Genomic DNA, 288,358 nt, shown 5'->3' with positions numbered 1-288,358 from the left:
GAAGAGGAAATTTGAACACATGGAGAGACACCACAGATACATGTGCTCAGAGGAAAGGCCAGGTGAGAACACAAGGAGAAAGCACCCACCTGCAAGCCAAGGACACAGGCCTCAGAGAAAATCAACCTGCTGGCACCTTGATCTTGGACTACCAGCCTCCAGAACCATGAAAAATAAGTCTCCATGTTTAAACCACTCATTCCGTGATATTTTGTTATGGCAGCCCTAGCAAAGCAGAACACATGGACAGGCTCAACTGTTAAAACCAAATCTAAAGCAAAAACCTGACAGCCAACCAAAACAACATCCCTTTCCAAGGACTCATGACTGTCCCTCCGTCTGCTGAGAACCCACCAGCAGTGTCTGTTTGCTTTCAGAATATAATCTAAGATGACATTTGATGGGGCTTAAAACCCAGCTGGGTTGTCTTTCTTGAGACGAGATTCACAGGCAACAAGAAAAAGCAGACTTTCTGTGTGCTGGACAGCCAGAGAAGGTCAGCAGGACTGAGGCTGTTTCTGGAACACTGGTGAAAATGGCTGGTAGATTCACTGGTCAGTTACTTGAATCAACGTACTAATAGATAATGAAGTCACTGCTTCTTTTTCTCTGGGCATTTCCCATCCTTCTTTCCACAGTGTAATTAGCTGGCCCCTTATCAGACCCAGGGGTAAAGGAAAGTTGCTCACTGACTCCAGACTCTCAGATAAAATTAATTACTTACAATTTATAAAGAGTTTGATACTGCATATAAATTAAGGTATTTTCCTTTTGTTTGAATGTTATGCTTTATTTCCAGATACTGGGTTTTGTATTAAGTTAGTGTCAGGAAAGTATAAGAGACAATGTCTTGGAATGTTAATTTGACTCACAGAATTTGGGAAAAGAGGTCCTGAAATAATGTTGCTAACATGTATACTCCAAAATAGCTTTGGTCCTGCTGATCTAAGGCTGAAACTGGGTTTTCCAGAAGGCTGTTCACCTCTCACCAGTCCCTTCTGCTTTCCCAGATCCTAGGTCCTTTGGGCAGCATGACCGTGTCTCTGAGCTGGACTGGAGGCTCTTCTAGGCTCTGACAGAACCATTCCTAGGATCCTGCCCAAATCTCGATGTATGAAGCTGACACGGCTCTGCAAGCGTTCCCTGTCCACATCAGGTTAGTCCTTAGTTCAGTGTCTTTCAACCACCCTAAAGGCACCAGCCACTGGTTTGCTCTCCATGGCCTTGATTCCCAAGTCAGCACCTTGACCTGCAAATCTTCTGTCATCTGCTCCATTTTGCTTTCAGCAAAAGGAGACAATTGTGTCCTGGTATTTTATCTCAACTTCACCAACGGATCACTGCTCCCTCGGTGAGGGAATAATGCAGTTTAAAAGTGTCTGGCACAAAGTGCTACGTAAGTGTTAAGTTTGTTGGCTTTTTTTTTTAATTGGAGTATAGTTGATTTACAATGTTATGTTAGTTTTAGGTGTACAGCGAAGTGATTCAGTTATATATAATACATGCGTGTGCTCAGTCACTCATGCTGTATCCAACTCTTTGTGACCCTATGGACTGTAACCTGCCAGGCTCTTCTGTCCATGGGATTTCCCAGGGAAAAATACTGGAGGGGTTGCCATTTCCTCCTCCAGGGGATCTTCTTGACCCAGAGATTGAACTACATTAGCAGGCAGATTCTTCACCACCGAGCCACCTAGAAAGCCACACACACATATATGTTTCAGATTCTTTTCTTTTATAGATTGTTACAAAATATTGAGGATAGTTCCATAAGTTAGTTGAATAAAAGTAAACTCTGCTCCACTTGAGTGAGAAACATTGCTTGAAAGTTGCTGCTTCTCCGAAGAAGTGAGCTGGAAACACATCCCTACTTGGCGGAGGAAATCACAGAAGCATCTGTGTTCCCTTATCTGTCATCTGTGACCTTTTCACTCCTGGCTTTCACACTGGGTTTGAGACTGTTTTCAACAGAAAAACAAGGATCAAATAGGGTAGAACTTGAAATTGAATGGAAAATCAATGCAGATGCTACTAGACAGCGAGGGGAAGACAGTTTCTCACAAAGGCACTGGAAATAGGTTGGATTTTGACAGACTAGGACAAACCCTGACGTCCCTTCCACGGAGAGTCAAAGGACTTGTGCTCAAGTGGTTGTTCATATAAGTCTTTTAGAAATAAAGACCATCAGATTTTTCAAGTCTTGCCACCGTCACTCTTACAGGGAGATTACAAACGAGTGGTATTTGCTAAATCCTATTCTAGAAACATGCGGCAAAGAGTCAGTAAAATCAACATGCCTTTGGTGTGATTTATTCCAGATTTAGAGAAGCCCCAGTGGCTCAGGAAATAAAAGAACCCACCTGCAGTACACCAGACACCAGAGAAGTAGGTTCGATCCCTGGGTCAGGAAGATCCCCTGGAGGAGGAAATGGCAACCCACTCCAGTACTCTTGCCTGGAAAATCCCATGGACGGAGGAGCCTGGTAGGCTGCAGTCTATGGGGTCGCTAAGAATCAAACACGACTGAGCGACTTCACTTTCGCTTTTCACTTTCATGCATTGGAGGAGGAAATGGCAACTCACTCCAGTATTCTTGCCTGGAGAATCCCAGGGACAGGGGAGCCTGGTGGGCTGCCATCTACGGGGTTGCACAAAGTCGGACACGACTGAAGTGACTTAGCAGCAGCAGTGGCTCAGGAAATAAAAGAACCCACCTGCAGTGCACCAGACACCAGAGAAGTGGGTTTGACCCCTGGGTCAGGAAGATCCCCTGGAGGAGGAAATGGCAACCCACTCCAGTATTCTTGCCTGGGAAATCCCATGGACAGAGGAGCCTTGGGTGCTACAGTCCACGGGGTCCCAAAGAGGTGGACACGACCAAACACACGTGTGTGCAACAAATTCCAGATCTAGTCAGCTCCAGGGTTACCAGAGGGCCCAAGACTTGACTCTTTAGAGCTATGGGGTCTCACCTCCCTGAGGTGGTTAGAGCAACACCTTTGACGTCGCCAGGACGTTTCAGTCTTTCCAGGGACATAGGAATTCCTTCAGTCTCTGCTGAGGAGAACCCTGAGCCCCACCTGCAGACTGCGAGGCAGGGGAGCAGGAGTGGGGCTCCTGTGACAGAGCAGGAAGTCACTGCTCCAGACAGTGGGCCGAGGAGAGGCAGGGGGTTGGCCTCATTGGTGGGGGTGGCGGGTAGCGGGGGAACAAGAAGAGGACGTCAGCAGAGGGAAAGGAGCAGGAAGTCACTGCTCCAGACAGTGGGCCGAGGAGAGGCAGCGGGTTGGCCTCGTTGCGGGTTGGGGGGGGCGGGGAAGCGGGGCAGGTAGCAGGGGAACAAGAAGAGGACGTCAGCAGAGGGAAAGGCCACACTTTGAGGCAGGATAACACACCCAGGACTGTACTAGCCCTCTTGCATGTATTTTCTCTTTCTTTTCTGGAATTACATTTGTTAATTAGAAAAGAAATACACAAATGGTATACAACATAAGAAGCAAAACTCTCCCCTGGAGTCCCGTGGTCCATGGAACACTCAGTGTTAACAATTTGGTTAAAAACAAAATAGCAGGGACTTCCCTGGGGGTCCAGTGGCTAAGACTTTGCAAACCCAATGCAGGAGGCCTGGGTTCCATCCCTGGAACTGGATCCCATGTGGCACAACTAAGACCCAGGGCAGCCAAATAAATAAATATTTACAAATAAAAAATGGCACGTGAAAAGTAAACAAAGTAGATCTTCTTTCTTCAGTGATAATGAAGTAATTTAAACCAATCCTCTCGCTAAGGACAATTAAAATATCTGGATTAAGGATTTTTCAAAAATTTCCCTTGAAATATCAAAAGAGCTAACAGGATCACGAGGCGTATTGAGCCCAGTTGCAGAAAAAAAGATGATCATCCTGAAAGGTAAGCTGGGGCCACCATTAACAAGACAATGTTTGCTGATAGAGATGAGGCTTCTGATTTCAAAGAGACTGCTGAAAGTTTTCTGAACAGGATTTTTGACCACCTCAGCAGGAGCATAAGTACCAGTGATCTGGGATCAACCTTAATGCAACTTAGCTCTCGAAATTATACCTGGATCAAATTCTGGGCACCTCGTCAAAACAAAAACAAAAAAAAATCCTATCTGGAGGAAGATACCATTATCCTAGGTTATTCCTGAAAATTATTTTCAAATACAGTGTACACACACTATTCAAGATAACTGATCTGAAATATGAAGAGATAGTACAACATGAACAAAATTAAATAACAGACAAGGAAAAAAGTCTGGAATTACTGAACAAAAGCCATCAACCAACTATGTTTCTGAAGATTAAAAGAGTCCTCTTAAAGGTCACAGGGAATTAGAAAATATGAAGTGTCATTGCACAACATTTATAAGAAATCTAAAGGATGCAGCAACAACAACAACAGCTTGTGTGTCAGGAGAGAAGTATATGAAAAGAAGATGTTCTAATATCCTGGTCTAATATCAAGGAGGAGGGTCAAAGTACCAGTCAGCGTTGTACTTGGGTAAAACCAAAGCATTCTTTGCTACACTTTATAAAGTTAGCACTAAGAGAATAGCAAAAGTGTCTATCTTCCAATCAAGCAGGGAAAAGTGAAATAATAAAAATATCATCCTACGTGGGACAAGAAAGGAGAGAAAAAGGGCTGTTAAATAGAAAAAAATAGAAAGCCCATAGAAAATGGCAAATATAAATCCTATTGTAACAGTATTCCATTCAGTGCAAGTAGAATAAATAGGAATGAGTCTTGGCCCATGTGGAATCTGAGTCCTAAGCTCTGACAGTGGTAGAGAGAGGAATGAGAATGTTTCCCAGATGTTCCTAAGTCAGTGCCTGCAGCAGGTGGGCTTCACAGCTGCCGCTGGTGCGGGCTGAGGTGTACAGAAGAGAAAATCCATGGAAGCTTGAGATACGTGTGAGGACTCGCCAGGGCCTGGTCACAGGTAGTACCCAGAATCCCCGTCACAAGAACCACTGGTCCCAACAGCCACTAGATGGCACATATCCCAGGGTGTTAAAGAGAGAACTAGCAAGCTCACGTATCAGGTAAAAAGGAAACATCAGGTTAGTAAGAGACATGACCAGGAAAGTGGGGAGAAAATAAAAATGAAAGTCCACACAAGGAACCAGAAAAGTAGGCAGCATGTAGAAGAAAATTGACTTGTGAATTAGACTGGAAATACAGTGAGCATTCCAAATGAGAGAGCAGAGGCTGTGAACGCCTTTTAATGGGCATCAAACTAAGATGATCACAAAATGCAGCTGAGGGCTGACTTTGCGAGTACACGGAAATCCACCTAGAAGGCTTGGAACTGCATGATGACAACAGTTGCTGGGATTACAATGATGGGAAAGGATAAAATATACCCAAATAGTCTCATGCCTACTGTGCTGGACATTTCTTTGACAAACCCACAAGGTGTATAACAAAAACACTCAGTATGTAAAAAGTGCTTTGTTATCCTTGAAACACTGCCAGCTCTTCTATCATTATCTGCCTTGGTCATACAGAGCATTCTTCTCCCTCAATTACAGAAAAGGAAACAGGCTCTGAATGGGGAAGTGACATGCTCGAGGCCATTCAGGGAACCCATACTCTGATTCACATCTTTTCATGTCATTCTCTTCCTTTTATCACAGAAGAGACTGTATACATCAGAAGACTCAACATTGTTATGATGTCAATTCCACCAAACTGGTATAGAGAATCAATGCAGTTGCAAAAAAAAAAAAAAAAATTGTCACTGTGCTTTAATGAATGAATTGAAAAGCTTATTCTAAAATTTGTACAGAAAAGCCTAGGAAGTTGGATAAAACAACTTTGAAAAACAGAACAAAGTTGGAAAACTTATTATAAAGCTACAATGTTGCATAAGCACAGAGCACAAATATAAACAAATAGATCAAAGGAGCAGGATAGAAAGTGTAGAAGTAGACCCACAAATAAATGCTCAATTGATTTTTTACAAAGTCACAAATGACCATTCAGTGGGCAAATATTTTTTTCAAGGAATGGTGCCAAAACAATTTGACAGGGAAAAAAAAACAAAACAAAACAACCTTTGATCTAGATCTCAAAACAATTTGACAGGGAAAAAAACAAAACAAAACAACCTTTGATCTAGATCTACACTTCATACAAAGTTAACTCAAAATATATATAAAAGTAAATCTAAAACTTTAAACCACCAAATTCTGAGAGAAAACATAGAAAAATTTTGTAGCATTGAATTAAGTAAAATTTCTTTGATATGACACCAAAGCACAATCCAAAAGAGAATAAAGTCAATGGAAGTTCATCAAAATTAAGAACTTCTCTAAACTGTTAACAGAATGAAAAGATAAGACACTATTTGGGGAAAATATTCACAAATCATTTATCTATAAAGGACTTTTCTCTTGAATATATAAGAGCTCTCAATATCAAATAATGAGAAAACAAAACAAAAATCTCAATTAACAATATGGGCAAAAGAATTTGAACAGGTATTTCACTGAAGAAGATACACAGATGCTGAACGAAAGAAATCAGACCAAAAAAAAGTGTATCATATACAAATTCCACTTATAAAAATCCTAAAAGATGCAAAGTGATCTGACAGAGCAGATCAGTTATTCCCTGGGCATGTAGAAGACAGGGATGGAAGCGGGGTTCTACCAGGACGTGTGAGGGGTGAGTGTTATGTTCATATTCATATTATTGATTGTGGTTATGATTTAATGAGTATATACATATATCAAAACTTACCAAAGTGTACACTCTCAAGATATACAGCTGGTATATGTCCATTATACCTCAATAAAGTTGTTTTTTTTAAAAAGGAATATGACCAGCCCTCCAGAAACTCCCACCCCACCCCACTATGCATTCAAATCATTAATTCTCCCTCAAAGGTAACAGGCACCCTGACTTCTAACAGCACATATTAGACAGTATTTGAACTTTGCATAAATGAAATAACACAATACATAACCTTTTGTATCAAGCTTCTTTCCCTCAATATTATATATGTGCCATTCACCTATGTTGTCATAGGTCTGACCAAGTTAATCGCCTACTAAGAAAAAAAATCACACTTCTCAGTGAAATATGGTAGAATCTAACATCTTCACACACATAATATACACAAAGTTCAAGATACAATCTTGATGTAATCCAAAATTACTCAACATTCAAAGAGCCAACGACTTTAAAGTAGCTAATATAATGATGCTCCCTGAAGAAAATGACAATTTTTTCACAACAAATGAAAAAATAAAGAATTTCAGGAAAGAAAAAAGTGTAAGAAATAACCAAATGAAAATTTTAGTGCTAAAAAAATGCACTACCTAAAATAAAAATTCGCCAAATGACCTTAAGAGTCAAATGAAAATGACAGAGGAATAAGCCATATATAACTTGAAAATAAATCAATAGAAATGATCCAATCTGATGAAGAGAAAGAAAAGAGACTGAAAAAATTATCAGAGTCTCAGGAACCTTCGTTACAGTGTTAAAATACTTAAGATATCAAAACACTGGAGTACCAGCAGCATGAGAAACAGAGAGAACAGAACAGAAAATACGTAATGGCCCAGTTTTCAAAATTTGGTGGAAGTCATGACAGGACAGATTCAAGAATCTCAGTGAACTTCAAATGGAATAAGCAGGAATGAAAAATAAGCAAATCGTGCCTCAGCATGTGACAGCCCTACTGCTGAAAACCAAAACTAGAAAAGCTTGAAAGCAGCCGGAGACAAAATGCTACATCATCATGATACGAATTTTCACAGGCATTTCATCAGAACCAGAGGCAAGATGACAGGGGAAAGGATTTCAAACAGTCTTTTAAAAGAAAAGGATTGTCAAATCCAAATTATAGAGAGAAAATATCCTTCAAGAATAAAGGCAAAGTGATGACATTTTCAGATAAAGAAAAACTAAAAGATTTCTTTGCCACCAGAAACTACAGGAAATTCTCCAGCCTGATACCTGAGGGAAATCAGATCCTTAGGAACAAATCTTCTAAACTTGTAAATCAATGGGTAGCATAAAAACTTAATTTTTCCTTTTAATTTCTTCAAAATGGCTCTGCTTACTTAAAGCTAAAATTCTAACGTTTTCTTGTGGGGGTTAAATGTAGGTAGAATATAATGAAAGACATATAATGACTACGTCACAATGACTACAAATGTGATTTGAATGAAGATGAGGGGAAATGGATTTATTCAAGTTCAAAGTTTCTACATTTTTGTGTGAATTCATACCATATTACGGAGAAGGCAATGGCACCCCACTTCAGTGCTCTTGCCTGGAAAATCCCATGGACGGAGGAGCCTGGTAGGCTGCAGTCCATGGGGTCACGAAGAGTCAGACACGACTGAGCAACTTCACTTTCACTTTTCACTTTCATGCATTGGAGAAGGAAATGGCAACCCACTCCAGTGTTCTTGCCTGGAGAATCCCAGGGACAGGGGAGCCTGGTGGGCTGCCGTCTATGGGGTCACACAGAGTCGAACACGACTGAAGTAACTTAGCAGCATACCATATTAACTCTGAGCCAAAAGTCCCAGTCACCTTGAAAATCCTTAATCCAAACTTCTGTATTCTCCATGGAGTGAAACCTTCTCTCCTTGGGCTCTATTTTGCTGCATAATAATTTGGAAAATAGCCTTGGGGAGAAAACTGGAGTGACCGTGGACCCAAATCGTATGCCCCCATCTCTTAGGGTTATAACGATTGTAACCCTGCAGTGATTAGCTGCTTTTTTTCCCCTAAATAAATGTTTATCATGCTTTTATTATGGCAGAAGGGTAAATAGAATACCAGTTCTAACCATCATGGTCAGAACCAGAAATCTTGCTAACAAAGCTGCTGACGCTGAGAATTTTGGACTTGGTTCTTTTGATGAAATGAAATAATTGAAGATTTCAAGTGGTGGAGGCGATGGTAGTGGTGGTAAATGAGCAGTACTCATTTTAGAAAGCTCTCTGGCCTCAGGGTGGGGGGTGGATTGAAAGGAGGGCTAAGTGACAGGCAGGGAGACTACAACCACCAGAGTTACCACGTGTTTTTTTGTTGTTCAGTCGCTAAGTCGTGTCTGACTCTTTGTGACCCCATGGACTGCAGCATACCAGGCTTCCCTGTCCTTCACTATCTCCTAGAATTTGCTCAAATTCATATGCATTGAGTCAGTGACTCAATGTCTAACCATCTCATCCTGTGCCACCCCCTTCTCCTTTTGCCTTCAATGTTTCCCATCATCTTTTCCAACTGGGTCTTTTCCAGCGAGTCAGCTCTTCATATCAGGTGGCCAAAATATTGGAGCTTCAGCTCCAGCATCAGTCCTTCCAAATGAATATTCAGGGTTTATTTCCTTTAGGATTGACTGGTTTGATCTCCTTGCTGTCCGGGGGACTCTCAAGAGTCTTCTCCAGCACCACAATTTGAAAGCACCAATTTTTCGGTGCTCAGCCTTCTTTATGGTCCAACTCTCACATGCGTACATGGCTACTGGAAAAACCATAGCTTTGACAATGCATGCCGTGGGCTAAGAGTTGACAACTTGCTCCCTGCTAGAATTTTACCTGCCTGATCTCTTGGTTAATCCTCACACAGCCCTAAGAGGTACATATTATATTATTGTCATTTCATTTTCCCAAGTTGAAAAATGAGGTCTGGGGACATTTCAAAAGTCAGCAAGATAACTGAATTTGTTAGTGTTTAGATCTGAGACTTGAACTCAAGTCTGCCTAAGAGGAGTTCCTGTGTTGATCTATGATCTCTATTGAAAAACTTTCATCACTGTCCACATGAAACTTGAAGAGAGATTAAAATAGCAAGAATGTAAAGGAGGAGATAAACTAGAAAGAGCATTGAGAATTGCAAAGACTTGACAAGCTAACAGTGGGGAGAGCCAGGCATCTAGGATGAGTCTTGGGTTTCTGCCTTGTGCCAGAGGGTTCGATCCCTGGGTTGGAAAGATCCCCTGGAGAAGGGAAAGGCTTACCCACTCCAGTATTCTAGCCTGGAGAATTCCATGGACTGTACAGTTTATGGGGTCGCAAAGAATCGGACACAACTGAGCAACTTTCAAATTGGTCCTGGCAGGGGGTGGGAAATATACCTACAGCAAGTCTAATATCTCTTCATTTTATTCCATGATACGAATGCACCCAAATCACATGTTAAATACAACTGATATACAACTAAGAATTGAGGTACAGTTAATTCAGTGTTATTTTTACAACATTTAATGCAACTACTTATAACCATTCCAATCATAGTATCTATACATTCTCCAAAGTTTGAATGTATCCTAATCACTTAAAGAACTATGACCGCAGTGAGTATAAATCTTTAGCAGCACCTGGGCTTCCCTGGTGGCTCAGTGATGAAGAATCTGTGTGCCAACGCAGGAGACACAGGTTGGATCCCTGGTGCAAGAAGATCCCACATGCCTCGAAGCAACCAGGCCCGTGTACCACAAACTACTGACCTCATGCTCTGGAGTCCAGAGACCGCAACTGCTGAGCCCATGGCCCACAGCTACTGAAGCCCATGCACCTAGAGTCCATGATCTGCACAGGAGAATCCAAAGCAAGGAGAAGGCTGTGCACTGCAGTGAGAGAGTAGCCCCTGCTCACCCCAACCAGAGAAAAAGCCTGAGCAGCAATGGAGATCCAGCACAGCCAAAAATAACCAATTAAGTTTTTAAAAAATCTTTAACAACTCTTCAGATATACACTCCTACAACTGGTAGATAAGTGGAAATCATATTAAAATAGCTCATAATCATAAAATTCGCTTTTAATGAGATAATTTTGCCCTTGCTCATTATATTATCATGGTTTACATTAGAGTTGGGATTTCCAACTGGCCCAGGTAGAATCTGTTTTATTAAAAAGAATGTCTTTGGCGAGCCCCTTAGAATCTGAATTACATCCTATTAAACCCTTAGAACATTCCACATTATTTTATTCCATTGCACTTATCACAGTGGCTTATGATTATGTATTGATCAGTTTTTTCTAATCTGTCTCCCTGTAGACTCTAAGCTCCACCTGGGTAGGAAAGACATCTGTATTGCTGATTTTTGTAGCTCCAGAAGGTAAGAAATGGTGGGCCCTCAGGAGCTGTTCAAAAATGAAATGAGTGAATTAACATGTGGTAATTTACAAAGTTGTCACCCAGGTGGATGACAGAGGTAAGGTCTTGTGCTGTGCAAGGGGCCTCTCACTAGGCTCGGCATCAGGGCTTTTACTCACACAGCAGCTTGAAACAGGTGTTTCTTTAATGAAACAAAACACATGGGCAAGTACAGATGAAAAAGTGAAACAAACAGGAGACAGGAAAGCTGAAGGAACAAGGCCCAGAGGGACTGTATTCAAGGTTTCAGAGGGAATAGTGGACATAACTGGAGAGAAGGAGGAGGAAGAATACAGTGAAGTCAGGAAGAACAAGAATAAACTGTGTTCAATATCCTGTGATAAACGATAATGGAAAAAATATTAGAAAGAATGTGTGTATATACACACACACACATACAACTGAATTACTTTACTGTGTAGCAGAAATCAGCACAACATTTTAAATTGGCTATGGAAAGTAAAGTGTTAGTAGCCCACTCACGTTTGACTCCTTGCAACTGTAGCCCACCAGATTTCTCTATCCACGGGATTTTCCAGGCAAGAATATTGAAGTGGGTCACCGTACGCTTCTCCAGGGGGTATTCCTGACCCAGGGATGGATCCCAGGTCTCCTGCACTGCAGGCAGATTCCTTACCCCCTAAGCCACCATTCTTAGATTTTAATAAAAGGAAGAAAGAGAACAGAAAATGAGATGGAGCCTATCTCATCCACTCAGGTGTCTCAGGGAAGTGGTGGGTGACCTTGACCACTAAGACCAAGCAGACAGAGTAAGAGCACACTGGGATGCTGGAGCTTCAACGAGCTGTTTCGGAGCACCGGAAGGCAAGGTCAGCAGGAGGGATCACGTGACAGCCCAGAGGTTGGAGGTGGGCATTTGTACCCCACTTGTTTGCACCAAGTAGATAGAAGTTGTACTAGGATTTTAATGGAGGACAGTTTCACAGCCAAGAATATCTTCAGGAGAAAATTCAAACCCAGCAATTCAGGAAAACTGCTACCTCACCCCCCTTTTATCCAGCAATCCTCTATGGTAGCAACCAAGAGAGTAACTGCTTCTCTGGAAAGAGGGGTGGGAGGAGAGAGAGAGAGAGAGCACCTTAACAGAAAAACCAGTGAGCTTGGCTTGTGGCCACAGTGTGTGCCGAGTCCAAAACCAGTCTTGAGATAACCAGCCCCTCCGTTTACTCAACTGATTAAAGCATTGTTTTAATGTCAAAACAAACACATGTATTATGGAGCAAAAGGTAAAGTTTGCCAAGTTTTCAAAGGAGTCCACCTGCTCAGACCCCTGAGAAACACGCCCACTCTCCTCTTCAGCTTGGGGGAGTCTGATGACAGAGTTGGAAAATCTCTGACCCAGGTATTAATAGCTCTGAGTGGTGCCCAACCATACATATGCTGAAGAAGGGGTTCTTCTGGCAGACCTGAACTGTGCTTGATAAAGCATCGAGGTTGGGCTTCCCTGGTGGCTTAAACAGTGAAGAATCTGCCTGCAATGCAGGAGACCAGGTTCAATCCCTGGGTCAGAAAGGTCCCCTGGAGAATGGAATGGCTACCCACTCCAATATTCTCGTCAAGGAGAATCCTGTGGACAGAGGTGCCTGGTGGGCTACAGTCCGTGGAGTCAGAGTCTGATACAACTAAGCACGTACACAGAGCATCAGGGCTAGTCTTCCTGATAAGGCTGCTGTCAGATTTACCTCTTTGTTTCTTTCCTTTAGAGCTAGAGCAATCCATACCAACCCCTCACTGGATCCCCATGGATGTCTTCTTGCCAAAGACCTCATCACCTCAAGGCATAAAGATATAGATGCCAAATCTGACCAGGTTGGCAAATATAATTCCTAGCCATCCTGCATTCTCAGAGAAGAATTCAAGATCTTAAACATTTGTTTAAAACTGTAGCCCAGCAGGCCCTTCTGTCCATGCAGGTTCTCCTGGCAAGCATACTGGATTAGGTTGCCATGCCCTCCTCCATGGGATCTTCCCAACTCAGGGAACAACCCAGATCTCATGCATTGCAGACAGATTCTGTACCATCTGAGCCACCAGGGAATCCCAAGAATATTGGAGTGGGTAGCCTATCCCTTCTCCAGGGTATCTACCCTACCCAGGAATCGAACCGGGGTCTCCTGCCTTGCAGACAGATTCTTTGCCAACTGAGCTTCCAGGGAAGTGCTTAAAGAATTCAAGGCCTTTTAAACATTTATTTAGAACCTGGAAGGGAAGTGATAACCAGAGCCAAGATTATCAGCGTGGTAGAAGTCCTTGGCTATCAGACCACAAGAGACACCATCCTGTCTGTCTCCTTTTTCTCCTGCCACTTTCCCTTCTGCTCTGCCTCTATTCATAGTTGTTTTCATTATATGGTGGTTTTCTGCCCTCTTTATCTCACAAACCAGTGGAGCCCTCCAGTTGCATCACCAGTTTGTAACGAAGGCCTGAGCGCATGCTGTTGAGCTTTTCCTTTGAACCTCTTACCACACTCTCTTGAACTCATGGCACACCCTAGAATTATGTGTAACTGATTGTACTGAACAGCCCTCCCAGTTCTTGGTACAGTTTCTATTTTTGGCTCCAGAACTTTCCAATCTCCTCCTTCCAATTCTAGTACCAATTTTTCCATATAACCTAGATAGAAAGAAATAGGTGGATAACCACAAGCAAGCACATTTCTAACAGAACAGGCAGAACACATGGCCTTCAGAAAGAACTCATAATAGCTGCTTTGAAGGAGACCAAAAGCAGGCCTCAGAGACACAGGAAAAGCAAAGAGCTACCCCAGGGGGATGCATCTGGTGGTTTCAGCACCAAGCACCCCTTTCAGCCAATCCACAACTGAGTGACCATACAAAGGGGAGCTTAGTGTCCACTTGAGAAAAATTAGAATATTTACTAGCCACTTCTATCTGCCTCATAAGAAAGCCATGAATAAATGGGAACTACCAGAAATGGTCAGTTCCCAGTGTCTTTACAACAAAAGGACACAGCAAGAACAGAAAACCTAGGATTCATAGTAGCCTGTGATAGTTTGCATGCTAAGTCCCTTCAGTCATGTCCAACTCTTTTCAACCCCATGGACTGTAGCCCACCAGGCTCCTCTGTCCATGGGATTCTCCAAGCAAGAATACTGGAGTTGGTTGTTCGTGCCCTCCTCCAGGGGATCTTCCTGACCCAGGGATCAAACCCACCTCTCCTGTACTGGCAGGTGGATTCTTTACCACCAAGCCACCAGGAAAGCCCGACACAATTTAAGTTCATCCCAAAAGTGTCTTCTTGGCTCTCTCACATGTCTCTTACCTCTGTTCTGCACTCACAATTTGAGAGTAGATTAACAAGAATCCACATGGAGCTGTTTGAAATCCCCTTTTTTCCTAGACCAGTTCTGAACCCAGAGGTCTGAAATGATGTACCCAGTGAGCACATCAGGGGATGAAGCTCGGCCAGGGACCTTGGGCTGGTGTGAAAATCTGTGAGCTGGTGTAAGCCTCCGTGAGCTGGTGTGAACCTCCGTGAGCTGGTGTGAGCCTCCATGAGCTGGTGTGAACCTCCGTGAGCTGGTGTGAGCCTCCATGAGCTGGTGTGAACCTCCGTGAGCTGTTGCTGGCATTGACCAGGTGACTTGTGTGGTTCCAACAATAGAGGAGCAATAGGGTCAGACCGATTTCTGTCTAGTGGGCAGGGCTCACCTTGTGCAGCCTGGAGGTCATCTGGGGAGAAGGCACACTTCCTGTGACTGGATGCACCTGGTTCTCCCCGTGTAGGGGCCACTGAAGATTCTCTCAGAGGAGAGGCTGGCCAGTCGGCATCAGGGAGATGCTCAGCACCCTCACCCTGATGAGGCAGAGGGAGCAGGACTTCTGCAGCACCTCCAAAGCTCCAACAGTAACTGCTTCAGTATCTCTGCTTTTCCACATCCTACCCCTGGGCCAAGAGGGAGGCCCCTCAGGGGTAGAGTAGCCTCACTTCTAGAGACCTGATGAGGTCACTGACGTCCGTGTGGTTTATGAACTGTGAAGGTCTGGGTTTATAAACTGTGAAGGGCTGCCTGGGACAATTGCCAAAAAAGCAGATATTTTGAAATCTACTGAGACCTGGAAAAAAAATGTAAATGAGTTAAAAAAAAAAAAAAAAAGACATCAGATGGAGGACAATAGCCCAAAAGGGACAGGAGGCGGTCCCCGTGGTGGTGGGGACACAGGACAGCTGGCCCTGAGCCCTGCTCACCCACACCCCAGCCGGGTGACCTGCCTCCTGACCTCTCAGTGCTTCGATTTCTTCTTCTGTAAAACAGGGATGATTCCAGGAATCGCCGACAGACTTGTAGTGAGAATGAAATGCGTTACTACATGTAACACAGAACAGTGCTTGGCATGTAACAATTGCTCGGTGCTGGTGGTGGTGGTGAAGTCGCTCAGTTGTGTCCAACTCTTTGTGACCCCATGGACTGTAGCCCACCAGGCTCTTCTGCCCATGGGATTTTCCAGGCAGAAATACTGGAGTGGTTCCCATTTCCTTCTAAGGAAGTGCTTAATCAATTCTAATTATTTTCATGTTTATCGTTGTTGCTGTTACTTGGCCTTAGCCAATCTATTTCTGCTTTATTGACTATGCCAAAGCCTTTGACTGTGTGGACCACAGCAAACTGTGGAAAATTCTGAAAGAGATGGGAATACCAGACCACCTGACCTGCCTCTTGAGAAACCTATATGCAGGCCAGGAAGCAACAGTTAAAACTGGACATGGAACAACAGACTGGTTCCAAATAGGAAAAGGAGCACGTCAAGGCTGTCTATTGACACCCTGCTTATTTAACTTCTATGTAGAGTACATCATGAGAAACGCTGGGCTGGAAGAAGGACAAGCTGAAATCAAGATTGCCGGGAGACATATCAATAACCTCAGATGTGCAGATGACACCACCCTTAGGGTAGAAAGTGAAGAGGAACTAAAAAGCCTCTTGATGAAAGTGAAAGAGGAGAGTGGGAAAGTTGGTTTAAAGCTCAGCATTCAAAAAACTAAGATCACGGCATCCAGACCCATCAGTTCAGTTCAGTTCAGTCCAGTTGCTCAGTTGTGTCCGACTCTTTGCGACCCCATGAATTGCAACACGCCAGACCTCCCTGTCCATCACCAACTCCATATGTTTACTCAAACTCGTGTCCATCGAGTCAGTAATGCCATCCAGGCATCTCATCCTCTGTCGTCCCCTTCTCCTCCTGCCCCCAATCCCTCCCAGCATCAGGGTCCCTTCCAAAGAGTCAACCCTCTGCATGAGATGGCCAAAGTATTGGAGCTTCAGCTTTAGCATCATTCCTTCCAATGAACACCTAAGGACTGATCTCCTTTAGAATGGACTGGTTGGATCTCCTTGCAGTCCAAGGGACTTTCAAGAGTCTTCTCCAACACCACAGTTCAAAAGCATCAATTATTCGGCGCTCAGCCCTCTTCATAGTCCAACTCTCACATCCATACACGACCACTGGAAAAACCATAGCCTTGACTAGACAGACCTTTATTGGCAAAGTAATGTCTCTGCTTTTCAATATGCTATCTAGGTTGGTCATAACTTTCCTTCCAAGGAGTAAATGTCTTTCAATTTCATGGCTGCAATCACCATCTGCAGTGATTTTGGAGCCCCAAAAAATAAAGTCTGACACTGTTTCCATTGTTTCCCCATCTATTTGCCATGAAGTGATGGGACCACATGCCATGATCTTAGTTTTCTGAATGTTGAGCTTTAAGCTAACTTTCTCACTCTCCTCTTTCACTTTCATCAAGAGGCTTTTTAGTTCCTCTTCACTTTCTGCCATAAGGATGGTGTCATCTGCATATCTGAGGTTATTGATATTTCTCCCGGCAATCTTGATTTCAGCTTGTCCTTCTTCCAGCCCAGTGTTTCTCATGATGTACTCTACATAGAAGTTAAATAAGCAGGGTGTCAATAGACAGCCTTGACGTGCTCCTTTTCCTATTTAGAACCAGTCTGTTGTTCCATGTCCAGTTCTAACTGTTGCTTCCTGACCTGCATATAGGTTTCTCAAGAGGCAGGTCAGGTGGTCTGGTATTCCCATCTCCTGAAGAATTTTCCACAATTTATTGTGATCCACACAAAGGCTTTGGCATAGTAAATAAAGCAGAAATATATGTTTTCCTGGAACTCTCTTGCTTTTGCCATGATCCAGTAGATGTTGGCAATTTGATCTCTGGTTCCTCTGCCTTTTCTAAAACCAGCTTGAACATCTGGAAGCTCACAGTTGACGTATCACTGAAGCCTGGCTTGGAGAATTTTGGGCATTACTTTACTAGCATGTGAGGTTGAGTGCAACTGTGTGGTAGTTTGAGCATTCTTTGGGATTGGAATGAAAACTTATCTTTTCCAGTCCTGTGGCCACTGCTGAGTTTTCCAAATTTGCTGGCATATTGAGTGCAGCACTTTCACAGCATCATCTTTCAGGATTTGAAATAGCTCAACTGGAATTCCATCACCTCCACTAGCTTTGTTTGTAGTGATGCTTTCTAAGGCCCACTTGACTTCACATTCCAGGATGTCTGGCTCTAGCTGAGTGATCAGACCATCGTGATTATCTTGGTCATGAAGATCTTTTTTGTACAGTTTTTCTGTGTATTTTTGCCACCTCTTCTTAATATCTTCTGCTTCTGTTAGGTCCATACCATTTCTGTCCTTTATCGAGCCCATCTTTGCATGAATGTTCCCTTGGTATCTCTAATTTTCTTGAAGAGATCTCTAGTCTTTCCCATTCTGTTGTTTTCCTCTATTTCTTTGCATTGATCACTGAGGAAGGCTTTCTTATTTCTCCTTCCTATTCTTTGGAACTCTGTGTTCAGATGCTTATATCTTTCCTTTTCTCTTTTGCTTTTCACTTCTCTTCTTTTCACAGCTATTTATAAGGCCTCCTCAGACAGCCATTTTGCTCTTTGGCATTTCTTTTCCATGGGGATGGTCTTGATCCCTGTCTCCTTTACAGTGTCATGAACCTCCGTCCATAGTTCATCAGGCACTCTATCTATCAGATCTAGTCCCTTAAATCTATTTCTCACTTCCACTCTATAATCATAAGGGATTTGATTAAGGTCATACCTGAATGGTCTAGTGGTTTTCCCTACTTTCTTCAATTTAAGTCCGAATTTGGCAATAAGGAGTTCATGATCTGAGCCACAGTCAGCTCCCAGTCTTGTTTTTGCTGACTGTATAGAGCTTCTCCATCTTTGGGCAAAGAATATAATCAATCTGACTTCAGTGTTGACCATCTGGTGATGTCCATGTGTAGAGTTTTCTCTTGTGTTGTTGGAAGAGGATGTTTGCTATGACCAGTGTGTTCTCTTGGCAAAACTCTATTAGCCTTTGCCTTGCTTCATTCTATACTCCAAGGCCAAATTTGCCTGTTACTCCAGGCGTTTCTTGACTTCCTACTTTTGCATTCCAGTACCCTATAATGAAAAGGACATCTCTTTATGTGTTAGTTCTAAAAGGTCTTGTAGGTCTTCACAGAACAGTCCAACTTCAGCTTCTTCAGTGTTACTGGTTAGGGCATAGGCTTGGATTACCATGATATTGAATGGTTTGCCTTGGAAAAGAACAGAGATCATTCTGTCATTTTTGAGATTGCATCCAAGTACTGCATTTCAGACTCTTTTGTTGACCATGATGGCTACTCCATTTCTTCTAAAGGATTCCTGCCCGCAGTAGTAGATATAATGGTCATCTGATCCGGTCCCATCACTTCATGGCAAATAGATGGGGAAACAGTGCAAACAGTGGCTGACTTTATTTTTGGGGGGATCCAGAATCACTGCAGATGGTGACTGCAGCCATGAAATTAAAAGACTCTAACTCCTTGGAAGGAAATTATGGCCAACCTAGACAGCATATTAAAAAGCAGAGATATTACTTTGACAACAAAGGTCCGTCTAGTCAAGGCTATGGTTTTTCCAGTAGTCATGTATGGATGTGAGAGTTGGACTATAAAGAAAGCTGAACACTGAATAATTGATACTTTTTAACTGGTTTTGGATAAGACTCTTGAAAGTCCCTTGGACTGCAAGGACATCCTACCAGTCCATCCTAAAGGAGATCAAAGTAAATGAATGTCCTCCATTTCTTAAAAATAAAAATAAAAAAATAAAGGAGATCAGTCCTGGGTGTTCATTGGAAGGACTGATGTTGAAGCTGAAACTCCAATAATTTGGCCACCTGATGTGAAGAGCTGACTTGTTTGAAAAGACCCTGATGCTGGGAAAGATTGAGGGCAGAAGGAGGAGGGGATGACAGAGGATGAGATGCTGGATGGCATCACCGACTCAATAGGCATGGGTTTGGGTAGACTTCAGCAGTTGGTGATGGACAGGGAGGCCTGGCGTGCTGCGGTTCATGAGGTTGCAGAGAGTTAGACACAACTGAGCGACTGAACTGAACTGAACTGAATGTTGCCAGGGAGGAATACACCCTGTTGCCAGGTCTTCTAATTTTCTATGCAAAAATAAAAAATCTCTTGATTTTGAATACTAGCAACTAATTTGTTTTTTAAAGAACCAGAAATCTGAATCAAGTCTAGAGTTTAGTTAACAGCAATGTAACAATGTCTGTGTCTTAGTGGGACAAGTATAGCATGGCTATGCAAAGATTCATCAATAGAAGAAACTGAATAATGGGGGACTCAATCTTTGTCAATTTTCTGTAAATCTAAAATTATTTGAAAATTAAAAGTTTATTTTAGAACTGCAGAGAGCAACACACATACATACACATATGTGGGCTCTATTTGCTTCAGGGCCACCAGAGAGAGAGAGCTTTGGTAGAAGGACCCTTTGCTGGGTGCTTTATTAGGGCTGAGAATTACAAGAACAGATTTCTGCTTTCCCACAGCTGGTGAGTAAGGAGAAACGCAGGCATTTACTGATGCAAAGACAACTAATAAACTAAATAAAGACCTGTTTCTAGGTAATGGCTAGCTTGTTTAATTGAATCAACTCTGCTGCTGATGACAATCAGAAAACCTGCATTTAAATAGAATTCTTAAAAGCATCAAAGAGATGAAAAAGCAAAATTAATTACTGGGACAGAGAGATAAGACACTGAGAATCCAGAGGCATAAGCAAGCTAAAAGCTGCTTTTACTCTTAGGGTGTGTAGGCATCTCACAAAATTAGAGCCTTCGTATTGACAGCCGTTCCCGGCCCTCAGGGGACAGCGACACTCCTGTGCCCTTCTGTACATGCATTTCTCTGGGCAGAGGAGCCAAAACAGTGCATCAGATTTTGTTTAGGAGTCCTGGACCACATATCCCCACACTCAAGTGAGTGAGTGAAAGCATGGGAGCAAGTCAACCATTTTTTGTTCAAAATCTTCCTGCCAGCTTATCGCTGATGCCTGAGCTACCACCACTGGGGAAGCAGGACAGGGAGGAGAGGGGTTAGCCTTAGCAGCTTTTTCTCCTACATGTTTCATGATCAGAACTCCTCCAGAGAACAGGTCTGTGGTATGAGAGGGCAGGGAACCCTGCAGGTCTGCAGGGGGGCTGGGGAAAAGGGATGGGACCGAATAAAGGGACTCAGCTGATAAAGGACAGAATTCAGAATATGGTGACCAGAGGTTTGTGCAGAGTAGCTTCCAGACCCCTGCCCTGTCGTACACAGACACCTTGGTCCCTGCCCAATCATGCATGCATGCGGGCTCAGTCATGTCTGACTCTGTGACCCTGTGGACTTTTATAGTCTGCCAGGCTCCTCTGTCCGTGGAATGTTCCAGGCAAGAATACTGGAGCAGGTTGCCATTTCCTTCTCCAGGGGATCATCCCCCAACCCAGGAATCGAACCCATGTCTCCTGCGTCTCCTGCATTAGCAGTCATGTTCTTTATCAGCTGAGTCATCAGTAAGCCCTGCTCAGCCAATTCTGCATTATTTACTCTCTGTTTCCCTCATCCCTCCAGCAGGGTACGCTGTTCCACATAGGCAAAACTGGAGTATCCTGTATAGACTCAACCAACTCTACCCTGGAGTCCTGTCTGGGAAAGCTCTCTGCTAAGGTTACCCACAGAACTAGTGTCAAAACTCAACTGGGATGCTTGTTTTCTGATTCCAGGCCCCTTTTCTCCCCTGTCTGGCCTATGCAAAAGTCAAATGGATGCCAGAGAATGACTCTGAAGTATTATAAACATAGTCACTCTGATTTATAACATGGCTTACACTATGCTGATTGCATCTGATGAGCCGGAAATAGCAAGCATTTTAACTGCCCTAGTAATTCATGTGCATACTAGAGGCCAGCCACCTCACAGGAGCTTCTGAGTATCCCATGGTCTGGGCCACGCCAAGACAGCCTCTTCAAGGAGAAAGACAAGTCGCCGCATCCTGAACCACCTACCAGGCTTCCCAGGTGGCTCAAGTGGTAAAGAAACAGCCTGCAGTGTGGGAGAGCCAGTTCGATCCCTGCGTTGGGAAAATCCCCTGGAGGAGGAAATGGCAACCCATTCCGGTATTCTTGCCTGGGGAATCCCATGGACAGAGGAGCCTTGCGGGCTACAGTCCATGGGGTCGCAAAGAGTTGGACATGACGGAGCACATGAGCCACCTACCATGGAAAAGAAGGCCCAGTGCTTTCCGAGCTTTTTGTTTTAAAGAAATCCATACTCAAGTATGGCGTTTGTAATGTGCACTGTTATTCTCTGCTTGTCCTCTCTCTAACAAGTATCTCCCACCATATACCCATTTGCAATTGTTGAATATGTTCCAGCCACATAAATTTTCCTGTAGGTCCTGGAATAAGTTCTTTCCTGCCTCAGGGGCCTTTACACTTGCTACTGTGTCATCTGCCCACATGTTTTCCCTTCAGTCTTTATCCCAGTAGCATTGACTTGACTTCACTGCTTCATAACTGATTTACCTGATCAAAAGTGGGTTACCATATATAACCTCATTGTCCATTTTAGCCCCTTGTTAATGTCCTTCATGACATAACATTTATCTTATCTGTTTCTCTTTTATATTCTCTTTTCATCTTTAAAATTTTTTTATTATTATTTTTTAAATTTTTTCACCATGCCATATGGCATAAGGGATCTCAGTTCCCTGACCAGGAATTGAACCTCAGCTCCTTGCATTGGGAGCACAAAGTCTTAGCCACTAGACTACCTGGGAAGTCCCTTGTTTATCTTTCTTAAAGATTTTTAGCTACCGGTTCTTTGTCACCCCAACAATCCTCCTTTTTAAAGTCTTGACAATTTTAATATCTTCATCATCAGATCTTTCCAGTCCTTGGACCTCCTCCTCTCCTCCAATGATGTTTCCTCTCTTCTAAGACACTCTATCCCATGGTCACACCCTTGATCTCTTATTTACCAATGCCTGTGATTGTCGTTATAATCACTCAACTCACATGGTCCTTTCTCCTGTCATTCTTCTACTGGCAAAACCAAACCCTGATAAAATCTTGCTATCATCTGTTCCATGTGTGCAGCTGTACAATCGCAAGAGATGGAGAAAAACATGACTATAGTAACTGGGCACACTTCAACTTTATACTTATTATAAGCTCATGCATGCTTGCTAAGCTGCTTCATTGACATCCAACTCTTTAAGACCCTATGGACTGTAGCCCACCAGGCTACTTTGTCCATGGGATTCTCCAGGCAAGAATACTCGAGTGGGTTGCCATGCCCTCCTCCAGAGGATCTTCCCCATCCAGGAATTGAACCTGATCTCCTGGTCTCCTTGGTCAGTCAGTTCAGTCGCTCAGTCACGTCCGACTCTTTGCAACCCCATGGACTGCAGCCCACCAGGCTTCCCTGTCCATCATCAACTCCCAGAGCTTGTTCAAACTCATGTCCATTGAGTCAGTGATGCCATCCGACCATCTCATCCTTTGTCGCCCCCTTCTGCTTTGGAGGCAGATTCTTTTATCATTAGCACCACCTGGAAAGCCCACTCTAAGTACAAGGACCCTGAACAGTACTCAGAAATTGTCCTATACATCTCTAAGTCAAGAGTACCAATTTTCCCATGATTCTTTCATACTCTGTCCTCTCTCCTAAGACTTCTAAAACAATCTCCCCATTCTGGTTCTCAGTGGATGACTTTATTCCTTGCTGCACTGAGAAAATTGACACTGTCAGAAGAGAACGTCTATGAGATTCCAGCTCAACATTCTTCTACTTTCTTGCACATACGCCCTTAAACCCTTCCTTCCCTTTATACTATGGATGAAGCCTCCATGCCCCAGCCCAGGCCAACGCCTCTGGCTGTGTACCAGACCCACCTCCTTCACCAACTCCAGGACCACACTCCAGCAATGCTCCCCTCTTACCCCTGCACCATCGATGTTTTCCTCTTCACATGATCATGCCCCTTGGCTAATAAGCACAATATCTTCCTGCCAAACCATGTGGTGGGTATCCTGGGGTGCACAAAGGTGAATAAGCAGGTTCCAGAAGTCACCCTTTCCCATATATACTGATAATGTGGCTTGTGATATGAGACAAAGGGAACCTCTGTTCTCTCTGTGGGGTGATGGGAGGTGGAGTTGGGACCCAATGCACACGCAAAGCATAGGGGGAGAGTTTTGAGCAATTTCAACCTGGTCTCTTCTAGCCATTGTTCCCCTAGGAACTGGAGGCCCCTTGCAGAGAGAGTGAGCCTGCTCAGCTCAATAGGGAACCAATCTCATCCCACAGGGAAGGGGTGGGCATCCAGGGACTCTGGATGCAAACACATAAGACACAGATCCAAGGTCACTGCAGGAGTTGGGGCGAGTGATGGTAATCTGCCAAGAAGTTGGTAGCATATCTTATCCCTGAACTCAGGTTATACATAAAACAACATGGAATGAAATTACTCAGATTTCAGAAGCTGGTATGACCTCTTCTAGAGGAGGAAATGCGGAAGAAGTCCCATTAGAGTGGGGCATGAGAGGGCGGCAAAGAGTTGTCACTATGAATTATAGCAGAGAAGAAAAGCCTTGATTCCCACTGGGGGATTAATAGCTTCTGGGAACAACCCACCAGTTGGCTATCTCATTGCCAAGGGAAAGAGAGGTCAGCCACGTAGGGGATCTTTGGAGTTTCAGCCATTTCTCAGGGCAGGGCTTGGAGTCTAATACAATTTGTAGTTACTTACATGACAATTATTGCCCAGAGTCATTGAGTAAGGTCCCAGGCTGCTGGGATCTAAGCCCCTCAATACCCTTCAAGCCTCTCTTTGTGTTTGAGATACAGATTTTGCTGGTTGACCTTGATAAATCTGCCTTGGCTATTCATCAGTCAAGTTAATTTAGTTAGCACATAGAGCACTGGTAAAGAATCTGTCTGCCAATGCAGGAGACAAAAGAAATGTGGGTTCGATCCCTGGATCAGGAAGATTCCCTGGAGTCGGAGATGGCAACCTGATGTAGTATTCTTGCCTGAGAAATCCCCTGGCGGGCGACAGTCCACAGGGTCGCAAATAATCGGACATGACTGAGCACATAGCATTTATCAATCAGTGCAACTCAGTTCCAGCCACGTGTTTTCCGTGTTCATAAAGAACTGAGTTACTTCACTGCCACAGCCCAGGCTGCAACTGGGAGGCTCATACCTTCAGGCAGATTCAGCCGAGTCTCATGGCTGCCAGAGAGCCGTTCACAAGCAGATGTCCTGTTGAAGATGTCAGTTTGATGGAGAAATAGCATCTATATATCTTAGAGGGTTTTGTAAGAGTTTACTTGGGCAGATGATTATAAACTATGACTTACACATAAGAACCTCATAGGGGTGAGCTGATGAATATCAGTGGCATTGTTCACAGAAAAAGGAAAGACAGAAAGGAAGAAGAGTTGTCAGGGAGTCTGATGCAAGATTAACAGATAAGCATAAATCAGGAATCAATCATTTGACATTTGAGCCAGCCCTCTCTTCACTTTGCCAGTTACATTACCTAACATTACATGTTCCCAAATATTTGTTCATGGTCTAAACACAATGCAATGATTCACTTGGGGAATCATTAAAATAGATCCTTTACAACTTTTATAGAGGCCACCCAACCCCAGATTCTATAGCAGAGAATTCATTATCTAATAAGCCATCATACGGGAAAGTAGAACCATCTCACCTGCGAGTAAATACTTTTGAAAAGTTTTATCTTAAAATGTAAAAGTTGAATTCATTTCCCATGAATGGACTAATAAGGCTTAGGGTCTAGTCTTACATCTAACATAAGGAATCCTTATTCTTATTTTTGGTTTTCTGAAAACAAAGCAATAAACCTGACAACTTCCAGGTAAATAAGAGATTTATTATTTTAATTAAAATGACACTTTTTTCTGACCAGAGTTCTATAGTGACAAGAAGAACCAAGTTGAAACATGAGGTTCAGTTCAGTTCAGTTGCTCAGTAGTATCTGACTTTTTGCAACCTCATGGACTACAGCACGCCAGGCTTCCCTGTCCATCACCAACAGCCAGAGCTTGCTCAAACTCATGTCCATTGAATCGGTTAGGCCATCCAACCATCTCATCCTCTGTCATCTCCTTCTCCTCCTGCCTTCAGTCTTTCCCAGCATCAGTGACTTTTCCAGTGAGTCAGTTCGTTGCATCAGGTGGCCAAGATATCGGAGTTTCAGCTTCAGCATTAGTCCTGCCAATGAATATTCAGGCCTGATTTCCTTTAGGATGGACTGGTTGGATCTCCTTGCAGTTCAAGGGACTCTCAAGAGTCTTCTCCAACACCACAGTTCAAAAGCATCAATTCTTCAGTGCTCAGCTTTCTTTATGGTCCAGCTCTCACATCCAAACATGACTACTGGAAAAACCATAGCTTTGACTAGACGGACCTTTGTCAGCAAAGCATGAGGTGGCTCTAGCAAAATATCAATGTCGTACCATTCTAGTCGGGATTAATTAGGTTATACTTCAGCAACAAACAACCTCCACAGTTGCAGTGACTAATGACAAAATTTCTCTCTCATGTAAGTTGTTCACAGGTTTGTCTATATAAACATATACATCCCATTTTCTTTATCATTTATCTGTTGACAGCCACTTAGGTTGTTAAATTATCTTGGCTATTGTGTGTAATGTTGCAATGAACATAAGAACTCAGATACCTTTTCAAGACACTGATTTCATTTCCTTGGAAATGCACTCAAAAGTGGAATTGCTGGATCATATTTTTAGTTTTTGGAGGAATCTCCATACGGTTTTCCTTAATGGCTGCACCAATTTACATTCCCAGCAAGGGTGCCCAAGTGTTCCCTTTTCTCCATACCTTCTCCAAGATTATCATTTGTCTTTTTGATGATAGCCATTTAACAGGTGTGAGGTGATATTTCATTGTTGTTTCGATTTGCGTTCCCTGATGATTAGTGATGCTAAGCATCTTTTCATGCACCTGTTGGCCATCCGTTTGGAAAAATGTCTCTTCAGGTTCTTTGCACATAAAATGGCCCAGCCTTGTAAATGCTGCTCAGTTCAGGTCTGTGACATCCTCAGATTAAAGGTTTTGTAGTTCCAGGGCTCTGAGAGATCCAACCTGTTAGAATCCTAGTGAGTCCCAAGTGTATAGTTCTGTCCTAGTGTGATAGTTTAATACACTGAACTTAAAGTTGCCGAGGAAACTACCAAGAGCACTTTCCATTGATTTGTTCATGAGTTCAGGCATGCAGGAACTCACAGGAAATCTGCAATCATAACTTCGAAAAGTATACCTGGAGACCTTTTTCAGAACTCTCCTGAGCTCAGGAGAATCACAAATCCTCAAGAATGACCAAAGTGTTGGGTAGAAAACCAGCCACAATTTCAGAAGAGTTTATGCATTAAATTTAGAGATTATAAACATTCTTTAATTATTTCTCCAAAGGCCGTGATAGATGTGCCAGGCACTGAAATAGAGGATGGATGTGGCCAAGCACTCCCAAGTCCCTACATCTTCCTCTTCATTTCCCAGCTTCCCTTGCAGTAAGATGAGGGTCATGCAACCACCATATGTGGTAGCGAGAAAAATGAAGTATGTGGCTTCAATGCAGTCAAGAGCCAGGGTGCCTGCTCATTCTTTCCCTGCCCCTTGGAGGCCATATGCTCCTGAAAGTGTAACTATGATATGGAGAAGCAGAAGAGATTAAAAAGAGGTGGCAAGAATACACAGAAGAACCATACAAAAAGGTCTTAATGACCTGGATAACCACGATGGTGGGGTCGTTCACCTAGGGCCAGACATTCTGGAGTGTGAAGTCAGGTGGGCCTTAGGAAGCATTACTGCCAACAAAGCTAATGCAGGTGACAGAAATCCAATTGAGCTATTCCAAATCCTGAAAGATGATGCTGTGAAAGTGCTGCACTCAATATGCCAGCAAATTTGGAAATCTCAACAGTGGCCACAGGACTGGAAAAAGTCAGTTTTCATTCCAATCCCAAAGAAAGGCAATGGCAAAGAATGCTCAAACTACAACACAATTGAGCTCATTTCATATACTATCAAGTTCATGCTCAAAATCCTTCAAGATAGGCTCCACTAGTATGTGAACTGAGAACTCCCAGACGTACAAGCTAGATTTAGAGAAGGCAGAAGAACCAGAGTTCAAATTGCCAATATCCATTGGATCATAGAAAAAACAAGGGAATTCCAGATAAAAACATCTACTTCTGTTTCAGTGACATGCAAAAGCCTTTGACTATGTGGATCACAACAAACTGTGGAGAATTCTTAGAGATAGGAACACCAGACCACCTTATGTGTCTCCTGAGAAACCTCTATGTAGGACAAGAAGCAACAGTTAGAATCAGACATGGAACAAAGGAGTACATCAAGGTTGTATATTGTCACCCTGCTTATTTAACTTATATGCAGAGTACATTGGAGAAGGCAATGGCACCCCACTCCAGTACTCTTGCCTGGAAAATCCCGTGGATGGAGGAGCCTGGTAGGCTGCAGTCCATGTTGGGCATGACTGAGTGACTTCACTTTCTCTTTTCACTTTCATGCATTGGAGAAAGAAATGGCAACCCACTCCAGTATTCTTGCCTGGAGAATCCCAGGGACAGAGGACCCTAGTGGGCTGCCATCTATGGGGTCTCACAGAGTCAGACACGACTGAATCAATCCAGCGGCAGCAGAGTACATTATGCAAAGTGCCAAGCTGGATGACTCACAAACTAGAATTAAGATTACTGGGAGAAATATCAACAATTTCAGACATGCAGATGATACCACTCTAATGGAAGAAAGTGAGGAGAAACTAAAGAACCTCTTGATGAAGGTGAAAAAGGAGACTAGTTGGCTTAAAAGTCAACATTCAAAAAACTAAGATCATGGCATCTGGTCCCATCACTTCATAGAAAATAGATGGGGAAAAAGTGGGAACAGTGGCAGATTTTATATTGGGGGGCTCCAAAATCACTGTGGATGGTGACTGCAGCCACAAAATTAAAAGGTACTTGATACTTAGAAGAAAAGCTATGACCAAACTGGACAGTGTGTTAGAAAGCAGAGACATCACTTTGGAAACAAAAGTCCATATAGTCAAATCTACAGTTTTTCCAGCAGTCGTGTATAGATATGAGAGATGGGCCATAAAGAAGGCTGAGTGCTGAAAACCTGTGGTACTGGAGAAATGATGCCTTCAAATTGTGGGGCTGAAGAAGACTCGAGAGTCCCTTGGACAGTAAGGAGACCAAGCCAGTCGATCCCAAAGGAAATCAACCCTGGATATTCACTGGAAGGACAAATATGATGCTGAAGCTGAAGCTCCAATACTTCGACCACATAAGCTGATTCATTGGAAAAGACCCTGATGGTGAGAAAGATTAAGGGCAAAAGAAAAGGGCGATAGAGAATGAGATGGTTGGATGGCGTCACCAACTCAATGGTCATGAGTTTGAGCAAACTCCAGGAGATAGTGAAGGACAGGGAAGCTTGGCATGCTGTACTCCATGGGGTCCCAAAGAGTCGGACATGACGTAGTGACTGAACGACAACAATGATATGGAGAAGGGTCTCTAATACCGTTGTGCTAAGCCCCTGGGATTTGAAAGTTGTTACAACAGCTAGTGATTCTGGTTGAAGACTCAGGATAGAGCAAACCAGACGTGGTTCTTGCTTTCACGGGGGTTACACTGTAATGGAAATTATGCCTGATTATATCAGCATTTTAGAGTTTAAGTCCACTTTACAATCATGCAATAAATATTTTTTGAAGTCCTACAATGTACTACTTATTCTTCTAGAGGGTGCAGCAATGGGAGAAACAATGTATCATGTTCATAGAAGACTTACAGCCCAGTAAGAGAAACAGACATAGACAATCAACAGATTATTGCAATTGACAAATAAAATCCATAATGTAAATATAGATATACTATATATTGTCATGCAGTGATAAGTGCCATAAAGACCATCAAAGCAAGTCAAGGACATTGTAATTAGGAGGACTTATGTTTCCAATGGGTGGCCAAAAAAGCACTCTCTGTGAAGGCCCATTTAAGACAAGATCTCAGTGCAATGCAGAACCATGGAGGACACTCAGGGGAAGAATATTCCAGGCAAAGAGGCCCACAAGGGCAAATAACAAAGCCATTCTGGCAGCTCGGGCTCTGCGCCCTACTGTGGGAAATGGCAGTCCCCCAATTGCAAGGAAAACTAACGGTCAGGCTTAGGTGGGCCAACTCACATTTCTGGAAAATAATTTAGACTCTCAAATCTATATCCCCAGTGATTTTGACCAATGATATAATTTGAGTTTAAGCTGTGTCTGAGCATTTTTGAGCACATAGAGCTTATGAAACTCACAGTTTGCATTCTCACGTTACTACTATCCATGTGAATTTCCAGCGATGGTCACCTACTGTTTGATGCCCAGCTCTGGACTTCTGCAGCCTCACATTGCTTTCCTTGCCTAATCCCTGGGTGCCTAAATGGATCCAGTGGAGCTATTAAGATACAGAAAAAAATATTGTAAAATTTTATTAATATTTTTATCTCCTCCTCTTTAAAATGTCTCTTTTTGTTTCATTAAGGCAAAGAAAGCATCAGAGCAGCCATAGATGTATAAAATTTATAAAAATATGAAGAAGCCTATTTTAGGTACCACTTTTTGATTTTACTAATAAAAACAGATCATCCTGTGAAACTTATTCAAACCTTTGTCACATATGTAGTCATGAGTCATGGCTGCCCTCAGCTGTTCAAGAGAACAGGTCTAACCTGCCTAGCTGACCAGATGACCAACACAATTGAATATTATGACAAAGAACCTGAACAAGGGTCCCTTGATGGATGCTGATTTTGCATCTAGAAGATGTTCTTTACATGCAGAAATACTGGATTTCCCTTATTAATGAGGTTAACAAAATAATCTGGAAATCCAGCCATGGGGAGTCCTCCTGAAGGAGGTCTCTAGTCTCTGATTAGAGGGAATATATGTGGTGTGAACTGCAAGGACAAGTGAATGGCAAACTCAGACCTTACAACTTCTCCAGGCACCAGGATCAAAGCCAAAATATGACAGAGCCATAGTGTGCATAATATACACGTTATAACGTACAGACAGAGAAGGAGGAACGCTGCTGGTGTTCCAGGGCAGAACTGGGAAAGTCCCTTAAATTATCTGAGTTTCGGTTGCTCATCTGTCGAGCGAGATAATAACAGGCAGGGACTATCTCACAGGGCTGTTGTGAGGCTGCCAGAGGCAATATCCATGAAGATTGTGATCTACACATCATAGGGGAGGAAGACTGCCACTGCACTCGTTAAGGAGCTTCTAGACGCTTGAACTGCACACCATCATCAAATTCAGGCCTCCTCCAAACACTCTAGTGAGTGAGTGAGTGATAGTCGTTCAGTCATGTCTGACTCTTTGTGACTCCTTGGACTGTAGCCTGCCAGGCTCCTTGGTCCATGGAATTCTCCAGGCAAGAATACTGGAGAAGGTTGCCATTTCCTTCTCCAGGGGATCTTTCTGACCCAGGGATCGAACACGGGTCACCTGCATTGCAGGCAGATTCTTTACCATCTAAGCCACCAGGGAAGCCTCCGAATACTCTAAGGTAGGCACAGTCTCTCTTTCATCGCTGGGCTTACAGAGATGAGTTTTCATAAAGTCTCACAGTTACTATCAGCTGTCTAGAATTGGCTTCATATGGAAGCCTTTGCACTCCATCAGGCAGACGTCCAAAGGGTAGCGTGTTTGGAGGAAATCCAAAGAGGTTAAAAGAGACATCCTAAGGCAATCTTCTGTCAGAGAGACTGCAAGAAACTGTCACCTATGTGAGTACAGCGTCCTTCTGTTCAGTTGATCAGTTAAAAGGAATCGAAGATGTATGTTTTTACAGAAGCAACACTTCCTTGTGAAAATATTAACACACAAAAATATGCAGAAGGAAGTTAAAGTCACCCAGCTGGTTAGTGCGTTATTCCAGATAATCCCAAGTCTGTTTCCTTCCGGAGCCCTCCATGCATATTCTTCAGTTTCTACATATATTGGTTTTTACCCTCTACATTGTATTTCGAATAACGTTGGTCTCTTACTTCTTCATGTTCAAATCGAACCAAAACACCAAGAGGGAAGAAGGTAGACAAGGGGAATCAATTTCTACTGAGTCCATGACATGCCAGTCCTTTCCATATATTCATTGATCTTACCCTAACAGTCACCCTAGGGCCCTGGAACCAAACTCTGCATTTACAGATAAGGACAGTGAAGACTTGAGGGGTTAAGTAACTTGTTCACAGTGAACTGAAGCCAACTCTGACTGTCCCCAGATCCTACCTTCTTGCTTAACTCCACACTGATCGAGACAGGGTTGGGACCACCATTTTTCCAGAACTCTGCATACAAGAAAGGGGAGCCCCAAGTGTCATGTGGGGGGATACTATGTCTGTGTGTGTGTGTGTGTGTGCACAAAGGGTTTGCCTTGGACCGCTTGAACCACCCTAGCCTCCCTGGTGAGCCTGAGGCTCCAACCTACAGGAGGAGGCCACGTTGTCCTGAGTCCCATCCACTCAACTTCTAATACGTGAAGCCCAGTCACTTACAGAGCTTCCCCCACCTTCTTCCCTTGTACCCCGGAGAGGCCGGGGGTGGAGGACAAGGACAGAGGAAGGAAAACACACATCCCACTGTTTGCTCTGCACAGACCCTCTTTCCAGGAGGCAACTGTTGACCTAGCTGTGTTTACCTTACTTGCTCAACCCTCTGTAAGGTGGATGGTTGAATACAAGGCCTCAAAATCTGTGTAATTAGAATGGAAAGTATTGATTTCACCCACTTCCTGGGGGCAATATTGGTTTTTGCTCATTTGACTGAATTATTTCATTTGTAGTTGCCTGCTGTTAAAATCATTGCCACACAGCCCCAAGGATGACCCAAACAGGGAAATCATATTTTTTGAGCCAGACTTTTCATGATCAGTACCTCACGGAATCAATCTTCCCTTAGAACCCCATGATGATAAAATGATCATACTCATTCCCACTCCCCAGAGAAGACGAAGCCACTGGATCCAGGTTCTCAGCTCCTGAAGACAGGTCTGGAATTTAAACTGCTTCTAAGCTCCAATCCCAGAAGCCTTTGTCTGGACATCAGGAAGGGGAGTGGGGCGGAGAGAGGGCAGCTCCTTATAAAGTTCCATGCAGGAGATCCTATCACTAGCCATTCCACCCAAGTGAAACGAAAACATGGTCACACAAGACTTGCCCGTGAAGGCACATGGGAGCTTGATTCCTAATAGTCAGCATTAGAAACTGCCCATTCTCAATAGATACACTGATTGTGGCCCATCCTTAAGATGCAATTGTATTCCGCAAGAAACATGGGCAAAATTGCTGAAAGAGGCAGTGTCTTCGATGAATTTCAAAAACACTCTGTCAAACCAAAGGCACAACAAATGTCCAGAATGTATTCTCCCATGTACCTGCCCTTCTGGAAGAGGCGAGACTCGTTGACCGAGACCAAAGCCCAAACAGAAGCTACCGTGGGGATGACTGGGTGATGGATGGAAAGAAACCTCCTGGACTGAAGGATCTGTTCTTTAACACGTCAGTCAGAGTGGAGGTTATACAGATGTACGCAAATTTGAACACGTATTGAACTATACATTCAGGATTACGTTTTTACCACATGTAAATAACATCTTGGTAAAAGTAGACTCATGAAAATAAGGAAAGGAAGTGATATCAAGGTGGTATCAACCGAGAAGAGGATTCAAGAGAGAGAATTCATTCAATTCTATAAAATGAATTTCATAGATTCATTCTATTTATTCTCTCTGAGCCTCACCTGCAGGGTGGATATGACACGATCTTTGTTGCAGAGCTGTTGGGAAGATGAGAATCTGTTCACAGTGCTGGCTCCCAACAGCCAAGCAGAGAATGGGGAGTTTTTTTTTTCTGGGCTTATGTTGTGAGGAGCTGGAGGTTGGAGGGGGATGTAGCTGGCAGGGGTAGGGGGTGTGAGGGTACACAGCTGGAGGTGGTAAGGGGACAACAGGGCCAGCTCCTGGGCAGTGAGGCCAAGGAGAAGGGTCCTCGCACTTGTTAGGCTGAGCCCCAGAGACAGCGGAAGAAGGGGACAGAGGGCATGACGCAACCCCCTTCCCTCCATGGCATTTCACCATTGTAGCTCAGCCCCCACTATGCTGTGTGCTCCCAGGAATTGTTCCCCTTTTCTTGCAGGACAGAGGAGGTGGCAGATGAGGAAGTAGCCCTGGGTGGTGGGGGAGGCCAGGCACAGCGAGCAGAGCCACCAGACCCTTGGTCCAGGCTGTAAGGAACAACAAGCCAACCCTCTCCCCTCGGCCTGCCCATGGAGGGGGCCCCTGGGAGATTGTTCAGACAATGACTTCTGGCTGGGCTCAGTTAGACAGAACAACTGTTTTGTTCTTTAGTCTATGAAGTTGCATGCCCTATGCAAATGTTTAGCATCCTAAAGGTTTTCATACTTTGACCCTGGCAAAGCACCTTAAGTAAGCATCTGATTTTTTTTTAAAGGCTCCATTTCGACTCTCTTTCATTTAGCGCAGCTCATCAAGCGCCCTGTGAGCACCTGTTTGGGGCTCAACTCAGAGTCAGAGAGGCTGAAAGAACAGGGTCCTGGCCTCCAGTAACCGCAGTCTCTTGGTAGAGCTGAGTATGAGGGTTGCTCCTTGCCCTGTGGTCACACAGCTTGAGTTAAATCTCTCCTCTGCTGTCCTCTGGCTCTGTGACCTGGGGCCAGTTGCTTGACATCTATGAGCCTCAGTTTCCTCATTGGGAGAATGGGGATAACAAAACACCTACCATGTAGGTGTAATGTGAGGAGAAGAAGAGCTCACTCTCTGAAGTACTTAGGATCCTGTCTGGCACGCATGATATGCTCAAGAAGCATCAGCTACTAAGATAACTGTTGTAAAAGAAGTGGACAAAGTGCTGTGGAAGCAGCAGCCAGTAGGGACGCTGGGATATGGGGGTGGGGTATCAGGAAAGCTCATGGATGAGTCTGTTCTGGAAGGCTGTGTCAGACGCCTGAGGAGGAAGACAAAGGTGCTTTCCTCGCAGGATGGAGAGCAGCCTGACACAGGCTGGCAGCCTGGGAGGCAATGCCCAGCCAGGGACAAAGTGATGGTGAGATGGAGGTGTGGATGTGACTGGGCCCTCAGTCAGGGGTCAGCGCGTATGTTTTGGGAAAGCCAGATAGTAAATACTTAGGCTTTGAAGGCCACACGGTCTCTGCCCCAGCCATTCAACTCCGCACCTGGAGCATGAAAGAAATGTTGGACAATGAACAGACAGGCGCGGCTGTGTCCCTGTAGAACATTGTATGTGGAGGCTGAGGACTGACTTTCATATCATTTGTGTGTGTGTTACAAAATATTACACAATTCTTTCATTTTCTTCTCAATCATTTAAACATGCGGAACCTCTCTTGGCTTGCTGGCCGTACAAAAGCAAGAGCAGGCTGGATGGGCTTGTGGCTATTGTTTGTCCCCTGTGGAGGGGACGCTGGGATGAGCCCGGGGGAGTGAGATGGGCCGGGCTGCAGAAACTACAGCAGCAAGAAGCCAGTGTTGGGGCTCCAGGAGTGAACCCCAGGACTGTAGATGGGGCAAGGGACAGGCGGTGACTAGATGGATGGAGGGTGCTGGGCGGGCACAAAAGAAAACAAAGGAATTTGAAGATTGTACGAGTTTCCTGTTGCTGCTGTAACAAAATTACTGTAACTTACTTCCCAAAACAGCATAAATTTGTTATCTCACAGTCCTGGGAGTCAGAAATCCAAAATCAAAGGACTTCCCTGGTTGTCCAGCAGTTAAGAATCACCTTCCAATGCAGAGGACGCAGGTCTGATACCTGGTCAGGGAACTAAGATCCCACATGCCATGGGGCAACTGAACTGGTGCTCCACAACAAGAGAAGCCCGTTCACTGCATTGGAGACCCAGTGCAGCCAAAATATTAAAAAAATATATATAATTTGTTTAAAAAGTTTTATCTAAAATCAAGGTCTCTGTGCATGTCAGTCGTGTCTGATTCAGGAACCCCATGGACTGTAGCCCACCAGACTCCTCTGTCCAAGGGATTTTATAGACTAGAATACTCTGATGGGTTGACATTTCCTCTTCCAGGGAAACTTTCCAACCCAGGGATAAGACCTGAATCTCTTACATCTCCTGAATTGGCTGGCAGATTCTTCACCACTAGCAATGTGGAAGCAGGGCGAAATTCAATTCCGTCTGGAGACTGGAAGTAAGTTCTTTCCCTTGCTTTCTCCAGCTTCTAGAGGGCACCTGCATCTTTGGGTCTGAGGCCCCTTCCTCACGTCAACCTAACCTCTGTTTCTATCGTCTCCTTCTCTGACTCCAACCCTCCTGTCCCTCTTTTATAAGGACCTTTGTAATTATATTAGGCTCACCTGGATAACCCAGGATAATTTCTATCCCAAGATCCTTAATCTTAATCACATCTGCAATGTCCCTTTTTGCCATGGAAAATGACACATTCGCAGGTCCTGGAGATTAGGACATGGGCGCCTCTAGGGACATTCCTCTCTTGCTCACAAAGGTTTGGACAGAAATGGACCAAAGAGATGGAGCAGATGGACCATGAGTTTTAAGTAGATGACACCACACCATCTCCACATGTTCGCACTGGTAGTCCAGCGAGGGTCAGAGACAGAGGGACAGAGGGGAGGGGTCAACCAAGAAGGGGCTGCAGATGAAGAGCTGACCAAAGAGGCCTCCAACTTGACGTCGAACAAAGCAGATCATATGTGGGTGGAGAGAAGCTAAAGAGGTTACAGGAGCAGAGAAGGACAGGAAGCGAGGGGCCGGAGCCTCAGACAGCCATCCACAAGGATGGTGATCAGCAGAAGAGCCCAGGCTGGGCCCAGATGCCCTTCCCCTAGGATGTAGGATGTGATCCCTGGGCCTGTGGGTGTCAGCGATGAAGCTGGGAGAAGGCAGGACTGTCCGGGGAGGTGGCTACATGACTGTTAGGGGAAGAGAGGTTTGGAGGCAGGGGTGGGGCCAGGAGAATGGGACTTCTCATGTGGCAGGTGTGTACGAGAATAAACTGCCCCTACTGGAGAGGACTTCTGGGGAAGGAAAGCCTCTGGGGAGGGGTCTCAGCTACCTGACTAGGACACGGGAGGAGGAGAGGCAAGGGTGAGGTGATGGGGGCCTGAGCCACAGAGTGGAGATGGGGTAGAAAGAGAGGAAAAAAGGAGACAGGCTGTGAAATGCCCCTGTCTGCAGGGCCCTGCCAGCAGGAGGTGGGTCTGTCTTTGGACTCTTCGCTCTTTCTTTTCACGGGGAAAGGGAAAGACTCTCCATAGGGGGAGGGGAGGGTTGGCAGAAAGAGAACTGAACAGAAAGTCAGGACATATGATTCCAACAGGGCTTCCAGGGAACCCTGGGGTCTGCCCCAGTGTCTCCTGGTATTTACACCCGATGTCAGCTCTGCGTCCAGTGTTGCTCCTGCGTCCTGCTTATCTCTTAAACACATCCCCACTCCATCTCTCCCTCAATGGGACGACTTAAATGGCCTTGGCGGTCCTTGAGGTTTGGGTTCCCATCGGGCTGTGAGTTTCTGAGCAACTGAGACCACATCTGTTCACCTTTGCCAACTCTGAGCCAAAAGGTGATCGTAATATGCAGTGAATGAATGAATAAATGAACAAGCGCATGAATCGGTAGGAAATGAAGGAAGAGGACCACAGCAGCTGACTGTAAGTAGAGGGAAGAAGGGAGGAATAGGAGAGGAGGGAGGGAGGCAGAGGGGCCGCACCATCAGCTTCGTGGTAGCTGTGCCTCGGTTTCCTCATCTGTACTAAGAGGACATCACTGGTACCCAATGCACAGGACTGACACAGAGCCTGGGGGTAGTACGTGCTCGCAAAGGAGCGGCTGTGATGTGATGCAAGTGTTGAAAGATCACACACTGGAGCTGGTTTGGGAGATTGCGTTGTAAAATGAAGGCGGCAAGAGACTCAAGCAAACAGAAATGTCTAAAGTCAACAGGATAGACGGCAACAAGGTAAATCGAACCACTGCAACCCAAGGTCTGTGTTGGGCAAGCTGGGAGAGCCCTATTGCTCTCTGTTATCTGAGACACCCACGCGGGGCTTATACTTCTGAAAAACAAGTCCCAAAGTCCTTCTCAGCCTCCTGCACATCCGGCCTTCCCTGTGATGCCCAGGAGGACCTTTGCCAGCCCCCAGTCTCTTCCTCGCCCAGAGAGGGTTGCTGATACCAAGTCTTGGGGAAGAAGGGAAATAAGATGGGCCTGGGGCGTGGTGTCACTGCCAGAAAACAAGCGTGTGCTTTCCAGGGTGTCAGCCAGGGTTGTGGAAAGGAGAAGAGAGATAAATGAAAGGAATTCCTTATTCCCAAAATGTGAACATCCACAAGGAAATACTTATTAAACAGGACAGGGGTTGAGCCTCATAAAAGGTGAAAGTCCACAAAGGCCAAACATTCAAAGGGATAAAGTTAAAGTGTGTAAAAAATAGTGACAATAAAAACATTCCTTTTATTCATTTTAACAAGTAGGGGATGGAGCAACAGCTGGGTGTTCTGTTCCTTCTATTAATAGTAACTGTAATCAAGATTGCCGGGAGAAATATCAATAACCTCAGATATGCAGATGACACCATCCTTATGGCAGAAAGTGAAGAGGAACTAAAAAGCCTCTTGATGAAAGTGAAAGTGGAGAGTGAAAAAGTTGGCTTAAAGCTCAACACTCAGAAAACGAAGATCATGGCATCCGGTCCCGTTACTTCATGGGAAATAGATGGGGAAACAGTGGGAACAGTGTCAGACTTTATTTTTCTGGGCTCCAAAATCACTGCAGATGGTGATTGCAGCCATGAAATTAAAAGACGCTTACTCCTTGGAAGGAAAGTTATGACCAACCTAGATAGCATATTGAAAAGCAGAGACATTACTTTGCCAACAAAGGTCTGTCTAGACAAGGCTGTGGTTTTTCCTGTAGTCATGTATGGATGTAAGAGTTGGACTGTGAAGAAGGCTGAGCGCCGAAGAATTGATGCTTTTGAACTGTGGTGTTGGAGAAGACTCTTGAGAGTCCCTTGGACTGAAAGCAGATCCAACCAGTCCATTCTGAAGGAGATCAGCCCTGGGATTTCTTTGGAAGGAATGATGCTAAAGCTGAAACTCCAGTACCTTGGCCACCTCATGCAAAGAGTTGACTCATTGGAAAAGACTCTGATTCTGGGAGGGATTGGGGGCAGGAGGAGAAGGGGACGACAGAGGATGAGATGGCCGGATGGCATCACTGACTCGATGGACGTGAGTCTGAGTGAACTCCGGGAGTTGGTGATGGACAGGGAGGCCTGGTGTGCTGTGATTCATGGGGTCGCAAAGAGTCAGACACGACTGAGTGACTGAACTGAACTGAACTGATTGTCACTTGCAATGCAAAGAGTTGCCCTCTTTTTCTCCAGGTAAGGGTGGAGACTCAAATTAAAAGCTGTGAATAGGTCAGATAGTTTCAGAAAAAGCAAGAATTGAACCACACACACAGAAAGTAGCCATGGACATTGGGCACAGAAGGAAAGAAGGTCCCCAAGGGTGTTGCAAGCTGGTAGAGTTGCGAGATGCCAGGATGAAGTGAACTCATCCTGATGATGCAAACTCGGTCCATCTCCTGGAATCAAAAACCTGGACCACACAACTAACCCTGCTAATGTAAATGAGCTATGAGAAGACGGACGTGGCACCAGGCTTGCTAATAGAGCAGGCCTGTCAAACATCCCAACAGCTTCCCTACATTTAAGCCTCATGACAATCATATGAACAAGAGAGATTCTAAGTATGCCCATTTAACAGAGGAGGGAACTGAGGCTCAGAGAGCTGAAACGAGCTCCTCCTCTAAGTCCAGGTTCCCTGGCTCCAACCACCCCTCACCCAACTTGGCCCTCTGCCCCTCACAGGTGCTCAGAAAGACGTAATTGCCCATGGCCCTCTGACCTAAGGAAGCAAAATGAGCCCAGCCCCCAGGAAGGGGATTGGTGGCCTTTAGGCAGAAGCTTGAATCTGAAGAGGTGTCCCTGGGCAAACGCGCTAGCCCCTCCCTCCAAATCTTTCTCCTGCTCAGATCCTGGGATTCATCTGAAAGGTTTTCCAGGCTTAGAATATCAAAGATAAAATGTGTTTGGCATTGACTTAGGGCCCATCTCTGCCTGAGACTGCCCTCGGTCTTGTGTGTTATCATTACACTGGCTCTTCACAGTTCTGGTAGCAGTGGTCATTCTTATTCCCCAACTCACAGAAGAGGAAATGGGGGTGCAGAGAGGTTAATTAGCTAAGATCTCATCAGAGAGTGGTGGAGTAAAGGCTTAAATCCAGGTGCTCAGCCCCCGAGCCCATGCCTGAGCCACTGAGCCACAGTGCCCCCTGAAGAAGGGAGCCGGTAACTGGAAGGGGGCTCCCATAGTGAGTATCGGGGGTACATTGATGTGTCTGTGTGTGTGCCTGGGGCAGTCAGTGTAGGCTAGGTCCCACACTCTCTGGGAAACTGCCAACAGATGTAGCATCCCTGAAGTGCTCCATCACTCTGGACCAAGCAGGGCCTCTGGTCCTTCATCTACTTGATCTATACTTCTCCCCTCACTCCCTTCCTGCTGCAGACTGCACATTTCAATGTCATCTTTCTTTCCATCCCTCTCCCATATCTAGGCAGGATTATGGTGGGGACAGGGTCTCCCCAGAGACTGCTGATTCGCAGCCATCCCACAGCATCTTTCTAGGATACACTCATTCCCAGAGAATCAGTCTGGATACAACAATCAACAGTTCCAGAAGTAACCTAGTGGACTTTCTCCAGTTTGGCTTCTGATCTGTGATTGGAGAATGGCCACTGGGTGGATCCACCCCAGGCATTCTGTGCTTGCCCATTTTCCCGCATCATCCCACCCCTCATTCCCAGGATGCCCGTCCAGAGGAGCTCTCTGCAGTGTGAAATACTAGAGAAGTGGGCAGTGGGAGGATGGGGAGACGAGGCAGGGCTGAGCATGGAGCCCTGGACTCAAAAGGAACAGGTCCCAACCCAGAGCCCCTCACTTTCTTCCAGGCCCTGCCTCACGCCCTTTCTTCAATCCTCCTCCAAGTGCCCCAGTCCCCCCGATGTCTTACATCCCTTCTTCCTGCAGCCAGTGTCTGTGACACACCCTCCCCCCTAAACACAGCCCATCTCAGTCTCTGCGGGGCTCCCTGTGTGCATTTCAGAGGTGGCTCAGGCCGCCTCCCTCCATAGGTGGCCCTGGAAACCTGCCAAGACGTTGATGCCCGGCTCTGGGCCCAAAGGAGACACCTGTCATCCCCTTTAATCTGCTCTGCCAGGTGCAACCAGCCCGCTTACAGAAGCTCAAAGGCACTGGGTGATTCATCCTGGGTCACACAGCCAGACACAGCAGGGCAACAGGTGACACACAGGACTACCGCCTGGGCTGGGACGGGCTTTCTGGCATCTGCCTGGCTCCTGGCAGCTTTGTGCAAGGCAGCTTCCTGCCCAGGGTCCCCACCCCTCCCAGACCTGCTGCCTGAACCACCCAGAAGCTCCTTCCTCCTGCGCTGGCAGAGCCTGGGCACCGCGCTCAGGGCATACACGGCCTCCAGGAGCCCCAGGGGAGGAGGAGTTCCTTCTGCCACAAGAACCTGGCATTGAAGGTAAGGGGGATGGGGGGGCACCTTCCCACCTGCCCCAGACCACCAGGCTGAGAAGCACTAAGTGTGGCAACAGCCTGGACACTTGCCGACGCCCACTCAGTGTGAGAGCTGAGAGGGGCAGCCAGGCGTGGGGGGAGGCCATTTCACAGATGGGGAAACTGAGGCACGGGGAGGGGAACAAATGTCCAGGAGGTATGGAGGGCAGACCTTGTTTCATCACACCCTGGGTCTTCAAGCTATGGGTGGGTGCAGAGCCCTGGGTAAGAAACCCCTTCAGCCAGCTCAGGGGAAGAGTCAGTGTTCTGAAGCCAGCTTGTAGAATCGGAGAGTCCGGAGAGATGGGAGCGGAGAGTACCTCCCTCCCTGAGCTCGTTTCTGCTCCTATGTCGGGGGTGGTACACACTCCCCTCACAGGGACACTGAGAGGACTCAGTAAGGGAAGCCTGGAGGGAAGCTCCTGGAACGCTCCCCTCATCCTTAGACCACCCACCTAGAATCACACCAGGGAGATCCACGGGCACAGGGCTCAGCATGTGCCCCCGATGCTGGGCTCTGAGCTCTGAGACTGCTGCATTTAATCCTCGCAGCAGCCCAGCGAGGTACGAACTGTCACATCCCTATTTTACAGATGGGGAAACTGAGGCATGAAGCGCTTAAATGACTCCCCTGAGATGTCACAGCCAGTGAGTGGGGATGCTGGGTTCCCTGGTCTAAACCTGTGTGCTAGAGGAACCTACAGGCTATTCACCAGGCACAGTCCCATAGCTGGGGCCAGGGGATGAGGGGTGGACAAAGACACATTTGTCCACTGACTCAACAAATACAGAGTGTACATGGTGTGCCAAGGGAGTGTAGGGCGGTGCACACAGCGCGATGCCAACTGCCTTAGGCTTCTAAATGGACTCTAACCCACTGAAAAGCCCAAGGCGGCTGGCATCACACTGTGCACCGCCCCAGTAGGGCCCTACTGGCCTCAATCCCACACTACCACCCTGGCCACCACCAGTGCCCCCAAAAGCCTGCCGTAGCTCCTGGATGGGGCCACAGGTCCCAGGAAAATTCAGGCAGCCTGTGGATTGAGTTAGCTGGCCGGAAGCCAGGTCCAGCGGAAACAGAAACAGGCCTGAGGCTGGCCAGGAATTGCACCTCCTCCTACCTGGAGAAGCTTGGTGAGCAGGTGTGAGCAGAGAGCTGTGCAGATCAAAATCAAGAGCCTAGTGTATGCCCGGTGCTTTACGCAAGTGATTTCCATATCCCTAACAATGAGCTGGAAGTGGGACCTCCAAGGCCTTAGGATGCAAATGAAACTACCCCATGTTTCAGAGAGATGGACCAGCTTGCCTGAGGCCACACAACTCTTTGTAGATTTACTCTCTGACCCCGGGCCTGTGCCCTCGCCACCCTATCATCCTTAGGTAGCTGTGTCAACTGCAGTCAGGACCCATTTTCTTTCCAGGGAAGGCAAGAGAGGTTTTGTGTCTGCTTGGTGACTTTAGGTAGATGACCAGTTTCTCTATCTGCCAGCTGAGCTCTACCCCTTGCATCTTCAGCAGTGGGCCTTTTTGTTTGTTTATTTGTTTTTGGGCTGCGCTGGATCTTTGTTGCTGCTTCCTCTAGTTCTGGCAAGGGGGCTACTCTAGTTGCTGTGCACGGCCTTCCCATTGCAGTGGCTTCTCTGGTTATGGGTCACAGGCTCTAGGGCACAGGCTCCAGCAGTTGCTGTATGGGGTTAGTTGCCCCACAGCATATGGAATCTCCCCTGACCAGGGATCGAACCCACGTCCCCTGCACTGGCAGGCAGATTCTTAACCACTGGACTACCAGGGAAGTCCCAGCAGTGGGCCTTTCAAGGTGGCTCCATAAATGGTAGCTCTTGCTACCGATTAAGCAGCAACTGAGAGCTCCCCAGTGGATTGAAGGCCAGCAAAAGGCATGCCGTCCCCCAGAATGTCAGCATCAGTGCCACCCCAGCTTGGACGCAGGATGCTGCGGTTTATGAGCTGGGCACAAAGACTCTCTCAGGGATATGGTGCACAGGGCTGCGTGCCGCCCAGAAGGAGCACTGATGGATGGCATGAGCAGGCAGTTCAGTGTCCAGCTGATGGACTTAGTCCTTATTTGTTCCTCTGATAACTGGGCTGACCTTGGTTAATGTTTACCAGCAGCCTCCCCCTTCGCCCCTCTGGGTCCAGTGCTTAAATACGGGGAAGGACAGGGCTCTGTCTCCTCGGCCTCAGTCACCAGCCCTGACCTAGGACAGTGAATCGTAAGTATGCCTTCCACTGGCCAGAGGCCTCCAGGACCCTGCACTCCCCGGGCAAGCCTTGGGGATGCAAGGAGGATGGAGCAGGCTGGAGCCGGGCCACCTGTTGTCATAGTAACAGCAGCCCTAGGGGTCCTTTCCTGCTCCCCAAGCCTGTCCAGGGCCTCCCCAATTCCTCCCGGTGACTAAAGTGGCCCTCTGCGAGCGGAAGTGGAAGTGAGGGGGTGGGGGCTGGCTTTGGCATCCAGCGACCTAGGAGGGAGTATGTATGTTTCTGCTGGCACAGCTCCTGTATCTTTCCCGTTGGTGGTCTTCTGTAGGTCTCGCCGCCTCTGCATTTGCTCGGGTGTGTATCTTTTCTTGCTTCTACAAATGAGAATGATAAGGCTCAGGGAGGGACAGTGAGTAGCCCAGGTTCACAGAGCAACCTGGTAGGGAAGCCAGGTCGGACCAGAAGCTCTGAGTTTCAGCTGTTCATCATGCCTCGATTCTCTGCAGCAGTGCCCAGAACAGAACCACACCAGGTCTCAGCCTGGAGTTACAGAAGTGGGCCCCCCTGTGCACAGCGGGCCCCTGGCCATCCTTGTGTGCCACGGAAGATGGGGAGCTGAGGAGGGCACTATCCTGGGGGGTGGGCTTTGAGCTGTATTCCTGAGCCCCCACTCTGCACAGGCAGCCTCTATTTAAGCCTCATGGCAATCCTCTGAGGTAGTTACTGTGGCGTTCCCATTTTACAGATGAAGACTTCTGGGACAGGGAGGTTCATCCCTTGCTCCCAGTTACACCATCTAGGATTCAAGCGTAGGCTGAATCCCCTCCAGAATCCCTGCTTCTGCCCTCATGCCCACTGCACAATCATCCCTTCAGGTCTCAGGCACCAGCTGGGAAATGGGAAGCCTGGTCTGGCTTTGAGTCACCTCTGATGCTGGGTGACCTTAGACAGTTGCTCATCCTCTCTGCCCTTTTGGGCAAAGCATAGATAACCTTGGCCCTCCTGCCCCTACCCCACTCCCACTAGCTTTGATCTCTGGACTTTAGGAAGGATATGATTTTTCCATCACTGGTGTTTGGAGATGGAGTACAAAAATGACCCAGGCCAAGGCGACCAGACTCTTTTAGAGGATCCTGAAAGAGCCACAGTGTCAACAACAACTGATGCCTCCTGAGAACTGACAGTGTGCCAGGAATTTCTTGGCACTTTGCACCTATTTCTTTTGCATAATTGTCTTTTAGGGGAAGTACACCCGTATCATCACTGGGAAACTGAGGTTCAGAGAGGTTGAGTAACTAGTCCAAGGTCACAGAACTGATAGCAAATTGAGCGTGGGCGTCCTGGCCTCATAGCCTCTAATCTTAGCCACAAAGTGACGCTGCCTCTCTTTGTTCAGCCAGGCCACCTCTGAGGTTTTCTGTTCTGAGGCCTCTACCTTCAGCTTTGTATACAGAGAAGGGCTAAATGCCAAATTCAGGAATCAAAACACCCAGGATTAAATTCGGTCTTGTAGAGACTTCCCTGGTGGTTCAGTGATTAAGACTCCCCACTTCCACTGCAGGAAGCACAGGTTTGATTCCTGGTCAGGGAACTAAGATCCCACATGCTGCACACACAAAAAATTAGTTCTGTAAGCCGCCAGTTCAGTTCTGTGATTTTCAGTAATTTATTTAATTTCCACAGCCCCTGATTTCTCCATCTATATTGTTGTTCAGTGGCTCAGGCATGTCCCACTCTTTGGGATTCCGTAGGCTGCAGCACCCCAGGCTTCCCTGTCTTTCACCATCTCCTGGACTTTGCTCAAACTCATGTCCATTGAGTTGGTGATGCCATCCAACCATTTCCTCCTCTGTCACCCTTGTCTCCTCCTAGCCTCAATCTTTCAGCATCAGGGTCTTTCCCAGTGAGTCAGTTCTCCGCACCAGGTGACCAAAGTATTGGAACTTCAGCTTCAGCATCAGTCCTTCCAATGAATACTTAGGACTGATTTCCTTTAGGATGGACTCGTTCGATCTCCTTGCTGTCTCCATCTATAAAATGGGGCTAATAATAACTCCCACCTCTCAGGGTAAGCTCTGAGGGAAGATGAGACAGTGCATGGATGCCTGCTATTCACGAAGTGAAAAGAGGAGGAGGATGCTCACGCTGACATTTGCTAAGAATAGGGTCTGGCAGCTAATAGTCAATGAATAAAGACCTGGAGAATTGAACTGAACATTTTCTAAACTCAGAGGCCATTCTGTGCAGAGCAGGGTTCCCCTCTCTGGTCCTGAGCAGTGTGGCTAACTGGCCTGGAAGAAATCTGCCAGCTCTCTAGCTTGAACCCTCCCTGTGCACAGGTAGGGCTTCCACACCTGCTAGATGCCCACCCACTCATCACCTTATCCATTCTTCACATCTGCCTTGCAAGAGATTCTTTTCTCCACTTACAGGAAGGCGAGGCTCGAAGAAGTACAATCACTTGCCCAAGGCCACTTACCTGTAAGTGGCAGGGCTGAGTCACCCTGGGCTTTACCTTAGGTCACAGTCACTTTCCTAGACCCCACTGGGTCGCTCTTGATCACCGTTTTATGTCCTGGGGGAAAGAAATGGCATGAGATTAGGCAAAGGGACAGCTGATTCATTGTCCCCGACCTACCCCAGACTCCGGAAGTGTCATTGTGACATCTTCATTCTGCTGATTTGAAGTTTGGTCCCTGTACCTCTGGGCACTTCGCCGTTTCCTCTCTCATCTCTGGTCAGCTCCCCAGCACTAGGATTTGGGGATTAGGGGGAAGGGACTTCCTTGGATAAAAGGGAGAGGAGAGAGAGGTCTTGGGCCCCCGAAGTTCTAAGGAACAGACTGGGAGGCAAAAGGAAGCCAACAGAGTCTCAAGACTGATGTCACAGTGTTCAGGACCTAATTCTGACACTCACTGAATTGACCTGGAGACACACTGTCCCGTCTATAGTTCGAGAGGTGGGGAAACCAAGCCCTGCTCCAGCCAGCTTTATCCCTGATTCACTGCATGGCCTTGGCAAGGCTCTGACCCCTTCCTGGCCTCAGACCATTTACTATAAGACGAGGAAGCCAAAGGAGGTGATGTAACCCCCAGGCAGAAGGATGGGGTGGGGGCAGGGAGGTGCTCACCCCAGCTGTAGCCCCTCTTCCCCTCAGCCACATGCCAGCCTTGTTACCTTCTTAAGGTCAACATCCCTCTTGGCAGGAGGGCACCTCACCCTGTAACCCCATGGGAAGTTTCAGTCCATCTTGTTCCACCAAACCCAGATACCCCTCTAATTAAAATTCCAGCATTGGTACACAGGGACCTCATTTAGGTCCCCCTTAACCTCAGTCTATACAGCTGGGCAGAGTGAGGCCCCAAAACAAGTAAATGCTTACCTAAGGCCAAGTGGACAGAGGTGGCCCTGTGTGCACGAGAAGCCACAGCCTCTGGCTCTGAGGCCAGTTGGCATATGTAGTGTCCCCACCGTGCAGAGTTCAAATCCCTCATCATCTCTGAGCCTCACCAAGATGGGGAATTTCCATCAACCGTGAAGGACCACACCAAAATCCGGTGGGGAGGTAGCGAGAAGTGCAAGGGCGATGGAAATATACAGAATTAATCTCAGCATCATCTTCAGCTCTAAAACCACTGGCTAGTTTACGAAAAATATAAACAGGTCTTACATAATCTGTGGTCTCTATTTGGGTTATTTAGAGGCCTGAAGTCCAGAAAAAAAAAAAAAAAGGTAATGGAAAGAAACCAGTTTTGGACTTCATCTTGTTGTTTATTGGAAAGAAACTTTAAGTCCAAGGGGGTAAGTAAAACCCAGCATTCCTTGTTTCCAACTTTTTCCATATGCCAAGTTCAAGAGCTCCTTTGTCTTTGTATTTTATTAAAATGATGTTTTAGTTATGTGACTAATACCAATAGCCAGCTCTGTGGCTGCAGGCACACCCTCTCCTCTGCTTGGAACTCAGTTCCCTTATCTGGGAAGAGAGCAGGTGGTACTTAGGAGACCTCGGCGTGGTGGCCCAAGGCAGGGGTCTGTGTGGAGTGGAGGGAGCTCTGTGGGGCAGAGCTGGTCCTGTGTTGCTGCAGGAGACGCTGACTTTAATGATCACTAGATGGAGCCTGACCTTGCTGGGCCACCCACAGGCCTTGCCATTCTCTGCTGTCTCCTCCGACCAGCCATGGAGCTCATCTTCCTCTCGTCATCTTCTGAGGGCTTCTGCTTGCCCATCTACCAGGCTCTCCTTCAAGGCCATCTTCTCTCTTAGGTGCTTTCAACGTAAGGTGTGGAGTCTAGACTTAGTGAAGATCTTACTTTCAAAGATCCCCCAAATCTGACTTTCTACCTGTGACAAAGTGAGGACCAGAGAGACTAAGCAACTCATCCAAGGTCACATAGCTGGTGGTGACAGAGACCTAGATTAGAAGCCAGGTCTGTCTGAAAACGAAAAGATGCTTTTCAAACTCTTACCCACCCCCCCCGCCGCCCCCCACCCACACAGAGACAAATTCCACTTGGCTGGAGGAGCCAGGACCTTCAGCACCCACAAGTATGTTGAGCAGAGCTGGGACAGAGGCAAGCAGGGTGGGTGGCAAAGCTGACCGTCAGCACAGTCCTGTGACTGAGGCCACAGACTCACTGTGAGGGCAGCCCTCCAGCTCAGGAACATCCACTAGGGGCTGAGGTTCACTGTGTGTTGGGGTACCGCCCCCCGCCCCAGCTGGGTTTCCTTACAGCTCTTCTGTGTGTCACTGAAGCAAGATCCCTCCCACTCTGGGCTGTCACCTCTCTGTCCATTAGGTAACAGATTTCAGTGGAAGTCCTCCTAGGGCTGTTCCTGATCCAATCATCCCTGAGTCCAATTCCGCCCACCTCCTGGGTCATTGTCCACTTCCTGTCCCTCAGTTTCCTCTTCCCAAAATAAGGGCAGCGGCACTTACACCTTGGGGTCATTATGGATATTAGTGGGGCCATCGAGAGCGTGGACTCCAGACCCAGATGACCTGGGAGTGTGATTCTGATTCTGCTACTTGTCTGTCCTGAAACCTTGGACAAGTGACTTAACCTCTAGGAGCCTGGTCTCATCTGTAAGCCCAGGGGTGTCGCATGACCTAGGTCAGAGGCCTGTTACCAGAGCATGGTGAGATAAGACAGTAAAGAGCTTAGGATGGAATTTGGCATGCAATAAGCACCATCAAGTCCCTGCCATTGTTCTGAGTCTTTCAGTGACGCTGACATAGAAGAATGTTAGTCATATAGATCCTCGATAAACTGGTTGCTTTGACCTGGCATCAGTCAGTGGCCAAGGGACTCACTGTATGGTCTGATCCAGGCATGGTACCCTTCTCTCTTGCAGGATAATGGCACTCTCCATCACGCGGGGCCTTCTGCTGCTGGCAGCCCTGTGCTGCCTGGCCCCCATCTCCCTGGCTGGAGTTCTCCAAGGACACGCTGTCCAAGAGACAGATGATACATCCCACCAGGAAGCAGCGTGCCACAAGATTGCCCCCAACCTGGCCAACTTTGCCTTCAGCATATACCACCATTTGGCTCATCAGTCCAACACCAGCAACATCTTCTTCTCCCCCGTGAGCATCGCTTCAGCCTTTGCGATGCTCTCCCTGGGAGCCAAGGGCAACACTCACACTGAGATCCTGAAGGGCCTGGGTTTCAACCTCACTGAGCTCGCAGAGGCTGAGATCCACAAAGGCTTTCAGCATCTTCTCCACACCCTGAACCAGCCAAACCACCAGCTGCAACTGACCACTGGCAATGGTCTGTTCATCAATGAGAGTGCAAAGCTAGTGGATACGTTTTTGGAGGATGTCAAGAACCTGTATCACTCCGAAGCCTTCTCCATCAACTTCAGGGATGCTGAGGAGGCCAAGAAGAAGATCAACGATTATGTAGAGAAGGGAAGCCATGGAAAAATTGTGGAGTTGGTAAAGGTTCTTGACCCAAACACAGTTTTTGCTCTGGTGAATTACATTTCCTTTAAAGGTAAGGTTGCGTAACCAGTCTGAGCTTTTTCACACAGAAATACCCCCAAAATATTCTCAAACACTCAGTTCTTAACTTTCCTGGCAGCACAGAATGGGATATAGCTGTGCATCTCTGCATGTGTTATTCAATTTTCCACACATGACCACTAAAACTTCCTGTAATCAAATAGGGTTAGGGAATTATGGATTAAACAAAGTACCTTCATCTCTGCAGGACTTTTCAGAGCCCTAAATGTCCTAACATGCATTGCAAATTCCTACCTTGGAGAGGTGTATGATATGCAGTGCCTCCCAAAATAGAGTCAGAAAAACAAATCCCGAACCACACTTCTGACAACTGCAGTGCAGAGAAAGTAGTGACACCTTTGGAGTCAGGAAGACCAAGATTTAAATTCTTCCTCTACCACATGAGACTCCACGAAATTGAAATTCTGGATCCTATACCAGCCTTGCATTATTCTCCCCCAAAGTCTTTTCTGTAGACTGCTGGTTCACTTTAGACCCATTTTACAGATGGTAAAACTGAGGTTTGGGGCTTCCCAGGTGGCTCAGGGGTAAAGAATCCACCTGCCAATGCAGAAGCACAGGAGATGCGGGTTTGATCCCTGGGTCAGGAAGCTCCCTTGAAGTAGGAAATGGCAAACCCCTCTAGTATTCTTGCCTGGGAAATCCCATGGACAGAGGAGCCTGGTGAGCTACAGTCCATGGGGTCGCAAAGCGTCGGACACAAGCACACACGCAAACCTGAGGCTCAGAGAGAAGTACCTCACCAGGAGGCTCAGGGCTCCTTTATTTCCCCACTGTTACTAAACCTTCTCCCACCCTTGGCTGATGTCCGCTATCTCTTCTCTCCAGGAAAATGGGAGAAGCCCTTCGAGATGAAGCACACCACAGAGAGGGACTTCCATGTGGACGAGCAAACCACTGTGAAGGTGCCCATGATGAACCGCCTGGGCATGTTTGACCTCCACTACTGCGACAAGCTCGCCAGCTGGGTGCTGCTGTTGGACTACGTGGGCAACGTCACCGCCTGCTTCATCCTGCCCGACCTGGGGAAACTGCAGCAGCTGGAGGACAAGCTCAACAACGAACTCCTCGCCAAGTTCCTGGAAAAGAAATATGCAAGGTGATCTCCCAGACAGACCGACCCGGGAGCTGCCACATCTGGTTCAGTCAGAGGGTGGGGGGATAGACCCACCGACCACGGCCATGACCGCTGTGTGTCTGCTTCCAACAGAGGCCAGAATGCATGCACGTGGTACCAGGCAGACTCCATGGGAGGGCTGGTGCCCAGGGGTGAGGAGTGAAAGTCCTGTCCTTGAGGACGTCCTCCCCAGCCTGGAAACTGCCCGTTCCTGGTGCACAGGGAAAGCAATGTCAAATTCATGTTGTTGGCAAACCCAGAAAGAAGAGGATGGACTTTTTGGCAAAGGTGGCAGTTGAATGTAGATTACAGGATAGAGTGTGGATTACAGGCTAAAAAGTCCACGGCAGGATGGGGGCGGGGGAGGGGAGGATAATGCTTGGAGCATTATCCAAGATAATGCTGAAAAAGCCAACGCCCAGAGCAGGAAACTCCAGCACCTGTTTGAGGCTGGTTCTGATTCCTCTGTCATTAGATGAGTGTGGTTCGACCAGGTCCCCATCATGCACTCCATATCAGTACCTGTCTCTGTGTTTGTAGATATGCCCAGGCCCGGATGAGCAATTTTATCATGTATAACATAAAACAAAGATGAAAATACAGAAAAGTACTCCTCACGCCCTCTACAGACGTCACTCAGGACCTACCACCACACCCCACAGTCCCCTGGGATCCTGGCCCTGGGGGAGTCCCAGTCTAGCGGGTGTGATGAAACCCTACAGGGAAGTAGTGAGTACAGTCCTTCCAGAAGACACCCCAGATCTCCAGGAGGCCTTCTCAGAGGAGGTGGCCCTTGAGAGGCTCTGCAGGACAAGAGGATGGCCCTGATTCTAATATCCTCTGACCCTGGGCATAGAGGAACTAAAAGTGGAATAAACCAAAGTGTGAGAGCAGGGGGAGAGGGCACCAACTGGAAAGAACAACCGGAAAAGGAAGCTCTTTCAACTCTGTGACTTTTTTTTTTTCACTACAGTTCTGCCAATTTACATTTGCCCAAACTGTCCATTTCTGAAACGTACGATCTAAAAAGTGTCCTGGGCGATGTGGGCATCACCGAGGTCTTCAGCGATAGGGCTGACCTCTCAGGGATCACCAAGGAACAGCCTCTGAAGGTGTCCAAGGTGAGTGTGTCCCTGACGTCTGTAGGTCAGAATGCATGCGGGGCCACAGCTCTGGGGCGAGGCTGAGGAAGGGGCAGAGGGATGCAGGCACGCCAGCAGACCAAGGCCCCTGAGGAATGCCATCGCTCCACAACGACGGCAGTGTGGTCAGCTGACAGAGGGGAGGAGGTGGCCTCACGTGCTTGGAAGTTGTGGCACTTACTCTCCGTCTCATCCTTGTCCAGGGACTTCCCTTTTTTGGGCCCCTATAACCCCCTACTTACAGAGAGAGACTTAGGCTCGGGGATTGCCAAGACCTTTTGGCCCCTGCATCTGAGACTCCGGGAACTACTGGCGAATCACCGAGTCAGTGATTTCAACCAAAGATGCCGTTTATTCAGGGGAATTACAGGTGCCCAAGAAAACAACTGCGGTTCAGTGTTTGTGAACGGAGTACTTGGGTGGGGACAAGGCACATGAAAGCTCCCCTCAAAGTCCTGCTCCCCAAGGAGCTTAGTATCTGGTTCCACAAAAAAGAGGGGAGCCAAGGAAACAGAAGGCAGGAAAATCTCTCCCCTGAGGTGATGGGTTGTTTCCCAGGAAGGCTGGGGAGGAAGAGGCTGGGGTACCCTTGTGGATCAGACAGAGGCCTTGCGAGCATCCCTCGTGTGTCCCCTGCAGGGCCAGGTAGACAGCGATGGGGAAAGACAGGAGGCGAGGAGAGAGGCCAGAGGGTGCCCCACCCTGGGCGAGGCGCTCCTCCCTGCCTGGCTCCCAGGCCTGGGTGGGGGCCTGTCTCCAGTCCCATGTGACCTCGTTGCTCTCCCGCCTTCCAGGCTCTCCACAAGGCTGCACTGACCATCGATGAGAAAGGGACAGAAGCTGTCGGGTCCACGTTTCTGGAAGCCATCCCCATGTCCCTTCCCCCAGACGTCGAGTTCAACAGACCCTTCCTCTGCATCCTCTACGACAGAAACACCAAATCTCCCCTCTTCGTGGGAAAGGTGGTGAATCCCACCCAAGCCTAACTGCCTCTCGGAGTTCAGCCTTCCCCTCCCAGGCCAGGTCCCCCCACTCCCTCCATGGCATTAAAGGATGACTGACCTAGCCCGAGCTTGCGTGTGGCGTGTCAACCCTTCGTCCTCTTGCATCTGAGTCTTTCTTTGCATCCCCAGGATGTGTGTGGAATCTGGGCCATGGCCCTCCTTCATGTGTCCACTGCATTAAGATGCCTTAGCATTTACGCTGCCCAACCCCGTGCTCGGCCAGGCTGAAAGGTCGGCTGAATCCCACAGCTTCCTGCCTCTCCCCCAGTCACTACGGAAAAGCTCCAGGCTTTCCGGTCTCCTCTGGGGTCCCCAGGGGGAAACCCCACAGGCTCGGAATCCAGCCCATGGCCCCCACCTCCATCCAGCGTCCACCGGGTCCTCCTGCTCAGCCCCATCCCCACTGGTCTCACTGTGGCCCCCACTTAGAGCTCCTCAGCTGCAGGCTGCCACTGCTTCCAGAGCCTTCAGCTCACACGGGGACACTGGGCTGCAGCGTCTCCAGCAGCAGAGATAGGAATCGGGTCCTCTCCTTGTCCCACATCGTCACCTGAGCCAGGCTTGGACACTGACCGCTCACAGGTCTCTCCTGCCAAAGGCTCTGGTTGGTGTTTGCAGGGGCCCTTTCCCATGAGGCTGGACTGGGAACACATATTTCTGTCCTTGTCACTCCATCTCTGCGCCAGGACCCTCAAACATGCCATTCCTAGAGGCAGGTCTCATCTCCCCGGTGAAGAGAAGGTCCCAGTCTATATCACTTGTTCAAACTCCCCCAGGACGTCAGCCATCCCCCCGCAAGACCACTTACCCTATGCCCTCTTGTAATCCCTAATCACCTGGCCAAGTTGCCCTGGATGGCTCTGGAAAGTCCTGACAATGATTCCGAAGTCACAGGAGGGGAAATAGAGCAGATCATCGACCCCCAGTCCCCCTGCCCCTGCCCTCCCTTAGCTAAGCTGTGTCAGGGGCCGTATTTCCACCAGTCTTGCTCCTGTGTTCCTGCCCCGGAGCCCTTCCTGTGGTCTCTGGCTGGAAACCACAGCTCCCAGGCCACAGTTAAAGGATGTCTCAGGAGCAGACCCTTTCACTGAGGGCCACATGGCTCCTTCCCACCCCCCAAGGCCCTGCAAGAGGGCTGCTGCAGTCAGAAGGCCTGGCTGGACCCCAGCGTGAAGGAGCCAGCTCCCCAGACTCTCATGGGAATACACTTGTCCCGGAGAAGTACGGCCCCATCCTACACACATCCAGTGATCACCATCTAGCTTCTCATTGGGATGAGCGCACAACTAAAGAACAGGCTTGAGTCACATCAAATGTATACCATGCAAGTCAAAAGGGCCACATCTGTGCAGTTTCACAGAACTGAACATAATGGATGAAGATGAGACCATTTCCCAAATAAGCCTCACATCTCTTGAGTTTTCTCTGCCTAGAGACTTCCAACTTCCACAAATTCAATTAATGACATGACTATCACCCAGCACCCAGAATGAGGCCAAACCTGAGGGTCTAAAGAACTTGGATCAAGTCCAGACTCTGCCACTTCCCGACTGTGTGATTTTAGCAGTCATCAAACCTCTCTCAATATCCTCCTCAAATCATATTTTGAGGTGCTGTGAGGTTCACATCAGAGTACTAAAACAGCTTTTTAAAGGACAACAGAGGAGGGCGCTGGTGTAAGGGACAAGGTTTGCTGACTCTGAGCTCCTTCGCTAAGCCTGGCTCCCTGGGAGGAGCCGTGCACCCTCTTTCCTGCTGAATCCTCACGGCAGTCCTGTGATGCTGAGAGTGGAGTTGCTCTGCTCTTCTGTGCGGCCCTGTGTGCAGATGAAGAAACTGAGGCTCAGAGAGGCTCGTCATCTCTTTCAAGGTCATGGCAAGTGGCAAAGTCAGCTTTAGAGGCTCTCCCTATTCCTCCAAACCCCACCACATCATACCAGATGGACTACACAGGACCTGTTCAGTCACTCAGTCCTGCCTGACTCTGCAACCCCATGGACTGCAGCACACCAGGCTTCCCTGTCCTTCACTATCTCTTGGAGTTTGCTAAAACTCATGTCCATTGCGTTGGTGATGCCATTCAACCATCTCATCCTCTGTCATCCCCTTCTCCTGCCCTCAATCTTTCCCAGCATCAGGGTCTTTTCCAATGAGTCAGCTCTTCGCATCAGGTGGCCAAAGGATTGGAGTTTCAGCTTCAGCATCAGTCCTTTCAATGAACACCCAGGACTGATCTCCTTTAGGATGGACTGGGTGGATATCCTTTTAGTCCAAGGGACTCTCAAGAGTCTTCTCCAACACCACAGTTCAAAAGCATCAATTCTTCAGCGCTCAGCCTTCTTCATAGTCCAACTCTCACATCCATACATGACCACTGGAAAAACCGTAGCCTTGACTAGACGGACCTTTGTTGGCAAAGTAATGTCTCTGCATTTCAATATGCTCTCTGGGTTGGTCATAACTTTCCTTCCAAGGAGTAAGCGTCTTTTAATTTCATGGCTGCAATCACCGTCTGCAGTGATTTTGGAGCCCAGAAAAATAAAGTCTGCCACTGTTTCCACTGTTTCCCCATCTATTTGCCATGAAGGGATGGGACCGGATGCCATGATCTTAGTTTTCTGAATGTTGCGCTAAATTCCTCCTCAAACCATGAGGGGTGCTGGGGCCCACGGCACTTGCGTAGGAGGCCTCTGCAAGGAAAAGAGCTCCAGGATCTGCTGGAATTCTTCCCACCAAAGGTTAAAGAGCTCACAGCTTTGAGCAAGCAATGTGGCATGCTTCCCAACACTGATGTTCTGGGAGAGTACAGGCTACTTGGAGTTCCTGAGAGTCCAGGGAATTCACCTAAGATACAGTCATTTCACAAAAAAAGTGGCCCGTCATTACATAAGTCTGGACTCTGGTTGACAGAGACCCAGTTCAAACTAGCTTAAAACCCCAGAGCAGATTTCACTGGTGCATATGGGAACCAACAAGGTCCACTCCCTGGGGGCAGGGGAAGGGGCACCTCCACAGGGCCAAAGGTCAGGGCAACCTTGTCACAGGGGGACAAAAGTGTGCCACAAGCCAAGCAGGATAGTCGTACGCCTCAGCGTTGCCTATTCTTTAGAGCTTTTAGATGTAATCACCGCCTAGTCTGATCCTCAGAATTGGTCCTTGAAGGATGCAGCTGGGACTCCTTGTCCCCAAGGTATAGATGGGGAAATGTGATCCAGCATGTTGGAAGACCTGCCCAGCACAGGCTTGAAGGCAGGTCCCTCCCTCTTCAGCTGGGGCTGCCCTAATGCCGTCTGTTCCCCAGTGCATCTCAGACCTTAGGAAGAATTCCAACCTGCCGGTCTATGCAGGGTCCAGCTCACTGCCCTAGCACCAGCTAAAACACAGCTGCTGGGGGTTCTAGACTGCTCTGCACCCCCAGGCAGGGACTCAGCTCTGCCCTGAGACGGATGGGAGGGAAAGACACAAGCATGGGCTCAGACAGAGCCAACGTGGAAGGGACATTGACACCTCCCCATCAGTGGCAGGGGAAAAGAAAGTAAACCCATTAGATTTTCATCATAAATACATGAGCCTTTAAGGTTAAGTGCTAGATCTGCCCCCTCTGATGGGGTCATCTGAGCCTCATTCATAAAATGAAGATGAAAAGGATGCGTCTGCCTTCTCACACATGTGTGCTAGTCTAGAAATGGAGAATACTGATTACATATTGATTTCCATTCCAGGAGATCTCCTGATCCTCTCCACAAGCCCATGGGGTGGGCATGAGCTCTATAAGAAAAAGCAAACCTTTTCTGGATATCTGTGCTCCCTGGGACAGGAGGAGACCCAGACCTCACCTTCAAAACATGCTGGTCTATGACTGTGGATAATGGGTGATGAATGAGGTTGTGACATTATGATTAATACAAATAAATATGTGTATTTCATCTTCATGCCAGTTCTGGCACAGAGATCCTAAAACCCTTGGATTTTCCTAACTGATGAGCACCAGAAAGGTGTTTTTTGTTATATTAATAAGGTGACATTTGGAAAAACCCCTAGGTCACCTAAGGATGGGGGTTGTGGCCATGGAAAACTAACCCCTAATCTCCGGGATGGGGAACAGGATTGGGGATCCAGTTCAAACAACAAAAGTCATACTGGGGCTCTGAAATAACCTAGAGGGGTGGGAATGGGCAGGAGGTGGGAGGGGGATTTAAGAGGGAGGGAACATGTGTACACTTATGGTTCAGTTCAGTTCAGTCACTCAGTTGTGCCCAATTCTTTGTGACCCCATGGACTGCAGCATGCCAGGCTTCCCTGTCCATCACCAACTCCCAGAGTTTGCTCAAACTCATGTCCTTCAAGTCGGTGATGCCATCTAACCATCTCATCCTTTGCCGTCCACTTCTCCTCCTGCCTTCAATCTTTCCCAACATCAAGGTCTTTTCCAATGAGTCAGTTCTTTGCATCAGGTGGCCAAAGACTGGAGTTTTAGCTTTAGCATCAGTCTTTCCAATGAATATTCAGGACTGATTTCCTTTAGGATTGACTGGTTAGATCTCCTTGCAGTCCAAGTTACTCTCAGGAGTCTCCTCCAACACCAGAGTTCAAAAGCATCAGTTCTTCCTCACTCAGCTTTCTTTATAGTCCAACTCTCACATCCATACATGACTACTGGAAAAACCATAGCTTTGACCAGACAGACCTTTGTTGGCAATGTCTCTGCTTTTTAATATGCTGTCTAGGTCGGTCATAGTTTTTCTTTCAAGGAGCAAGCACCTGTGGGTAATTCATGTTGACATATGACAGAAATCAAACCAATGTTGTAAAGCAATCACCAATCAATTAAACATAAATAAATATTCTTTAAAAAGTCAGTGAGACTGCCCTATTAGTAGGCAAGGGTGTGTGCCAGCATGGGACAGTCTATGGGGCAAGTCCAGCTCAGCAAACCTCCTGGAGGAAGAGAGAATTTCCATTTCCTGCATGAGTAGCTCTCCATCAGCCCGTCCTGAGCTGACACAGTGAGTGAAGCTGGGCCACCTTGACAGAGAAGGAAACTGAGGCACAGACAGGTTTGACTTAGATTTGCCAGGGTCAGCATTTGAAGGCAGGCAGTTGAGGCTTTGCAGTTCTGCCTAGCACGGTCGGTGGAGAGGGTGGATTGACATGGTTTTCTAGAGTCTTTTCCTGTGTAGGTTATTACAGAATATTGAGCTGAGTTCTCTGTGCTATACTGTAGGTTTTTGTTGATTATCTATTTTATATATGCGTGCTGTGTTAAGTCGATTTGGTTGTATCTGACTCTTTGTGACCCTAGGGACTGTAGCCCACCAGGCTCCTCTGTCCATGGGATTCTCCAGGCAAGGATACTGGAGCGGGTTGTCCTTTCCTTCTTCAAACGAACTTCCTGACCCAGGGTCGAACCACCTGTGTCTTGTCTCCTGCATTGGCACACGGATTCTTTACCGCTGAGCCACCAGGGAACTCGGTGTCTTATATATAGGGGTGTGTACACATTGGGCCTCCTAGGCAGCTCACTGGTAAAGAATCTGCCTGCCAAGCAGGAGACACAGGTTCAATCCCTGGATCGGGAAGATCCCCTAGATGGAAATGGCAACCCACTCTAATATTCTTGCCTGGGAAATCCCATGGACAGAAGAGCCTGGCAGGTTCCTGTCCATGGGGTCTCAAAAGAGTCGGACACAACTTAGTGACTGAAGGAGAGCAACAATAAGTGTCTATATGTGAATTCCAAATATCATTGTACACTTTAAACTTCTGTAATATTGTAAGTCATTTATATCTCAATAAAGTCGAGGTAGAGGAAGTAAATGTAATAAAATAGTTAAAGGCAAAAAATGTAGCCACAAACAACTTGATGAAAATATAGCTGAATATTTAACTGAAAAATAAAAAAGGGTCCCAGCACACAGGAGGCCCCTGTAATAACCAGGCTGGTGGGAAGCACTGTTTCAGGGTTACAGTTCTCCTTCTCCGGCACTCCCCAGGCTACTCCCGTAGCCTCAGTGGTCTTCACCCATGTGTCTCCCCTGCAGGAGGCGGGCACCAGGCCCCTTGGAAGGGCCCCCACTCCCATGCCACATTCTCTAAAACACTTCTCTGTCTCAGGAAATTTTCCTTTCTTCTTTTTTTGTTTGTTTGTTTTCATTTGTGTTCTGAGACAAATAACATTATTTTCCTTTTCTTTGTGTTTTGTTTTTTATTTTTTGAGAAGATTCTTCTTCCTTACCTTGTTCTTTTAAACTCCAGCCAGAGCCAGAGTTCTGGACCTCGCCTCGTAGATTTCACGCTCCCCTTTAACCCAGCTAGCTCACTGGAGAAAGGAGATGCCCTTTCATCCCCTTTCCCCCTGGATAGCCTGTCCCCCAGATTTTTCAGAGGACATCCCAAGGTCTCCCCCTCTGCTCCCCAGCCCCACCTCCTGCTCCGTGGACCCTGGCCTTGATCTTGCTCTTGGAACCCCTCCTCTGAAAGGTGGAGGTGTATTCATTAACTCCTCAGATAACCCTGCTAGCTTTTCTGTCACCTCCTCCCCTTTCTTATCTGGGTTCAAGGGCCTGTCTTCTATCTGCTTGCCCCTTGTTGATCCTAAAAGCTTTAGTTTGCAAAACCCACCACCCCCTACCCCCAGGAAGCTCAGGAAAGACTTCTCTCTGGGGGCTGGGGTTGCATGTGACTGTTTAGTTTGAGCAGCCTTGACACTCAGGGGCTGTTGTCAGTAAGTCTTAAAGGTCGTGGTCATCAGGCTCCTGGAAGCCCAAGGACCACAGAGGCATCTGAGCACCTAAGGTGATAGATAAAGAGATTTTTGTATGGTCTCTCAAACCTGTTGCAACAGAACCTGGGATCCCTTGACAAGCCCCCCAATGGTGACTGCAGCCATGAAATTAAAAGATGCTTACTCCTTGGAAGAAAAGTTATAACCAACCTAGACAGCGTATTGAAAAGCAGAGACATTACTTTGTCAACAAAGGACTATCTAGTCAATGCTATGGTTTTTCCAGTGGTCATGTATGGATGTGAGAGTTGGACTATAAAGAAAGCTGAGCACTGAAGAATTGATGCTTTTGAACTGTGGTGTTGGAAAAGACTCTTGAGAATCCCTTGGACTGCAAGGAGATCCAACCAGTCCATCCTAAAGGAAATCAGTCCTGAATATTCATTGGTAGGACTGATGCTGAAGCTGAAACTCCAATACTTTGGCTACCTGATGCGAAGAGCTGACTCATTTGAAAAGACTTTGATGCTGGGAAAAATTGAGGGCATGAGGAGAACGGGATGACAGAGGATGAGATGGTTGGATGACATCACCAACTCAATGGACATGGGTTTGGGTGGACTCCGGGAGTTGGTGATGGACAGAGGCCTGGCGTGCTGTGGTTCATGGGGTCACAAAGAGTTGGACACAACTGAGCGACTGAACTGAACTGAAGAAGAATGAACACCCCAAACTAACTGAGTCCATTAAACACTTTGGCCCCAGTGTGCAAATTCAGTTGGGAATCGCTTGGCCCAAGCCCACTCTGAAATGAGAAAAGTCACTTCAACCAGGATGAAGGAGGCCTCCCAAGTGGGTCTCGTGCTCCAAGCCCTCCCTCCCTGCACAGAGGCCCCCCCCCCCCAGGGGCGCTCTGACCCCAGGGGACCCTGGGCAATGCCTGGACGATTTTTGATTGTCATACCTGGGGCTGGGGAGGGGTTACTGGAATCTAGTTTTATCCAGGATGCTGCTAAACACCCAACAATGCACAGAACAGTGCTTCACAGCATAGAATTTTCCAACTCATAACTAGTACTGAGCTGGAGACCCCTAACTCCCTGTGGCCCCAGCCCTTAGAAGCAGCCAAGCTCCCCCTTCAGGAGGCAGTTATCAGATGAATGGCCCCTTATACACAGAGCTGCAGACCAGAAATATAGAGATCTGTCTGTCTCAGCTCTGTTTGACCAACTGCGTAACCCTGAGCATGTTAATGACCATTTCTGAACTTCACTTTTCACATCCTGTAAAATGAAGATAACAAAAACTTGAGACAAAATTAATGTCTATGAGTGCCACATGGTTGAGGATTCTCATGTGATCTATTTCAACAGCCTTCTCCTGGCCTAGAACATTTTAGAATCTGAGGACCATCAGCTCCATGCTCTAGGGGCTTATAAAGTGAGGGCTGTAAGAGTTGCAAGAAAAATGGGAGATGGAGGAAGTGTGTGGAGTTAGGGAGAATCTGGGCTGGAATCAGGGAAGACGGATTTCTCACCGCTCTTCTGTGTTCTGGCTGTGTGTCATTTGGCAAGATCCCTCCTACTCTTGAGAAGCAGCCTCCCTGTCCATTAAAAAACAGGGTTCAGTGGAAGTCCTCCTAGGTCTGCTCCAGATCCAATCATCCTTGAGCCTGATTTGGCCTGCTTCCTGAGTAATCATCCACTTCCTGAGTTCCAGTTTCCTCTTTGAAAACTAGGGACTGTAGCACTTACACTTTGGGGTCATTGTGGATGTTAATAGAGTCATCAAGTGTGTGGACCCGGACGACTGGAGGTGTGATTCTGATCCTGCTACTCATCTGGAACCTTGGACAAGTGACTTAACCTCTAGAAGCCCTGTCTCTTCATCAGTTAGCCCAGGGTTGTCTCGTGACCTGCAATACAGGGATGTTCCCAGAGCGTGGTGAGATGAGACAACGAAGGACTCAGGATGGACCTTGGTGTGTGGTAAGGGTTTCCCTGGTGGCTCCGACTGTAAAGAATCTGCCTGCCACTTAGGAGATCGGGGTTTGATCTCTGGGTGAGAAAGACCCCCTGGAGAAGGGAATGGCTACCCACTCCAGTATTCTTGCCTGGAGAATTCCATGGATGGGGAACCTGGTGGGCCACAGTCCATGGGGCCTCAGAGTAGGACACAACTGAGTGACCAACACACTACAAGGGCCATAGTCTCTGCTGTTGTTCTGAGTCCTTCAGTGATGCTGATGTAGGAAAGTGCTTGGCACACAGATGCTCAGTGAACTGTGGTTACTTTGACCTGGCACCAGTCAGTGGCCAAGGGACTCATTGTATGGTCTGACCCAGGCAAGGTACCCTTGTCTGTCCTGACGGACAAAGACATTCTCTTTCACGTGGGGCCTCTTCCTGCTGGCAGGTCTGTGTGGTCAGGTCCTTGGCACCATCTGTCAATCGAGCCCTAATACTTACAATGTCCCACACTTCTCCAAATTCACCTTCAACCTGTTCCATAAACTGGCCCTTCAGTCCAATGACATCATCTTCTCCCCAGTGAGCATCAGATAGTCTTTGCGATGTCTCCCTATGAACCAAAGATAATACTCACACACATATCCTGAATGGCATAGGCTCAAAGTTTAAGAAGGTACCTAAGGCTGAACTATGGATGGAGGTTCGTGACATTGTACAGGAGACAGGGATCAAGACCATCCCCATGGAAAAGAAATGCAAAAAAGCAAAATGGCTGTCTGAGGAGGATTTACAAATAGCTGTGAAAAGAAGAGAAGCAAAAAGCAAAGGAGAAAAGGAAAGATATAAGCATCTGAATGCAGAGTTCCAAAGAATAGCAAGGAGAAATAAGAAAGTCTTCCTTAGCAATCAATACAAATAAATAGAGGAAAACAACAGAATGGAAAAGACTAGACATCTCTTCAAGACAATTAGAGATATCAAGGGAACATTTCATGCAAAGATGGGCTCAATAAAGGACAGAAATGGTATGGACCTAACAGAAGCAGAAGATAGTAAGAAGAGGTGGCAAGAATACACAGAAGAACTGTACAAAAAAGAGCTTCATGACCCAGATAATCACAATGGTGTGATCATTCACCTAGGGCCAGACATCCTGAATGTGAAGTCAAGTGGGCCTTAGAAAGCATCACTACCAACAAAGCTAGTGGAGTTGATGGAATTCCAGCTGAGCTACTTCAAATCCTGAAAAATGATGCTGTGAAAGTGCTCACTCAATATGCCAGCAAACTTGGAAAACTCAGCAGTGGCCACAGGACTGGAAAAGGTCAGTTTTCATTCCAATCCCAAAGAAAGGCAATGCCAAAGAATGCTCAAACTACCGCACAATTGCACTCATCACACACGCTAGTAAAGTAATGCTCAAAATTCTCCAAGCCAGGCTTCAGCAGTACGTGAACCATGAACTTCCAGATGTTCAAGCTGGTTTTAGAAAAGGCAGAGGAACCAGAGATCAAATTGCCAACATCTGCTGGATCATGGAAAAAGCAAGAGAGTTCCAGGAAAACATCTATTTCTGCTTTATTGACTATGTCAAAGCCTTTGACTATGCAGATCACGATAAACTGTGATCCTGAAAAGAGATCTGAAAGAAAATTCTGAAAGAGATGGGAATACCAGACCACCTGATCTGCCTCTTGAGAAATTTGTATGCAGGTCAGGAAGCAACAGTTAGAACTGGACATGGAACAACAGACTGGTTCCAAATAGGAAAAGGAGTATGTCAAGGCTGTATATTATCACCCTGCTTATTTAACTTATATGCAGTGTACATCATGAGAAACGCTGGACTGGAAGAAGCACAAGCTGGAATCAAGATTGCCAGGAGAAATATCAATAACCTCAGATATGCAGATGACACCATCCTTATGGCAGAAAGTGAAGAGGAACTTTAAGCCTCTTGGTGAAAGTGAAAGAGGAGAGTGAAAAAGTTGGCTTAAAGCTCAACATTCAGAAAACGAAGATCATGGCATCTGGTCCCATCACTTCATGGCAAATAGATGGGGAAACAGTGGAAACAGTGGCAGACTTTATTTTTCTGGGCTCCAAAATCACTGTAGATGGTGATTGCAGCCATGAAATTAAAAGACGCTTACTCCTTGGAAGGAATGTTATGACCAAACTAGATAGTATATTAAAAAGCAGAGACGTTACTTTGCCAACAAAGGTCCGTCTAGTCAAGGCTATGGTTTTTCCAGTGGTCATGTATGGATGTGAAAGTTGGACTATGAAGAAAGCTGAGCACTGAAGAATTGATGCTTTTGAACTGTGGTGTTGGAGAAGACTCTTGAGAGTCCCTTGGACTAAAAGGAGATCCAACAAGTCCATCCTAAAGGAGACCAGTTCTGGGTGTTCTTTGGAAGGACTAATGCTGAAGCTGAAACTCCAGTACTTTGGCCACCTCATGTGAAGAGTTCACTCATTGGAAAAGACCCTGATGCTGGGAGGGATTGGGGGCAGGAGGAGAAGGGGATGACAGAGGATGAGATGGTTGGATGGCATCACCGACGCAATGGACATGAGTTTGAGTAGGCTCCGGAAGTTGGTGATGGACAGGGAGGCCTGGCATGCTGCAGTTCATGGGGTTGCAAAGAGTCGGACACAACTGATTGACTGAACTGACTGAGGTAGGTGCCCAAGGAAACACCAACTGGGCTCCCAGGGAGCGCTAGTGGTAAGGAACCCACGTGCCAGTGCAGTAGATGTAAGAGACGTGAGCTCGATCCCTGGGTTGGGAAGATCCCCTGGAGAAGGGCATGGCAACCCACTGCAGTATCCTTACCTCAAGATCCCATGGACAGAGGAGCCTGGAGGGCTATTGTCTGTAGGGTCACAAAGAGTCAGACACGACTGAAGTGACTTAACACATAAGGAAACAACTGCAGTTCAGCGACTGTGAACAGAGTGCCTGGGTGGGGTTTAGGCGTGTGAAAGTCCCCATCAAAGTCCTGGTCCTCCAGGAGCTTAGAACCTGGTTCTACAAATAAGAGGGGAGCCAAGGAGATAGAGTGCAAAAAAAACTTCTCTCTCCCAAGGTGGTGGGCTGCTTCCCTGGGACGCTGAGGAGGCTGATGAGGAAGAGGCGGGGTGCACTTGTGGGTCAGAGGCCTTGGGAGCGTGCCTTGTGTGTCCCCTGCAGGGAGGGGTAGCCAGGGATGGGGAAGGGCAGGACACATCATAAGAGAGGCATGAGTGTGGTGTTCAAGGACGGAGAAGGGACCAGTCCTTTGGACAGAGAAGGGTTCAGAAGAGGAGTGTGGGATGGTGTTGAGTAAGTAGGTGTGACCAGTTGATGGAGTCTTATAATCACCAGATGAAGATCTTGATTTTGATGTCCTTATTCACACACACACACACACACACACACACACACGTGTATACCTCCCAGACATGTACACACATTTATTAAGCACTACACTGAGTGAACGTCCTCACAGGAAGTACCATAGTGGCCCTGGGTCGTACTACCCCATAGCGCTGAGTTTTCTGTTTAGAAAATTGAGGTTTCAAGAATAGCCTCCTCCTTGAAGTGACAGTGTTAGTTAGCAGGGGAAACTGGGTTCGAACCCAGATCCTTGAGATGGAAAGTTGTGTTCATTCCACTACACCATGGTGATGCAGTGATGAGTCTTGTGGTTCTCTATTTAAAATACTCTGGAGAGAGCGCCTCCTTGAGTCCCAGGACAGCTCTTGCCAAACCGAGCCTTGCTCCCAGGTCTGGGTGAGGGGTCGTGCAGCCTGTCTCTGCCTCAGACAAGCCTCTGTCCCCTCTCTCCTCCAGGTTGTTCATAGGCCTCGATGACCATCAGTGAAAATGGGACAGAGCACCTCTCAGGAGGGAGTACCTGGTATGAGCAAGAAAAAGAAATAAAAGACTCCCAGATTAGAAGAGAAGTAAAACTATCCGTGTTCAAAGACAACACAATCTTCTATGTTGCAAATTCTAAAGATTACACACACACTCACACACAAAGCTGTTAAAACTAATAAATGCATTCAGCAAAGTTTCAGGAGTCAAAATCAACAGGCAAAAGCCAGTTGCATTTCATACACTAAATTTCCAAAGGAAATTTCAAGAACAATTCCATGTATAATAGCATCAAAAAGAATAAAATACCAAGGAATAAATTTTCATCAAGGAGGCAAAAGACTTGTACGTTGAAAACTACAAAGCATTGCTGAAAAAATTAAAGAAGAACAAATAAATTGAAAGACATTTCATGTTCATGGATTGGAAAACTTAATATTGTTACAATGTCAATACCACCCATACCAATCTAGAGATTTATTCAATCCCTAATGAATCAATCCCACAGACATCTTAGTAGAAATAGAAAAATCCATCCTAAAGTTCACATAGAGTCTCAAGGAACCCAAATATCTGAAACAATCATGAAAGAGAAGAGCAAGTTGTGGATTTCATATTTCCTAATCTCACAGCTACAGAAATCAAAGTAGTGTGATGCTGGCTTAAAAACAAACATACATGTCTCTTTTGAAGCAGTTCTAATGAGGTGGATGAAACTGGAGCCTATTATACAGAGTGAAGTAAACCAGAAAGAAAAACACCAATACAGTATACTAACACATATATATGGAATTTAGAAAGATGGTAACAATAACCCTGTATATGAGACAACAAAAGAGACACTGATGTATAGAACAGTCTTATGGACTCTGTGGGAGAGGGAAAGGGTGGGAAGATTTGGGAGAATGGCATTGAAACATGTAAAATATCATGTATGAAAAGAGTCGCCAGTCCAGGTTCAATGCATGATACTGGATGCTTGGGGCTGGTGCACTGGGACGACCCAGAGTGATGGTATGGGGAGGGAGGAGGGAGGAGGGTTCAGGATGGGGAACACATGTATACCTGTGGCGGATTCATTTTGATATTTGGCAAAACTAATACAATTTTGTAAAGTTTAAAAATAAAAAAATAAAAATAAATAAAAAATAAAAACAGACATACAGACCAGTGAAATAGAATAGAGAGGCCAGGAAAAAACCCTCACATATATGGTAAAATGATATGAGACAAAGATTCTAATACTATTCAATGGAAGAAAGACAGTTTTCAAGAAATGGTGTTGGGAAAACCAGATAACCACATGTAAAACAATAAGTTGGATTCTTACATTATATCATATACAAAAAATAAATATAAATTGGATCAAAAACCTAAATGAAACTTGGAAGAAAACATAGAAGAATGTTTCAAGCATTGATTTAGCAATGATTTCTTGGATATGAAACCAAAACACAGGCAACAAAAGTTAAAATAGATTAATTGTACTATATCAAAATTAAAAACATCTGTGCATCAAAGGACATAATTAACAAAATGAGAAGGCAACCTATAGAATGGAAGAAAATACATGCAAATCACGTATCTAACCAGGAGTAAAGATTTAGAAACATAAAAAACTCTTGCAACTCAGTAATAGCAAAAAACAACCCAACAAAAATACAATCCAATTAAAAATGTATCAAGAACCTAAGTAGACATTTTTCCAGGAATATATAAACGGCCAAGAAGTACATGAAAAGATGTTCAATGTCATTAATCATTAAGAGAATTACAAATCAAAACTACAGTGAGACATCACCCTACACCATTAGGATGTTTAGTTTTTAAGAAAGAAGAAGAAAAGAAAAAGTGTTGGCCAGGATGTGCAGAAATTGGAACTCACATGCATTGTTGGGAAGAACGCAAAGTGGGGCAGCCGCTAAGGAAACAGTATGGCAATTCCTCAAAAGAACTAAAATTGAATAACAATATAATCCAAGAGCTTCCCTGGTGGCTCAGATAGTAAAAGAATTTGCCTGAAAATCAAGAGACCTGGGTTTGATCCCTGAGTTGGAAAGATCCTCCAGAGAAGGGAAGGGCTGCCCACTCCGGGACTCTTTTGGGGAGAGTCCCGTGGACAGAGGAGCCTGGCGGGCTATCGTCCACGGGGTTGCAGAGCCGGACACAACTGAGGGACAAAGCATGCCAAACATGTCATGATCCAAAACTTTCATTTCTGAATATATATCCAAAAGAACTGAAAGCAGTCTAAAGGAGATATTTGTATATTCATGTTCATAGCAGCATTATTCACAGTAGACAAAAGATGGAAGCAATCCAGATGTTCATCAACAGCTGCATAAACAAAATGTGGTCTACAAACACAATGGAATATTATTCAGCCTTTAAAAGGAAGAAGGTCCATGATACAACATGAATAAGCTAAGACATTATGCTACGTGAAATAAACCAGTCACAAAAGAGAAAATACTGTATGATTCCACTTACACGAGGTACCCAGAGTAACTGAATTTATAGAGGAGGAAGGCAGAACAGTGGTGCCAGGGGCTGTGGGAGAAGGAATGGGAGTTGGTGTTTAATGAGTATAAAGCTGGAGATCGGTTGCATGACCATGTGAACATTCTTAATTCTATTAAACTGAACACACGAAAAGTTGGGATTAACATATACACACTATTATATATAAAATAGATAACCAAGAAGGATTATAGCACCGTGTCCTGTACAGCTCAGGAAACTCTGCTCAATACTCTGTAATAACCCATATGGGAAATAGAATCTCCAAAAAGAACAGATATATGTGTATTTATAACTGAATCACTTTACACTTGAAACTAACAGAACATTGTAAATCAACTATACTCCAGTATAATTTTTTTTTAATTTTTTCATGGCAAAATAAATAAAATAAATGTTATTCTATAGTAAGTGGGCATAAGTGTTAGTAGCTCAGTCATGTCCAACTCTTAGCATGCCATGGACTGTAGCTCGCCAGGCTTCTCAGTCTATGAAATTCTCCAGGCAAGAATACTGGAGTAGGTAGCCATTCCCTTCTCCAGGGGATCTTCCCAACCCAGGGATTGAACCCAGGTCTCCGGCACTGCAAGCAGGTTTTCTTACTATGGGAATAAACACCACTAATAAAAAGTAATAAACTTTTCTTTTGAATTGCATGAAAAAAACTGGTAAGACAGTAAATTTTATATATATTTTCCATAATTAAAAACAAAATAGCAGATTATTTTTAAATGTAATAATAATAATAATTGTATAGTCAATACTTTCTAAATAAGCCAGTGAAATTTCTGACATTTTGAGTTACAACTCATAATCCTATGACTTTAATGATAGTTTCCCATCAATTAGTTTAAAAATGGGCCTTCCCTGATGGCTCAGGTGGTAAAGAATCTGCCTGCAATGTGGGAGACCCAGGTTCAGTCTCTGGGTCAGGAAGATCCCCTGGAGAAGGGAAAGGCCACCCCCTCCAGTATTCTTGCCTGGAGGATTCCATAGGCAGAGGAGCCTGGTGCGCCACAAAGTTCACGGGGTCACAAAGAGCTGGACACGACTGAGTGACTAACACACTCAGTCCAAAGATATATGTCAAAAATGCCATAAACAAAGTTAGAGAACAAACTGAGAAGTTATATACCAGATATGACAAAGAGAACTATTTTAATTGGCGGATTCATGTTGATATATGGCAAAACCAATACAATATTGTAAAGTTAAAAAAAAAAGAATAAAAAAAAATAAAGAATTCATTTAAATCTATAAGGAGACAGTAAGTAATCCAGTAGAATAATGGGCAAAGGATTTAAGCAGGCACACTACAAAAAAATAAATACAAATGGCCAGTGAAAATATGAAAGAATTCTCAACCCGTTCATTATTTTAAAAATACAAGTCAGAGTGTCACTTCTGACCAATCAGATTGGCATAAATATATGAGTTTATTTGCAGAAATTCTCACTGCTGATTTACATGTGAGGAAATAGATATTCAAACAGTAAGTTGGGGGAATATAAATTTGTGCAACCTCTTGGAAGAAAATTTTGTAACATCTACTAAAGTTAAAAAAAACAAAACAAAACAAATTTTGACTCAGAAAGTCCACTACTAGGAATTGATCCCATAGAAATATATACAAACAGCAAATGTTTAAAAAAATTGTCTTCTTTTCAACTACAGCATTGTTAGAAGAGCAAAAGCTCTTCAGTGTTCATAATAATAGGGAATTAATTATGTTAAATTAGATATCCCTAAAATAGAGTATCATGCAGATTTTTTAAAGTATAAGGCCAGTTCTGCATAGGCTGATGGGGAAAAGCTCATATATATAAATGTATACGTATTTGCTTATATATATGAAAAATACAGAACAGTGTACATAGCACAATTTCTGAATGTAATTTCTGAATGAATGTAAACACACATTCATTTCTCTCAGTTACTTACTGAGCATCTACTAGGTGCCAGCACTGGCTGTGCAGCTATGAACAAGCCAGACAAAATCCCCATCCACAGGAGCTCAGTGGGGGATGCAGGAGATAATCTGGATAAATCAATACCATGTATAGAATAGGAGAAGGCAATGAGTTCGTCAACAAAAAAAATAATTCAGAGACAGGGGATAGGGGGTGCTAGGGTGTGAAACACTTGAACAGAGCGGTCAGGGAAGTCCTCACTGAGAATGTGGAATCTGAAACCCAAGGCAGGTGTGAGAAGAAGCTGGGTGGGCATCTAAGAGAAGAGTAGTCAGGCAGAGAACAGGAGGTGAGAAGACCCTGGGGCAGGAATGGGTCTGGCTTGTTCAAGGGAAGCAAGAAGGAGGCAGGTGCCTGTTGCAGTAGAGACAAGGAGAGGGAGAGAGAAGCAGAAGAGTCCAGAGGTGTGACTGCAGCACCTGGTTTCCCGAGGGCAGGGGCCTGGGGGAAGTTGTACATCATACATGTGTATGGACCGGCTTCTGTTCTGAGTGACCAGAAGCCCAAAAAGGGTATCCAGCAGAGGCTCGATATGATTTCTACTTTGACTGAATCACATAAAGACTTGGTCTTTATGGACAGCACCACACACTGCTGTCCAGAAACCCAGCCCACCAGCCTCCTCCCTGGACATTAACTGGAGGGCAGCTGAGGTGCAACTATCAAAGATGATAAACAGGATCATCAGCTGGGGAGGAGGTGGCCAGGCTCTGATTATGCAAGCTCGCATCACCTTGGGCCTGTTAATATTAACTCACTCTCCAGCCAGGGGAGCACCAAAAATCCCCGAAGTCACTGCCCTGATAAACGTTGTTTTGCTCAAGTTGTTGGCTAAATCTTCAATGATACTCACTTGGACTTAGATTATGATTTTGCTGAGTCCCTCACAAATGTGTAGCTTTCATCTCCTGAGACTATATGTTGGGGAACATTTCTCCCATGGGACAGAGCAATACCAGGTGGAGGACCAAATATGAGCATAAACCCAGCAGCAGCGACATGAATGGTCAACCAACAGCCTTCAGGGCAATTGCAACCTTGAACTGTTTCAATAATTGAGCCATCCGAGCTCCTTCTTAGAAGAAAGGATTTCTTCCTAGTAGGCACTCCCTGTCTTTGGAGTCTGGATAGTTTTTTTTTAATTCCTAGTCATTGCTCAATAAACTAAGCTTATGAGGAAGTAGCTTCAGTCAATCAATCAGTCTTTCATTCAGTCATCTTGTACTAAGTGCCAACCACATGCCAGTCCTGGGCTACACATTTTGCTAGGGCCGAGTTCCGTGTTAGTTTGGAGAATAATTCTGAACTACAAACTTATTTGTTAAAAAAGGCCAAGGGCCTTGTAGAGACTCTACTTCCCTGCTGTTTCTTTCAGGGGATTTCTTTGGGGTCAATAAGGACAGTGGTACAGGTTGCGCACTGCACAAGGGCAGTGGCAGAGATAGTGTGGGGCCTGAAATCCACCCCAGCTACACTCCCCAAGTGGCGAACCCTGACAGGTGGTGTCATCCACCTGGTTAAAAGATGTTCTCTTTAATTTGCCCAAAGATGAACGCCCAAAAATAAATTCCAGAGAGCACGTGATAAAATGAGCATACTAAAACGTTAATGGGGGAATCTAGACGGTAAAGCAGAGAAGGCAACGGCACCCCACTCCAGTACTCTTGCCTGGAAAATCCTATGGATGGAGGAGCCTGGTAGGCTGCAGTCCATGGGGTCGCAAAGAGTCGGACACGACTGCGCGACTTCACTTTCACTTTTCACTTTCATGCATTGGAGAAGGAAATGGCAATTCACTCCAGTGGTAAAGTGTCTACTATAAAAATTTTTCCACTTTGCTCTATGTTTTAAAATTGTCACAGAGAGGGAGGTTTAAGAGGGAGGGGACATGTGTATACCTATGGCTGATTCACCTTGATGTATGGAGAAAACCAACACAACATTGGAAAGCAATTACCCTTCAATTAAAAATGAATAAAACTGTCACAATAAAATGGAGGTGGGGGTTAGAACACAATTCCTCATGAGTTATGTACAAGAAAAAGAGATGCTATTATGGGTTGAATTGTGTCCCTTCCAAAATTTGTACACTGATTCTCAGCACTTCATTTGGAGATAGCCTTAATGTGCACCATAGATACATGCTTAGTTGCTCAGCCATGTCTGACTCTTTGCGACTCCGTGGACTGTAGCCTGCCAGGCTCCTCTGTCCGTGGGATTTTCAGGCAAGAGTACTGGAGCAGGTTGCCATTTTCCTCCTCCAGAGGATCTTCCAGACTCAGGGATTAAAACCAAGTCTCCTGTGTCTCCTGCATTGCAGGTGAATTCTTTACCCACTGAGCCATAGGGGAAGCCCAGAGTCTTTATAGAGGTCATAAACTTAAAATGAGGTCTAGGCTGGGCCTTAATCCAATATGAGATTGGATATAAGAAAGGGGAAATGTGGGCACAGAGATATGAACCGAGAGGGAAGATGATGTGAAAACAAGACAACACTGAGTGAGCATGGTCAGTTATAACCCAAACACCAAGGAGAAAGGCCTGGAACAGACACTTCCCTCACAGCCCTCAGAAAGAATCAACCTTGTCAACTGCTCAATTTGAAATCAAGCTGGAGACTCCAGCTTCCAGAACTGTGGGAAAATAAATTTCAGTTGTTTAAGGCACCTAGCTGGTGGCACTCAGTTACAGCAGCCCTAATGCAGATGCTTTTCCCTATTCTGCACAGAGAGAGGCACCCTGAGGGCTGGCGGTGTCCAGTTCCACTTCCTTGAACTCCCGGAGTGTACACAAATGTAAGGAAGGTGTTTGACAGTGTTTTAGAAGAGAGACTCTCTACTGAAAAGTTTGAGAAGCTGGGAACTGACCACAGGCTAATGCTTGCCTAAGGAAGAAAAGTCATTGCCCATCAGGATTTAAAAGCCAGCTCATGTCCAACAATGGAATACAAGCAAAGAGCTTTTGCCACTCTTGACTTTTGAAACCCGGTGATATTCTACAAATAAAGACAGAAGACAAGATTGTTTAAAAATACACAGGAACCCAAGTAGCCAGGAACGGCAAAAGAGTGGTTGGAGTCTGGGTTCTGTTGCTGGCGCTAACTACTCACGAGCTGCGTCATCTTGGGTGAGTCATTTGAACTCAACCTTCTCATTCACAAATCCACTGGTTGCTGGGAGGATTAAGTATGGAGTGACATGTAAAGCTCTAAGCACACAGTAGGTGCTCAAGAAATGGGAGCAAAAATCCAGAGACAAGATAAGGCCTCATGAGTGCTAATAAACAGGCTCAAAGGCTTGTTTGTTCAACAAACAAATAGTTGCAGGTGAAGGTCAGCAGGACCTGTGATCTCAAAATCAATACTCAGCTGGTGTCAGGTGTTTATTCCCTTCAGACACTGTGAAAATTGGCAATGATTTCTTAGTAATCCTAAGAAAGCATACAGTGAAGTACAAAGACATGCTCATGAGGCAAGACAAAGGATTCTAATTCTCACTTTGTCCCAGTGTGTGCACCCTTACTGAGTTCCTGTTATCTCTCCTAACCTCTGCTTCCTCATCTATAAAATGAGAACTTGGACTAGACTAAAAATGGCAAACATGTGGCCATACGCAATTCCTTCCAATCTCACATCCACAGCAGACATCACCAATCAACCATGACCTTATTCTCATCTCCATTCAGGCATGGCCTCAGAATCCGCATGATGGATCTAAGATGGCAGCTTGGATGGAAACCATTTACTAGATGGTGCTATCCTAGATGATCTCTAAAATGCCTCACAGTTCCTATGTTTTCTGGGCCTGATTCCTCTCTCAGCTAAACATGACTTCATTTTGCATCCTTCAAGACTTTCATGGGGTAATTATTTGGGATATTTTACTATTTGGGGTCTTACATTTTTAGTTGTCCTACTGCACCATATCCTCTTCTCCCAGAACAGATGCTCAACATTTTCACTAGTGTCCTAAATTTTGGTAACTCCATTATTTTAAATAACCTGGCTTCCTCTGTTCATGCCCAAGACAGTCATGGATAATGATTTAAGGCACTCTTACACAGAAAGATGGAGTCTCAGACTTTTTTTTCTTTTTTGGCCATGCCATCAAGGCTTGCAGGATCTCAGTTCCCCGACCAGGATCAAACCCAGGTCCACAGCAGTGAAAGTGCTGAGTCCTAACCACTGGACCACCACCAAGGAATTCTCTCAAATGCCATTTCAACTCAGTCTTCCCAGGCAGCCTTTACCAATAACTTGAAATTAATGTATCAGATAAAAACTTCTGGCCATTTCATCCCAATAAAGTGCATCCAAAGAAACTCTAGAACAAATTATGGAAGCAAGAAGAAACTAGCTGTGTGTGTGTCTATGGGTCTTTATAGAAATCAGTTTTAAACCAGTGCTAGATGAATAATTTCATTTCCAACACTGATTCTCCAAACTACTCTCTCACTTCTCCTCTGTAGCAACCTCAGAATGTGCCCATTCCCCAGAAGTCACCTGGTACAGTAGAATACAGATCTGGATGCCACAAAGCCTTGCATGCCAAACCTGCCTCAATCCCTACAAACTGTTTGCTTTTGAACAAGTTACTCAATCTTTTCTGGGCTCATCTGCGAGATAGGTCTAATGCCTTCTCATAAGGTCATTTTAGGAGATAGCACATGTCCTATCACCTGGAAGACAGTCAACAAATACATAAGATTAGCTGTTATCCTTGCATATATTACTACCATGATTATTACTACTTCTGTATTAATCCGTTGGTCCTTGGGCTTTTGCATAGAGAAATACATCTGAGGAAGTGCCAAAGGGGATTAAAAAAGGATAACAAACCGGAGGAGTACTGGGTGATCACAATGGACCATGAGTCTACTTGGGGCACTGCTCAGAGGTTGCTTAGCCCAAATTTTGCCCATCCTTCAGAACTCAGCTCAAGTCCACATCCTTACAAGAGCCCCACTGATGTTCAAATCTCTACTCTGCCTGGTATGTGTTAGTCACTCAGCTCTATCGGACTCTTTGAGACCCCATGCACTGTAGCCTACCAGGCTCCTCTGTCCATGGAGTTCTCCAGGCAAGAATACTGGAGTGGGTTGCTATTCTCTTCTCCAGGGATCTTCCCAACCCAGGCATTGAATCCAGGTCTCCAGCATTGCAAGCAGATTCTTTGCCATTCTTTACCAGAGCCATTAGGGAAGACCACTCTGTCAGGTGGAGGAAGCTTACTCGTTAACTCTAACTGAATTCTGTTCATTCATCATAAACTTTGCCAGCTCAGGATTATTTCAGTCAGTTCAGGGTTTCCACACTCCATTACCCATTCCTGAGGTAAGTATGTGGAAAATAGCACCCATGGCCTCAGAAGAAGTATGCTTCATGAAGGCAGTGATACAATTACTCTAAATCTGCCCTCAATGCCCATAAGCATATAGTAAGTGCTTCAGAGGTTTCCCTATGGCACAGACAGTAAAAAATCTTCCAGCAATGCAGGAGACCTGGGTTCAATCCCTGGGTCGGGAAGATCCCCTGGAGAAGGGAATGGCGACCCATGCCAGTATTCTTGCCTGGAGGATCTCATGGACAGAGGAGCCTGGTGGGCTACAGTCCATGGGGTCACAGAGAGTCGGATAGGACTGAGGGACTAAGCACTTACACACACACAAGTGTTTCAGAAGTGGATGAATGGTTGGGAAGATGAACAGATGGGAGGATGAATGGGTGAGAGAATGGGAAAATACTTTCCCTGCTGAAAGGATATCTGTCCTTTCTCCTCAGCATAGTGAGGCCAACCTACTTAGTCAGGTCAGGTCAGCTGTTCCTCTCCTCTTGTTCCTAGTACACCGTACACTCTGTACCCAAATCATGCAGGCACAGTGGGCTGAGAGCTGGAACAGGGTACAACCTGGGGAGGCATGAAAAAAGTTACTCTTAAAAGGCCTAAATTATTAGAGGGTTATGCCAGAGTTCAGTTTAGTTCAGTTCAGTCACTCAGTCGTGTCCGACTCTTTGCGACCCCATGAATCGCAGCACGCCAGGCCTCCCTGTCCATCACCAACTCCCGGAATTCACTCAGACTCACGTCCATCGAGTCGGTGATGCCATCCAGCCATCTCATCCTCTGTCCTCCCCTTCTCCTCCTGCCCCCAATCCCTCCCAGCATCAGAGTCTTTTCCAATGAGTCAACCCTTCACATGAGGTGGCCAAAGTACTGGAGTTTCAGCTTTAGCGTCATTCCTTCCAAAGAAATCCCAGGGCCGATCTCCTTCAGAATGGACTGGTTGGATCTCCTTGCAGTCCAAGGGACTCTCAAGAGTCTTCTCCAACACCACAGTTCAAAAGCATCAATTCTTCCATGTTTAGAAAGAGACACATTTGCCCTTAAATTAATTGTTGCTATTTGTGTCTGACTCTTTGCAACCCCATGGACTGCAGCATGCCAGGCTTCTCTGTCCTTCACCATCTTCCAGAGCTTGTTCAAATTAATAGTTCTTATTGAAATCCCATCCGGATTTTTTCAATTTGGTATATTGATTCGAAAATTCATCTGACATGGAATAAATCCACGAAAAAGTTGAGATTTTTGAAAAAGAAAAACAAATTGTCTTGCAAATGACTTGCCTTGCAAAAATATACATTTTAAAGTATTTCAAAATGTATTTTTAAAACTACTACAATTAAAACAGTATGGCACTGGCAGGAAAAAAGGCAAGTATATGCATGAGACCATATAAAATGTCTAGAAGAATCTATGATAAATTAATTTTATATATGACAATGGTATTTTTTCATATCCATGGGGACATTTTGGTTTAATTCATACAGCTGGTAAAGAATCTGCCTGCAATGCAGGAGACCCTGGATCAATTCCTGGGTTGGGAAGATCTGCTGGAGAAGGGATAGGCTGAATTTTTACTTTACATTGTAAATATTATATTTTAAATAGAACTTATTATTATTATAACTAAAATCTAAGCACACCTAGAAGATGTAGTTAGGCCTTTTCTTCTACACCTGTGTGTTTATTGAATATCTATTGCATTTTTCCCACCATGTTCCCACATCAAGCCTCACACAGTTCCAGAGTCAGAGTCTGCCTGACTCCAAAGCTGGAGCCTTACCCAGTGTTCCCTTTGAATTCCCCACTAAAGCTGCCCCGGGCAGTCAATGGAGGAGGAGAGCTGCAGGAAGTGTTTTGAGCGTCCTGTGTGGCTGGCTGGGCTGGGTTGAGGGTATTCTGTATCAGTTCATCCAGAATGGATGAACCAAAGGACTTCTGACCGGGAAAATTAACCAACCCCAATGACCCTGTCGGCCTCCGCAGCCTCCCTGAAGGACCCCCACTTTGCCTTCAGCCTGTACTGGTAGATGATATCCACACTCCAGGGAGGAATACCATCTTCTCCCTGGTGAGTATCTCCATTCCCCTCACCCTTCCAGGTCTCCAGGCCAGGACAGCAGTGCACACCCAGGGCCTGGAGGGTCTGGGATTCAGCCTGGCCCAAATCCCAGACAAAGCGTTCCATGGACACTACAGTCAATTCCTCCGCACCCTCCTGCCACCCCCAGGGCATGCCAGCCAGACAACATGCTGTTTGGGGCCAAAGAAAGTATAAAGTATGAGTCGCTCGATCACGTCCGATTATAGCCCACCAGGCTCCTCTGTCCATGAGAGTCTCCAGGCAAGAATACTAGAGTGGGAAGCCATTCCCTTCTCCAGGGGAATCTCCCTAACCCAGGGATTGAATCCGGGTCTCCCACATTACGGGCAGATTTTTTTACCCTCTGAGCCACCAGGAAGGCCTGCACAGGGAGAGAAGCAGCATACTCATACAGAAGTTTGTTGATAACGCCCAGAAATTGTACGACACTGAAGTCTTCCTCACCCACTTTGAGAAGGATCAGGTAGCCAGGGGGCAGATAGCTCCCTTCACTTCAAGACTGAGAAACTTGCCCTGGAGTTGAGCCCAGACACTATCGGTTACATTTTCTTTAACGGTAACTAATCCTTTAAGGATTGTTTAGGTCCCATTGCAGTTTATTAAAAAGGTGATCCACCTTTTGTCTAAGATGTGATCAGGTCATATCACACTCCCTACTGCCTCAGCAAGACTTCATTTATTGACTAACTCCTGTCTTCCATACCTCCAACCTTTCTTCTAGAACCTTCACCTGAACATTCAAACTCCAATTCCTTCTCCAGCCACAGTCCCAGCTCCCTCCTTCCTGCCACAACCAAACTTCTAGGACCTGCTACATGATTTGTAGGTCTCAGTGCAAATGAGTATGTGGGGCCCTTGTTCAGAAATCACATTTCAATGTGGTGACAGCCAAGCATTAAACCACATTCCGGACCTTTTAAGAGCCCAGGTGGCACCTCCTGGAAGCCAGCCCTGCCCACAGAAGACATCCCAAATTGCTGTCCATTCCACCAAACACAAGTCTTGCTTCTGGGCTCATGACCTAAATTGTTTAATCAAGCTACCTGCCCAAAAGAAGCCCCTTATTTAGCAGGGGAGCCTCTTCCTTGTGTCCTCCTAGCTTTGTGACATTTACCTGTTTTGTTAGCCTCTCCTCAACACCCTCCTATCTGGGCTCAGCGTGGCTTTCCTGATTCTCCTTCCACCCTACCTCCTTTGCACACACTGATCCCATTAAATATTTACATTCCATAGAGCTCCTCTCAGCACCCATCTTTTCTTATTCTTCATTCTCCCTCGGGTGAGCTTGGCCCCCTCAGTGACCTCCAAACCTCCTATGTGCTGAAGACTCTCAACTACTTTTATCCAGCCCCACTTCCCATGAGCTCCAGACCCATTTCCTTACCAGTCATCTGGTCACCTCTGTCCAAATGTCCAAGAAGGTCCTCATATTTAGCATATTCAAAAAAAGATGCATTTCTTCCCACTCTGTCCTCCACCCCCAAAGAAATTCCCCTCTTCCTGTTCCTTTCCTCTAAGTCTCAGTAAATTGTCCCTGATTCTATGCATTGCCCAAACCAGAAAGCTTGAGGTCAGTCACCTTGGTCCCTTGCAAGCAGTGCACAGATCATGGCTGACTGTGGATGAGACAGGAGCAGAAGAGGAGGACACCACAAGCCCGGTGCCTTTCCCAAATCCCATATGCACAAGTTTCATGCTGACAGGCTTTTCCTGCTGTTAGTTTTTTGAGGAAGGCAGCCACCACCTTCTCTGCATGGGGAAAATGATGATCCTATGCTAAAGTCAAAGTCAGGTTGGAAGAAAGTGTGCCTCCTCCTTCCTGCCATGCCTGCCAGGCTGTCAGATGCTCTGGGCTCTTGAAGAAAAAGGAAAGCCGTGACTGAAGATATGAGCCAAAGTAGAGTGTCTTTGCACAAGATCACTCAGAGTTATTGGACCCATTTCACAGTTTAGCAAACCAAGACCCACAACAACTGTACAATTATAAATCAAACTCGTTGGCCCAGCATGAGCGTTCCTGGGAGGACCTCTTGACCCACCTCACTCTCATGACCTTCCACCAGCTTCATATCCTCTGTTGGTTTCTGGATTTTTCTTCTCCTTCCAGTTTCCTTGCCATCTGGACAAGGTGTGCTCAGCTCAATGAAGCAGCAGGTGACAACCTTGGGTGAGGGCATTTGGGTGCCCCTGGGAAGGCAGTCCCCTGGCAGGACTTGGGAAATCCGCACTGAGTGTGGCCTGGGAGTCTGTGTGTGTGACATAAAAGAGAGTGGGACTGTCCTGTCATCACTGCCTGTTGGCACCCAACAGGCCCAGGGGGTTACAAGGCACAGCCAGGTCTCAGGTCCCCTCCACAAGTGGCTGAGAAGGAAAGCCTCTCAGGGTCTCTTTGATAAGAAAACCTACACAATGTTCATTTGTGTCTGTGTTCGGAAGCATTGGCATGCCTCAGCCATGCCCCTGCAAAGGATGACCCAGCACCAACACTCCTGATGAGGGAATCTTCCTGTGAAAAAGACTTGCAGGGCAGGGACTGAGCTCTTCCCAAGTCTCCATCTGACTTTCAACCCTGTGCATTAAGTGAGAAAGCATCCACTGAGTACCAGATGTGTGCCCGGCGTGGTCCCAAGGCAGAAAGGATACAGAGGAGGAGATAGTCCCATCCTCAAAGAGCTCTAGGTGGAGCCATGCACAGCACCTGTCATACTACAACTACTCCTGGTATGGGAGTAAATTTCACTACAAACAAGATACATGTTCTTACTGGGAGTGTGTCAGATGGAATTTTAAGCTGAATGGGCAAGGAGCCCAGTGCTGACAGAATGAATCACTGTGAAGGAGAAGGGTGTAGCCTGACATCAAATTGGTGCCAGGGAACAGCTGTAGGTTGATAAGAATCCATGGGAACTTTGTTCTCACAGTCATCCCATGCACACCATCATTGCAATCACCCCTTCACACACTCAAGTATTCCACCCTCTGACCGCTGCTTCTTTTCCTTCCAGCTCATTACTCTTGGTACTCAGCTCCAACAATCCCGCAACCCCCAGGAATGCACCATCCATGGATCCTACTAGTTTTCACCTCCCTCTGTTCCCTCAGGTCCTTGTTTCCTCCTTGTCCAGCTTAAGTTCCATGATCAATCATACCCTGAGTTCCTTTGCCCTTGTCTGCCTCTATCATAGCTTCATGACAAAACCCTCTAATTCTAACCCTATTTCACAGCTACACTCAGACTTTTGGATGTAGCTAGAAGAAAACACAACCCATTGACGGATCTCATTTTAAATTCATGATCACTGAACCTCAAGACAGCCCTTGATCCTTGGCAGCAATCAGTCTCTGTTCCAGCCCTTTCATGCTTCCTATCTTAAGTAAGTACGTCACACCTTCACATTACAGCAAACCTCTGACACCTCCTGCCCTGAATCACCCCGAGCAAGGGAACTTACTTCCTTTCGCTGGCAAAATGTAGGTAACCGTCTTCCTACTCACCTGCAGTTCTGCTCATGTGTCTATTCCCCCCCTGTTATAATGGAGCACCTGACCTAGCTGAAGCCACCCCTCCACCTACACCCTTGGTTATATTTTATCTCAGGCCCTCAAGGACATCAAACCAGTAACCCTGCCTCTATCATCTCCTCAATCACAAATCTTCACTATCTACTACACATTTTCTGCCAGGACACAATTTCTTCCATGTTAATGTAGATGGATGAATGGGTGGATGGATGGATGATAGATAGGTAGAAAAATAAAGATAGATAAAAGAGAGAGATAAAGACAGAGTATCTCCTCCTCTAGCTGATACCATTGCTTGAAAAAATTATTCTCCTGTCTCCAAATTAGGATGATGAGCCATCCAGTTTGCCTGGGGATGAAAAATAAATTGGACTCCACTTACATAAAATGTTTATGCTTCAAAAGACGTTGTTAAAGAGTGAAAAGATAAGCCATAAGTTTCTTACAAAATTGAATGTGATCTTTTCATATGATTCAGCAATCATGCTCCTACATATTTCCCCAGCCAATATGAAAACTTTGTCCACACAAAAAACCCACATTTAAATATTTATAGCAACTTTATTCATAGCTGCCAAAACTGGAAGCAACCAAGGTGTCCTTCAATGGTGGTGATATAGTTATGAAATAGTGTCTAACTCTGCAACTCCATGGACTGTAGCCTGCCAGGCTCCTCTGTCCGTGGGATTATCATGGCAAGAATATTGGAGTGGGAAGCCATTTCCTTCTCCAAGGGGTCTCCCCAACCCAGGAATTGAACTCACGTCTCCTGCATTGCAGGCAGATTCTTTACTGCTGAGCCACCAGGACTTCTATATTAAAATATGACTCAACTATAAAAAAAAAAAAAAAAGTGAAATTCTACCACTGGCAACAACATAGACAGACTTAGAAGGCACTTCAGTTCAGTTCAGTTTAGTCGCTCAGTCGTATCCAACTGTTTGCGACCCCATGAATCACAGCACGCCAGGCCTCCCTGTCCAGCACCAAATCCCGGAGTTCACTCAGACTCATGTCTGCTGCTGCTAAGTCATTTCAGTCGTGTCTGACTCTGTGTGACCACATAGATGGCAGCCCACCAGGCTCCTCCATCCCTGGGATTCTCCAGGCAAGAACACTGGAGTGGGTTGCCATTTCCTTCTCCAATGCATGAAAGTGAAAAGTGAAAGTGAAATCGCTCAGTCGTGTCCGACTCTTAGTGACCCCATGGACTGCAGCCCACCAGGCTCCTCCATCCATGGGATTTTCCATGCAAGAGTACTCTAGGTGTGGTGAAATAAGTCAAACAGAGAAAGAGAAACACTGTATGCCGTAAGTAACGCTTGGAATCTAAAAAATTAAACAAATGAATGAATACAATAAAACAGAAACAGACACACAGGTACACTGGTTACCAGTGGCAAGCGGGAAGGAGAGGACTTGCAAGATAGGGGCATCGGATGAACAGCCACAAACTGCTCCGCAGCACAGAAAACATAGGCAATGCCTTACAGTAATTTAAGTGGAGTACAATTATAAAAGTATTGAATCACTATGCTGAATACCTGAAACTAATATAACCTTGTAAATCAGCTACACTTCAATTAAAAAAGTGGAAAAGAGAAGAAACATACACCATTACTATTTATCTAAAGGATAAATAAAACAATGTTATGAAAACGTCACACACATAAATTTTAAAAGCTAGATTAAGTGAGAAAATTTTCTTCTCAAAAAATATTGCTTAAAGAAATAGAAAATGTTTATAGTTCTCTATAAGAGAAATTAAATCCATAAATAAAAAATTCCTTCCAAAGATAACTCCAAGCCCAAAGGATTTCTCTGGCACATTCTGCCAAGCATTCAAGGAAAAAAATAATAATAATAATGTCAAGCTTACACACTTTTCCAGATTTTAGAATAACAGACCATTCTTCCCAACCTGTTAAATGAGGCCCTCATGACACGGACACCCATACCTGGCAAGAGCAGTAGTAAAGAGGTGATAAAATAAAATTACTTTAAAGCAGAACAAGAACATGTTTAAAGATAAAATTCTCTCTGCCCATTTAAGCCACAACCCGCACCCCCTCCCTTTAGTGTGTATCTGTATTACATATTAACTGGATCCCCTTGAAAGACAGAGGAATGCTTACCCACCACAAAAAGGAAAAACATGTCACCAGCAAGGTAAATCCTTAGGAGATAAGGTTCCTTTCTCAATCCTGTAAGGGGTCACAATGACTCATTACTCGCCTTGGACTATGTAAAGGTCAGTATGTTACTTTGATGTACTTCGTCGCAAAAGCTTGCACAACCGTGCCTTGACCTCTTTCAGGTGGAACAGTCCCAGGAGTTTTCTGAAAGGCTGTCTCTTGACTTATAATCCTCAGTTTGGCTCAAATAAAATCTTCCATTTCTTTCTTAGATTGGCTATTGATTAATTTTTTGTTGACAAAAGAAACTCACCAACCACCGTGTGTTAAACACATTACATTAATTGTTTTCACTCATCACCAGGAAAATGCTCTCAAGGTGGGCACGACCCTTCACCTCACTTAATGAACCAGAAAATTGAGGTTGGCGGAGAGTAGAGAATGCGCCTGAATCACACAGCCAGCAATCGGCTGGAGCGATACTGGAGACAAGCCTAACAGACACGAAGCCTTCTCTCTTAGGGTCTGGACTCTAATCTCCTGCCTCCTCTGTCTTCAGGGAAGCCGGGAAGCTAGGAAGGTGAGCCTCAGAGAAGTCAAGCGACTTCTCCAAGCTCACAGAACACTTTGGTGACAGAGCAAGAGGCAGGGCTGGGACTCAGCCCGGCTCCTCCTAGCTTCTCCTGAGGATACCTGCACAGCTTGCCTGTCCGACCCCACATTTCTCAAACTTTCTCAGACTACTGCCCACTGTGGATCTGGAGACGATGGCTGGACCAAGAGGGGCATGCACATCACCATCACACCCTGACCAATGTGCCCATCAGCCCCCTGGGCCCAGAACGGCACTGCAGAACTGCTCGATATTAAGACAAGAGCACCTGTAACTTCTGTTTTGATGTGGGATGAGACAGGGAAGGAGTAAGGGAAGACAGAGGCAGTGGAACTTCAATAAGGGCTTTAGCTAAGGTGTGTGGGCCCTGATTCTGATTCCTCTGCTTGTTACTGTGACTTTAGGGAAGTCTTTTTGCAACAGAGGACAAACCTGACTCCATATTGGATCTATTCCTGTAGCTCTAACAGCCCTGCTCTGTTGCCTGTGCTCAGCCATGCTGGCTCTGCACCTTCGGTAAAAGAAAGTTGCCTACAGCCTGATATATGCATGATAGTTCATGCTCAAGGCTCTGCTTACCAGGCTTGACCTTTAAAAGTACAATACTTTTACGGAAAATAAGATTTGTCTTGGAGGTTTACAGGAACATCATGAGAGAGGGAGGTGGACAGCTGCAAAAGCAAAGGAGCAGAAACAAAGAAGTATCACATTCCCTCTAGGAGCCTGACCAGAACCAAGAAGTTTGCCAAGTCACATGGCCGATTTCTGACTCTGGGAGATGGTTCTTTAAGACCATCGTCTCATTCTGCTGGCTTTCCAAATAAAGTCACTATTCCTTGCCCCAGCATCTTGTCCATGGATTCCTTGGCCTGTGGTATGGCAAGCAGAAATGAACTTGGACCTGGTAACATTCGAGCTTCTCCCTGCCAGTTTCCCAGTTGCTAAATGAGACTAGCAACAACAGGCATACCTCGGAGGTATTGAGGGTTTGGTCCCAGACCACTGCAATAAGGCAAATATTGCAATAAAGCAAGTCACACATATAGTTTTGTTTGTTTCCCAGGGCATATAAAAATTGTTTATACTAGACTGTGGTCTCTTAAGTATGCAATAACATTCTGTCTAAAAAGGCAATGAACGTACCTTAATTTAAACATACTTTATTGCCAAAAGATATTAACCACCATCTGAGCCTTCAGCAAGTCAAAATCTTTTTGCAATAGCAATACCAAAGATCACTGGTCACAAATCACCATAACATATATAACAGTAAGACATTTCAAATACTGCAAGAATTACCAAAATGTGACCCAAAGACATGAAGTGAGCAAATACTGTTGGGAAAATGGCTCATACAGACTTGCAGGACACAGGGTTGCCACAAACCTTTCATTTGTAAAAAACACAATATCTGAGGGACTTCCTTGGTGGTCCGGTGGCTAAGACTTCACGCTCCCAAGGCAGGCAGCCTGGGTTCATCCCTAGTCAGCAAACTAGATCCCACGTGCTGCAACTAGGCCCAGCACAGCCCAATAAACAAGCAAATAACCACAGTATCTGCAAAGTGCAGTAAAGCAAAGTGTGATAAACAAGTATGCCAGCAATCATTAGCATTCATATGGCACTTAGAATACATTGGGCACTGTTCTGTGCTCTTTCTACATATGCAATCTTCACAACAACCTAGAGTGATTCTAGGAGCTCCATTTCTCAGCTGAGGCACAGAGGGCTTAGTAACTTCCCTGATATCATACAGCTAAGGTCTAAAGTCAAACCCAGAGTCCCTGCTCTCGACTGCTATGTTACCCTAGATGATAGTAATACCTGCCTGGTTAAGTTCATGTGAGGGTCAAATAGGTCAGTACCCACAAAACACCAGAGCTGGTACCCAGCAGCAGCTCAATAAATACCAGTTACTACCCTCACTACGTACGTACCGGACTCAATGCCCAGTGCCTTACTTTAGGCTGTGATGTCAGGGCAGAGCAGGAAATGGCAGGGAAATGAGAAAGGAGATAAAAGGGGTGAGCCAGTCAATGTAGAACCTTATTAGCAAAGTAATGGTGCCTCTGGGCTGTGTTCCTACCTGTCCAGGAGAAGGGGGGTGGGGGTGTGGCAGGGATTAGATTCTTGCTTGGTCCGGGAATTGCCCAAAGGCTGAGCCTGCAGATAGGACAGGTGACCCGAGCAATGTAGGCTTACAGGAGAAGAAACCAGGAAGTCTTCTTGACCCACAATAGCGACAGGCCCTAGGACCAGTGAGGGTCAGCTCAGGTCCAGCCTCTAGGCATGTGATTTAACCCAACCTACCCACGCCACCCCCATGCTGGCCACAAGTACAGATTGGCATCCTTTTTGCCAACACAGTTCATGATCCCTCGAATAAACAGCCGACCAGGGCTCAGCAAAGGCCATCGAAGGCTCCTCCCTGGCGAGTCTCATCACTGCAGGTCTCTGGCTTGATGTGACCATGTCTTTTTTTTCCTGGAGACCTGATTCCAGATAGCAGGTAGCCTCACAGCTGGAGAAGTTAGGAGGAAGCCTCCCTGTCACAGCTTCTGTGATTGGCAGAGTTGGGAAAGAGGGACTCAGAGCAACACATCTGTAGGGTGATTTCAGAGAAGGAGATGGTCGTTCTTAGAGGGCTTCAGCCAAAAGCTCCTCCCTGGATTTGGAGTGAGTCCTGAAAAGCGGGTACATCTTTCAAGTGAGACCCAGGTGCAGCCACAACTAGCCCAGGGGGAACAACGGAAGCGGACCTCCTGGTAATCGGGGAGCAGGTTGCACTCACCTGCAAGCCACTAGCCAGGGCCTGGTGGGCATAGACCAGTGGTTCAGGGAACACACAGTAAACCGATGGACTTCTGACTCAACAATGCTTCTGAAAAAATCTTCTACGTTTTAAAATTATTTTTCTATTATAAGGGGCTAAGAGGTTGATAATTAAAGAGAAAGCCTTCTAATCAGGCACTGTCTAAGCACGATCCAGCACTTAGTGGATACCAGGGGAGATAAAATAACAGTTCTAGCAATGGGTCTCTTGACAGGCCTTACCTTGAGCCCTCTGCCATGCTAGGTTTATGGTACCATCCAGTCCTCACAGCAACCCCATGTATGTATCCACATATAAGCATATATATGTATGGGTATGTATACATATATAGGTTTTTAAAACTATAAGTTTTATATTTCACGATCTTTTACCTTTAAACACTTCGATGTATATTCCTAAGAATTTGGGGTATTGTTTTTTCAGTAAAGCTATTAACTTCAGGAAATTTACCACTGGTACAATACTCTTCTCTCACATACAGTCATATTCCAGTTCTGTCCCTTTTTCCACTAATGTCCCTCAAAGTACATGTTTCCTGCAGTTAAGGACCTCAGCACCACATTAAGTCAAGGATAATGATTTATTGATCTTTCTGGAGTCACTCCAACCCTTTCAAGGAGCTTCTTGCTAAAGCCCTATAAGAATTGGAGACCACTTTCTCCTCAGAAATCCCACCACTGCAAACATCATGCCTCTTCAATCTCCTCCAAGAGGTAACATATCGTGTCTTCTTTGACCTTGACATGTTTAAAAAGCACACTTCCTGTCATCAGTAAATGGTGTCAGCGTGCATATGGAAAAAGATAAATTTGACCTTTTCTTCACACCATACTCAAAAATAAATAGATAAAGCGATAGAAGCTTCATAAGAAAATGTTTCACAACGTTGAAATGGACAATGATTTCTTAAGTAGGACATAAACTATCTGTGGAAAAATAAATAGAAGGGTTGGACTTCGTTGCAAACTATGTTCATCAAAAGATTCGGTAAAAGAGAGTAAAAGGCCACAAACTTAGAGAAGCTATCTTGCAGTATATGATACATCTAACAGGCAGGTCTCCCAGTGACTAAGAAAAAGACAATCTGACAGAAACAATTTTACTAAAACAGGCATTTCTCAAAAGGCAAAATCATTGCCTATGAAGGAGAAACTGTGCTCTGTTTTGTTTTGACCCAGAAAGTCCTGGCTCTTTTATAGGAAACAAAAAAATATAAGCTTATCTATCTCCTCTCACATTTTACTGTAAATAGCAGGAAGAAACCGGAGCATACTTTCTCAACAGTCTGCCTGGGTATCTCATTAGCCACCAGTTCATTTGTTACATTCTCTGTCTTCATGTTTCCAGAGATGACAGTGTTACTTCACTTTCCCCCACCCTTCCTCCAGCTTCCCACAACCTGATCTTCACTTTCCTTTAAGCCCTCCCATCGAGGACCACCAGGCATCCACGAACAGTCTTCAGAAGGCCTTTCCAACTCCCATTTTCCAACTGATCCCAAAACCACTGCCACATATTCAGGTTTTTTGTTATGAAGCATTCCATTTCCAGGAACCAAAATCTGGGCTTGGTAATGTGGCCTCATAAACTATCCAAAAATGTAGTAGCTCAAAACAGCCATTTATTACACTCTTGGGTTCTGTGGACAGGAATTCAGACCAGGCACAGCAGGGATGGCTCGTCTCTGCTCCTTGATAGCTAGGATCTTAGCTGAAGGTTTTTGGTGTTTTTAGTAAAGGGAGACCATCATAAGGCCAAAAATAGAATGAGTATCTTTTGAACCCGTGGGAGAAAATTCAACCTTTTCAACACAAAGAAGTAAAAGACACAAAAAGAAAAAGAATATATAGTAAATGAAAAATATGAGATGAAGTGGTATGTCAGTCCTAAAACAACCATAATTAAAATAAAATGTAATAGGTTAATTTCGCCAACTGAAAGACAAAGAGACTTTCACTGTCGGAAAATAAAAAATAAATCCAGCAAAACGTTGTGTATATGAGACGCTCTTAAAACAAGAAAGCATAGATAGCTTGTAAGTGAAAAGGTGTAATATATCAAGCAAGAATGAACCAAAACAGTTGGGAAACCAATCTTACTAAATAAAATAGAATTTCAGACAAAAATGTGCCACATAAAGACAAGATAAAAGAAAAATGAACAATAGAGAGAAATGATATAATAATCAAAAGTTGCATAAGTTTTAATGGTCTTAAAGTATATCAACCAACAACTGACAGAGAAGTAAATAAATGAACAGTTATGAGTGGAGATTTTAACATTTCCTATTAAGCTTAAAATACTGATATGACACAGATTTGAAAAACAGTAAATTCCTAGTTATATTTATATATTTATATTTATATACTTATAACTATTCCTAGTTATAAATTCTATAATTGGCTTAATAAAAAATCTTGAAAAGCCCAATAACTATTAATAAAACTGAAATGCCCTCAAAACCTCCACTGAGTTGCGGGCCTCAGGGGAACATCTCCCCACTTCCCTGAAAGGTAGTAATAGCAGCACCAGGCCAGCAGAGGGCACAGTACCCTGATTCACAGTTCACAATGTTGTATTCTGCGCACTATATCCAACGATGGGCAATCATGTCCTTTGGGGGACTGATATGAACACTGAAAAAAAGTGAGTCTCTCTCCTTCTGATATCATATTACCAGTTAGAACCAAGTAACCTGCAGCTGCAGCGCCCACCTTTTCCCCACCATAAAGAAACTAAAGCAGGAAAGAAGAAAGCGGAGCAAAAAAAGAATTTTTTAAAAAGAGAGAGAGAGAGAGATTAATTTAATGACCACCTTGGAACTCCTGGATCCAGCCAGGCCTGCAGCCCTCCCACTTCAGAAGCATCCTTCAAGAGACCTGGTATAAATTCTTTCCTGCTTTAAAGCTGTTTGAGTTGGGTCTGTCATCTGCAGCCAAAAGAGAGCTGATGAATAAAAATGTAGGGAAGAGGGAAGGGAAGGTGCTAGGTTTCAGAGTTGCATGGTCTTGGATTTGAATCTCAAGAGCAGCTCCCTTAATCTTCATGCGCCTCAGTTTCCTCGTCTAGAGAATAGTAATAATAATAGTATCGTTTCACAGAGTCGTGAGGATTAAATGAGATAATCCACGGGAAGCACTCCACTGCTTTTATTCCACATCTATCTTCCCCTCACACTATTGCCCCCCTGAAGGTAAGACCTTCTGGGCTGGACTCATTCCCAGACGAAGCTCAGCACCTGGTTCTTCACAGGTGTGAGCACCATCATGCTAATTAAGGACACCTGTGGCTTCTGCGCCCACTGCCACCCAGGCAACCACAAACCCTGACGTAACTCCAGCCGCATTTTGCTATTAAAAAATCAAACCTCAGGGAATTGAATGCAGAAGAAAGTTAATTTGCAGAATTGCTGTGTTTACTTAAATTTCCTGGAAAAGGCTCCCATTGGTTAATGACTGGGGGGAGGGGACCACCAAATGGTGAAGGCCACTGGCCCCCCTCTAACCATTAACCAGCTGGGAAGCTGACCAACAGGATTTAGCAGCAGCAGCCCCGCTGGCTTACTGTACACATGACATGATCCAGGACAGCAGGACCAAGCCAGCAGTTGCAGCCTGAGCCCACTGCTGACCGTGAGTAACAGCTGCCCGGCCTCCAGAACCAAGCCATGACTGTGTCTTGCTCACCTGAATTTTTTTTTTTTTAAATGGGGCATGGAGCCTTAGGGCAACCAGCAGTGACAGGAGACAACCCTTGAGAGGGTTTTCCAGAGTCTGTGGGCCACCCACAGGGGTTTTGATTTTTCCTGGGCTCCTGTCTTGCAGGAGTTGACTCGGCTCTAAAAGCCATTCCCAGCTATCACACAATGCCCCTAAGGCCAGCCAGACAGCCATTAACAGCCTCTGAGATGGAGTCTGAGAGCTGGGATGGATCGGCACAATAGAGCGCCCCTGCCCGGGGACACAGGCAGGGGAGGACAGTGCCCAGGTGACCCAGCACAGACTGTACCCTACAGAGCTGCACACACCTCCTCCCTGGATGACCTGGGGCAAGGATCCTGCAGACAGAACGGAACTACCAGCATTACAGCACACAGTCTGAGGTTAAATGCACAGGGCCTGGGACTGTGCCTGACTTGTACAGAGCATCTAGAAAAATAGAGAACACAGTGGGTGTGTACTGCATGTGTATGACTTCAAAAATGAGGGACAAGGAAGACATACATGAAATGAAATCCATGGATGATATTGATATTCTGCATTTTTACGTTGCTGGGTTTTCACTCTAGAGAAAGGCAGAACACAAGCTATGTAGTCAGACCGCTAGGCTTGGGATTTCAGCCCTCACTCCCTGGGCCTCAGTTTCATCATCTGTACAATGGACCCAGGATGACCCAGGAAGTGAGGTCATTAAAGAAAGCAGTGTTAACAGCTGTGACTGATATTCACAACAGTCTTGTGAGGTGGGTAGAGTTTTAATCCCCATCTTGGAGGATTAGTACAGGAGGGGATTAGCACAGGAGGGTATGAGGCATGAAATCTCAGAGACAGCAGGAAGAGAAGGGAAGAGAGAAGAATTTCTACTGGGGGCAAGCCCATCCCGTTCCAGGCTGTGAACTGCATCAGGTCCTTGCCCAAGAAGGGGCCAAAGATGAGCATGGAGATGGCCAGGACTGAAGCAAAGATCTCACTAAAGTCTGACAGGGGCAGTGACAGAGAGAAGCACAGAGGAGGGCTTCCTGGAGGAGGTAAGGAAGTGATCCAGGCATGACAGGGAGGGGACAGGCCAACAGAGTGCAGAGAGTGGAGCCACATGGGGAAGGACTGGAACTGGCCCATCTTTGTCTCCAGTTCTCAGGCCAGAGCCAGGCTTTGCAAACATTGGAGAATGGAATGACCTCCCTGGCCTGACCCAGGCAGAGGGATGAAAGTCTGGTACGTGCTTGGAGGACACCCCAAGAGACACAGTGTTGCTATGACTGAGATTTCAACAGGCCAAATTTGGGGTTGGGGGTTGAGGCAGGACTCTCTGGGCAATGTGAGTGAGGATCAGCCCTGCCTGGGAGCAATGGGAGTCCCTGACAGCTTTTCTGCAGGAGGCTGGCCCATCTGCTTGATTCTGGAAACATGCCCTGGCTGCAGAGGAAAGAAAGGTTGGCAGGAGGTGAGCAAGAGGCATGGAGATCAGGTCGGGGAGGAGGGGCAACTGGGAGGGATGCCAAGTCCCAATTTTGGGCTGTGTCCTAGAACTGGAGAAGAAGACAGACCCCAGAAAGGTGGACAGTCAAATGGGCCAGGCCAGGGGTAGGTGTTGTTAGCAACTCTACTTTATATCAAGGAAACAGGCAGAGTTTGAACAGTGCACCCAGATCATCTGGGTCATAAGATAGTGCTGAGATCTCCATCTGACTTGGTCTGCCGTGAAACCTGGGAAAATGGAGATTGTCTGTAAGCCAGGAAACTGGGCAGGGATGGGGTGAGGCTCTTATCAAAGCCAAGAAGCCAGGAACAGGAATTGTATTTCCACCACCTGGAGGGAGGCAGGCAGGGGGCTTGAGAGGGGCTCAAAGAGAGGTTCTCGTGAAGTTCTGGGTTTGCAGTGGGCCAGGAAAGGGCCTCAGGGTGTGTTCCGGAGCAGACTACTGACTCCCACCTTCAGTGTGCATGCATTCTCCTGAGGGACTGGTTTCATTGTGGATCCCCAGCCCCATCCCAGCATAGCTAGTCCTGCAGGTGGGGTGGTGCAGGGGGACCTGCTTCTCCTATAAGCATCCTTCCTTTATAGGAATACGGGGGCGTTCCATAAAGCACAGGGCTTGGGACCACTGGCCTTGCAGGCAGAGTGTCTGCTTACTGATTCTGACCTTGGCTATATTTTTTGGAATCATTTTATCAAACCTTTTTAATGGCTTATCATTAATTTTTTATTGTGGTAAGATATATAAAGATTGAGCCTTTCAACCAGGTTTAAGTGTGCAGTTCTCTGGTATCAGGTACATTCACATTGTTCTGTAACCATCACCACCATCCATTTGCAGGACTTTTTCATCATCACAAACTGAAACTCTACCCATTAAACCCTAACTCTCCATTTCCCCCCTCCCCACCCCCAGTGCTGATAACTACTAACCTTCCTTGGGTTTCTATGAACTTGACTGTTGTAGGGCTCTCATGTGGCTCAGTCAGTAAAGAATCTGCCTGCAATGCAGGAGACATACTGATCTCTGCCCCCTGGTTCCTAGCACCAAGTTCCTAAAACCCTTGTAATTCCCTAAGTGATAAGAATGCGAGAAGCATCTTTTGCTCGAGTATTTGGTCTTTGACCCTGCTTCCTGAGGCAGAGCTCCAAAATCCCTTGGCATTTCCTGGGTGACAGCAGTGTCCTTTGCTCTAATGAGATGCTGGGTGACCTCCTGGATAGCCTCAGGATGGGGGCTGGTCACCTGAAAGATCAAGTCATGACTGGAACTTGGAACTTTCAGCCCCATCCTGCAGGAAAGGGCGAGGGGTTAGAGATTAAGTTCATGATCAATTCCACCTATTGATGAAGCCTCCATAAGCATGCCAAAGGTGTGGGGTTCAGAGAGCTTCTGAATGTACATGGCGAGAGGGTGGTGTATATACAAGCCACAGGGACAAGAGCCCCTGTGTTTAAGACCCCTCTAGACCTTGCCTTACTCTCTTTATCTGACTGTTCATTGTTATTATACCCTTTACTTTTTATTTATTTTGAATTTTTAGTGGAGTATAGTTGATTTACAATGGTGTGTTGATTTCTGCTGTATAGCAAAGTGAATCAGTTATACATACACAAGTATTCACTCTTTTTTTAGTTTCTTTTCCCATGTAGTTCACTATGAAGTATTGAGTAGAGTTTCCTATGCTATACAGTAGGCTCTTCTTAGTTATTTATAATAGTAGTGTATGTATATTAATCCCAATCTCTCCATTTATCCCTTCTCCCTCACTTTTCCCCGGGTAACCATAAGTGTGTTTTCTGTATCTGTGACCCTATGTAAGCTCATTTGTAACTTTTTTTTTAGATTCCATATATAAGGAATACCATATGATATTTGTCTGTGTTTGATTTACTTCACTCAGTATGGCAGTCTGTTGGTCCATCCATGTTGAAGCAAATGGCCTTATTTCAGTCTTTTTATGGCTGAGTGATATCCCATTGTATATATGTACCACATCTTTATCCATTCCTCTCTCAAAGGACATGTCCTGACGACTGTAAATAGTGCTGCAGTGAATGTTGGGGTATGCATCTTTTTGAATTATGGTTTTCTCTGGATATATGGTCAGGAATGGGATTTCTGCATCATATGGGAGCTCTATTGGTAGTTTTTTAAGGAATCTCCATACTGTTCTCCATAGAGTCTGGACCAATTTACATTCCCACCAACACTGTAGGAGGGTTGCTTTTCTTCACACCCTCGCCAACATTTATTGTTTGTAGATTTCTTGATGATGGCCATTCTGATCTTGCATTCTAGGAATTAATCCCACTTTGACATAGTGTAAAATCCTTCTACTACGCCGCTGAATGCTGTTTGTTAACATTTTGTTGAGGGTTTTTGCATCAATGTTCATAAACAATTGTCTGTAGTTTCCTTTTCTTATAGTGTCTTTGTCTGCCTTTGGTATCAGGGCAATGAATGAGTTAAGAAACATTCCCTCCTCTTCAGTTATTTTGGAAAGTTTGAGGAGAATTTGTGCCAATTCTTCTTTAAGTATTTGGTAGAATTCAAAACTGAAGCTGTATAATCCAGGTTTTTCTTTGTTGGGAGGTTTTCAATTACTGATTCAATTTCCTGACTACTTAAAGGTCTATTCAGATTTTCTGTCTCTTTGTGGTTTAATTGTGGTATGTTTTGTGTTTCTATAAATTTTATATTTCATCTAAGTTATCCAATTTTTTGGTGTATAACTTCTAATTTTTTCATAGTATTCTCATAATTTTTAAAAAATTTCTGTGCTATAGGTAGTAACAAACCATGTGCTCACCAGGACCTGTGGTGAGTGTCTGAGTGTCTCCTATGGAGGTATGGGTAAGCAGTGGACTGCTGCAGGGACAGGGGCTCTGGGTGCAGTAGACCTGGGTATGGCATAAACCCTCTTGGAAGAGGTCACCATTAACCCCACCATAAAGCTGCCAAAACTTACGTAGGACTGGGGAAACACACTCTTGGCGGGCACAAACAAAACCTTGTGCACATCAGGACCCAGGAGAAAGGAGCAATGATCCCACAAGAGACTGCCCCAGACTTGCCTGTGAGTGTCCAGGAGTCTCTGGTGGAGGTGTGGGTCGGCAGTGGCCTGCTGCAGGGTAGGGGGCACTGAACGAAGCAGTGCCTGCATGGGAACTTTGGAAGGAGGTCTCCATTATCTTCATTACCGCCACCATAGTTTGGCCTCAGGTCAAATAACAGGGAGGGAACATAGCCCCACCCATCAACAGAAAATTGGATTAAAGATTTATTGAGCATGGCACCACCCATCAGAACAAGACCCAGTTTCCCCTCCAGTCAGTCTCTCCCATCAGGAAGCTTCCATAAGCTTCTTATCCTTCTCCATCAGAGGGCAGACAGAATGAAAAACAGAATCACAGAAAACTAACCAATCTGCTCACATGGACCACAGCCTTGTCTAACTCAATGAAACTATGAGCCACGCCATGTAGGGCCACCCAAGACAGATAGGTCAAGGTGGAGAGTTCTGACAAAACGTGGTCCACTGGAGAAGGGAATGGCAAACCACATCAGTATTCTTGCTTTGAGAACCCCATGAATAGTATGAAAAGGCAAAAAGATAAGACACTGAAAGATGAACACCCCAGGTCAGTAGGTGCCCAATATGCTACTGGAGATCAGTGGAGAAATAACTCCAGAAAAAATGAAGAAACGGAGTCAAAGTAAAAACAACACCCAGTTGTGGATGTGATGGGTGATGGGAATAAAGTCTGATGTTGTAAAGAGCAATACTGCATAGGAATCTGGAATGTTAGGTCCATGAGTCAAGGCAAATTGGAAGTGGTCAAACAGGAGACGGCAAGAGTGAATATCAACATTTTAGGAATCAGTGAGCTAAAATTGACTGGAATGGGTGAATTTAACTCAGATGACCATTATATCTACTATTATGGGCAAGAATCCCTTAGAAGAAATGGAGTAGCCATCATAGTCAACAAACGAGTCTGAAATGCAGTACTTGGATGCAATCTCAAAAATGACAATGATCTTGGTTGGTTTCCAAGGCAAACCATTCAATATCACAGTCATCCAAGTCTATGCCCCAACCAGTAATGCTGAAGAAGCTGAAGTTGAATAGTTCTATGAAGACGTACAAGACCTTCTAGAACTAACAGCGAAAAAGATATCTTTTTCATTATAGGGAACTGGAATGCAAAAGTAGGAAGTCAAGAGATACCTGGAGTAACAGGCACATTTGACCTTGGAATAGAGAATGAAGCAGGGCAAAGGCTAATAAAGAGTTTTGCCAATAGAACGCACTGGTCATAGCAAACACCCTCTTCCAACAACACAAGAGAAGACTCTACACATGGACATCACCAGATGGTCAACACCGAAATCAGATTGATTATATTCTTTGCAGCCAAAGATGGAGAAGCTCTATACAGTGAGCAAATACAAGAGCAGGAGATGACTGTGGTTCAGATCATGAACTCCTTATTGCCAAATTCAGACTTAAATTCAAGAAACTAGGGAAAACCACCAGACCATTCAGGTATCAGTTCAGTTCAGTTCAGTTCAGTCGCTCAGTCATGTCCAACTCTTTGCAACCCCATGGACTGCAGCACACCATGCCTCTGTGTCCATCACCAACTCCTGGAGCTTACTCAAACTCATGTATATTGAGCCATCCAACCATCTCATCCTCTGTCATCCCCTTCTCCACCAGCCTTCAATCTTTCCCAGCATCAGGGTCTTTTTCAAATGAGTCAGTTTTTCAAATCAGATGGCCAAAATATTGGACTTTCAGCTTCAGCATCAGTTCTTCCAATGAATATTCAGGACTGATTTCCTTTAGGATGGACTGGTTGGATCTCCTTGCTGTCCAAGGAACTCTCAAGAGTCTTCTCCAACTCCATAGTTTAAAAGCATCAATTTTTCAGTGCTCAGCTTTCTTTATAGTCCAAGTCTCACATCCATACATGACTACTGGAAAAACCATACCTTTGAATAGACAGATCTTTGTTGGAAAAGTAATAGCTCTGCTTTTTAATATGCGTCTAGATTGGTCATAACTTTTCTCCCAAGGAGCAAGCATCTTTTAATTTCATGGCTGCAGTCACCATCGGCAGTAATGTTGAAGCCCAAAAAACTAAAGTCTGTCATTCTTTCCACTCTTTCCTCTTCTATTTTCCATGAAGTGATGGGACCAGATGCCATGATCTTAGTCTTCTGAATTTTGAGTTTTAAGCCAACTTTTTCACTCTCCTCTTTCACTTTCATCAAGAGGATCTTTAGCTCTTCTCTGCTTTCTGCCGTAAGTTTGGTGTCATCTACATATCTGTGGTTTTTTATATTTCTCCTGGCAATCTTGATTCCAGCTTGTGCTTCATCTAGTCCAGCACTTCTCATGATGTACTCTGCATATAAGTTAAATAAGCAGGGTGACAATATACAGCCTTGACATATTCCTTTCCCAATTTGAAACCAGTCTGTTGCTCCATGTCCAGTTCTAACTGTTGCTTCTTAACCTACATACAGATTTCTCAGGAGGCAGTTCAGGTGATCTGGTATTCCCATCTCATGAAGAATTTTCCACAGTTTGTTCTGATTCACACAGTCAAAGGCTTTAGCATAGTCAATAAAGTTATTATTATACAGTGAAAGTGACATAGCTTCAAGGGGTTAGATCTGATAGACAGAATGCCTGAAGAACTATGGATGGAGGTTCGTGATATTGTACAGGAGTCAGTGATCAAGACCATTCCCAAGAAAAAGAAATGCAAAAAAGGTAAAATGGTTGTCTGAGGAGGCCTTACAAATAGCTGTGAAAAGAAGAGAAGTGAAAGACAAAGGAGAAAAGGAAAGATATACTCATCTGGATGCAGAGTTCCAAAGAATAGCAAGGAGAGATAAGAAAGCCTTCCTCAGGGATCATTGCAAAGAATAGAGGAAAACAACAGAATGGGAAAGACTAGAGATCTCTTCAAGAAAATTAGAGATATCAAGGGAACATTTCATGCAAAGATGGGCACAATAAAAGACAGAAATGCTTCTAACAGAAGCAGAAGATATTAAGAAGAGGTGGCAAGAATACACAGAACTATACCAAAAAAATCTTCATGACCCAGATAACTACGATGGTATGATCATTCACTTAGAGCCAGACATCCTGGAATGTGAAGTCAATGTGAAGCCTTAGGCAGCATCACTATGAACAAAGCTAGTGGAGGTGATGGAATTCCAGTTGAGTTATTTCAAATCATAAAAGATTATGCTGTAAAAGTGGTGCACTCAATATGCCAGCATATTTGGAAAACTCAGCAATGGCCACAGGACTGGAAAAAGTCAGTTTTCATTCCAATCCTGAAGAAAGGCAATGCCAAAGAACGCTCAAACTACTGCACAATTGCACTCATCTCACATGATAGCAAAGTAATGCTCAACATTTTCCAAGCCAGGCTTCAACAGTATGTGAACCATGAAATTCCAGATGTTCAGGCTGGATTTAGAAAAGGCAGAGGAACCAAAGATCAAATTGCCAACATCCATTGGATCATCAAAAGAGCAAGAGAGTACCAGAAAAATATCTATTTCTGCTTTATAGACTATGCCAAAGCCTTTGACTGTGTGCATCACAACAAACTGGAAAATTCTTCAAGAGATGGGAATACCAGACCTCCTGACCTGCCTCCTGAGAAATCTGTACGCAGATCAAGAAGAAACAGTTAGAACTGGACATTGTTCAACAGACTGCTTCCAAATTGGGAAAGGGGTATGCCAAGGCTGTAAAGTGTCACCCTGCTTATTTAACTTATATGCAGAGTATGTCATGAGAAATGCCAGGCTGGATGAAGCACAAGCTGGAATCAAGATTGCCAAGAGAAATATCAAAAACCACAGATGTGTAGATGACACACACATATGGTAGAAAGTGAAGAAGAACTAAAGAGCCTCTTGATGAAAGTGAAAGAGGAGAGTGAAAAAGTTGGCTTAAAACTCAACATGCAGAAGACTAAGATCATAGCATCTGGTCCCATTACTTCATGTCAAATAGATGGGGAAACAGTGGAAAGAGTGACAGACTTTAGTTTTTTGGGCTCCAACATTACTGCCGATGGTGACTGCAGCCATGAAATTAAAAGACGCTTGCTCCTTGGAAGAAAAGTTATGACCAACCTAGACAGAATATTAAAAAGCAGAGACATTACTTACCCAACAAAGATCCATCTAGTCAAAGCTGTGTTTTTTCCAGTAGTCATGTATGGATGTGAGATTTGGACTATAAAGAAAGCTGAGCACTGATGAATTGCTGCTTTTGAACTGTGGGGTTAGAGAGTCCCTTGGACAGTAAGGAGATCCAACCAGTCCATCCTAAAGGAAATCAATCCTGAATTTTCACTGGAAGAACTGATGCTGAAGTTGGAACTCCCATACTTTGACCACCTGATGTGAAGATCTGACTCATTTGAAAAAGACCCTGATGCTGGGAGAGATTGAAGGCGGGAGGAGAAAGGGACAGAAGATGAGATGGTTGGATGGCATCACTGACTCAATAGACATGAGTTTGAATAACCTCCAGGAGTTGGTGATGGACAGGGAAGCCTGGCGTGCTGCAGTCCTTGGGGTTGCAAAGAGTCGGACATGAACTGAGCAACTGAACTGAACTGAACTGAACTGATAAGTAATAATGCCCCTACTTTCACTTCTGCTTTTGGTAATCTGAGACTTCTCTCTCTTTGTCGAATTAGTCTAGCTAAAGGCTTATCAATTTTATTAATCCTTTTGAAGATTAGATTTTATTATAATTATATCCTAATATATGGTTATGCTATGCTATGCTAAGTTATTTCAGTCGTGTCCAACTCTGTGCGACCCCATAGATGGCAGCACACCAGGCTCCTCCGTCCCTGGGATTCTCCAGGCAAGAACACTGGAGTGGGTTGCCATTTCCTTCTCCAATGCATCAAAGTGAAAAGTGAAAGTGGTGAGGTGAAGTTGCTCAATCTCTGACTCTTAGTGACCCCATGCTTGCAGCCTAACAGGCTCCTCCATCCATAGGATTTTCCAAGCAAGAGTACTGGAGTGGGGTGCCATTGCCTTCTCCAAATATATGGTTATAATACTATACAATATCATATTTTGGCTTCATTGATTTTCTCTAACTTCTATTTATTTATCTGTGCTCTAATTTTTATTGTTTCCTTTCTTCTGCTAGCTGTACTCTCTTTTGGTTCCTATTTACATGGATTATCTTTTTCCATTCTTTCATTTTCATATATGTGCCTTTGGATCTAAAGTGAATCTTTTGTAGTGAGCATATAGTTGTTTCTTTTTTAAAAATCCATTCTGTCAATCTCTGTCTTTTGACTGGAGAATTGTATCCATTTACATTAATTACTCATATGGAGGAACTACTCGGTCATTTTCCTATTTGTTTTCTATATGCCTTATAGTTTTTTTGTGCTTTATTTCCTGCATTACTAATATATTTTTGTGTATTTAGTTGATTTTCTGAATTACATGGGAAGATTTATATTCCTTAATACAAAGGAAGGAGTTTAATTATCTTCCACTTCCCTCTGTGCATGTGCTGTGTGGTGCTCAGTCATGTCCAACTCCTTGTGACCCTATGGACTGTGTAGCCTGCCAGGTTCCTCTGTCCATGGGATCCTTCAGGCAAGAATACTGGTGTGAGTTGCCATGCCCTCCTTCAGGGGATCTTCCCAACCCAGAGATTGAACCCAGGTCTCCCACATTGCAGACAGATTCTTTACCATCCGAGCTACCAGGGAAGCCCAAGAATACTCGAATGGGTAGTGTATCCCTTCTCCAGCAGGTCTTCCTGACCCAGGAATCGAACTGGGGTCTTCTGCATTGCAGGCATATTCTTTACCAGCTGAGCTAGCAGGAAAGCTCCTCTCTGTGCACACTCTATATCTTTTCAGGTTTTAATGGAAATTGCATTTAATATGGTAAAGTTATAACACTGTCGTTTGACTTTATGCCAGATCATCTTCAATAACATACAAAACTGCTCTTATATAGTTCCATTCCCATATCTTTTCAGTTATATGTCACAAATTACATCTTTATTCATTGTGTGTCCAAAAAGATACATGAATAATTATATTTTATGTGTCACTCTTTTAAATCATATAGAAAACATAAACAAGTGGAATTACAAGTCAAAATTATGCTAGTTTTTATACTAACTCATGTATTTACCTTTTGCAGAGATCTTTACTTCTTCTTACAGAATCTATTTACTTTCTATGGTTCTTTCATTTTAACCAGAAGTACACCCTCTAGCATTTCTCATAGGAGAGGTCTAGTGGTAAGCTACCTCAGCTTTTGTTTATCTGGAAATGTCTTAGTTTCTTCCTCACTTTTGAAGGACAGTTTTGACTGATAGAGTATTCTTGGTTGATAGTTTTTTCTTTCAGTAATTTGAATGTATTAACTGAGTGGGTAGTTAACCTTTCTAAGCATCTATTCTGCCCACCTAAAATCAAAATAATCCTTTATACTTTGTTGTTGTCACCTGAAGCAATATTTTGGGCACATGGTTTGGTATTTGAAAATCACAGCAGGTGCAATTCATACTTTCAGGAGAGGAAATCAAGGCCCAGAGTTCTGACTTGCCCCAGGCCACACAGCCAATGTAAAAGAAGAAATTGGAGCTTGAGTGGGGTCTTTGCTAGGGCTTCTGCCTACTGCTTACCATGCCCACTGCCTCGGAGGACCCACATCATCTAATGAGCATTTCTGATTTTGCAGGACCTGGCCATCCTGGACAATGCTACCCACCCTGTACACCTGTCTCCTCTGGCTGTCTACCAGTGGGCTCTGGACCGTCCAGGCTAAGGGCTCTGACACTGACATGAGCACAAGGAACCCTCACCGGGACTTGGCTCCAAACAATGTTGACTTTGCCTTTACCCTGTATAAGCACCTAGTGGCCTCAGCTCCCGGCAAGAATGTCTTCATCTCCCCTGTGAGCATCTCCACGGCCTTAGCTATGCTGTCCCTGGGCGCCAGAGGCTACACACGGGAGCAGCTTCTCCAAGGCCTGGGCTTCAACCTTACTGAGATGTCCGAAGGTGAGATCCACCGGGCCTTCCGGCATCTCCACCACCTCCTCAGGGAGTCAAACACCACCTTGGACATGACCATGGGCAATGCCTTGTTCCTTGACCACAGCCTGGAGCTTCTGGAGTCATTCTCAGCAGACACCAAGCACTACTACGAGCTGGAGGCCTTGACCACAGATTTTCAGGACTGGGCAGGAGCCAGCAGACAAATCAACGAGTATATCAAGAATAAGACGCAAGGGAACATTGTGGACTTGTTCTCGGAGTCAGACAGCTCAGCCACACTCATCCTGGTCAACTACATCTTTTTTAAAGGTACCCCTCACCCATCCCATTCAGTTAAAGCCATCAAAGCCCAGAGTGTACTCTTAGGCAAAGTCTTTGATCTTATAAAGCACATGCATGTCTGAAGAGTCTCCATCTTCACCATGATCCTATTAGAAAAGTGAATTACATCACCCTCACCAAGGATCAAAATGACACTCAGAAGAACAGCTTGCCCATGCTCTTGCAGGTTGGTTTAAGGCCCACATGTAACCATGAACCCTCTGAGTGCCTCATGGTCTACAGATATTGGCCAACTTCTGACTGAGATTCAGGTACTTGGTCAGGGGCTGAAAATACAGTCTAGAACCAGACAGATAGCCCACACTCTCAGGAACTTCCAGACAGCCTATTAAACACTTCCCAAGCCAGCTGTGACCAAGACCCCTCTCAGTCAAACCGCAGCCCCTCCTCACCAACTTGGAGCAAAATTTTCCAAAGTGCGTATCCATAAAAATCACCATGGAGACCTGTTAAAATGACAGATCCTGGTGTCCATGCCAGATCTACTGGAGCAAAACTGCAGCAAGAATGTTCTAGAATTTGTATTTTTAACAAGGGCCCCTCCCCCAATCATTTTTATGAACAGGTAGCTTGGGGATATACTAAACTTTGGTAGCTTAAACAGCACAAATTTTAGGCTTGTTACTTGTGTGTGTGTTTTGAGAATTTCAACATCTGGTCTCTTAACAACTTTTAAGTTTATGTTAGTGTTAGTGTGCTAGTCACTCAGTCATGTACGACTCTTTGCGACCCCGTGGACTGTAGCCTGTCGGGCACCTCTGCCCATGGGATTCTCCAGGCAAGAATACTGGAGTGGGTTGCCATTCCCTTCTCCAGGGGATCTTCCTGACTCAGGGATCAAACCTGGGTCTCCTGCATTGCAGGCAGATTCTTTACCAACTGAGCCACCAGGGAAGCCCCAAAAGTGTTATTAACTGTAGTCACCAAGCTGTACATTAGATTCCTGAAACTTACTCATTTTGTAACTGGAAGTTTGTACCTGTGACCATCTTCACCCATTTCTCCCCTCATTCTATTCCCTGTTTCTGTAAGTTCTGTGTTTTTAGAGTCCACATACAAGTGACAGCATAATATTTAACTTTCTCTGTCTGATTTATTTCACTGAGCGTAATGCCTTCAAGATTCATCCATGCTGTCACAAATGGCAACGTTTCCTTCTTTGAAGGGCTGAATAATATTCCAGTCAGTGTGTGTGTGTGTGTGTGTGTGTGTGTGTGTGTGTGCGAATATAAATGTACTTTTCTTTATTCATTCATCAGTGGATACTTAAATTGTTCCCATATCTTGGCTATTGTGAATAATGCTTCAGTGAGCATGGGAGTGCAGGTATCTCTTCAATATAGTGGGTTCATTTCCTTCTGATAATTCCTAGAAATGGAGTTGCTGGATCATGTGGTAGTTCTAGTTTTAATTTTTTGAGGAACCTCCATAACGTTTTCCATAAGGGCTGCACCAATTTACATTCCCACCAACAAGGCACGAGGGTTCCCCACATCCTTTTCCCCATATCCTCACCAGCACTTGCTTTCTTTTTAATAATAGTCATCCTGACAGGTGTGATGCAATATCTCATTGTGATTTTGATTTGCATTTCCCTGGTGATTAGTGGTGTTAAGCACATTTCCTTGTACTTATTGGCCATTTATATTTTATCTTCTTTGGGGGAAAAAATATCCATTCAAGTCCTCTACTCAGTTTTAAATTTGATTATTTGAGGCTTCTTTTGATATTGAGTTGGATGAGTTTCTCACTTTTTTTTTTTTTTGGGATATTACTCCCCTTATCTAATATATGTTTTGCAAATATTTAATTCCATTCCATAGGTTGCCTTTTTTCTTTGTTGACTATATCCTATGTAGAAGCTTTTTGGTTTGATGTGATCCCATTGGTTTATTTTTCTCTCTGTTGCTGTGCTTTTGCTATCTTACCCCCCCCCCCCAAAAAATCATAGCTAAGATTAACATCAAAAAGCTTCTTTTCCCCTAAATTTTCTTCTAGGAGTTTTATGGTTTCAGGTCTTCTGTTTAAGACTTTAACACATTTCAAGTTAGTTTTTGTGAATGATGTAAGATAGGTATTCAATTTCATTCTTTTGTACATGAATATCCTTTTCTCAGCTCCATTTATTGAAGAGATTATTTTTTCCCCCTGAGTATTCTTGGTTCCCTTGTCATATATTAGCTGACTATATATGTGAAGGGTTATTTTAGGCTTTCAGTTCTGTTCCATTGGTTGATGTGTCTGTTTTTATGCCTGTACCATATAGTTCTGATTGCTATAACTTTATAATATGGTTTGAAATCAGGAGGTGTGATGCTTCCAGCTTTCTCTTCTTTCTCAGTATGGTTTTGGCTATTCAGGATCCTTTGTGATCCCAATCAAAAGACAGTATTCTTTACACCTGCCCATGGGAGGACCAAGGAGTCTAGGAATGTTTGCCTGGAAATGTTCCTGGATGCTCCCGTGAATTCTCCAGGCCATGTCTCCCACTAGACTATGCACTCTTGTGCATGGCATCCTCAGCTCGTTGGGCACCCTAGTGTCTTTGCATGGTGCTTGGCACATGCAAGGAACTCAGCAGTGGTTGCATAGAAGTTCTGCAACACTGGTAGAGGGAGGACCCTCTTGAGCCTAAGGGAGACTGAGAGACGGCTGGCAGGACAGGGGCTGACAGGGTATCATTTGACACAGGGCTTTGCTTTCACAATTTCTAAGCATTCTCATGACCACAATGGGGCTGAGTTCATAGGAAATAATATTTCCTGGTAATAAAATCAGAAAGAGTTTGAACATCTGAAAGAAGAGCAGACATTGACAGGAGCGTGGGTTGCTTGATTATACACAGATGTTCTATGATAAAGCAAAGCTAATTAATAAGGCCCTGTTTAAGCTTAGAGATACTTTGAAATGTTTCCAGCAAGCCAGGATAATAATACAAATGAAGAATGGTGCAGCTCTCATCACTAAATTTAGGACATGGACGATGTCCCTGGCGTGTTCCTTACTTAGTGAATTGTCTTAACAGCTCTTTTTCAGAGAACATTAGAAATATTGTTAAAAGATCTTCCAGGGATTCATCCTTGCTGTCTCCAATTTCCCTTCATAAATTCCTAGGAATTTTCAAGAAGAAAAATCCCTTAAAGTAGAAGTTAGATGGCATTCTAAATTTGGTTTTCTACCAAGCTGGATATACGATACACTTGCTTCTAGAAAAGAAATACTCAGTAAAAAGCACACAGCAAACTTTGAAGTATGGAAAACCTAGCACTAAAAAATATTTCACCCACAATTTTTTGGCTGTGAGTTGGAGCCATTGGCCACAAAACACACCCCCTTAGTTCTGAGGAGTCCAGACTTCCTTTGTTTTGGTTTTAGTCACTAAGTCATGTCTGACTCTTGCAACCCCATGGACTGTAGCCCGCCAGGCTACTCTGTCCATGGGACTTCCCAGGCAAGAATACTGGAGTGGTTTGCCATTTCTTTCTCCAGAGGATCTACTGGACCCAGGGATCAAATCCATGTCTCCTGCATTGGCAGGCAGATTCTTTACCACTGAATCATCAAGTAAGCCCAGAGGATGGCTTGAGAGCCCATAAACTATCTCATGTGCTGTGAGACAGCCTCAGTCATGGAGATGGACCAGGCGCAGTCCCTGAGTCTCCAGGATCTGTATCCATTGCTCGTTACCCTGCATCCTCTGGCTTCTGCCTGTCATCTCCCTTAGAAGCCCTTCCAGGGTGCTGAGGCTGCCTCAGAACCAAGAGTTTTTGCCCATGGTCCAGAGATCCCACAGGTGGATGGATGGAGAATGTCTGCTTGGAGCTATGCTCTGGCCACCTTCAGGCAGCCTCAGTTGGCAAAAGTAACCTCACAAGGGTTTCTGGGTTGGAGGTCAAGGGCAGCCAGAACACTTGGGGTCTTCTGGACTCAGGGTCCTCATTCATCTCCAGACCTGGGGAGACAGCCTAGAGCCAAGGAGGCCCTGGTGAGACTCAACCCATGTTTAAATATCCAAAAACCTGTCATCTCCAAGAGGACTTGGAGTTGCTTGGAATAAACTCAAGGGCTGAACAGGCTCAGCAGGCAGGTATTACCAACAGGCAGGCTTTGGCTTCCTCTAAGGAGCAACTCCGGTGGCTCAGATGTAAAGAATCCACCTTCAATGCGGGAGATTTGGGTTCAGTCCCTGGGTTGGGAAGATTCCCCTGGAGAAGGGAACAGTTACCCACTCCAGTACACTTGCCTGGAGAGTTCCATAGACAGAAGAGCCTGGTGAGCTACAGTCCATGGGGTCGCAAAGAGTCGGACATGACTGAGTGACTTTCACAAGGAGCAACTTCCTTCCCACCAGTATTAACCAGTAGTGGAAAGTCCCATCAATTACAGTAGTGAGTTCCCCATCACAAGAGGAACAAACAGATTGCATGATGCTGTTGTGGAATGTGGTGAAGGGAATATGAGTCCAGGTGGGGATGGGAGTCTGAGACCTTGAAGGACTCATCTCACCCTGATCCTGTCTCTAGGAAATGTGCTGTGGCCCCTGGGGCCACTCAGGAGGGGAGGAGGGGCCTGCAGGAAAGTGGGTACGACTGACTGGGTGACCAGGCTGCCTGCTGTGCTTCTGTGGCCAGGACATCAGGGGGTGAGGATGGGAATGGTTGATCAGTTCCCCCAGCACTACTTCCAGAGCCCTCCAAGCCAAGATCCACTCGATCCAAAGTCTAGTGTACTGAATCCCACTCCCAAATCCCAGGACTGGCATTCTCTGTTTTCTCTCTCTCCTTCCATTTTTAGAAGTCAGTCTCAGAAAGCATACTAATCCTCAGTGTATCCCAAAGGAGGATGGAGCAGGCTTTACACCTCTGGGAGTTTCACATCCTAGCACAAAATTCCAGCAGCTCTGGTGAGGACCTTCCAGGTGGAGGAGGCCACTGCGTAATTTGTTTGGTGGTCAGCCCTGGTGCTCTGATGCCACCCAAGCTGTGCTTTTCTCCTGTTCTCACGGGCCTGTTTTTTCCCCTCCCCATCCCTCCTGTCCCCAGGCATGTGGGCGCACTCCTTCGACCTGGAAAGCACCAGAGAAGAAAACTTCCATGTGAACGAGGCAACCACAGTGCAGGTGCCCATGATGTTCCAGTCGAACACCATCAAGTACCTGAACGACTCGGTGCTCCCCTGCCAGCTGGTACAGCTGGACTATACAGGCAATGAGACTGTCTTCTTCGTGCTCCCAGTCAAGGGGAAGATGGACTCGGTCATCACCGCGCTGAGCCGGGACACCATTCAGAGGTGGTCCAAGTCCCTAACCATGAGGTAAGCCCTTAGCCAACTGAGTTTCTGCAGTTCCCAGAAAGTGGGGTGAGTAGAAAAGGGACCCATCTAGCTATCCTTCTACCCCTACACTTGCCCTCCAGGGCTTATTGTTTCCCTGTGTGCTGGGTTCTCTGACCTAAAGTCACACTTGTTTATCCACCTGTTGATTGACACTGGGATGCTCTGGGGCGTTCCACAAAGGGAGGTCCTTCTCAATCAGGAAGTTGATAGCTACCCCCTGTATTATCACATCTTTCATCTTTTTCTTAAACTGAGTTCACAAGCCCACACTGATCCATTCTGTTACCTTGCTTACCTGCCACCAAGCACTGCTAAAGATTCCTGAGAGACCATAAAAATACATAATGAAACTACTGACCACGGTACCCGCCCTGGAACCAATGCAAAGCCTGAAAGTGAAAGTCCCTCAGTTGTGTCCAGTCCTTTGCGACCCCATGGACTGTCCATGGAATTCTCTAGGCCAGAATACTGCAGTAGGCAGCCTTTCTCTTCTCCAGGGGATCTTCCCAACCAGGGATTGAACCCAGGCCTCCCGCATTGCAGGTGGATTCTTTACCAGCTGAGCCACAAGGGAAGCCCAAGAATACTGGAGTGGGTACCTATCCCTTCTTCAGCAGATCTTCCTGACCCAGGAATCGAACCAGGGTCTCCTGCATTGCAGGTGGATTCTTTACCAACTGAGCTATCAGGGAAACACACAAAGCCTATGAATGGTTAAATCACTTGAGGGATCTAATGCTTCTTCCATCTATCAACCAATCAGTAAACAAGTAAGAAAGTAAGGACATAAGTACATAATAAACTCATTTTTCCCAGGAGCCCCTGAGCTAGAGGGAAATCAAAATTACAGTCAAGCTTGTGTCCAGCCCTGATCCTCACCTTGGAGGAGGGAGCAGATGTTCTCGAGAAGATGGTCTTCACTCTTGGGAGACGGGGGTTTTGTCTGTGCATGAACCAATCAACATGAGAACTGGTGGGGGAGAGGATGCAGACTCAAGGGGGAGAGGGGCTGTAGGAGAAGGAGGCTGCCCTTGGATCTAGAGTCTCTCGAGAAGGCTCGTGGGGCAGGCACCATATCATTCATTCATCCATCCATTCATTCAGTATCCATATGTGGAAGCAACTGCTATGTACGGTGCACTAGGCTAAGCAGAAGGGATGTACTCTAGAGAAGAAAGAAGATTCTAGTGGAATTATTAGTGGTACAGTGACGTAAGCTCTGTAAGGGCAAGAGAGGGAAGGAGAGGCATAACGTATAAAACTTGGGGGAGGATAGGAAACTGGACTCTACCCCAGGAAACTGGGGAAGGGGCTGCAGAGCAGAAGGCTTTCACTTTGAACTGAGCCTTAAGCCTGAGTAGAAGTTCAGTCAGCATGAAGCACCCCAGGATCGCGGGTGGAAGGGGTAACAGCACCAGCCAAGTCAGGGAGGCCAGGACCCGAGCACCATCAGCAGCAGAGGATAAGCCAAATCCCTCTCAGATGAACTTGGTAATCCAAGAATTTTGCAGGCAGAAAAATCTAGAAAGAAGCTCTTCTACTTTGTTATGGACATAGGCTTTGTGTTCCATGGTTTGGGGTTCTTTTTATTATAAATGATCCTCTTGGAGAGCTGCTGAGTGCTGGTGCTTCTGGAGAGGTTAATCCAGTTCCAGAGTGGACAGGAGGTCCTAGGGCATTCTCCTTCAGGAAAGAGAGCTGTGGTCAGCTCTGTGTTCCAGAGATCCCCAGAGCCACATGGGGGCCATGGAAGGCATTCTTAGTGTCCTTGGACCAACCTTCCCTCCCTCCAGGGTGTGTGCATGTGAGCCCGTGTTTGGTCCATCCGTCCATCCATCCATCATGTGCTCAGTCGTGTCTGACTCTTTGCAACCCCGTGAATGCCAGGTTCCTCTGTTCATGGGATTTTCCAGCCAAGAATACTGGAGTGGCTTGCCATTTCCTCCTCCAGGGGATCGTCCCAACACAAGGATCAAACCCATGTCTTCTGCATTGCAAGTGGATTCTTTACGGCTTGAGCCATTGGGGAAGCCCCATGTTTGGTCAATAGTAGGGACCCATTTGCCAGTTTTTCTGGTCAACCGTCCCATCCCTACCTCACCCTCACCCCTCGAAGGGACACTGTAATTCAGGTACAGCCCCACCAGGTGGTGATAATGCTATGGTTCAAATTCTAAACCCTGATGTATTGAAAATGAGACAAAGGATACCCTTTATCTTTACTCCAAAAATAATCTCTAAACTAAAATATTTAAAACAACATTCACCAGTAACATGTGCCATTTTCGTCTAGATTTTTAAAAAATAAACATTCAAGATAAAACTTTGCACCTTTAGACATCATATGTGATTGGGCATCTACTTTATCCCAATGATGTCACCCACAGCTCCTCACCTTCACACTCACGCGGTCACTTCTCACCACTCCCAGCATCACTGCCCCTTCCCCACCATGCTCTCCAATGGATCTGAGCTCAGCATCCTTCAGAGCCCAGCTGATACCCCACCTCCCACTGGAAGCCCCTGGGCCCTACTCACAAGGTGCTCTCGCGAGAGCCTTCCCCCGGGTCCCCTTGCTCAGCTGTCACCTTCCTGCTGCCGGCAGGTCATGGGGACAGCTCTCGGGGTAGGGCGATGGGGCTCCGAGGCAACAAGTCCTGAAGAATCATAGTCCTGCTGCTTCCCAGGGGTGTGACTTTGGAGAAATTCTTCAGTCTCTCTTTGAGATTCAGTCTCAATCTGGAAATTGACGATGTTGACTCCACTTTGTAAGGTTGCGCAGCTTAGGCGAGGTAAAGGAGGTCAGGAAGGTGAGCCAGGAGCTGCCCGGTATGGGTCTGCCTCCCTTACCTTCTGTTGCTATTGCTCATCTAGATAAGTCCCACATCTCATTGGCCTTGGACTCCGCCTCAGTTCCCCAGGTTGGCAGCCTCCAGGCCTCTCCAGGTTGGCTTGTGCTCAGTGCAGAGCAGGTCTCCAGCCTTCCCTCCCGCAATGGACAGCGCGTGCCTTAGCACAGACTTCAGGGTTTCAGGCATCTTCTCTCCCCCATGTGGTGTAGATGAGGACAAGCTCAGAGAGGGATGGGACTTGGCTAAAGCCACACAGCATTAGCAGCACAGCTGGGGCCAGGACCGCTGCTCCCAGCTCCCTGTTCCCTCCACTCCTCTGTTTCTCCCAGGGGATGCTTGAGGTTCCACAGGTCTTTTTTTTTTTCTTTTTAAAATTAAAGTACAGTTGATACACAATATTGTGTTAGTTTCAGGTGTATAGCAAAGTGATTCAGTTATATATATCCTTTTATTGTTCTTTTCCATTATAGGTTATTATAAGATAATGAATACAGTTCCTGTGCTATACAGTAAATCCTTGTTGTTCATCTAATTTATATATGGCAGTGTGTATCTGTTAATCCCATACTCCTAATTTATCCCCCTACCCCTTCCCTTTTGGTAACAGTGTTTGTTTCCTAGGTCTGTGAGACTCTTTCTGCCTTATAAATAAATTCATTTGTATTATTTTTTAGATTCCACATATAAATGATATCGTATAGTATTTGCCTTTTGCTCTCTGACTTATTTCACTTAGTATGATGTTCTCTAGGTCCATCCATGTTGCTGAAAATGGCATTAATTCTTTTCTTTTTCATGGCTGACTAATATTCCATTGTATATATACACCACATCTTCTTTATCCATTCATCTGTTGAAGGACACTTAGGGTGTGTTGTCTACTGTAAAGAGTGCTGCAATGAACATAGAGGTACAGCTATCCTTTCAAATTAAGAGTTTTCTCTGGATATATGCCCAGGGGTGGGATTGTTGGATCATATGATAAATTTTTAGTTTTTTAAGGCAACTCCATACTGTTTTCCATAGTGGCTGGACCAATTTATATTCCCACCAACACTATAGGAAGGTTTCCTCTTCTCCATGCCCTCTCTAGCATTTATAAACTTAATATTTATAGACTTTTTAAATGAAGGCCATTCTGACTAGTGTGTGGTGATGTCTCAGTGTGATTTTGATTTGCATATCTCTAATAATTAGCAATGTTGAGCATCTTTTCATGTGCTTATTAGCCATCTGTATGTCTTTTTTGGGAAAATGTCTATATAGGTCTTCTGCCCATTTTTTTGATTGAGTTATTTGGTTTTTTGATATTGAGTTGTATGAGCTGTTTGTATATTTTGGAAATTAAGCCCTTGTTGGTAGCATGATTTGCAAATATTGGCTCCCACTCCATAGGTTCATTTTGTTTATGGTTTCCATTGCTGTGCAAAAACTTCTGTTTTATTTGATCCTATTTTTTATTTTCGCTTTTATTTCTCTTGTCCACAAGGACTTCTTTAGGGATTCTTTCCTTCAGGGTCCAGGAGTTTAGCTGGATTGAGTGGAATCAGCTCCAAGAAAGAGCTGAGAAGAAAGGACTTTGCAATTCAGAGGCCCAAAGAAGAAGCTGCTTGTGTGTTGCAGGGAGAGGCAGATGCTGCTGCCTGCCCTGTCCCCTCCCCTGTCCCCAAAGAGCAGGTCCATCAGGGAGGCAGGGCATCCCAGGGGAAACGGGAGTCTGGCTGACCAGGCCCAGCCCAGGAAAGTCTAACCCCATCTGCTTACCCGAGCAGCCAGGTGGACCTGTACATCCCAAAGATCTCCATCTCTGGAGCCTACGACCTTGGGGGCATCATGGGGGACATGGGCATTGCAGACTTGCTCAGCAACCGGACACATTTCTCAGGCATCACCCAAGAGGCCCTGCCGAAGGTGTCAAAGGTAGGTGTCTTTACAGCCCCTCCTTCCCCCTCTACCAAAATTCACAGTACAAACAATAATAAGCAACACAGAGCCCATCCATGAACAGGTCACTAGAGCCCAGGCTGAGAGGTCTTCTCCAAGCCTCCAGTTTACAACAGGCTAAACGGAGGCTCAGCAAGAACGTGACCTCCCTAAGGTCACACAGGAAGCTGGAGACAAAGCAGTAGCACAGTCCAGCGTCCACCTGTTCTGCCAGGCCACACAGAGGGGCTCTGTGGAAGACAAAGTCATCACGGCAGGACTGCCAGCAAAAGGAAGGGTCTGCATGAGATCACACTGAATCGCCACCCTTCAGCTTTAGGTTCTGTCGCTCAGAAAATATTACTGAACATGTTCCATGTGCCCCCACCTGTGCTAGATACTAGGGATGCCTCAGACAAGGCCCTGCCCTCACAGGATCTTACCATCCTATGGATGACAAAAAAAAAAAAAAGAGAGAGAGAGGGGACAGGAGAGTGAGAGTAGCCCCTGCCCTCACGCTCACAGATCTTGACCACTGTGATGTCTGGCACATGGTGTGCGCTCAACATTGCCTGTGTGTGAAGGACTCAGTCAAACTGCTACCTCCTTACAAGGTGGCTGCAACCCCAGTTTCTCAGAGGAGGAATCTCTGGGAGAGTGAAGGTCACAGAGGCAGTAAATAGAATAACATATGACTCAAAACCTCACATTCCCAGGACACACTGCAGGGGTTCCTAGTCCAGCTCAGCTTCTCCCTAGCCATGTGGGGCTCGTTACAGAGTGCGCTGAGCCTCTGATTCCCAGCTGCTCCATCCAGGAGAGTCCTGTCCCTTCGTTGCTGTTGTTTACTTGCTAAGTTATGTCTGACCCCTTGCAGCCCCATGGAGCCCGCTAGGTTCCTCTGCCCACGGGATTCTCCAGGCAAGAATACTGGAGTGGGTTGCCATTTTCTTCTCCAGGGGCTCTTCCCCACCCAGGGATCAAACCTGCATCTCCTGCATTGGCAGGCAGATTCTTTACCACTGAGCCACCAGGGAAGCCATCCTATCCCATAGGTAGTGTTATTTAATCAGCCAGTTCTGATCTGTCCAAGGCTTTTAATACAAGCCACTCAAGAGTTTTACTGGCTTGAGAATATCTTCTAATTTTGATTATAACTAGGGATGTTTGAGAAGTCACAGATGACCCTTTCCCCTACAGAGTGGGTACAAACCTTTTGCATAAATCGAACCCTCGTATTTACTGGCAAAATGAAGAGGGAACGAGGTCTCCGTCCACCAGCCCAGGACCCAGTAAGGGACGCCCAATATGGATGCTGAGCTCCAGTTTAAGCCCCAAGTCCTTTTATCTCCGTTGGTGGGCTCCACCTGCCGGTTTTCTAGGGAGGCAGCCTAGGTGTGACCTGGGTCCGGGAGGTGGACAGATTCCGGCGCTGGTCCGGGGCTGCCGCATAGATGAGCTATCAGTAAGTGCCCGTCTCTGAGCCTCAGCTTCGCAGTCCAGAAAACTGAGGGTGGGAGGAGCTCAGAAAGCTCCGCCCACGCAGCAGGTGCTCATCCTCCACGCCGGGTCTGTTCCCACCAGGTGGTCCATAAGGCAGCGCTGCAGGTCGATGAGAAGGGCTTGGAGGCAGATGCCCCGACCCGGCTCAGCCTGAGCGCAGCGCCCGGGCAGCTCACCCTCCGCTTCAACCGGCCCTTCATCATCATGATCTTCGACGACTTCACGTGGAGCAGCCTCTTCCTGGGCAAGGTTGTGAATCCGACCTAAGGGTGCACTCCCAGGAGCCAAGCTGCGTCTGACTCGGGCACCCAGACCCCACAGAAAGGGGTGGGAGGGCTCCCCCTAATCCTCCCCAGGTTCCCCTCTTGTAATAAATCACTGTCATTGCTACTGGTGACAAGTGTGGTTGAACGGGAAGAGGGGGACGACCGATACATTGAGTAATATCAATGTAATACTGTGCTGATGCAATTTTCTGGTTTTGATCCTTGTCCTACGGGTATGTGATATGTGGAAGCACCATGAAAGGTCTATGGAAACATTACTATTTTTGTAAACTTTTGTCAGTTTGAAATTATTTCTAAGTAAAAACTTGAAAAAAGAAGGAATCATCCAAGTCAAAACACAACAGAAAGATGTATTTAAAGTGCTGGGGGTTGGGGGCGGGGATGTCATATCATTCAGAAAGCAAAAAAACAAAAAAATCCTTCAAAATTGAAGACAAAACAAAGGGATTTTTCAGAGAAATAAGAGCTGAGGAAGCTTACCACCTTTACTAAAAAATTTTAAGTAGTTCTTTACAGAGAAATAAGATGCTTCTAGATGGAAAGTAGGATGGACACAAAAGAATGAAGAGCACTGGAAAGGGTACACATGTGGACAAAGAAAAAATATGTTTAAACACATTTAAAGTATCACTGAAGATGGTGACTGCAGCCATGAAATTAAAAGATGCTTACTCCTTGGAAGGAAAGTTATGACCAACCTAGACAGCATACTCAAAAGCAGAGACATTACTTTGCCAACAAAGGTCTGTCTAGTCAAGGCTATGGTTTTTCCAGTGGTCATGGATGGATGTGAGAGTTGGACTGTGAAGAAGGCTGAGCGCCGAAGAAATGATGCTTTTGAACTGTGGTGTTGGAGAAGACTCTTGAGAGTCCCTTGGACTGCAAGGAGATCCAACCAGTCCATTCTGAAGGAGATCAGCCCTGGGATTTCTTTGGAAGGAATGATGCTAAAGCTGAAACTCCAGTACTTTGGCCACCTCATGCAAAGAGGTGACTCACTGGAAAAGACTCTGATGCTGGGAGGGATTGGGGGCAGGAGGAGAAGGGGACGACAGAGGATGAGATGGCTGGATGGCATCACTGACTCAATGGACGTGAGTCTGGGTGAACTCCGGGAGTTGGTGATAGACAGGGAGGCCTGGCGTGCTGCGATTCATGGGGTCGCAAAGAGTTGGACACGACTGAGCTACTGAACAACAACAGCATATGTCTTGAGAGCAAGGAACTGAGGGATACTTTAGTGATTCGGAAGGTAAAGAACCTGCCTGCAATACAGGAGACACTGGGTTTGTTCCCTGGGTCGGGAAGACCCCCTGGAAAGGGGAATGGTACCCACTCCAGTATTCTTGCCTGGAAAATTCCATGGACAGAGGAGCATGGCAGGCTACAGTTCATGGGGTCACAAAGAGTTGGACACGACTGAGTGACTTTCCCTTTCTTTAAATATACATATTTTTATACTCCTTATTGCCAAATTCAGACTTAAATTGAAGAAAGTAGGGAAAACCACTAGACCATTCAGGTATGACCTAAATCAAATCCCTTATGATTATACAGTGGAAGTGAGAAATAGATTTAAGGGCCTAGATCTGATAGATAGAGTGCCTGATGAACTATGGAATGAGGTTCGTGACATTGTACAGGAGACAGGGATCAAGACCATCCCCATGGAAAAGAAATGCAAAAAAGCAAAATGGCTGTCTGGGGAGGCCTTACAAATAGCTGTGAAAAGAAGAGAAGCAAAAAGCAAAGGAGAAAAGGAAAGATATAAACATCTGAATGCAGAGCTTCAAAGAATAGCAAGGAGAGATAAGAAAGCCTTCTTCAGCGATCAATGCAAAGAAATAGAGGAAAACAACAGAATGGGAAAGACTAGAGATCTCTTCAAGAAAATTAGAGATACCAAAGGAACATTTCATGCAAAGATGGGCTCAATAAAGGACAGAAATGGTATGGACCTAACAGAAGCAGAAGATATTAAGAAGAGATGGCAAGAATACACAGAAGAACTGTACAAAAAAGATCTTCACGACCCAGATAATCATGATGGTGTGATCACTGACCTAGAGCCAGACATCCTGGAATGTGAAGTCAAGTGGGCCTTAGAAAGCATCACTACAAACAAAGCTAGTGGAGGTGATGGAATTCCAGTTGAGCTATTCCAAATCCTGAAAGATGATGCTGTGAAAGTGCTACACGCAATATGCCAGCAAATTTGGAAAACTCAGCAGTGGCCACAGGACTGGAAAAGGTCAGTTTTCATTCCAGTCCCAAAGAAAGGCAATGCCAAAGAATGCTCAAACTACCACACAATTGCACTCATCTCACACGCTAGTAAAGTAATGCTCAAAATTCTCCAAGCCAGGCTTCAGCAATATGTGAACCGTGAACTTCCTGATGTTCAAGCTGGTTTTAGAAAAGGCAGAGGAACCAGTGATCAAATTGCCAACATCCGCTGGATCATGGAAAAAGCAAGAGAGTTCTAGAAAAACATCTATTTCTGCTTTATTGACTATGCCAAAGCCTTTGACTGTGTGGATCACAATAAACTGTGGAAAATTCTGAAAGAGATGGGAATACCAGACCACCTGATCTGCCTCTTGAGAAATTTGTATGCAGGTCAGGAAGCAACAGTTAGAACTGGACATGGAACAACAGATTGGTTCCAAATAGGAAAAGGAGTATGTCAAGGCTGCATATTGTCTCCCTGCTTCTTTAACTTATATGCAGAGTACATCATAAGAAACGCTGGACTGGAAGAAGCACAAGCTGGAATCAAGATTGCTGGGAGAAATATCAATAACTTCAGATATGGAGATGACACCACCCTTATGGCAGAAAGTGAAGAGGAACTAAAAAGCCTCTTGATGAAAGTGAAAGTGGAGAGTGAAAAAGTTGGCTTAAAGCTCAACATTCAGAAAACGAAGATCATGGCATCCGGTCCCATCACTTCATGGCAAATAGATGGGGAAACAGTGGAAACAGTGGCAGACTTTATTTTTCTGGGCTCCAAAATCACTGCAGATGGTGACTGCAGCCATGAAATTAAAAGATGCTTACTCCTTGGAAGGAAAGTTATGACCAACCTAGATAGCATATTCAAAAGCAGAGACATTACTTTGCCAACAAAGGTCCGTCTAGTCAAGGCTATGGTTTTTCCTGTGGTCATGTATGGATGTGAGAGTTGGACTGTGAAGAAGGCTGAGCGCCGAAGAATTGATGCTTTTGAACTGTGGTGTTGGAGAAGATTCTTGAGAGTCCCTTGGACTGCAAGGAGATCCAACCAGTCCATTCTGAAGGAGATCAGCCCTGGGATTTCTTTGGAAGGAATGATGCTAAAGCTGAAACTCCAGTACTTTGGCCACCTCATGCGAAAGTTGACTCATTGGAAAAGACTCTGATTCTGGGAGGGATTGGGGGCAGGAGGAGAAGGGGACGACAGAGGATGAGATGGCTGGATGGCATCACCAACTCAATGGACGTGAGTTTGAGTGAACTCCAGGAGTTGGTGATGGACAGGGAGGCCTGGTGTGCTGCAATTCATGGGGTCGCAAAGAGTCGGACACTACTGAGCGACTGATCTGATCTGATACCTTTCTAAATCAGTATCTTTTTTTATTGGAGTATAATTGCTTTACAATGTTGTGTTTCTGCTGAACAACCAAGTGAATCAACTATGTGAAATTCGCTCATTCGTGCGACCCCCATGGACTACATGATCCTTGGAATTCTCCAGGCCACAAAATTGGTGTGGGTAACCTTTCCCTTCTCCAGGAGATCTTCCAAAACCAGGGATTGAACCCAGGTCTCCCTCATTACAGGCGGATTCTTTACCAGCTGAGCCACAAGCAGATCAACCATATGCATACATATATCCCCTTTCTCTTGAACCTCCCTCCCACCCCCACCGCCCCCCATCCCACCTCTAGGTCACCGCAGAGCACCAAGCTGAGCTCCTTGTGCTGTTTAGCAGCTTCCCACTAGCTATCTGTTTTCACATGGTAGTACATATATGTCAGTCTACTCTCAATTCATCCCACTCTCCGCTTCCCCCAGCTCTATGCTGACATGTCTGTTCTCTATGCCTGTCTCTCAATTCCTGCCCTGCAAATAGGTTTATCTATACTATTTTTGTAGATTCCATATATATGTGTAAAGTCAGCATTTTAATAAGAAAACACTAAATGCATTCCCACTTAGATCAAGAGTAAGACAAGGCTACTCGTTATATTCATTACCATTTCACATTGGGGGTGTTAGACTATGCAATTAGACAAGAGGGAGCAGAGACATAGAATTGTAAACTCTATTTGCAGATGACATGTAATGTACTTGCATAACTGAAGCAAATCAATGGTAAAACAAACTCAATAAAAGATTTCAGCAAGATACCAGAATACAGAGTTAACACACAAAAGCAATTCCTTCATATATACAAACAACAACCAATTAGAACACATAATGGAAGAGAAAATCCAAAAAAATCAAAAAGATATAGCACTTAGAAATAAACAAGAAATGTGCAGAACTGATATAGAGAAAATTAGAAAATATTCCTTAAAGATACAAAATTATAGTTCATATAGTTATAGTTCAGTCACTCAGTCGTGTCCTACTCTTTGCGACCCCATGAACTACAGCACGCCAGGCCTCCCTGTCCATCACCAACTCCCGGAGTGCACTCAAACTCACGTCCATCGAGTCAGTGATGCCATCCAGCCGTCTCATCCTCTGTCATCCCCTTCTCCTCCTGCCCTCAATCCCTCCCAGCATCAGGGTTTTTTCCAATGAGTCAACCCTTCGCATGAGGTGGCCAAAGTACTGGAGTTTCAGCTTTAGCATCATTCCTTCCAAAGAACACCCAGGACTGATCTCCTTTAGAATGGACTGGTTGGATCTCCTTGCAGTCCAAGGGACTCTCAAGAGTCTTCTCCAACACCACAGTTCAAAAGCATCAATTCTTCGGCGCTCAGCTTTCTTCACAGTCCAACTCTCACATCCATCCATGACCACTGGAAAAACCATAGCCTTGACTAAACTGACCTTTGTTGGCAAAGGAATGTCTCTGCTTTTGAATATGCTATCTAGGTTGGTCATAACTTTCCTTCCAAGGAGTAAGCGTCTTTTAATTTCATGGCTGCAGTCACCATCTGCAGTGATTTTGGAGCCCAGAAAAATAAAGTCTGACACTGTTTCCACTGTTTCCCCATCTATTTGCCATGAAGTGATGGGACCAGATGCCATGATCTTCATTTTCTGAATGTTGAGCTTTAAGCCAACTTTTTCACTCTTTCACTTTCATCAAGAGGCTTTTTAGTTCCTCTTCACTTTCTGCCATACGGGTGGTTCAGACTTGAACAAATGCAAAAATATTCCTTATTGAATAAGATGTTCAGCCTCATCTAGATGTCAGTTTTCCCTAAGTTATCAACTTAATTGTATTCCAATACAAATACTAGCAAATGTTTTTTTCTGGAGATAGACAAAATGATGCCAAAGTCCGTACAGAAGAATAAACCTTCAAGAGTAGCCAGGAAAACACGGAAAAGAGAAAAGATGTGGGGGCAGGGGGTGGAGGATTGGGGACCAGCCCAATCAGATGTCGACTCAGACTGCACAGACACTGTAATTATATCTCTGGTACTGGAATATGAATAGATAGGAAGACCAATGAAATAGGTTAGAAAGTCTAGCAATACAAATACAAATGGAAATTCAATATTTGATAAAGACTTTTAAGTAAATAATATTGGGACAACTGAATAGCCATTTGGAAAGGATACAATTAGACTCATTCTTCACACATAAGAATAAACTAAGAATCAGAGACCTAAATGAAAAATAAGAAAGAACTGTATAAGTACTAGAAGAAAACACAGATAAATTTCTCTGTAATTTAGGTAGAGAAAAAGTCTTCCCTACCATGACTAAAAGTCCATATGAAATTTTTTAAAGGACTGAGAAGTTTGACCATACAAAATATTTTTAATTGCTTGGTCAAAAATTCATAAACAAAGTCAACAGAAGTGAAAATCTGAGAGAAGATACTTGCAAGAAACGTCACTGATAAAGAGCTAATATCCCTAATAAGTGGTGCTTCAACATATGAAAATATGTTCAACCTCATTGATAAGAAAAATGCAAATTAAGACTACATTGAGATTACCATTTGGATGAAGACTACCATTTCCTATTCATCAGGTTGGCTGCTGAACAGGCAGGACACTCTACTGGTTGTACAGAAACAGTCATCTTCATATGTTGCTAGTGTGAATGCCAGTGGGTCCTTGTAAAAAAAAAGGATCAACTAAAAACTAATTAAATGGTTACCTGCAGGGGAGGGAGGAGGACAGAATGGAAGAGATTGGGGGGTAGGATATAGCACTTCTCTTCACCGACCTTTTTATATGGTTTAGACTTTTAGAATAATGTTAATATTCTGTATATTCAACAATAAAATTAAATGAACAAATGAGGAAAGCCCTAAAACCACGTGAAAAGAAAACAAGTGAATTCAAACATACTTCAAACAGATAATATAACTGCGTTAAAGGGGAGAAGAAGAATCAGTCCAAGGAACTTTTCAACATAATAGTTGGGCAATATGCTTCATCACCTACTAGCATGCATGTATATGCATGTCTGTGCACACACACACTACCGTATGATGAACGGTTGGAGATGACAAGGTAATCCCAAGAACAAGAGGATTCTCTTCTGTAAATAGTATTGAATTCTCAAATCCAAAAAATTTAATACGGTCGCAATACCTGAAGCTACTATATATAAAGAGAAGAGAATGGTAAAACGTGGGAAATGTTTTAAAATTAGTGAACCTGGGTTAAGGGTTTACAGCAGTTTTTTGTAACTACTCTTGCGATTTTAAAGTTTGAAATGATTTAAAGATAATTTTTTAAATTAAAACAAACAAATGAGTAATGAACCCCAGCACAAAAGCAAAAGGGAAAGGACATGACCTCCCAGGCAGAAGGACCATCTCAGTGAAAACCTATTGCCACACTAGGTGGCTGTACTGGTTAGCTGCCTTGGAACCCAGAGGTCTGGGTTCAAATTCAAGCTCTGTGTTCTTGAACAAGTTTACTGACCTCTCTGATTATCTGTTTCTTTATACTAAGGAAAACTTACTACCATGTCCTTCTGAGTCAGATGTCCTTTGCCCTGAACCAAAGAGAAAGCCCATCTCAAGGAAAGAAAGCTAGGTTAATTAACCTGTCATGCTAGGCAGATGCAAGTGCTATCCAGGCAAGCCTCTAGTTACCCAGAAGTTATCCCCACCTCGCTGATCACAGTAGCACACTTGCCTGGACCATCAGCTTTCTAGCACTGGGGACAGAGGATGAATCTGCCATCTTGTTAGGTGTCACTGGAGCCGGGGGAGCCAGGGTGGAGGCAGCCTGGAGCGGGAGCAGGGAGACAGAAGGCCAGTGGGGAGGGAGAGAGAGGCCGCTTTGCAAACAGTGAACCATTTGCCCCACGCGTCTGCATGTCGCAAGGATTTCGGAAGCTTTTTGTTTTCTATCTCTGTACCCCACACTCGCCCAGGCTTTCCTCTTGATCTGATCCACACTGAGCGGACGAACTGCGATTCTCTGGTTCCTGAAGCCTGATTCTGCCAATACCTAGCTCTGGTTGTTTTTCAGACATTCAGCCCTTTGGGTCCTAGGACAGATTTGCTTTAGAAGCCCCTGGATCTCACCCTCCAGGGTGGCTCCCAGAAGCTCTGTGCTGCCTGCCTACTGAGCTGTTCCAGGAAAGACTGTACTGTCTCCTCTGAGTTGATTCTGATCACCACACACCTTCCCATCAGATGTTTCCCAATCTCTCTGCAGAGGCTGGTGAATGAAATGCAGATGGGAAATCAGGTGGCCTGGCTGTATTCCGGCACCACCAAAGGCAGGAAGGGCCTTAATGAGTACGGGCGTGCATTTTCTGGGCTTCCCTGGTGTCTCTACCAGAGAGTAAAGAATCTACCTGCAATGCAGGAGACCCAGGCACGATCCCTGGGTGGAGAAGGGAATGGCTACCCACTCCAGTATTCTTGCCTGCAGAATCCTATAGATTGAGGAGCCTGGCGGGCTACAGTCCATGGGGGTCACAAAGAGTCAGACACCACTGAATGACTAACATTGACCTTTTTTTTCCCCTGGCATCTTCTCCTCTGTCAAGTCCAAATCCAGGGTCTGGGCTTACCATTGAGGTTCATTCTGGCTCTGAAATTATACCACAAATACCATTCATTAGCTCTTCCTACCAGGTAGCAAGCTCTTTACAGGCACTGCTTCATTTAAGCCTCACTGCAGTCCTAACAGCTCAGCCCTGGGAGTCCCATTTTACAGATCAGGAAACGGAGGCAAGAAGAGGTTAAGGAGCTTATTCAGGGCTACACAGCTGGTGAAAGAGCTCACAGTTACAGGGGCCAGTGTTGACCTTGACCTGCTGGGAGCAGTGCAGGACTCATCTTTGCTGAAGGTGGAGAACTTCCGGGCCACCCTTCCTAGGGGTCGGGACCCACCACCTTAGAAGCAATGCTGCCCACAGACTTCCTGGTTCCTGGGTGCTGCTGCGATATTCATGGGCCAGGCACAGTTTTGGCTGCTTTATGGAGAAGGAAAAGCAAGTTCACAAGTTAGGTTACATTCCTAAGGTCTGGCAGCCAGGAATTTGGAAGACTTGAGATTCAAGCCCAGGGAGTTTGACAGAGGCCTTTACACTCTTTCCAATACATTCTGCCACCTTCCTTATAAAGATCAGTTTCTGAAATTCCCGCAGACGTTTTAAGAGACTCCCAAATGGTCAAGTGCTCCATGATGACTTTTATGGCACCTCTGAATCCCCTGTGATCGCTGTGCTCCACACCCTCCATGCTCACTAGCTCCTCCCAGGCCTTTGCCCCAAGCAGAAGCCAGCAGACCCTGCCTCCTGGTTGCCAGCCGCCCCTCAGCTGCAGAACTCCAGGGGCCGGAAGCAGAGGCTGGCTCCTGTGCTGAGCCTAGAACCCTGGCCCAGCCTCATCTGCCGGCACCCTTCACTTTGGCCTCTTCAGGCAGCCATTCTCAACAGAGCAGGTACTTCCCCAGAGGAACACTCCGGAAACTTGCTGGGGCACTTCTGATTTCCACAACCATTTGGAGCAGCGCTTCTGGGTTCCCGTGACTGCGGGCCAGACATACCAGATATACTGGAAACACACCCGCCTGTCCCCCACAGTGAAGTGGTGTCACGTGACTGCAACGTCCCGCTGCAAGTCCATGTGGGTGGAACACTTGAAAACCTACTTATAAATGATCTGAGCCCAGACTCTCACAGGGCCACAGGTATTTTAGCTCAGCTGAAAACGCCATCCCCCCACCACCAATTTTTAATTCCCATGTAATTTTCTATGAAAGTAAATCAGAGGAAGATTTCTATTTTGTTTCTGGGGAACTGAATGTGACTCACCATTGCAGAAAGCCGCATCGCTGGTAGTGATCGTGACTTTGGTGGGGAAGGGCCAATGCAACAGGTGTGCAGCAGAGAGCACTCCCACCTGGTCCCGCATCTGACAGTACCACTGCCGCTTCACGTGTAGTCACGGCAGAGCATTTACATACTTAAAGAAACGTTATCTTCTTATAGTTTCCTTTTCCCTCCATATTGTAAAGCATTATTATTATTTTTTAAATTTTGTGGGTTGATTCTCTTAACTACAAATTTCACTTGAGTAGTAAAGGGCACATAAAATATTTATATTATTAAAAAGAGTCTAACAGTCTGAGAGTTTTTGTCTTAAAGGGTCTACATCAGCCTTGACTTTCAGTGTTTGAGGATTTTAGTCTTAGAAGTCCATCTGCCTGGGGAAGCAGAGAGTTGACCTTGAAATAGGCTCTTTATGGCTGGTGGGGATTAAAGGGTCTGTCTCTCCCACTGGCAGGGCTTCCCCAGGTGGCACAGTGGTAAAGAATCTGCCTGCCAATGCAGGATATGGAACAGACGTGGGTTCAATCCCTGGGTGGGGAAGATACCTTGGAGAAGGAAATGGTAACCCATTCCAGTATTCTTGCCTGGAGAATGCCCAAGCATGGAAGAGCCTGGTGAGCTACAATCCATGGGGTTGCAAAGAGTTGGACATGACTTAGCAACTAAACAACGACAGCTCTCCCAGTGGACTGAAAAGTTTCCCTGGGAGGTGTTGGGAGCAGGTCTTACTCATTTCTGCCTTCCCTCCTCACACAGAGCCCAGCTTTGAGTTGGGGACCCAGGAGGCCTCTGTGGGATCCAGCCCTTCCTTCCTGCGAGGTGTTCAGCGCCTGCAGCAACTATGTCCCACGAGGACCTGGATGTCATTGGGGTGCTGCCTGGGTTGAGAAGCAGATGCTCTCATGGAGGAATTGCCCAAGAGTCAGGAGTGCAGGATTGCAGGGGATTATGGGAAGCCTCTCTCTCCATCGAGGCTTTCCCAGAAACGCCACCATCTCCAAGCAGGATGTTAATCAGTAACAGCCCCCCGAGGGGGATCACACTTTGGAATAGCAAATATTTACTGCAGGCTTTCGGCTGCAAGCCCTAACCTTCTGTCTTTGCCCTGAATGAAGGACCTTCCCAGGCACTGGGTGGCCACTCACTGGTAAGAACAGTGGACCAAAGGGAGGCTTCACAGTGTCTGCCTAATGAAGGATAGGGAGAGAAGACCTTCTGTCCTCTCTGGGTGGGTTCCCCGGGGCAGGGGGGTAGCAACCTGGGCTGTGCTGAGCCCTCATTCCTGGACTGGATGGGGCGGGCAAGGAGGTGGGGGTGGTAAGAGGCTTGTTGTAGACACAGGAGGCTTCCTCCACAGAGAGGAGGCCAGTGGAAGAGGCTTTGAAGGCTTGAGATATCATGCCCACAACACTCCGTGCAAGCCCCACATAGCTCCCTGGCCTTCTTCCCAGAGACCTGTCTGCCCAAGCAAGTGAGTCCCTGCTGCTTCCAGATTTGGGAGTGGGTTTGCAGCTGCAGGTACATTCAAGGCTGAGAAGTGGTGAGTGAGTGGTTAATTTCTTACTAGTCAGGTTCTATTTAGAGTGCTGCATCTCTGTGTCATCCTTAAACCAAAAAAAAATTTCTTTTAATTTTATTTATTTTTGGCTGTGTTGGGTCTTCATTACTGCACGGACTTCTCTCCAGTTGTGGCAACCAGTTTGCAGTCCATGGACGTCTCATTGCCGTGGCTTCTCGTTGTGGAGTACGGGCTCCAGATGGGCAGGTTTCAGTGATTGTGGCTCATGGGCTTTGCTCCATGGCATACGGGATCTTCCCGGAGCAGGGATTGAACCCATGTCTCCTCCATTGGCAGGCGGATTCTTCACCACTGAGCCACATAGGAAGCCCCTTAGAAAGTGAAAGTGTTAGTCACTCAGTCGTGTCGGACTCTTTGCAACCCCATGGACTGTAGCCCGCCAGGCTCCTCTATTCATGGGATTCTCTAGGCAAGAATACTGGAGTGAGTAGCCATTTTCTTCTCCAGGGGATCTTCCTGACCCAGGGATTGAACCTGGGTCTCCCACATTGCAGGCAGATTCTTTACCATCTGAGCCACCAGGGAAGCCCCTTAAACAAAATTAGTGGCAATTACAATGAAGTGAAGATGAATAGGTTCAGGAATAGCAGAGGAATTGCAATTCGGGACAAACTGGCAAACCAGAGGCAATTCTCAAAGAGACAAAGACAGGCTGGCTTTTATTCGGTTCTGGGAGGAAGCTGGGGAGGGTTGCTTTGAACAAAAGCTCACTGGAGGAGAATGAGAGTTCAGAGTTATGGCAATTTCTTGTTGGAACCAAGTGGTGGGTAGTTTGCTGTTGCTAAGGTATGTGAAAATCTTCTTTCTTCCTGCTGATCATGAATACTGAGATGAGTGGGAATGTGTGAGAACCCACCCTGCCATCTCCTTCTTCAGGGGTATCTTCACAACCCAGGAATCAAACCAACATCTCCTACATTGGCAGGCAGATTCTTTACTACTAGCACCACCTGGAAACCATCACAGACAGAAGTTACTCTGAATTTAAGAGTATCGCTGTGGGATTAATTTACAAAGGGGTGCTAAAGCCTGTGATCTAATGAAGGCATGAACCTGGGTACATTTGGCACACTCCAGCAGGTCTTTACCTAGCACATTTATTGCTGGAGTTACCTTTAGAGTGCAGGCTTGCCACTTAGAATTGGGCAAAGCTTCCTAAATGCTCACAGAAAACAGAGGAGTATTTCGCTGAGTAAGGTCATGCCACTCAAGCTATGGAAAGGACGAGGCCCTGGATCCTATGACACTGTTTAGCAAAAGCCAAAAGCAATGTGCTAAGTCCCGGAGCCAGGGGTCATCTTGTAGCCGGCCCAGTGAGGACACAGGCCTCTGCGTCAACAAGAGGCCGGGGAACCTCACCCCGTCAGCACATTTTGCTTCAGGTGGCCTGGCTCAGAGTAAGGGTCTCTGCTGATGGAAACTCTGTGAGGCCTGTGGCCTCCCTTGCCCTGTGTGCCCTGCGCTGAGTGGTCCTGCGCCACCCAAGCCCTCCTGGGGCAGTGGCTTCAGGAGAGAGTGAGGGTGTATCTCAGTGACCTTCCCAGCCAGCCTCTGGTGGTGTCAGCACCAGGAGCCCCGTGTGCCCATGGGAGTTTATTCAGATGGAAACTACAGGTGATCGGGAGCTAGGCTCTGTGCCCAAGGATGAGAGGGAGGCCAGAGAGGGGGCAGTGGTGGGGAGTGTGGGGTTTGGAGACCCACTGCCCAAGCTGGAGTGGTCTTGGGCTCCGCTAGAACAGGCAGCCTTCGGGTGGGCGGGAGGACGCACTTCACAGGTGAGGGTTAGGTGAGATGGTCCAAGCGGAGCTTAGCCCGGGCAAGTGGTTTGAATTGGTTCATCATCTGTTCCTATCCTGGGGGCTCCAGAGAGAGTGAAGGCAGGAAGTCCTGAGAGGAGCTCTGTGACTGGGCCCCAGGGCTGGGCCAGTGCTGTAGGGAAGGCACAGCGGGGTCTATTGCAGAATCAGGCAAACTCAGCATTCATCCTTGCCCCATGGCCACCCAGACCCTCTAAGTCCCCAACCCAAGGCGTCCCCAGGTCCAAGTCCCCACAGCCCAGCTTGAACAAGCTGCCGTATTGCCTAGCGATCCAGGGCAAATAAAACAAGCAGACAGTAAAAGTTCTGGGAAGACCTTCCGACTCCTGGCGCTGCTGTGACCCACACCCAGTGAGGCCCAGGACCCACACCACATCCCCTCGCATCCCTTCCCCTTTTGGCTTTCTGCCATTCCCCTGGGAGGAACTGGGATGGGTGAGGACAGCTGGGGGAGACCAGGAGCTGCCCGAGGGCCTGATCCCTGATGGAAACTGGAGGAGATTTCTCTCCGTGAAATAAGACACCTCCCCTCCCACGGACTCAGGTGACAAATGTGACCCTACTTGCTCAGGGTCTCCCCAGCCCTGCCTCTGGGAGATAAGCCCCGACCCCCAGGAAAGAAGCAGGGTGACCGGAGGAGATGTACCAGGGCCCAGGGAGGAGGTGGGCATCAGACATTAAGGACGATCTCTGCCTTCTTTTCTCCCAAGGAAGCCTTGCTGCTGACCGGGCCTCCACGCTGCCCTGATGTGGGCGGTGCTGAGCCTCCCGCTGGCCTGCCTCCTGGCCCAGGCATGGCTGGTGCCCGGTTCTACCCTTGCTTCCCACTTGCCAGAGGCCCAGGCGGGGTTGGAGACTCTGCTGACCCCCATGGCCCAAAACAAGACCAGCCAGACCAGCGAGAGACAGTGGGCTCCAGAGGAGGAGGAGGAGAGGGAGGAAGACTCCCCCTGGCTGTTGGCCGAGGGGCAGCAGCTCTCCAGGGAGGCCTCCAACTTGGGGTTCAGCCTGCTACGTAAGATCTCCCTGAAGCATGATGGCAACGTGGTCTTCTCCCCACTCGGCCTGGCCTGGGCCATGGCTGCCTTGACTCTGGGGGCCAGGGGGCACAGCAGAGCCCAGCTGGAGGATCTCCTCTTGCAGGCCTGGAACCAGACCTGGCCCGTGGTGAACCAGACCCGACCACCGCGCCTGCCTGCCCTCTTCAAGCAGCTACAAGAGAGCCTCTCCCATAATCCAGAGCTGGGCCTGGCCCAGGGGAGTTTCGCCTTCATCCACAAGGACTTTGACATCAGAGAGACCTTCCTCAATCTCTCCAAGAGGTATTTCGATATGGAGTGTGTGACTGTGGATTTTCACAACACTTCCCAGGCCAAAAGGCTCATAAATCATTACATGAACCAAGAGACGCAGGGGAAACTTCCCAAACTCTTTGATGAGATTAATCCTGACACCAAATTAATTCTTGTGGATTACATCTTGTTCAAAGGTACTTGGATAACATTCTGCTCTTCCAGAGCCATGGGTCTCTTCACCTGTCTCTTCCTTTCCTGCTGGGCCTGTGTCTGGTTGATGCCAAGGGATTTCCTAGGAACATGTTGTTCTCGGGTTTCACAAACAGGTTGAAACATGCATTGAACAGGTAGGATGTACCGGGCACAGTGCCAGACGACGTGTCCATTTGATGCCCCTGCCCTGGGGCCCTCGCATGCCTGCAGGGCTTACTGCTAGATTTCCAAGCATATCTATACAACTCTCCTCTGACATTCTGACCTGGGGAAACTTCTGGGTTTTTTTTTTGTTTTGTTTTGTTTTTAAAGCAGATCATCTGAGATATTTAGGGTTGCATCTTTGCTCCTTCACCCTCTACTTCTGTGACCTGGGGCAAGTGACAAAATCCCTTCTCCTTGGATTCTCAGTATAAAAAATGCAGACTCTCCCACCTCCTATAGAGAAGTGAGGCTCAGAGAGGTTGGCTAGATCAAGGTCACATGGTAAACGGCAGAAGCTGAACTCAGATGAGGGGTTCACCCCAGGTCCTTTCCATCCTGCCTTTCTCGTGCAGCACTGGCTTTGCATGGCCACATTGTAGCAGGAAGGTGACACCAGGGGACTTGCAAAGTCTGGGAGGGGGACTTTCATCGAGCCAGGCCGGACAGATGTCTGTGTGTAGAGCTGTGTGCCTGCATGCTGGTGGCGGCCTCTGGGTTGTGTGGCTGCTTGTTGACAAGGCGCCCCTCCCCTCAGAGCCTCAGTGAGCACAGGATAGGTGGGAACGTCATCATTTCTGCCCCAGTGGCCTCTGTTTGCACATTGAGTGCACCAAAGGAGTGGTCAGAGAGCCCTTCCTGCAGACAGGGCTGTGGCCAGGCCCACAGTCTTCTCTAGGTTGGAGCTAACCAACCACAAGGAAGTGAATATAGACAGAAGTGGGTCCTTCGGGCATCATCTGGAATAAGTGACTTTTGTTCACCCTGTGTTTTGTCCTGAACAGTGAAGGAGCCACAGGTGGTTAGGAGACATCTCCTTGCTTCAGTGTGTGATTCCAGCAGGCCTTTGGGTAGATTCGTGTGTGCGTGTGTTTAATGGGCTTCCTTTGTGGCTCAGTTGGTAAAGAATCCACCAGCAATGCAGAAGACCTGGATTCAATCCTAGGTAGAGAAGATCCCCTGGAAAAGGGAAAGGCTACCCACTCCAGTATTCTGGCCTGGAGAATTCCACGGACTGTTTAGTCTGAGGGGTCGCAAAGAGTCGGACACGACTGAGCGACTTTCACCACTTTATTTTTGGCTGTGTTAGGTCTCTGTTTTGTCACGCTCCAGAGTTGTGGCACTCGGGCTGAGTTGCCCCACAGCATGTGGGATCTTCCTGTGTCCCCTGCACTGGACCAGGGATCAAACCTGTGTCCCCCGCATTTTAAGGTGGATTCTGAACCACCGGACAATGAGGGAATTATCTGGATTCATTTTTTGCCAGTTTGGAAAGAAGCCTGGGAAAGGCTGATCTTTGGGAAACTTATCCTGGCTGCCCGCATCCATGCATGCTAAGTCGCTTTACTCATGTCCAACTTTGTGCAACCACATGGGCTATAGGCCCCTGCCCTTCTGTCCATGGGGATTCTCCAGACAAAAATACAGGAGTGGGTTGCCATGCCTTCCTCCTGACTGCCTGAGCTGTGGTCAAGACAAATCCAGTAAGGATACCTGTCCTCGTTGGGCAGAAAGGGGGACAGAACCCTGGCCCTTTATTACTTTGGCAAGAATGATGCTTTAGGGGAGGATCATTTCTACAATGAGTTTCTTTCTTACCTGTTCAGGGAAATGGCTGATCCCTTTTGACCCTGCTCTTACTGAAATGGACACTTTCTACCTGGACAAGTACAAGGAGGTCAAGGTGCCCATGATGTACAGGTCAGGCAAGTTTGCCTCCACTTTTGATAAGAAGTTTCATTGCCATGTCCTCAAGCTGCCCTACCGAGGAAATGCCTCCATGCTGGTGGTCCTCGTGGAGAGGATAGGTGACCATCTCACCCTTGAAGACTACTTGACCACAGACCTGGTGGACACGTGGCTCAGGAACATGAAAACCAGGTACAGCTCTCCTGTCGCCCTGCTCCAGCTCAGCCTCTCCTTCCCCGTGGGCACTCCCAATTTCATTCTGTGCCTGTCCTGCTCCACGGTGGGCTCCCTGATGGCAGGGGCTGCATTTGTCCTGTTTTCCACTGTCAGCGTCTATCACAGCGCGTGGCTCCTTACTCACTCGGCCAGTCCTTATCAAGGCTCTCCCACTTGTCAGGCATTGTGATGCGTGCACGATGCTAGCCCTCCTCGTGGAGCTCACATTCTACTCAGGTGCCGGTGGGCACCAGGGAAGGCCAGGCCAAGAAGGTAGACGTAAGCCAACACTTAAGATGAAGGAGGGCTGTCAGGGTGACCTGGGAGAGAGAAGAGTTACAGGCACAAGTGTGAAAGTTCTGGGTTAGGAGTGTGCTTGGTGGGTTCAAGGCACAATGAGGTGGCCAGTGAGGCTGTAGCAGTTTGGAGATGAGGTCGCAGGGGAACCAGTAGCTGTCACCCACGACTGTACATTACAGGCCCTGGGAAAGACTTGGGCTTTTTCCAAAAGAGATGGGAAGCCACTGGAGTCAAGCTGAGGAGCAACATGATCTGCGCTTGTTGAGAAAAGACACTGGGGCCATGTGGGAAGAGCAAGGGGACCAGTCACGTGGTCAGTGTAAGCACCCAGATCAGGATGCTCGGCAGGTAGTGGCAGTGGAGGTAAGGAGGAGCAGTGGGTCCTGGATCTGTGAACCTGGAAGTCACAGGATTGGCCCACGGACTAGAATGTGGGTGAGAGAAAAACGGGGGAGTCACAGATGAAGTTTTTGGCCTTAGCAACTGGAAAGATTTGCCACATACTGAAAAGGGAGACTGTGAGACGAACATGCTGAGGGGTATGTGCAAAAGTTCAGTTGGAAAGAGCTGGATCAGAAATACCTATTAGACAGCCCGGGTGGGGATATAAAAAAGGCAACAGCTGGGTATCAAAAGTTGGATCTGGTGTGTGCAGGGCGAGGTCCAGGCTGGGGAGTCAGCAGCACAAAAATGGAAACATGAGACCAAATGTGATGACCTGGGGAAGGGGCTGAGCACAGAGAGCAGGGGTGGGAGCACAGGGCAGGCTTGCAAAAGCTTGTGGAATAAATTAATATACCCATCAGGGTACGAGGAAGTCAGTACCAGTAAGGAGGCCAAGGCTATGCCTCCTGAATCTGTCACTCTAGAATCTGACACAGAGGGAAATCCAGCTAAAGGTCCCAGTGTTCATTTTATCTTCATTCCTCTTCTTCAAATCCTTAGAGCCTAGCAAAAGACTTCAACGTAGTAAGCCCTCAACAAATGTTTAGGCGAATCAATTTATATATCAGTCTTCAAGACCTGTCATGTCTTCAGTTACATTCCAGTGTGAGCCCTGCCCAGCTCTACAAGAGAGGAAGAAAGAAGGGTTGAGGGGGCAAAAGGAAATGAATATTCACTGGGCCTCTACTCTATACCAGACATCGTTCTGGGTGCTTAACACATGTTATGTCATTGACTCCTCTGAAGAACACTGTGAAATCCATATTGGTATCCAGATGAAGACACTGGGACTTCTTTAAGACTCACTTAGTACCAGTCAGTAGTTCACATCCTTTTATTTTTGAGCCACAGAACCCATCTTTCTAAACAAGGGTAAGAACTCCAATGTACATCTTTATAGGTGGCATAGAAAAGACCTGAATGGGCTTTTTGGCCAACCCAATATAGCTAGATAGATATGCAGAGAGAGAGAGACAGATAAATATCAGAGTTTCTCTGGCTGAAAATAAATAGGGGGTTGAAATTTTCCTTTGCTCTCCTCCCCCTGTCCATTCCCAGACTCCCAAGTTCCTCCTGGAATCCTGGGAGTCTGCAGAATAGGGACTGAAAACAGCCATCCTCCAGGAGTCTGCAGGATTCATGGCAGGAGGTATTTGGTTGGGTTGTTTTTAAGACAGGGGGAAATGGATACAAAGTATGGCATCTTTCCCTAAAGAGAATGTGAGTCATTGACTGGGAAATAAAACTGGTTTCCTGAAGCAGAAGTAATACATATTTGATAAGTCAGAACTCTCTTCTCTGAGTCAGACCATTACAAAAGAGCAGAATGAGCTACACTCAACTGAAGGAGACTTGTTACTAGGAATAATCTTGGAGGAAGGTGAAGTGATGTTTTTAGTGTTCAGAATCTAAGGTTTTTGTCTACGGTTCACCATTATATGTACTTGTACCACAGAAAAATGGAAGTTTTCTTTCCAAAGTTCAAGTTAGACCAGAAGTACAAGATGCACGAGCTGCTTAAACAGATGGGAGTCCAAAAAATCTTCTTACCCTGGGCTGACCTAAGTGATCTCATGGTTACTGAAAGAAATCTGAAAGTTTCCAAGGTAAGTCAGGCCCTTTCAGGGGAGTCCAAGGGAACAGGTATTTTTCCATCCCACTGAATGTCGATAAAAGGCCAAGTTGTAGTAGAAAAGTGAAAGTCACTCAGTCCTGTCCAGCTGTTTGCGACCCCATGGAATATACAGTCCATGGAATTCTCCAGGCCAGAATACTGGAGTGAGTAGCCTTTCCCTTCTCCAGGGGATGTTCCCAACCCAGGGATGGAACCCAGGTCTCCTGCACTGTAGGCGGATTCTTCACCAGCTGAGCCACAAGGGAAGCCTTGTAGTAGAAAACTAGATTAAAATTCCCAAAGACTTGAAACAGCGCCCAAGCTGGATGTTTGAAGAACTGGAGCTACTTTATTAAAACATGTTTATGTAGCACTCCCTCTCTTCTTTATCAGTGCTTAAGGAGAAATTTACCCCAAAATGGAACTGGTTCACAGGTTCACTTAGAATTCCATGAAACTGCACCACCTTACGGTTTTATTCATTTATTTGGGTGGGTGGAGGGGCTGCACTCTGCAGCATGTGGGATCTTCGTTTCCTGACCATGAATTGAACCCATACTCCCTGCAGTGGAAGGGTCATCTTAACCACTTGACTGCCAGTGAAGTCCACTGCTTTGGAGAGGGAAGAAAACCCCAGAGGTTATCTGCCTAACTTCCTGCCTCTTGTGAAAACCCCCTCTGATATATCCCTACAAAACAATCTTCCAGTTTTGTTTTGTAATGTTTGCAGTGACAAGGAACTTATTTGAAAAGCAGCTCAATCCACAAATGGCAAAAACTGTTTTTGAGTTTTATTCATATATATATTTTGACCTGTAATTCCCCCGACTTACATTCTTTGTCCCTAGTTCTGCCTCTATAGCATCCAACACATGCATTTCTGCTACAAACACATGAAAGACTGAAGAAACGTGTTTTGGTTTTAGAGCTTGAATTCTAAATTATTGATATTTTCCCTTTGTTTACTCCAGGAAGGGAATTTTCACTCCAGGAACTTAAGAGAATGTCTAGGTATTGTTTTCATTATCTTCTTTTAGAATAATTATACAGGTCCATTACTCACATCACATGTGGTTCTTGGACAAAAGGGCCTCACGAACAGGACAGGTGGCCTATATCCAGGCCACCTGAGTTCAGAAAGACTTCAGGGACCCAGAGGCTTGCTCAGGGGACACCTTAGAGTGGTGCCAGGTTCTAGGAAACCGCTACAGAAGAATAACCACATTCCTGCCCCACCTCCCTCCCACCCTCTGCCTGCCAGAAAGAAGGTCAAAGTTCTCAGGGGTTCCAGACAGCTTGAAAACCTTCCAGGAGGAATATCAGCTCAGTTCAAAAATCAGTAACACAGAGACTTCCCTGATGGTCCACTGGTTTAGACTCCACACTCCCAATGCAGGGGGCCTGGGTTCAATCCCTGCTCAGGGAACTAGATTCCACATGCTGCAACTAAGGGTTTGCATGCCATAGCTAAGACCCGGTACAGCCAAATGAATAAATACTTTTAAAAATCAGTAGCACAAAGTGCATGCTCAGTATTTGTTGATTTGATCCACGTGTGTGTGAAATGGCCAGCCACAGAGTCCCCTGGTCCTTGGCCAGAATGAATTTCACAATCGGGTTCCTGGTACCTCCTGCGGCTGTTTGAGGTGCTTCTGCGGCAGTTGCTAGGGCAACCACAGACCATTCCTCTCTGCAGATGAGCTCTATACCAGTACATCCCGAGAGCACAGCCCCGTGGGTAAGGACCATAACAAAAGTGTTCAGGGAGTCAGTGAATCCCCTCATCTCCATGAGCACACAAATGGTCTTCCACATATTTCCTTTCCTAGGTTTTACAAAGAGCCACGATTGAGGTGGATGAAGAAGGTACAGAGGCAATGGCAGGAACCCTATTAGAAATCACTGCTTATTACATGCCTCCCATCGTCAAAGTGGACCGGCCGTTTCTCTTCATCATCTATGAAGAAACCTCCAGAACCGTGCTGTTTCTGGGCCGGGTGGTGGATCCGACCCTCCTGTGATCCACAGCACGCGTGAGTCCTTGGAGCCACAGCGATGCTGGATCTGAGGTGTCTGAATCCACACGGGACATTGGCACTGGTGTCCCCCTTGTTCCCAAGTGCTAATTCGAGCCATTCTTAGATCTGCATGTGAAATTCAAGCTTATTTTAAGGAGATGTTTGTATGAGCTGGCTGGTATTTTAAGCCTGTTTCTAAGAGCCTATGTTATTAACTGAAACCATCTTGGTATCTGGACTCGCAGAACTGTATTTCAAGATGAAGTCTTTGGGAAGGCAAGTACGAATTCTCCATGGGTCATGCGCTTCACTCCCTTTACTGCTCCCTGCTGCCAATGAGTGTTTTATTTTAACCTACTATAGAATAATTTCTTGGCAACTAAAATTAGAAAAAAATAGCTGTAGTCAGGCCTGACCACAGCATCTGCTGCCATGTGGCTTTGTCTACTCCATGAAGCCATTAACTGAGCTACAGATCTTCCAGTTCAACCTCTTAATTCTATTATACAAAGCCAAGAAACGGGAAAGTGGACAAAGGGCCACAGTAAGGCTTTCATGGGGCTTCCCAGCTAGTGCTAGTGGTAAAGAACCCACCTGCCAATGCAAGAGTTACTAAGAGACTCGAGTTTGATCCCTGGGTTGGGAAGATCCCCTGAAGGAAGGCATGGCAACCCACTCCAGTATTCTTGCCTGGAGAATCCCCAGAGGAGCCTGGTGGGCCACAGTCCATAGGGTCACAAAGAGTCGAACACAACTCAGCGACTGAGCACACACGGATGCATGCAAGGCTTTCATGGGCCCCCGGCCCTTTCACCTTTGTGGATTCCTTCTTCCATTTTATACACACACACACACACACATGTGTATATACATATATATATACACACATATATGTGTGTATAATAAAAGTATTTTATGACTGTATTTGTATAAAGGTGAATATACTCTGGGTTATATCTGTCTTTATACTAATACAAAGCATGGGACTTAACTTAGAGCAAGAAATAAGACATCTTCATGGGTCCCTGAAGGCACTGTGGGCCTGATGTCCTATGCCTACAGCATCTAATGGAGAAATCATACAGGGCATCTCAGAGGAAGAAAAACCAGTGCATCAGTGGCAGAGTCAGGGCCCTGCCACTCCTGACTGCAGGCCCGGAGCCCATCCCACTCTTTCTTCTTTCTGTCTAAAGCATCTCATGGGGTGCAGTTCAACAGGCGGCGTGTGTTCACGTCTATTACCCATTGTGATTAAATAGAATGTAAGCATGGACTTTGTCCCAAGGGTCAAAGAAAGATAACAAAACAGCTTCTGAGCCCGTCTTGTCTTCTGTTATAGAGATAAGAAAATATTTTAGGAGTAAATTCAGAGACTCAGGAGTAAAGTTAACTATTTTTGGAATGTCAACTAGGTTGACTAACCACCTAACTGGATTTTTATCTGTTTGCTAGCCAATTTAAATATACTTAAATTTGCTGTATTAGTTATTCCTCTTATTACAACTGACAGATTTATGTGAATAGTACCTAATGTGAATAGATAATAATAATAAGCCACAGTCTAGAGACTGACTCTTTATCCTTCTAAAACCTGGATATCAGTTCACTCCTGTATGCCCTCCACACGCACTAACTGACACCGGTGACCCAGGCAACTCTAGAGCCTAGAAAGAAACAAAAATAGAGGACTGACTTCAGTCGACATCTTTAAGCGACTTGTTACTATTCAATTAATGAGGTTCATTTGTAGAAAAATAGCAGAAAGAGAAATAAAAGAGGGCTCAGTCAAATTATTCGTGTTTTTTAGAAATGAAATCTAGAGAAGAAAGCCACAACACCCTCTGAAATAAACCGTGTTTAGAGAACACAATACCCTCTGAGATAAATATGGCCAAACCCGGTGATAAAAAGGTTCATTATTATCAAAGGATTCATAGAACATATACTCAAACTCTTGCCTTCTCTTCATATATTTGCACAAAACGATGATGACACGGGGCAATGATATCTAACGCATTACTCTTTAAGGCAGAAAATGGCCCTATTCTCTATAAAGAAATTAGTATTTCCTCACATATGCTTAAGAAGCTCCAAGGATACTAGATTTTCTAAATATGTATGCATGGTGAAAAAATGCAGATCAAGGAAAAATGTAACTGATCTTACAAAAAAAATCAGTGTCAACCGAAGGGGAAAATTCTGAATATTCTAACAACACTTCACTATATTTAAGGGTCAGATTTTAAAAACTGTTCCTACACAGACACATACACACTCATACTCACTTCCTAACACACATGCCACAGCTGAGATCAGATTATTGAATTAACTGAATTCATTTTATCTTCATGGTATAAACCTAGTCAAGCTGAAGAGACTGTTCTATTTCAATTCAAATTATTTCACATATGCCGCTGACTGTAGGTAAAATGGACCCACTCTTCCAGAATAAGGCATCTTTATAAAGCCCAGGAAGTCAAGTAACAGAAATGATTTTTAACCGTGATGAGGTTATGGGAACAAAGCTCTATATGCTCTTCTCTATTAAGTAAAATCTTTTTAGCTCTCTCTATTTCTGCCAGTAAGATTGATTCTACAGGTCTGTTTCTTTGCTTATAATGCTGATTAGTGACATTCTAGACCTATCCTTAAAACTGCAAGTTTCCATAATTAACAGAGATGTCTCTATTTCTCTGCAGCTACAGTTAGAGATGTGTCTTTGTCACACAACTGGTTTAAAGGAACTATTTAGTAAGGTGTTAGACTGAGAACTTTTTACAAGAGTATCAATCATTTTTTCCAGTGGAAACTGAGGTACATATGGATATTCATAAATGTCACCAACTGGTTTTTTGCTCTATATATCTGTCCTTGGAAGTATATTTTTAACAAATATTTCAACAATTTTAGAAATTATCATGTTCTCTTGGAAAAAAAGAAAACCTCTAAACATAACTTTGATTGACTGTCTTAATTGATAATTTAGTGCCTAAGATAAGACTGCAGCTGACTTCTGTAAATTTCTGAGCAAAATAAGCCTTAGTGACTTCTCTGTCAAATCACTTTCTTCTTCTCCTGCATGCATGCTGAAGAAAAGGTCTAAACTCTGCCAAACTTATTGAACAAATAAACTAAAATTCTGCATTTTATTTAAAGTAACAGAGTCAATGCTATGAACCAAAGTGCTAGAAAAACTGATGCTGCTTTGACATCCATTATGTACCCCCGATGCTCTCTCCTAGATCATAATGTACTCGGTTCCACATTAGTGATGTTAGTAGGAGACATCACTAACATGGTTAAGTGAAATCCACAAAGAATGTATGAACTAACCAGTATTATCAAGCTTCTCATACCTAATCAATGTTTAACTACTGACAAAATGAATGGTTGAACAATTCCATTTACCTGATGGTCCTTCAATGAAAGATATTAAGCATCACTAAAAATAGCCAAAAAAGAGGCGATAGGTAAGGAAAGGGGGAAAACAAACACCATGAAAGCCTCATACTGAGTAGCTGCCCCTGGGTGATTTTAGTTGATGTCTGTGCCCTTTTCTTGTTCATTACTTAAAAATAAACTGTCTTTAATTACAGAATAAAAACTTCAGAAAATATTTAAAACTGTTTTCACAAACACAGGTATCTCATTAACCTATGTTTTATTTTGAGTAAATTCATTATTCATTATTTCACATTATAAAAAGTAACCACACACGCATATGCATTCACAAATTAGATCTTTATCATACATCAATATATTTTTTTAAAAAAACAAATATTTTCAATATCAATATAATTATATGCTGATTGCATTTTGAAATAGAGAAGCTGACAATAGCTTCATACAGTATATCTCAAGAACTGACATTTTTAAAATCAAGAACTGTATAGGTTCCACAGGCAAATTTTGATGGAAATAATAGCATTAGTACAAATAAATGCTGTTGACATAGCTTAAGCATGATAGCTTGGAATAACAGCTGATTCAAACTAGATTCATCATTTCTAATTCAGTAAGGACAAATACAATCTAAAATGTAAACAAAGTATTTATAAAATAAATTCTTCTAGGTAACAAAGGAAATCATCAATCTATTATTTTTAAGGTAGTTGTAGCTAAAAGTTATCAGAAATCTTTGTAGAATTTTCATTGCCAAATTTTAATTTCGGAATGTCCAGGTACAACATCTTGTCACCACAATCGCAGGACTGATATAATTTAGGACAGCTGTTTGTACCCTGTTTCAGTGTGACTTTTCTATTGGGCTTGGAGATTCGTGAGAAAATGCAGTGACTTTTTTACTCCCACGTCCCCGTCCAAGTGATTATCTAGGCGGGGTGATTTCAGTTGATTTGGGCCTTTCGTACAATTTTTAAATGCTAAACTCTAGCACAGTTAAATAGATGGTTTCCTGCACAAATAAATGCAGACTTATCTCTTTTGTAGCAGTAGTTAAAGCACATACCTAATGTTTTTTTTTTCCTTACACTTCACTATAACATTGGAATTCTGTAACCACATTATTGTTCAAGAAATATATATTATACCTCCTAGGGAATATAATTTCAAATATGGAACGTTTAACAACATCAGCTGCCATTATGTATCTCTCTTTTCCAGTCATCAGCCATTGCTTTAGCTTTTGTTCATCAATCACATTATCTCCAGTTGTCTTTGTTTTGCCTCCTTCTTCAAGGAGATGGCCTAAGGATTGGATTTTCTGGATTTTCTTTGTCAGAAAGGAAGAAAGAAAGAAAGAAGAGAAGGAAGAAAGGGGGTAGGGAGGAGAAGAAAAGAAGAGAAAAGAAAACAAAACATTAAAAAGTTTATCCATATAATACTTACAAAGAAACAGATATAATCTACTTTGAAAAAACCTAATATATGAGAACTGTGATTAAGTAGACAAGTGAATGACACATTAAAGTTTACTTGGAATAACCTTTAATTACTCAAATCTTATATGCATCTAACATAGCATTCAATTCAATTCATACTTTTCCTGTTTTTCATTTCTATAACCATAGCGGAAATTAACACAACCTAAAATTATCAATCATCTGGCCTTGTAAAACGTAACATACAATGTATTCCTAAACTTCCTTTAAGACACTGATGTTTTTAAATGGCAGATGTATCATCTTTATGACAATGGAAAGTTGGAGAATGTACTGCATAGAATTTTTTTAAGCAGCAAAACAGAGATAATTAATACTTTCTGAAATCACTTCACAGGCTTATTTTAAGCAAAAAGGATAGATTTTCATTTGGATATGCCATAGTCCTGAATGGTGGATAAGAGTCCACAGAAACATGACTAATATCTACAGATACCGATCACCTATTGCAGTTATGTGGCAGTATGCATTCATGAGAAAGTCTAAATTAGAACCACATAACATGGAGAGAGCTGTGGACTTGGAGATTCAGTTACACATTAACCAAGCAGCTGTGATACCAATACACCTCTTACTTCCGAATATTCAGAAAAAATACAAACTTCACGTGACTGTTTAGCAGTGTTTGTTTCTAGATTCATTTTTTTAAACAATTATATATGCAACTGATTATATAATTCTATATTATAAATATTGAGCAAATAAAATTTAGTCCATAAAAAGGAAAAGCATGCTCAACAATAAAAGAACACATAAAGAAGTAATCTGAAATATTGATCAGTTGCTCAGCTGTGTCCGACTCTTTGCGGCTGCATGGACTATAGCCCGCCAGATGCCTCTGTCTGTGAGAATTTTGAGGCAGAATACTGGAGTGGGTTGCTATTTCCTCCTCCAGGGGATCTTCCCGACCTAGGGATCGAATTTACCTGCCACTTGTGTCTTCTGCATTGGTAGGTAGATTCTTTACCACTGGTGCCAATAATGGAGAGCTGGTATAAGTAGATTAGATTGCAATGGTCTTTACTTTTAACAATAAATGACTATCGCATTTAGAAAGATGAGAAGAGAATGAATTTCATTCTGATATTATTAAATGTGTTCTTCAATAGAAGAATTCCAGAGCAGTCTTTTGAGAAGAAGAGGGTCAAAAGTGATCAAGAGGAAGGATTTCAGGATGTCAAAATGTTAGGTGCCTCAGAGGATGAACTGAGTCTGTCCTGTGCCCCTTCACAGAGGGGCACAGTGAGGACCAGAGTGCTGACATGAACTGCATGTCCAGCTCTGTGGTCTCCATAGATCATTACCCTGTCCTGCCTCTATCTCAAGACTTTAAATGGAGCTTCCACAGTACATTCATTAGAGCAATAATTGTATGGCTAAGAGATTCTCTGTAGTAACACTACTAACCTGTACCATCAATATTATTTTTTCTATTTACTATCAATTTTTTTCTATTATGTAGTCTTCCCTTGAGCTCTATTCAATAAATATGCTAAGTTTTAAATGAATTTGGAATACATCTGTATTTGTATATACCGATGGCCAATTAGAAATTTAGAACAAATTATAATACAGTTCAGTTCCTAAATGAGACTCCAGTATGGAGTTTCTGATGTGCAAAAAGATGCACGATGGAAACTGTATTAGAAAATATTCATCAAAATATTCATGAATTACCCTGATAGCTCAGTTGGTAAAGAATCCGCCTGCAATGCAGACAGGAGACCCCAGTTGGATTCCTGGGTTGGGAAGATCCCCTGGAGAAGGGAAAGGCTACCCACTCCAGTATTCTGGCCTGGAGAATTCCATGAACTGTATAGTCCATGGGGTTGCAAAGAGTTGGATGTGACTGAGCGACTTTCATTTTCACTTCATTCATGAATTAAGTGAACTATGTTTAAAAGAAAATCTGAATCCTGTTTAAATTCTCTTCTAATCAGAAGAGTCAGGGGTCCCATACGGAAGAGGAAACCTGTAACTGTAGTTTGGGCATCTTGGATGAATTGCTTCTATGTGGATATGACCTCTACTTATGTTGATTTTTTTTCCCCACTACCCTCTTACATGTCTAACCTAAGAGAAACAAAGGTTTCATCAAATAAGATACAACTGGTGCATAAAAAGGAACCACGAAGGGGTTCCTTCTAACTTTAAGGAACAAATGTCAGTAGAAATCTCTATCTTATTGGACCCACAACTCTAGATTATATAGTGCAGTAGTATTTCTTAACTGGCGGCATTACACCCATCCTTCTGAGCACTGGGTGATTAAATACCATGACCTTAAGCTAGTCGTTTGTTTTTGTTGTTGTTTTAGTCTCTTAAGTCATATCTGACTCTTTGCAACCCCATAGACTGCAGCCAGCCAGACCCTCAGTCCATCGGATTTTCCAGGCAAGAATACTGGAGTGGGTTGCCATTTCCTTCTCCAGGAGAATCTTCCTGACGCAGGAATCGAACCCACATCTCCTGCACTGCAGGCAGATCTTTACTGCTGAGCCACCATGGAAGCCCAAGCTAGTTGTTTAAAGGAATGCAAATATTTTGCAGAAAAATACATAGATCTCAGCTATTAATGGGAGCCATTTAAAGTTTCTCATCAATTCCCTAAGGTTACAACGTCTTTGCCATATATAAATTATCTTCTACAAAATATGTAACATAACCAGAGGCATGTGATAAGAACCGTTTTAACTGATAGCATTTTCCCATTACAGACACTTCCTATTCTTTGGAAACTATTTAAGTGGGAAGGAAAGCACACTAAGAAAAAGAACAGAATCAAACACTTGGCAGTCCACCACTGGATTACTTACAAGGTAGCCTTCCGTGGTTGTGTATCTTTACTTCCACTGCTCTTGGGATCAACTGAGTTACCTGTCCCTCGGGAGGTGCTGGGCAGGGAAGTATTAGAAGAAAAGGAACTGGGAGTGCTATTGGTGTTACGCATCCGGAATGAGTCATCTGAAAGAACACACGTACAGTCAGCCAGATGGAGTCCACTAGACAGATGTGAACCTTCAAGAAGGTTCATGAGAGCTGACTTTTCCCCTTCTTTTAAAGCCAACTTTACTAAGGTATAAATTATATACAATAGACTGCACAAATTTAAGGTCCTGAAATTTGTATATACTATGAGGCCATCACCACAATCAAGAATGAACACAACCATCACATTTGCTCCTGCCTCATCATCCCTCCGCTCCCTCTCCAATGCCAGGCAACCACGAACCTGCCTGCTGCTGCTCACTACAGATTAGTCTGCATTTCATGAAATTTCATTTCAGTATACACTCTTTTTTTGTCTGACTTCTTTCATTCAGCACAATTATGTTGCAATTCATCCTCATTTTATATGTCAATACTTTATCCTTTTTATTGCTGACCAGTATTCCTATTGGGAAATGGCATCACACTCCAGTATTTTTGCCTGGAGAATCCCATGGACAGAGGAGCCTGGTGGGTTACAGTCGTTGGGTTGCAGAGTACGACATGACTGAGCGACTGAGAACATTCCTATTGCACGGACATGCCAAAATTTGTCTATCCAGTCTCCTATTGACAGACATCATGATTTCCACCCCCATTATAATCTAATACAAACAAAGCTGCTGTGAATGACAGTGTGCAAGTTTGTATGTGGACATGTGTTTTCTCTTTCGTTAAGTCTTGAATGGAACTGCTGAATAATGTAGTCAGTGTATATTTAATTTCCTAAGAAACTGCCAAATTGCCGTCTGAAGTGATTATACCACTTTGCGTTTCCAGCAGCAATATATGAGAGTCCTGGAGGGTTACTCCACATTCTCACACACTTGATATTGTGAGCATTTTTAAACACTAGTGGATGTGATGTGGTATCTCCTTGTGTGTGTGTGATTTTTTTCTCATTGCATCAACTTTCATTTCTCTAATGTTACTGATCTTAAGCATCTTTTTATTTACTTGTATATCTTCTCTTGTGAAATGCCTGTTCAAATCTTTTTCCCATTTTAAAATCAGTTGCCTGATTTGTTTTAAAGATTGTTGTATATTCTAAAAACTAAAAATAGAGCTACCATATGATCTTGCAATCCACTCCTGGGCATATACCCGGAGAAAACCATAATATGAAAAGATAAATGCACCCCAGCATTCATTGCAACACTATTTGTAATAGCCAAGGCATTAGAAGCAAACTAAATGTCCATCAACAAATGAATGGATTAAGATGATTTGGTGGAATATGGAATATTACTCAACCATAAAAATAAAGTAATGCCATTAGCAGCATTTGAATGGACCTATGATAGTAAGTTGTCATACTATATGAAGTAAGCCAGGGAACAATAAATATATCACTTGTATGTGGAATCTAAAAAAAGAAAAAAGGTATAAATGAACTTATTTGCAAAACAGAAAGAGACTCACAGACATATAAAACATAAAGAGGATGGCAGGAGGGATAAATTAGGAGGTTGGGAATAGCTTACACACACTGCTATATATAAAACAGATAGCCAACAAGGATCTATTGAATGGCACAAGGCATGTGTACTCAGTCATGTCTGACTCTCTGTGACCCCATGGACTGTAGCCAGTCAGGCTCCTCTGTCCATGGAATTTTCCAGGCGAGAATACTGGAGTGGGTTGCCATTTCCTTCTCCAGGGAATCTTCTTGACCCAGGGATTGAACCTCCATCTCTTGAGCCTCCTGCATTGGCAGGCAGATTCTTTACCAGCTGAGCCACCGGAGAAGCCAGCACAAGGAACTATACTCAATATTTTCTAATAATCTATAAGGGAAGAGAATCTGAAGAATATATATATAACTGAATCACTGTGCTTGTACACCTGAAACTAACACTATTGTAAATCAACTATACTTCAACTTGAAAAAAAAAAACAACTTGTATATTCTAGATACAAGTCCTTTGTCAGGTATATGTAACACGAATATTTTCTCCTAATCTGTGTCCTGCCTTTTATTTTTTTAACACTCTATTTCAAAGTGTCAAACTTTTAAATTTTAATGAAGTACAGTAAGTTAATATTTTATGGGTCTGGAGAAATTTTTGTCAATTCTAAAAATCACAAAGACTTACTTCTATATTTTCTTCAGAAATGTCACATTTTTAACTTCTGTGTTTAAGTTTACAATACATTTTGAGTTAATTTTGTGTATAGTGTGAGATAAGAATTGAGGTTCAGTTTTTTTGGGTTTATTATGGATATTCAATTGTTTTAGCATCAAAAAATTTTAGTAAAAAAAATCTTAAAACTCAGCCAACTATGTTTGTCAGTGTAGGTCATACAGTCTTGAGTACTGAAGCTTTAGGAGTAAATGATATCAGGTAATTTTTTTTTTCAAAATACTCAGTTCTGTGTATTTAAATACACAGTAACTTTCAAAAATATTTTTATCAAGATTGCATTGAATCTCTGGCTCAATTTAAAAACAATTGACATCATAACAATATTAAGTTTTCCAATCCATGAACAAGGTATGACTTCCATTTACTTATGTCTAATTTCTTCCAGCAATGTTAGTATCTAGCAAACATTTTGCTAAATTTGATCCCTGAGCATTTAATATTTTTGAGGTTATTTAAAATGTTATCTTCAATATACAATGGATTAAAGACAATCTCTTTAACAAGTGGTGCTGGGAAATCTGGTCAACCACTTGTAAAAGAATGAAACTAGAACACTTTCTAACACCATATACAAAAATAAACTCAAAATGGATTAAAGATCTCAATGTAAGACCAGAAACTATAAAACTCCTAGAGGAGAACATAGGCAAAACACTCTCTGACATACATCACAGCAGGATCCTCTATGACCCACCTCCCAGAATATTGGAAATAAAAGCAAAAATAAACAAATGGGACCTAATTAAACTTAAAAGCTTCTGCACATCAAAGGAAACTATTAGCAAGGTGAAAAGACAGCCTTCAGAATGGGAGAAAATAATAGCAAATGAAGCAACCGACAAACAACTAATCTCAAAAATATACAAGCAACTCCTACAGCTCAACTCTAGGAAAATAAATGACCCAATCAAAAAATGGGCCAAAGATCTAAATAGACATTTCTCCAAAGAAGACATACAGATGGCTAACAAACACATGAAAAGATGCTCAACATCACTCATTATCAGAGAAATGCAAATCAAAACCACTATGAGATACCATTTCACACCAGTCAGAATGGCTGCGATCCAAAAGTCTACAAATAATAAATGCTGGAGAGGGTGTGGAGAAAAGGGAACCCTCTTACACTGTTGGTGGGAATGCAAACTAGTACAGCCACTATGGAGAACAGTGTGGAGATTCCTTAAAAAACTGGAAATAGAACTGCCTTATGATCCAGCAATCCCACTGCTGGGCATACACACTGAGGAAACCAGAAGGGAAAGAGACACGTGTACCCCAATGTTCATCGCAGCACTGTTTATAATAGCCAGGACATGGAAACAACCTAGATGTCCATCAGCAGATGAATGGATAAGAAAGCTGTGGTACATATACACAATGGAGTATTACTCAGCCATTAAAAAGAATACATTTGAATCAGTTCTAATGAGGTGGATGAAACTGGAGCCTATTACACAGAGTGAAGTAAGCCAGAAGGACAAACACCAATACAGTATACTAACGCATATATATGGAATTTAGAAAGATGGTAACGATAACCCTGTATACGAGACAGCAAAAGAGACACTGATGTATAGAACAGGCTTATGGACTCTGTGGGAGAGGGAGAGGGTGGGAAGATTTGGGAGAATGGCATTGAAACATGTGAAATGTCATGTATGAAACGAGATGCCAGTCCAGGTTCAATGCACAATGCTGGATGCTTGGGGCTGGTGCACTGGGACGACCCAGAGAGATGGTATGGGGAGGGAGGAGGGTGGAGGGTTCAGGATGGGGAACACATGTATAATTTTTTTTAAATTAAAATTGAATAAAAAAAAATAAAATGTTATCTTCACACACATAACTTTTTAAAGTATTAGGTTTATAGAAAAATTGAGACGGGTATGAAGAATTCCCACCTACCCCCACAGTTCAGTCAGTTCAGTCACTCAGTCATGTCCAACTCTTTGTACCCCCATGGACTGCAGTATGCCAGGCTTCCCTGTCTATCACCAACTCCTGGAGCTTTCTCAGACTCATGTCCATCAAGTCAATGATGTCATCCAACCATCTCGTCCTCTGTTGTCCCCTTCTCCTCCCACCTTCAAATCTTTCCCAAAATCAGGGTCCTTTTTATTAATACCTTACATTTATATACTATACTTGGTACAATCAATGAACCAATGGTAACATGGTATTATTAACAAAAATCCACAGTGTGTTCAGATTTCCTCAGTATCACCCAATGTCTGTTTGTATCTAAGGATACCATTCAGGACACCACAATACACTTACTTGTCAGGTCTCCTTTGCTGGGACAGCTTCTTAGCCTTCCCTTGTTTTTGATGACCTTAACAGTTGTGAGGGGTACTGGTCAAATATTTTGTAGGCTGTGCCTCTACTGGAATCTGTCTGATGCTTTTCTCACAATTAGACTAAGGTTATAGGTTTGAGGTAGGATGACAAGAGTTAAAGTAGTATTTTCATCACATCATATCAAGAGTGCACACTGACAAATCTTTTTTTCTGTTTTCTGTTTTTTTTTATTTTATACTTCATGACAGATCACTAGATACGGGATTTTTTGAGGAAATATTTTTAAAAACTAGGATTCCTGATGAACTTGACCAAATTGCTCCCAAAAACTTCCACCGATTTTCATATCCACCTGCAATGGATACATTGCAACTTGTTTCCATGAATCCTTACTAGAATTTCCTTTACATTTCCTCCAGCCTGTGGTGCCTACAGAGCTTTGGAATGCTATAATTGATGACTGATGGGTACATGTTAAGTAAATAGTATTAATTTGAGTTTCCACACTGTGTCTTTGACCTTTCCATTTTTTATTTAACACTACTCCCCCAACCCCACACACACCCTCTCCACACTCCAGCCTGACAGGCTGCTGTTGGTCTCTAAAGACACAATAGTCAGCTTTTACTTCTAACAGGTTCTCTGAATGGGATGGTATTCCATACCCATCTCTGCCTGTCAAAATTCTAGAGCACCTTAAGGTTCATCTCAAATGACAATCATCCTCAAGCCCATCTTCGCTCCCAAAGTAAATACAATCTCTATGTAAACACCTAATATATTTGTTTAGAGATATTTTGCTCCCATTTTCTCATTATAGAGCAGATATGTAATTGTATAGTGATATTTTCCTCAGTCTGAAAGTCAATAAGTAACAAATAATAAGCACATTTTTCTAACCAAGAAACCTAGGAAATACTTCATTTAATTTATTTCATCTCCCCAAAATAATACTGAAACTTTAAGACAATATTTTTCAAATATTTTAATAAATGATTTACCCTTATGAGAGATATGCTTTTTAGGCCATGGATGTTAAACTTTAGAATCTGCAGACCATACACAGACCTACCTCAATTTATTGCTCTTCATTTTTCAAAACAGATAATGCATTTTTTCTTGTTTTTTTGGTTTTTTTTTACAAATTGAAAGGTTTGTGACAACACTGCATCCAGAAAGTCTACCAGAACCATTTTTCCAATAGTATTTGCTCACTTCTTGTCTTTGTGTCATATTTGGATAATTCTTGCAATATTTCCAACTGTTTCCTTGTTATTATATTTACGGTGGTGTCTGTGATCAGTAATGTTTGATGTTACTACTGAAACTGTCTTAGGGCACCATGAACCACATCCATATAAGATGGCATACCTAATTGATGAATGTTGTATGTGTTCTAACTGCTTTACTTTCCGGCCACTCCCTGATCGCTATCCCTCTACAGGCCTCCTTTTTCCCTGAAATACAACAAGATTGTGTTGAATAAAAGCCACACCTACTTGTTATGTATTGTCTGTGGCTGCTTTTACTCTGCTATACTACAGTTGAGTAATTGTCACAGAAACCAGTTTGGCCAAGAGAATCCAAAATATTTACCATGTGGTCCTTTACAGAGAAGTTTGCTTATCCCTGGTATAAACTTTCAAGTATGTAATACTATAACTGTTTAGCTGCATATGATCCACAGTGAAGCCTTAGTGTTTTTAACTTCCTTAAAAATTAAAACTTTTAGTCTATGCCTGAGCAGGTCTTCAGACTGCAGTAAAACCTATCCTATCATTTTGTACTTTTCCTCTTTTAAAAGTATTGAACTCTGACTCTTGACACAGTGAAAACAAAATAGTATTGTCAAGCATTTTAATTGCTAGGGGAAAGTTTCTTTGCTATTTGATACAGACATAAATTTGGGGACACTGTATCTAGAAATAAAGAAATGAGTCATTTAAAGAAAACTGTATTTTATTAAATTTAATAATTATTTGAAGAGCTCAGATTTCTACTTACCAGTTAGTGAAATCATAGAAGTCTTTGATAAACCTGAGACAGAAGGTGTATATGCTGCTGTAGAACTTTTACTAGAAAAGAACATGATTTAGTTAAAAATACAAGAAAATGTATCTTTCAGCCTCAGCCACTGATCAGAAAATACCACTTGGTCTTTCCTAACTTTTCCTTAATGCTTTCCTCTACTTGTTATGAAACATGCTTACTACTTTTCTCATTTATTTTTTACATTCCACACCTCACAACAATTACTTTAAGTTAAAAGCATTTCCTTAAACTTCTGCTACATCAGAATAACAGTTTTTCTTTTGATACGCAGCCAAAACAGGTAATAGAGATAAAATTTTCCTAGGAATAATACATCTTTAGTTCTATTCTCTTTTGCCCATCTTGAGATCACCCTATTGGCTAGGAACTGTAAATAATTCTACCAATAATGTCCAAAAGCATAGCTGAAACACATCCAGATTAAGCTTTTTTTTTTTTCAATTTTTTAATAAAAATGTTTAAAAAAACAAAAGAAAAAACATTTTTTCCATAACATAGTCTTTTTCTTGATAAAGAGTTTTGAAGACATTTACGGTTCCTTAAAATTACTTTGCTTGCTGACTGATTTGCACCTGTTACATATTTACTATATGTATACTATATATAAGAGTCATGGTCATTTAATTTATACTGATTCTCCCCTAATCTTAACTGTTTATAATTTTGTCTACTGGGCCAAAAGGGAGACTAGATGTACAACCACAGTCAGGAGAACTCTGTTGTGACCATTTTACCACAGAAAGAGGCCAGCGGTTTCTTCATGGACAGAAACAACATGAACAGCAAATGGCTATCACATCTATTCAGTGAATGGGGCATGTCCACACCCATTTAGAAGCTGTGTGGCACGTGTGATAGAGCACCACTCTCCTCATAAAACGATATACAGATTCCATGATGTGTTACACAGGATCGGGGAAGCAGTCTTCCTAGAATTCCAGGATAACTGTTCTTATGCAAATTGGTAAGACTATTATTTTCCTTAACATCAAATTTTTATAGATGGTAACTTATTGTTCACCTATGAAAAACCTCAAAATTAATTCCAATTTTATATAATAATGTAAACATCTCACATAAAGATGTGTTAAAATAAAAATTAAGTCAGAATGTGAAGAGCTGACAGATCATACCTAGTAGTACATTTGTCTAAGTTGCCATATTTTGCATGAAAAGCTTGATTATTAAAAGACTGGCTTCGAATCAATTTAGATTTCTTGATTTCTTTACCTAGAGTAACAAGCAGAAGGCAAATGCAATTATTTAGTTCATCAGTTCATCCTCAGCTGCCCCAACCCCATTCCCTCTCCAGCTCCCACCACTGTGAGTACCACACTGAGCGGGTGGCTTCCCTGCCTTGGTTTGACCTGACTGGAGTATTTCTTACTTTACTGCCCATTAAGAAGCACCAAACAAAGTAAAAGAAAACTAGAGCTTTTCAAACAATATCTCATATCTCATAGAGTGACTTCCTTGTAATTATCATTTATAAAAGGAAAAAAGCAGACACAAAAACCAGTTTCTTACTTGTGGATGGGGTGGCAGAGGAGGATCCAGGAACAGAAATGGGGATGTTCTTGGGCAGACTTGTTGGTGTCTTAGAGTCTCTACCTAAAACAAACTCTGTTTTAAGTGTTACAAATTCCTCTGATTAATCTCCATACACACAAGACAACACAGAGACTATGAACCACTTTCTCTCACTAAGCAGCACTATTTCCCAAATCTTATTCTTTATATATTTAAATATTTCATTCTTAGTTACTCAGTGATCAATTTCACAATCTTATTGCTATTATCAAACTTCAAACTTTCCTTTGAAGGATCTGAACCTCTGTACTGATCCTCACCATTTATTTATTGGTGAGGATCTGTATCAGTTAGCATCCATTTATGAGAACAACTTTTGATAAACCAAAGAAAGTGATTTTCCACATAAAATTAAAACCTTAGCATAGGGAGGTTCAAGAGGGAGAGGACATATGTATACCTATAGCTGATTCATGTTGATATTTGGCAGAAACCAACAAAATTCTGTAAAGCAATTATCCTTCAATTAAAAAATAAACAAACAAGTACATATTTTAAAAATTTAAAAAAAAAACAACTCAGCATGGCCTTTCAGAATGCTGGGATATAACGTCAATTATGTACCTTGGTGGTGAGGATGTGGCAAAAGTACTTACGTTTCTTTTCAAAGGTTTTATCACTCATGGGCCTTCCATCATTTTGTTGCTTCTCTTTTTCTAATTGCTCCTATTAATAAAACAGCACCTTAGTATTAAAGGTAAGCATAAGTAGGTTTACTTTTTTAAGGTTTCTAAAATAACACTTATTTATTAAAAGTTAACATGTGCATAATAGGCAACCAAAAAAACACAAGAAGCAAAAAGCAAAGTCATTCACAGTCACAAGCAGTTTACCATTCGACGTGTCCTCCCAGGTCTCATTTGTGTATTTTCATAACTAAGCATCCATTTTTATGTAATTAAGATCATACAGTTATGCATCATGTTGTTTCACACATATGATTATTCACCATTTCAAAGTCCCAAAGCTATGAATATTTTAATAACCAAGAATACACTACATCAACCAACTCAATCTAGAAGGAAAAAAATGCAATCTTGCCTTTCTTGATGACAAAAATTTCAGAGAAGACAAAAGTGGCAACAGAACTCTAGATAAAGATACTGGCAGAGCTATGATTAAAATACTACATTCCCTTATGTCCAATTAAAAGTGAGACATAAAGCAACAGAGTACACAAAGTATAATGCTTCTAGGAGGATTCATTATCCAATCTAAACTATTAAAGTATAGCAAGGAGGTATGCTTCCGTTGAATTAATTATTTAACAAGCATAAGTAGATTTAGAAAACTATTCTAATTAGAAATTACTCTAAGCTTTAGAGATATAAAAATACAGTTCACAAAAATACCTAACAGAAGTAATTTTTTTTCAAAATTGGTATCTAAAGAAGTCACAGTTCTTTCAGATTTTTTTTACATCTACGGAATTGTGCCCTTGGAGGGCTGTCAAGATAAAACAATGAATTTGGTATCACTGTTGCAATGAGCCTTTCAGATGGTAGAGAATCTGCCTGCAATGCAGGAGACCCAGGTTTCATCCCTGGGTCGGGAAGACCCCCTGGAGAAGGGAACAGCAAACCACTCCAGTACTCTTGCCTAGAGAATTCCATGGACAGAGGCGCCTGGGGTTTATAGTCCATGGGGTCATAAAGAGTTGGACACGACTGTGTCACAAACACTTTCACTTCACTTTCATTCACTAATTCTCATCAGCAAAATATTGGTACTATTGGCCCTTTCCATTTCTAACTGATAAGTGAAAAAACAACACCCTTCTTTTAAAAGCCTGAGAGAAAAAAAAATTTTGTAGATATTATTTAAATTTTGATTGAAGTATAATACACATAGAGAAAGTACACAAACTGTAAGTATACAGCTCAGTAAATTTTCCCAAAATGAACACACCCATATAATCAGCTCCCAGACCAAGAAACAAAATGTTACGAAGCTCAAAGTCTTCTTTATCCCAACAGAATAACCAAGATAACTCATATCAGTTCTGAACAAACATGACATGACCAACATGTACAGAACACTACAGTCAACAATGGAGAGTACACATTCTTTTCAAGAACAAGTGTAAAATGAAAAGAGAAAACAGACAAAAAATTCCACATAGACTTGGACTGCATAAAAAACTATTAAATAAAAATTATAAAACTGAAAATAAAACATGCAAAGCTGAAAAATATTGCTAAGTGAGCTTAAGAAGTAGTGCCATTTGTTTTATCTTTTCCTCTACTATGTAATCATATTAATCACAATTATCTTGAAGTCCTCGTTGGGTAACTCTAATAGTAGGATCATCTGTGAATCTTTTTCTAGTCTCTGATTTTTGTCTTGGGTTTAGGTTATTAAGTCCTAAAGTTATAAGTTATATAAGTTATTAATAACCAAGTTATATAACTTATTAATAACTTATATAACTTATAATAAATTACAAGTCCTAAAATTTTTAGAGCCTGTTTACTCTTTGCAACGTCTACCACTGACTATACTGAGCTCTAATCTTTGTTTTAGACTGCTGAATAACACAATTGCTTTTCAGAGGATTTCCACTTAAGTTTTTAATCTCACAGCACAATTTTTTGTAGAGAAATAGACAATATAATAAAATAAATGGGAATATTATAACTGAAAAACACAGTACTGGAAACTTTAAAACCACTGGATGGTCTAATAGCCAAATGGAGAAGGCAGGAAAAGAATTGGTGACATTGAAGATGGATCAACAGAGATTATTCACTCTGAGAAGCAGAGTTTAAGGAGGAAAAAAGAGAAAGAATAAAGCCTTACAGACCTGTGGGATGATATCAAAAGATCTAACACGTGTATAATTATTGACCCAGAAATATAAGAGTGAGCAACAGGGGACAGAAGATATATTTAAACAACGGGTCAAACCTTCCCAAATTGGGGAAATGATACATGTTTACAGATTCATGAAGCTCAACAAATCCAAAACAGGATAAATATGAAGCAAATCATGCCTAAAAATATCAAAATCAAACTGCTAAAAAACAAAAAAATACCTTGGAAGTAGTCAGAGACAAACAACATTATACAAAGAACAATAATTCAAATGAGAGCAGATATTTTATCAGATACTAGAGAGACCAGAACAAAGACAGAAATAACTCTTTTAAGTACAGTATGAAAAAAGGCTTGCAAACTTAGTATTCAATAAAAATATCCCTCAAAGAGGAAGGCAAAAATAAGATAAATTTTGATAAAATTTATCAAAAATTTTAGATAAAGGAAAACTAAAATAATCTGTCTAAAAATACTTGCACTCCATTCTTCAGGCTGAAGGGGAAAAAAAACGAGAGGGAAACTTGGGTCTAAGCAATGGATGATGGTTCTATAATGACCTACAAGACCTTCTAGAACTAACACCAAAAAAAGATGTTCTTTTCATCATAGGGGACTGGAATGCAAAGTAGGAAGTCAAGCGATACCTGGAGTAACAAGCAAGTTTGGCTTTGGAGTACAAAATGAAACAGGGCAAAGGCTAACAGAGCTTTGCCAAGAAAACGCACTGGTCATAGCAAACACACTCTTCCAACAACACAGGAGAAGACTCTACACATGGACATGCCCAGATGGTCAATACTGAAATTAGATTGATTATACTCATTAGCGCTGAAGATGGAGAAGTTCTATGCAGTCAGCAAAAATAAGACCAGGAGATGACTGTGGCTCAGATTATGAAATCCTTATTGCAAAATTCAGAGATTATTCACTCTGAGAAACAGGGAAAACCACTAGACCATTCAGGTATGACCTAAATCAAACCAAATCCCTTACAATTATACAGTGGAAGTGACAAATAAATTCAAGGGATTAGATCTGATGGGCAAAGTGCCTGAAGAATTATGGACGGAGGGTTGTAACATTGTACAGGAGGCAGTGATCAAGACCATCCTCAAGAAAAACAAAAGCAAAAAGGCAAAATGGTTGTCTGAGGAGACCTTACAAATAGCTGAGAAAAGAAGAGAAGCAAAAGGCAAAGGAGAAAAGGAAAGATATCCTCATTTGAATGTAGAGTTCCAAAGAACAGCAAGGAGAGATAAGAAAGCTTTCCTCAAGATGACAAAGAAAGATAAGAAAGCTTTCCTCAGGTAGAATGTCTGATTAAATCTAAAAACCAACTTCTAGAACAAATAAGAAAACAGCATGTCTGCAAAATACAAGGCTAATATACAAAAATCAACAGTATTCTTTTTTTTTTTTTTTTTTTTACTTTACAATATTGTATTGGTTTTGCCATACATCAACATGCATCTGCCATGGGTGTACACGTGTTCCCCATCCTGAACCCCCCTCCCACCTCCCTCCCCAATCAACAGTATTCTTAAGCTCCAGCAACAAAAAACTAGAAAGCAAAATTTAAACTTACAATTCCATCCACAATGCCAAGAAACATAATATACTAGAAATAAATCTAACAAAAGACTTCCTTGAACTCTATACTTGAGACTACCAAAACTACTGAGAAGAAAAGTAAAGACTAAATAAACCAATCATGAGAAGACTCATAAAGTTTAGATGGCAATTTTCCAAATTGATCTACAGATCAATGATAATTAACACAATCCTAACTAAAATTTCAGGCTTTTTAGAAATTGACAAACTGATTCTAAACTTTGTATCAAAATGCAGAAGGCCTCAACTGGCCAAAGCAACTTAAAATAATAAGTTTGAGAACTGACCCTACCTGAGTTTAAGAATTACTACACAGTGTTCAAGGCAGTTTAGAATGCCCAGAAAGACAAACATAAAAATCAGTGGAATGAAATAGTGAGTCCCTAAGCAGAGACACACACACACATATACACACCTATGAACAACTGATTAAAAAAAAAAAAAGGTGCTAAAGCAATTCAATGGGGAAAAGACAGTTTACCACAAATGGTGCTAGAATAACTGCTTAGTCAGAAAAAATAAACAAAAGTAACTTGAAATGATTCATAGACCTAAATGTAAAACCTAAAACTAAAATTCCTAGAAAAAAACAGGAAAAAGTCTTTATAATTTGGGGATAGACTAAGGGCTTCCTCTGGTGACTCAAAAGGTAAAAGCGTCTGCCTGCAATGCAGGAGACCTGGGTTCAATCCCTGGGTTGAAAAGATCCCCTGGAGAAGGAAATGGCAACCCACTCCAGTATTCTTGCCTGGAGAATCCCATGGATGGAGGAGCCTGATAGACTACAGTCCATGAGGTCGCAAAGAGTTGGACATGACTGAATGACTTCACTTTCACTTTCAAAGGATTCTTGGGTACAAAAAAAGCATGAACTATGCTAAGAGAAAACACGGATATAAGTTGCACTTGATCAATATTAAAAATATCTCAGTCGTATCCAACTCTTTGCAACCCCATGGACTGTAGCCTGTCAGGCTCCTCCGTCCATGGGATTTTCCAGGCAAGAGTGCTGGAGTGGATTGCTATTTCCTTCTCCAGGGGATCTTCCCGACCCAGGAAACGAACCCAGGTCTCCCGCATTGCAGGCAGACACTTTACCGTCTGAGCCACCAGGGAAACCCCTTCAAAAGATACCATTAAGTAAATGAAAAAAGAAGCACAGACTCTAAGAAAATATTCATAAAATGTGTATCTGACAAAGGAATTGTATTCAGAGTTTATGAAGAACTCTTACAACTTGATAATAAAAAGAGAAACAACCCACTTTAAAATCTAAAAATAGACTTCATCAACTAAGATTTAAGGATGGCCAATACACAAAGGCAAAGATGCTCAGCCTCATTAGGCATCAGGGATATACAATCTGAAATTGCAATGAAATACCATTACACCCTCACTCTAACAAGCATTACAGAGGATATGAGGTAACTGAAGTTCTCCACCACAGTCAGTGGGGGTGTAAAATGGTGCAGTTACTTTGCAAAACAGTCTCTGTTTTTAAGTTAAGCATACTTTAACATATGATCCGTGCATTCAACTCCTAGGTTATTTTCCCAAAGAAATCCAAGTATACATCCACTCAGAGACTTCTTCACTGATATTCCCAAGCTAGAAGTAACCCAAATGTCCATTAAGGAAGGGATATAGCACATGGTAAGTGACTTTCCAGGTGGCGCTAGTGGTAAGGAACCTGCCTGCCAATGCAGGAGATGTAAGAGATGCGGGTTTGATCCCTGGGTCGGAAGATCACCTGGAGAAGGGAAAGGCAATCCACTTCAGTATTCTTGCCTGGAGAATCCCATGGACAGAAGAGCCTGGTGGGCTATAGATGGGGTCACCAAGAGTTGGACACAACTGAAGCGACTTAGCATGCATGCAAAAACATGGTGGTATATCCATAGTCTGGCTACTATTTAGAAATAAAAAGGAGTGATCTCTTGATATACACAACAACGTAGAAGAATCTCAAAAGAATTATGCTGATGGAGAGAAGCATGACCCACAAAGTACTAATAAATGATTCAGTTCATTAGTTGTAGATCACAAAGGGGCACAACAAAATTTTTGAGCGAACAGCAATGTTTGGTATTTTATATGCTGGATTCATGGATATGTCCATGTCAAAATTCACCAAATTGTACACATTAAGCATTTGCAGTTAATCATAAGTCAATATACTTCAAGAAGGTATTTTTTAAAAGGCTTTCAAATGTAGTTTTTCTTCCAGTTCATGAAAGAACATATTTCAAAAGATTAGGACTCTTCTTTAGTTATTTATAGAGAAAGTAAAAGTAGTGTGATACTGAAATAATTTACTAAGTTTAATAACAGCACAGTTAATACTGGTCAGAAAGAAGTAGGTGTGTATGCATGTGAACACATACCATTTCCAAAAGAAGTAGTTCTTCTCTTTCTTTCTCTTGATCCAACAAATCTTTCTCATAAAACTTTTTCTGAAACTAAGTTTAAAGTTTAAAATGAAATTGTGAAACAGTAATGATGAGTCTCTGCCAATTTTTAAAGATTCCTTTCCACACAAGGTAAAGGGAGTATACTTACAGCATCCATGGACATTTCCATTCTGTCCAACTCTAACACGGTCTGCAAAGAAAATGTTTTAAAATAATTCAACAGCAATTAAATCGACTACTCATTTCTCAAAAAGATTCCTTTTCTAGACAGAGGTTCAAAGAAGAGATTTCTCCACTATGTGAAAGGCTAAATTAAAAAACCTTTAAAGTTCTTCTTAACTCTGTGCTGACTTTTAATCAGCCACTATACATTAATACCAGGATTTCCCTGGTGGGTCAGATGGTAAAGCGTCTGCCTACAATGTGGGAGACCCGGCTTGAATCCCTGGGTGGGGAAGATCCCCTGGAGAAGGAAATGGCAACCCACTCCACTACTCTTGCCTGGAAAATCCCATGGGTGGAGGAACCTGGTAGGCTACAGTCCATGGGGCTACAGTCGGACACAACTGAGCTACTTCACTTCACATATTAATACCAGGATCAATTTAAACTTTAAAAGTTTTTAACCTTAAGAAAAGCAGGTCTACAGGATTCTTTTAAATACTAAATACATGCAATTTAACTATTTTCTAATAACTCCCTGTGCCACTCTTTCCTGAATGTTCAGAAATATAATTTTTGAAATTAAAAAAATCTTTTGGCTAAATACATATGAAGCTGGCTACCATTTGGTTTAATATTCTTGGTTCCTTTCCACAGAAACTTTTGATCCTTATGACATTCTAATGAATAGAAAATACTTTGCTCTGAAAGCATTCTCTTAATTTATGTCTTTCAGAATACACTGTCTGAAATAAATTATTTCAATCAAACACTGGCCCATCTAATCCAGGGTTCTATCTCTGACAGAAGACAGTACTTCTTTATAGGAATAACTCTGATGGTCAAGATATAAGTACATTTATTCATATGCCCAAAGCTATCGATTGCAAACATAGTATTTATTTGGTTTTATTTTTATGCTGAAATTTATGAAAATGTTGCAATTCACACCATGAAATATCCCTTTTAAATGAAATGATTTTTCATCTTAAAAAAACTGACCAGACTAAGCTATTTCATTTTTATTGCAAGGCTTTGAATAGCTTCCTGAGGGGTTCCCACACCAATACGTCAGTCTGATAAACATTATAGTACAGAATTTTTAGGAGACAGAATGACTTCCTCATGTGCAATGTTCTTAAAATAACTGTAGTCCTGAATAATCCATTCAGTAATCTATTTAATTATAGCATTTTGCCCCAATTTAATGGGATCAGCTTGAGTTATCTCTTCAGTTTATAAATACTCTCAAAAAAGTAACTGGAACTTGCCTGGTGGGTAGGGGTTAAGAATCCCCCTCTGGATGCACGGGACACAAGTTCAGTCTCCGGTCAGGAAACTAAGATCCCACATGCTGCTGGGCGACTAAGCCCACACACCACAGGGGAGATCTTACACGGGCAACTAAGACCCGATGCAGCCAAATTAACTAATTATTTTAAAAAGTAACTGTCTCACGTTTACTATTTTGAAAGTTAACACCATTGCCTATACTTCTGTAATTAAATGGTAAAGACAGAAATATCTGGTAAAAACAAATGTATGTATATCTATGTTTTTAGATTTAGATGTATGTCCAGATTCTGAGTATCTCTGATTATTTCAGTTAATGAAAGGAGAATTTACATTTCAGTAAAATAAAATTATACTAATTAATACTAAGTTATCAAATCACTTTTTAAAAAAGCTTCTTATGCAACATCGCAAGGGTCTCTAGAAAAAAGAAAAGAAAATAAAAGGGTTCTCCTTCCCCCACCCCCCATCACTGACACCAAGTTGCTGATAACATTAATAAATTCATTTCTCTCACTACAAATGAAGGCTCAAAAACTATGTATCCTGAATTCCACATTCAGATTCATAGAAATAACAACTTGACTTAATCTCATAAAAACATTAGGTAAATGTTTGGCAAAAAAGGTTTTAAAGATTGTAAAGTATTTTCAAGTTTGACTTCACTAACCCAAATGTTTACTGTTTCAGTGTTAAACACTGACAAACAATCCATATAAGATCACAGGCTTAAAAAAACCTAACAAAAAAGCCATAAAACACAATGTTACATAGTTGAAAAGGGGCAGTTCAGTTCAGTTGCTCAGTTGTGTCTGACTCTTTGTGACCCCATGAATAGCAGCACGCCAGGCCTCCCTGCCTATCACCAACTCCCAGAGTTCACCCAGACTCACGTCCATCGAGTCAGTGATACCATCCAGCCATCTCATCCCCTGTCGTCCCCTTCTCCTCCTGCCCCCAATCCCTCCCAGCATCAGGGTCTTTTCCAATGAGTCAACTCTTTGCATGAGGTGGTCAAAGTATCGGAGTTTCAGCTTTAGCATCAGTCCTTCCAAAGAACACCCAGAACTGATCTCCTTTAGAATGGACTGGTTGGATCTCCTTGCAGTCCAAGGGACTCTCAAGAGTCTTCTCCTACACCACAGTTCAAAAACATAAATTCTTCGGCGCTCAGCTTTCTTCACAGTCCAACTCTCACATCCATACATGACCACAGGAAAAACCATAGCCTTGACTAGACAGACCTTTGTTGGCAAAGTAATGTCTCTGCTTTTGAATATGCTATCTAGGTTGGACATAACTTTCCTTCCAAGGAGTAAGCGTCTTTAAATTTCATGGCTGCAGTCACCATCTGCAGTGATTTTGGAGCCCAAAAAAATAAAGTCTGACACTGTTTCCCCATCTATTTCCCATGAAGTGAAAAGGGGTAAGGGGTCTCCATTCCAGCCCTGAAGCTGCCACTTACTAATAAGATCTTAAGCTGATACCTAACATTTCTAGGTCCAGAGCTTCTGCAAAGTCAAACAGGTCACTGAAGGCCCTTCTAATCCTTCCATGGCTAAGTTCCTAGCTAGCTGGCTACGCCAGGTCTCAGCTGTGGGATGTGGGTAGTTCCCTGACAGGAAATGAACCCAGGCCCCCTGCATTGGGAGCGTGGATTCTTGGCCACTGGACCACCAGGGAAGTCCCAGGGCTAAGTTTCTATCAAAGGTGACTTTACCAACAAAGTCTTACCAATTATAATCACTTATAAATAGTCTGTGAGTGAAACATTCATTATTAGCTGAAAAGTATTTACAGAGTACCTAAAATGCAAGCTCTCTCTCATAGAGCTTATATTACCAATAATGAAAGCTTAATGTTTCAGCGCCCCCTGTGCTTAGTCACTCAGTCGTGTCCGACTCTTTCTGACCCCATGGACTACAGCCCACAAGGCTCCTCTGTCCATGGGGATTCTTCAGGCAAGAATATTGGAATGGGTTGACATGCCCTTCTCTAGGGGATCTTCCCAAGCTGGAGATCGAACCCAGGTCTCCCATAGTGCAGGTAGATTCTTTACCAGCTGAGCCACCAGGTAAATGCTTTCTAGAAGGAACTTCCCTCTTCAGTTAGAGCACACATCCACCAAATCCTTACTACTCTAGCAATGATTTAAATATTTTAACATACTACTGGTAGCCCATCAAGTTAAAATAGTGAAGCTATGATTCAGTTCAGTTCAGTTCAGTTGCTCAGTAGTGTCCGACTCTCTGTGACCCCATAAATCGCAGCAGGCCAGGCCTCCCCGTCCATCACCAACTCCTGGAATTCACTCAAACTCACGTCCATCGAGTCAGTGATGCCATCCAGCCATCTCATCCTCTGTCATCCCCTTCTCCTCCTGCCCCCAATCCCTCCCAGCATCAGAGTCTTTTCCAGTGAGTCAACTCTTCCCATGAGGTGGCCAAAGTACTGGATGCTTTAGCATCATTCCTTCCAAAGAAATCCCAGGGCTGATCTTCAGAATGGACTGGTTGGATCTCCTTGCAGTCCAAGGGACTCTCAAGAGTCTTCTCCAACACCACAGTTCAAAAGCATCAATTCTTCGGTGCTCAGCTTTCTTCACAGTCCAACTCTTGCATCCATACACGACCACTGGAAAAACCATAGCCTTGACTAGAAGGACCTTTGTTGGCAAAGTAATGTCTCTGCTTTTTAATATGCTATCTAGGTTGGTCACAGCTTTCCTTCCAAGGAGTAAGCCCATCTTAACCCAAGAAAGACAAATGCCATGGCAAGAGGGATACTTACTCTTCTTACAATAGCCAGAACATCTTTATCTTTTTCTTGACAGAGGAGTTTTCTCACACACATTTCCAACTGCTGAAGTAGATGCTTATCTGCAGGAATCTTCAGAGTAGATTTCACTTTGGGCAACAAGTAGCAAAGTTTCATTCTATAATAAATTAAAAAGCATTAACCTGTGAGTGAGTTTAATAACCTGGAATAATAGTCACAAGAATTTGAAAGAAAATTCAAGCTTTAGCTAGCTTGAGAGTTTATTATGCAGTAAATACCTATGGAGGGCACATGAGTCAAGCATTCATTACTTTGGGTGCTGAGACATTGCAGTGCATAAAATCAACACAATTCTCTGCTTCCTCACAGAGCTTTCATTCTAGTCCACAGGTAGGGAGAGAGGATAAACAAATGAATAAGCATTAGTCGCTCAGTCGTGGCTGACTCTCTGCGACCCCACGGACTGTAGCCCGTCAGGCTCCTCTGCCCGTGGGATTCTCCAGGCAAGAATTCTGGAGTGGGCTGTCATTTCCTTCTCTAACAAATGAGTAAAATGTCCATCAAACAGCGTAAGTGCTGCAGAAAACAATAAAGCAAGGAAAGAAGGTGAAGGAGTACCAGAGGAGGGGGGTTACAAGTTTCAAACATGTGGTCAGAGAGGGTTTCTGTGAAGCTTTCACTGAAAAAATGACATTTAAGCAAAGACAAAGTAAACTGGGGACTAACCCATGTGAATATCTAGAGAAGACTGTTATAGTAAGAGCGAATGCCCTATGAGGGGAGCTTGCCTTAGGAGTTGCCCCAAATTAACAAATTGGCCCAAGCTGGCTAGAGTGGTGAGAACAGAGCAAAAACAAATTTAGCTAGAGGCCTCAGTATGGAAATAGGAGGTCAGATCATCCAGGGCCTTGCAACTACAGATTGGAAACTGGTTTTATTTTGAGAGCAATGAGAAGCCATGGAGGGTTCTGCACATACAAGCAATAAATGCTGGAGAGGGTGTGGAGAAAAGGGAACTCTCTTACACTGTTGGTGGGAATGCAAACTAGTACAGCCACTATGGAGAACAGTGTGGAGATTCCTTAAAAAACTGGAAATAGAACTGCCTTATGATCCAGCAATCCCACTGCTGGGCATATGCACTGAGGAAACCAGAAGGGAAAGAGACACGTGTATCCCAATGTTCATCGCAGCACTGTTTATAATAGCCAGGACATGGAAGCAACCTAGATGTCCATCAGCAGATGAATGGATAAGAAAGCTATGGTACATATACACAATGGAGTATTACTCAGCCATTAAAAAGAATACATTTGAATCAGTTCTAATGAGGTGGATGAAACTGGAGCCTATTATACAGAGTGAAGTAAGCCAGAAAGAAAAACACCAATACAGTATACTAACGCATATATATGGAATTTAGAAAGATGGTAACAATAACCCTGTGTACGAGACAGCAAAAGAGACACTGATGTACAGAACAGCCTTATGGACTCTGTGGGAGAGGGAGAGGGTGGGAAGATTTGGGAGAATGGCATTGAAACATGTATAATATCATGTATGAAACGAGTCGCCAGTCCAGGTTCGATGCACGATACTGGATGCTTGGGGCTGGTGCACTGGGACGACCCAGAGGGATGGTATGGGGAGGGAGGAGGGAGGAGGGTTCAGGATGGGGAACACATGTATACCTGTGGTGGATTCATTTCGATATTTGGCAAAACCAATACAATATTGTAAAGTTTAAAAATAAAATAAAACTAAAAATAAATAAATAAAGGAGCTTGTAATGAAAAAAAAAAAAAGATTCAACTTAACATTTGGGAAGTATCATCTGGTTACTGTGTTGAGATTAGACTGTAGGTGGACAAGGACAGAAGGGATAGGATAGGGGAGGCTCTTTCAGTAATCCAGGCCAGAATCCAGTAATTCAGTAATCCAGTAAGATGATGGTGGCACCACCATCACTCTGGTTCTTGAACCAGAGAAGCAGCAGTGAGGCGGTGGGAAGTGGCTGGCATCTGAATATTTTATACAAGCAGGAGGATGTGCTGAGGGCCTGGAGGTGGAATGACAAAAAGGAGGTCAAGGCTCTGACCTGAGCAAGTGGCAAGACAAAATGGTTATTTACTGAGATGGAGAAGATGGCAGAAAGAGCAAGTGTGGATGAGGAAGGTGGGGCTTAACTGGATAGATTAACTCTGAGGAGCCTGTTAGGTAGTTGATGGAAATGCAGTGGGCAGTTGCCTTGATGAACCTTCTGTCCAGGGTGGATGCCCATGCTGGAGATGTGCTGTCAGGAATCTTCAGAGCATAGATGCTATGTCAACCAGGAGCCCGGAGAATTACCCAGGCAGCAAGTGCAGTTTGAGAAGGAGAGATAAGAGGAGAGTTTCTATGGCACCCCCATGGTCCAGATGGGCTGATAAGGAACCAACAAGCAAACTGAAGAATTCCAGAGAGGTAAGAGGAAATCCAGGAGAGTTAAAAAAACAAACAAAAAACCAACCTACCAACGGAACAAACAAACAACCTTCTAGGAAAAGGTGGTGCAGGAAATGTTCTATTTACTAAGCTAAAATTCTATTGCTTTGTCAGGGCTGTTGTCTAATTTGTGGCTGCTGTATTCATTCATTCATTTGTCTCAGCACTCTCCAGATACTATTTTTTTATTTCTATGCCAAAGCTTGAGACAACTAAGTCCCACTCCTGGAGTTCTCAGGATGCTTTCTCAGCTGAGCTTCAGTACAGGATTCCTCATATACAAGAAAATTTGCTATTTAACCAAAAAGGCAAAAGATGTTTCTTCCCCAGAATTTTCACCTCTGTACATAGCAATAATAGTCTCACACTTATTCAGGACTCACCACAGATACTGCTAAGCATGGTGGTGATGCTTTTTCTAGTTAAGAGGTCCCAATTACCCCAAAGAGAATTGTTTTCATTTCTGGCAGCTGAAGAGAAAGCTCCTCTGAATACCAATAGTCTTTTTCTAGCCTTGATACTGTCCAGACTCGATGAATTTAAATTTTCAACATTCACTTAAGGAAAAGCAGAAACAATCAGCAGTCCATGCACACTTCATTCTTTATAACCCAAGGCACATCTAGAAAACCTACATTCAACAGAAGCTACCCAAGCCTTAGCAATTATTTAACTCGATGAGAATCCTGGGCCCAGGAGATTAGGAAGATTTTGAAATTAAGGGCCACACTTTTCAGGTAAGCTAAACTCTGCATGTACACTATCTCAGGTATTTATTCCTCAGAACACCCCCATGAATTAAGTACCAAGGAAACTGATGCACAGAGAGGTTCTGTAATTTGCCTGGACGCGCAGCTGGTATAGAGGTCAGGAAGTGTAGCTCCAGCTGCTCTCCTTCTAACCTGCATGATCCTGCCTCTCTCGCCTGTGGCGGCCTCCATTCTATCCGGCCATCTCTACAGAGCTGGGCGAAGGCTTTGGCATCCAAGAGTACATGATGTAGCTGGACCCATTTTTTTTGGCTGGCAGCTGCCCAGGCAGGAGAGTCAAAACCAAGACACAGATGATCTCTTACTCAACAAAACCACCAAGACTCACAGAGCAATACTCATCTTCATTTGGTTTTTGAATTGACAGGTTGCTTTCTCTTAGAGTCAATGCTATGCTGCTAGTCACACTGACTTGAGTAGAGATGATTTCATTCCCTTTCAAATAATTTTTGGGAACTGTCTGATAAGGGATAATTCATCACGTTGGAATCTGCTTTTCTAGAATCACAACTTCAATTTGCAAAAGGTTTACAATGTGGTTGAATCCATTAACTATTTACCAAGAGATAAATTCTAAAGAACTGCCATCAGGGTCTTTCAATCTACTTAAAATCACTTTAATTTAAATCTCAAGTCAAGGAAACCTTAGCTCTTGTTTATACAGCACAGGAAAGATGCTGCTGCTACTGCTGCTGCTAAGTCGCTTCAGTCGTGGCCGACTCTGTGCGACCCCATAGACAGTAGCCCACCAGGCTCCCCTGCCCCTGGGATTCTCCAGGCAAGAACACTGGAGTGGATTGCCATTTCCTTCTCCAATGCATGAAGGTGGAAAGTGAAAGTGAAGTCCCTCAGTCGTGTCCGACTGTAGCGACCCCATGGACTGCAGCCTACCAGGCTCCTCCATCCATGGGATTTTCCAGGCAAGATGCACAAAATACTAAAGCCAATGCTATTATGTTTTCTGTATTTTCTCTACAAAATAAAACCAATATCTAGATTTGTTCCTCCTAAATAATGCTCATAACATTCTCAGGCTGAACTCTTCAACATCTTTTGACAAATCTTGGTATATGTCTTTCTCAACAACTATGCTATTAGTCTATGCTTATTGCCTGGCCAATTCTTCCTGTTAAAAAGTGTTAAATGATTACCCGTTGCCTACAATGCACATCAGTTGTTTATAAAAGATGCACATATGTCACACAGCATGGAACGAGCATGAAGCGTGGCTGGCATGTGAATACTCAGCAGGGAGCTCTGCAGTCCTGTTCAGGAAGTCTTGACTCTGACTGTGTCTCCTACGGATGTGAGTTCCTCAAACGTGGAACACCGACATAGAGCACAAACACAGAAACCTCATGGCTGACAGTTTAAAATTCTCTTTAAATCAGTATGCAATGTACAAATAACTCAAACCCTGTGTGTGTATGTGTGTGTGTGTTTCATGCCACTGAATTGTACAAAATGGTTAAAATGGCATTATGCTATGTATGTTTTACCACTACTTTTTTAAAAAAAATTAATATGCTTATTTGGGGAGAAAAAAAAGCAAAATACAATTTATTCAGTTTTTTCAATTTCCAAGCAAGCCATTTTCAGTCCTGTTTCATTTAACTTCACAGTTAATTAATCAAATCCAATTACCATTTACTGGATTTCAAAACTGTGAGAGCGCTGAACGAAGGAGAAAGAAAAGACTTGGAAACAGCCCTGCTGAGTAAATGGGCTTATAAAAATGGACAGATCTCCAAGCCAACTTTGAACTATTTTTTTCTCTAGGCTTAAAAGATAGATAAGTTAATCATATCTACTCAATCTTCTCCTGGTATCAGTGTGTGTATCCACATGGCTGGAGAAGCCTGCCAGTCTGGCTGTGACTACAGCTGTCAACCCAATAAACTAAAGGCCTCAGACAGTGTTAAAAAAATCACACTTTCAAGTCCTACTGAGGCTCAATTAAGACCACCAAGAATTTCAAAATGAGTACAAGTTCTTGATTATTTTCAAGACTAAGAAAACACTTTTGAATAGCTCAGTTTCTTATTCATGAATAAGATACATTTAAAAAAAATACAATTTTTTCAAATATATTCTTGGATTAGTATCCTACCTTACATTTGCTACTGGATCATGTGTCAGTTCAATAGCAGGTAGAAAGAAATATTTACAGAAAAATGATTTGGAAAAGATCTCTATAATAAATTCACAGGTATCCAAAAATCGGAGTCTGTTCCAATAACTTTTTCCTTGGCCCAGTTCTAGAAACAACAACAAAAAAGTTTTGTGTTTTAATTTTTCCTACATAAAATTTCCCGTGACAAAAATCACAAAGCCCATGACAGTTTTTTTATACCCACAATTTGCTTAGCAAAAACAAGAGATAAGGGGAAAAAAATCATATTATATACCCCTGAATTAATGAAAGCATAAAAAACAGAAAGAAATTTATTAAATATTACATTTAATTCAATAAGCATTTATTAAATATTAAAGGAACATATTTACTATTTTTTGATTACCCGCTATGTACTAAGTACTGATACATATTATCTCATTAAATCCTGAAAGCCCAATGGGATGGGTATATATTTATTCCTACTAAAAGATAAGAGTACCAAGATTCATAGAGGTTAAAGGAACAGAGCTAGAATTCAAATGCAGGTCTGTATAACTTCAAAATCTTTTGACCAATGAAATTAACTGTTTTCTTCCTCTTGTTTTCTTAAAATGCTTTGAAATAAATCATATATAAACAAAATTATCACTGAAAATAATTCAGGTCAATATTTAAAGGATAATTTTTTTCTCCCTTATTACACACATATTCAAAAGCAAAATTCTTAATGTTTAAAACCAAATATAATCTCCATTCAAAATAAAACATTCTAAAGAGCAGGCCCTACCACTAAAAACTGAAAATTGAATTAAAATACAGTTAAAAAAAAAAAGAAAGATTAAAGTATATTGAGCAAAATTTTTCTTAAACAGAATTTTATGTGCTCTAATTTTTTTTTTAAAGTGGTGATCCATACTTAAAATGGTAAACTATAATAACCAGAAAATCCCATTACCTGTCTATGCTGGATAATAGTTTAATAAAAGCATTAAGGCACTATGGTCAAAACAAGTACACAATAATTAACAAATTCACTAAGTATATATAGGTGTCTATCACTACTTCAAGAATTAATTCTTTAACAAAAGGTTTTGTCTTGATTTTAGCCCATAGCAAATTAAAATAAATTTGCATTTGTTAACTGACAATTTTTTAAGACATTATAAACCACTTCGGCTCACTAGATTCACATTTGAGTGTACTATCAAATCTATTCAAGAGGACAAAACCCACATTCTGTATTATTTAATATAAGAACACAAAACAAATTATTAGATTCATGGAAAACCTGCTTGTATCTTGTTTTCAAATTGTATTTATCAGAATAGAAACTGAGCTTTCAACAATAAGTATATGTATTTTAACTTCTCAAGTATAGAAATTCATGAAAGGTAGCCTAGAGTAGATGAATTTTTCATTAATCAAAGATCTGATCCTGTAAAAAAATTTCTAAAACAAACAAAAAGAAATTAGCCTATAAAGCTCAAATACAAATATTTAGCAATACTGGCCTAATTATTCGTAGCAATATGATAACATAAGTCAGATCTAACTAAGGCCAACCAGTTTATTTACTTTCTGTTCTCCAAATGAGAGAGAGTGATTACTTACGTTCAATTAATTTTTGAATCACTTCATGTCTCTGTTCCTGTTTACGATTATAACGTAGAAAAATGCATAGCGTTCGTGAAGCCGCCTTTTGGACAGGTAAGACATTCTTAGAGAAATAAGAAAGACAATTAAACAAGTCTAATGGTATATGCTGTAAATAATTTGACCCCACACATCAATTTTAAGTTATAGACTAAAAGTAAAAGCAGTGCTGTCTGCCTCTGAAATCAGTGTGGATGTGTCTTCATCATTTAATGTTATCAGTCAGGCAAATCAACTCAGCTATCACACTGCAAAGTTCAAGTAATCTGGCAGAGTCACTTCCAAATCACCCAGATTTGATTTATATTTGAGTCACATCTCCTTGGCACCTCATTTTAAGTGATATTCTCCCCAAATACACCTCAGCCACTTCTAGACCATGTTACTCATTTATTCAACAAACATTTGCTAGTACACACCCTATGTCAGGTACCTCACCAAAAATGTGCCACTTCTCAAATCCAGAGATCCTATGACCAGGTATACGTCAGATTCCTCTCACTTAGTTCTGCCTCCTCCACCTCAATACTATTCTTTAAGATCCCTGGTCCATGACACAGATGAAGTTTAGAATCCAAGGGACACCATGGCAATTATTCTTACTAGTGTTTTAAACTCTTTGAGCCTTTGGATTTGTGTCACACCAACTGGGCAGAACCTTAATTCTAAGTAAATCCAACCATCCATCTTTACTATGGCTTCAAACTATGCATTAGAGAAAAATCTCTCAACCAGGTATACTGTATCCAGTATAAATTCACATTCACTATCTTGACTTACATATATATATAACATTCAGTTCTTGAAGATTCAGACTATCATGATAGGGATGCTTGAAATTCAAGTAGAAAAAATATACATTGCTCAGAGAGTATTGCCTATTACCTCCTTTCACATTTTATACAAGCTATTTCCATTCTATCTAGTACCATTTTGTGCAGTTTTTTAATCTGTTGAAGGTAAAAAAGAATATTCACTATAAATTAGAACAGAAAATTTAAGAAATGTACATAAACAGAAATATCAGTGGAATTAAGGAAAATGAATGTTAGATAAATGAACTTAAATAAAAGGACGTTACTCTTTTCTTTCATTTTGTATATACTAATAGAATTCCAAATGCATAAACACTAATTGTTTGAAACAGAAATAATATAAAATATGTATATTTTATACCTCACAGTATAAGGTAATACCTTTGGGGCCAGAAATCAAAGACAAAGGTAATTATATTAAAACAAACAAAAGTCAGTTTAAAGAAACTGCGACCACTTGAGCATGTGAATAATGACTGAAATTGATTAAAACATTGTTCAATATAAAAGATAAGTCTAAATGACAGGAAAAAATAAAAACAAAATTCATTCATCATCACTGGGTTAACTCTGAAAATTGATAGAGGGAAAGAAATAAGAATTAATCCTCTCTTTACATTAGGAAATATATTTTAGGATAAATTAAAAAAAGCATTTATCTGCAAATCAAGACCACTATGAGGTACCATTTCACACCAGTCAGAATGGCTGCGATCCAAAAGCCTACAAATAATAAATGTTGGAGAGGGTGTGGAGAAAAGGGAACTCTCTTACACTGTTGGTGGGAATGCAAACTAGTACAGCCACTATGGAGAACAGTGTGGAGATTCCTTAAAAAACTGGAAATAGAACTGCCTTATGATCCAGCAATCCCACTGCTGGGCATACACACTGAGGAAACCAGAAGGGAAAGAGACACGTGTACCCCAATGTTCATCGCAGCACTGTTTATAATAGCCAGGACATGGAAGCAACCTAGATGTCCATCAGCAGATGAATGGATAAGAAAGCTGTGGTACATATACACAATGGAGTATTACTCAGCCATTAAAAAGAACTCATTTGAATCAGTTCTAATGAGGTGGATGAAACTGGAGCCTATTATACAGAGTGAAGTAAGCCAGAAGGAAAAACACCAATACAGTATACTAACGCATATATATGGAATTTAGAAAGATGGTAACAATAACCCTGTGTACGAGACAGCAAAAGAGACACTGATGTACAGAACAGCCTTATGGACTCTGTGGGAGAGGGAGAGGGTGGGAAGATTTGGGAGAATGGCATTGAAACATGTAAAATATCATGTATGAAACGAGTTGCCAGTCCAGGTTCAATGCACGATACTGGATGCTTGGGGCTAGTGCACGGGGACGACCCAGAGGGATGGTATGGGGAGGGAGGAGGGAGGAGGGTTCAGGATGGGGAGCACATGTATACCTGTGATGGATTCATTTTGATATTTGGCAAAACTAATACAATTATGTAAAGTTTAAAAATAAAATAAAATAAAAAAAAGCATTTATCCTGAGAAGAATGCCCTCAATAATGTAGAAGAAAAGAGAATTTAAAAGCCACTCTTTTGTAAGTTCTAATGAAATAACTGATTCAGGCAAGGATCATCAATGGATACTAAAACTGAAGGGTAAAAGGTTACTGGGAAACTGGGTATTCAGTGTTGAAGTGTCAGCTTCAGATTATGACAGATCACAAGGGAAAAAACACAGTTTTGCAGTGAACTAACAGAGATGTCTCTGCCTGCACAAGCACTCCAAGCTGATTTACAAAGGGACAGGCATCCAGATGTGACACAACATAAAATACACAGCAGCACTGATAAAGAATTCTTGCCAAACACATTTGATCTAAGACTCAGCAAGCCCTTATCAAACCTCCAGCTTAAAACAAACATGGAGAAGAGATAAACAAGTAAATCCATGAAGACATTCTACAGGACAACTGACTAAGTCTCTTCCACAATTCAATGTCATGAAAAAGTGGGGGAAGGGCAAAGAGGGACTCTGTTCTGGATTAAAAGCAAACTAAGAAATGTAACCACCTGAGGCTATGTATGGATCTTACTTGGATCCTATATAGAATAAAACAACTATCACACCCATTTGGGGGATAACTGGTAAACTCTGATATGAATTTTAAATGATATTAAAGATAATTGTTCATTTTGTCAAATGTAATAATTGTAACATGATTATATAGGACAATGTCCTTTTCTAGAGATGAATACTGAAATGCTTAGAGATAAAATATGACATCTATAACTTAAACTTTTTAGCACAATGAAATGGAAAAGGCAAATATGGCAAAATGTTAATAACTGTTAAATCAAGGTGATGGGTACGTGAGAGTTCACTGTAGTATTTTCTCTGCCTTCATGCATCTTTAAATTTTTTTCATTATAGAAGTAGGAAAAAAAGTTACTTGATGTCATTCCTCTACTCCAAAACCTTCCAAAACCTTCCCCTGCATAAGAGAATATAATCTCCATTCTACATCATGGCTTTCGAGCACCTGTGTGCTGTGGGCCCAAAGACCTTTCCAGGCTCATCACTAACAACCGCCACACTGGCTTCCTTGCTGGCCCTCATAAAACCAAGCACACCCTGAATCACATCATTGCATTTACTCTTCCCTTTGTCGGGATCACCTGTGCTTCAGACCTCCACATGGCCACTCCCTTACTTGGTCCAAGCCTCTTGATCAGAGAGGGCTTTTTCCTGACCACTACATCCACAATACCCTCCATCACTTTATTCCCCTCTACCCTGTGTTTTAGTTCTTCCTTGTACTTTTCATCCCTGGTGTCCAATGCACTGCGTTGGCCAAAATGTTCATTCGGGGTTTTTTTTTTTCGTAACATCTTAAACAGAAACCTGAATGAACATTTTGCCAACCCAATATGTGTGTGTTGTCTGTCTCCAACAGAACTTAAAGTCCCATGAGAACAGATCCTTTATCTTTTCAGTCACTTAACAGTACACGACACATTGTAAGTGCTCAATAAATTTTATTAAGTGAATGAATGAATGAATATTATGACCATTAGATATGGAACTAAAAATATAAACCTTTTTTTCCAGAAGACACTGAAATGAAATATAAATGTCTTTATTTGATCATGGAAAATGTGCTATAGTAAATCATATATCTTTTTTAAGTGTAGAATTACCTCCTTGCAAAAGAAAACAAAGCAAACCCCTCAGACTTGAAAGTATGTTGTTCACACTATGGTATAAATTATTTCTCTTTCCTGATATGAGAGAATATATGGAATAATTTTGTATACTTATTATCCAACCAGTCCACTCTGAAGGAGATCAGCCCTGGGATTTCTTTGGAAGGAATGATGCTAAAGCTGAAACTCCAGGACTTTGGCCACCTCATGCGAAGAGTTGACTCATTGGAAAAGACTCTGATGCTGGGAGGGATTGGGGGCAGGAGGAGAAAGGGACGACAGAGGATGAGATAGCTGGATGGCATCACTGACTTGATGGACGTGAGTCTCAGTGAACTCCAGGAGTTGGTGATGGACAGGGAGGCCTGGCCTGCTGCGATTCATGGGGTCACAGAGAGTCGGACACTACTGAGCAACTGATCTGATCTGATCTGATCTGATTAGCTTTATAAACACAAAGATGACTACTTAGTAATCAGGTTGAGACAAACAATTAAGATCAAGCTTCATAGGACTTATCACCTCCTGTTAATACATTTTATTTTACTATTTATCACTTCCCATACCATCACCTCTTTAGAACTCAAGGTCCATTAGAGCAGGAATCTGTCTTGTTCACACCCAGATCCCCAGCTCTCAGAACAGTGCGTGAAACACAGCAAACAGAAGCTGATTGCAGAATAAAGTCATCAATAAATTCTGCTTGACTTTGTGAAATTTTCTATGTGTTGCATTCATGCATTATCCTCTGATAAGTTATTTTTGCCAGTATCACTTTTTAAGATGACTACACCTATAAAACAACCTTCAACCCCTAGGCTTTGCTTTGATACACCAAACAAACTTCAAGCAGAGGTGCTAGCATAAGATATATGCCTACCATTTTTTAGTTAAGTTATAAAATGACATCAGTAATGTCATTTTTTCCCTCTTTTTAACCACTGAAGCTAAAACTGATTTTGGGTTTTTGAGATGGCTACTAGATTTCATTATCTCCCCCCAACTTTTTTTTTGAGAACAATGAGAATTCAAAGTACTCTTTAAAAAATAGTTTCTAACACATACACATTATGTGGAACTTTTGTATACTTGAAAAAAAAAAGGTAGTAGGATGCCATAGTCAACATATAATCAAACTGCAGGTTAAATGATCCTCTGGGAATTTTAAGGAAAAAAAGGCAGACAATTTACTCTATGGGGAAATTTGAGTACAAGCCTTTCTTTCCCCCTGCTTTTGACTCTAATTTTTAGGCTATCCACAGGAGGGCATCCATGTTTTTTCTATAAATTTTATCTGTTACAAGGTAAAAAAAAAAGAAACCAAAAAAAGAAAAAGAAAGCAAATTAATATTAAAGGCGTTTAAGGAATACTCTTAGGTAAGGTGAGAGAGCACAGCTGAGGCAATGACACATGGAGGGTGCACATCAGAGCAGAAGTCGCTGTGCAGTTGAGACTCCTACCAGCCTCTCCCTGGAGCACTGTATCAAGCTTGAAGTGAGTGTGTTGACACTCTCCCCCGTGCATCCCTCTCTTCAGCTGAGTAGCTGATCAAAAGGAGAACCCAGTGAGGAAGCAAAGGTAACAGCACCCCTCTAGGCAGAAGGGCATGAACGGAGCTTGCCGTTCTATTTCAAGAATGTGGAGAATTTGGTTAATTCCAAAATGTGCTCCAGTTCAAGAAAAAATCAGATAAGAGGCATTGGGCTCACATTTGTCATCATGATTGTGAACATTCTTTGTAAGAAACGATAATAGATCTGATCACTTGATATGACTTGTGGCAGACAGGCGTATTTCTGGAGCAGCTTCTCATGAGTTCTCCACTTTAAGGACGCTGCAGCTCGCTGCTCAGCAGCTGTGAGAGCTGGAACCAAGTCAGGCAGAGATGATAACTGAAGAAGAAAACACATCAAGAGAATCAAAGATAATTAAATACATCAGCTGCAGCACTCAGCCAAATTATTCAGACTTACAATACACTGGGGAAGGGAAAACTCTTAATCATTTCCGAACTTAGGAGGCATTGCAGTTGTCACAGGGAGGTAACTATTCAGTAAAATCAAATACTTTAAAAAAATCTGTAAGTAAAATTTATGATTCCTGGCAACAAAATTTTGAAAGAGACAGATTCATAGCTCTTCCAGTTAAAGTAAAATGTATTCTATTTCACCATCAGCAAACTTTGATATTCTAAATTCCTACCCTTTGTCTTCACTAGTTGCTATTCTTGCAATAACAATTAATGCTAATAAAAACTGAAAATATGAAAGTAAACCCCAAGGACAGTAAATAAAGATTGTGGTAAGAAAGGTAGAGGCAATTCGAGCTGTCATAACTCCAAAAGATTTTTACTGAGCCCTTCTAGGTGGCCAGCACTGTGTTAAGTGTTTTTCATACATTCTTTCATTGATTCCTCTCAACAACTCTGCAGAGTAAGGTCATCCATACAAGATCCAGAAGCTCTTTTGATCCATCAGATTCACCTTATTTTCTTGAACACTGCTCTCCCCACCAGTAGACATCAGTTCCAGAATCTCTGGAAGATGATCTATGAGAGCATCTAGTACCTGTTAACAGAGATACTGATTACCCTTCTTGTAATGGCTGTGTTTTTCTAATCTTAGATCAATTTACTTGCCAATTTCTACACAGAAATAGTGGGTAGTTACCAAAGAGCATTTTGGGGGTTTCTAGTTCTCCTGCTCTATCACCTTTCTGCTGCAAAGTCTTAGAAACATAATCAACTACCTTGGTCAAACTACTTTTGAAAAGAGTTTAGTATGTCTGCCTCTTGATATTATTCAAATAGTTTCGATGCAAGACAGCCTAACAACATCCTTAAAACTGCCTCCCAACTTTTGAAAAACAGTTTAGGGGGTCGGACGACACCCTCAGAGATGTCTCACGTTGAGGAGCTGAGCTTTGGCAAGCCAGCAGTTGTTTGAGTGAATAGGATACACTAGATAAAGCATCAAAATTAAGTGTTCCAGAGGCTCCACAATGCGAAGGGAAATAAAAAGATATAAAATGTGATTGATATATGACCACAATTGTGTAAAACTTAAAAAACCTTTATATAGACAAAAACAAAAATGAAAACATACAAGAAAATATTAAATAGAAACAGTGATTAGAACTAAAAGTACTCTTTTGTCTGTCTACTTTTTGGCATTTCCAAAGTTTCCATAATATAACAAATACATATATATTTTTAAAAACTTAATATTTTTTAATAAAAGACCTTCCCAATCTCTAGTCTATGACACAGTCATTCATCACTTACAAGCTTCCAGGACTAGTCAGCTATTAGAATTCATGAATTCTCAAGAAGCAGGAAAATAAAAAAGGCATTGATATACTCAAACCTGATATAAAAGAAGTAAAAAACAAACAGTAAGAAGATATTACCTCCAATGATTCATCTTGCAACAATGTTATTAGTTCTTTATGTATTAAATATACTCCAGAATTCAGAAGTTTAGACACCTAAAATATAGCAATAAAGTCTCTCAGATTTGAGATTACTAGACATATAAAGGTTATAACAACAATTAAAAAAAAATAATCCCTGCAGATTTACTTCCAAAAGGAGACTTGGTTACAACATAAATATAAAATTAGATTTCTAGAAAAAACTACTTGCACACCTAATAAGCTTTTCAGTCTGCATCCTGACATGCTGGAGTGTATGAGGGTAGGGAAGTGCACAGGTGGGGGTGGGAGGTGTAGAATGGATTTATCCATCTTAAGTTTCCTATCACAAGCAGTAATGAGCCCATGAGTGCCTATAGTTCATATTTTAGTCTTAGAGCAGCCAACAGGGTCTTTCAAGAGAGCGAAGCCAGGGGAGCACTCATCCTGGTTTAGAGCTCCCAGAGGGCACAAGTTCTGCTGAAGGCCAGCAGTCACACAGGGACAGAGCAAACTCCTAAGCTAGCAAAACTTCAAAGACTTTTCCAATCAAAGATTTCAATCAGTAAGAGAGGAGTTGGCAGTTGTTGTTCAGTCGCTAAGTTGTGTCCACCTCTGCAACAGGCCAGGTTCCCCTGTCCTTCACTGTCTCCAGGAGTTTACTCAAACTCATGTCATCCAACCATCTCATCCTTTGTCACCCCCTTCTTCTGCCCTCAATCTTTCCCTGATGCTGGGAAAGCATAATCTTAAGTCTAAACTAATCCAGCTCCTTAACAAACCACTTTTTTCCCCCTCCAGACAAGCAATGGTGAAAATCTACAATGGTAGATTCACCAGGTTCCACTTTACCTTTAAGTATTTTTTAACATACTAGGTTTGAGTAAGCTTTAATTGAAAAGTGAGCTCCTGATAAAGAAGGTATTTCAAAAATCTTTGCTCTACAAGGTTGTTTTTGATTTGAAAGTATTTTGAAAATACTATTTTTCTCAAAAACCAGAATAAACCTGGACCATACTAATTATCAGAATCCAATAATAACATTGTCAGGAAAATTTAAATCCCACCAGTAGATTTTCATTATTTAAAAGGACAAACCTACACTAAGCATTCATTTATGGAGTCAAGTATCATCTTAACCCACCACCATGGTATGACTGGGTGAATACAGAAACTAGCCCCCCAGCAAATAGCCAACCCAATGATTTCCAAACTCACTTCTATCAGTGAAATATTCTTGTATATATATTTCAACACGCCTATTTCTATGGTGCTAATACATTATGTCCACTATAAAACATAAATAAAAATAAAATAGTAAAGGCATGAGATAAAAATAAACTTAAGTAGAAACTCTCATATTGTATAAATACTGCTTTCTCAGACTCTAATCTCATGCAACCATCTCATGAATCTATCTAGACAAACACAAGTATGCAGGACAGCAACCAAGCATAAGTGCCTTAATACACTTAAGAGATAAGTAGTTCACTCAGCCAGCTAGTGCCCTCTGCCATTTTTCCTCCTCCAAAAGCATATTCCTAAATGTGTATTTACAAAGATGACTTAATTGTTCAACAATGAATTATTTTAATTAATTATACCATTTAAAGGGAATCTTTTTTGGACTTTGCACACAGAACATTCATTTAATTCACACCAGAAAAAAACCAGCAATGACTATCATTCAATAGTCAAGAGTCTAAACCAACATTTCTAATGCTGCTATGGATATCCTACATAGTTTTAGCTAATCTAACAATGCTTTGAACACAGTTCAAGGAAGGAGATACAATATTCTCACTGAGAATAAGAATATTACTATAAAGGAAATAAATATTTTATTAAGCCACTAAGATTTTTAAAATTTCTTTTTAAAAATTTTATCTTTTGGCTGCACCCCAAGGCATGTGAGATCTTAGTTCCCCAACTGGGAAATGAACCCATGCCCCCTGCATCGGCAGCATGGAGTCTTAACCACTGGATCATTAAGGAAGTCCCAAGCTACTCAGATATTTTTATATGACAGTCCTGAAGTCGACAAATTATACATGTTATACATGTTTATGGCAATGATGGCACACATGTACTTCTAAAATCACTCAAGAAACATGCCCTAAATTTCAGCCTCAAGGGTTAAGAGGTTAATTACATTTATCATAAAATTTAAATTCACTTTTGTGGGACTTCACTGGTGATCCAGGGGTTAAGACTCTACTTCCACTACAGGGGGCATGAGTTCATTCCCTGGTTGGGAAACTAAGTTTCGCACATGTCCCTCAGCAAGGTAAAAAAAAAAAAATTCACTTTTGCTCTGACACTACGAAGAGTTGTCATAACAGCTAAAAATATAAGCTGTGCTCACAAAATATGAACCATGTATGGTAAAAGCCATAAATTTAAATAAATACTCTCTCAATTTTCCATTTGTTCTCAAGTTCTTGATTTTAGGTACAATGCTAAATATAAACATTATAAAGCATTACAAAACTGATTTTACTTCCAGATCTACAACAGCCATATTCATACCACAATGTCTGGCTTAAAGAGATAGTATAATTTAAGACAAGATATACTGAACGAATGGATTAATACATGATAAATGAATGTAACATCTATTTGTAAATGAATTCTGTAAACACTCTAAACAGAATTATGAGAATTTTTCCAAATTTAGGATTAGAATATGAAAGAGATATGGAGCCAATATCTTTTAATAAATCTGAAAACAAAAGTGTACAAACAACACATCAGAAAATCCTCTAGTACACATAAGTAAAAAACAACAAATGTAAAGTGGTTATCACTTTTCCAGACTTACTTCATAAAAGCAAATAGCAATAGTATATCTGACTGGTACTTCAGGGTCATGACAAAGGCAGAAGAATGTAGAATAGAGTTCCATGTGGAAGTTTTTGGGATCAACAAAAACAATCATGGCCTGGAGGTGGAAGATGAATTTCGAAGAGAAAAACATGCATCAATAACAATATCATAGTCATTTCACTTAAATTGAAATCATGTTCTCTGAATCATAATTTAGTTAGAAATCATATTTGGAAGATCCAAATACATGCAGATAAATCTAACATATATGTTGCTACTGCTGCTGCTAAGTCGCTTCAGTCGTGTCCGACTCTGTGCGACTCCATAGACGGCAGCCCACCAGGCTCCCCCGTCCCTGGGATTCTCCAGGCAAGAACACTGGAGTGGGTTGCCATTTCCTTCTCCAATGCATGAAAGCGAAAAGTGAAAGTGAAGTCGCTCAGTCGTGTCCAACTCCTAGCGACCCCAGGGACTGCAGCCTACCAGGCTCCTCCGTCCATGGGATTTTCCAGGCAAGAGTACTCGAGTGGGGTGCCACTGCCTTCTCCCACAATAAACCATAATTGTGTAAAATAACCTAATTTGTACACTTTTCCTAAGTAAAGTATACATTAACCTCTCCTTATCTCACTTTTTTCCTCCTAAGCAACCTGACCAACACCCCAAATACAGGTGTCAGATTGCTAAAAAGTCTGGAGGAAAGCTATGAAAAAATCAGGAGGCATGCAGGTTTGTGGAAGAAACCAGCCAACCAGTTCAGAGAAATACTTTCACTGGCAGCTTTATGGTCCAAAATGTAGAGTGACATATATACATAGAGACAAATATAAATTGCACCAATATATACCAGACATAATGCTAACTAATAAGTATCAAATATGGCAATAATTTTCAATGTCATCTATTCACATATTTTATAATTAAAATGTGCAGCCACTACAAATGTATAATGTATTACCGGAAAGTTATAAGCACAGTTCTTCCGTACTGAAATATATTTCTTCTCCTGCTCTAAGATTTGGGGTGGTATCTGGTTTTCATTGTGTCCATTTTCCTGTTGCAAACCCAATGTACAAAGTTTCTTATAAAACTCCAAAAATCTCAAGTGTTGATCTGGAGTAAAAATTCCTAAAACACATGTAAAACCTTTGATCAACATTTTATTTGAAAACAAAAATTGAAGAGAGAAAAGCAAAGTGCAGTAAAAACATAATTAGAATCAGATATTTAAACAAATGGTTGGAAATCATAAGTAAAAGTAATAATGAGAAAAGAAGTACATGCAGATAAATCTAACATATATGCTGCTACTGCTGCTGCTAAGTCGCTTCAGTCGTGTCCGACTCTGTGCGACCCCCTAGACGGCAGCCCACCAGGCTCCCCCGTCCCTGGGATTCTCCAGGCAAGAACACTGGAGTGGGTTGCCATTTCCTTCCCCAATGCATGAAAGCGAAAAGTGAAAGTGAAGTCGCTCAGTCGTGTCCAACTCCTAGCGACCCCAGGGACTGCAGCCTACCAGGCTCCTCCGTCCATGGGATTTTCCAGGCAAGAGTACTAGAGTGGGGTGCCACTGCCTTCTCCCACAATAAACCATAATTGTGTAAAATTATCTTCTTTCTACTGTGAAGAAATCTAATGGGTCTTTACCCTTTGTTAATTTTAATAATATTTTCATTTTAATTTTGATAGTATAAACTGTGTGATGCAGGAATTACACCTGCATTAATTTCTGCAGCATGTACCACAGTATATACCACTAATGAATAATTACAATAGTAATATAGCAGCCATTATTACTATTTATTTCCGGTAAATATTTTAAAGTTGCCTACAGAAAAGACATGCACATATCTCTGCAGAGAAGGAGCTTAAAAATGGGATCTGAGGGAATTCTCTGGTGGTCAAGTGGTTACGACTTGGCACTTTCACTGCCAGGGACCTGAGTCTGATCCTTGGTTGGGGAACTAAGATCCCAGGAGCTGTGTGGCATAGCAAAAAAAAAAGAGCCCTAAAAAAAAAAAAAAGAGCCCGAAATATGAAAGACAGCAAAATAAACCTAAAATACTTTTGATCAATGACTGGTTCCATATTCATATACTATCTTAGAGAGCTAGTAACTCAACAAATATTGCAATACTTTTTTCAACAGTCTATTGAAAGCCACATAAAAATATTTTTTGCTATGCTAGATTGTTACAATTAATGCTTACATTATTTTAATAAGAGAGAACTGAGTAATACAGTTAAAATGCCAAGAGTTACAGGTATTATTCTACATTCTAATTTGAACTGCTTATGTGATATATTAATCATTCAAAAAAATTAATAAGGGTATACTATGTACCAATAGTTAATATACCTAAACTTCTATGATCAAATGTCAACTAATATAAAAGATAAGATATTCAGAAACTTAAAGGGCTATGTCTACTTCACTCCTCCACTGTTCTTTCACACAGGTTCTATCAGTGAAAAAGTCATTGGATGTTACACACTTATAGGGCAGGCTTTACAACTGAAGAACTGTGGTTTAGGGGCTAACGTATAAGGTAACAGAAAAAGGAAAAATTCTCTGTAATCTTGACATTCTTAGCACATATCATACCATATAATCCATGGCATAGTTTTCCTAAATGGAAAGATAAAGAAATAAGAATTGATTCATCTGCTTTGAAAGATTTTTCACAAAATGATTTCACTACGGGAAGTATAGTTTGACTTCTGTCATCTGAAAAACAAGAATAAAACAGAGTTTAGATCCAGTTGCCCACACTGCAAATGTGCAAATTACTGTATACACACAAAGTTCAGAAAGAAAAATTACTATGTTAGTCTCAGAGTAACAGAAAATATCTGACAGCAATGATGATGGAGGTATGATATAAAGAGGAAGTGAGAAGTGAGTGGAAATCATCAAGAACTTTAGTCAAGCTAAAGAGTTTGTGGGCTCCCCTTGTGGTTCAGTGGTAAAGAACCCTCCTGCCAATGCAGGAGTTGTGGGTTTGATCCCCGGGTGGGAAAGATCCCCTGGAGAAGGTAATGGCAGCCCACTCCAGTATCCTTGCTTAGTGTTAGCATTCTTATAGCCATGTAGACTATACCATGCTGCATTTTATCATTTTATTTTTGATGTATTTTAAAAGTTAGTTCATATTACATTCTGTATAATGAATGTCTTCGCTTTTACTTCTTACGTGACTCTTTCTAAGAAACTTCTTTGAGTTTTTGCTTCTTTGATTCTTTGACTGTTTGCTTACTCATAAGTTTCTGATATTATCAATATTTCAGTTTTGATTTCAAATACTCCCTGAATTTCCCACAGTTCTCTTAAACTTTCAGAAAAGAATTACTACTTTATTAGGGTCAAACCAGTCAATCCTAAAGGAAATCAACCCTGAATATTCATTGGAAGGGCTGATGCTGAAGCTCCAATACTTTGGCCATCTTATGCAAACAGCTGACTCAATGGAAAAGACCCTGATGCTGGGAAAGATCAAAGGCAAGAGAAGAAGGTGGCACCAAAAGATGAGATGGTTAGATAGCATCGCCAACTCAAAGAATGAATTTGAACAAACTTCGGGAGATAGTGAAGGACAGAGGAGACTGGTATGCTGCCATCCATGGCATCGCAAAGAGTCAGACATGACTTAGCGACTGAACAAACAACAAAATTAAGAGTGTGACAACACTAAGTAAAATTTTGTAACAGGATTATTGGTATTATTATTACCGCTATTATTATCATCACATTTTAGCACCATATCTATTGTTTTTACTAATAACATTCATCCAACATTTACTGAAATTTCTTAGAGAACAAACATTAACAGAAATAGAAAAGTGAATGATAAATGGTTTCTGAACTTATGAAATTCAGACCAGCAAAGAAATCAAGCCCCCAAAATATCATAAGACAATGTGATCATTATTTAAATAGTATAAGGCTGCTGCTAAGTCACTTCAGTCGTGTCTGACTCTGTGTGACCCCAGAGACAGCAACCCACCAGGCTCCCCCGTCCCTGGGATTCTCCAGGCAAGAACACTGGAGTGGGCTGCCATTTTGTCTGCAACTATTTTTGCAAATATTCTAGGTTTTGTAGTTTATCTGTCACAAGTACTCAACTCTGTCACTCTGGCACAAAATAGCTAGAGACAACACAGAAACAGATGAGCGTGGCTGCACTCCAATAAGCTCTATTTACAAAATGGGTAGGAGTGGGATTTGACCCACAGGCCATAGTTTGCCAACCCCTGGCATAAAGGGATTTAGAAGTCGTCAGCAAGGACACTGGATCTGAACTGGGCACTGAAGGAGAAGCAACTGGCTAGGAGGAAAATAGAAGGAAGAGTGAAAAAAGAGAACATGGAAAGCCTCGAGGTGCAAAGAATTTGATGTGCCAAGAAAATGGTGAGTGGGGTTAGAGCACCAGAGCCAAGAGAAGCAGGGAAGAACGGCAGGAAATACAGCCAGGAACACATGTTAAGACAGATCTGTGACAGCTGAGTGTGCGGCAGGAAAGGTCCCAGATCAGAGGTGATCTCTGGCTCTAGCTTGGATGCCTAGGGGCGCCCCATTATTAGGACATGGACAGTCGTTCATTCGCTTCTCAGGTACTGCTGTTTTTAGTCCTCTGGTGCACCACATGGCTTAAATTATTATTCTGTAACATCCACACAACATAATTGTCCACATTGCAATAATTTTTAACAGATTCTCCTAACTCAGTTAAAACACTGTTAATCCTACAATTACACAATAGTGTTTTGCACCTGAGTACTGGACATCTGTCCTTTCAAATTACACCCTACCAAAATAGTCAATTGGAAGGATAAAACTAATGTCCAACATTCATTAAGAATCTAGTCACACACAAGAGCAACTAATCATCTCGCTGACTTGATCTGTGTAACACAAAGAAACACCTCCTTACCGATTCCCACCCAAATACCCCGCCCAGACTTCTCTTCTTGCGACCAGGAGATTTCTAGCATTAAAATATAAAATAGAGGAAACTAATATTGATATTGCTTCAGTCAAGATCTGTCTTACGATCAGTTAGTTGAGCAAGTTAAAAGCTAACCCACCAACACAAATTCTTATTAGCTCTCCACACTAGTCAGTTACATGCTGATGAGAGGAGAGAGAGAGGTAGGGAATATACACCACCACCAGGTGCCAGGAGGGGAAAAGTGGCAGCAGAGAGCACTCAAAGAGGAAGGACCACAGCAAGAGAGGGGAAGGGACACCTCACTCTCATCAGGAAGACTTACTATACTGCAGCCAGCTTCCTCCTCTACTAGTGACACGGGACAGGAAAACAAAATGCTTTCAGAAGCAAAGCTATGGAGACTCACCTGTATCAAATATGTCGAGCAGATTAACCAAAGTTTCAAAGGCTGCCAGCCGCACACTGCTGCCTTCATCCCTAGAAAGTTCTATTAATTCAGGGAGCACCACACTTTTGGTAAGTTCTGTCCTGCACAATAAGCAACAGAAGAAAACAAATCAAATCAATAAATTTTTGGTAAGAACTCGATTAAGGATCAGTTGCTGAGCTGCATGCTGCATAAAATAGGAAAAATCATGAGGATAGGGCTCCTGCTCTCTGGAAGCTTGCTGTCTGGCTAGAAAAGAATGACAGTTTAAATATAAGAAATATCCATGGTAATTGCATCATTACTTTTACAGCTTACAGTAGCTGCTCAATATATACTCACTAAGTGAATGTATTTCCGTGACAACTAACATGGTTGAACAATGAGGCTGAATACATGTGTATTAACCACTTGTATTTCTTCTTTATGAAGCATAATATTCATTTTCTTTGCTCATTTGCTGTTTCAAAGAAGTTCAATGGAAATAAGGCATCATTGTGGACCTACATGTATGATGCAAACATTTTCCCTCTTCATTAGTTCCTCTCAGCATACTGGATTATAGGTGAGGAATTTTTTCAGGAAGGAGATGCAAGGCGTATAATGCCCAAACTAGTAGATTTATGAGACTATCATTCTCTTGTCTCACAGCCAGAAGTATACGGAATAGAAGTCGAAGGACAGCCCGATCCTATTACCTTTGTAGGAGTCCATATTTACCAGTTTAAATGCTGGTAATTACAATCTAACCCTGTCATGATGTCAAAAGGGGGTAAAATATAGAAACAAAAAGGTGAATGAAATAAGCAAGCTTCACTTTTATCTCTTAATACAAACACATCAGAAGGTACTTACTATGATCACTTTTAAAGATCATAAAAAGTTTAGTTCTTCAAATAAATGCCTGTTTTCATGGAATATAGAACAGGATACACATGTCTGACAATCCAGAAACAAAAATGTGACAAGAAATTGAAAGCATACTTACCCAATGCCCTGAGCTATATTTTCTAATTGCCGACACATGCAAGATCGAACTTCATATTCTACATCTTGACAGAGTGATTTTACCAAGGGAAGTATTTCTCTTTTAATGCTGAGAGAGAAAAGAAAGAATCATGCAAATAAGTATTTGAGTAATTAATATTTTCAAGAAATTATCCTTAAAATCTTAGCTTAATAACAACATACTTTATTTTTTTTTTAAAGGGAAACAAAAATTAATTATTTGAGCTGTCCAGAGTTTAAATTCCACATGCAGTAGATTATACCACTTTAATATAGAGCTTTATAGTTTACAAACCAGTCAATCCTAAAGGAAATCAACTCTGAATATTCACTGGAAGGACTGATACTAAAGCTGAAGCTTCAGTACTTTGGCCACCTGATGCAAAGAGCAAAAGACCTTGATGCTAGGAAAGACTGAGAACAAGAGGAAAAGAGGGCAACAGAGGATGAGATGGTTGGATGGCATCATTGACTCAATGGATATGAGTTTGAGCAAACTCCAGAAACTGAAGGACAGGGAAGCCTGGCATGCTACAGTGCACGGGCTCGCAGAGTCAGACATGACTGAGCAACTGAACAACACCAGTTTACAATGTATATTTATATGTGTGATTACATTTGCATGTTAACAGCTACTTTAATGATGACAGAATCTTTTAAAAATAAGGGTTAATTTGGAATTGGCAGCTAAAACAAAAAGGCTATGGCCAAGTGGACTATCTGATTATAGCAGCTATCAACCAAAATATTCTTCGATTTTAAAGCTCACTCTTGCGTCATAATTACAGAACATTCCATTCCTTCCACTTGGTATTTATCATCTATGCAGAAAGTAGCGAATAAATTATAAACAATCTCCATTAAACCTCAAAATAAGATAAATTATTCAACATAATAATTCATAGCAATAATGGAAAAGAGCAGAAATCTATTTTTACATCATATTTATCAATTTTTAAAGATTAAAGATATGCTATCCTCAAAACTACACTAGGTACGTGATGGAAATGACTAATATGGGAAATAAGAAAAAAGTTACCCTTACTGATTTTGAAAAGCCAAATCAAGAAGAAATGCATCTGAACAGTAGATTTCAGAGATTTCTATATTCTATAAATTTGAATCAGTTAAAGTGTATACAGTACGGAGTAGTACAAATATAATTATTAAACATATAGTCATTAAACATTTTAGTAGACAAAAAATTATGTACAAATACTCACGCAAGGGCATCAAATTTGTTGGTCAATTTTCCTAAAATTTTACAACTAACTAAACGAGACTGGACTGTTTGGGAAAGTTGTGCCTTGGAAACGAGTGGATTCAAAATCTAAAAAGAAAAGATTTAGAGAACAAATTTACAAAACTTTATATATTCCTGACATTAATGTCAGCTATTTTCTTCAAAGAACATTTTAATATCCTAAATATTTTTTACAGAACCTCAGTTACATTTTGAGGTCCATGGTTGTTCATCACCTGGATCACTACACTTTCTGGATTATTAAGAATGATGATAAATCATGCAATCAAAAATAATCAGGCACACAAAAAATTTAATTAAGGCTTATGGTGAATTCTCTAATGATCTGTATGTACACACAGGGGTGAAACATTCATTTCTCAAAAGAAAAAAGCAGTTAATTATTAGATACTGTGAAATTTGTTTTTGTTCCATATAGATTAATTTTTATATTTGTCCTCATGGGAAATAGATGGGGAAACAGTGGAAACAGTGTCAGACTTCATTTTTGGGGCTCCAAAATCACTGCAGATGGTGACTGCAGCCATGAAATTAAAAGACGCTTACTTCTTGGAAGGAAAGTTATGACCAACCTAGATAGCATATTGAAAAGCAGAGACATTACTTTGCCAACAAAGGTCCGTCTAGTCAAGGCTATAGTTTTTCCAGTGGTCATGTATGGATGCAAGAGTTGGACTGTGAAGAAAGCTGAGCGCCGAAGAATTGATGCTTTTGAACTGTGGTGTTGGAGAAGACTCTTGAGAGTCCCTTGGACTGCAAGGAGATCCAACCAGTCCATTCTAAAGGAGATCAGCCCTGGGATTTCTTTGGAAGGAATGATGCTAAAGCTGAAACTCCAGTACTTTGGCCACCTCATGCGAAGAGTTGACTCATTGGAAAAGACTCTGATGCTGGGAGGGATTGGGGGCAGGAGGAGAAGGGGACGACAGAGGATGAGATGGCTGGATGACATCACCGACTCGATGGACATGAGTCTGAGTGAACTCCGGGAGTTGGTGATGGACAGGGAGGCCTGGTGTGCTGCGATTCACGGGGTCACAAAAAGTCGGACATGACTGAGAGACTGAACTGAACTGAACTGAACTGAAACAAAACATTGTAACTTCAGGGACTTCTCTGGTGTCCCAGTGGTTAAGACTCTGTGCTTCTAATGCAGGGGGCCAGAGTCAGGGAATTAGATCCCACATGCCACAACCAAAACCCAGCAAAGCCAAATAAATATATAAACTTAAATGCTATTGCTGATGAAAGTCCAGGCAAACATGCATTTTCTCATATTACTAGTCGAAAGTATTAAGAATATTAATGCCTTCTAACCTAATAATTCCATTTTTGGGGAAGTTACAGTTAAGGAAATTGTCCGAAAAACAGGAAAAGCTCTACGGAAATGTTCACTATTGCCTTACTTGGATAATAAAACACTGAAAACAGGCTTAAGTATTTCATAAATAAGTAAAATATTTGTAGCTACTACCAAATGAGTGATATGAGAAAATAATAAAGAAAATAATGCTACATGAAAAACATATATAAATTCATTATGATCACTAACATGTCAAACAGCACCATATACAGGGAAAAAATTCTGAAATGAAAATACATCGGAATGCTAAAAGAAGCAAAGTACAGAATCATGATTTTTCTTCCTTCTATATTCTCTACTACTCAAGTTTTCTATAATGAATATGCGCTGCTTTCAGAGTAGGAAATAACTATTCTTTTTGAAATACCATTTTTATCAAAAAACAAAAACCTTAGAGTAACTTAAATATTAAAATTTATATATAGAAGTTTTACCTCATGCCTTAGGGTATCTTTGGGCAATACTTCTATCACAGACAGAAGAGTCTCCAGCCATGCGTTGCTGACACCTGAATGACAAAGACAAAACATAAGTTAACTATCTCACAAATTCAGTTTCAACTTAGCCATTAATATTTACAACAAACTTTAATTATAAAATAGCAATAATTAAATTATCTTTATTGCTACCATAAGAAGTTTCTCTGCTTTTCTGTCTTAGCCAATATCTGGAAAACACTGATATTTTAAAAAATAATATCAAGGGGTTATCTTCAACCCAAAGTGTACTTTTTTCTTATACTATAATTAAATGTAAGTGTTGTATAAGAAGCAAATCTAAGAAGAAAGCATAAACTATGGGTCTTCAGGCTTCAAACAGCACTGAATTTTGTGGATTGTTCCAAAATGAGCCATCATGAATTTTAGTCACACCACTGACCAACTCTTAGGGAGAACAGCCTCACTCAATTACCATGACTCAAAGATCACAGCCACATATGAGCGACAATTAGTACACGTAGGATGAAGCATGCCAGGCCCCTGACCTGCGTCCCTGTGCTCCAGGTGCAGTAGGATGACTTGGAGGAAGGAGTGGGCATAGGTATGAACGGACACCGATTCGTCCTGCAGGATGGTCAAAAACGACACTGCAGCCGTTAACTGCATTTCCACCCCTGCAACATGCAGGGCTTCCTGTATAATCAGAAAGAGTTTGCTATTACAGAGATGAGAGATCAGAAGTTATAATTTTTTTTTAAATCCAAGGTCATAGAAACCAAACAGTCATATTCTACAAAATAACTATATATGACCTTTAAGGATAGGTACTTCTTCTTAATACTTTATTTAAGAAAACTACATTAATCTGCTCCTGATTGTTTAACTCATTAGACCACATAAAGTTTTAAATGTCTTAGATAATTTATAGCACTCCATTGTTTTACTGCATAAAAATCACAAAAAGTACATACACCTTTAGATAATAGAATTGGCATTTTAACAGATCTCAGTTTCTGTTTTCCTATTTGTATTATACAGTTTGCCACCCCACCGAAAACAATAATGCCAAAACTTAGACAACTGCATGTGTTTTTATTACTTGTATTTCTGCTTCAAAAAATAAATATTATGCATTTTACTATAAAAAAGGAATACACTTATGATTGTGAAAATGTATTTTCCCCTTTAAACAAGTGACAAGAACACAAATTACTATGAAATAAACTGTTTTAAAAAGAATTTTGCTTAATATAAGAATGTTTTTAAAAATTATATTTGGCAAAACTAATACAATTATGTAAAGTTTAAAAATAAAATAAAATTTAAAAAAAAATTAGTTATATCCATAACCATCTCCATTCACCTTTTAAAGTCAAAGTCTACATTAGAATAGTTTAACAAATCAAAGAGTAAAACAAAAGAAAACCTATCTTTCATATAAACCTCACCAAGGTCTCACCTGTATTTCTCTAGAAGACTATGTAGATGTGCATAACATAAATATAGCCAAAAGCATTACTTTGTTTCATCAATTACGGTAACTACTGGAATTTCCCCTGTATGCCTATTTTTATAACTAATAAACTTGGTAGAACAAGATGTGGAACTTGCATCCATAAAACCAAGTTTCATATCTGCGATGTTAGGAAAATTAGTCTTTCTGCATTATTTCCTAATATATAAAACATAGATATGGCTTCATCTTCTTAAAGATTTGATTTAAATCATTTACATAGAAGTTTTATGACTTACCAACTTGTGCAAACTGAGCATTTACATAATGACCACTGTATATCCAACTGTCTCCTCTACAGCACCCTTGGATATCTGGTAAGAGTCTCATCACCTGAACCCATCTCTCCCCAAAACCTGTTCCTTCTCCTATCTTCTCCAACTCAGTAAACAATACAGGATAACTTTGTCCTTCCAACTTTCAACCCTAAAACTCTGGAGTCATCCTTAACTCCTCTCAGTTGCTTACTTCCCATAATCAAATGAGCAGTCAATCCTGCCCCAAATCTGACCATCAATCACCTTTATCACTACCATGCTGGTCCAAGCCACCATCATCTCCAGCCTGAATTACTTCAATAACCTGCTCATCAGCATCTGATTCTATCACTGCCTCTCTATTATCCATTCTTTACAGCAGCCAGAGAGATTCTTCTCAAGTCAGATCATGTCACTTTTCCACTCAAAACTTGCCAGTGGTTTTCCAACTCACTCAGAGGAAAAGTCAAAACCCTTTCAATGATTTACAAAGATCTGCCTCCCAATTTCCTCTTTTCCCAGATTTCCACACAGTCGGCTCTCTGAACTCCCTCAAGCCTCTACTCTCATCACCTTTTCAGTGAGCCATTCCCTGATGATCCTATTTTAAACTGAAAGCCACCCCTCCGCCCCAGCCCTCACCATGACCCAACTGGGTTGATCATCACCATTATCCAACATACAACACAGTCATTTGTTTACAGTCTATCTCCCACGTCTAGAACACAAGCATCATGACTACTGAATTTTTTTGTCTGATTTTGTCTGATTCACTACTGTATCCCCAACTCCTACGGCACACAGCAGGCATTCAGTGAGTAATTGCTGGATGACTGAATATCTCTTACCCTTTCACCTAAACTTCCTGCTCTTGTGGCTCTCTCCCTTCACACACTTTGTCCACATCTCCTAAAAGTTGGCTTCAAGAGATTTTGAAGTGAGTCCTAAAGATTAGGGATTGGGAGAATTAGATATAAGGCAAAGCAAAAATGGATCATATAGAAATGCATTCTCAATTCTCTATCATGTCAGTATGGAGATGTTCCTGCCATTTTCCCTACCCCAATGTCTCTGTAACCGTGATTTAGACCATGTACCCAGAGTCCTTAATTCAGCATGGTGGGACCACTGCCAGGCATCAGACTAGGAGATAACACATGTCATTCTACAACACTGAAAGACACAGAGCTGTCAAGCATCTTGCTCAAGGCCAGCATGCTTGTCATCGGCAACTCTAAGACTTAAGCTTTGTTGGCCTAATGCCAAAGCCAAGGATTGAATTCTTTCTCACAGACTCTGCATTCCTCGTCACCATTTACTAAGGCATGGCTTACATCAACCCTGAGTCTGTAGGTGGTAGTGTCAGAGACTTGGCAGATGCCTACATGGTGGGGTTCATTCCCAGAAAACTGATCACATATTAGGGTGGCTGATTTCTGTTGCATTTTGTTTTAAACTTTTGTACCACACACACATATGTCATTTCACAAGCTTTTTTCAATTATGTATCTTAAGAGTTCCAGGCTGAAAAGAAAAAGAGAAGCAATGATAAGGTGTAAAGCAGAGCAGCAACTGGTCTCTGAAATAACCCTCCCACATCCCCCTCTCATACTGTTTCCCAAAAAAGCCATTTGCTCCAAACTAAGAATTCTGGATTTGGAAAACACTTCTAGAAGATTTGATGTGGCCAGGATACATCACTTACAGGTTTCAGAAGGCACAGCTTTTATTTAGAAACAGAAAGCACTTTGCAAAGAAATATTTAAATAAATTGTGAGGGCCACAGTGTGCATTCCAGTTCACATGAGTCTGCTGTTTTAAGTTCCAAGAGATGTGATTCTGCCCCTCTTAAAGTCATTAAGGTCCTGGGTTTTGGACGTGTGCGAACTTTATGCAAAGGAGGAACAGGAGGAGTTCTCCAACTTCACATCTTCTTACTGTATTACTTAGTCTTGACTCCCGCAGCAACATATGCCCCAACTATTTTGCATTTAATTTTCGAAAAATCCTCAAGTCTTATCAGGATTTGGGTTTTTCTCTTGTTGTGCTGACTTCAACATCTGGGACTGTCCACTGTTAAGAAACCAGCACAGACTAAGAGACTTCATCAATGCTAAAATTCAATTGATTTCTAAACATATTTTTCTGAAACATAATACAATAAGAACGTGATACTTACCAGTTCCTGTTTCTCCTCCACAGAGTCACACCCTCGGGACAAACATAGTGAGATCCATACTCTCTGGGTAAATAAGTGTGCATCCTCATGGACCTTGGAAGACACTGAAAAGTAAATTCCTCTATTGCTTAAGTGCATGCCTTAATGCCGGTTACTGTTCCTCTTACATACTATCGTGTGGCTGGCATTCCAACTCAAATTCCTCAAAAATGAAATAAGACATTTTATAAATGAGTGAATGGTACACTTTCAAATTTAAAAAAACAAGTCCCACTCAAGGAAGGAAAATGTACTAGACACTTCTGTGTTTCAATTCAGTCTTTAGTTAGCATGAATGCTGCAAGAAAGCATTTTGTAGACAACGTAATACAGTCCCTGCAGAGAAGGAAACTGCTGCTTCCAATAACCCCACATCATACGCATCCAGAAGACCTTTCTCTTTACAGTCACAACACAGAGAAGCATAAGTAAATCACTGGCTTATTCCAAAAGAGCAAATATTTTGAGTCCACATATTTGGAAACTAAACTTTTAAAATAAATAAACGTATCTACTGTAAAGACTGCTGTTAAAGGTAAAGGAATCCTAAAGTTACAAAGTATCTTTGTATATTTTTAGAGATAACATCACTGATTATTTTGAAATTAAATAATAGGGAGTTAAGTATGAAAATACTAACCTGGGGCAGATATTAAAATACTAACCTAGTATTTATATTTTATATTAAAATATTAACCTATGACATATAAAATATCTGGGGTTCTGAGAGTCACAGTATGGGAATTTTTAGTACCTAACAGTAATAGTGAACAACTCTTTTTACTATATAATTATACTATTTATAAAAGACTTTAGAACTGATTTAAATATGAATCATTGGAACGCCAACCCTGAAATATCTTTAACAATTTAACTACAGTATCTCATTCACTCCCTGATCACTCACTGCCATGTTCCACACTTACATGAAGGATGGGGAGAACTAGTTGAGAGTATCAAAAATCAAATTCTGAGAGGGGAAAATAAAGAGGAGGCAGCAGACAGGAATAAAAAGGGTGTGTTTTACCCTCTTTTAATCTGTTTCAGTGATCAGCAAGGTTCATGAGGAGGTACACATAAAAATATCAGAAGATCTCTTTCCAAAAAAGGAAATAGCTGTACCAATAGAAACTATCACTAGATGACTGCAAGCATGCAATGAAGTATCCAGCCATGCATAATCACCAGGACACCCAAAAAGATCAGTGCATTTCAAGACCACGGTTCTGAAACGGAACTTTGAGCTGGAACAACTCTGTCATTTTTCACACATAATAAATCAGACTCATCAGAAATTTCATGATTTACACTTGAACTGTAAATAAAAATTTAAAACACTGCAAAAAAAGGATGTGCCCATTTCAAAGAAATAACTAATGGACACAAGAGCTATAAATAACCATTTCAAATGTTCCACTTTATTAAACATTTTTTTGAAAAAAGAAATTATAAACGGTTTACAGGGGGAGATGGCACTGGAAAGTGTGACACATTTCTATAAGCAAGTAATGCCTTCTTTTTTCTCTAGTCAGTCACTTTCCCCTTCTATCCTAATCTCTAAGCCAATGAAAGTCTAATTTTGATAGTATAATTTTAATTTCAGTCACAGCTATTTATTAAGCTGCTGTTGCTATTTAGTTGCTCAGTGGTGTTTGACTCTTTGAGACCCCATGGATGGCAGCCCACCAGGCTCCTCTGTCCATGGGATTTCCCAGGCAAGAATACTGGAGTGAGATGCCATTTCCTTTTCCAGGGGATCTTCCCAACCCAGGGATTGAACCTGCATTTCCCGCTAAGCAGGAGGATTCTTTACCACTGAGCCACCAGGAAACTCCTATTTATTAAGTACCAACATCACACAAAGTATTCTGAGAAACTGGAGAAAAGTCAAAGACATGTTTTCCTACCTTTGAGGGACTGCTATTGATGATATACATTCCAATATTGAAACATATCCATTTAGTTACAGCCAAGGAGCTGAAGACATAGCACAGGGCAGGGCTAGCAATGCATCTGGTCATCCTGTAAGTACGCACTCTCATTCGATTCTTTCTGCTGAAATTCCCTATATGTCCACGCACATCACTGTGAGGAAGTGGGTGGTTCCCTGTTCCCCAGTAAGAATCAACAAACAGTCACGTCTGCATCACCAAAGGAGGTTCTCTCCAGCCTCCTGACCTGCCCAAGGGGGCGTGTGGCAAAGAGCCCACCAGTGAGTGCCAAGTTCCCTTGTGTCTGGAGCTCTGAGCTACTCCAAACGGATAGCAATCTTTAAAAACGTTTTAACAGTTTAGCTGATTTTTACTAACGATTTTATCTGGTGCCCACTTCTTCCTCTGAAACTCTTGTCGAAAGTCAGCATCCTTGTGTCCCATTGCTCTTCAGAGAGCTCTTCTGAATAGAGTTCACTTGTTTCTTTGTGACCACTTCTGATGGGCTTGAGAAAAGTTACGATCATGTGAATTTTGTGAACACAAGCCATCATTGTTAGAACAGGAATGATGCTTTCCTGCACATACCTAAGTAGAAGTGGATGGGACTATTTTGTTTCTGAGCCCTGAATATGCCTTACTGTCTTACAAGCTTAACCGTACATTTAAAAGAATGCTTGTGAGACCTCATCTAGAGTGTCAAGATGTTCTGATATGGGAACATTTTCTAGGCTATCTACCTCAACACACTACCAAAAGGCTAGTAAATCCATACAGTTTTAAATCAAACAAAGACCTTTATTATGGTACAATATGTGAATATCTTCTGAGTTTTATAATTTTGCAAGGATTGTAGATCAACATATCCATAAATTATCCTTTGTATCATCCAAATGCCTAAAGTCAGAAACCATATTCAAGTAGTAATGGTGGTCCCATTATCACAGAAAAGAAAGATTTTCTAATTAAGAGATTCAGAAGTTCCAGCTCATTTTTACTGTAGGCAGGATAAAAATAACAAATGATTGAATGACTAAGAAATTTAAGTGAGAACACTGGTCTCCACTAGAATTTATCATACTGAAAGGCAGTATTTTTAGATCTATTAAGAATACTAGCTTGTGTAATTTTTATATATGTCCGGAAAACAGCTATATTTACAGTCAATGTTTTCATTGAATTTACTATCATCAAAGAATTAATGATGTTACTCTATTTTGTCTTTATGGATATACATAAAAAGATATAACACAGATATTATTTTCAGAATGCATTGTGGTCAGTGTACTTTTATTTTTGAGCTATAAACCAGAGAAGAGTCATTTTATACCATCTGTCTATGCTCTCTAAATCCTTTGGTTAATGCTACTTTTTTTTTTTCTTAGTGAACTGGAAGAATAAGTTACACAATTTTATGCTTCCTTTCCTGTAAAAACTACTCATAAGATCAATTCTGGCCCTGATAAATTTTCTCCATCAATCTGACATTACAGGAATAACTTCACTTTCTTCTTCACCTTACTTCACATCAGAGTGTCCTTAAATGCTTAGCCTGTCAGTAGAGACCTGCTCTACTGTGGGCTTTTTATGACCTGCAGGGAGTCTGGAACATCATGTTCTGCTTATTATGTAGAACTGTGTTGCCTTTACAAAACCCTTCTTTTTTCAAGAACTTAACTTTTAACTTTTCTCAGAAAACATCTCGGGCAGTGAGGAAGACAGGTACTTTTATTTTTGAAGTACAAACCAAAGGAAAAGGCAATTTGTATCATCTCTGTGCTCTTTAACTCTTTTAGTTAAGACTATTTCTTTTTTCCTTGGTGTATTGTAAGAATAAATTATATAATTGCATGCTTAAACAAAATATTATAGTCGAACAGAATTTTTTCAGCCTAGATTTTCTCAACTGTCAAACAAGAATAAATATATGGCATGGAATTGTTAAGAAGTTTAAGAGGATATATCTAAACTGCTGAGCACAAGGCCTGGCCCACGGGGAGGGTTCTTCACTTTACTATCTTCGTTGGATCCACATCTCTGTACCACTTGAAACAGAACTTAAAGAGTAGGTAAAACTTTCAGTAACAAACATATTTATTTACATAGTAAAGGTTGTCTATAAAAAATTTTTAATAAAATTTTTTAGATCTACTTTTATTCAGTAGATATAAAATACTCAAATAATCACATTGGGAGAAACTTATGAGAAAAGTAGAAGTGATAAATCTTTTCAGAATCAAAAGATGGGGGCACCACATATACTGATCTTATATAATCAAGTTTCATATGATTAAGTCTACTTTATCTCTTCCCTAATATGTATCTTTCTCCCACTCCTCCCCGCAAAAAAGGTCTCCCTAGAAACGTAAGTCAGCACCGTATCACTCCACTGATAGACTGTTTATACTTCTCATCCAAGAATGCCATTAGTGGTTCAGGCCAATGTGTCATTGATCTTTCAGGTAGACACTTACTGTCTCAGAATATTAAGCTCAATCAATGCTCGTTTTAAAATTATTTTTGAGTGCCTATTTTTGCCAAGTACTTTTCTACATTCTGGGGACAAAGTGATAAATCAGACTGACAAGACTTCTGTCCTGATGGAAGAAACAGAAAAGAATGGTAGGTGGGGTAGAAAGCTAGTCAGGGTCATTTTAGAGAACTGAAGGAGTTTTATTCTACCTGAAATGAGAAGTTACTTGTATTACTTTCCTCTATGTGCATGCTCAATTGCTCAGTTGTGTCCAACTCCTTGCAACCCCATGGACTATAGGCTGCCAGGCTCCTCTGTCCATGGGATTGTCCAGGCAAGAATACTGGGCTGCCGTTTCCTACTCCAAGGAACTGTCCCGACCCAGGGATCAATTCCACATCTTCTGCATCTCCTACAATTGGCAGGTGGATTCTTCACCACAGAGCCACTTTCCTGTGGTTGGTATGATAAATTAGCAAAAACTGAAAGGCTTAGAACAACAGAAATGTATTCTCTCACCGTTCTGGAGGCCATTAGTCCTAATCAGTATCACTCAGTCAAAATCAAATTGTTGGCAAGGCCACACTCCCTGCTAGGCAGGATCAGGTACTTGCCTCTTCCAGCTTCTAGTAGTCGTTGGCCTTCTTTGGCTGGTGGCCACATCACTGCAGTTCCTGCCTCTGTCTTCATGCTGCTTCCTCCTCCAGGTTTGGGTCAAACCTCCCTCTGCATTCCTCTTCTAAGGATGCATGTGCTGGCATTTAGGGCCCACCCTGATAATCCAGGATAATCTCCTTCAGTCAAGATCCTTACCCACATCTATAAAAGCTCTTTTTCTAAAGAAAGTGACATGTATAGTTCCGGGATGTGGTAGGAACTGTTCTGCCTACCACACCACTTCAGTAGTTTTCATTCAAGAAGAAAAGATATGATTGATCTCTCTGAAAGATCTTTAAAAGATCTCTCTGAAGAAAAAAATTAACTATGTGAGATGATGGATGTATTAATTCATTTGATAAGGGTGAGTATTTCACAATGTATAATATATATTAAATCATCGCATTGTATACTTTGAATATACACAGTTTTCTTTGTCAAAGTTTATTTGTTCCTAAATAAATAAATAAATATATTAATTTGTTCCTAAATAAATAAATAAATGAAAGATCCCTCTGGCCGAATGGGCTCCAGACAGCAAAAGGAGCAACAGGTCCAGTGAAGAGGCTACTACAGTAATCAGAGGAGAGATGACTAAGGCTTAGGAACTAAAATGACATATTACTTATTTATTGACATCATGATTAGCTAATGAGACAGTGGTATAGCAGTTAAGAGGAAGAACCTGGGTGTCAGACTCCTTATTCAAACCTCATCACACCACTTGCTAGTTTTGTGACTTTGGGAAAGTTAACTGACCTAAGTTGTGACCCATATAGAACTGCCATGGGCATTCAAAGAGATAAAAAATCAACAAAGAGCTGTAAAATGTTTGACAGAGTGCTTTACCCATCTTAAGACCTCAACAAATGCTAGCTATTTCTATCTGTTCCTGACATTGTACATCTTCTAATAGATGGTTTTATGCCATATCTTTTGGTTCCCAAAGTAAGTGAAAAAACAATAACAGGATCCAATAACTCAACAAGCAGAGACTTTTTTTTGTGCTTGATTTATAAAGAAGGCACTGATATCACATGGTTAATGATATCACTATTTTAAATTTTATAAAGGACCACAGTATTTTAGAAATGTATGCTGGTGAAACAAATTCTTTCACTTTCAGACAACCAAAAGTTCAAATCAAATCTTAATATCCAATATTAATTCAATGTAATATGTCATAGGAAGAATTCAAACTTAATCAACAAAGACCACAGAAAAAGCCTTCCTTTTTCAAAAGATATCCTAGGATTAAAAACAGATACAGTAATTACAGTAGACCCTGAACAACACGGTTTAGGGGTGCCAATCCTCCACTTAGTGGGAAATCCAAATAAAACTTTACAGTGGACCCTCCCTGTTTCCTAGATTTGGTAACCACATATTCAACTGAAACCTGATCATGAAGGACTGCGGTACATATTTACTGAAAAAGTTCAAGTAAAGATGGGCCCAAGCAGTTCAAACCCATGCTGTTGAAAGGTCAACTGTACATTCAGACACGTCTCATATCCAGAATTAAAGAATCTGAATAGAGGTCAAAATGTTTCCTTTCTGGACTCTTACTTAAATTAACCTTGAGATGAGTGATCTAATTGCACTATCATTCATCGTCCACTTTGGATAGAATTTAGAAAGCAAATTGTAGAATACTACGATGAGGTCAGTTCTAATCCTGCCTCTCTTTCTGCCATTTTATTTTTAACCTCAAATTCCTTCGTCTCTAAAACAGTGAAAACAGCAACCTGTTTTAAAAGCCATTTTTAAGTTAATACATTATTATAAAGATGAAATGCATATGCTATACAACAAAACAAAAACAGAATTAAAAATATTTTGTTTGGTGAAATTTTATAATATATAAGGCCAGAAAAATCTGCATCACTTCATCTGATGTTCTTCAAGGTAAAGATAAGGTACAGTGTGAGTTCTAAAAAGCTGCTTATACTACTGCTATAAATGTGAAAAGAATCTGGAGAACGATTAACTTCTTACACAAAATATTTATTATTCATGTCTTTAAATTCTCGAAAAGTGAATCAATCATAGAAGATTAGCATTAGTAAGTATTCAAATTATTTTTCCCTGTTGATGTAATAAACTATCAACCAAGACACTCAAAACCAGCAGAAACAATCCAGAAATCTGGAAGTCATTCCTCCATTTCCCACATCGGGTCTGTCATTAAGTTCATTCTATCTCAATAAATACATCTCAGATATATCCACCATTCTCTGTCATCCTAATTTGCTCTCCTGCTCCAAGCCAGCTTCACATACTACAAGGACTAGAGCTGCAACTTCCTCCCACTCCAATCTACTCTCCACACAATTAGCAAAATGATCACTGCAAAATGTTAACGGGATAAATCCTTCTCAAAGTCCTGCCCAGCTTCAAGTCTTCAAGGCCTTCCACTGTTCGAAGAAAGAATGACTCATGCACGCTCTGTCACTGACCATCTCTCTAACCTCTTCAAGTCACAACCTACCCTTACCCACTGGACTCCACCACACTTACGACCTCTTAGAACTTCCCCAACTCCTTCTGCTCTCTCTGCCTGGACCACTTGTTCTCATCTCCTCAAATGGCTGTTTCTCCTATCCCATCCCTTCAGCATTCAATTCCTCAGAGATGCTTCTTTGACCTCCCAATGCTGTTAGTGCCCTCACACTCCCAACTCCCCCACCTCCCCCTCCCCAACTTTACTCTGTTTTTCACGCTCACCCACTTGTTTAATGTCTATTTCCCGCCCCCCTAAAAAAATTCTTTGAGGGTAAGTTCTTGTTTTGTTCACCTCTGTCTTCTCAGAGCTTAGAACAGTGGGAGGTACTCAGTAAATATTTATGAAGCCATTATTACTAAATGCTCACTTTGAGACACAAGATTGCTTTTTTATAAAATTAGCTAAGAGAGTATGGCCATGCAAAAGTGAATAAAGCAGCTCTGTGTGATTTTTGTCATACTTGTATCACCTGGAAGTCACCACTCACAGAAGCAAGGCAGAATTAAAGAAGGTGTTATGCGTACCAATAAATCTTAATATTGAACATTATGATTTTAAATGATTTGCTCATAAACATAGGTTTTATTATTTGAGGTGCAGTTGCTTAAATGTTCAGCTGCCTACATTTTACATTAAACCCTCTATTAAAGTCAGTATTATTGCCCCCATTAAAAAGTCTTTCCCATTTGCTTAATTCATCAGCATTTTTACATAAAGTCAGAACCACACATTAAATAATCCCCTATGCTTGTTCTTTCATTGTTTTCCATAGTTTCTATGTCTTCCTGATACAGAATCTAATCAGGGACTGTTTTCTACATTTTATAGTAAAGGGTAAGATAGATGAGCATCCTAAATAAATGGCTGCTTGTTGATTAAAGAAATGAATGAAATCATTCAGCAATAAAGATTTTCTTAGTATAATATAGTCATTAGTTTATATTTTCCTTATATGCATTTATTTAGTTAATCTTCTGTATTATGAATTAAACTTAATATTTCTTTAAAAGGCTACTAAAATCTTGTCCTCTATAACTCAGTTACATAGTTTCAGCAGAAACATTTGATTCTTTGTATAAATACTCTCTATGTAATATTCTGTATATATTTCCATGAAATTAAAACTTTTTTTAGACATTAATATTTAATTAACTTTAATGTGAACTCTTCGGCAAACACTTTTTTTCAAAATAATTCAGAGACCTCTAAAGCTCACCACTGTCTATCCTTCACCTTTCATTCTTGCTTTATGAAACTTACAACTTGCAGCATGTTCTCTTGGCCCAGATTCAGCCTGCTCAATGCAGAGTGTACAGTGTGCTCAATATTTTGAGCTATAAATCTAATTTGCTTATGCATAATAACTCCTTGGTCAAGAGGATCTACACCTGTTCCCTTCTACAAGTGTTTAACTGGTATTCCCAGGTGACATACTAACAAGCTTAGGTCAGTTAATATCACTTCAGTTGAATGAGAAATTAAACCTAGATTGTATAGACTTAATTCCACTGAAATTACAGAATGAGCTGAGAAAAACAGACATGAAAAAGCTTCCTTTGCTTTTGAATCACATACACTACTAAAAAAAAGCAATTTCTCCATTCACCTCTATAATGTGTTAAAATATATATATATATACAAAGTATATCCATACTGTCTGAATAGAAATCTGGGCATCTTATAAAAATAACATGTTATATCCCTGATCTTCATCACTGGAAGCATGCTGTATATGCCTAAAAATAAAACCCAAGGGCACATAATAATAGTATTTTAAACACATATAAATTAATTAAAAAAAATTTTTTTTAAGTTAACAAACAGAAAGCCAAAGCAAAGTCTATAAAACTCACTATTCGCAAACAGAACCCCCAGTACTATGTAACCTCCTTGACCTCATTAGTAGGTAAGCTCCCTGAGGACCCAAAAGGCATCATCTGTTGTGTTCATTCAAGTTCTATTACAGAACACTTTGCATATGGTACAAATAAATAATAAATAGTATGCATCAGATATTTAATATTATATATTAATAATATTAAATAAAGAAAAGAAAGTTCTAGTAGATCAAACATTTTATTAGTAGCAGGAAAACTAATCTGAAGGAATTTAGAAAGGAATTAAATATAAAACTAAAACTGCAGTGGCCATAATCCAATCTTTATTTGATGATTCTTGAGCAGTCACCAAAAGGTGACTATTAAGACTATCAGTTAAATCGTATTATCAATGTTCTAGAAATACTATTAATAATATGTTTGTCAACAGAATACCAAAAAAGATTGCTATGATTTTATAAGACTAAAATTTTTTTAAGCTACTGAAAACATAATGTTTCTACTGAGAAAATGATTACAGAAAACTTTGTAGTTTAAGATCTAGATTTCTCCATTTCCATCAGCTAAGTTCTCTAAATATTTTCAAAATAATTCAAAATATTTATAATACTTCCTCCACTCAGTGGTTAGGTACAAAAGATCAGCCATCCAAAGCTCTGAAATTTTCTCCTGGCAATGACAACGTACTACTGGGAAAACATGATGAATTCAAATCTTATTTCACAGCAACTTACTCTAACTTTTGGCAAGACTCTCCGAAGTGTCTCAGCAGGGTTCTGTCGCATCAGAAATGGAAGATTCGCAATCACGCTTGTTCCCTGGATATCCTGACCAGCACTTACAAAGAAAACACAAATTTAAGATTTGTAACTATAAATTTGTGATTATAATTTACATTGTAAAAAGCATGGATTAACTTGAAAACAACTGCTTTTAATAATGAACACCAAACTTCTGACAATTTTAAACTTTAAATGCATCAATTAGATATAAAAATTAAGCCAGAGATGAAATTTCATTAGGTAAATCTTACAACAAATACATGGAGATATTAATTATGTTTATGCTAAAACATGATTATCTACACGTCTTACTGAAAAAATATTGAGACCATTATTACTTACTTTAAAATTTGACCTCATTTTCCCCTATGACCTGCCAGTTTGCTATACTTTATAAAAATAGATTTGGTAAATTTCACTATAGTAAAATACTAATAATCATAACAACAGCAGGGACAGCAACAAAATTAGCTATAGCAGAATCATACAACTTTCTTCTAGTACAATGAAACTATCTGTTGCACTCCACTGATTCCAAGTTGCCAGAAACTTAATAATATATGTACTCTATATTTTTAAAAGTCAGTAGGGTGTATTTATACAGTACCTTTTTGATACAGCATTCATTAGGTCACTACAGTGTTACCAAAACAATCTGTAATACTCTAGCCGCCTAAATACTTCAAATTCTTCTCAAGAACCATTTTCATGCAAAAACTTACTTGTTTTTAAAACATAAGCTAAGCAACATAAGTTGTGCAAGTAACTTGAAACATAGCTATAACAGATGTCATTAAATATGGTGTCACCTCAGAAAGAAATTCCACCTATCCTTAACTGATACTAATTTGAATGTTAATTACTGATGCCATAATATTTAAGTAAAAATGATTTTAGTTAACTCTCCAAATGGGATTATTTGTTAGTACACGTATATAAGGCCTTAACAAGGGGACTTCCCTAGTGGTCCAAAGGTTAAGACTCCGTGCTTCAACCGCAGAGGTCATGAGCTCAGCCCCTGGTTGGGGAACTAAGATCTCATATACCAAGTGGCACAGCTGAAAAAAAGACCTTAATATGGCTTTTTTAAAGAGTGTTTTCAAGTATTATTTTATTTGCTTCAGTGCTTTGTAAATCCTGCTAATAAGCAGCTTATTCTGACTAAATGAAGCTGCCCTGCTGTGAAAAAAAAGTCTTTTCCCTGCTGCAGTATCTCTGTTTAGTCTCTCAGTCATGTCTGACTCTTTGCGACCCCAGAGACTGTAGCCTGCCAGGCTCCTCTGTCCATAGGATTTTTCAGGCAAGAATACTGGAGTGGGTTGCCATTTCCTCCTCCAGGAGATCTTCCCAATCTAGGGATCAAACACGCATCTCCAGTGTCTCAAGCGTTGCGGGCAGATGCTTTTCCACTGAGCCACTGTTACAGTAATGGTAGCCTGCAAAATATAGGTCAGTACAATCTTTCCACTATTCTCATCACTCTCTAAGTGAATACTTTAAGAGACAAAATTCAAGAAGGAAAGAGAAGGGAAGGAAAACGGAGAGCCATGCCAAGGTGAGGAGAAGATCAAAAATGGGAAAATAAAATTGCATATAAAAGTACTACTTGCAGCTGGTTGAATGGTACATATGTGTGTGTGCTCAGTCACTCAGTCGTGTCGGACTCTTTGCAACCCCATGAACCGCAACAGGCCAGGCCTCCCTGTCCATCACCAACTCCTGGAGTCCAATGAGTAAGCGTCTTTGATTTCATGGCTGCAATCACCATCTGCAGTGATTTTGGAGCCCCCAAAAGTAAAGCCTGACACTATTTCCACTGTTTCCCCATCTATTTCCCATGAAGTGATGGGACCAGATGCCATGATCTTAGTTTTCTGAATGTTGAGCTTTAAGCCAACTTTTTCACTCTCTTCTTTCACTTTCATCAAGAGGCTCTTTAGTTCTTCTTCACTTTCTGCTATAAGGGTGGTGTCATCTGCATATCTGAGGTTATTGATATTTCTCCTGGCAATCTTGATTCCAACTTGTGCTTCTTCTAGCCCAGCTTTTCTCATGATGTATTCTGCATATAAGTTAAATAAGCAGGGTGACAATATACAGCCTTGAACTGGTAGGCGAATTGTTTACCACTGAGCCACCTGGGAAGCCCAGGTTGAAGAGTGCCCTCCCCCATAAAATGTATCTACTCCATAATCCTGGAAACTGTGAATGTTATCTTAATTTGAAAAGGGATCTTGAGATAAAGAGCTGGTCATGGATTATCCAGTAGACTATAAACCAAATAACAAGTGTCCTTAAAAGAGACATTCAAAGAAGATAGAATAAAAGGCAATCTGGCCACAAAGCAGAGACTGGAGTGATACTGCCACAAGCCAGAGAGTGCTGACAACCACCAGAAGCTGGAATAGACAAGTAACAGATTCTTCCCCAGAGCCCCTCTGACACCTTGATTTTGACTCTGTGGCTACTGATTTCAGATTCAGTTGCTATTTTTAGCAACTACTAGTTGCTAATGAAGAGACTTAGCAGTAGCAGCAGCAGCAGTTGCTAAAAAAGTACTTGCTACCTTTAGCATCCAGAACTGTGAGAGAATACATTTCTGTTGTTTTAAGCCATCCAGTTTGTGATGATTTACTACAACACCATGAGAAACAAACAGACCACTAAAGAACTAAGAGAGGAGAGAAATACCTGAAAAAGGAATGTTTCATCTGACAATGCCTGGGCCAAAGTAGAAGTTTAGCAAAAATCTCTTAAAAGGATGGATGAATGGATAACTCATGGCATGAACTGATGTCACGAATATTTAATATGAACATTCAGTAAATTTTATTTACTTACTTTGCAGTTAGGAAAATATATGATCACTAATACCTCATAGATAGGAAGGCAAAATATTTCATGGAAATTAAAGCAGGAAAAAAATTAAATGGTAGATTTAAGACCCTAAATAAATAGTTACATTAAAGGTAAATGATCTAACTATACCAATTAAAAGACAGGGATTGGCAGAGTGGATTAAAGGACCTGACTCAACTAAACGCAGCCATAAGAAACTAATTTCAAATATAACAATATCAGCAAGTTGAAAGTAAAGGACAGAAAATGATGTAACACAGAAATATAAACCAAAGTAAAGCAGTGGTGGCCAAATTAAGATCAGATAAAGTCAACACCCTTGTAAAGAAAATCACCAGAGGTAGACAGGGACATTGATGATAAAATGATAAAAGAGGAAATCTACCAAGAAGACATAGCAGTTCTAAATGTGTATACATCAAATATAATTGCAAAATAATTTGAAACAAAAACTACAGTACTGAAAAGAGAAGTTGTCTAGACAAATACACAGCTAGATGGAGACTTTCATACTCCTCTCCCAACAACTGATGGAACTAAACAAAAAGTCATCAAGGACATAGAACTCAACAACAACCAACAAGATCTAATTAACTTTTATAGAACACTCTCCATCCAACAACAGTAGAATACACATTCTTTTCAAGTGCTCAAAGAACATACACCGTGAAAAACCACATCCTGGGCCATAAAACAGTCCTTTTAAAAACTGAACTCATACAAGGAGTTCTCTCTGACCACAATGGAATCAAACTAGAAATCAATAATAAAAAGATAACAGAAAGCTCTCTGAATTCTTGGAAATGAAACAACACACTTCTACATAACTGTGTCAAAGAGGACAATTTTTCAAAATACACTGAATTGAGTGAAAATGAAATACAAAATATAAAATTATTATATTTATAATAATAAACTTATACATTTATGAAAGGAAAGAGGAAAAGAGGCAAAAATCTCAAATTAGTACTCTAATTTTTCATCTTGAGAACAAAACAGTCACAATGCAAGCAAAGGAATAAAAACAGAAAACAATAGAAAAAATAAATGAAACAAAGACTTGGTTCTTTTAAAGGATCAATAACACTGATTAACTTTTAGCAAGACTGACAAAGTAAAAATGATAGAAGACACAAATTACCAATGTCACAATTAAAACAGAAGATATTGCCATAGTCCCCGTACATACCAAAAAGGATAATATGAGAATGCTATAAGTGATTCTACACACATAAAACTGAAAACTTAGACAAAATAGACCAATTCCTCAAAAAACTCAAACTGCCACAACTTATCCAATACAAAAAAACATTATTTGAATAGTTCTACAACTATTAAGGAAATTTAATTCATATTTTAAAACTCCTGGAAAAAATCTCAAGGTTCAGATTGTTTCACTAGAGAATTCTACCAAACATTTAACAAAGAGTTAATACCATTCTACACATTCTCTTCCAGAAAACAGAAGGGGAAAGAACACTTTCTGAAAGCACTTTAAGAAGCTCTTACTATACTGATAACAAAACCTAGAAAGATTAAAATACCCGCACAGAGAGAACAATATCCCTCATGAATATAGATGCAAAAATCCTTAACAGAATATTAAAAAATAAAACATAGTAATACATTAAAAGAAGAATTATACACCATGATCAAATGGGATTTACTGAAAGAATGCAAGGCTAGTTCAACATTCAAAATCAGTGTAATCCATCATATTAACATCATATTAACATATTAAAGGAGAAAAATATCAAAAGTATCAATGCAGAGGGAATATTTGACAAAATTCAACACATGAACACTGAAATTACAAACAAAATACCATTTACAATCCCTCAAAAATGAAACACTAACAAAATTACAGGACTCATACGCTGAAAACACAATGTTAAAAAAATCAAAGCAGACCTCAGTAATTAGAAAAACAATCTATGTTCATAGATTGAGAAATTCAGCATAATAAAGATGTCAATTCTCCCAAATTGGTGTATAGGGTTAATGCAGTTACCATCAAAATCTCAACAAGATTTTTGGGCTGTAAACAATATTTTTCTAAAATGTATATGGAAAGGCAACAAAACTAGAATAGCTAAAACAATTTTGAAAAAGAATAATGTGGGAAGAGTCTGTCTATTCAATTTTAAGACTTGTTATATTGCTACGGTAACCAAGACGGCATGGTATTGGCAGGGGAATAGATACATAAATCAATGAAACAGAAGAGAAAACCCAGAAACAACCTCCACATATATACACACTCCACAAACATGCACAGCTGATTTTTGACAGAGGTACAAAGGCAATTCAGTGAGGGAAAGAAAGACAGCCTTTTCAACTAATCATGCTAGAGCAGCAAGAGGACACTCATAAGGCAGAAAACAAAACAAAAAACCCCAAACCTCCAATAAAAATAAAACCAAATGCCTTGACCTAAGTCTCACAGTAAAATGAATCTATAAAATGTAAAACTATAAGAACTTTTTAAAAACACAGGAGAAAATCCTCTAAATCTAGGATTAGGCAAAGAGCTCTTAAATTTGACATCGAAAGCAAGATCTATAAAAGGAAAAATTGACAAATTGGACTTTATTGCAACTAAAAACTTCTGCACTGTGAAAGACTTTGTTAAGAGTTAAAAGACACGCCATAGAGGAGGAGAAATATTTGTAAACTACATGCCTGACAAAAGAATAATATCTACAATATAAAAAGAACTCTCAAACTCAACAGTTAAAAAAAAAAAAAAAGCACACAATCCAGTTAGACAAGGGGCAAAAAGAATGAAGAGACTTTTTAATGAAGATGATATACAGACTGTAAATAAGCACATGAAAAACTTCAATACTGTTAACTATAAGGTAAAGTAAACCCACAATGAAGTATCACTACACTAAATCACTCATTCATTGATGGTGGAAACACAAACTGGTACAGCCACTCTAGAAAAAAATTGGCAGGTTCTTAGAAAATGAAACATGCAACCAGCAACTGTACTCTTCAGCATTTATCCCAAAGAAACAAAAACTTAGGCTCACACAAAAACCTGTGGATGAATGTTTTGAGTGGCTCCATTTGAACCAAAAAAAATGTCAACAACTTATATATCCTTAAATGAGTGAGTGGTTAAACACACTGTAGTCCATCCATACCTACACAATGCTACCCAGAAATAAAAAGGAACAAAAGATACTGACAGATGCAACAACCTGATGAATCTCCGGAGAATTATGCAAATGAAACACTAGTCAACCCCAGAAGGTTACATACTGTATAATTCCATTTATATAACATTCTTGAAACAGCAAAATTATACAAATGGAGAAAAGATTAGGTGATTCCCAGAGTTTGGGGCGCGGGCAGGAGGAAAAAGATGTGACTACTACAGTGTAACATGCAGGATTCTGGGTGGTGGAAAGCCTACCTGTCTTGATTGTATTGATGTCAATATCCTGGTTGTGTACCATACTACAGTTTTTCAAATATTAACACAGAAGTGTTGGGCAGCACCCCATAGGCCAACAAACCTTGAGGTTGCCCAGCACAGACAGAATAAACAGCACAGAGCCAGGGACAGAGACATCAGCAATTTACTGGATAGGGGATCTTTCACGGCTGAAACAAAGGGTCCTGGAGCAATACTCCACCATTTATAGCAGATGGCAGGCAGGGCATGGTAGCAATCTTTGCTTTTTCCCCAGAAAGGCTACCACTAAGAGGGGGAACTGACATCAGGCTGGCTCCTCAGTTACCAGGGAAAACAGCATCTGGGGCACTTCCCTCACAGCCCCTCAGTTAACCACCACCACAAGGGCAGATGTCTCCCTTGAATAAAACTAGGGTGTGGAGCCATTCTGGCTTAAGGATTAGCACAGTCACTGGCTGCAGCAGGCGGAAGCACAGTCACGAGGCAGGGTGCAGGTGAAGCAGGGACTGGTCGGGCAAGGCATGCACAAAGAACAAGGGAACAGCCATGTGGGTGAAGCAGATCTGGCTGATTCTATTATTTCTTACAACAGTCTCTGAATCTATAATTATCTCAAAATAAAAAGCAAATTTTTTAAAGATCAATGTGACAATGTTTTTTTAAAAACACATATGAATACCTCAACAGATGTAGAAATCTGACAAATCCAACATTGATTTGTGATTTAAAACTATCATGGGTGGGATGAATTGGGAGATTGGGATTGCCATATATACACTACCATGTATAAAACAGATATCTAACTAGAACCTACTGTATAACACAGGAAACTCAATGATCTGTGGTGACCCAAACAGGAAATCTAAAAAAGAGTGGATATATATGAATGTATAAGTGATTCACTTTGTTTACAGCAGAAATTAACACAACACTGTAAAGCAACTATGCTACAATTAAGAAAAAAAACGACCAATAAATTAGAAATAGAAGGGAACTTCTTTAACAGGATAAAGGGCATCAGTGAAAAACTTACGGCTAACATCATACTTAATAACCATGTAAGAATGAACGTTTTCTCACTAATCATGAACAAGGTAAGAACGTTCAAATTTACTGCTTCTAAAATTCAACATTGGGTTAAAGGTTTGAGTCAGTGCAATAGGCAATAAAAAGAAACAAAAATTTTTGGTAGAATTCAGCTGTGAAGCCGTCTGGATCTGGGCTTTTGTTTGCTGGAAGATTTCTGACTACAGTTTCAATTTCCATGCTTGTGATGGGTCTGTTAAGATATTCTATTTCTTCCTGGTTCAGTTTTGGAAAGTTGTACTTTTCTAAGAATTTGTCCATTTCTTCCACGTTGTCCATTTTATTGGCATATAATTGCTGATAGTAGTGTCTTATGACCCTTTGTATTTCTGTGTTGTCTGTTGTGATCTCTCCATTTTCATTTCTAATTTTATTGATTTGATTTTTCTCCCTTTGTTTCTTGATGAGTCTGGCTAATGGTTTGTCAATTTTATTTATCCTTTCAAAGAACCAGCCTTTGGCTTTGTTGATTTTTGCTATGGTCTCTTTTCTTTTCTTTTGCATTTATTTCTGCCCTAATTTTTAAGATTTCTTTCCTTCTACTAACCCTGGGGTTCTTCATTTCTTCCTTTTCTAGTTGCTTTATGAAGACACATATGTGTAGAACAGTTTTTTGGACTCTGTGGGAGAGGGAGAGGGTGGGATGATTTGGGAGAATGGCATTGCAACATGTATATTATCATATAAGAAACGAATCACCAGTCCAGGTCCGATGCAGGATACAGGATGCTTGGGGCTGGTGCACTGGGATGACCCAGAGGGATGGTATGGGGAGGGAGGTGGGAGGAGGGTTCAGGATCGGGAACACGTGTACACCCATGGCAGATTCATGTTGATGTATGGCAAAACCAATACAATAATGTAATTAGCCTCCAATTAAAATAAATTAATTTAAATTTAAAAAAAAGAAACAAAAAGCTTACAGATTGGAAAGGAAGAGGTGAAACTGTAATGTACAAAATAGCTGCTGCTGCTGCTAAGTCGCGTCAGTCGTGTCCGACTCTGTGCGACCCCATAGACGGCAGCCCACCAGGCTCTCCCATCCCTGGGATTCTCCAGGCAAGAACACTGGAGTGGGTTGCCAATGAGTCTAGCGGTGTGGCAGGATACAAGGTCAATATACAAGTCAACTATATTTCCATATACTAGAAAAGAAAAATCATAAACAGTAGGAGGAATTGGGGGATTGGGATGACACACATACACTATTGATCAGTTCAGTTCAGAGGCTCAGTCCAACTCTTTAAACCCCATGGACTACAGCACGTCAGGCTTCCCTGTGCATCATCAACCCCCGGAGCTTACCACGTCCATCAAGTTGGTGATACCATCCAACCATCTCATCCTCTGTCATCCCCTTCTCCTCTTGCCTTCAGTCTTTCCCAGTACCCGGGTCTTTTCCAATGAGTCAGTTCTTAGCATCAGGTGGCCAAAGTACTGGAGTTTCAGTGTCAGCATCAGTCCTTCCAATGAATATTCAGGATTGATTTCCTTTAGGATTGACTGGTTGGATCTCCTTGCTGTCCAAGGGACTCTCAAGAGTATTCTCCAACACCCAGTTCAAAAGCATCAATTCTTTGGCACTCAGCTTTCTTTATAGTCTGCTCTCACACCCATACGTGACTACAGGAAAAACCACAGCTTTGACTAGGCGGACATTTGTTGGCAAAGTAACGTCTCTGCTTTTTAATGTGCTGTCTAGGTGGGTCATAACTTTCCTTCCAAGGAGCAAGCATCTTTTAATTTCATGGCTGCAGTCACCATCTGCAAAGATTGGGAGCCCAAGAAAATAAAGTCTCTCACTGTTTCCATTGCTTCCTCATCTATTTGCCATGAAGTGATGGGATCGGATGCCATGATCTTCATTTTTTGAATGCTGAGTTTTAAGCCAGCTTTTTCACTCTCCTCTTTCACTTTCTTCAAAAGGCTCTTCAGTTCTTCTTCGTTTTCTGCCATAAGGGTGGTGTCATCTGCATATCTGAGGTTACTGATATTTCTAATCCATGCAATCTTGATTCCAGCCCGGCATTTCACATGATATACTCTACATATAAGTTAAATAAGCAGGGTGACAATATACAGCCTTGACGTACTCCTATGCCAATTTGGAACTAGTCTGTAGTTCCATGTCCAGTTCTAACTGTTGTTTCTTGACCTGCATACAGATTTCTCAGCAGGCAGGAAAGATGGTCTGGTATTCCCATCTCTTGAAGAATTTTCCACAGTTCATTGTGATTCACACAGTCAAAGGCTTTAGCATAGTCAATACAGCAGAAGTAGATGTTTTTCTGGAACTCTCTTGCTTTTTGTATGATCCAACAGATGCTGGCAATTTGATCTCTGGTTCCTCTGCCTTTTCTAAATCCAGCTCAAACATCTGAAAGTTCATGGTTCACATACTGTTGAATCCTGGCGTGGAGAACTTTGAGCATTACTTTACTAGCATGTGAGCTGGGTACAATCGTGTGGTAGTTTGAACATTCTTTGGCATTGCCTTTCTTTGGGACTGGAATGAAAACTGACCTTTTCCAGTCCTGTGGCCATTGCTGAGTTTTCCAAATTTGCTGGAAATACATAAATTACTTTTTTTAAAAAAAATAAAATTTTTTAATTAAAAAAATTTTTAAAGACTTGAGAGAAAGTCATATATTGGGTTCAGTCTGGTTTTTCCATAATAGCATATGGAATACCCAAACGAACTTTTTGGCCAACTCAACATATAAATTAAAAAAAAAAGAGAGAGATCCAACATACTTTTAATAGGAGTCCCTAAAGAAGCAAAGCAAGGAAACGATCAAAAAAAAAAAACAAAATTACTTGAAAAGAAGATTCAAAAGAGCACACCGTATACCTGAGAAAATCAAACCAGCATAACCAACATTGAAAGGTGTTACAGAACTTAAAAAAAATCCTTTGGGCTTCCAAGAAAATGAGCATGGTACTTAGTAATAGAAAGAACATACAGATTGTCATTCAACCTTGACAGCTATAAGATATTAGAAAAGCACATAATAACCTATAGGTGACACTGCTTACTATAAACAGAACATGAAAAAATATAAAAAGTACACTTAAATTATAATTATCATAATCTCTATCAAACATGTATGGATCTATGCTACCATCAGGATTTCCAGACGGATCGGTGGTAAAGTATCTGCCTGCCAATGCAGGAGATACCCGTTCGACTCCTGGGTGGGGAAGATCCCCTGGAGGAGGAAATGGCAACGCACTCCAGTATTCTTGCTGGGAAATCCCATGGACAGAGGGGCCGGGCAAGCTACAGTCCATGGGGTGGCAAGGAGTCGGACATGACTAAGCATGCACGCATGCTACCATCACCGAATGGAAGGAACCCAGAAATAATCAGCATAAGTTTGTCAACAATATAATATTCAGTTTATTGCTATGTGGTATGGGATATGTAATTTTAAAATAAATGCTGATCAATGCTAGACTTTTGCTTGTTTTTTACAAAATAAGCTTCCTACACTTCAAAGCCTACAACTTCCAATTGAAAGGCACAGGGAACAATCCTCCTGGCTACAACATGAGCTCCTCTTTTCTGTCCTAACCATGTTATTCTTTGGGGCATGTTCCTTTGCTAGGATACCTACTCAGAAACAAGAGGACACAATCCCACTCACTCTGAAAACCACTCCTCTAAAACTGAAAAGAACTGGGTCAATCATCTAAGCTGTACACTAGTGGCTAAAAAGGAAAGACAGGGAGAGGAAAAAAAGACCTAGTGAAATAAATAAATTTAGGACAGCTGTCTTTTAAATTAATGCTACTAATTATTTTATTCCCATTGAGGGAATGCACCTATTTCAGAGAGCCTTTTATAGTAATATGTTAAACCAATGAAAAATAAGTCAATCCACTCAAGCATTTTTTGGTAAAATAGAAGGCTTCTCAGTCTCCACTGTCATCCCAGTCCTGCCACCGTCATGGGCAGCTTCATTCAGCTGAATGCGGAACAGCTAGTTTTGACCCCCCTAACACAATGAGATCTGGCTCAAATTTTACATTCCCCGATGCTTAGCACAGTATGTAGCACACAGTAAGGGCTCCAAAAATACCCGTTGATTTAAAGTGAATTTGTCTCCACATCAGCAACCATTGTCAAAGGCTGGACCACATTACCCAGAAATGCTCCATCTCTAGAATCTCAAATTCCATGATCTCCTTTGCTGCCCATAACCTCTTATCTGTTTTTCTATTACTAAATCCATCTTTTACCCTCATCACATTTCTAATCCCTTCACTTCCTACTTATTCTCCAGTTTCTAATATTCCTCCTAGTGTCACTTTCTTCCTTGGCAGCCTGATGCTCCCTTTTACTTCAATTACACTCTCACCAGTAAACTTACTTCTTCAATTCTTCTCCTAATTACAACAATAAAAATAGTATCTAATATACTATATGCTAGGCATTATGCTAATAAACACCTTACTTGAGATGTATTATTAGAAGTATGAGGGCTTCCCTCATAGCTCAGCTGGTAAAGAATCCGCCTGCAATGCAGGAAACTCCAGTTCAATTCCTGGGTTGGGAAGATCCACTGGTGAAGGGATAGGCTACCCACTCCAGTATTCTTGGGCTTCCCTGGTGGTTCAGCTGGTAAAGAATCCACCTGCAATGCGGGAGACCTGGGTTTGATCCCTGGGTTGGGACGATGCCCTGGAGAAAGGAACGGCTACCCACTCTAACTCTAGTATTCTGGCCTGGAGAATTCCATGGACTGTATAGTCCATGGGGTCACAAAGAGTTGGACGTGACTGAGCAACTTTCACTTTCCCTTTCACTAGCTCCATTCCAGAGATGAGGAAATCAGGGCTTAGAATGATGAAAGTACTTGCCCAACATTACCCAGACTGTACAACTCCAAAAGCAATGCACTGATCATCACACACTGCCTCTCTTCCAATCTGTGCACTCAGTTAATACCAAACTCATCCATCTGTTTTTTTCTATCCCACTCCTGTTCACAAGCTATGTAGCACTAAAAGATAAAACTGCATAATAATGGTATTTTTTATTAAAAAAAAAAAAGCCAGTCCTCAATGATGTGAGAGGCGAACAAAATGATAACCAATTTGTGGGAGATCAAGAAAAGGACCAGAAATTCTTAGTATATCATATTTGCCTAAAGCACTTTCAGAAACATTATCTTGGGTCTCCAAAAATGAGGCTTGTCTGTGCTAGTTCATGAAACCCATGTCCTTGCCCACAAAGAATAATCTGCGTGTTACAACAGATCTAGATACTGACAATGTTGTCTTTTTCTCTTCTTATTCCTTGTTTCAACCTTGTGACAGCTCAAAATCTAAAGAAGAAGACAGACTCACATGCTAAAAATTCTAATCGTACAGCAAGAATGAGCTAGACAACCTGCACTGTTTACCGAATCCTAAACCAATGGGAAAACGAAGAGAGGGAGCGAGCAGATGCTATCCAAAGGTGACCACATAACACAGTCTCTACTGGAGAAATTAACCTAAGAACTGTAACTCTGCTAACTGTTTGACTATGTGTAGGATCCTAAATGATTTGTAGGTACAGAGCCTGCTATCTAGACTAGGATCACTGCAGTTCTCATTTCAAAACCCCAAATACAACATATAAGCAGCTACTACTGTGTTTGGATTTGTAACAGTGAAACAGATGTCACCCAGGCCATGCTTTGAGTTCTCAAAGTAAACTAAACTGGACATAGTTGATATTCATTTCTTTACCCAAAATAATTAAAGCTTGTTTCAATGAAAAGAACAAAATTTTAAACATGATTAGCTTAGAGAATTAAACTTCTAAGAAAGACAAAACTTCTTTTGAAGACAAAGATGACTCAAGAATCTAAAGCAGAAGATACCAAGTATCAATCCACAACATCAAGAATTTTTCAAATGTGGTGTATTTTCGTGTTGTACTATAAAACTGAATCCTTAATAATGTCACATCTTCAAAACATCAGGTTAAAAAGCTTGCAAAGTTAGAGAACCATTCAACTCTGTTTACAGTCATCATGTTTAGAATCACCGAGAAACGAATTATATTTTTAATAGCACCAGAGGAAGGCAAAAGAAAACTAACATTTGAAGGCCTATGTGTCAGGCAAGATGCTTTATATATACTATCATGCTATTCTTGATAATATTTATGCAATGTATTTATTTATTACTTTTTTATTGGAGTAAAACTGCTTTACAATGTTGTAGTAGTCTGCTGTATAACATGTGAATCAGCTTCAGTTCAGTTCAGTCGCTCAGTCGTGTCTGACTCTTTGTGACCCCATGAATCGCAGCACGCCAGGCCTCCTTGTCCATCACCAACTCCCGGAGTTCACCCAGACTCACGTCCATCGAGTCAGTGATGCCATCCAGCCATCTCGTCCTCTGTCATCCCCTTCTCCTCCTGCCCCCAATCCCTCCCAGCATCAGAGTCTTTTCCAATGAGTCAACTCTTCGCATGAGGTGGCCAAAGTACTGGAATTTCAGCTTTAGCATTATTCCTTCCAAAGAAATCCCAGGGCTGATGTCCTTCAGAATGGACTGGTTGGATCTCCTTGCAGTCCAAGGGACTCTCAAGAGTCTTCTCCAACACCACAGTTCAAAAGCATCAATTCTTCAGCGCTCAGCTTTCCTCACAGTTCAACTCTCACATCCATACATGACCACTAGAAAAACCATAGCCTTGACTAGACGGACCTTTGTTGGAAAGTAATGTCTCTGCTTTTGAATATGCTATCTAGGTTGGTCATAACTTTCCTTCCAAGGAGGAAGTGTCTTTTAATTTCATGGCTGCAGTCACCATCTGCAGTGATTTTGGAGCCCAGAAAAATAAAGCCTGACACTGTTTCCACTGTTTCCCCATCTATTTGCCATGAACTGATGGGACCGGATGCCATGATCTTCGTTTTCTGAATGTTGAGCTTTAAGCCCGCTTTTTCACTCTCCACTTTCACTTTCATCAAGAGGCTTTTTAGTTCCTCTTCACTTTCTGCCATAAGGGTGGTGTCATCTGCGTATCTGAGGTTATTGATATTTCTCCCGGCAATCTTGATTTCAGCTTGTGTTTCTTCCAGTCCAGCATTTCTCATGATGTACTCTGCATATAAGACCATTCAGGTATGACCTAAATCAAATCCCTTATGATTATACACTGGAAGTGAGAAATAGATTTAAGGGACTAGATCTGATAGATAGAGTGCCTGATGAACTATGGACAGAGGTTCGTGACACTGTACAGGAGACAGGGATCAAGACTATCCCCATGTAAAAGAAATGTAAAAAAGCAAAATGGCGGTCTGGGGAGGCCTTACAAATAGCTGAATCAGCTATACGTATACATATATTCCCTCCCTCTCAAGCCTCCCTCCCGCCCTCCATCCCACCCTTAGAGGTCATCACAGAGCACTGAGTTGAGCTCCCAGTGCTATACAGCAGCTTCCCACTCACTATTTTACACATGGTACTGTACATACGTCAAGGCCACTCTCAACCTGTCCTACCCTCTCCTTTCCCCACTATGTCCACAAGTCCATTCTCTCCGTCAGCATCTCTGTTCTTGCCCTGCAAACAGGTTCATCCATACCATTTTTTCTAGCTTCCATATATATGCCTTAATATACAATATTTGTTTTCCTCTTTCTGACTGACTTAACTCTGTATGTCAGATTCTAGGTTAATAAACTTCACTACGAATCACCCAATGTCATTCTTTTTCATGACTGAGTAACATTCCTTTGTATATTAAATATATGTACCACATCTTCTATACTCCTTCACCTGTCAGTGGACATCCAGGTTGCTTTCATCTCCTGGCTATTGTAAATAATACTGCAATGACTATTGGGGTGCATGTGTCTTTTTGAATTATGATTTTCTCGGGGGTATATGCCCAGCAGTGGATTTCTGGGTCATATAGTAGATTTTTAGTTTTTTAAGGAACCTGCATACTGTTTTCTATAGTATTTATAACAATTTACATTCCCACCAACAGTGCAAGAAGGTTTCCTTTTTATTGAAAGTTGAGGAAACCAAGTCCCAAGGGAAAAAAATAATGTGACTTCCCCAAAGTCATCCTACTAAAGATTAGAGAAAGACTTCCACCATACTCTCGAGCTATTACACCACTTATAATCATCGTTGCATCCAGTATAAGTGGTTGGACTGGCAGCCTAAAAATGTCTTCAAGTTGGTAATTTTGCAAGAGAAAAATATGCACACAAACTATTTAGTGATATTAATCACTAAAAAATCACTAAAGAGCCTCTTGATGAAGGTGAAGGAGGAGAGTAAAAGAGCCGGCTTAAGACTAGATATTAAAAAAAACTAAGATCATAATCCGGCCCTGTTACTGCATAGCAAACAGAAGGGGGAAAGGTGGAGGTAGTGACAGATTTCCTCTTCTTGGGCTCCAAATCACTGCGGATGGTGACTGCAGCCATGAAATCAAAAGACAATTGCTTCTTGGCAGGAAAGTGATGACAAACCTAGACAGTGTGTTGAAAAGCAGAGACATTACTCTGCCGACAAACGCTGGTATAGTCAAGGCTAAGGTCTTCCCACTGGTCACATATGGTTGTAAGAGTTGGACCATAAAGAAGGCAGAATGCCAGAGAATTGATGCCTTAGAACTGTGGTGCTAGAGAAGCCTCCTGAAAGTTCCTTGGACAGCAAGGAAATCAAACCAGTCAATCTTACGGAAGATAAGCCCCAAATATTCACTGGAAGGACTGACGCTGAAGCTCCAGTATTCTGGTCATCTGATGCAAACAGACAACTCAGTGGAAAAGTCCCAGATGCTGGGAAAGATTGAGGGCAGAAGGAGAAGACAGCATCAGAGGATGAGGTGGCTGGATGGCATCACTGATGCTATGAACATTTGTTGTTCAGTCTCTCAGTTATGTCCAACTCTTTGTGACTCCGTGGACTGCAGCACACCAGGCTTCCCTGTCCTTCACCATCTCCCAGAGCTTGCTCAAACTCATGCCCACTGAGTCAGTGATGCCATCCAACCGTCTCGTCCTCTATAGACTCCTTCTCTTCCTGCCTTCAATCTTTCCCAGCATCTGGGTCTTTTCTAATGAGTTAGCTTTTCTCATCAGGTGGCCATAATATTGGAGCTTCAGCATCAGTCCTTCTAATGAATATTCAGGATTGATTTCCTTTAGGATGGACTGGTTTGATCTCCTTGCAGTCCAATGAACATGAACTTGGGCAAACTCATGTTTTTTTGTTTTTTGTTTTTGTTTTTTTGGCAAGAGAAAAATGTGCACACAAATTATTTAGCAATATTCACATTATAATAAATTCTTTTACTGATAATTTCCACTATCCATCTTTTACTATCCCAAAGCCATGTCAAAATAGTAAGCAGAAAGTATCACACATTGTGAAAAGGAGACAATCTTCTGACTACAGCAGTACCACAACTTATAAAGAGAACATTTCATTTTAAATGGCTCTTCAATTTCACATATGAAAACCTGAGCTCATGACTCCCCTCCCTCTTTTTAACCACAGAGGTATAAACTGCCCTCTGCTTCTCCGTGGATATGTCTTAGAATTACTCTAACCTTTCCTCTCTCCCTCACAGCCCACATCAAGTCTCACAATAGTATACAAGATGAGCATTTTCCTCACTTGTTCTAGGGTAGAATGAACTTATCAAGGAGCAAACATATCTGCCGCATTAATAAATTTTTTCTTATTTTGTTTATGTATTCTTTATTCAGGGTTTTTTTCCATATTATATTTCAGTATTAACAGGATAATATTGCATGTTAACTTTGATATGTTTTTAATTTGATATACATAGAAGGACAATGTTAAAATTTAGTTGCAATTATATATATATACTAATTCCCACACACAAACACATATATGTATATACTAGGTCACAATTTTTAAATGTATTCCTTACTTGTGAATCATGGTAAAAAAGATTTTTTTGAAAATCACTGTTCTACAGTGTTCTGCAAAGAGTAAAAGGGAAGATTACCAACATCTGCCCTAAATATTGAGCTATAACAGGAATATTGAAAGGTATGTAAAACATGAGTTCAAGAATAACTTTACAAACTTGGAAGATTCCTGGAAACATTGTAATATCTCCCTTTATTCTTCTTAATGTCCCCATTAACAGATGGTAGTAAAAAATCCATTTTAAAATACTTTTAAAAAATATAGAGATATATGACAGAGCAATGCAAAGGGACTAGCTAAGAGAACTGGGTTTATGTATCAGCCAATCCAAGAAGCTAAGAACCCAGGAGAAAAACAGAATAGTAACTGACAGCTATTTTTAAAGACAGAGAAACAGAGAAAATAAGGCCAAATCTCTGGCACCTGCAGAAAGAAAGGATGATAAATAGCTATCCTAGGGAGGGGAGGAGACCTGATTACTTAACCTATAGAAGATGGGTGGGCTGATATGTTCAATAATTCAGTGTTTATTCAAGAGCTGCTGGGGACCAGGCACTCGTTCTGGAGTCTCCAGCACAATCTAATGGTTCTTTACATCTAGCCAGAGAAAGTATCAGACAACAAATACGGAACTGCGTGCTTATCACATATTGGACTCCGAGGTGAGCCCTGGCAGGAACATGGTGATAGACAGACAGACACAAACCCTGCCCTGTTAGAGCTTCATAGTCAAAGAACAGGTTAAAAAAAAAAAATCAATGAAGTCATGCTAAGTATGCAAAGACCCATTAAGGAACAGTCCACAGTACTATCAAGAACACTTTTGGTATGGAGGTCAAGGAGGCCTTCCCTGAAAAGTCAAGCCCTGAAAGATGAGCACGAATCAGCGACAAATGAGAGAGTGGAAGGAACAGTGTGTTCCAAGGTCCCAGGCTGATGGGATTTATTCAATGATTTCATAAAGGCTTACTGATCTCTCAGTATTTTACAGTCACTGTGCTCTGGAAATAGAAAAATAAAAACAAAGCACTCTGATTCTGTGCATCTGAATTAGAGTGGCAAGGAAGGAACGCCTTCTTGCAGAAATAACATCAATAGGACTTAATACAAAACTAATGACTGAGAGAAAAAGGAAGAGTATAAGATTATTCCCAGGTCTCCCTCCAGCACAATTTAAAAGGATGGTCAGGCTCCAGTGACAAGTACAGGCATATTTAGATAAAAAGTAAAGAATTCTGTTTTGGGCACATTGAGTCTGAAAAGCCAGCAAGGCATTCTGGTAGAGACGTGGTGGTGGTGGCAGCACCTGGCAGACATACTGGCCCAAAGGCAGGAAGAAAAGCCCAAGCTACAGCCACCGGTTTGGAAATTCTGTCAGAGAGATACTAAGTCTGGAAGAGGAGAATATGACACTTCTAGATTTAGTATATGGAGAAAGCAATGGCACCCCACTCCAGTACTCTTCCCTGGAAAATCCCATGGATGGAGGAGCCTGGTAGGCTGCAGTCCATGGGGTCGCTAAGAATCAGAGATGACTGAGCGACTTCACTTTCACTTTTCACTTTCATGCATTGGAGAAGGAAATGGCAACCCACTCCAGTGTTCTTGCCTGGAGAATCCCAGGGACGGCGGAGCCTGGTGGGCTGCCGTCTATGGAGTCACACAGAGTCGGACACGACTGAAGCGACTCAGCAGCAGTAGATTTAGTATAAGGAGAGTCCCTAACATAATATACATAGACCCTGTCTGCTCCTCTGGCTGATGCTACTGTAAATTGGGCACCACATCAGGAGAAATACAAACAAATCATTGTAAAATGTAAAAGCTCGTTGGTCAACCCAAAATCAATCTGTAAAAGTTGCGTGAAATAGTGAATCCTTTTCCGTGACGTTAACAACAGGATATGATGGAATGGTGCTGAAGAGGGCCTATACATATTAATTCAATCCCTCACACTGCGACAATGAATAAACCAGCATCCACAGAGACTATGGAAGTAGTTCAAGGCTTGTTGTTGTTCAGTCACCAAGTCATGTCTGACTCGGTGACCCCACGGACTGCAGCATGCCGGGCTCCCCTGTCCACTGAGTCAGTGATGCTATCTATCCATCTCATCCTCTGCTGCCCGATTTTCCTCTTGCCCTCAATCTTTCCCAGCATCAGGATCTTTTCCAATGAATAGTCTCTTTTCATCAGGTAGCCAATGTATTAGAGCTTCAGCTTCAGCATCAGTTCTTCCAATGAATATTCAGGGTTGATTTCCTTTAGGATTGACTGGTTTGATCTCCTTGCTGTCCAAGGGACTCTCAAGAGTCTTCGCCAGCACCACAGGGTTAGCCAGCTAGTTAGTGTTCAAGGTTAACGAGCTAGTCATTGCCACAGTCAGGATACTACCTCTACAAAGCAAGAATCTAATTTAAATAAAACAACGAAACTAAAGTCGCTCATGAGTTCCTTAATAACAACTTAATTTCACACATATATTTTCTTCTTTTGAAGGAGCAGAGAAATGTACTAACCACGTGCTGCTGCTGCTGCCACTTCAGTTGTGTCCAACTCTGTGCGACCCCAGAGATGGCAGCCCACCAGGCTTCCCCATCCCTGGGATTCTCCAGGCAAGAACACTGGAGTGGGTTGCCATTTCCTTCTCCAGTGCATGAAAGTGAAAAGTGAAAGTGAAGTCGCTCAGTCATGTCCGACTCTTTACGACCCCATGGACTGCAGCCTTCCAGGCTCCTCCATCCATGGGATTCTCCAGGCAAGAGTACGAGAGTGGGTTGCCATTGCCTTCTCCGATTGACCACGTGAGGAAAGCTGATAACTAGGGTGAGCACGGAGTTAAGTTTACAGTCACGGAGCAAGAAAGAGTCTCAGCAGCATGACTAGTTCAGCTCCCTCACTTCACTGACAGAATTCAGAGGAGTTAAATGATGCTCCTAAGGTCACACAGCTGGTTAGTACTGTGCTCTGTTTCTTAGCAACAGGGATTAAAAGAAAAACTCAAGTTGCTGTACATAGCTTTCACTGCCAAATAAAAAGAAACATAAAATTAATTAGTCTAGAGACTAATAAACATTGCTGTTGAATCGCTAAGTCATGTCCAACTCTTTTGAGACCCCACAAACTATAGCCTGCCAGGCTCCTCTCTCTACAGGATATTTTCAGGCAAGAATACTGGAGTGGGTTGCCCTTTCCTTCTCCAGGGGATCTTCCCAACCCAGAGATGGAACCCACGTCTCTTACATTGGCAGGCAAGTTCTTTATCACAGTGCCACCTAGGAAGCCTGATTTTATATATATGTATGTGCTATGCTGAGTCATTTCAGTCGTGTCCAACTCTTTGTGATCCTATGGACTGTAGCCTCCCAGGCTCCTCCATCCATGGGGATTCTCCAGCCAAGAATAGTGGAGTGGGTTGCCAAGCCCTCCTCCAGGAGAATCTTCCCAACCCAGGGATCAAACCCAGGTCTCCCACACTGCAGGCAGAATCTCTACCATCTGAGCCACCAGGTAAGCCCATATTTACATATAGAGCTAACCAATAAAACATATGTCATTCTAGAACATGAAGAAATATTTTTCTTGAAGAGCAAAAAAAAAAAAAAAGGAAGCCACATCTACTTACCCACCTGCATACCAAAAGAAATGAGTAAAATGCTGGGATTTTTGACCCTCCAACAAGTTTCTGCTAATCCAATATTTGAAAATCATTTTGACTAAACAAATGTTTTCTCACTAATGTGTCTATCAGTAAACTACAATAAGCCGCGTGAATGTTCCTATTTAGTAAATGAAAGATTTAATCAGCTTAAATAGCAGAGATGAGGAACAGGGATATTCCTACGTTTTTAAACCTGCGACAGTAAGTATTGATGCTGGTGCCACTTATCTTAGATAAGTAGGCAACCCAAATCAGGAAAGATCTGATGGAAATGATAGAGCTAGCGATGCAGATATTTGAGAAAACATTAAAGCAGAAGGAACAGCAAGTGCAAAAGCACTGAGGTAATGTGCACTTGGTATATTTAATGAACAGCAAGGATGGCTGGAGTACACAGCAAGTGAAGAAGAGAATAGTAGGAAGTGAAGTCAGAGCTGTAATGGGGAAAAAGCAGAGGTCAGAGAAGTCAGGCCAAGTACATGCTCAAACCATAATGGAACTAAATTAGAAATCACTAACAAAATAAGTATGCAGAAAATCTCCAAACATTTGGAAATGAAATAATGCACTTCTAAATGACTCATGAGTTTCATGAGTCAAAGAAGAAATCTTGAGATAAATTAAAATTTTTTTCAACTAAATGATAATGAAGATACAACATATCAAAATTTGTAGGATGCAGCTAAAGGGAAATTTACAGCATTAAAAATGTACACATTAGAGTAGAAGAACATTCTAAAAATCAATTACCTGAGTTTCCCCTTAAGAAACTAGAGAAAGAAGAGAAAATTAACTGCAAAACAAGGAGAATGAAGGAAATAATAAACATTAGAATAAAATCAAAGAAACTGAAAACAGGAAAATATTAATAATAATAATGATGAAACCAAAAGCTGGTTCTTTGAAAAGATCCACAAAAACAAAAACAAACAAAAAAAAAAAACCTGGTAAACCCCTAGCCATGTTAAACAAGAAAAAAAGCAAGAAGACACAAATTAGCAAGATCAAGAATAAAAGATAGGTAGGACATCACTACTGGGCCCACAAACATTAAAAGGGAATATTAGCATAGCATAATTTGATGCCCATAAATTCAATAATGCAGATAAAACAGAGTTAAGTATCCAAAACTATCAAAACTCACTCAAGAAGAAAGAAATGAGCTCAATAGCACTGTATCTATTAAATAAATAGAATTTTTAGTTTAAAACCTTTCAAAAATAAAATTCCAGGCCCAGATGGTTTAATGGGTGAATTCTACCTAACATTTAAGGAAGAAATAATACCAATTCTAGATAATCTCTTCCAGAAAAATAGAAAACCACCTCCCAAGTGATTTCATCAGCATTCCTCTAAAACCAAAAACTAGGCAAAGATATAAGAAAAGTGCAAACCAGTTTTCTCTCATTAAAATAGATGTTAAAATCCTCAAAAACATTGTAGCACATAGAACCCAGAAACACAAAAAGAAAAATTCATCAAGTAGATTTCATCCCAAGAATGCAAGGCTGGTTAATCATTTGAAAGCTGATCAGTGTAATTCACCATATTAAAGGACTCAAAAAGAAAAGTCATGTATATTATCAATAGATTCAGAAAAAAAATTCAACAAGATTTAATACCCATTCATGATAAAAACTCTCAGCAAATTAGGAAGGAATAGAAAAAACTTCCTTAACTTAATGATAATCTATTAGAGGCTTTCCAGGTTGCTCAGTGGTAAAGAATCTTTCTGCCAAGCAGGAGATGCAGGAGATGTGGGTTCAATCCCTGGGTCAGGAAGATCCCTTGGAAGAGCAAATGGCAACCCACTCCAGTATTTCTGCCTAAAAAGTCCCATGGAAAGAGGAGCCTGGTAGGCTGCAGTCTATAGTATCACGAAGAGTCAGACACGACAGGGCACACAGGTATTAAGAGACTTACAGCCAACATCTTACCTAACGATGAGAGACTGAATGTTTTCACCCTAAGATCAGGAGCAAGGCTGAAAGGTCCTCTCTCACCACTGAAACAGTGGAGGAATCTGGCAGATACAACTTTAACCCAAGTGATCAGGATTAACATCACCAGTGATAAGTCATACTGATGTCAAGTACCTCTGAAATGACAGGATGAGACAGGCATGTCTATGCCTCTATGACACTCTTTCTAAAAGTCTATAACTCCAATCTAACAATGAGAAAAACATCAAACACAAGTTGAAGGGCATTCTACAAAATACCTGACTAGTACTCTTTAAAACTATACATCGAGAAAAGCAAGGAAAAGACTAAGAATATGTAACAGCCAAGAGAAGACTAAGGAGCTATGACTAAATGCAATATCATGGGCTGGATCCTGAAACAGGAAAAAAGGACATTAGTGAAAAAATTGGTGAAATTCAAACAATGTCTAGCACTTAGTAAACAGTATTGTACCAACATTAATTTCTCAGTTTTGACAAATATATGTAAAGATGTTAGTTTTAGGGAAAACTGGTAATAGGCATACAGTAATTATTTTTGTAACTTCTCTGGAAATCTAAAATAATTCCAAAATTTAAAAACCTTTTTTTAAAAAAGTAAAAGGGTAGAAAAAGATATACTGTGTAAACACTAACCAAAAGAAAGCTGGAAAGAGTATATTAATATCAGATAAAGTAGACTTAAAACAAGGAATATTTCTAGGGATAAAGACAAACATTACATAGCTATGAGAGACTACTTCAATGAAAAACATAACAACCTTAACAGTATATACACTAATTACAAAAATCAAAATACACGAACTACTGGTAAAAGTGATATATGTGAAAGAAGGAGTAGACAGATCTGTTAGAGACTTCAATATTCTACTTTTTTAGATAGTAGAACAAATAGAAAATATTCTTAGAGATATAGAAGATCTGAAAAATATCAACCAACTTGACCAACTGACATTGATAGACTATTACACCCAACAACAGGAGAATACATATTCATACACCTGAATAATTACCAAGACTGGCCCATGCTCTGGTCAAAAAACAAACCTCAGTATATTTAAAAGAAATGACATCAAAGTGCTGTCTGTGACCATTACAGAATTAGACTAGAAACAGGAAGATATCTGGAAAAATCCCACAAACAACTGGAAAACTATGCGAGATATGCATACATACCAACCACAGGTGTAAATCATCTCTCTCCATCCCCACTATCATCAGAGCTACATGGGGAGATGCCTTCTCCTCCACATTCCCATGCTGGACTTTTGCGAGTCCTTTTCCCCTTCAAGAATGTCCATTACGCAAGGAAATATAGTTCGTATGTTTATTACGAAAAGTTATTTCCAAGCAAATGCAGCTTGGAAGCTTGTTTCCAAGAGAATTTTCATGACTATTCTAAACTCATCAGACTCCTCAGCCTGATTTTTCACCTGAATATGTAAATATTTTTATGCTAGCCATATAACTTTCAATCTGCCCCAAACATATTCAAACCAAATCTACAGAACTCTTTAAAGAAAATATTGTTGTACTCCGACAGCTTTTGGTAAAAAAATAAAAATAAAAACAAAACAGTATTTTCAGATTCATTATAATACTACTACATCTACTCCTTAACGAAACATAGGCACTTTCCTGAATTATGAATATCTTCTTCAAAAATGACCTTTTAAAAAGAGCTCTGAAACTGTTCACCTATCCACCTTCACCTAAGGTGAAGATCCCTTAGATAGATGTCCATTAGCACCGCCTAGTGGAGCAAATAACCGAGGTTCAACATCTTTTCTTTATCTTCTTAGAACTGAAGACACCTGCTAAAGCAAGATGGACCCTTTTGCGGAAACTCAGAGAGACAGTGAAGGACAGGGAAGCCTAGCATGATGCAGTTCATGGGGTGGCAAAGAGCTGGACACGACCTAGCAATTGAACAACAACAACTCATCATATCACCTGGAGTAAACAGGAAACAGTGCTTAAAGAACTTAAGTGACTTGAATGTGACTGCAGAGACACCAGGTCCCCTGATTCTGGCCCTTTTTCTACTACATGCTATAGCTACGTGGGAGGAAAAATATTAACCGCAACACTTACCTTATACCACAAACAAAATTGAAGTGGAAATGAATCATAAATCTAAAATCAAGAGCTAAAACCACAAAATTTCTGAAAGAAAGCATAGGAAAAAATTTAATGACCCAGATTTGGCAAAGATTTCCTAAATATAACACAAAAAACACTAACTATAATGAAAAAAATCACTAAATTAGACCTCAACAAAATTAGACCATAGCAAAGCAAAGAAACTTTGCTCTCTAAAAGATAGGTACACTTAGAAAAATTAAAAAGGAAGCCACAGACTGGCAGAAAATATTTGCAAAGCACATACCCAACTAAAGGAAGTTCCCAAGTGGCACTGGTGGTAAAGAATCCACCTACCAATGCAGGAAACTAAGATACACAAGTTCGATCCCTGGGTCGGGAAGATCCCCTGGAGAAGGGCATGACAACCCACTCCAGTGTTCTGGCCTGGAGACTCTCATGAACAGAGGAGCCTGGTGGGCTATGGTCCACAGGGTCGCAAAGATTTGGACATGACTGAAGCAAATTGGCATGCACTCATATCCAACAAATAGGCAAAAGATTTAAATATACCTTTACCAAACAAGATATATGTGTCTGACTCACAAATACATGTAAAGATGCTCAATGTCCACTGATCATTTGGGAAATCCAAATTATAAATACAATGACTACCACTACTCTAGAGCACTGGTAATACCACCAGAATGCCTAAAACCAAAAAGAGACTGCTCATACCAAGTATCAGTAAGTATACATATTGAGCAGTCCAAACTCTCATACAATGCTGGTGGAAATGTAAAAGTGTACAATCACTTGGAAACAGTTCAGCAGTTTAAGAATACACTGTACCTACTATATACCCAGCCATTCCACTCTCCAGCTGTTCACCAGAGGAAAGAAAGCACATGGCCACCCAAAGATCCGTAAATGAATGTTTACAGCCACTTAGTCTGTAATACCCCCAAACTAGAAATGATCCAAATCTCCATCGACTGGTGAATGCATAAACAAAATGGACTATATCTTTAAAATGGAATTATCAATAATAAAAAGGAATGAACCATTGATACATGCAACATCATGAATGAACTTGAAAATTATGTTGAGTAAAAAGAAGCCAGATGAAAAAGTAGCTACTATATGATTGATTTCTATAAAATTCTATAAATTGAAAACATATCTGTAGTGTCAGAAGGCAGATCAGTGGTTGCCTGGAGCGGGGGAAAGAATGAGAAGGAAGGGAAAGAACATTACAAAGGAACACAAAACTACACAGAGGAGTGACGGCTGTGTTCATTATCTTAATGGTGATGATGCTTTTATGGGGGTAGATATATATGAAGTGAAAGTCACTCAGTCATGTTCAACTCTTTGCGACTCCATGGACTATACAGTCCATAGAATTCTCCAGGCCAGAATACTGCAGTGGGTAGCCTTTTCTTCAGAGGATCTTCCCAACCCAGGGACTGAACCCAGGTCTCCCTCATTGCAGGCAGATTCTTTACCAGCTGAGCCACAAGGGAAGCCCATATATATATATATATATATATATATATATATATATATACACACACATGTGTGTGTATATAAATGCATCAAACTGTATGGCTGAAGTATGTGCCAGTTATTTGACATCAATTATACCTCAAAAGAACTGAATGAAAAAATATATACTCATCCAATAACCAGCATTCCATTCTCAAGCATTAGCCAAGAGATAGGAAAACATATGCCTATGTTCTAGAACAGGAGAATTTGCCACTGAAGTATACTGACAAAAAGCAGATCATCTGTTGCCCAGGCTCAGGGTGGAGGATTAACTGCAAAGGGGCACCATCTGGGAGACAAGATTTTATAACTACATGAATTCTCTGGATAGGAATTTTCCTATACATCCAAAGTAAAGGATGTTCTGAACTGCCAGCAGTTTATTTAAAAGACCAAGAACAATTATTCTTTACTGAACAAGACTCTACACCAAGCATTCTGCCCTCCACATACATTACCAAATCTTCTTAACAATCCTACAATGTAGGTTTTATTATTCCCAGTTTAGATTAGGAGGCTTGAGCCCAAATAAGAAACTTAGCCTAGGTTTCTCAATAGATAAATGAACAAGTCTCGGCCTCGGAGAATAAATCTGGTATGTCTTAATATAAAGTATTTCTGACACTACATACTGCCTTCTCAATGCCCAACATACTTATTAACTAGAGATGACTTCTATTCTACTAAAATTTAAGAAAAGTGTGTTTGCTTCCTTATACAAGTATCAATACTTCCTTGAACACAAGTATTTGCTGGTACAATGCCACTCATCCCCCAGGAGATGCCTAATACAAAGCAAGTACTCAATAAATATTTTGTGTGTCTTAAGCTAAATTAATTTAAAAAAAAAAAAAGCTAAGATTAGGGCATCTGGTCCTATCACTTCATGGCAAACAGGGGAAAACTGGAAGCAGTGAGAGATTTTATTTTCTTAGGCTCCAAAAATCACTGCAGATGGTGAGGGCAGCCATGAAATTAAAATTTCTATCCATACTCTGATGATATATCTTGTATTTTAATTTGAATTCCCAGTTTGCTGTTGTGCTGTCTATTTGAATGAAATACAAATCTTTTGAGAGTGTCATGGGGAAAAAAAAGACACTTGTTCCCTGGAAGAAAAGCTATGACAAACCTAAACAGCACATTAAAAAGCAGAGACATCACTTTGCCGACAAAGTTTCATATGGTCAAAGCTACGGTTTTTCCAAAGTCATGTACAGATGTGAGACGTGGACCATAAAGAAGGCTGAGCATTGAAGAATTGATGCTGTCAAACTGTGGTGCCAAAGAACATTCTTTAGAGTCCCTAGGATAGCCAGGAGATCAAACCAGTCAGTCCTAAAAGAAATCAACCCTGAATATCATTGGAAGGACTGATGTTGAAGCTGAAACCAATAATTTGGCCAACTGATGCGAAAAGCCAACTCATTGGAAAAGACCTTGATACTGGGAAAGACTGAAGGCAAAAGGAAAAGGAGAGGCAGAGGATGAGATGGCTAGAAAGGATCATCAACTCAACGGACATGAATTTGAGTAAACTCAGGGAGATGGTGGTAGACAGGGGAGCTTGGCGTGCTGCAGTTGTCCATGGGGTCACAAAGAGTTGGAAACAACTTAGAACTGAACAACAACAACAACCTAAATTCATAAAATTTATTCTAAAGTAATTGCTAGTTGCATTTTAAATCTTCTCCATTATTAGTATCTCTGATTTGGAGGGGAAATTACACTGTAAGACACATCTGCATACAAGAATATAATAGATTTTGCTATTATTTCTGACATCATTACTACATACCAATATTATAAAGTCAAAAAGGTGGTGACTGTGAAGAACTAAGAATGAACACTTTCTCCCTGCCTCTCACACCTGGTGGCCAACAATGGCCAGCAAAAGATATTGCAAAAAGCAAAATATCTATGTTGAAAGAGGTATAAATTTAAAGATCACTGAAACACTCACGCGTGCATGCTCAGCTGCTTCAGTCGTGTCCGACTCTTTGTGATCCTGTGGACTGTAGCCCGCCAGGCTTCTCCATCCACGGGATTCTCCAGGCAAGAATACTGGAGTGGGTTGCCATGCCCTCCCCCAGGGGATCTTACGACCCAGGGATCGAACCTGGGCCTCCTGCATTGCACTCCTCATTACCATTGAGCCACTGGGGAAGCCCTTAATTCCCTTCATGTGACCCTAATTCTAAGAGTTATGATTTTTACCACTTAGTTGAGTCAATACTTTAAATAATAATGTAACTACTAAGAAACCACTATACAACAAGATTGGGAGTAAAGCAATAAAACCCCAAATTTTTACTGGGAACTAATTAGATAAGTTTGGGGACAAAATTCAGTCTCCTTGTGCCTCACTTAGCTACGTCTCAAGTGTCAGTATGAACTAATTGTTCATGAAAATAAATATATACACACACAAACATATATATACATTTATAACATCCACACATCTATATGCCATAATATAGGTACATTGCAGTTACAGAACTTAACCTGCATTTTATTTGAATCTTCATACAAGCATTTGTTTTAGCATTACTTTATAGTATATTTTCTCATAGAAACCTATAGGTATTTTATTTATTTATATTTATTTTTTCATATTTATTTATATGGCTGTGATGGGTCTTACAGCACGTGGGATCTTTGGTCTTCATTGTGGCATCTGAACTCTTTAGTTGAGGCATGTGGGATTTAGCTCCCTGACCAGGGATTGAACCCAGGCCCCCTGCATTGGGAGCACAGAGGCTCAGCTACTGGGCCACCAGGGAAGTCCCACATGTAGGTATTTAAATAAGGGATCAAAAACAGCTATGTTAACAAGATGAAAACTGCTCAAATCTCTCACAATTGCATCCTGTTATTAAGCTCTAGGTCTTCCCAATGACATTATACGGGTCACCTTTACATTGATGAAAATAGTTTACTCTTTATTTTTAAGCTTTTCTTGCAGATCCCATGAAAGCATTCTGCTTTCCACTGATGTCACAGACAGCCTTCAGAAGCTCCAGTAAATAGGAAAAAAAGAAACAGATGCCTCCCATCGTTGTTCTCATAGCAAAAGATAAGCAAAAGGAGATGGGAAATAATCTCCAAACCCCTTAGATTCAGAGACCTAGTACTTTTCCAAAACAGGGAGTTCAGGGTTTGCCAAGCACTTAAGTAATGAGGCCTCAGCGATGATGCGAGACATACAGCTGGAATCCATTATGTACGCCTCTGAATATGTGAAACAGTAATCCTGCTTATCCTAGGATGCGAAAATGAAGATGCCTCCAATTTCCATGCACAAAGGCAAGAAATCTGTGCATCACTTTCACACTGGATAACTTGGATGATTTTTTAAAAATAGGACCCTTGGAATCATTAAAAAGCACAGCGACGAGAGGTGGCACCCTTGAAAGAAGACCTTCTAATAACCAAGAGTCTCCTAGCCAAGCCATCTAGCACAATTAAAAACTAAGTGTAAAAATTCATGGAAACTCTCTTACATGGAAAGAAAAAGTTGTATGACATAAGTAAATCAGATACAGAATAACAGATAATTATATGGGCTATTACATAGGTAGTTCATTATTGATATACTAGAAATTTCTGTACTACAAAGTTTGTCACTTTTGTTTCCTAAAAAACATAGGGTGAGACCACTCATGCACTGCTGGAAGCAGTATAAACTGTGCAAGCACTTGGGAAGATGGTTTAGCAGTATCTTCTAAGCAGGACATATGCATATGCTGTGACCAGGAGTTCTACGTCTGTGAACATAACTAAAAGAAATGCATGTGTAAAAAAAATAAAATAAAATAAAAAAAAAAGAAAGAAATGCATGTGTATATTCACCAAAAGACTTGTACAAGAATGTCTGTAGCAGCATTATTCATAACAGCCAAAATCTGAAAACAAATTTCCACCAAGAGTATATATGGTATGTTCATATAATAGAATATCACACAGCCATGAGGATGAACAATCTATTCCTCCATGCAACAGTATGAACAAATCTCTTTTCTAAAAGGTTGAGTAAGAGTAGCTAAACAAAAAACTGTATATTCCATGGTTCTTACTATATTGAGCCCAAACTCAGGCAAACTAATCTATGCTGTTAGATGTTAGGATAGTCGACACCCTTTGCAGGGAATGGGGGAAACTGGGAAGGGTACAAGACAGGCTGCCAGGCTAACACAACGAGACAACAGGTTACATCCTGTTTCTTAATCTGGATGCCGGCTATAGGGGTGTTTTTTAACTTGTGAAAGCATAACAAGCTGTGTATTTTATGATGTGAGCTCATTTCTGCATATCCTCCAAAAGTTTGTTTTAAAAAACAAACTATATGTTTATGACAGTACTTCTTTAACTGAGATTCTTAATCCATTATTTTCTGTTTTTTGGTTAAAGAAGAATAGACCAGACCATAGACCAAACTCAATACAGAGACAAGAGAGGAATATTATGAGTATCCAAGGATAAAGCAAGGCCATCACAGCGCATGCTCTGAAAAGGGATCGTATATCTCTCAACAAGGTGTTAGAAGACTCTCAGCTAAGCAACACTCTCCACTTCCCTGGCAAAGGCAAGCTGAGAGCTTAGAGCTAATAGACAGCTCTGTGAAATACCCACACGCTTCTGTTCTAGCCAGGTGAGCTGTAACCAAGAGTCAGCTGTGTTTGTTCTCAGACCAGTTTATCCCAATTTATTTGATACTGAAATTACATAATTTAATTAAATATTACATAAACATATGAATGCAAAGAGTCGTTTCTATGACAACTAAATTGAAAGTTTTAGAAAAACTCAAAGATAAGTTGCCAAAGAAAACTGTTATTGAATTAGGAAGAACAAGACAACTTGCAAAAGATGAGCAAAAAAGATCATAAAAATCTAAAACAGGCTTTCAGACTGCTTCAAAAGCATCTTTAAATTCTCAACTTTAAAGAGACCTGACCTTGACACTGTAAATGTATTATGGAAGTATTTATGCAAGAAAAAGGATTATGAACTGTGTTAAGCACACCCTGACTCAAAAGGCAATGGATCTACAACAAAACTCTGGCAAACAAATGTATTTTTTACACTAAAATGAAATACTGAAAGTATGTATCAATTTTATGATTCCCCACATTAACCAACTCCAGGAATTACCAACTATTCATCTCAATTGTGAGGTATTAAAAGTTGTGATGTGTCTCTTATGTACAACAGTGGAGAAAACTGGGTAAGCAATCCTGGCTACTCAAGACCCACCTCCTCCACCCTCATCACACACACACACACACACACACACACACTTTCTCTCTGTCTCTCTCACACACCCCATAAGCACCCCACCTCACCAAAACAGTACTAAATGGCAAAAGGCATCAAAAATGAAAAGAAATCAAGACAATAGTAAAGGCAAAAGAAGTGTGATGGTATAGAAGCTCTTGGAAATACGAGCATACAAAGGCAGTTTTCACACATTTCCCATTTGCCTAGCAAACGGGATAAGTACTTTTTAAAGATAAAACAACAAAAAGCAAGCCAGTAGCAAAGCTAATTACTGGAGTTCTTTCTTCCTCATGGTCTCATTGCTGCCTTGTGCTAGTCTTGAGTGCAAGAGTTCCCAGGATGTGATTAGCAACAGCCACAGTTTACAGGATTTTATTTTCAGATTTGGCAGAATTCTCAGTCTGTGCTTTCACTAGGGGGAGAACTTACTATTTTCTTAATTAAAAGGCGGGCAGTGGGGGGAAAAGGGGGGAGCGCAGAAGGGAAAAAGCTCCTAATTAAAGATGTACTTTATTTGACTATCCCTAAAAGGCAAAGTGCAAAATTTTTTAAAATTCACAGTGCAAAGTGACAGATGGTTTTAAAGTGACTGTAAAAGAAAGCAACATAAAAGTTAGTTTAGATACATTAACAAAGCACATTTAATGCATAATACAAATAGCAAATATTGCTTAAACAGGCTGATCTTGTCATCAGTTTAAAACAATTATAATATGTAAAGATTCTAGTAAATACTATTAGCAAAGGGGACTTCCTTGGTGGCTCAGTGGTAAAGAGGCAAACCCGCCAATGCAGAGGACACGGGTTCGATCCCTGGTCCAAGAAGATCCCACATGCTGTGGAGCAACTAAGCCTGTGTGCCACTACTGAGCCCACACTCTAGAGCCTGTAAGCCAGAGCCACTGAGCCTGCATGCTGTAACTACCGAAGCCTGTGAGCCTAGAGCCCGTGCTCTGCAACAAGAGGAGCCACTGCAGTGAGAAGCCCCTGCACCACAACAAACAGTGGGTCCCATCAACTAGAGACAGCCCATGAGCAGCAACAAAGACCCAATGCAACCAAAACTAAATAATTAATTATTAAAAATACCATGTATCTAAAATATTATTAGCAAAGGAAGCTAATAGATTATCTATCACAGACCTGTTGATATACTTTACTTGCCTGTTACTTTATCTGATTATTAGAAAGTAAAATTAATACTGCTATCCTCTTTTAAAAATCTGAAATGTACCTTGAGCAGGTAAGTAGTAAGGAATTAGGAACATGGCACAGGAAACAGAAGGAAACTCATATTAACTGGGTTCCCATTTGGTGTCTGGGGCTCCAATTACCATTTTCCACTTAACAGATGAAAAAAACTAGGACTTAACAACCATAAATCACTTGCCCATGGTCACACGGGCAGTAAATGGTAGAATAGTATACACCCTAAATCTGAATCTATGGCCCACAAAACAAAAAAATCAAAAGTTGCTGAATTCACCAGGCATTTTTTGGTCATCTTAACATAAGTAAATCAGATCAGATCAGATAGTCACTCAGTCGTGTCCAACTCTTTGCAACCCCATGAATCGCAGCACGCCAGGCCTCCCTGTCCATCACCAACTCCCAGAGTTCACCCAGACTCACGTCCATCGAGTCAGTGATGCCATCCAGCCATCTCATCCTCTGTCGTCCCCTTCTCCTCTTGCCCCCAATCCCTCCCAGCATCAGAGTCTCTTCCAATGAGTCAACTCTTCGCATGAGGTGGCCAAAGTACTGGAGTTTCAGCTTTAGCATCATTCCTTCCAAAGAAATCCCAGGGCTGATCTCCTTCAGAATGGACTGGTTGGATCTCCTTGCAGTCCAAGGGACTCTCAAGAGTCTTCTGCAACACTACAGTTCAAAAGCATCATTTCTTCAGCGCTCAGCCTTCTTCACAGTCCAACTCTCACATCCATACATGACCACAGGAAAAACCATAGTCTTGACTAGATGAAACTTTGTTGGCAAAGTAATGTCTCTGCTTTTGAATATGCTATCTAGGTTGGTCATAACTTTTCTTCCAAGGAGTAAGCATCTTTTAATTTCATGGCTGCAGTCACCATCTGTAGTGATTTTGGAGCCCAGAAAAATAAAGTCTGACACTATTTCCACTGTTTCCCCATGTATTTCCTATGAAGTGATGGGCCCGGATGCATAAGTAAATAAATACACCTTATTCCATTAAGAGGTATATATTTATATCACAGCAAAGAATAAGAAAGAACCAAAACAGCAACAACAATAAAACACAGCTTGCCCTCCAAGAGCTTAGTCTATTGAAGAATATGTATGCACACTTTTACGTTAAGGAATACCAAGATATGCAGCCACTAACTGATACGGGAGCTCAGAGAAGCCTGAGATCCATGTGGTTTCAGCAGACAGGAAAGGTCTTATGGAAGATTCAAGACTACAGCTGGATCCTGGCAATGGAAGATGCTGGAGAGGTGTCAATAAAATGAAAGGTATTCCAGGGAAGGGGAAGAGCAGTGAAGGATGAACGTGATGTATCTGAGTAACAGTGAAAAGAGCAACAGGACTGCTTCAAGAAGGAAAGACTGAGTGGAAACAACTCACGTGTCCATCAACTGATGAATGAACAAACAAAACGTGATGTACCCCTATGGTGGAATACTGCCCAGCAATAAAAAGAAAAAAAGCACTGACACACGCTACAACAAGGAAAAACCTTGGGAAGAAAGTCAGAAAAGGCCACATACTGTATAATTTCATTTACATAAAATGCCCAGAAAAGACAAATCCATAGAGAAAGTAGACTTCTAGTTCCCAAAGGCTGGGAAGACCGGGCAAAAGTACCAACACAACAGGGAAGTGACTGTTAATAGGTAGAGGGTTTATCTTGCATATGATGAAAATGTTCTAAAATTGTGGTAAAGAACCCACAACTGTGTGAAAACACAAAACCATTCAACTAAAAATGGCATATGAACTACATCTCAATCAAGCTTTTAGAAAGAAAAGCTGAAGCCCTAATGGGACATCTCATTGCACAGCTAAGATGGAGTCACTTATGCCAAATTAAGGATCTGAAATTTATCTGGCAGGAAATTAGATATGTGAGTAAAGGTTTACCTAATGAAAACAGAGTATACAAACTTAGGACCCTTCTCTAACAAATTCATCCACCTGCTTTAAGTACACTTCTAAAACATATGCCAAACTCACAAAGGGAGAGAACTAGAAGATGTTGTGATATGATTTTGACTAAGCCACAAGCTGTGACTATTAGGAAAGCTGTTTTGCTTCACAGCTAAACGCCACAGACGGGTACAGCAGCATCCCATTTATGCAAAACCACAAAATCATCTGTGTCAAATCTTCAAATAGTGTAATGTTCTAAACTTAATTATGAAAACAACATTAATAATTGATCTGTCATATTTTAGGGTAAGATAATGAACAGTGTAATCTGGTTTTCATTGGACAGTAGTCCAATATAATGCCTTTTTAGACACTACATTCAGTTTAAATGCTATCAGAACCCCCACTAATATAAAGCATTTCCTACTGATATTTACACATTTGAATCTGAATTCTAAGGTAGCATAATCTCCAAAATAGATGTAATATACAAAAATAAGACAACTAAAAAAACAAATCTGACATTCAAAAGCAAGGAGGAAAATTCTGGGTAGAGAATATCTAAAACAGAGGAAAAGGTAATGTACTCAAAAATAAACCTGAAAATCATAGGAAAAAAAAGAACTCAGTATTAGATTTTATAGCATTGGGAAATACAAATAGGAAAAAAAGGAATACATTACATTTAAAATAGAAGGCTCAATACGTGAGACAAGAGGCTTTAACAGCTTTAACAGAGGCAAAGTTTGGAACACGTCCATAAGACAATCCCACACCCTTCCCCTGAATCCCAGGGAAGAAAGAACCTTTCAGGCAGGCCTCGTGTTCTCTCTTCAGAAGCTGTCCTAAAGGTGAAACCCCACTTTCCCCTAGGAGGGGGTGAGATGGCAGGAATACAAAAAAAGAACTTGGCTGGAGGACCCATGCACAACCAAACTAGTGTTTGCCTTTGGAGTCACCTTGCAAACCTCCTTCAAGGTAGATGAGCCACAAGAAACTAAAGGAGGTATCAGATTTCTTTCCAAACTCTCTTGCCTAAGAAGGAGAGGCCCCATCTGTCTCTGTAAGGGCTTTGTAAGTTCTAGAATTGGGTGAAACTCACGTCCTGTGTCCGAGAACCACTGACAATTTAGACGACCTGGTTCGCTAACAATAAAAGCAAAACAGAAAATAAGCTACCCTCAAAAAGAAGCCTTGTCACAGATACCTAGAATGAGGTATCCGCTGTCGCAAGTAAGTAGAGCAAGACTCTCTATTTCCTAATTGTAAGCCAGCGTTTATCTGGAGAGGATTCAGTAGGAGTAAGTAGGCAGTGACTTCACATCATCAACTGCTGTATGCTAAAAGAAGCTTACCCAATTTTCACCAGTTGTCTGCCTACTCCAAACAAGAGAATTGTGGGAAAAGGCAGATGCTTACAACTTCTGTTCACAATATTGGATATGTTCATCATTAAGGAATAAAGTACTTCAAATATTATACAATTATCAATGACTCTATGAAACATCAAAAACACATACTGCTAATTCATACATAAATAAAATCATTTTATTTTGCAATAAATAGGTAGATAACACCAGAAACTAATGCAACACTGTAAATCAACTACACTCCAATAAGTGGCTTCCCAGGTGGCGCTAGTGGTAAAGAACCTGCCTGCCAATGCAGATGTTGGTTTGATCCCTGGGTCAGGAAGATCCTCTGGAGGAGGGCACGGCATAGTATTCTGGGGTGAAGAATCAGAGAATCAGACAGAGGAGCCTGGCGGGCTACAGGGTCGCAAAGAGTTGGACACGACTGAAGCAAAAGCAGCAGCAGCATACTCCAATACAAAAATGTTTTTAAATAATAAAATAAATAGAAATGATGAGAGCAGGCTACTATAAATCACCAAAAGAGGAACGGAAACAACATCGACACAAAGCCTAAGATCCGGTAACATTTTAAAGTAACAGAATTATTGAAGAGAATGGTCTAAATTATAAGCATGCTAAAATTCTGACTTAAATAAGAACAGAAGCCAAGATGTCAGAATAAGAAAATGGAAGTCAAGGAGAGGGTTGCTTTTTTTTTTAAAGGGGGAAAAAAAAAAAAAACATTCAAAGAATACCATGGGACTAGAAACATGATCTATAAAACAAGAAAAGAACAAGAAACTTGCCAGCACCTGAAACTGGCAAAGCAGACCTGAGCTAAGGAAACAAGGATAGCAAATATTCCAAGGAGGTCAATAGTACCAGTTTTCAAAATCTGATTCCAGAAAACAAAAGCGAAAACTAAGTTGCCAAAAGGGGAAAAAGAAATGTGCAAGAAAAATGTTAAAACAATGTACACAAAATACCTTAGGAAAATTTCTATTTCTGAAGTATTTTTATATATTCATTAAATGCTCACATTAGCTTTTAAACTTAAATCCACAGCACAATTTTTTAAATAGCTGAAAGAAATCTTATAAATATTGTCATAACCATTTGGCGTAAGCAATTCTGTAGAGCTTATGAGATGAACCTTAAGTGAGAGTAGACTCAAATTTTAAAATCTCTTAGGCAAAATTATAAAGCGCACATAGCAAAAGCAATATAAACAGGTTATCCTGAGGAAAAATACTGAACTACCATATTGGCGGATTTTTTTTTCTGTAAATACCATATAAAGTTCAAACTCTACAATTAACTTAAAATTAATCACTGGATATTCTTAACTGTCATCTAAATTTACCAGCTCTTATGTGAACACAACCAAAGCTGCAAGATTTTTTTTTTTTTAAGATTTAACTCAAACCACGAGTTGTTCTGTTCCTCCTTCAAGCAATATTCTATAAGCTAGGTTCCTTAGTTGATTTCAGTTCTGAAATTCATAGGCCCACATCTAAATCTAATTTATGACATAATTAAGTGCTGTGCATGCAAAGCACTCTGTTCAAGTGGTTAAGCAAATCTGAACATAACAGTAACATGACATTTCAGAAATCATTTGTGGATGCTGCCACAGGAAAAGAGAAGGAATTATCACAAAAAGACTTTACGAAATACCTGAGCAGATAAACAGCCCTTTCAATATCACTGAGGTCTTCATCAACTGTCAATCTTTCTATTTCTTCTGGTGTCTGTCAAGTGTAAAATACAAATTATGCACACAAACATCAGCTCAAGTCTTGCCTCCAGGGACCCTATATGAGTACAGACTAATGAAAAAGTTTCGCAATTAAGCATTATCCTCAAAAACTAATTAAGGGGTCTGCCACCCTCAAATCAGATATCTCTAATGGTCGGGTTTAGGTGGTGGAGTTTGGGGGGCTCTGGGGCTTTTTTTTTTCTTTTGTTTACTCTTCTAGCTTCTAGACTGAAGCCTGAGAAACACTCTGTGGCTTCAGAACCTTGCTGAAATCAATTGTATGTGCATATGTAAAATATGTACGTAGTTTTCATCTCTAATATCTAAGAGTGTTTTGCCAACATTTCCATCCCAGGAAATGCTTAAAAGGGGTCGGGGGTGGGGGTAGGGATGAAGACTGCAGCCAGCGGAGGGAGAATGAGAAAGACGAAATCTGGATTGGGGGAGGGAAGGGAATAAACTCTGGGGCTGGAAGGAAATCAAAGATATTGCGGCAGGTGGGAGTGAAAAGAGCTAAAGGAGCAATTGCGGGGGGCGGTGGTCGGTCAACCAGGTTTGGCAGCAGTAAGGGTTGGAGCCTCGGGAAGCAAGATGACTCTGCGGGGTGGGGGAGCTAGTGGCAGGTTGTGGGGGGGGGTTGCCTAGTGAAGGCTGACTCTCCTAAGGGGATTGGGGAGCAGGGTCCCTGCTAAGAGTCTTGGAGGGGCTGGAAGGAAGGGACACGTGGTGACTCAAGATCGGGACAAAGGGTCGAGAGGGCTTTAAAGACCGAGAGCAGGACGACTCCAAGATGGGTGTTGGTGGGTTGGGAGGTGAAGTGGGGGCCCTGGGCTTGCTCGGATGAGGACGGGGGTGGGGGGGGGACGGAATGGGATCTGAGGTATCTCTGGAAAAGGTAGCGGGGAGAGTCGGGGCCGTGTTAACTGAAGACTGAGACTAGGTCCACAACCCCGGGTAGCAGCACCAGGGAGCCGAAGCGGGGGGAGGGGGAGCCCCAAGGAGAGGACGCGGGAGGCAGCGGGCTGCGGCTGCGAGGGGCAGCTCCCGCAGGGCCCAGGGGGAGGGGGCCGCAACGGAGGGGCCCCGGGCCGTGAGAGAGGGACGGCGCGGGAGAGGACGCCGGGCTGGCCCGAGTCCAAGGGGCTCGGCGGGCCGTTCCTGAGGTGGCCGGGTTGGGGAAAGGGCCCGGGGCGGGCCGGGCCGGAACGGGCAACTGGAAAAGCCAGAGCGTCTGAGGGGTCGCGGGCTGGCCCCGGGCGCCCGTACCTCAGGGCTGGGGGTCCAGGCTGGGAGAAGCCGAGCCACGTCGAAGAAGGGGGCCCGCGAGGGGTCGGGTTAGGGTAACACGGCCCTCGGGGACTGAGGGGGGCGGGGGCGGGCAGCAGGACTCTGAGAGGGTCCCGGGCCGCCTCGTGAAGCGAACGGGCGGGGGTCGGGACAGGGGCCAGCCGCCGGGCGCCCTACGGGCAGTTCCTCCTCCCCGGGGCGCACCTTGAGGCTCCGGCGGACCGGCCTCTCGATGATGGTGAGCTCCTGCAGGTCCTCCATGTAGCCGAACAGGCTGTTCTGACTGAAATCCATCACGGCGGCGGCGGCGGCGGGCGACGGCGGATGCATGGACCGCCGGGCCCCCTCGCCGCCCGGGCCGGAGCGGTCCCGGGATGCCGGACGCTCACAGCCCCGCGGCCGCCCACCAGCAACACTTTCTCCCGCTCTCCGCCGCCGGAGCCGGGCTGGAGGCTAGCGGGCGGCGGGAGAAGGAGCGCGGCCGCCGAGGGGGCGGGGCGGCCAAGGCGAGGGGGCGGGGCTAAGCGCGCGGGCGTGCTGTGGGGGCGGGGCCGTGCCGGGGTAGGTGCCCGCCTCGGCCCCACCCCCTCCCGGGCGCCCGCTGCCGGCGGGCCGGACGCAACTGCCGCGCCGCTTCCCCTCGCCGCCCTCCTCGCCCCTTCGCCCCGCCCCGTCAGAGTGCGCGCCTAGCAGTAGCGCATGCGCAGAGCCTCCTACCTACTGCAGCTGGTGGAGGCGGTTTGGGGTCGGTAGACCCCGGGCGAAGATGAGCCGATAAGCGAGGGAAACAAAGGGGAAGGTGGGTTGGGATCTTGGTTAACTTGCCGTAATTGTGGTGCGGTTATTCGTGGGACAGCCCACCCCAGCGCACGAGCTGGGTAACTCTGCTCTGTCCTTGGGGGAGAGGTGTGTACCCAAAATAAGCAAATAGAACTTGGGGTGTGCTAGGTTGTGGGGGACGGGTGATCTGGAAATACAGTCCGGGAGGGGTTAACGTAGGGAGGGCAGCCGTCAGAAAAAGGACTCCCGAAGACACTTAAAACTGAATTTTAAAACAGGATTTTTTCAAGAGAAATAAGAGTAAGCGGGTTTCGGGTTGAAGCCTGGGCGTCTATATGGTTGTAGGAAGTGCAGAGTAGAGCTTGGAGTGCAGGGAAACGGGTGCTTGACAAGGTAGAGAGGTAGATCCTTAATGGAGAAGAGCCCAGGTCTGGGCAGCAACGTTGAGTTGCTTGCATTTGGATTCTGTTACGAGTAGGAAGCGATGGAAGAAGTTGGGGCAATTTTGGGGGACCTCAGAGACAAGAGTTTTGTTGATCATACTCTTCAGCGCCCGAGAGTCAGCAGGACCTATCTCTTATTATTTCCCACTCATTCCCTCTCCACGGTCCTGTTTCACTACCCGCCTCCTGTATGCATTCTCTCTCGTTTGATGTGTCCAAGTACATGTATGTATCCTCGAAAGACAGTGCTTTTGGTTTAAGTACCTATTTCTAATATACATGAATGCTGTTGTGATAGGAACTCATTCTGTACGTTTTTCCCTCAACAAAATGTCTAAGCTATCGATGGGGCATATCATATCAGGAGTTCCTTAACTGTCCTTTAAAAATATTTGAATTGGGGGTCTAGCACATTTTACTTATCAGTTCAATAAGCAGTTAGGTTGCCAGAAGTACCTTGTTATCACAGAAATACTGGAGTGGGTATTACATGTGTCTCTTATGGACCTTGAGAGGGAAAAAATGGAGCTGCTTGCTCATAGGATCTACACTGCTTGGTTTCAGTCTGCCCTGGTACTCTTTAGGATGGCTTTGCACTCCACCAATGAAGACAGGAAGGTTCTTGTCTCTCCACTTTGTACATTAACTTTTGGTATTACATCCCAATTTATATTAATCTGGCATTGGTAAGGGTTTCCCTGGTGGCTCAGATGGCAAAGAATCTGCCTGCAATGCAGGAAGCCCAGGCGCTCCATCCTTGGGTCGGAAAGATCCCCTGGAGAAGAAAATGGCAACCCATTCCAGTATTTTTGCCTGGAGAATTCTCTGGACAGAGGCTGTAGCCTCTGTAGTCCATGGGGTTGCAAAGAGTCCTACAGAGTAGTACCATATTTTAATTTTCTTGATTTGTTGTTTAGTCGCCAAGTGGTGTTGGACTCTTTTGAGACACCATGGACTATAGCCCGTCAAGCTCCTCTGTCCATGGGATTTCCCAGGTAAGAATACTGGAATGGGTTGCCATTTCCTTCTCCAAGAGATCTTCGGGACCTGGGGATCAAACCCACATCTCCTACTTGGCAGGCGGATTCTTTACCACTGAGCCACTAGGGAAGCCCAGTTTTCACAATTAGTGATAACTATTTTTGCATATATTTAAGAGTTATAGAGATGTTTTTCCTTCCGTGAACTACCTTCTTACATTTTTTGCCTATTTTTCTGCTAGATTTCCTATTGTTTTTCTGAATGAATTTTTGAGGTTTCTTCAGTTCAGTTCAGTTGCTCAGTCGTATCCAACTCTTTGCAACCCCATGGCAGCACACCAGGCTTCCCTGTCCATCACCAACTCCCGGAGCTTGCTAAAACTCATGTCCATCGAGTTGGTGATGCCATCCAACCATCTCATCCACTGTCATCCCCTTCTCCTCCTGCCTTAAATTTTTCCCAACATCAGGGTCTTTTCCAAGGAGTCAGTTCTTCGCTTCAGGTGGCCAAAGTATTGGTGCTTCAGCTTTAGCATCAGTCCTTCCAATGAATATTCAGGACTGATTTCCTTTAGGATTGACAAGTTTGATCTGCTTGAAGTCCAAGGGACTCACAAGAGTCTTCAACACCACAGTTCAAAAGCATCAATTCTTTGGTGCTTAGCTTTCTTTATAGTCCAACTCTCACATCCATACATGACTACTGGAAAAACCATAGCTTTGACTAGACAGACCTTTGTTGTCAAAGTAATGTCTCTGCTTTTTAATATGCTGTCTAGGTTGGTCATAGCCTTTCTTCCAAGGAGCAAGTGTCTTAATTTCATGGCTGCAGTCACCATCTGCAGTGATTTGGGAACCCAAGAAAATAAAATCTATCACTGCTTCCGTTGTTTCCCCATCTATTTGCCATGAAATGATGGGACCAGATAGCATGATCTTAGATTTCTGAATGTTGAGTTTTAAGCCAGCTTTTTCACTCTCTTCTTTCACTTTAATCAAGAGGCTCTTCATTTCCTGCCATAAGGGTGGTGTCATCTGCCTATCTGAGGTTATTGATATTTCTCCCGGCAATCTTGATTCCAGCTTGTGCTTCATCCACCTAGGCATTTCACGTGATGTACTGTGCATATAAGTTAAATAAGCAGGGTGACAATATACAGCCTTGACGTACGCCTTTCCCAATTTGGAACCAGTCCATTGTTCCATCCCCGGTTCTAACTGTTGCTTCCTGACCTGCATACAGGTTTCTCAGGAGGCAGGTAAGTTTCTTATATATTACGAATATTAACCCCTTGTCAGCCTTGGACATTACCAGTATCTCCCAGTCTTTCTTGCATCCTTTTAGCTTGGTATTTGCTCCCTTACAGTGTAGGGGAAGTGCCTATTTTGATGTACTCAGATGCATGCCATTTCAGCTTTGTGAAAACCTTTTTGGGATCTTGTTTGAGGATCTTCTCCTACTCGTGGTTGCAAAATATTCTCCTACATTTTCCCCTCTTTTGCTTCACATTTGTACATAACACATGTCTTAATTCATCTGGAGTTCACCTCCTGTGTACTGCAAATAGGAATTCAGTATTACTTTGTGCACATGCTAAGCCAGTTTTCCCAGCAGTTCCCACCAAACAAGCTGTCTTTTCCCTACCAAGACGTGATGGCATCTGTGATGTAAGCCAAGTCCCCTTAGACGTCTGTCTGGTCTCTCTTTGCTCTTCTATTGACGCAGCTCAGCTCTTATACCAATGCTGCACTGATTTTATTGCTGTGACTTTGTTATTAATATATATCCTAATATCCAATAGAGTGAATCCTCCCACTCTTTGCCCTTGTTTTTTTTTTTTTTTTTAAGATATTGCCTTGAAGGTCAAAGCAAAAACCGGTCAGGAGTTACCTCAAAGCTGCAAGTCAGGTATCCTGATCCCTACTCCACTAGGGAGAATTCAAGGGAAAATGAAAAGGGGTGGATCTTGATGGAATCAGGATGGAGAAAAAGCAAAGACACGATGAAGGTGGTTTTCCTTAGCTAATGTCTTGAAGCCTCCATCTTCTATGAGTTTCTGAAATTCTCCTTTTCCTCTTGATTTGTAGCTGCTATTAAACAATGCTTGTAAGCTTTACCCTGTTTCAGTTAAGAAGTTTTATGTTATCTCCTATTTGAATTTTGTAACAGCATCCTCTGAGACTTGCTGCTGCTGCTGCTAAGGCACTTCAGTCATGTCCGACTGTGTGCGACCCCATAGACGGCAGCCCACCAGGCTCCGCCGTCCCTGAAATTCTCCAGGCAAGAACACTGGAGTGGGTTGCCATTGCCTTCTCCAGTGCATGAAAGTGAAAAGTGAAAGTGAAGTCGCTCAGTCGTGTCTGACTCTTAGCGACCCCATGGACTGCAGCCTACCAGGCACCTCCATCCATAGGATTTTCCAGGTCAGAGTACCGGAGCAGGTTGCCTTTGCCTTCTCCTCTGAGACTTGAGGCCATTCTTTTTTTTTTTTTTAATCTGTATTGATATTTTACAATTTTATTTTTTTTAATTTATTTTATTTTATTTTTTAACTTTACAATATTGTATTGGTTTTGCCATACATCAACATGAATCCGCCACAGGTATACACGTGTTCCCCATCCTGAACTCTCCTCTCTCCTCCCTCCCCGTACCATCCCTCTGGGTCGTCCCAGTGCACCAGACCCAAGCATCCAGTGTCGTGCATCGAACCTGGACTGGCGACTCGTTGCCATTCTTAATGAACAATTGAATACACCGACACAGCTTTCATGGACAGGAGGTTGGTGAAGTGAAAATATTCAGGCTGAAGAGTTGTGCCTGCTGTAGTTACCACCGTGTGGTGGAAATAGCCCACCTTGCCAGGAAACCTGAGTCCCAGTCCCGAATCTGTCAGTGACATGCAGTGGAATGACTCTTGGAACCCTCTTTTCCTTATCTGACCTGCTTTGTTACAGCTTGTCTCAGTGTTTCCTCAGAGTAGCCGTGTGAGGTACAGAAGAGATGCACTACTTTTCCGATTTTATAAAGAAACTGAGGCTCAGAGAAGTTCTGTGACTTAGGATTGAGCAGCTAAGGGGAGCTAGGTTTACTTATTAGTTCTGTCCCTTGAACAACACCATGGTGGTTGGGTGCATGGACTTTGGATCCCAGCTGCCTGAGTTCGAGTCCTGGCTCTGCCACTTCCAGCTGTGGGCAAGGTACTTAATCACTTTGTCCCTCACTTTACTCATCTGTAAGACAGAAATAATGAAACTGAAAGTTGCTCAGTCCTATCTGACTCTTTGAGACCCCATGGACTCTACAGTCCATGGAATTCTCCAGGCTAGAATACTGGAGTGGGTAGCCTTTCCCTTCTCCAGGGGATCTTCCCAACCCAGGGATTGAACCTAGCTCTCCTACATTGCAGGTGGATTCTTTACCAGCTGAGCCACCAGGGAAGCCAAAGACAGAAATAATAGTACTGGCCCTTAGCACAAAGTCATGTGAGAATTAAATGAGGTAATATGCATACAGTCCTTAGAGAAATTCCTGGCATGCAGCAAGCATTCAGCATCTGCTATTATTATTGTTTTTACCACCAGATCAGTGTTCCTCTGTTCCCAGGTTCAGAAAAGATTAAATACATTGTGCTGAATCAATTATTGTGGGAGGCAGAATGAAGCTGTCCCAAAGATGTCCATGTCCTAATCCTCTAATGTGTGACTGTGTTTACCTTACACAACAAAAGGGACTTTAAATATGTGACCATTGTTGTTGTTTAGCTGCTAAATCGTGCACAACTCTGCGACCCCATGGACTGTAGCCAGCCAGGCTCCTCCATGAGATTTCCCAGGCAAGAATACTGGAGTGGGTTGCCATTTCCTTCTCCAGGGTATCTTCCTGACCCAGGGATCGAAGCCATGTTTCCTGCTTGGCAGGCAGATTCTTTTTTTTTTACTACTGACCCACCTGGAAAACCCAAAAAATGTCACTAGTTTAAAGATTTTGAGGTGGGAGGATTTTCTTGGGTGATCCAGGTAGGCCCAGTGTAATCATAAAGAGTGCTTACAAGTGAAAGAGAGAGGCAGGAGGGTCAGTGTCAGAGTGATGGGAGGCAAGAGAAACTTGACTGGCCATTGCTTTGAAGGTGGAAGAGAGCACAAGTGGATAGCTGGGAAAAAACAAAAACAAGCTTCTAGATTCTCCAGGTGGAAATGCCATGCAGCCCCCACAGACACCTTGAATTTAACCCAGTGAAACCCAGTTCTAATCTCCAGAACTGTGAGATAATAAATTTGTGTTTTTCAAGCTACTAGATTGGTGGTAATTTGTTACAGCAGCAGTAGGAAACTAATGTAATTATAATATGATAATGAGAAAACTATTTAGATTTCTAATTGAGACCATAGGCAAAATCATTTTCAGGTGAGTAAAAAACCAAGGACAAATCTTTCAAACTTTTGGAAGAAAATATAGAAGAATAGTTTTATGACATCAGGGAGAGTTTTCTTATACAAACAAAAAAAAAAACACACAATATAAAAGATTGATAAAGGTAGCTACTTTGAAATTTAGAACTCGTTTCATCATAATGCACAAGAAAACCTGCAGACCAGGAAAGCATATTTACAATAAAATAGCCATGGAAAAATTGCTGTCTAGAATTAAGAACTCCAAAAAAGTCAGTAAGGAGACAGCTAAGTGGAAACACCGGCAAAATATACAAGCAACCGTTTTGCAAAAGAAAACTCACTAATAAACCTATGGAAAGAAGCCCAGCCTCATTAGTAATCAGGGGAAGGTAAATGTAGACACCCACCGAACAGGCACAAATTTTAAAGTCTGATGGCATCAGGTGTCTGAAGGATGTAGAACGGAGGGCACTCTTGCACACTGTTGGTGGAAATGAAACTTGTGGTAAGCACTTTGGAAGCCACAGCATTGACTTATAAAATGGAATTTACTTCTTCAGGGTATGTACTGTGTACCCTAGAGGAATTCTTTGCACACTTGCACAGAGACATGTACAAGAAAGTTCACAGCAGTACAAATTGCAATTGCAAAAACCTGGTAACAGTTCACATACCCATTAACAAGAGGATAAATTAATGGTATTACACTCAATCAGTGGAAAACTGTGATGATAAAAATGAACCCCAACTATGTAATTCTACAAAAATAAACCTCACAAAGGTGTTGAACAACATGTAAATTGCCAAAGACTACATACAGTGTTATACCATTTATATAACATTCAAAAGCAATACTATATGTAATAACTGCATGCATGATAAGTCGCTTCAGTCGTGTCTGACTCTCTGTGATCTGACGAACTATAGCCATCCAGGCTCTTCTATCCACAGTTTTCTCCAGGCAGGAATACTGGAGTGGGTTGCCATGCCCTCCTCTAGGGGATCTTCCTGACTTTGGAGTCGAACTCGCGTCTCATTTCTCCTGCATTGGCAAGTGGGTTCTTTACCATTAGCACCATGGGAAACCCCATGTGGTTAAAATGTTGATAAGGAAAAGAAGATGATGGATAAAAAAACGGAGCCTTTTGTTAATCTCTGGGACTGAGATGTGATCGGGGAGGAGCACATAGATGTTAGTGACGTGTTTGTTTTCTGTTTCAATTTTTCAGCCACGCCAAAATCAGCATGTGGGATCTTAGTTCCCAGACCAGGGATGGAGCTCACCCTGCAGTGGAAGTGCAGTCTTAACCACTAAACCCCCAGGGAAGTCCAAAGTGATGTGTTATTTTTTAAACTGGGTAGTGATATGTGAGTGTTTTATTGTTAGGCTTGAAATATACATACGTACTCCATATCATGTTTTATGCATGAAGTATTTTAGAAATTTTTAGATCTGGGAGGTGATGTGGTTTCCAGTCATAGTGTAGCCACTGCATTCATCCAACCATTCATTCAAAAAATATTTCAAGATTCTACTTTCTATGTTATATTAAGCATTAATCATAGCTATATTATAGGCACTGTTCTAGGCCTAGGGATTCATAGTAAGCTAGGTACAGGTCCTACCATTAAGGACTACATACCCTAGGGATAGCAATAGAAATTGATCCAATAATTGATACAATTAAATAGATAACTACAAACTATAATAATTGCTATGGAAAAAATGCAGGGAGCAGACTGATGGAGGAGGATCACCTCAACTATTTTTGCATAAGTCAGAAATAAACTTCTATTGTGTTAAGCCACTGAGAATTCATGTTTTCTGTTACTGCAGCATAGCCCATCTGTCCTAATGAATAAAAGATTCTAGGGGCACCAGAGTGACAATAGAGAGACCAGGTAGGAGATGATAGGAGCTTGAACTAAAGTCATGATGATAGAGATGAAGCAATGTGAACAGATGCAAGAGAGGTTTTGGAGGTAGCTGGGGATGGATTAGAGGTGGAGGGGTGGGGGTGAGGGAGACAGAGGCATTAAGGATGATTTCCAAGTTCTGGGCTTGTGCAGCTGGCTGCATGGAGCTATCACCCACCCTGTGCTCATTCCGTGATTTCTTTAATGTGTGAGTAGATGGCAACTGCTGACAACGGTCGCAGAGGTCAACCTATAGCCCCAAGAGGACTTTTCCCAAGTCAGCACCTGCCCCATGGAACAGCTCCCTTCTCGCCAGCTTGGGTCTGGGTGAACTAGGTCAGGTTCCTACTAGGCTATACCTGTTAGAATCTGCCCAGTACCTGGCACAACAATTAACAGATAGCAAGGCTTCTGTTAATGTTTGTTGACAAAGTGGTAAGGGAAAGATGGAAGAGGCAAGGAGAATAGGGCAGGGAGCACTAAATTGACACTGTTGTTTAGTCACTAAGTTGCATCCAACTCTTTGTCACCCCATGAACTGCAGCACTCCAGCTTAGCAGAAGATCTGCCACCCTGGGCCAAGTCACCTGGATTAATGGAGCTTTTGCTGCTTCTTTTTCTTTTCTGCCATGCCATGCGGCTTGCAGGATTTTATTAACAATTCCCCGACCTGGGATTGAACCCAGGTCACAGCAGTGAAACCTCCAAGTCCTAAGCACTGGCCCTCCAGAGAATCCCTGCTCTTCTTTTGAAGTCACTCCCAACATAGTCAGAATGATACTATGCTCTAAACCAGGGCTTCTCAACCTTGTTACTATGGGATTCTTGGTAATTCTTTAAGTGACAGTTCGCTCAGTCGTGTCCAACTCTTTACAATCCCATGGACTATAACCCACCAGGCTTCTCTGTCCATGGAATTCTCCAGGCAAGAATACCGAAGTGGATTGCCATTCCCTTCTCCAGGGGATCTTCCTGACCCAGGGATTGAACCTGGGTCTCCCGCATTGCAGGCAAATTCTTTATCATCTGAGCTACAGGGAAGCCCTCTACTTGGAGCAAAATGCTATCGTGTGCGTTAGCAGCCTCCCTGGCCTCTACCCACTAGATGCCAGCATCTGATCCTAACCCTCTCCTCACACCTTCTCAGTTATGACCCTGGAAATATCTTCAGACACTTGTCAGATTTGGACACAAAACCCTCTTCTTCCCAACTGAGAACCACCGCTCTAAACTCCACAGCAACTCCCCACCTCCTGCAGAGAACGCCCTCCCACATCCCGTCCCATCTCTGATCTCCCATCCGCCCGTTTTCTCCATCACCCACTCTGCTTTTTTGCATGCACTGGTGTCCATGTTGTCCTGTGGGCACTCGAGGTGTGAGGCCCGTCAGAGCCCCAAAACCTGGGATGCTCTTCCATCGGAATTTCAGAAGATTTCCCCCCACACCATTGCATCCTTCAGGGTTTTTCTCAAATGTCCCCTTCTCAAGGAAACCAGCTCAGAACACCTTTTATGAAAGTGTTTTGGTTTGTTAGGGCCACCACAACAAAATACCGCAGACTGGGTGACTTAAACAACAGAAGTGTACTGTCTATCCATCTAGAGGCTGGAAGTCAAGATCAAGGTGTCGGCAGGTTTGGTTTCTCCTGAGGCTACAGGTGGCGGTGTCTTCACGGGGTCTTTTCCCTGTGTGTAGGCATCTTTGGTGTCTCTTTATGTCTCCACATTTTCTCTTCTTATAAGGACACCAGGCGTGTTGGGTCTGGAGGAGGAAATGGCCACCCACTCCAGTATTCTTGCCGGGATAATCCCATGGACGGAGGAGCCTGGCGGGCTACAGTCCATTGGGTTGCAAAGAGTTGGACACAGCTGAGCGACTGAACACACATATTGGGCTAGAACCCACTCCAATGGCCTCATTTTAACTCCATTACCTCTTTAATAGCCCTGTCTCCAAATGCAGTCGCGTTCTGAGGTACTAGGGGTCAGGACTTAACACGTGAATTTTGGAGGACACAGTCCAGCCCATAATACCCAACCATCACCCCTACCAGCACTCATCAGTCTAACATTCTGAGTATTTTGCTTATTCATCTCTTTTACAGTCCTTTCCCCTCTAACCCTCCACTCACACACTGTCTTCCATAAAGGGAGGGGCCTTGTCCATGTGATTCACCACTGCATCCCCAGTGCCTAGAATTGTCCCTGGAACATGGTAGGTGCTTATTAATTAGTTGTTCAAGTGATAAATAGGCAGAGCTTCTCCATTAACTAGTTGTGAACTTGGGGAAATCACTGAACTTCTCTAGCTCTCAGCTCCCTCTGTCAAGTGAGGAAATTAGGCTAGATAACATAAAATGAGAATTCTGCCCTATTTGAATCTTAGCACACTCTTCCCTGGGCGGTGCAGCCCTAGGGCAGCCCCAGTGAGGGGAGTGAAGTGAGATGGGGCACAAACAGAAACAGATAGAGGCACTGTGCTGCCCAGCCGGCCACCAGTTCACAAAGAGACACAGCCAGGTAGGTGCTCAGTCACAGAGGACCTTCTCCAGACAGGCTGTGCAGACACCTGGTCTGGGAACCGCTGTGAGAATCATTTTCCCCTGTCATCTACCTTCTATGGGTCACAGGTGGCTCCTTGAGGAGTCAAGTCCCTGGCACTCTAATGGTTTTACCTGGTTCCTTCAGCAGCTTCTGGGGGCACCAGGCCCCAGGCCCTCTGGAGGAAGGTCTCAATCCTATGAAGGCCTCAACCTCTGAAGCTGCAGGGAACCAAGAAAGTAGGGTAATCGGGACAGCCATCTCTGATCCTCAGGGTCGAAGTGGCTCAGGGCCTAGGAGACAGCCGAGATGCAAAATCTCAGATGGCCTAAGATGTGTCCAAGCAGGAAGATAAGGGAAGGAACAGTGAGGAGGGCGACAGCTGGGGTGTCTGCCACCCAGGTCAGGACAGAGCTGCTAGGAAGCATTGATGGGCTGCAGCCATTGAGGAAGGAGGTCAGACAGAGACGTGCAGCCTAGCAGGCAGAGCATTGGGTAGGCTAGATGGAATTGATCCTTTTGAAGTCCTGAAGGGGACTCTGTGGCCCCATGAGCAGCCCAGCCTCATGAAGTATTCTGGCCTGTCCTTGAACAGGCAGTTAGCATCATCACTTGCAGGGGCAGGCTCCAGGTGGCTGTTATGGGGAAGTGGGGGTGGGAGGGGGTCCCATTTCCTCGACATGGAGCCTTGGGGTTGGGCAGGCAGGGAACTGTTTCATTAGCAACAGGATTTGGGTGCTCAGTTTACCTTCCCCCAACCCCAGTCCTCCTCACTATTAACTGCCTCCGCCCCTCGCCCGGCCTGATCATCACTTTGCCAACTCTTCCCAAACTCCAGCCGCCCCCTCAGCTGTCTCTGGAGGGTGAGAGGGTGCTCAGTGCCACAGCACTCCTCCTCCGGGAGGGGGTGTCCTTTTCTTATGTGTGGGCTGGGTGTGTTGGGCTGTGCTCCAACTCAAGGGCAGGCTCCTCCCTCCAGAGGTGGTCATCCCCGCCAGAAGTGCAGTCACACATTTGTCTCCTGGGAGGCGGTGGGCGAGGGAAGCAGAACACAGCATGTGAGCATGGGGAGGGGTGTCTGCAGATCTGGGATCGGGTGATGGGCCCTGAGAGCAGGGAGCTGACACTGCTGACTGTCTGGAGAGGCAGCAGGAGGCTGATTATAGGGCTGGGTCTCTCGGCCCTGGATGTGGGTGCAAGAGCCTGTGGACACACTTAACTGTCAAGGTGGGGGTGATGGTTACCCTGGTGACTGGGCTAGGAAGTGGGTTGGCCTTGCAGGCAGTAATGCTGGAAAGAAAATATAGTAAGTACTGGTTAGGGCTTCTCTCTTCTTTTTCTTGATAGGAGCACCAGTTAGATGGAGCCTTATTATCCTAAACGAAGGACAACTTTCAGTGGTCAGCCCACCGTATTCTCTGTTGGTTTCCTGTGAACACCCCACTTCACACCTTTAAGTCCTGATGGCTCAGCAGTAAAGAATTGGCCTGCAATGCAGGAGACACAGGAGACATGGGTTTGATCCCTGGGTCAAGAAGATCCCCTGGAGGGGAGGGCATAGCAATCCACTCCAGTATTCTTGCCTGAAGAATTCCGTGGATAGAGGAGTCTGGCCTGCTATAGTCCATAGGGTCACAAAGAGTCAGACATGACTGAAGCGACTGAGAACAAGCATGTAAGCTAGTATAGAAGATCTTGATCCTAGTCCCAAATCACCCTGGGACCTGGGGAAAGTCACTTCCTCTCTCTAGGTACCACTCAGATCTCCAAGACCCCTAAGATCCCTTCATATTCTAATTCCTTGGCCCAACCCCCCAGATATTCTGATTCAGCAGGTCTGGAACTGGGCCCAGGACTCTGCATTTTAGCCCTTCCCCCTCCACTCCCCCAGGTTCATTGTTGTACCTGCAGTTCAGAACTACTGAAGCTGGGTGCTAAGAGCTCAGGCATGGGAATCAGACAGTCCCAGATTTGAATCTCACCTCTGCTGCCTACCGTTTATCTACAGCCCATCTGAGCCTCAGTTTTCTCACCTCTATAATGGGGGAAAGAGAACTGCCAGAGTGTTGTGATGAGAATCAGCTGAGATGAGGCTGCAGGCATTCCTGGCACGTGATGAGGGTCCCATAAGTGTTACGCTAAATTTTACTTGCTATTCTGTGTGAATCTGTAGTGTCTCTACTATCCTCTCCCCTTCCCAGCAGCTCCCTTCCATCTGCTCTTCTTCTCCAGCCAAATCCCACATCCAGGAAAATGGTCTCGGCAGTAAGCAAGGAAGAGTCAGGCTAGAGGAGGAGGAGACAGTACACTCACAGCTGGGGCCCTCACACCCTGTTCCATCTGTTTAATTTGTTGCCATGACAACTCATAGCTTACCAGCCTCTGTGGGGTAGAACAACTTCCTCAGACGCTCTGGATGTGAATGGTCATTTTCCCCAGGCACCAGCAGCTGGGAGACCTCTATGGCCACCCCCATCCTATCCACCACATTTTCATTTCAGGATAAACTGAGGGCTTCTCCAGGGCAAGGACTTAGCTGAATTTTGCTTCAAGGCTCAGGCACCTAACACAGTTACCTGGCATTTGCTTTTATTCACTTGCTAAGTCAGCAAGGAGATCAAACCAGTCCATCCTAAAGGAAATCAGTCCTGAATCTTCATTGGAAGCACAGATGCTGAAGCTGAAGCTCCAATACTTTGGTCACTTGATGCAAAGAACTGACTCTTTGGAAAAGACCCTGATGCTGGGAAAGATTGAGGCAGGAGGAGAAGGGGACAACAAAGAGTTGGACACAACTGTGCGATTGAACTGAACTGAGTTGCTAAGTCGTGTCCAGCTTTTTGCAACCCCATGGACTGCAGCATGCCAAGCTTTCCTGTCCTTCACTGTCTCCCGGAGTTTGCTCAGACTCATGTCAATCAAGTCAGTGATGCTATCCGACCATCTCATCCCGGCATAGAGCTCAAGAAATGCTGGCTGAATGAATACATAAATGTCATGTAAACCTGATTCTCTTTGAGTTTCTTTATCAGCAGTGATCTTCATTTAGGAAAGTTAAAAATGAAGTTAGGAGTCCAGGTGTCTTTCAGTTGATTTCCTCCCCGCCTACCCATTGGGAGTCCAGGTGTCTGTCAGTTGATTTCCTCCCTGCCTACCCATTGGGAAAAATGCATTCCAACCTCTTTGAATGGCATTTATTCACCTTGGCTGCATCTACACATGAATACATAGGAAAGCCTGAGGCCTCCAGGGCCCCTGAAGTATTGTAGTAATGTTGCCTCAACAAATTGTTCATCTAAGCTTTTCTGAGCCACAATGGTTATTAATATATCAAAGTCTGTACACCAAGAACATTCATCTTTCCTTTGCAGGGACTTGCTTCTCCCAACCATGAATTTTTCATACCCCCTTTCCCTCCCCTTGCCCAGTTAAAAATAAATCTAATATTGTCAGTCCATCAACTTTCATCCTAGCAGCCTGTACATTTCAGATAATATATCCTCCTGTCTGGAGACAGACCCATAGATGAATGAGTCTTTGACTTTTAGACACAGTGGTGTCAGGTGTATCTGTACCTTTTTTTAAGACACACGTGCATAAGGAGAAATAGAATAGTGCACTTACTTTTCTTTTAAAAATTAATTAAAAACAAAAATTAACTGAAAGCAAAACAAAATCGGTTCCCATCTTCCTCTCTCTTGAGGACAGCCTCTCTCAAGCAAAAGACAGAATTGGTAAAACAAATCCACTCGGTGTTGCAGCTGATTAACAAATTTCATAAGAAAAAGAGATTAAGACTCTTGGCTCAGAAAGTTTTTTCAACATCACAAAGATTAATTTTCTATTATGTCCGCCATTAATAGACAATTGTGAGGTAATAGAAAATACATACACGGGTTTCCGCTCCTGGTTCCTGGCACAGAACTCCTAAAACCCTTGCTAATTTCCTAAGTGATAAAAACACTAGGAGCATCTCTTGCTCTGTTGAGGACACTGCAGATAGGCTGCTGGATGAAGGCTGGGCACCAGCATGAGCAAGCGTTGGTTAGAAGCTTGGAATTTTCAGTCTCACCCCTTGTCCTCCAGAGCGGGAGGAAGGTGAGTTAATCATTGATCATGCCTCTATGAGGAAGCCTCCTTAAAGTCCTAATGCTAAGGGGCTTGGAGAACTTCCAGATGGATGATCAGGAGGAGGTGATGGGAGAGTGGTCCAGGAGAGAGCATAGAAGCCGCTCGCCCTCATCTGTTCCATCTGGCAGTTCATCTGTATCCTTTATCATATCCTTTTATAATAAACCAGTAAATGAAGTAAACTGTCTGTGTTCTGTGAGCCACTATAGCAAATTAATCGAGTCTGAAGAGGGGGTCATGAGAACCTCTGATTTATAACTGATGGGTCAGAAGCCCTGGTGACAACCTAGACTTGTTTTTTCCCCCATATTTTTTTAAAACATCTGGTCCCACTCTGCAGCATATGGGACCTTAGTTCCCTGACCAGGGATTGAACCCACGCCCCCTGCATTGGAAGACGGTCTTAACCACCAGACACTGGGGAAGTTCATGACAACCTGGACTTGTGATTAGTGTCTTAAGTAATGGGAGGCAGTCTTTTGGGGCTGAGTCCTTAATCTGTAGGATCTGATGCTACCTTGAGGTAGATCGCATCAGAACTGAGTTAAATTGTAGGACACACAGCTAGAGTCAAGGAGAATCATTTGGTGGGTGTGAGAGAATTCCCCCACACACGTTGTCACTGGATCGTAGAATAATGCCAACAATTGAGCTTTGGTTAATGAAGCCTGTGCTTAAGAAGTAACATTTGTACATTCATTAAACCAAAAATTTGAGTACTTAGCATGGCTTCCCCTGTGGCTCAGCAGTAAAGAATCTGCCTGCAATGCAGACGCCACAGGAGACGCAGGTTCAATCCTGGGGGCAGGAAGATTCATCTGGAGGAGGGCATGGCAACCCACTCCAGTATCCTTACCCAGCGAATCCCACAGACAGAGGAGACTGGCAGGCTACAGTCCATACGATTGCAAAGAGTCAGACACAACTGAAGCAACTTGGCATGCATGCATATATCTGGTGCTGCTGCTACTGCTGCTAAGTCACTTCAGTCGTGTCCAACTCTGTGTGACCCCATAGACGGCAGCCCACCAGGCTCCTCCATCCATGGGATTTTCCAGGCAAGAGTACTGGAGTGGGGTGCCATTGCCTTCTCTGATATATCTGCTAGACAGGTCCATCTTCATGGGCCTGCAGCCTGGACAGTCGCACAGAGAGGGCCTGGTGCTCAGAAGAGCCTCCAGCTTGAGGTTTCATGGTCTCATGTCACCATCTTGAAATTCTTAACTTTTTCTTTGAACTTGTGTTTGGTAAGTGAGGTCTGATGGGACACTGTTGCGTGTTAGTAGCAGAGGAACTAAGCACAGTGTGTGGACAGAGGCAAGCTTCCCTTATCCCTTGGTTTCTGAGGTTGGGTTCTGCATTTGTTTGCCAGCACAATATTTTGTTTTGTAATTTGGGTTTCAAAGCTGTGAATGGAAGAAGTGCCACACAGCTGCTTATAGTCCCATTGTCCCCTTTTAGTGTTAAAAGATGCTTTCTCCTTGGAAGAAAAGCTAGGACCAACCTAGAAAGCATATTAGAAAGCAGAGACATTACTTTGCCAACAAAGGTCTGTCTAGTCAAAGCTATGGTTTTTCCTGTGGTCATGTATGGATGTGAATGTTGGACCATAAAGAAGGCTGAGCACTGAAAACTGATGCTTTTGAACTGTAGGGTTGGAGAAGACTCTTGAGAGTCCCTTGGACTGCAAGGAGATCCAACCAGTCCATCCTAAAGGAAATCAGTCCTGAATATTCATTGAAAGGACTGATTCTGAAGCTGAAGCTCCAATACTTCACCTGATGCAAAGAACTGACTCATTAGAAAAGACCCTGATGCTGGGAAAGATTGAAGACAGGAAGAGAAGGGGATGACAGATGATGAGAGGGTTGGATGGCATCACCAGCTCAATGAACATGAGTTTGAGCAAGCTCCGGGAGGTGGTAAAATGACAGGGAAACCTGGTGTGCTGCAGTCCATGGGGTCACAAAGAGACACGACTGAGCAACAACCCCTTTTAGTGTAAATCTGGCCACATCACATATTTGTTATTTGTCTGTGTTTTTATTTCATGTTTTAATTTTATTTTATTATTTTTAAAATCTTTTTAATTTTTACGTTGGCCATGTGGCACGGCATGCAGGCTCTTAGTTCCCTGATCAAAGATCAACCTGGGCCCCCTGTAGGGGAAGTGCAGTCCTACCCACTGGACCGCCAAGGAATTCCCGCTTGTCTGTGTTTTTGTTTTTTTTTTCTCCTCCTCACCCCCACTCCCCCCCTTGTCTGTGTTTTTAACCTTGAATTTATTCAGCAGTTCCTTCAACAAGCAGAGTTGAAAGCTGACTTGGGTTCCTGTTCCGCATGCCAAACTCTATTGGAAAAGGAAAGGACTCCTTTATTCAAACCCCATGCAAAAAGCATATTTGATCTAATAGAAGTATTTATAAAGCCTCACTCTACTCACCTAACACCATGCTTGGAGTGAAGCAGGAGCAAAAGGGGTGAAAATGAGATGAGGCTCCCACCTATTTGAGCTTATGACCTAAGAGGAGAAATAGGATATGCAAACTGTTAACAAGGGCAGCATATATGTGTTTTAATACAAAAAATGATTTTAGCTACTCAAGAGCTATTTCTTAGGCAAAGCAGGAGTGTGGGAATGGTGGTGAGGAGAAAGTGTGTGATCTAACTCACATATGCATGCTCAGTTGCCCAGTTGTGTCTCTTCATGACCCCATTAACCCACAGCCCACCAGGCTCCTTTGTCCATGGAATTCTCCAGGCAAGAATACTGGAGTGGGATGCCATTTCCTCATCCAGGGATCTTCCCAACCCAAGGATCGAACACGCATCTACTGCACTGGCAGACAGATCCTTTATCCCTGAGCCACCTGAAAAGCCCATATACTACTCACACTTTCCCCTTAAAAGGACAAATAGGAGAAGAAATAATGCCTAAGGTGGGTGCTTCCTGTTCAGGAGATTGCCTCAACAAATCTTTAGCCATCAGAGGTCTTCCGTGAATCATCTGGGGGCAGAAATGAAAGACAAGCCCACTGAGGGACAGAGGAGAGAGGAGATACCAAAAATCCATCACTCAGTCATGTCCAACTCTTTGCAACCCCATGGACTGTAAGCCTGCCAGGCTCCTCTGTCCATTTGTTGAGGAGATACAAAAACCTCAGGCATAGTAGTGGAAAGATTTTGAAAGACAGTAATGTCTAATATTCAGTATTAAGTAGTTGGCATTGGTGACTTGTAAAGGTCCTTCCTTTGCCTGAAAATCTTTGATAAAATCTGCCCCACAGATGAGGGTACTGGGTCCCATGAATGAGTCTCCTTCATTCATTTTTATATCTCCCAGTGTGTCTGGCACTTGGCAAGAAATTGATGAGTATGTATTATAAGAGAAAAAAAAAAGTTTAATGAATAGACACAAATGAGAGCATGACTGATGATCTACTAGCTTCTCCAGATGTCACATCCGAGTACAAGTTGGAGATACAGAATGTGCTCTAAGGTGCTTCCAGAGGGTGCGTGGTGGGTGGGGGAGGTGAAGCAGAGCCTTTGTTCACGGAAATTTGGAGACCAAGCTATAAATAGGTGCTGTGGCCCAAAAGACTCAAAGCACCTTAAAAGTAAGCCTGTATCTGAAGGGCCCACATTCAGGGTGAAACAGAATGAGCTGGGATCAAATGCACAGAATTGCTCAGCAAGACAGCGTGAGGCTCTTTAACACTGTGTGCTTTCAGTGTTTGCCTTGGCAAACAGAGCCCCAGGCAGTCGGCTGGCACCTGTTTCGCCCCAACACCTGCTAAGGCTCATTCCTGACTCGCGCCAGCTCACTGTTTCATAAGACGGGGCAGTACCGTCTCTCTTCCTGTGTCACCACAATAGTCACTGAGAACAATAATTTGAACAAGGAGAATTTATAATTCTCCGGTAACATGCAAAATACTGTGGTTTACGGCCAAATAATCCCCTGACTGTTGGGTAATGGAAACTATTATGTTCTGCTTCAGTTTGCATGGCAAGCGTCAACCTTGGCTGTGTATGGAATTAGAACCACTCACTCACTCGTTAACTCTTCAGCCCATACTATTAATAACCAGAATGCCAGTGACGGAGCAGGCAATGTGCACCATGGAGTCGAGAGTCTGGCTTTATTTCCTCCCAGGGAATCGTGATCCAGGAGGAAGCCTTGTAAAACAATGACCCTTTGATGCTGGGCTTCAGGGGAGTAATAAAATACCTCACAGACACCACTGTCCTTAGGGTTCCATCTCAAAGGCCACCACCTTTGAGTGGTCACAGTACAGTAATTCACGTCTCAAACCCCAGAACCCACAGACATGACACAGTGGGCTAATCTGGGTCTGAAGCCTAGTCCTGCCCCTCACTAGCTAAGTGACATGGGACATGTGTCTTCTCCTTCCTGAATCTCTATTACAGGAGGTGAAGTGGAAATAAGGCATGTCCTTAAGATCACTCCAGCAATAGGACATGGGAGGGATTGATGGATTTAGAAGCTAAAGTGGGGACTTTCCTGGTGGTCCAGTGACTGAGACTCGTGTGCTCCCAATGCAGGGTTTCATCCCTGGTCAGGGAACTAGATCCCACCTGCCTCAACTGAAAAAAAAAAAAAAAAAGATTCCACGTGCCACAACTAAGATCCAATGCAGCCAAATAAATAAATTTTTTTTTCAAAAAAAAAAGAAAGAAAGAAAAATAAGTAAGGTGGATCTTTAGAATGGATATTCTATGCCATTTCAGGCAAATTGTTATAACTCAAAGCACAGCACTCATTAAATGGCAAATATAAACAGATAAGATTCATTCCTCTTACAATTAGCTCAATTTCAAGAATACTATAGCCTTTCATGGGGTCGCAAAGAGTCGGACACGACTGAGCGACTGAACTGAACTGACTGATAGCCTTTCAGGTTCTTTGTCAGGCGACTGCACTGCAGTAGAGTCTCAAGAAAAAATCGATCCACGAACGAAATGTCCATTTACCTGCAACAGTCACTACAGTTCTGACTGCACATGCACCCAGGCACAAACAAGACCTACTTAACACAGTTTCTGGTTTGTTGCTAAGAAACCACACCGCCTGATATGCATGTGACCACTCTGGTCTTGTGTCAGCTCATTATGCCCACATAATTAGAGTGAACTCAGCATTGGAGAATGGAACGTGGGGTTGTATTTTTCATCACCTATACAGTTAGTCTATTATTGTCCAGAGGCCTAAAGAATATTTTCCAGAACCAGGTGAAAGAACAGAGAAGTCAAGGAAGACTTGAGATCTTGTGAAGGGAAGGAGGAAGGAAATATGCTTCTTTACCTGACAATCCACAAAGGCCTACCAGCTGAGTGGTACCCTTTCATTATCTTTTTTCCTGTTTTGAGTACTGTGCTGTCACAGTGGACAAGCATGGATACCCAGGCCTGGATGCCATGGTGCAAGTGAACCAGAAGAGTGAGGAGCAATATTTCCACAGTGATGACCCAGGTGAGCTATCAGGGCAGCCCGCAGTGATGATTGGCATCCCCCTAAGCCACTCCCCGCGTAGGAGAACATGGCTGCATCTTCTCCCTTGGGAGTGAGAGAGTCAGTGTAGCCCTGCCCCCACCAGCCTGTCCCAGATGGCTGAGCATCCTTCAGCCTGTAGGTGGCTGCAGTTTCCCAGAATTCCACAGTCACACCAGAGCCCAGAAGCACATGACATGGTTTCTTTCTGAGCTTCTGGAGGATGGTCCATAAATCACTTCTCTCAGGAAAGCAGTCTCAAGATAATTCAAAATTATTCCTCCAGTCCCTTGGCTGGCTTTCAATTTCCTTACCCCATTTTACTGCACAGTCAATTTTTTAAGATCCAAGCGATGACGCATGGGAGACAGATAATTTAGCAAACAACTTTTCAGTGTGGTGAGCAATGTGACCAAGGTAAACACACGGGGCTGCAGACCCCAAATAAGGGACCTGTTCCTCAATGGGACAAGTGTGTGTATCAGAGAAGGGGCCCCTGAACAGGTGACACCTAAGAACCCACAACTGTGGCTTCTCTACTTGAGGGCAGACTCTTGACCTCAGCCATTTTTGCATCTATCTTGTGCCTAGCACAGAGCCTCACATTTGGCGGGTATGCCATAACCATGGACTTGTACTGTAAGTTACTTAGACATCTCAGATGACCACTGACCATCTCAGCCGTTAGTCACGTCTTTCTCTAGCTTGCTCATTCCTTGTGCCCTAGGGTAATTTCACTTATGTTTGTGTAACTTTGATTGGAAGTTTTATAAAAAATGAACTCAAAGCCAGCTTCCAGGCTCTTACCATGTCTTAGAAGAGGATCTCTTCCTCTAAGGCTCTAAGCAGAGCCTGGCAGACCAGGCCCATGCTAGCCATCAAAGCCTGAGGCTCCTCAGAGCAGACCCTCCTATTCAGCACCTGCTGAGGGTCCAGGCAAGTCAGGGGCAGATGGCAGGGCTGGCACCACCATCTCCGTTGTCCAACAACAGGGCTCTTCACACTGCTGTGTGGGCATGTGCGTGTGCTAAGTCACTCTGTCGTGTCTGACTCTTTGCGACGCTATGGACTGTAGCTCGCCAGGCTTCTCTGTGCATGGGATTCTCCAGGCAAGAATACTGGAGTAGGTTTCCATGCCCTCTTCCAGGGGATCTTCCTGATGCAGGGATCAAACAAGCATCTTTTATGGCTCTTGCATTGGCAGGTGGGTTCTTTACCACTAGCGCCACCTGTGTGGGCATACATACGCTCATGGGTTTTGGTTGGAGGCAGTAGTTTTTCAGAAAAGTAATACAAGTATCAGTTAAACTCATTTTCAGAAAGTGGAAAACAAAACAAAACAAAACACATCTAGCTCATATGTTAGCTACATTTTGAATGACAGCCTTTTTAAAAACATACCCAATTCTAGAGGGAAAACTTAGACAAGGACTGTGCTTAAAAGCCACGTGTCATTACTATTATTCTTACTAACTTCTGTTGCTGTATTACATGCATTATTCCAAGTCCTATCCGTGGAGGGAAACTGTGTGCCTTAGATTTTAATCTTCCCTAATCACTGCTTTCATGGTGTCACTTTTCTCTTCAAGAACTTGAACTAATGCCCAAGTCCCACTGAAGCCAGTCCAAAGTCTCAGCCCCCATATTCTCTATTGTGAAGTCCTTCCGCACTTCAGCCCCTGCTCTCACCAGGCCGACTGCCTCTGCTTGTGCTGGAAACCACCCTCCCTCCTGCCTTCCTACACTTATTTATACTGTTCCCCCACCATGAAGACTCTCTGCCTTTTCTCCAGTAATGGTAATCCACCTTGCCCTTCAAAGGTCAGTTTATGCCTGCTTTCTTTCTAGAATGATCCCAGATAATTAAAAAAAAAACAACAAAACAAAACATTTCTTTATTTGACTGTCTGGAGTCTTCGTTGCGGCACGGGGGATCTTTTGTTACCACACACAGACTCTCTAGGTGTGGCTTGCGGAATCTTAGTTCCCTGTTGTTGCTGTTGAGTCTTCCCGTTGGGTTTGGCTCCTTGGGACCCCATAGACAGCAGCACACCAGGCCTCCCTGTCCCTCACCACGTCCTGGAGTCTGCCCAAGTTCATGTTTGTTGTATCAGAGATGCTGTCCGGCCATCTCATCCTCTGATGCCCTCTCCTCCTTAGTTCCCTGACTAGGGATCAAATCCATGTCCCCTCCATTGCAAGGCAGATTCTTAACCACTGGACCACGAGGGAAGTCCCAAACCCAGATATTCTCAGCTCTCCTCCCCTCCCCAACCTGGATACTCCCCTCATTTATGCACATGGTTCTATCAGTTTTCTACACTTCCGTGTGTTTCGTGTTTCTGTTTCAGAGATAGATGGCAACATAGTCTAATTAGAAGCTCGTTGGATTTGAAATTGAACCTCAGCTGTGTCACCTATTACCTGTGTGGCCTTGGGCAACTTACTAACCCTCTCTGGGCCTAGTTTCTCCATCTGTTAAAAAAGGATAATAATAACTACTTTGCAAGATTGTGGTGATTTTTAGAGGAAATGGGCATAAATGCATCTGGCACATAGGAAGCTTCATAATGATGGCTACTATTGGCATCAGTGATCTTCAAGGCCTCCTTCTTCTGGCCTGGCCTTCTCGGAGGGTGTGGTTAAAGAAAGCTGGATGACTGTGGTGGGGCAGAAAGGCAGTGACTTCTTCCTGATGCCAGTCTTGCCTGAACATGCAAACTATCCTACCTACTCCTCCCCTCCCTCCCACCACACACAAAATGCCACTCCCCATTGTTGGCCCGTGGGATAAACTGTGCGTTTTGATCCAGGAGTGTTTACTCCTCTTTTGTGCCTTGATCTGGACATTTCAACATAAACATGTCCTCTTCAAGCCGCTCTGCCCTGTGGGACAAGATCTAATCCACCTCCTCCCTCATCTCTTCGATCAAAAGTTGCCAGGAATGCCCCTGGAGCCTCATCTTGCTTTATGTGTCTTTGGCTCATTGCCCTGCAGGATCAAATGAGTTAATCTATAAGAAGCCCTTGAAATAGTTCCTGGTACAAAGGGAGCTCTAAGGAAGTCTTGGCAATTCTTACTATTACGCCGGTCCTCATCACCGACTCTGCTGGATACAGTCAATCCTTCTGTCCATGAGCCTCTCCAGACTCAGGCTCTGTCCATGGAGGCTGATGCCCAAGGATGCAGGACTTGGACCCTTGACTCTAGCTTCCCTAGGGCTCAGCTAATGAGGAACCCTGAGGAGGAGGAGAGGGAAGGGAGGGGAGTGTTGTCAGGGAATTGTTTTGGCCCCGCCTGGTAGCAGCTCCTCTCCAACTTCCCCCCACCAAGTCCTCTGATGTTACTAATCCCAAAGTACTGCGTGTTTCCTTTATTAAATTCTTCTGAAAGTACCCAAATTAACTAGTCATTTGTTTCTTGACAGTCCCCTGTTTGAGACCCTGGTGGCTCAGACAGTAAAGAATCTACCTGCAATGTGGGAGACCTGGATTCGATCCCTGGGTGGGGAAGATCCCCTGGAGGAGGGCATGCCAACGCACTCCAGTATTCTTGTCTGGAGAATTCCATGGACAGAGGAGCCTGGTGGGCTACAGTCCATGGAGTTGCAAAGAGTCAGACACGACTGAGAGACTAAGCATACTTTCTAAATCTTGTACACCTTACAGTTGGTCAGGATCCCTGAGGCTCTTCTGAATTTTGTTTTAAAAGATAATTTGAAGAAAAGAAATATGTATATATACACAAAGATCATTATGAGGATAAGCTTAAGAATTGACACTCATTTTAAAGACTTAACCTTGAGATTCCCTGAAAGTATGTCAGGAACCCATGGGATTTGGAGTTTCCTAGAGAACGTTGTGCTTTTGAGGGTGGCTGAGGAGATGCCAAGAAGATGCTCAGTGAAGACCATGGCTGGGGCACAGGTCCCCTTGGCAGAGTCCTTGGGAATGGGTATCTTCTGTCCCCTCCTCAGTGCCACAGTGCCCCTCAGGGAACAGAGGCGGCACCCTGGCCAGCTGCACTGGCAGAGGAAGCCGTGACCAACACCAGGGTCACTCTGGACAGTGGAGCCGGGGTGTGCCGGAGGGAGCCCCACGGGAGGCAGTCAGCCCGCCCTAGATCTCGACAAAGGCAATGCCAGGCCAGACTCGATTTATTTTTTAATAAATAAAGAAACAAAGGCTTCCTTGATAGCTCAGCTGGTAAAGAATCTGCCTGAAGTGCAGGAGACCCTGGTTCGATTGCTGGGTCAGGAAGATCTGCTGGAGAAGGGATAGGCTACCCACTCCAGTACTCTTGGGCTTCCCTGGTGGCTCAGCTGGTAAAGAATCCGTGTGCAATGTGGGAGACCTGGGTTCTATCCCTGGGTTAGGAAGATCCCCTGGAGAAGGGAAAGGCTGCCCACTCCAACATTTTGGCATGGAGAATTCCATGGACTGTACAGTCAATGGGGTCGCAAAGAGTCGGACACGACTGAGTGACTTTCACTTTCAAAGAAACAAAACATTTGTTGAACCTCATTGTTATGCTGTTGTTTAGTCGTATTCGACTCTTTTGCGATCCCATGGACTGCAGCCTGTCAGGCTCCTCTGTCCATGAGATTTTCCAGGCAAGAATACTGGAGTGGGTTGCCATTTCCTCCTCCAGGAGATCTTTCCAACCCAGGGACTGAATCCTCATCTCCTGCATTGGCAGGCAGATTCTTTACCACTGAGCCACCTGGGAAGCCCTGTTATAAGAGAGACTAATTGTCACCCCTCCTATCTTGTAGGAGAGGCTTGCGACCAGGGCCACCCAGAAGAAAGACCTTAATTCCTAGAATCCTTTGCAGATGGGTGTGAGCAGAATTTCCACGTTCTGCCCTTAAGGAAAGTGGCATGATGATAGGAGGTTGTTCTCACTCAGCTCTACTCTGTGCAGCCTCGGGGACTTTGGCCTAAGATATTGCCTTCATCTGCAGGATCTGAGTCGGCTCCCCACTTATGTCTGCCTTCCAGTGGTTGCCAGGGGCTCGGGATGGGATATGAAGGTCTCTGGAAAAAGATAGCAGATGAGAATTTATTGGGGTGATGGATCTGTAGTTCATTATGGTGGGGGTTACATGAACCTATACATGTGTCAAAATTCATAGAACTATACACTAAAATGGGGGAAAAGTCAATTTTACCACATAACCTAAAGAATAAAATTAATGCACACATGTACATATGTATATGTGTATGGTGGTTTAGTTGTTAAGTCATGTCCAACTCTTTCGGATACCACGGACTAGCCCTCCAGGCTCCTCTGTCCATGGGATTTCCCAGGTAGGAATATTAAAGTGGGTTGCTATTTCCTTCTGTAGGGGATCTTCCTGATTCAGGGATCAAACCCTGGTCTCCTGCATTGCAGATGGATTCTTTACTGACTGAGCCACCAGGGAAGCCCCTATACATGTGTGTATATACACATATCTAGTGTTCTGTTGTATGCCTGAAAAAGCGTTCAAGAACAGGTCCACTCAATCTGTGATCCGTAAACCAGTCACCCACAATTACTACTAGGATCCATGGTGAGTAGGACCTCATGCTACAGAATAATTCAGCTACTTTGCTAAGTACATGTTTTAGGCTATTGCTGAGTTTTCTTTTTCACAAGAAGACTTTCCCGGTAGAGTTAATAGCGTATTGATTTAAGTTATGGTGCAAACTCCTTTTGTAGAAACTGGTGGGCCCTTTGAACAGCTGCTAAGTCACTCCAGTCGTGTCCGACTCTGTGTGACCCCAGAGACGGCAGCCCACCAGGCTCCCCCATCCCTGGGATTCTCCAGGCAAGAATGCTGGAGTGGGTTGCCATTTCCTTCTCCAATGCATGAAAGTGAAAAGTGAAAGTGAAGTCACTTAGTCTCGTCTGACTCTTAGCCACCCCATGGACTGCAGCCTACCAGGCTCCTCCATCCATGGGATTTTCCAGGCAAGAGTACTGGAGTAGGTTGCCATTGCCTTCTCTGTTTTGAACAGCATGGCTGTGGAAATTGTAGCTATAATAATATCCATGTTATTTACATAAGAATGTTATAACAATGGTCACTGAAGGCAGAGACCACGACATTGACCTCTGTTGATTAGCACCAGGCATGGGACCTGGCTGGCAGACAGTAATGTCAAATCAGGTTTGTTGGAGGAGATGAGGACTCATGCTAACAGTTCATCCACTCATTTGATTGACAAACTGAGGGGCCAACAAATAAAGAGCTAATGCAAGGCATATTGAAATGCCTCCTGAATTGTGGCCCAAGAAAAGAGTCCTGCACAAGGATTAAAAGAGGTGACGACCTGTTGGAATGTGTCTCTCCCTGATGCCCAAGATTTCGTCTCTTTTTCATGTACACCCCCAGAACAAGTCCTTCTCTCCCAATCTCTAAAGTCTGATGCCCTGCTGTTTTTTTAATCATTTATTTTTAAAATAATTTATTTATTTTATATTTGGTTACACTGGGTCTTCGTTGTGGTGCATGGGCTTCTCGTTGCAGTGGCTTCTCTTGTTGCAGGGCATGGGCTCTAGGCACGTGGGCTTCAGTAGCTGTGGTGTGCCCGCTTAGTTACTCCATGGCATGTGGAATCTTCCTGGACCAGGGATTGAACCCACTCACTCCATTGATGAACTGAGTCCTCCCCTGCATTAGCAGGTTGATTCTTATCCACAGTCCAACCAGGGCTTCCCAGGTGGTGCTAGTGGTAAAGAGCCTGCCTGCCAATGCAGGAGACAGAAGAGACATGGATTCGATCCCTGGATTGGGAAGGTCCCCTGGAGAGGGACATGGCAGCCCATTCCAATATTCTTGCCTGGAGAATCCCATGGACAGAGCAGCCTGGTGGGCTAAGGTCCATGGGGTTGCAAAGAGTCAGAAATGACTAAAGCCACTTAGCATGTACTGCCAGGGAAGTCCTGTCACCTGTTTTAATCCAGAGCCCCCTGTCCTGCTTAAGAAAAGTCGCACAAGAGGATTCCCTGATGGTCCAATGGTTAGGACTCTGCACTTCCACTGCAGGGGGCCTAGGTTTATCCCTGGTTGGGGAATTCAGATTCTGTAAGCCTTGTGGTGCAGCCAAAAAAAAATAAGTCACAGAAGATCTGGTCCGTGAAAAGGCAAAGAGGTGAAACAGGAAAAGACTTGAGACTAAAATTGAGAAGCCCTGACCCTGGCCCCCCGGCACTGTCCACAGCAAGCAGAGTGACCCAGGCAGGCGCCCCATCTGTGGGCTTCTGTCTCCCCAGCTGACCAGTGGACGGGCTGGGCTCCCAGACTCTCCTACCTTCACCCTGCCAACCACAACATTCACAGAGTCACTGGGCCTGAAGTCATCACTCATCGAATGGACCCTTTTTGTCCTTCTTTTCCGCCCAAGATCTGCATCTCTGGGTATGTTGGTTCCTTGCTAAAGGCCAGCAAGCTTTACCATGGAGGAAAGCATTGTTCCCTCCTGACAGCAAGTCCAGAAGTTGAGTGCCTGGCCCCAGCCTCCTGACCCTTCTTGAATTCTCTGAGTGCCCTTGGCACAGTTCACGGCACCCCAGCAAAGAAGCCCACCGTCTCTGCCACCATGGACCTTCTGGCGGATTGCAGCAGCCTCTATTATTTCAATGTATAATTTATATGTCCCATTTCCATTGCCAAGGACAGCCCACAAAGCACACTTGATCCCACACAGGAAACTGGGATCTCTGCCCTCTGAGATATGTGTGTTCTCCACCCACGACCACATACAACTTTTCTGAAGTCTTTCACTTTACTGGGGCACCTCACTAGGCCAGGAACAGTGAGACCTGGGAGTAATAGAACAATAACCACAATTTCAAGGCTGAGCTTAGAGGCGGGGGCATGGGTGACATCAAACACATATGATGTATTTGTAGCAGCCGCAGGGCTGTACCCAGCAGGCTGGGATTCACAGCTTCACACAGGTCTTAGTAGCCAAGCAGCGTGGCCAACCTGGCATACGTTTTTTTAATCAGAAGCCTGGGTTTCAATTTTGATGCTGCCGGCTACCCAGGAGGCCTCAGAAACGTCATGCCAAGTCTCTGGACATGAGCCTCCTCATCTTTAAAATATAAATGCACTAGCTCCTGCCCTCCCAGCCCTGCCAGGTTGCAGCAAGAATCAAGAGGAATAATACCTGGTTTGCTTTGTTGGAGATAGTGAAAAACATGCAAACCTAGACAAATAGGTAAGGTTTTTAAAACTTCTGTAGCAAAACTGCTAAATTTTTGATATAGTAACCACATATGTTGCCGTTTAAAACAAGGGAGATGTTATGTAAATTGCTTAGTTGTCTCTGCCAACGCATACGTATCAACTTGCTTAAATAAAAAGATCTTCTTTGCTTTAAAAAAAAAAAAAGTAGAGAGGAATAATACACATAGACGTTCTTTAAAGTAAAGCACTGTACTCTGGACTTCCCTGGCGGTTCAGACTGTAAAGAATTTGCCTGCAGTGCAGGAGACCCGGGTTTGATCCATGGGTCAGGAAGATCCCCTGGAGGAGGGCACAGTAACCCCCTCCAATATTCTTGCCTGGAAAATCCCATGGACAGAGGAGCTTGGCAGACTGCGGTCCATGGGGTCAAAGAGTCAGACATGACTGAGCAACTGAGCTCTCTGGCTACTCAAAGTGCAGTCCATGGTCCGGCAGCATCAGCACCACATGGGAGCTTGTTAGAAATGCAGGTTCCCAGCTCCCTCTCCAGGCTTCCCTTGTGGCTCAGCTGGTAAAGAATCTGCCTGCAATGCAAGAGACCTGGGTTCGATCCCGGGGTTGGGAAGATCCTCTGGAGAAGGGAATGGCTATCCACTCCAGTATTCTGGCCTGGAGAATTCCATGGAGTATATAGTCCATGGGGTTGCAAAGAGTCAGACACAACTGAGCGACTTTCACTTTCACAGGTCCCTCTCCAGGCCTGCTGAATTGGAATCTTTTACCCACTCCCCCCGACTAGGTGATCTTTGTGAGAAGCTCTGTAATAAGCAAACCTAAGTGTGGTGTGAGGGCAGGGACGTGCAGGGTGGAGGCTCCTACCTCTCTAAGTTCAAGTTCAGTTCTCCCACTGCCTGCCTTAGTGGCCTTGGGAAAGCTTTTAGAGGCTTGTTTCTTCAACTAGAAAATGGTATCTTATTACTTTCTCTTTCCTGGCGGGGTGAAAAGAAAGGAAGGGGTGGCCAGATATAGCCAGATATAGGCAGATGAGAAATGGAGAAATAGAGAAGATAAAATGATGGAGAAGAGCAGGAAACAGGCCAGCGCTTCCTCCTGCCTGCCCTGTGTCCCCTCCACCCCTCTCTTCCCCAGTCTCCAAAGCCTGTTCACCAAAGGCAGCTAAAGAGTGAGTGGCTCCTGCTCTGTTGGCAGAGAGCCCCAAATGACAACCAATGCAGATGGAAAGAGAAGGCGTGGAACTGGGGGCTCAGAGGGTCCCTGGTTCTTCCAGGAGAGCTGGCAGGTTGTCAGCCTCTTCCCAGACCATAGAGCATCCCAGGGATGGTACCTGGGGAGCTCAAACCAAGGTCAACAAGGGAATGGGAGGAACCACAGAGCAGCCTCATCCTCTGGGTTGCAGGTTGTCTTGGAGACCTTGCCTGCACATGTAATGAGCGACATTACACTGGATTTTCTGTTAAGCAAGCTTCTTGATATAACCTGAAGGTGAGGGGACTTGACCTGTGTTTCATAATTTTCCAGTGATGCTGGGAAATGGACTGCATCACACTCTACAAAATTCCATTCAAGTAATTACCCAGGGAGAGGTATTACAATTGCACAGATGGAAGTGCTCTATTCCGTGGGTTCAAAAAGACCAGCTTTACGGGGCTGTTGTGAGCATTAAATGAGATAACGTGTCGACTGCTCTTGGTGTACAGCTTTTGATTAATCTTTCCCCTTCAATCTTGCAGATGAATTGAAAGCTTTGGTCTGACCCAGAGGTCTCGTCCTTGGCCTCAGCCCTGGCAGCTGCATTCTAATGAATCTGCTAATCGACATTTCTAGTTCACGGTGATGGAGCCCCTAGCCCTGATCCTAAAAGCCCCAACTCATGGCTGATGGATTATGTTTTTTTTCTGAAAAAGCTCTTCTATTTTTTTTTTTTCAAGTACCACAGGCAGCCTGGCCCTCTGTACTTTCTGCAGCTAAAAATGATCTCCTGAGGAAATCAAGTTAAAGAAATCCTTGCAGACAATAGTTTTAAATGCTCCTGGGTGCACATTTAAAACCCAGAGAATTTACAAGCCAACGTGTGGGATAAATAGTACAGACTGAGCACTGACCACGTGTGACAGATAGATTTAGTGGCCCCAGTTCTTCACCCCTCCCTGTATCCACACCCCTACCATGGCCTCATTTTGGGCAGGGTAATTCTATACTCCCGGATTTGTGGCTTGATTGTGTGACTTGCTCTGGCCAATGGAACGGAAGAGAAATGACAGCATGCTGATTCCAAGCCGAGGCCTTAAGCAGCTTCGTAGGCTTCTGCCGTCACCATAAAAAGACCTTCCCCTAGCTGCTTCCCCATCAAGCTGGACGCCAGAATGAACCCACTTGGGTCAGAGCTACCCCAACTGCCCAAAGACCATCAGGGAAAGTCAAAGCTGCTGCAATTGCCACAGCTTGAAGCAGTTATCTCGTCAACCCCAGCCTAGAAAAACAAAACTGCCCCAGCCTTTGTGCAGAGCCAAAGCGGGGTTGGGAAATGATTGTTGTTTTAAGCCACTGTGTTTGGGGATGGTTTATTATGTGGCATTCTTGTGACCATAGCAAGCCTATACACCATGTGATGAAGCTGGGAAAATAAAGCGGGAGGAAAAGAAATACAGAGGGATAAAAGGAGAGCAGGAAAGAGGGGGAAGCTGAGAGTTCCTTACACTGTTTTAGCTCATTCTGAGGATGGACCTGGCCTCCTGGGTGTCCTCAACTCCAAGCGCACGTAGTGATAATGCACTCTGGTGCCACAGCACCCGGTTGTACTAGATGTTCATAATCCTGGAAAACTAAGACCAAGCCCGGAAGAAGTGGCGTTCACAGGAGGGCAGGGAAGCAACTGCAGAGCTAGGAACACCCAAGACTTAGGACCAACAAGGCCCGCATCTGCATTCAAGATGAGAGGAAGACGGGGAATCAGAAGTTACACCTTGTTGAGACTCGAGCACAACTTTGGAAGGCAGGACGGGGCTGGTCAGAGGGTTAGTCTTGGGTTGAGGGAGGCGAGGGAGACCTAGAGTGAGCTTGTTTCCTGTGTTGGAGATGGGGGTGGGCAAGGACAAGCAGGTGCCTGGTTTTAGGAGGCAGGAACCTGAGGGTTGGAAGGAGTCTAATGGGTAGACAGGGTGTATTAATCAGGGTTCTCCAGAGTACCGGAACCAGCTGGATAGATAGGCAAATATTAGATACAGATATGATGGTGGTGGTTTAGTCACTAAGTTGTATCTAACTCTCTGTGACCCCATGGACTGCAGCACACCAGACTTCTCTGTCCATGGGATTTCCCAGGCAAGAATACTGGAGCAGGTTGCCATTTGCTTCTCCAGAGGATCTTCAACACAGGGATTGAACCTGCATCTCCTCCTGCATTGGCAGACATACTCTTCACCACTGAGCTACCTGGGAAGCCCAGTATAAATATAGTAGTCCCAATTATTCTATGGGATATACTTATACTACACAGTTTCTAGCTGTTTATCTGTCATGATCTTAGTTTTTTGAATGTTGAGTCTTAAGCCAGCCTTTTCACTCTCCTCTTTCACTTTCTTCAAGAGGCTCTTTAGTTCCTCTTTGCTTTCAGCCATAGTCTTATCTTGTTCAGTTGCTCAGTCACGTCTGACTCTGCGACTCCATGGACTGTAGCACACCAAGCCTCCCTGCTCTTCACCATCTCCTGGAGCTTGCTCAAACTCATGTCCATTGAGTTGGTGATGTCATCCAGCCATTTCGTCCTCTGTCGTCCCCTTCTCCTCCTGCCTTCAGTCTTTCCCAGCATCAAGGTCTTTTCAAATGAGTCAGTTCTTCACATCAGGTGGCCAAAGTACTGGAACTTCAGTTTCAGCTACAGTCCTTCCAATGAAGATTCAGCAAGAATGGACTGGTTTGATCTCTTTGCCATCCAATGGATTCTCAAGAGTCTTCTCCAACACTATGGTTCAAAAGCAACAATTCTTTGGTGCTCAGCCTTCTTTGTGGTCCAACTCTCACATCCATATATGACTACTGGAAAAACCATAGCTTTGACTAGATGGACCTTTGTTGGCAAAGTAATGTCTCTGCTTTTTAATACACTGTCTAAGTTTGTCATAGCTTTTCTTCCAAGGAGGTGGTGTCATCTGCATATCTGAGGTTGTTGATTTTCTCCCAGCAATCTTGATTTCTACTTGTGCTTCATCCAGTCCGGCATTTCACTTGATGTACTCTTCATAGAAGTTAAACAAGCAGGGTGACAATATACAACCTTGACGCATTCCTTTCCTGATTTGGAACCAGTCTGTTGTTCCATGTCTGGTTCTAACTGTTGCTTCTTGACCTGCATACAGATTTCTCAGGAGGCAGGTAAGGTGGTCTGGTATTTCCATCTCTTTCAGAATTTTCCACAGTTTGTTGTGATCCACACCGTCAAAGGCTTTGGTATAGTCAATGAAGCAGAAGTAGATGTTTTTCTGGAATTCTCTTGCTTTTTCTATGATCCAATGGATGTTGGCAATTTGACCTGTGGTTCCTCTTTCTTTTCGAAATCCAGCTTGAACATCTGGAAGTTCTCGGTTCACATACTGAGCTGAGGGGAGAGTTCCCCTAAAACATATCCCACAGAAGAGTCCCTTCATACATGAGCATATGTAAAGTGTCTCATCCTGGTATCATCTCATGCCTGTCAAAATGGCTGTTACTAAAAAGACAAGAGGGACTTCCCTGGTGGTCCAGTGGTTAGGACTCTGTGCTCCCAGTGCAGGGGCACGGGTTCAATCCCTGGTTGGATAACTGGTATCCTGCATGCATGTGGCATGGCCAAAAAACAAACAAACAAACAAAATGACAAGAAATAACAAGTTTGGGCAATGATGTAGAGAAAAGGGATCCCATATGCACTGTTGATGAGAATATAAATTGGGGTAGTCATTCTGGAAAAGTGTGAAAATTCCTCAAAAATCCAGAGTAGAACCATATGATCCAGCTATCTCACTTCCGGGTATTTATCCAAATACAAAAACTTTAATTTGAAGTAATACATGCACGCCTATGTTCACTGCAGCATTATTTACAACAGCAAAGATATGGAAGTAACCTAAGTGCCCATTAAGGGATGAACAGTTGAAGAAGATATGTGTGTTCATGTGTGTGTTCAGTCACTCAGTCATGTCCGACTCTTGTGACCCCACTGGACTGTACCCCACCAGGCTGCTCTGTCCATAGGATTTCCCAGGCAAGAATACTGGAGTGGGTTGCCCCTTTCTCCTCCAGATCTTCCTGATCAAAACTGTGTCTCCTGCATCTCCTACATTGGCAGGCAGGTTCTTTACCACTAGATCCACCTGGGAAGCCAAGAAGACATGGTGTGTATATATAGAATAGAATACCATCAGGTATAAAAAGATGAAATCTTGCCGTTTGCAACAATATGGATGGATCTTGAGGGTATTATGCTAAGTGAAATAAGTCAAACTGAGAAAGAGTAAATACCATACGATTGGACTCATGTGAATGATAAAAAACCAACCAAGTGAACAAACCAAATCAAACAAAAACAGATACATATGTCCAGAGACCAGATAGTGGTTCTCAGAAGGGAGGGAGAGGAGGGTGATCGACTGTATAGTGATGGATGGAAACTGACTTTTGGTGGTGAGCACACTGTAAGACATACAGAAGTAGAAACACAATATTGTTCACATGAAACATATATAATGTTAAAAACCAGTGTCACTTTGTAAAATAAAATGAAAAAGTGTCTCACCCTAAGGAGTGGCCTCTGTTTTATTTTGTACAACAGAGCACTGTGGGACTCCTTCAGTTAAAGCTGGTTCCGGATGTATATAAAGATCACCTGGCAGAACTGGTAGAAAGGAGTTTCATAATTTTTTCCAGAGAGCGCGGTCTCACTGTGCAAGTGCTGGACATCAAGTAACAAGACTTTTAAAGCATCATGGTAAGTTGTTACGTGGACTCCCGTGATAGCTCAGTTGGTAAAGAATCCGCCTGCAATGCAGGAGACCCCGGTTCAATTCCTGGGTCAGGAAGATCCTCTGGAGAAGGGATAGGCTACCGACGCCAGTATTCTTGGGCTCCCCTTGTGGTTCAGCTGGTAAACAATCCGCCTGCAATACGGGAGACCTGGGTTCAATCCCTGGGTTAGGAAGATCCCCTGGAGAAGGGAAAGGCTACCCACTTCAGTATTCTGGCCTGGAGAATTCCATGGACTGTATAGTCCATAGGGTCACAAAGAGTAGGAAGAATTGATCTGACTTTAAAAAAAATTATGAAACTCCTTCCTAAACAACTGAGCGATTGAACTGAAGTTGTTAAGTAGTGAGATTACAAACACTTGAAGAATGGTTCCAATGTTATGCAAACAAAGACTTGTGTCTTGGGATTAACTTTCTAGCAACAGCATCTTTAATAGATTGAAAAAGTGGGAAAAGAGGGCATCACTAAATAGTCAGATCACCTGCCTGGTTTTGCACCTGCTCCTCAGGGACAGGCTCCTGACAGAGGCTCTGTTAACATCTCTTTGAGGATAAACAATGTTTGACATGTAGGAAATGTAAATAAATATTTACTGAGTGAATAAATAAACCCCACCTTAATACAGCAATCAATGAAAAGAAATAGAGGAAAGCAATAGAATGGGAAAGACTAGAGATCTCTTCAAGAAAACTAAGGGAACTTTTCATGCAAAGATGGACTTAATAAAGGACAGAAATGGTATGGACCTGACAGAAGCAGAAGATATTAAGAAGAGGTGGCAAGAATACACAGAAGAACTATACAAAAAAGATCTTTACAACCCAGATACTCATGATGGTGTGATCACTCAGCTAGAGCCAGACATCCTGGAATGTGAAGTCAAGTGGGCCTTAAAAAGCATCACTATGAACAAAGCTAGTGGAGGTGATGGAATTCCAGTTGAGCTATTTCAAATCCTAAAAGATGATGGTGTGAAAGTGCTGCACTCAATAAGTCAGCAAATTTGGAAAACTCAGCAGTGGCCACAGGACTGGAAAAAGTCAGTTTTCATTCCAATCCCAAAGAAAGGCAATGTCAAAGAATGCTCAAACTACTGCACAATTGCACTCATCTCACACGCTAGTAAAGTAATGCTCAAAATTCTCCAAGCCAGGCTTTGGTAATACATGAACCGTGAACTTCCAGATGTTCACACTGGTTTTAGAAAAGGCAGAGGAAGCAGAGATCAAATTGCCAACATCCGCTGGATCATGGAAAAAGCAAGAGAGTTCCAGAAAAACATCTGTTTCTGCTTTATTGACTATGCCAAAGCCTTTGACTGTGTGGATCACAATAAACTGTGGAAAATTCTGAAAGAGATGGGAATACCAGACCACCTGACCTGCCTCTTGAGAAACCTGTATGCAGGTCAGGAAGCAACAGTTACAACTGGACATAGAACAACAGACTGGTTCCAAATAGGAAAAGGAGTATGTCAAAGCTGTATATTGTCACCCTGCTTATTTAACTTATATGCAGAGTACATCATGAGAAATGCTGGGCTAGAGGAAATACAAGCTGGAATCAAGACTTCTTGGAGAAATATCAATAACCTCAGATATGCAGATGACACCACCCTTATGGCAGAAAGTGAAGAACAAAAGAGCCTCTTGATGAAAGTGAAAGAGGAGAGTGAAAAAGTTGGCTTAAAGCTCAACATTCAGAAAACGAAGATCATGGCATCCAGTCCCATCACTTCATGGCAAATATATGGGGAAACAGTGGAAACAGTGTCAGACTTTATTTTGGGGGGCTCCAAAATCACTGCAGATGGTGACTGCAGCCATGAAATTAAAAGACACTTATTCCTTGGAAGGAAAGTTATGACCAACCTAGACAGCATATTGAAAAACAGAGACATTACTTTGCCAACAAAGGTCCATCTAGTCAAGGCTATGGTTTTTCCAGTGGTCATGTATGGATGTGAGAGTTGGACTATAAAGAAATCTGAGCACAGAAGAACTGACACTTTTGAATTGTGGTGTTGGAGAACTCTTGAGAGTCCCTTGGACTGCAAGGAGATCCAACCAGTCCATTCTAAAGGAGATCGGCCCTGGGATTTCTTTGGAAGGACTGATGCTAAAGCTGAAACTCCAATACTTTGGCCACCTGATGTGAAGAGCTGACTGATTTGAAAAGACCCTGATGCTGGGAAAGACTGAGGGCAGGAGGAGAAGGGGACGACAGAGGATGAGATGGTTGGATGGCATCACTGACTCAATGGACATGAGTTTGGGTAAACTCCAGGAGTTGGTGATGGACAGGGAGGCCTGGCATGCTGCGTTCATGGAGTTGCAAAGAGTCAGACACAACTGAGCGACTGAACTGAACTGAACTGAACCTTGATACGACTCCATTAACTTCACTTTGAGGCAATGAGAGGTTGTCCCATAGACCAACGAGCACTCTGACTCATTCTCTAGGATGGCAAGAAACAGACCAAGGCAACTCTAAAATAAGCTAGTCCCCTCCCATGCAAAAGAGATGGAGGTGGGTCATTCCAGGGGGGACGAAGACCTGGCCCCAACTGAGCATCAAGGGGCAAAACTAACACTGGGGGAGGAAAGCCCTTCTCCAGAGGCCTGGGGCCCAGGTTTGGTGACCTGCAGGCCGGATCTGCCCAAGGCTGGGATGACCAGGATGTGGCTGTTGTTTTGGAGGCTGATGCTGGCTCAATGGAAGACTCTCCGGAGACTTTACTTGTCTTCAAAATTCAGATGATCTGGCCTTCTTGGACCCCCATCCCACAGGGCAGCAGCTCAAATCTGACCCTCCCTTGGATAGGACGGCAGCTCTCTGGGCAGCCCCGTCCGCTCCAGCCTCTGTTGTCATTTATCATGGCACTTGGACTGCAGTTTTTCTTATATTTAAACACTGTTTCAGGCTTCCTTCATGGCTCAGCAGTAGAGAATCCACCTGCCAATGCAGGAGACATGGGTTCGATCCCTGGTCTGGAAAGATTCCACATGCCTTGGAGCAACTAAGCCCGTGTGGCCCAACTACTGAGCCCGAGCTCTAGAGGCTGGGAACTTCAACTTGTGCATCCCAGAGCCCATGTCCCCAGTGGGAGAAGCCACCTCACTGAGACGCTCATGCACCGAAATGAAGAGTAGCCCCCTTCTCTCTGCAACCAGAGAAAAGCCCTCACGGCAGCAAAGAACTGGCACAGCCAAAAATGAATAAATAAATAAAATTATATTAAAAAAGACATTGCTTCTCAGTACAGATGCCTATCAAAAATGGGACAAAGAAAGAACCACTGGGAAGACCCTGTGTGTCCATGAAATAGGAGAAAGGATTTATTCTGTGAATTCGAGAAAGATTCCCAATTGTTTAAAACGCAAAGACCAGGGGGGTCCCTGATCTGTCTCACTCACTGCAGGCCTCCCCTCCCCCTTGCCCCACAGTTTTGTCTATTGAGAGAGATCTGAGCAGGGTGATGGGTCCCTTCTCCCAAGCAGGAGGAGACCAGGCCCAGCCCACCTTTCAGTTCCCAGTCTTTTGGGAGAAGAGAGATGGAAATTCTTCCAAGAGAATAAATCAAATAGACAAAGACCTGAGGATGTCAAGAAGCCAGAACCCAAGCCCAGCCTCTCTAAGCCCCCATTCTTCCTACAAATGCATCCCAATTGCTGCCAAGGACCCAGACCTGCACCCTCCAGGGAGTGTTCGCCACCTGCCCTGGGATGCTTTAGCAGTTTCATCATTGTGAATGGATCTTCCCAGACTCTGAAATGAACACCAATGTTTGATTACACATAACCTTTAAAAAGTGTGCTAGAATCACGTGCTCAGTTGCTAAGTCATGTCCGACTCTTTGCGACCCCATGGAGTGTAGCCTGCCAGGCTCCTCGGTCCATGGGATTTCCCAGCCAAGAATACTGGAGTGGGGTGCCACTCTCTCCTCCAGGGGATCTTCCCAATCCAGGGATTGAACCCTACCTAGTTTTCCATACTTTAGCCCCTCTGATTGTTTCCTGTCTAACTCAGAGCAAGAATCAAAGTCCTTTCAAATGCCCACAAGGCACTGGGGTACCTCCACACACATAGACACACAGCCTCCCCCACCGCACGCTCCCTCCACAGCTCTGACCTCATCTCCATCCTCACTCACTCCTCTCGTCATACTTGTTTCCCTGCTGCTCTTCAAACACCTCCTACCTCAGGACCTTTGCACTTGCTATTCTCTCTGTGAGAGAGATGAGAGCACATTTTTCTTTTTGTTCATGTTTTTCCCCCAAGTTCTATAGCAATACTTGATACATACAAATGGTCAATCGTTATTTGCTAAATGACTGAACAAGTGGGAGAATGATTGAATAGCAGTAGAGGCCAGCACCTAGAGGGATGTGGTAGGACTTCAGACAGCTTAAGATCTAGGGAAGCATAAATAAAAAGGTCTAGGAGCATCTTAGAGCCTGAAAGCTGGATACAGCCAGACATCTGCCGCTGCTGCTGCTAAGTCACTTCAGTCATATCCAACTCTGTGCAACCCCAGAGATGGCAGCCCACCAGGCTCTGCCATCCCTGGGATTCTCCAGGCAAGATCACTGGAGTGGGTTGCCATTTCCTTCTCCAACGTATGAAAGTGAAAAGTGAAAATGAAATCGCTGTCATGTCCGACTCTTAGCGACCCCGTGGACTGCAGCCTACCAGGCTCCTCCATCCATGGGATTCTCCAGGCAAGAGTACTGGAGTGGGGTGCCATTGCCTTCTCCCAGCCAGACATCAGTGGGGCCTAAAGTTGCGAACACAGAGGGGCCTCTCTACATCCTCACTCTGGCTTCTTTCTGTACATTTGCCCTGTTGCTCCTTATCAATGGATCAGCTCTCTCTCCTGCTCAGTCCTCATGGAGATGGCAGAGAAGAACCAAGGAAGCAGCCACCCTAAAACTCTCATGTCCTTTACTATACACCTAGATACTCAGTGTCTCTGTGTCACTTTCTTTGCAAATTTCCAGGGTCAGATCCCTGGTTGGTCCAGATTTGCCAAGAGCCCAGCCCTGATCCGATCAATGTGGTCTGGGAAGGGAGGTCATGTTCACGAACATGCATACCAGGAGCCCACCCTGTGAATGGGAAAGAAACAACATTTAATGCTGTAAGTGACAGTCGGGGAGACGTCCAAAAAAAGAAGGTGCTGGAAAACCTCTTCTATAAAGAGATCTCTCCTTGCCGAATACAAAAGTTTGCTCCAAGAGAGGGAACTAGCCTTGCAGCTTTTCCAGTTTATGATCCATGATTAAGTTTGATCCAGCCCACGAAATGAATCTCCATCTCAAGTTGGATGCTATATGTGTGGTATCCAGCTCACTTGCAACTGTGCTTCGGTTTAAGGTGCTGCCACAAGAGGGCGCACAAAGCAGGGAATCTAATTCTCCCCAAGGCTGGTCCTCAGAACTCCACGGCAGCAGACCCGAACGGGTAAGCTGTAGATAGTCAGTCTGCAAGGCTGGCAAAGACTCGGAATTCTTGGCCTGGTGCCCAGCGCTGCCACGTCTCCTGAAGCATGACACATCTCAGGCAAATTTAGTCCCTTTATTATGACTTGGAGGATTGGCTCAACCCCAATAGAATTTCCAGAAGAGCTGTGGCAGGAGGCCTTAGCTGGAGACAGCCCTAAGGACTACATATTGTCATTTAGTTGCTCAGTTGTGTCAGACTCTTTGTGACCCCGTGGACTGTAGCCCACCAGGCTCAACTGTCTAACTAATTCTCCAGGCAAGAATACTGGAGTGGGTTGCCATTTCCTTCTCCAAAGGAACTTCCCAAACCAGGGATTGAACTCACATCTCCAGCACTGTCAGGCAGATTTTTTTTTTTTTTTTTTTTTTTTTACTGCTGAGCCACCAGGGAAGCCAAGGACTACATACCAGGCAGGCAAAGTAGCAAAGCTCTGAACCTGAAAGCATCAACAGAGGTTAGTGATAGGAGACAGAGGGCTTTAATTTTTTCCACTTTGCATATCTAATAATGTTTAAAAGTTCAATGAACAAGGACTGCTCGTATAATTCACTTGTTACTGTACATCTTGGATTCTTTTCACACGGGCTATTCTGAATAAAGTTGTTTTGACCTCTCTGTACAAGTCCAGAAGTGTGACGTATGTCTTCATTTCTCTTGAGCAAAAACCTGGGAGAGGCATTGGTGGATCACATTGAATCTGTAGGTCAATTTGTGGAGCATTGACAGCTTAACATCCAGCCTTCCAACCCATGCTATGGTTTGCCTTTCCATTTTTCAGGTTCCCTTGCATTCCTCTCAGCAATGTTTTCTAGTCTCACTGTACACATCATGCATATGTTTTGATAACATATTCCTAAGTATTGTACGGTTTTGATGATATTGCAGGTGTCATTTGGAAGATGCTTTGATGCTGTGTCACTTTTAGTTTAGTTGGTAGTATTTATAAATACAATTGATTTTTGCAATATTTTAAGTTGCTTCTAGCAGTTTTTTGCGGATTCCTTAGGACTCACTACATAAACAATCATGTTGTACATGAAAAAGGTTTTTACTTTTTCCTTTCCAGTCTTCATGCCTTACTTCCTCCTCCCCCTCCCCACTTTCTTCACTCCACAGGTTAGGATGTCCAGGGAAATACCAAACAGAGGCGGTGAGAGTGGGCATCCTGCCTCCTCCCAACAGAAATGGGAATGCACTCAATATAGCAGGATTAAGAATGATGTTTGTTGTTGATTTTTTTTCCATAGAAAACAAGATTGCAAAAGTTTCTTTTTATTTCTAAATTGTTTAGAATTTTTAATCAAAGCATCTACTAGATAAGAATATGATTATTTTTTCCTCTATTTCTGTACATGTGGGAAGTTACTTAACTCATTTTCAAATATTGGGCTAGCCTTATTTGCCAGGATAAACTTCACTACTTCATGACATTGTCTCTTTTATATATTGGTAGATTTAATTTGCTAATATTTTGTTCAAGTTACTTGCATCCAAGTTTTTAAGGGATATTGCTCTATAGTTTTCTTTTTCTGCAATGCTTTTGTTAAATTTTGATAATAAGGCTATATTGACGTCACAGAGTGAGTTATGGAAAATTTCTCTTTTCCATTTTCTGAAAAAGTTTGTATAAACTTGGTAGCTTTTCTCCCTTTAAATATCTGATAGACTTCATCACTGAAGCTATCTGGGCTTGGAATTTTTTCTGGGAATAATTTAAATTACATATTAAGTTAATTCAGTATAGAGAATCTTTCCCCCTATCCCTGAAGCTCAAATGGTAAAGCATCTGCCTGCAATGCAAGAGACCAGGGTTTGATCCCTGGGTCAGGAAAATCCTCTGGAGAAGCAAATGGCAACCCACTCCAGTATTCTTGCCTGGAGAATCCCATGGACAGAGGAGCCTGTCAGGCTACAGTCTTTGGGGTTGCAAAGAGTCGGACACAACTGAGCGACTAATACGTGCACAAGCGCGCGCGCACACACACACACACAGAGTCTTTCAGGTTTTCTATCTCTTCTTGGGTCAGTTGGTTATTTCTCAAGGAATGCATCCATTTATTTATATTATCACGTGTACAGACATAAAGTTGGTTATAGTTCCTTCTTATCCTTTCACTGTGATAACTATCCTTTCATTCTTTATGATGGTAGTTTTTGTTTTCTCTCATTGTTTTCTTGATCAAGGAAAACTCTGGATATATTTTTTTTCTAATGTTTTACTATAAAAAGGTTGAGTTTGTGCATTTTTTCCCTATTGTGTGCTTTCTATTTCATTAGTTTCTGTTATATGTCTTTCCTTCTACTTACTTTGGGTTTAATTTGCTCCTCTTAATTTGGAAACTTAGCTAATTTATTTTAAATCTTTTTTCTAATATGAACATTTAAAACTGTACAAAAAATATTTCTATGTACTAATTAATTGTGTCCCACAAATTTTAGTGTTTTATCTAATCAACTAAAAATATTTTCTAATTTCACTTGTGACTTTTTAATCTGTCCTATGGATTACTTACAATTATGCTGTTCTTTTCCATATATTTGAGAAATTTCTAAATATCTTATTGTTGCTACTGCTGCTGCTGCTAAGTTGCTTCAGTCATGTCCGACTCTGTGCGACCCCATAGACAGCAGCCCGCTAGGCTCCCCTGTCCCTGGGATTCTCCGGGCAAGAATACTGGAGTGGGTTGCCATTTCCTTCTCCAATACATGAAAGTGAAACGTAAAAGGGAAGTCGCTCAGTCGTGCCCGACTCTTAGTGACCCCATGGACTGCAGCCTACCAGGCTCCTCTGTCCTAATTTAACACTTTTGTGGTCAGATAATGTGCTCTGTGCACAGTCTTTGGAAATTTATTGATTTGCTTTATGGCCCAGCACATGGTCTATCTTATACAATTTTGAACTTTAAGTTTTCCTTATAAAATTGGTTTGAAATATAATATTTTTCATCTTTATAATCACAAGATGAAACCTCTTGCCAAAGTATACCATCAAAATTGGGATCATAACTCAAATGGCACATATACCACATTCTTATGCATAAGTTAAATGTTCAATATGCACAAATTATTCTTAAAAGAATGCCTAAAATATTAATATCGTTGGTTTTATTAATTTTATTTCATTTTTAAATAGTTATAAGCATTCCAGGTTTTTTAACTGTCTTAAATGTTAGTTTTTAACTGGGATGGTACTGCCACCTAGGGGACATCCTGGGAAATTGTTGGCATGTTTTTTGCGTGTAGCTAGATGCCTGGAGCGGAGAAGGCAAAGGCACCCCACTCCAGTACTCCTGCCTGGAAAATCCCCTGGACGGAGGAGCCTGGTGGGCTGCGGTCCGTGGGGTTGCTAGAGTCGGACACGACTGAGCGACTTCACTTTCACTTTTCACTTTCATGCATTGGAGAAGGAAATGGCAACCCACTCCAGTGTTCTTGCCTGGAGAATCCCAGGGATGGATAAGCCTGGTGGGCTGCGAAGCGACTTAGCTGCAGCAGCAGCAGATGGCGTTACTGGAGAAGGCGATGGCATCCCACTCCAGTACTCTTGCCTGGAAAATTCCATGGACGGAGGAGCCTGGTAGGCTGCAGTCCACGGGGTCGCTAAGAGTCAGACACGACTGAGCGACTTCCCTTTCACTTTTCACTTTCATGCACTGGAGAAGGAAACAGCAACCCACTCCAGTGTTCTTGCCTGGAGAATCCCAGGGATGGGGGAGCCTGGTGGGCTGCCTTCTATAGGGTCACACAGAGTCGGACACGACTGAAATGACTTAGCAACAAGATGGCATTACCTATGAATTCCATTTCAAGACAGTAGAGATCATTACAAAGTATTTTTAAATGTTTACCAAAGATACATAGCGCTGGATTAATGATTCTTTTTGAAAATCATTCATTTACTTTTTGTTTTGGTTGCACTGCATCCTCACTGCCCTCTCAACTTTCTCTAGTGCAGCAAGTGCGGGCTGCCCTTCATTACAGTGTGGAGGCTTCTTCTGGGGGCTTCTCTAGTTGCAGAGCACAGGCTTTAGGTGCGCGGGCTTCAGTACTTGCAGCTCATGGGCTCAGTAGCTGTGGCTCAAGGGTTCTAGAGTGTGGGCTCGGTAACTGTGGTGCGCAGGCTTAATTGTTCCGTGGCATGAGGCATCTCCCTAGACCAAGGATCGAACTTGTGTCTTCTGCATTGGTGGGTGGATTCTTATCCTCTGTACCACCAGAGAAGTCCTCTCACCTGTTTTCATCCAGAGCCCCTTGTCCTGCTTAAGAAAAGTCACACAAAAGGATTCCCTGGTGGTCCAGTGGTTTGGACTATGCACTTCCACTGCAAAGGGCATGAGTTCAATCTTGGTCTGGGAATTCAGATTCTGTAAGCCTTGTGAGGCAGACAAAAAAAAAAAAGTCACACAAGATCTGGCCTATGAAAAGGCAAAGAGGTGAAGCAGAGGGAAATTTTTGAGACTAAAATTGAGACGCCATTACCCTGGCCCCCTGGCACTGTCCACAACAAGCAGAGTGACCCAGGCAGGCGTCCCCATCTATGGGCTTCTGTCTCCCCAGCTGACCAGTGGACGGGCTGGGCTCCCAGACTCTCTTACCTTCACCCCTCCAACCACAACATCCACTGGGGCTGAAGTCATCACTCATCAGTTGGACCCTTTTTGTCCTTCTTTTCTTGCCCAAGATCTGCATCTCTGGGTATGTTGGTCCTTTGCTAAAGGCCAGCAAGCTTTGATCATAGAGAAAAGCATGGTTCATCCCCCTGACAGCAAATCCAGAAGTTGAATGCCTGGCTCCAACTTTGCCTCCCTTTGTGAGTTTTCTGGGTGCCCTCAGCACAGTTGGTAAGAAGGGTCCTTCTTAAGCAAGAATTGCTTGGGATCCAAAATGGTTTCATGGTTACCAGGAAAGACCTTGAGACCATAAGGTGGCAGCTGGCACTAGCAGATACTATTTTGAGAATGGCTGGTAGGGTCCTTCAGATTGATATACTTCAGACAATTTAAGTTCTCAGTGATGCAGGAATGTGACTGAAACCGCATCCACAATCACATACACATGACCTTGCTATCTAGTGAAGGAATCTTGTGTTGATGTCACGGGAAGGGGGAAAGCATCTATCCTTATCTCCAAAATGGACATTCTAAACAACCTGGGAATTGCATTCTTTTGTGGTACTTGAAGCAGATGCACCACAGATATTTGACAGGTCATAAGACAAGTCATTCTAGCTATCATAATGTTCCAGCCAAATCACATATAAGCCAAATGACTTCCCCACACCACAATATGTGAAAATGTCTACCATCAACACCAACAGTTGTAAGTTGATAGCATGTACTTTTGACGCGCTGTGATGAGAATGGCAATTTATCTCTGTGATCTTCCTCCATGAGACTTTTATCTAATCATGGGGGGGAATTTCAGACAAAATCCAGTGAGGGAACATTCTCCAAAATACCTGACCAGTACTGCTCAACATTAAGGTCAACAAAAGCAAGGAAAGCATGAGAAACTGTCACAGCAAAGAAATACCTAAGTAGACATGAAGACTAAATGTCATGTGATATCCTGGACTGGATCCTGGAACAGAAGGATGTTAGGTTAAAAATAAGAAAATCTGAATAAAATATGATTTTGATAATAACATGCCAACATTGGTTCATCCCTTGTAACAAGTGTGTCCTACTAATACGAGACATTAATAATAGGGAAAACTGGGTGCAGGATATATATGAACTCTCTGTACTATCTTTGCAATTTTTTCTTTGAAAATAAAGTTTATTTTAAAATATGTAGTCCTTATAGTGGT

General features: G+C 42.8%; 4 protein-coding genes across 16 annotated transcripts; 3 read left to right on the top strand and 1 right to left on the bottom strand.

The window, feature by feature from the left end:
- Window positions 1–41,005: 41,005 nt before the first annotated feature.
- SERPINA1 (serpin family A member 1) lies at window positions 41,006–52,902 on the top strand. Of its 2 annotated transcripts, none has more exons than XM_027521093.1 (5): window positions 41,006–41,291; window positions 48,900–49,543; window positions 50,401–50,671; window positions 51,663–51,810; window positions 52,626–52,902. In XM_027521093.1, the coding sequence occupies exons 2-5, from the start codon at window positions 48,904–48,906 to the stop codon at window positions 52,815–52,817; spliced, it is 1,251 nt and encodes a 416-aa protein (XP_027376894.1). In that variant the 5' UTR covers window positions 41,006–41,291; window positions 48,900–48,903; the 3' UTR covers window positions 52,818–52,902. The 2 variants fall into 2 exon arrangements, with proteins under 2 accessions (XP_027376894.1, XP_027376893.1); XM_027521092.1 differs by lacking the exon at window positions 41,006–41,291 and adding an exon at window positions 43,456–43,557.
- Window positions 52,903–89,954: 37,052 nt separating this feature from the next.
- SERPINA6 (serpin family A member 6) lies at window positions 89,955–114,073 on the top strand. Its single transcript, XM_027521667.1, has 5 exons — window positions 89,955–90,062; window positions 101,405–102,033; window positions 107,109–107,379; window positions 112,025–112,172; window positions 113,760–114,073. The coding sequence occupies exons 2-5, from the start codon at window positions 101,424–101,426 to the stop codon at window positions 113,943–113,945; spliced, it is 1,215 nt and encodes a 404-aa protein (XP_027377468.1). The 5' UTR covers window positions 89,955–90,062; window positions 101,405–101,423; the 3' UTR covers window positions 113,946–114,073.
- Window positions 114,074–124,486: 10,413 nt separating this feature from the next.
- On the top strand, window positions 124,487–138,405 carry SERPINA10 (serpin family A member 10). 3 transcript variants are annotated; one of them, XM_027520790.1, is made up of 6 exons: window positions 124,487–124,589; window positions 127,549–128,327; window positions 130,155–130,428; window positions 132,653–132,803; window positions 133,783–133,822; window positions 134,641–134,750. In XM_027520790.1, exons 2-6 carry the CDS (start codon window positions 127,586–127,588, stop codon window positions 134,661–134,663), a joined length of 1,230 nt encoding a protein of 409 aa, XP_027376591.1. In that variant the 5' UTR covers window positions 124,487–124,589; window positions 127,549–127,585; the 3' UTR covers window positions 134,664–134,750. The 3 variants fall into 3 exon arrangements, with proteins under 3 accessions (XP_027376591.1, XP_027376589.1, XP_027376590.1); XM_027520788.1 differs by lacking the exon at window positions 133,783–133,822 and having other exon boundaries at window positions 134,641–138,405; XM_027520789.1 differs by lacking the exon at window positions 133,783–133,822 and having other exon boundaries at window positions 124,521–124,589; window positions 127,553–128,327; window positions 134,641–137,978.
- Window positions 138,406–138,471: 66 nt separating this feature from the next.
- Window positions 138,472–242,633, bottom strand: PPP4R4 (protein phosphatase 4 regulatory subunit 4). 10 transcript variants are annotated; one of them, XM_027520777.1, is made up of 26 exons: window positions 242,349–242,633; window positions 240,776–240,849; window positions 202,728–202,830; window positions 192,550–192,642; window positions 189,146–189,293; window positions 188,595–188,668; window positions 186,757–186,863; window positions 185,514–185,621; window positions 184,505–184,626; window positions 181,755–181,877; window positions 180,108–180,277; window positions 179,145–179,264; window positions 176,321–176,398; window positions 175,396–175,479; window positions 174,622–174,804; window positions 168,862–168,967; window positions 167,245–167,392; window positions 161,893–162,037; window positions 157,796–157,837; window positions 157,621–157,695; window positions 151,405–151,474; window positions 150,746–150,841; window positions 150,352–150,448; window positions 149,171–149,241; window positions 142,547–142,694; window positions 138,472–139,561 (listed from the first exon to the last, which is right to left on the bottom strand). In XM_027520777.1, the coding sequence occupies exons 1-26, from the start codon at window positions 242,472–242,474 to the stop codon at window positions 139,537–139,539; spliced, it is 2,736 nt and encodes a 911-aa protein (XP_027376578.1). In that variant the 5' UTR covers window positions 242,475–242,633; the 3' UTR covers window positions 138,472–139,536. The 10 variants fall into 10 exon arrangements, with proteins under 10 accessions (XP_027376578.1, XP_027376579.1, XP_027376580.1 ...); XM_027520778.1 differs by having other exon boundaries at window positions 150,746–150,829; XM_027520785.1 differs by lacking the exon at window positions 192,550–192,642 and adding an exon at window positions 191,219–191,314 and having other exon boundaries at window positions 138,476–139,561; window positions 150,746–150,829.
- Window positions 242,634–288,358: the final 45,725 nt, after the last annotated feature.

The sequence above is a fragment of the Bos indicus x Bos taurus genome, chromosome 21 (assembly GCF_003369695.1).
Source record: "Bos indicus x Bos taurus breed Angus x Brahman F1 hybrid chromosome 21, Bos_hybrid_MaternalHap_v2.0, whole genome shotgun sequence".
NCBI lineage: Eukaryota > Metazoa > Chordata > Mammalia > Artiodactyla > Bovidae > Bos > Bos indicus x Bos taurus.
This window is presented reverse-complemented; position numbering and strand designations above follow the sequence as displayed.

Coding starts and splice junctions, on each gene's coding strand:
- SERPINA1 (XM_027521093.1), top strand. CDS start 48,904: ATGGCACTCTCCATCACGCGGGGCCTTCTGCTGCTGGCAGCCCTGTGC. Junction 50,672..51,662: donor CTGGAAAAGAAATATGCAAG/GTGATCTCCCAG, acceptor TTTTCACTACAG/TTCTGCCAATTTACATTTGC. Junction 51,811..52,625: donor AGCCTCTGAAGGTGTCCAAG/GTGAGTGTGTCC, acceptor CCCGCCTTCCAG/GCTCTCCACAAGGCTGCACT.
- SERPINA6 (XM_027521667.1), top strand. CDS start 101,424: ATGCTACCCACCCTGTACACCTGTCTCCTCTGGCTGTCTACCAGTGGG. Junction 102,034..107,108: donor CAACTACATCTTTTTTAAAG/GTACCCCTCACC, acceptor TCCTGTCCCCAG/GCATGTGGGCGCACTCCTTC. Junction 112,173..113,759: donor CCCTGCCGAAGGTGTCAAAG/GTAGGTGTCTTT, acceptor TGTTCCCACCAG/GTGGTCCATAAGGCAGCGCT.
- SERPINA10 (XM_027520788.1), top strand. CDS start 127,586: ATGTGGGCGGTGCTGAGCCTCCCGCTGGCCTGCCTCCTGGCCCAGGCA. Junction 128,328..130,154: donor GGATTACATCTTGTTCAAAG/GTACTTGGATAA, acceptor TTACCTGTTCAG/GGAAATGGCTGATCCCTTTT. Junction 132,804..134,640: donor GAAATCTGAAAGTTTCCAAG/GTAAGTCAGGCC, acceptor TTCCTTTCCTAG/GTTTTACAAAGAGCCACGAT.
- PPP4R4 (XM_027520777.1), bottom strand. CDS start 242,474: ATGCATCCGCCGTCGCCCGCCGCCGCCGCCGCCGTGATGGATTTCAGT. Junction 189,294..192,549: donor TGGAGGAGAAACAGGAACTG/GTAAGTATCACG, acceptor CTGATTATACAG/GAAGCCCTGCATGTTGCAGG. Junction 157,838..161,892: donor TTCTGGCTATTGTAAGAAGA/GTAAGTATCCCT, acceptor TTTTCTTTGCAG/ACCGTGTTAGAGTTGGACAG.